At 37.5% G+C, this 288358-nt stretch overlaps 1 pseudogene; it reads left to right on the top strand.

Annotated features, from left to right (window-relative positions):
• The first annotated feature begins 233716 nt into the window (after positions 1–233716).
• On the top strand, positions 233717–234190 carry LOC110308692 (low molecular weight phosphotyrosine protein phosphatase-like; annotated as a pseudogene).
• Positions 234191–288358: the final 54168 nt, after the last annotated feature.

Raw genomic sequence — 288358 nt, 5'->3', positions numbered from 1 at the left:
TGATAAATGAGACCTCAGGAAAATGAAAAGATTCTGTAAGGCAGAAAAATCTACTCTTGCAGGTTGTTTCAGTTACTTTCATGTCTTATTTACTTTCTTTGAAATTTTACTTATAAAAATGCTTGCTTTTTGAATGTTTCTGACCATTAATTATTTTAAGATTCACTATATATTTAAAACTGAACTTGATTTAAATTTTAATCTAATTTTTAATTTTTAAATGATAACTTCATTACAGACTAGTTCTTGCTATAATAATGAGCATTAGGACCTCTAAAAATGTAAGGTAAAGGACACTGTCAATAGGTAAAATAGGCAACCTACAGAATGGGAAAAATCTTCATCCTACATCTGATAAAGGGCAAAGATCCAAAATATATAAAGAACTCAAAAAGTTAGCCTCCTATATGTATATATATATATCACAATAACTCAATCAAATTGGGAGTTAAACAGAGAATTCTCAACTCTGGTATCTCAAATGTCTGAGAAACACCTAAAGAAATGTCGAGTATCCTTAGTCATCACTGAAATACAAATCAAAATGACCCTGAAATCCCACTTTGCACCAATCAGAATGGCTAATATCAAACACTTAAATGATAGTATATGCTGGTGAGGATGTAGAAAAAGAAGAACACTCCTCCATTGCTGGAAGGATTGCAAACTGGTACTACAACTATGGAAATCAATCTGGTGGTTCCTCAGAAAATTGGAAATAGTTCTACCTGAAGACCACTCCTGGGCATATACCCAAAAGATGCTCCAACATACCACAAGGACACCTGCTCCATTAAATTTATAGCAGCCTTATTTATTATAATAGCCAGAATTTAGAAACAAGCTAGATGTTGCTCAAAAGAAGAATGGATACAGAAAATGCTGTACATGTACACAATGGAGTACTACTCAGCTATTAAACACAATGACTTCAGAAATTTGTATTATAATGAATGGAACTAGAAAATATCCTGAGTGATATAACCTGCTGGGAGCAACCCTGTTTGAATGTTAACTGCCTTGTCAGCCATAAGTGCTTACTTACAAAGTTTTGGCCTCTATGAGAAACTACTAGCCCATCTGAATATAAATAGACATAGATCCTGAAGTCAGCAGAAAACGACTAGCTCTAAATCTTGTGGATAGGTGCCTAATAACCCATTCTGTTCTGATCTTCCTGCTTAACTGTTTACCCAGTCAATATCCTCCTGTTCCTGGGAACAGGTACATTACCTAGAGACAAAGTAACCCCCTACACCCCCTTTCCTGCTCCTATAAGTACATAACCTATGTGGGAAAAATAAAATTTGTCAGCTTGAACAAGACCTTGTCTTGTTGTCATTCATTGTGTTTCTTGTCCCCCATTCTCTTCCAGGTGCCCACGTCTCTGTTCAACTCTCCCTTGGGGACAAACTGGCTCCCAGAACGTGGGGCTTCCAAGGGATCACTGACGAAGAGAATGCCGCTCATCATTGGAGGGTAGGCCTACCTGCTCATCTAAGGAAGCTCCAGAGAGCAGCTTTGGTTCGGCACGACGTCACGATCCAACCCAACAGTGCTACAGTTTAGAAGAGAGAACATAAGCGGTGTGATTTTTAGGAGAAATACAGTAAGACATAGAACAAGCATTCTCTAAACTAACTTTTTGTGACAGGGCTCTAAGAGTCACTCAAAACAGGGGGAACTAGGGTTAAGAAAAAGGATTTAAAGAAATGTTTAGATTTTGTGCGAGAGATCTGCCCATGGTTCCCCCAAGAGGGAATGACTGATGTAAAGAGGTGGCACAGAGTTGGTGCTTGTTTCAGAGATTATTACGAAGCATTTGGACCTACAAAAATACCTGTTATGGCCTTTAAGTACTGGCCCCTCATTAATGACATTCTTTTTTGTTTGTTTGTTTGTTTGTTTGCTTGTATTTATTTTTGGTTCTTCGAGACAGAGTTTCTCTGTATAGCCCTGGTTGTTCTGGAACTCACTTTGTAGACCAGGCTGGCCTCGAACTCAGAAAATCTGCCTGCCTCTGCCTCCCGAGTGCTGGGATTAAAGGCCTGTGCCACCACCGCCAGGCATTAATGACATTCTTAAAAACACCCCTGAATGTCCAGATCTCAAATGCTTGGTGTCCAAGGGAGAGTAGTCTTTTAAAGAATCAATCTCCCGTTCTCCTTCTGCTAACCTAGCAATTCATACACCACCTCCTTTCCCTTTAAGAGGGGAACCTTTGTCTGCTCTGCCTTCTATGGCTGATGGTGTCACAGATCTTCCCCCTTTACTGCCTGTTAAGGATATTTCTTCACCACCACCACCCCCCCCCCCAGGGAAGAAATTAAGATAGCAGGCCTTTATCCTTCCCTTATTGATCTGGATAGCGAATTGCTGCCCTCTAATGAAGCCTCTCTTGAAGAGGAGAAAGCTTGTTATGAATTGGAGTGCTATCGAGATCCACCAAAGGCTGCCACAATCACTTTAGCCTTGGCCCGTCCCCTGAGAGTCGCTGCGGCATTCTTGTCTTTCTTTCTGCCACCACCCTATGGGACTTTAGATGCAGTCTTTGATCCACCTGCCATGCCCGGTGCCCACCGTCAAATAACTGCTGAAGTAGCGTTCCTGTGCCATCTGGCAAAGGAACAAGTACAAGTGCTTAGAGCCCTCTAGTCATTAGAGGCAGAGTTGCATGATCTAATGCCTTCCCCACAACAGCAGCCTCAGGTCTTTGTTTTAAAAAAAAAAAAAAAAAGATAAGACAAAAAAGGTCCTAGCCTTCCCCTCTCCCTAAGGAGTGGAACCACAGTCCTTAGAGATTCCCTGTCTACAAAAACTGACTTAGAGGAAAGCCAAGAGCTACTGAGAAAGAGGAGGAAATAGATGGTGAACTTCAGCCCAACTCACAGGAGACTGAGTACGCTGCTGTGGCACCCCCAGCTGGTGATGCCCTGCTTCACTATCATTATCGACCACTAGAGTTTAAGATTCTGGAAAAACTTAAAGCAGCAGTGTCTAATCATGGTCCCACTGCCCCCTTCACTTTGGCACTCCTTGAATCATCTACAAAGGGATGGCTTTCACCTAAAGAATTTTTGCAGCTCACTCGAGCAGCACTCATTGGCGGCGACTTTGTATTCTGGAAATCAGAAGTTGCAGAAATGGCCAAAGAAATTGAAATTGAAAACCACGTCTGACCAGAAACTAAGTCATGGACCTCAATGAAGATTTTGGGCGAACCACCTTATAACACCTTGGAGGCCCAAATGCTTTTTTTTTTTCCCCTGGCCTCCTGGCTCAGGTCCATCAGACATGCTTGGCTGTCTGGAAAAAGCTGCCCTCAAAATCGGTGCTACAGGGCATGGACGAATCTTACAGTTCTTTCATTAGCTGCTTGATGAATATGGCTGAGCATTTGTTTGGGATCCAAGAGCCTGAAAACCCCTTTATTAAACAGCTTGCTTTTTAAAATGCCAATCCTATTTGCCAAGATATTCTCAAACACCTCCGTTCGAAGTCACTGGCAGAATATGTCTGCTTTTGCACAGGCAACTGAGCAAGCCAGGCCATCGGCTTGGTGATTGGCACCACCCTTCAGAGGGTGGGCTTAAGTAATTCTCAAAAGACTTGCTTTAATTACAAATACCCTTATTAGCTCAGTCGGTAGAACATGAAACTCATAATCTCAGGGTAATGGTTTCGAGCCCCACATGGGTTTTGCAGCATCCCCGGATTCCTTGTCTGCTGCCCTAATTGTTAAAGGAAGAAAAATGTCCAGACAACATTTTGGCAAAGATCTTGATATTAATAGCCAGTATTTACTTCCTCCAAATGATACTTGGTGGGTTTGCCTTGATGGCCTCACCTCCTGCCTTTCAGTCAGTGCCTTTTCTGTGAAAAATTCTGATTTCTGCATTCTTGTATTCTTGTACAATTAGTCCGTCTATTGATTTATTATCATTTAGAAGAGTTTTTTCTTTTGTGGGATCAGTCCCCCTGATCCCTCCCCTTTACTGCCCTGCCAGTGAAGAGAGCCCCTAACTATCATCACCATTTCAGTCCTCCTAGGCCTTGGGGCCATCAGTGTGGGGACTGGCATCTCCTTAGATCTTCTCTCCAAGTCTAGGTATCAAGAACTCAGTGTCACCATTGATGAAGACATCCAGCGTCTTCAACAAGGTATCAACGACCTCACTGATTCCCTTGCCTCCTTAGGTGACATCATCGTCTAAAATCGCAGAGGACTTGATTTACTCTTTTTACAGCAGGGAGGGCTGTGTCAGCTCTTAAGGAAGAATGCTGCTCTTATGTAGACAAGACAGAAATGGTCAATGAAAGCATAATAAAAGTCAGCGAAGGACTACAGAAAAGACAGAGAGAGAGAGAGAAAGAGAGAGAGAGAGAGAGAGAGAGAGAGAGAGAGAGAGAGAGAGAGAGAGAGAGAGAGAGATGAGAGCTGGAATAAAAATTGTTTTTTAACCTCTTCGTGGTTGTCAACCCTACTTCCTTCCTTTTTGGGGCTATTAGTTGGATTGTTTTTGCTTATTTCTTTTGGTCCCTGGGCTCTTAGCAGACTTACCAACTTTGTGAATTGTCAGAGAGATGATTTGTCAGCAAAACCTATCCAGGTACATTATCATAAATTAGCTATGGAGGACCAAGAGATTCAAAACTAGGTTGATATTCCCTCCAGGGTATTTCCAAAACCCATATCCACCTAATAAGGGGAAATTCAACCCCAGGACCAAGTAGAGAGGGGTCACCCAGAACCACTTCTGACAGAAAACTAAGTTCTTGCTTGGGCTGCAAGGCAAAGAAGTGCAAGGGAATAAAAAAAAAAAAAAAAAAAACAAACTAAAAGTATCTTTCTGGGTTCCCTGAGGGACAAGTCTGACTGCATAGGGGTTGATGCCCAAACTATCCCCTCTCCAGGAAAAAGACATCAGGATGGGTATGGCTCTCATGCCTCATTGGAGAACACCAGGAGGACCGGAGCTATTACAAGGCCCCCTTTAGGTACTGGAAGTCAGGCCTCTATCTCAGCCTTAGCAAAGAATAAAATCGCATGGTACTTCTATACTAAAAGGAAGGGGGAGATGTTGGGAGCAACCCTGTTTAAATGTTAACTTCCTTGTCAGCCATAAGTGTTTACTTACAAACTCTTGGCCTCTGTGGGAAAGTACTAGCCCACCTGAGTACAAATAGACATAGATCCTGAAGCCAGCAGAGAACAAATAGCTATAAATCTTGTGGATAGGTGTCAACTTGAACAGGACTTTGTCTTGCTGTCATTTTTTTGTGTTTCTTGTCCCCCATTCTCTTCCAGGTGCCCCTCAAGTCCCTGTTCAACTGTCCTGTGGGTTGGGACAATAACCCAGGCACAAAAGAACACACATGGTATGTATGCACTGATAAGTAGATATTAGCCAAAAAGTACTGAACACTAAGAATCAGCCCTCAGATTATCAGAAGTTTAAGATGCAGAAAGGCCCAAGTTTGCATGTTTCAATACCACTTAGAAGGTGGGAGAAAATAATCATGTGAGACAGAGGTTTGAAGTACCTGGCTGGGAGACAGAAGTGGGAGGAGATAGTGGATACAGGATCAGATATGTGGGGGCACCCAAGAGAGGCCCAGAGTGCCAGAAAATGAATGGAAATATGCAGTGATGGGGGTGAGTGGGAGGTGGGAAGAACCCTCTAGAAAGTGCCAGAGACCTAGGGCATGAGAAATTCTCTGGACTCAATGATGGTAACCCTAGCCACAATGCCCAATACTGGGGAGATGGTATTTGAAAAGTCCATCTCAAGTAGATAGGGCCTCAAGTAGAAAGATGGGGATACCAACCCACAGTCAAAATATCTGACCCAGAATTGTTCCAGTCTAAAAGAATGGCAGAAACATAATGGAGAAGAGACTCAAGGAAAGTCAGTTTAGTGACTGACCCAAATTGACATCCATCCCATTGGGTATGGGATGTGTATGTGTGTGGCCGAGTATACCAAGACCTGACACTATTGCTGATGCTATGATGTGCTTACAGACAGGAGTCTAGAATGGCTGTCCTCTGAGAGACCCTCCTTGCAGCTGACTGAGACAGAAGCAGATACATATACCAATGGTTATTGGTCTGAAGTCAGTGAACCCTATGGTTGAATTAGGGGAAGGATTGAAGAAGTCAACTTCTTCAATAGGGGAGTACAACCCTATTTGGAAGAACTGCAGTCTCAAGTAACCTGGACTCCTGGAAGCCATCAACAAGACAGCAGATATGCGCAGGTATGAGGCCAAGAGAAAATATATAGCAGAGGTCTGCCTGACCTGGCTTCAGTGGGAGAAGGTATGCTTAATCTTGGAAAGACTTGAGGCCCCAGGGAAATGCTATGCCTGCTGAGGGGTGGGAGGACAAGTGGGAGCAGGAAAGTGGGAACAGGAAAGAGAAGAGGAACTGTTGGAGGTGGTACTGAGGGTGGGGGGGCAATGGCTGGTATGTAAACAAATAAAATAATTAAAACAAGAATATAAGTAATAATTAAAAAGATAAATATATTTAAAAATATTTCTGATCCATTTGTTGCTCTTATTCATTGTAGACTCACAGAGAATCCATATTATGCTGTCTTGAAATTTCCTCTGTGAAAGAAATTTGTTCATTAATTTTCAATTCAGTTTAATGGAAACTCTCAGGATTTGGGGCATATTACAGCCAGATCTTTGGCCCCAGGTCCAATAAATCTCCAACCCCATTGTCAATAGAATGCTTCCCTTCTTCTGAAACATCATGACCTGTGCCTCTACTCTCAACATTCATCTCATCATTTCTGGCTCCCAAGCTCCAATCAGAATGACCTTTGGATCTCTGCCTTCAGACAGTTGCACTGGACAACTTTTCAGACCTCACATTCCAAAATCTTTTATAATCATGAAGAAGAACATAGCTTCCTATTATCAACAATCCCATTTCTTATCCAAAATTCTTTATTAGTTACTCGTCTTGTGCTGTGATACAAAACCCAGACAAAAAACAAGTTAGGGAAGAAATGGTTTATCTTTGTTTATTCTTCCAGAGTGTATATGGCAAGCATGTGAGGACAATGGAAATATAAGGAGATGAAAGCAGAGATGGTGTGCAGATAGTCAATAGAAGAAAGAAAGAAAGAAAGAAAGAGAGAGAGAGAGAGAAAGGAAGGAAGGAAGGAAGGAAGGAAGGAAGGAAGGAAAGAAGGAAGGAAGGAAGAAAAAGACAGATAGATATGTATAAATAAGATATCAGATATTTAAATAGGTGGTGTTTCAAATTTAATTGGAATGATTGGAAGGGATCATTTGAGTGAGTCAAACCCTTTAATGGAGATTCTGACCATGTACCTTGGCACATGATATCTACAAACAACCTACTCCAAACTCAGGCCTGTCCATGAACATACAAAACAACTTTCATCATTGCATATTTTGTGCCTTCATGCTGAGCCCAGCATGGCCCTGGTGAGGACAGAGTGACATAGTTCCTGACCCTGGATTAGAGCCTTTGTGTGAACCTCCATGAGAGTCTATGGAGGAATACTGTGTGTATAAAGCTTGTTTGTGTAATAATGAGCATATTTTCACATTCCTCTGAGGAATGTCCTACCTGGCAATGACTACATGAGAATTTAAAACAGCAGTAGTCCAGTAAAGACATGTGTAGGTAATCTTTCAGCAAAATGGTAAATGCTAGGACCTTCAGGACAGTCCTTAAGGATATGGGAAAGAGCTCTAAATACATGAGCTCAAAAATATATAATTTCTTAACTATGCAAAATATAAGGATGTAATACGAGCTATGAGAGCTTTCTTAGTTAGGGTTTTACTGTTATGAACAGACACCATGACCAAGGCAACTCTTATTAGGACAACATTTAATTAGGGCTGAATTACAGGTTCAAAGGTTCAGTCCATTATCATCATGGTGGGAGCATGGCTTAAGAGGAGTTCTACTTCTTGTTCCGTAAGGCAAATAGGATAAGACTGGTTTCTAGGGAGTTAGAATCAGGGTTTCAAAATCCATATACACAATGACACTCTTCCTCCAACAACGCCACACCCCCTAACACTGCTATACCCTGTGCCAAGCATGTTCGTTCAAACCATCACCCTGGCTCCGATAGGCTTGTTCAAATACATTATGAAAAGTACATTTAGTTCAACTTCCAAAGTTCTTATACTCTATAGCAGTCTCAACAATGTTAATAAAAGCCCAAAGTTCAAAGTCTCCTCTGAAATTCATCTAGGCACATAACTGTAATCCCCAAAGCAAGATAGGAAATCAGCTGGGCAATTTCCAAACTGTATCTCCATGTCTGATGTTGAATTGGTCACATCTCCAACTCCATTTTCATTTTTATTGACAACAACTAACTTCTTTCACCTGGGCTGGTTCCACTCTCTGTTAGCAGAGTTCCTCAGCAGAAATCCCATGGCTGTGGCATCTCAAATATCTTGGAGTCTCAAAGGCAATTTCAACATTACAGATTCTTGTTCTATTGTCTGGGATCCACACATGAACTTCTGAGCTCCTCCAAAGGGCTTGGGTCACTTCTCCAACTATATCCTATGTAGCACTTTAGGATCTGATTGACTCCATTCCACTGCTGCTGCATTTATTGGTGGTTATCCTATGGTACAGGCATCTCCAATACACTGGGGTCTTCTACTGCAACTAGTTAGGCTTCAACAATAGCCTCTCATAGGCTGTCCTCAGGATGTCAAGCCTCAACTTCTTTGTACATGACCCCTTCAATCCTGGGCCATCAACTGCAACTGAGGCTGCATTTTCACCAATAGCCTTCCCTGGCCTCACACAGTGCCAAGCCTCAGCTGCTCTCTACGACTCCTTCATACTTTCAAAATCAATACCACCTGGGTAATTCTTACACATTACCAAGTTCAACTGCAGCAGGAGGTACAATCTTGGCTATCTTTGGAAGACAGGTTCTTTATGCTCTCAAAATACTTCCCAGAAGATTTCACCTCAGTGATTCTGGTCTCTTCTTAATCACCACTTCTTTCTTAGCTTCAGCTAACAATCATCAATTGTCCCCATAGTCCCTTCTATACTTGACTCTAAAACCAGAGCCATGTGTCCAAAGCTGCAGTTACACTGCTTGCTGGGGCTAGAATATGGCCCCCTTGTTATTTTACATTATTACCAGCTTTCTCTTTTCCAGCTCCTTCATTGCCTAGCTTGACTATCTTGGAAACTGCTCGGTAGACTGATTTTTTGATTCAGAGATTTGCATGCCTGTCTCCTGAGCACTACACCTGGATTGAAGTCATTCTCTACTTGGAACATGTTCCACACCAGTCTGCCCATGATCTCAGAGATTTGCTTGCCTCAGTCTCCTGGGATTAAAGGCTTGTCCTACTATTTGTGGATTTAAATTTAGCTGGTTGGGATCTTGCCCCAAGGTCACCACTCCCTTAATTCAATATTATATTCCTTTGACACAGGATTCAGCCCCATTTCACTTCCTAGGCCCCTTAAATATTCTAACCATATATTTTTATATTTTTCCTTTCTAAGCTTCTTATGCTTGCTCTAAACGTTCTTCATGTGGTTTAATCAGAAAAGAGTCTCTGCTGAGCTTTTTTGAGACTTCCTTTGTCAACACAATTAATTTAAATCTTTTTACCATAGTTTTCAGGTAGTCTCTTCAGACATTGGCAAAAAGCAGCCTCATTCTTCACCAAAATACCACAAAAACAGTTCTAGGTCACATACTGAAATTTTTTTCCACTGAAACCTCTTGGGCCATATCTGAACAGTTCAAATAACTGTTAGCAACAAAGACTTCCTCATTCCTACTAGGATAGTCCATAAAGCCCCACTTAAAACATTCTGCTGCTTTTCAAATCAAAAATCCCCAAGTCCACATTCTTTCAAATGAAAGCAAGGTCAGGCCTGTCACAGCAATATCCCAGTCCCTGGTATCAACTTCAGTATTAGGGATTTATTGTTGTGAACAGACACTATGACCAAGGCAACTCTTATAAGTGCAACAGTTAATTGGACGTAGCTTCAGGGTTCAAAGATTCAATCGATTATCATCAAGGTGGCAGCATGGCTTAGAAGGAGTTGAGAGTTCTACATCTTGTTATAAAAGAAATAGGAGAAGAATGGCTTCCAGGGAGCTAGGATCAGGATCTCAAAGCCCACACCCACAATGGCACACTTCCTCCAAAAAGGCCACACCTACTCTAACAAGGCAATGCCTCCAAGTAGTGCCACTCCCTAGGCTAAGCAAATACAAATCATCAAAGGGGCCTTCAAGAATATAAAGAAACAAGGGGAGCTGCATTAATGAGCCAGCTTGTAAGAAAGATACAAAGGGAGGCAGATTCCAGAGTTCAAGTTCAGTCTGGGACACAGCAAGTCCAGGCCTAGATATGGTGGAAATGGCAATTTCAGGGTAGGGTCCCACTCAACTAGTTTATTGTGTGTGCTTAACAAAGGCAGACAGATTTCTGAATTCTTTTGCAATGTTAAAAAAAAATGTATGTTTGCTGTTTCTTTAGAATCAAAAGGGCTGGGGTCAAGGGATGCAGATTCATAAGATAATTAAAATGAAACCTAGAATGACTAGATTGATATGTAAAATAAAACACTGGACCTCTGTTTTGCAGGAGATGAGCTATCCAGAGAGTATTTTAGGATAAAAAGAGAGAACTGCCTGGAGAACTGACAGACACACAGACAAACACAGAGGCACACACACACATGCACACAGACACTCAGATACAAAGACAGGTAAACAGAGATTGACATGGAGACAAGGAGACACATATGCACTCAAACACTCAGACAGACAGACAGACACACACACAAACACACACATAGGCACACTCATGAGAAGGCAGAACATGGACAGAGAGATCTCTTAGAATAGCAAGCCAGCAAAAGATAGACACAGCAAGCTCCAGAGAGAAAGCAGAATGTGGAAAAAGACTGGGAAAGCTGTATCAAGCAGAACACAGGTCATGAGCTTGGAGCGATAACCCTTCTCTCATAACCCCTCTCCATGTGGAAGCTGGTCCTTGGCACTTCCATCTTGATTCAATTAAGATTTGATTTAACAAAAATCAAGTCATGATTTTAGAAATTGGAGTTTCTTGAGAACTTTGATAGTTAGGCCCAGTGAGCTGGCTCAGAAGGTACAGGAACTTGCATATAGGTAAGATTCCCTGAGTGCAATCCAACATCCAGAGACCAAGGAGAAAGAATGTAGAGAGCTGTCCTCAGATCTTCACCTGCATACTGTTGCATGCCTATACCAACAGTAAATTAAGAGAAACAACAACAGCAACAACAGAGAAATCAGTATTATACTGACAATGATGCACTAGAGATTATCCATGTGAAAGTTTTCTTTAAAATGAAGTGCTAGAAACATACAGGTACAAATATGTGAATAATTAGTACGCATCCCTTCACCAGATGACAAGGATGGCATATCTTGTCTTGCTTTACTTGTGTCATAGAAATCTACATTCCAGATCATTTCTCACTTCCTTGTTATATTTGTGAGGTTTGGAACATACTTATTTCTCCATTTACTTTAAAAATTTGCCTTATAGTTAATGTAATTTTAGAGATAGATCCTTTAGAATCCTTATGTGTGGATTACAAATGAATAATGGTAGACTTAGATTTAAATTCAATTTATTGTAGGTATTTCAGAAAGTCAAATATCACCACTAAATTCTCATGAATTCAATGTATTAGTCTATATTGTCTAGGATTAATTGAATCTCCACAATCCATCAATTGATATTATTGATTCTTTTTTTTATTTCACATAAGCCTAGGTTATTTATATGCATTTGCACGACTTTATTTTAATAAATTTGTGTGTTTTTCTACCATACACACTAGTTTATTAGCAATGAATACTGAAATTTTGAACCGGGAATTTTGAAGAGGGGTGTTGCCTCCTGTTCTATGGTATACTTAGGAGCATGCCCAGCTTCTGCCCACTAGATGCCAGTAGTACATTCACAAAATTGAGAGCAACAAAATGTCTCTACTAGATTGCAGAAGGCCTCTAGGAATAGGGGTAGACTTCCTTTTGAATTACTGATTTATACAGAAAACTCACATGTTTTTTATTAGCAACACTAATAAATCCTCAAATGTGAGTTCATCAGAGTAAAGGATGACAGGTGATAGCACAGGACAGCCAGTATCCCACAATCCTACCCTCCCCTTTTCACTACTGCCAACCCAACAGTAAACACTGTTATCAATTTTAAGGTTGTAGATTCGTTTTGTTTATTCCACATATATAAATGGATTTACACAAAATTTACTTTTGTTGCTTTTACTCAGTCTTACTTTTAAAAGATTTTTTTCGTATTGACTTAGTGATAATTCTTTCATTTTAAACAGCATATGGCATAATTCACTCATTACAATGTTGGGAGAAAATTGGACTTTTAATTTGTACTTGAGGGCATGTTTTAATCCAATGCATTTATTTTATAATCATTTACTATTTAATGTGTTATTTTTTTCTGACATAGATTTTTAAAGAATTTGTACATTTCCTCTTATTTCTGAAGTATATTGGTGGAATAGTTATTTAAAATACTACAAGTTAGGATTTTAATTACCAAAAACTGTGGCATTATGTCCACTATTCCATTTCTGGTATTAGAAAATTATCTTTTATGATACTATCTTGAACATAATTTTGGTATTTCATAAGTATTTGGAACTTCAATTTTCCTAAATTAGTAGAGGGTATTTTGGTTTTGACGAGATTTTGAATGTATTTTGTGCTATGATAAGATTTCCTTTAGTAAAAAGGAATTTTGTGAAACTAAAGAAATCATGGATTTAATGTTTTTAAATAGGTGTTCTTCTATTAGCTTCAATGTTCTAATAACACCAACTAGATCAGAGTAATGTCTTGTAATGGGTTGATCTATAGCTCCTTGTATTCTAATGCTAATTTGGGGCTCCCAATGCTGTTTGCTACAACATGACAAAGGAAGATACTGAGTGCCCCTGCCCCCAGTTGATTGTGATTGGTAAATAAAGATGCCAACAGCTAATAGCTGGGGAGAAGATGAATAGTTGTGCTTGAGTTTTGGTGAGTTTACAGGAAGGAGCAGGGGAGAGGAAAGAAGAAGCTGCCATGAAATAGAAGAAGGTACAGAAGAAGAGAAAGGAGAGCTGCTATGGGTTAGCTGAGCCATAAAAATGTGTGCTGGCCAAATGGAGCTAGTAGCAGCCCAGATGAAACATAGTAAGTAATAACTTGGGTTATGGGTAGGAAAACAGATTCTAACAGCAAGGAGGGTAAGTAGTCACCCAGCTATTGTGCTGCTTAAGACATACTAAAATATAAAGGTTGTAGGTGTGCCTTTTATCTGGAAGAAACCCCACAGTGGGTTGTTTTTTGTTTGTGTTTGTTTGGTTTTTTAAATAATGATCTACAACACTGTATACTTCTTTTTCTTTGTTTTGTTTGGATCTACCTATTAGGCTTATTTATTTTTATGTAAATATTAATCTATTTTTCCTTTCCAGCCATAATAACATAGTTTTCCTTGTCTCCTGTAAATAAAGCACTTTTGTTCTTAATTTTTGTTATGTCTTATACTCTTTCCACAAACTCTTCTGCAATGTTCCCTGAGCCTTGGATGAGACTCCTTTGATAATTGGATTTGTATGTTCCTAGTTGGACAGAGGATTCTGCAGTCTTTTATTCTGTGCAGCTTGTCTAATTGTAGGCATCTGGGTCAATCACAGTCTACTACAAAGACAAGCTTCTTAGATGACAGTTGAAAAATGCATTGGACCATGGTCATTAGAAGTTGGTTTAATACTGTACTGTTTAGCATCATTATAGCAGGAAGCTCTAAGTGACAGTCCATGTTCTGTTCAGTCAAAAGCTTTTGACACTATAATAGTGCCACATATAGGTTTTACATTTTGGAAGTGAATGTACTCAGAAATTGTTGGTTAATCCCATATATTCATGAAACTGATGCATCAGTGGGCATGTCTTATCAGGATAGTCCTTACTGTAACTGATAGAATACACACGTGTTTTAATGGTTGATTACCTTTTTTTTTTTTTTTTGTAGGTTACATAGCACCTTTCAGCACTAAAAAAAACTAACTAGAAAAGATGACGTTTGGGGGTATATACAGACTTGATTTTCTTATGACTCAAGCATGTGGTGTCTTCAGAAATAAGGCCTTATTGCCAAGTTATGGAAGGAAAATAAAAGCAATGCCAATTATCTGTAATGTTTAAGAGCCAGTAGGAGTTCACTGGTCAACAATTCCGAAACAAGCAAGTCAAACTTGACACTGCATTTTTTGTTGTTGTTGTTCCTCATGTTGAATTTTCCTGCGCATTGTTTCTCTACTATAGTTGTAACTCCATTTTAACATAGTCTTCCTCTATATGTCTAACTCTGTGTCTGTCTCTTTATGTCTGTCTCTGTCTCACGATCTCATTGCTCTCTCAATATATGTGCACAAACATATATATGTGCATAATTATATGTGTATGCATGTGCATGCATGCACGCACACGTGCGTGTGTGCGCGTGCGTGTGTGTGTGTGTGTGTGTGTGTGTGTGTGTGTGTGTCAGTGCATATATAAAGGTTGGCATTTATTTTCTCTAAGTTTTTATAATGATAGCATTCTGGCCTCTATTGTTTCCTATAAAATTCACTTAGTTGTGGTATTCTTAGGGCTATTTTATTTTATTTTATTTTACTGGTTATTTTATTTATTTTCATTTCAAATGTTATTCTCCTTTCTGGCTTCCCTTCCACAAATTCCCTCTCCGATCCCCACTCCCTCCTACTTCTATGAGGGTGCTCCACCACCCACCCACCTACTCCTGTCTCACTGCCCTAGCATTCCCCTATGCTGGGGCATTAAGCCTTCACAGGACTAAGATCCTCTCCTCCCATTGATGTCAGATAAGGCCATCCTCTGCTACATATGCAGCTGGAACCATGAGTCCCTCGATGTGTACTCTTTGTTTGTTGGTTTAGTCCTTGGACATTGTGGGGAGTGTGGTTATTTGATATTGTTGTTCTTCCTATGGGGTTGCAAACACCTTCAGCTCCTTCAGTCCTACCCCTCACTCCTCCATTGGGATCCCAGTGCTCAGTCTTATGGTTTGCTGCAGATCATCTGCATTTGTATTGGTTAGGCTCTGGCAGAGCCTCTTATGAGACAGCTGTATCAGGCCCCTGTCAGCAAGCACTTCTTGGCATCACCAATAATATTTGGCCTTGGTAGCTGCATATGGGATGGATCCCTAGGTGGGACTGTCTCTGGATGGCCTTTCTTCAGTCTCTGCTCCACTCTTTGTCCCTGTATCTCCTTTAGACTTGAACAATTCTGGGTTAATATTTTTGAGATGGGGACTCCATCCCTCATCTGGCGGCCATACCTAATCTCTGGATAGGATCTCTACAGGTTCTCTCTCTTCCCTTGTTGGGTGTTTCGGCTAATGCTATTCCCATTGGGTCCTGCTGTTTTAAATAGTGCGTGCTTATTTGACTACATGCTCTCTAGTTGTTCTGCTTCATTAACTCATCCTGGTTACTCAGCAAGTCAGAATTTTCATCTATTATTTCCTATTTCTTAAGACTGAAAAAAAGATGTATCAATGTTTACACCTCTTGTATTTAGTTATCTGCCTCCTGTTAAAAAAAATAAGAAAAACAAAAACAAAAAAAAAATTAACCAAATCTCACATGGGAAAAGCCACTCTTGCAGGCTGTTTCAGTACTTTCATATGTCTTACTTACTTTCTTTGAAATTTTACTTATAAAAATGCTTGTTTCTTGCATGTTTCTGACCATTAATTAAGAGTCACTATATATTTAAAACTGAACTTGATTTTAGTTTATTCTAATTTTTAATTTTAAAATGATAATTTCATTATAGACTAGTTCTTGCTAGAACAATGAACTTTAGGACCTTTAGAATGTAAGTATGCTTAGTAATACTTAAGGAAAGCCAGGGTATGAAGTAGTACTAAATGTGTTATGTATCAACAGCATAAGACAATAACATTTTTCTTTTCACCAAGTAAATATGACTGCATATTGGTAAAATACTCAGGATAACAATTCTCTAAGCAGTGAACAGAATCTGGGCCACAATATTAACATATATTCAGGGAAATTCCATAATTTTCAAAATCGATATATTGTAGTGAAGTGAATTACGTAAACTCTTCAAATTTGAAAGCAAAGCTTAACATATATTTGTTTAGCTCACTAAACAGAAGTAAAAGCCTGGAAATAACTGGAAAGGATGTAAGAAAATCCAAGAAAACACATCAGATACATCAGACATCTGTCACATACAGAATTAGCAAGACAAAATATATTAGCTACACAAATATGTACATAAGAAATATTGAAATAAGGATGTAGATGTTAAGATCAGTAAAATTGCCATAATGATTTTAATGAATTAGATAAAACAATACAAACATGTTCCTTTTGGTAGAATAGGAAATATGATCAAACTGAAGAACTCAAGGATGTCTTTGAACCTTTGTTTTCTAGGACATGTTGAATCAACTACTAATTTTGTTGTTGTTGTTTTTGGTTTGTTTTTTTTTTTTGAGACAGGGTTTCTCTGTGTAGCCCTGGATGTCCTGGAACTCACTCTGAGGCTGGCAGTAGCTAACACCTGTTTAATTAGACATAAGGCTCATGGAACAAGAGGTAAATCTTGCTTAGTACTGGAAACCTAGTTAGTTATTCAGGACTAGTTATGACAGTGATCTTAGAAAATTAACCTAAAACCACAGCTTCTCTAAACCAGCATAATTCCTAGCTGTGTTTTAAATACTTATCCTCATACTGACAGATAAGAGCAGATATCTCTGTTTTCTTCACAACAGTAGACGGCCATTACAGAAAATAACCACTAGCCAAAATTTAGAGAACAACTGATCTTTTTTTCCCGAGGCTGGATGCATCTATCTATAACAAAACTTCTGCACCTTAGGTACTAGAAAAAATATGGCAGATGATGTGGTGGAAAAATTATAAAAGCCAGAGGATCAGCAAGCGTGCTGTGAGTTAGTGACTCTGAGAAATAACAGAGAAGATATATCCATAGTACTTCAACAATATGGCTGAATAAACAGGACTGCAACATGGGCAGCACCAATAGACATGTCATTATATAACACAGAAATCTGATGTTGCTCCACCAAAAAGTACAGGGATCTGAGAATTTCTGAAAGAGCAAGAATTACTCTTCTTGGGAATGAACCCCCTAATCTTTTATGTAAGTACAGTGGGCACCAGTGATATCATATACATTTAAGCAACCCTGAATCATTTCTAAGTTTGGATTTATATATGTATGCATTTCTTACTGATTTTTCAAAACCTACTCTAATAAGTGTTCTCAAATGCTTCTCTCCCCCTTATCCCACCATTCAAAGGCAGGTGAGGAAAGATGGTAAATAGGACAAGGGTGTTGTAGACCTGCTTGGGGCAATTCCAATCTCTCCTGACAGGATACCACCAGGCCAATTCAGTAGTGTCAGGATTCCAAACATGAATCAGCTGTGATGGCATGACCCAGCAGAAACAACCAGGAGTCAGCGGGAGCAACAGAATCGGCCATGTGCTCAGGAGCAAATCTCTGCTGGACCTCTCTCAACAAAGTAAATATGTGAGACCAATGAAGCATTGTAAGGCTAGCTATACAACCATCCCACTTCTGTCTATTCCGTCCTACTTGTAATCCCTCCAAATATCACATGTTCTCTCATGGTTCTTCCTTGAGCAAGACGTCCCATGAATCTGCTTTAGCAAACCATCATGAAAGTCTGTATCACATGACATAACCATAAATTTCCACTTCAACTTCTACCTATATGTATCAATCAAAGCAAAAAAAAAAAAAAAAAAAAAGGTTGGGAATTTATGAGGAAGTGATTAGGGTACATGGAGTGGATTGATGGAGGGGAACAAAAGAAGAGGTTATATTTTAATTTAAAATGATATATATATGCATATGTATTTAGAAAACAACTTAATGACACTGGAGAAAAGTCCGTGGTTAAGAGTCTTTTTTGTTCTTGGAGAGGATACAGGTTTAGTTGCTTGGTTCCCCATGGCAGTGTGCAACCATCTGTAACTCCAGGTTCAGGGTAACCAACTCACTTTTCTGCTATCTACATTTACCAATGCTTGTTGTACATATACATATACAGATAAACAGTCATGCACATATAATTTTCTTAAAATCAGCAACATTGTAAAAACAGAAAATGGCCTAATGTCATGCATAATAATTAATGTAACTTTTATATGAAATTTAGTACTTCAATGTAGTATTTAAAATATTTGAACAGATGACATTCAGTAAATTCCTCTTTTTGAGCTCTTTTTCTTTTTTAGGTGTCATATATTTATTAAAAAATAGGTTTTCTTTCATTCAATACATTTTGAATCTGTTTTGTCTCCCACCACTTCTCCTAACTCTCCCCACCTCTCCTCTTAACCAGATACATCTCCCTATGTTTCCTCTTCTGAAAAAAAGAAGGTATCCAAGAGTCAACATTCAAGCAGGACAAAACAAAATACATTAAGTGAAAGTAAAAGTCCTAATTTTGAGTCTACACAAGGCAGCCCAATGGGAGAAAAAGAGTCCCAAGAGCAGGCAAAGGAGTCAGAGACACCCCCACTCCCATTGTTAGGAGTCCCACAAAACCACTGCAGAGGACTTAGTGCAGACCCATGTGGGCCCCACATTTGCTACTTTAGCCTCTAAGCCAATGTAACCCTTTCTTAATTTATTTGGTGGGACATGTATTCCTGGTGTCCTCCATGTCATCTGACTACTACAATCTTCCCCTCCATGGGGTTCCCTGTAAATTCTTTTTAATTCAGTGTAATAGGACAATTTTCAAGAGTGATGAAATAGTATTGTATACCACTAATATGTCCTTTCAAGAAAAAGGAACAGCCAATGAATCTAATCATTCATACATGGAAACCCTTTACTTTCAATGATATTTTTGCCCTGTCAATTTTTATGTGTGGTTCATAGCCCAGTTGAATTATTGTTTTAAACATTAATGAAGTTTCAAATATCTAGTCATTCTGATATCATTAGTAATTTTTTACAAGCTTACGGTACTTTTTCCTTAAATGTAATTCACATTCAGGGGAGATTTCTTTGAAGTAAATGGCAAAAAAAATCATTCTTTTATTTATATGTTGTCTCCTGAATATCATACTGCTGTGAATCAATATAATTCTCTGCATCATATACTATAGAGGTACATATTCTTAGATAAGTGAAGAGGTGCATAATATCCTGGATTGTTTTAAAGTCCTTCAATAACTATATACTTAAAACATATGTGCATGTTTTCTGTTAAATTTAAGTTACACAAATTATTTAACTGAAGAATAATTAATTCCCTTACTTGTCAATGAGCTATAAAAAGAAAACAAAGCAAAACAAAACAATCCAATCATCTAAGTGGATTGAAAGTGTGTTCTTCATATGAGGAGTTTTAAATCTTTATGATATTTAATAATAACTGTTTATCAAATTGGTATATATTTGCATTAAAATTTGGACACATATATGTGAAAATAAAAAAGAAACATAGAAGTGTTGGCTTATTACATAGCAGTAATTGAGTATTTATTTTAAAAATTTGAATTTGCTGCCTGCGTATGATGCACAAATGTTTTAAGCTTCAAATACAGTTATAAATTCTAAAATAAAATAGTAAGAAAACATTTTGCATATTAGTTTACGAAGCTAAGACTTTCAGGATTCATGAGAATAGCAGTCGTGTTAAGCATGAGATTTGTACTATAAAATAAAAGGGGAGGAACAAGGGTCATAATAATTGGAAGCATAAAATAAAACTGGCATGATGCTATGTTTATGTCCAGTGCAGGATCTCACCTTGCCACTTATCACACAAAATCATAAACTCAGTTGTTCCAGTCTACCATTTCTTAATTGTTACTCTGATCACATTTCCCACCCTTAATCTTAGTCTTTGAATCTTAAAAAAAAAAAAATCTGCAGAGCACTAATTATTTAACCTTGCCTCCTACCTACGTCGTTCCCTCTTTCTTCTGAGGTTTCTTAAGGGCTATAATGAGCTGTCCCCACACAAACAGGCCAAATTAGTGGATAATTACTGCTGGGCCTGTGAATGTTCTCACTCCCCCTTTCTTACAGTTTCACAACATTACCAGAATGGTCTATCGCCTCCCTACCAATTAGGAACAATTACTACTTTATAACATTAGTGGTGGCAGGCTTATTATGTTGGATGGTATGTAAAAGTAAGACTGGAGAAGGGGAGAAGGGAAAGGCCAAAGGTCATTTTCATAGAACAGCATTTTCGGATTTACAGCCTCAAAGACTTATAGTGCTGTTCTGAGATGAAAGTGAAATTCTGTATAGTCATTGTATAGCCAAAGCTGTGGCTTTCTTCTTTTACGTAAGATAATTCACTTTGATGGCTTCAGTTCTCAAACTGAAGACAATGACTCTTCATTGTGCTACTTGAGGAAAATATTTTTTAATTGCCTTTGTAAAGATGCCACATTAGAGAGAATATCTGTGGCATCTAGATTTAGTCTCCTAAGCTGTATCAGCATTGCCATCAGTGTGACCCAGAAGAACAACATTTTATTCAATATATGCTTTATTCATGATTAATTTCCATATCTATTCAGAGTGAGGAGCCCTGAAAGAATTAAAGAATATATATATATGTTCTACCACACATGACTTTAGAACTAAGACTAAGATGGCTCCCAACACAAGAGTGAGACAGCAAAAAGGAACCTAGGCCAGGGCAGTGGCATCTTCACTAAGTCCTCACAGGTTACAGTCCACCCCCTACCCCCATCCCCCTACCACCACCACAGATACACTTCTTTGCTATCTCATTTGACAGGTCTTTTATTGGATCATAGTGGTTGTGTGGTAAGATATGATTGGCCAAGGATTTAGGTGCTTAGGATTGGCACAAACACTGTAGGAGCTAGGCAATAAACTCACATCTGTACTTGACACAAGTTTACAGAGTCTGATTTTTCTGGGAATCCTCAAATGACTTAATTACCTCACATTTCCCATTCTTGGTACTGTTCGCACAATAAAAGACTAATTTACCTAAACTTATGAATACAGTCTTCACTATCAGAAAAAAAAAAAAAAAAAAAAAAAAAAGCTGGGGGAACTTTCTTGGTCCTGCATGTGCGTGCTTTGTTTTATTTCAAAAATATTCTATAAAAAATAATGGAACATAATTATTATGGTCTTAATGTCCATTTCAGTTCTTGGCCTCCGGTGAAACTCTATTGGATTGTCTAAGCACATAGTATTAAACCTTCCTTTTGAATATCATCTTGATTAGCCTATTTATTCATTCTTCAAAGAAAAAAGACCTTATGGAGATAGAATGGAGAAGAAACCGCATCTTTAATATTTATTAGAAACAAAATAGGAATTTTTTACAGATACCAGAAATGAAGCTTTCTAGCATGGGATTGGTAAAGAAAAGTTGACTGTAGTACCATAAAGCATGAATCATTATTGCTGTAATTATTGAATGGTGGAAACCTGTAGTCAAATTTGTAGTTTTTCAATTGTCTGTGAGATAAACACTACATAGACATTATGAAGATAAAAATATATAGTCAGATACAGTCATGGATATACCTACATTATAAACCATGCATGTAAAATGTCTGGTAATTTTAAGGAGAGAAAGTTCACAGTTGTACATAATTTTTTTTCAGAATAACATTTGGGTAATTTTGAAGGCATAAAAAAAGAGAAAATGCAATTAAAAATGAGGCAAGAATTTAAAAATGTGTAAATATTAAAGGTGTATATTACCTTCAAAAATTAGAAGATAATGTATGTAACTTTTATGTTGGATGAAAAAAATGGAAAATAAGAATACAAATAGTAGATTGATGTAGGGGAACATGAGTAAATGGCCTAATTACTTTCAGTGAATTAAATATCAAAGTTTTATCTCATGTGGAAAATTATCACAAATAATCTAGTATGAAAAAAGTTAAATAAATGATCTAGCATTTACTGACAAGCAACTACAAGTAAAATACCAACATATATTCTATTTTCTTCTCCTTCTCCCTTTTCTTCTTCTTCTTCTTCTTCTTCTTCTTCTTCTTCTTCTTCTTCTTCTTCTTCTTCTTCTTCTTCTTCTTCTTCTTCTTCTTCTTCTTCTTCTCCTTCTTCTTCTTCTTCTTCTCCTTCTTCTTCTCCTCCTCCTCCTCTTCTTCCTTCTTCTTCTAACAATATCTGGGTGTATTGAACTAATATACAATTTAGTTGTTCAATAAAAAGCATGAAAGAAACAATATGTTCTTTATAATACAGGGCAAACATTTTGAAAAATTTTAAACAATGTCAATTCAATGTTTATGATCAAAAAATTGTCCCACTAAGAATCGATTAAATCCAAGATACAGTGTGTAGTATTCGTCAGTTTAGAAGTTGTATACTTCATGTCATGTGAACTGCAAATAATGGACACCAAAAAATGCAGAATATAGGAGGAAGTATAGAAAATATTTTATAAATAAAAAATAAATTCAAATAGTAGCAAGGTTTTTATATGTCAACTATTATAGCTTATTTAATATTGTAAATTTTGAACATATTTTATCACTCAAATTGTGAACAATTAATCAAGGATCCAGATTCTGACGAATGCATTATGATGTAAGGTAACTAGGATATAGCTAAAATTAGTAACAACTGTTCTTTAAAATGCAAAACAATGTATTTTTATGTAAGAAAGTGTATTTTTATTAGATATTTTCTTCATTTACATTTCAAATGATACCCCCAAAGTCTCCATACACTTTGACTGCCCTGACCTCCAACCCACCCATTCCTGCTTTCTGGCCTGGAATCCCCCTCTACTGGGACATATAATCTTTGTAAGACCAAGGGCCTCTCCTCCCAATGATGGCCAACTATACCATCTTCTGCTACATATGCAGTTAGAGACATGAGCTCTGGGGGTACTGGTTAGTTCATATAGTTGTTCCTTCTATAGGGATGCAGACCCCTTCAGCTCCTACGGTACTTTCTCTAGCTCCTCCACTGGGGTCCCTGTGTTCCATCCAATAGATGACTGTGAACATCCACTTCTGTATTGGCCTGACACTGGCATAGCCTCACAAAATCAGCAAAATCTTTCTGGCATATGCAATAGTGTCTGGGTTTGTTGGGGGTTTATGGGATGGATCTCCTGGTAGAGGAGTCTCTGGATGGTCCTTCCTTCCATCTCAGCTCCAAACTTTGTTTCTGTAACTCTCTTCAGGGGTATTTTGTTCCCCATTCTAAGAAGTAATGAAGTATCCACACTGTGGTCTTCCTTCTTGAGTTTCATGTGTTTTAGAAATTGTATCGTGAGTATTCTAAGTTTCTGGGCTAATATCTACTTATCAGTGAGTGCATATCATGTGAGTTCTTTTGTGATTGGGTTACCTCACTCAGAATGATATCCTCCAGATCCATCCATTTGCCTAAGAATTTCATAAATTCATTGTATTTAATAGCTGAGTAGTACTCCATTGTGTAATTGTATCACATTTTCTGAATCCATTCCTCTGTTGAGGGACATCTGGGTTCTTTCCAACTACTGGCTATTATAAATAAAGCTGTTATGAACATAGTGGAGCATGTGTCCTTATAAGTTGGAACACCTTCTGGTATATGCCCAGAAGAGGTATTGTGGATCCTCTGGTAGAAATATGTTACATTTTCTTAGGACCCTCCAAACTGATTTCCAGAGTGGTTGTACCAGCTTGCAATCCCACCAACAATGGAGGAGTGTTCCTCTTTTGCCACATCCTCTCTGGCGTTGGCTGTCACTGGTATTTTTGATCTCAGCAATTCTGACTGGTGTGAGGTGGAATCTCAGGATTGTTATGATTTGCATTTCCCTGATGATTAAGGATGTTGAACATTTTGTCAGGTGCTTCTCAGCCATTCTGTATTCTTCAGCTGAGAATTCTTTGTGTAGCTCTGTGCCCCATTTTTAATGGAGTTATTTGATTTTCTGGAGTCCAGCTTCTTGAGTTCCTTGTATATATTGGATATTAGTCTCCTATTGGATTTAATATTGGTAAGGATCCTTTCCCTATCTGTTGGTGTTCTTTTTGACTTATTGATAGTGTCTTTTGCCTTACAGAAGCTTTGCAATTTTATGAGGTCCCATTTGTCAATTCTTGATCTTACAAGGCAAGCCATTGCTGTTCTGTTCAGGAATTTTTCCATTGTGCCCATATCTTTGAGACTTTCCCCGATTTCTCACCTATAAGTTTTAGTGTCTCTAGTTTTATGGGGAGTTCCTTGATCGACTTCGATTTGAGCTTTGTACAAGAAGATAAGAATGGAAAAATTTGCATTCTTCTACATGATAACTGTCAGTTGAGCCAGCACTATTTGTTAAAAATGCTGTCTTTTTTCCACTGGATGTTTTTAGATCCTTTGTCAAAGATCAAGTGACCATATGTGTCTGGGTTCATTTTTGGGTCTTCAGTTCTATTCCATTGATCTATCTATCTGTCGCTTTACCCAAACCATGTAGTTTTTATTGCAATTTCTCTGTAGTTCAGCTTGAGGTCAGGCATAGTGATTACTGCAGAGGTTCTTTTATCATTGAGAATAGTTTTTGCTATCCTAGGTTTTTTTTGTTATTTCAGATGAATTTGCAAATTGCCCTTTTAACTTGGTGAAGAATTGAGTTGGAATTCTGATAGGGATTGCATTGAATCTGTAGATTGATTTCAGCAAGATAGCCATTTTTTACTATACTAATCTTGCCAAATCATGAGCATGGGAGATCTTTTCATCTTCTGAGATCTTTGATTTCTTTCTTCAGATGCTTGAAGTTCTTATCATACAAATCTTCCACTTCCTTAGTTAGAGTCACTCCAAGGTATTTTATATTATTTGCGACTATTGTGAAGGGTGTTGTTTCCCTAATTTCTTTCTCAGCCTGCTTATGCTTTGTGTAGAAAAGGCCACTGATTTGTTTGAGTTAATTTTATATCCAGCTACTACACTGAAGCTTTTTATCAGATTTAGGAGTTCTCTGGGGGGATTCTTAGGGTCACTTATATATACTATCATATCATCTGCAAATACTGATATTTTGACTTCTTCCTTTCCCACTAGTATCCACTTGATCTCATTTATTGTCTTTGACTAGGACTTCAAGTACTATATTGAGTAGGTAAGGAGAAAATGGAAAGCCTTGTCTAGTCCCTGATTTTAGTGGGATTGGTTCAAGTTTCTCTCCATTTAGTTTGATGTTGGCTACTTGTTTGCTATATATTGCTTTTATTATGTTTAGGTATGGGCCTTGAATTCCTGATCTTTCCAAGACTTGTACCATGAATGGGTGTTGGATTTTGTCAAATGCTTTCTCAGCATCTAGCAAGATAACCATGTGGGTTTTGTCTTGGAGTTTGTTTATATACTGGATTATGTTGATGGATTTCAATATATTAAACCATCCCTGCATTCCTGGGGTGAAGCCTACTTGATCATGATGGATGAATGTTTTGATGTGTTCTTGGATTCGGTTTGGTAGAATTTTATTGAGTATTATTGCATCAATATTCATAAGGGAAATTGATCTGAAGTTCTCTTTCTTTGTTGGGTCTTTATGTGGTTTAGGTGTCAGAGAAATTGTAGCTTCATAGAATGAATTGGGTAGAGTTCCTTCTGTTTCTATTTTGTGGAATAGTTTGAGGAAAATTGGAATTAGGTCTTCTTTGAAGGTCTGATAGAACTCTACACTAAACTCATCTGGTCCTGGGTTTTTGTTGGTTGGGAGATTATAAATGACTGCTTCTATATCTTTAGGGGAAATAGGACTGTTTAGATCATTAATCTGATCCTGATTTAATTTCGCTACTTGGTATCTGTCTAGGAAATTGTCCATTTCATCCAGGATTTCCAGTTTTGTTGTGTATATCCTTTTATAGTAGGATCTGATGATGTTTTGGATTTCCCCCTGTTCTGTTGTTATGTCTCCCTTTTCATTTTTTAATTAGGATACTGTCTCTGTGCCCTCTAGTTAGTCTGGGTAGGATTTATCTATCTTGTTGATTTTTCTCAAAGAACCAACTCTTGGTTTGGTTGATTCTTTGTATAGTTCTTTTTGTTGCCACTTGGTTGATTTCAGCCCTAAGTTTGATTATTTTCTACAGTCTACTCCTCTTGGGTGAATTTGCTAACTTTTGTTCTAGTGTTTTAGGTGTACTGTCAAGCTGCTAGTGTACACTCTCTCTAACTTCTTTTTGGCGGCACTGAAAGTTATGAGTTTTCCCCTAGGAATGCATTCATTGTGTCCCATAAGTTTGGGTATGTTGTGGCTTCATTTTCATTAAACTTTAAAAAGTCTTTAATCTTTCTTTATATCTTCCTTGACCAAGTTACCATTGACTGGAGTGTTGTTCAGCTTCCACTTGAATGTTGGCTTTCTATTATTTATGTTGTTATTGAAGATCAGTCTTAGTCCATGGTGATCTGATAGGATGCATGGGATAATTTCAATATTTTATATTTGTTGAGGCCTGTTTTGTGACCAATTATATGGTCAATTTTGGAGAAGGCACCATGACTTGCTGAGAAGAAGGTATATCCTTTGGTTTTAGGATAAAAGGTTTTGTAGATATGTGTTAAACACATTTGTTTCATAACTTCTGTTAGTTTCATTGTGTCTCTGTTTAGTTTCTGTTTCTAGGATTTGTCCGTTGATGAGAGTGGGATGTTGAAGTCTCCCACTATTATTGCGTGAGGTGCAATGTGTGGTTTGAGCTTACTAGTGTTCCCTTAATGAATTTGGATGCCCTTGCATTTGGTGCATACATATTCAGAATTGAGATATCATCATGGTTGGTTTTAACTTCAATGAGTATGAAGTACCCCTCCTTGTCTTTTTTGATAACTATGGGTTAGAAGTCAATTTTACTCGATATTAGAATGGCTACTCCAGATTGTTTCTTTGGACTGTTTCCTTGAAAAAATAGTTTTCTAGCCTTTTACTCTGAGGTAGTATCTGTCTTTTCTCCTGAAATTGGTTTCCTGTATGCAGCAGAATGTTGGGTCCTATTTATGTAGCCAGTCTGTTAGTCTATATATTTTTATTCAGGAATTGAGTCCATTGATATTAAGAGACATTAATGAAAATTTATTGTTGCTTCTTGTATTTTTGTTGTTAGAGTTAGGATTCTTTTTTAGCAGCTATCTTCTTTTAGGTTTGTTGGAGGATTAATTTCTTGCTTTTCCTATGGCATAATTTCCCTCCTTGTATTGGTGGTTTTTCTTTATTATCCTTTGAAGGTAAAGTTATTATGGAATGGTATCGTGGAAAGATATTGTGTGAATTTGGTTTTGTCATGGAATATATTGGTTTCTCCGTTTATGGTAATTGAGAGTTTTACTTTGTATAGTAACCTAGGCTGGAATTTTTGTTCTCTTATTGTCTATAAAACATCTGTCCAGGATCTTCTGGCTTTCATAGTCTCTGGTGAAAAGTCTGGTTTAATTCTAATAGGTCTACCTTTATATGTTACTTGACCTTTTTCCCTCAAAGCTTCTAATATTTCATCTTTATTTAGTATATTTGCTGTTCTGATTATTATGTGTGGAGACTCCTCTAGGGACATTGGAGCTCTCTGCTGAGTTCTTGCCCAAGGTGGTGCAGGGCTGATGTCCACCAGAACAAAGTTTCTTATGTCCCTGTTCCATTTGACCCAAGCCCCTGGGTTCTTTTGGAACAGATGTTGTGGTCCACTCACCAGTGATCCCATGATCCTGGATGTACTAGGGTGCCTGCAGTGTGGAGAGTCCTCTGAGTTACTTGGCACCATCCACTGAGTTTCCTCCCAATTTGGCACAGGGCTGGCCAAGTGTTTTTTGTTTTTGTTTTTGTTTTTCTAATGAGACCCAAAGTTTGTGCAGTTTAGTGAAGTTACACAGTTAAAACTGGCATTTGAAATGGAAGCAGTGAAGTACCACACAAAGTTTTATGTATGAAACATTTTATGTGCATATCCATCAGTACCAAAACCAACCCACCCAAAAACAAAAGAGAGAAATAGTAGGGAAAACAATTAGCTAAGCATCCTTATGTACATCCTCATGTATACCCTCATGTACATCCTCATGTATACCCTCATGTACATCCTTATGCCTATCTGCATGTGCATCCTCATGTATATCATATATATATATGATTAAAAAAATATATATATATATATTTTTTTGAGACTGAAAAACTAACCAGTTAAAAAGAAAGCAGGAAGCGGTGGGGGTCAACGAAGAAGTAAGTTGGTGTGCAACACTTTCTGCTGTCTAACTCTTTGGGTATAAAAATGCTCCAAGAATGGTTTCACATCCATCAGCAGACACTGTTGAAATCCATTCTTTTACTAAATGTTCCAGGGCACTGATCTTCCCAATTCCCTCTTTGGATGTGAAGTTAGAAGTTGCAACTCTACAGGAAGGTGACCTTTCCCCTTATCATCTCCACTCTGGATACCTTAAAATACACATGTGTATTTAAGGCACAATAAATTTGATTAAAAAAATTTTATTAGATATTCTCTTTATTTACATTTCAAATATTATCCCCTTTCCTGGATTCCCCACTGAAAATCCCCTATCTCCTCCTCTCTCTCCCTGCTCCCCAACCCACCCATTCCTACTTCCTGGCCCTGACATTCCCCTATACTGAGGTATAGAACCTTCACAGGACGAAGAGCCTCTCTTCCCACTGATGACTTACTAGGATATCCTCTGTTACATATGTAGCTTGAGATATGAGTCCTCCCATGTGTTTTCTTTGGTTGGTGGCTTAGTCCCTGGAAGCTCTCTGGGTGGGTGGTGGGTGGTAGTGGATACTGGTTAGTTCATATTGTTGTTCCTCCTATGGAGCTGCAAACCCCTTCAGCTCCTTGGGTACATTTTCTAGCTTCTTCACTGGGGACCCTGTGCTATGTCCAGTGGATAGCTGTGAGTATTCACTTCTGTGTTTATAAGTGTTTATAAGAAAAGCTAATCTGAAAAATATGTTAAAAGAATTGCTTCTGTGGTTGTAATGGTGTGGCTCAACAAAGCAGGAAATCCAACAACAATGAGCATCTTAAAAAGCTCTATGTTATGGTTAAAATAATAATGGCTTCCATAGGATCATATACTTGTATGCTTGGTTTTTCATTTAGCAGCTATCAGGGGAAATTGGGAGATATGGCCTTGTTGGAATAAGTGTGGCTTTTTTGACCTTGATGGAGTAAGTGTAGGAAGTGTAGTCACTAGGAGTAGTCTTTGAGGATTCAAAAAACCTATATCAGGCCCAGTTTTGCCTGCAAAACAGGATGTAACTATCAGCTACTTTGGAGCACCATGCGTGCCATGTGAGCCTACATGTTCCCTCCCAAGATGGTAATGGACAAACCCTCTGAAATGTTAAGCAAACCCTCAGTTAAATCCTATCTTTAATAAGAGTTGCCTTGGTCCTGGCATCTCTATACAGCAATGGAAGTGTTAAAACATAAGTTAGTACCAGGAACTGACATGTTACTGTGACAGACAGGCCAGATCATGCTGCTTGATCTCAGAATGTGGTCTCTGGAATATAAAAATATTTGAATGCTTTAAGTGAGATTTACTGATCCATACTAGTAGGTGAGGGAGCAGTAGTGCTGATGGTAATGCGGACTGTAGGGACTCAGCTTAGGACATTATAGAACAGAAAACTATTGGTGATTATTATAGCAACATTTCAGCAAAAACTGTGGCTGCTTTCTACCTGTGTCCCTAAATCCCACCTGATGCTGAGTTAGAGAATTTGGGACTAATAAATAACATTAGGAGATATGTTTTCAAGAATGGTCAAAACTGAATTCTTCTTGTAGTTATTAATGATAGATCTTACATATATGTACAATGAGAAGAAGGAAAATACAAAAGCAAAATGTGCAGTTTGAGAAGAAACACCAGGAAATGTTTTGTTGGTGCCAAGCTCACTGCTCAAGAAATAAAAGTATAAAGAAATGCCTTATGCTAAATGTCACAAAGGGAGTGCTAACCTCAGAGCAAAAGCAGCAAAGCTTCTAACCTGTTGAAAAGAATTAAAGTTAAACAGCAAGGAAACCATCAACAACAGAGAGATGATTAAATGGTAATTGATGAGGGAGTCAAGTTTCAGCCTAAACAATCATCAGAACTTGACATCTTTAGCCACATGGTTCTGGCTTTTAAGTCAAGAATACAAGAAAGGGGTTGTATAACCTCCAGTCCTTGCTAAGGATGTCACTAGAGCTAGGTGTGTACTCATACCTGCTTGGCCCTGGTGGGGACAGAGTGACATGGTTCCTCCACCTGGGACAGGGCCCCAGATGTGAGCCTCCACAAGTGTTGATGTCTTTTGTGGGAGTAACATTTGTTTATGTAATGATGAACATATTTTCACATTCCTCTGAGGAATGTCCTCCCTGTCAAAGTTAATGACTCCTCGAGAAACAGAAGTTATCCAGGTGAAAAAGGTGTGGCTAATGTCTCAGCAAAATGGTAACAATAGGACCTTCAGGACAGCCCTTAAAGCTAAGAGAAACAGCTCTAGATACATGAGCTTAATAATATATAATTTCTTAACTATGCAAAATATAATGATGTAAAATGAAGAGATTCATGAATTTAAGCGGAAAAAGGCCGCTGCACTAGTGAGCCAGTTTGTCATAAATAAATAAATAAATAAATAAATAAATAAATAAATAATACAAAGGCAGTCAGATTTCTAAGTTCAAGGTCAGCCTTAAGACAGAGCAAGGTTAGACTCAGGCATAGTAGAAATTGTAATTTCAGGGCAGGGCCTCACTCAACTAGACTGTCATTTGTGCTTACAAAAGGCAGACACAGATCTTTGAATTCTTTTGCAATGTTAAGAAAAAAAATGTTGGAACAACAATATGAACTAACCAATACCCCACCCCCCCCCCCCACCCCCGGAGCTCATGTCTCTAGCTGCATATGAATCAGAAGATGGCCTAGTCAGCGATCAATGGAAAGAGAGGCCCATTGGTTGTGCAAACTTTGTCTGCCTCAGTACAGGGGAACGCCAGGGCCAAGAAGTGGGAGTGGGTAGGTGAGCATGTGGGAGACTTTTGGGATAGCATTGGAAATGTAATTGAAATAAATACCCAATAAAAATTATAGGGAAAAAAAAGAAAAAAATGCATGTATGTATGTATGTATGTATGTATATGTATGTATGCTTGCTGTCTCTTAAAAATTGGAATAAATGACTCGACTGGTAAGTAAAATTAAAGACTGGACATGTGTTCATGTGTTTGCAGATGATCTATTTTTTAAGATAAAAAAGAGAAACTGCTTGGAAAACTGACAGACACAGACAGAAACACACACACACACACACACACACACACACACAGAGAGAGAGAGAGAGAGAGAGAGAGAGAGAGAGAGAGAGAGAGAGAGAGAGAGAGAGGTCTAGAAAGACATCTCAGCACCTTGGCTGTAGGTTTGAACCCATGATTTGATTTTGAGTCATTCTTTTTGATGCTCCCTGACACTGCTTCTCTCAGTTCTCTCAGAACTCTCTCCATGCATAGGCTGATCCTGGGCAGGCATGTTTCATGATGTCCCTACATGGAAGCCCAGAGAGGCCACTGCAAAAAGATATGAAGGTTAAGCCTAGATTGTGTTGGAGAACTCAAGATAAGGGAGACACTGGAGTTGCAGGTTACATGTCCAGAAAAGGTGCTAATATCTAAGTGAACCCAAGATAGAGAGAACTTTGTATCAGCTAACAAAGCTTGAAGGAGTCAGAGATCTGAAGAGCTCCTTGAAGTCAGACATGGAGTTGAGAAATTTGAAGTTTGTCCTGCTCAGTTTCATATTTGATTTGGTCCAGTATTGCCTTATTATACTTTTTGGAATGATGTTGTATATTCTGTGCCATCATGTGTTGGAAGTATGTGACTAGTTTATTATTTTGATTTTTCATGTGATTACAGATAACAGACTACCATGAGTCTAAGAAGTGGCTTTCAACTTTGGACATTTTTAAAATTTTTATTTAATATTTTTTTACAGTCCAGATTTTATCCCCATCCCAGTCCACCCTCTGACTATTCTACATCCCATACCTCTGTCCTCTGCTTTTTGTATGAGGATGTCACCACTCCCCACCCTATATCCCACCAGACCTCCCCATTCCCTGGGGCCTCCAGTCTCTTGAGGGTTAGGTGCATTTTTTCTGACTGAGTCTAGACCCAGCAGTCCTCTTCCACATATGTGTTGGGGGCCCCATATCAGCTTGTTTATGCTGCCTAGCTGGAGGTCTAGTGTCTAAGTGGTGTTGGAGTTCAAGTTTAGTTGAGACTGCTGCTCTTCCTACAGGGTCAACTTCCTCCTCAGCTTCTTCCAGCTTTTCCCTAATTCAAACACAGGGGTCAAAAACTTCTGTCCACTGGTTGGGTGTAAATATCTACCTCTGACTTTCAATTGCTTGTTGGGTCTTTCAGAGGGCAGTCATGATAGGCCCCTTTCTGTGAGCATACCATAGACTCAATAATAGTGTCAGGCCTTGAGGCCTCCCCTTGAGCTGAATCCCACTTTGGGCGGGTCACTGGGCCTCCTTTTCCACAGGCTCCTCTCCATTTCTATCCCTGCAGTTCTTTCAGACAGGAACAATTATGGGTCCGAGTTTTGACTGTGGGATGGCAATCCCATCCTTACTCGATGCCCTGTCTTTCTGCTAGAGGTGGGCTCTACAAGTTCCCCCTTCTCACTGTAGGGCATTTCATCTAAAGTCCCTCCCTCCCTTTGAGTTCTGAGAGTCTCTGACCTACCAGGTCACTGGTACATTCTGGAAGTTCACCCCACCTCCTATCTCCCAAGAATGCCTGTTTCCATTCTTTGAGCTGGCCATCAGGGCTTCAGTCCTGTTCCCACCACCTGACCATGTTCCCCTCTTCCTCTCTCTGTCCCCCTATCCAACTTGCTCCTTCTCTCCCTCCCCCTTACTATGATTACTTTCTTCTCCCTCCCAAGTAAGACTGAAGCATCCTCACTTGCGCTTTTTGGCTTGTGAACCATTTTCACTTCTGTGGACTGTTCCTTGAGTATTCTGTCCTTTTATTTATTTATTTATTTATTTATTTATTTATTTATTTATTTATTTATTTATTTATTTATTTTGCTAATATCCACTTATTAGTAAGTACATACCATGCATGCCCTTTTGGGTCTAAGTTAGCTCCCTCAGGATGATATTTTCTAGTTCCATCCAGGAAAGGAACAAGATGTAAACAACATAAGGAAATTATATCATGATAGTTGTAGCCATGGAAATCAAGCATAGAGTGTGAGCGTGAGCATGATAACGTTGAAGTAAGGTAAACGCCCGATGACGTAATGACGATTGGCTAAGTGTAGCTTTAAATACCCCAGTCTAGCCACTGCAACTGACTCACTCCCGAAGTACCACAGAGATGCCATCGTGCTGAGAGAACGAGTCCACCTACCCAGGATGCCCACCTTCAAACAAGACGTGCCCGCACTGCGGACTGAGGCTCCAGCTGAACCTGAAAGCAGGACACATTACAAATCTTACCTGACACGTTGCAATCAAGCCAGGCTACGATATCGGGCCAGACCGGAGGTTAGAGAAGTATGTGTGTATGAATGAATGAGATCCCATCTTGCTACTTATTCCCATTTATGAATAAATAAGTTATTATAACCTTACCTCAGAGTCCGAGGTTCTCTTCTCAAATCTGTCCTCAATCTCAATTCTCGACTTTTGGCATAGACTGCAGGATCGGTTGTTAGACACTGATCCTGAGGAAACCAGCTGGAGCCCCGCTTAGCAGCCATGCTTCATTAAGTGTTTATATTTTTGAAACATTTACTGGGCAGTAGAATTTTGATATACTCCTAGTCTGAGACTGAGAACCCTTACTCGGCAGGCACTGGCCTCCCTTGAAGTCTAAGATGCCTCGAAACCAACTCTGTGCCGAACTCCCTGAGGGGATCAGGCAAAAGCAGGCAGGTACAGACAAGTAGATCAAGGAGCCAAGGAGGACTGGAGCCCACCACCCTAAAGCCAACACTGGCTGGAAAGTCCCGAGGGAGCTAAGGTAGGAGGAAGAGCCTAGGGTGAGGGTAGAATCCCCCAAGCCCTATGTGAGAGGGGTTGCCAAAAACATTAGTAAGACAGGGCCAAGAAGTGGGAGTGGGTGGGTGGGGGAGCGTGTGGGGGGTTTTTGGGATAGCATTGTAAATGTAAATGAAATAAATACCCAATTTAAAAAATAATAGAAAGAAAACAAGGAAAATCTTTAAAAAAAAAAAGACTGGCAGAAAAATTATTTAATGAATTATTGAAAAATTCACCAAGAAGTAATACCTCCTGGTACTCTAAAAAAGAAAACAGTAAAGACACTGTACCATGTAGCATATAAATTAGCACCATGAGCAGATGAAAAAGGCTCATCAAGGGTATGAAAAAGATAAAATTAGAGGACGAACAATCCTCTGACTCCGTAGAAAGAGCTTGGCAGGATATAAACCACATACTTAAGAGTAAGACTAAATACAAGGAAGTTAAAATTGAAGTCCCATTGACAGCACCACAGCAGGTGGAGCTTATAATAGAAAGAGCATCACAAAAAGAAGTACCTTGTATACTCATGAAGATTATAGTCAATTTGGATAAGGATAGACTAATGGGCAAAAGGCTAGCCATGAGTTTCACAGAATGATGGAAGGACTCTAATCCTATTAAAAATGTTCTAGAGTCAGAACGGGTCCCGTCACTACCAGTGACTGCTGTCCAGCTTCCATGGCCCAAAATGGGTTCCTGACATGCTGACCCCATGGAGGTGATAATGAAAACCAGAGCATATACCCCACAGGAACTTAACGAACTTAGAAAAGATTATGCCCAAAATGGCATGAAGGATGCATCCTACATAGTAAAACTGTGGGAGAAGGGAACAGATATAATAATGTTATCAGACCAAGAGATGAGCAAAATTAGGAACGTGCTGGAGAATACCATTCATTATATTCCATGCTCGAGAGCATGTTTTAGACAGCTCCAGAGGAGACACACACCCACTGCTTGATTAAATAACTACAGTTTGGTGATATGCATTCCTCTCCTTAAATTTAACTCAGTTCAAGTCCTCAGCAAAATGGAATAGTTTACAGGAAGCAATTCAGTTAGCCAGAACATTAGGAGTGTTCTACTTCATTTACAGTCAGGCACCCACCTGACAGGCAGCACCAATGTTGGTCCAGTTTAGGAAAATCCTGTTAAAAGGAGCTCCACAACATCTCAGGATGACCCTAGCCAGACCATTGCAAGGATGTCAAACTGTGGCAGATGCCATAAACTTCTTAAACTCTATATATAGAGAGAATCGGAGAAGGTAGTATCCTTACCCACTAAAGATAATTTAACAGAATGAGGAGATAGCTTAAAAATATAAGAGCATTTGGAAGGCGGAATACCAAACTCCCAATTAGATGAGGACCAAGCAAACCACAGAATCCCACCAGATGCTTGTTTGGTCAAGTTCCTTACAGACCATTTTTAGGGCAATAGGCAGCCAACCGCCCAGGATCCCTGAATCTAGGACTCAACATCCAAAGACCGATGTAAGGGCAAAACCTATACACAGGCTGCCATTCAGGAACTGCCTGAAAGGACGAGGATGTCCCTTTCAACCTCAAAGATGCAACATCTAAAACCCATCATACTACCCGACAGCACCACCAAAGTGGTTAAATGACCTCAGAATAAGAGAGAAATTTATCTGCCAGTCTTATTAGTCTTTTTGCCAACCTCTCTCTCATAGGGTTTGGGAGCTTCTACCCTCACTCTCAGCTCTTCCTCCTACCTTGGCTCCCTTGGAGTTTCCGGCCAGTGTTGGCTTTAGGGTGGTGGGCTCCAGTTCTCCCTGGCTCCTTGATCTACTTGTCTGTGTCTGCCCACTCTATTGTCAGAGTCGGCTTCGAAGTTCGACTCCAAGGGAGGCCAGTGTCAGATGAGTAAGAGTTCTCAGGCTCAAACTAGAAGTATATCCAAATTTTATCACCCAATAAATGGCCAAAAATGTAAACACTTGGTAAAGTGCGGCTGCTAAGTGGGGTTCCAGCTGGTTTCCCCAGGATTTGTCTCCAGTGACCGAGCCTGTGTACTATTCCACTGTTGTGAATCCGGATTGAAGACAGAGGCCAGAAGGGAGCCTCGGACTCAGAGGGCAGGTTATAACAACTTATTTATTAAAAAATAGCAATAAATATCAAGATGTGATCGCATTAGTTCACACACACATTTCACTAACTTCCAATCTGACCGGATGTCATAGCCTAGCTTGATAGTCAGGTAAGGTTCGTGATGTGTCCTTCTGCTTTATGGTTCAGCTGGAGCTTGGTCCACAGTGTGGGATCTTCTCATTCAAGGGCAGGCAACCTGGTCAGTCGAATCTATCTCTCAGCATCACAGCCATCTCCATGGGACTCTGGGAGCGAGTGAATTGAGGTGGCCAGACCGGGTAGTATTTAAGCTACACTTAGCCAATCATAATTAAAGCATTCACACATTATTTCATTGGATGTTTACCTTACTTTAACCTGATCATACTCATGCACACACTCTAGGCTTGTTTTCCATGGTTACATTCATCCATGGTATGGTTTCTTTATGTTGTTTGCATCTTGTTCTTTACAGAGGGTTATGAACACTAAGGGAAAATGTAACTATTGTACATAGTTGCAATTTCTCAAGTGATAAATATAATTATATACAGAGAAGTTAAGGACCAAAAAAAAAAAAAGGCACACTATGTTGTTAGGAGGGAGTTTAATAGTAGAAATAGTAGGAGAGTACAGTATCTAAGATGAGATAGTAGAAGAGGAGAGTATGTAAGTATGTAAAAGGACGGTAGCCAACGTCTCTCCAAGGGGAATAGAGCAAGAAATGATATCGATTTCATGAAGATTGAGGTTTCCACTTACAAAATATCATATTATGTTTAATCAGACGGAAATGTGAAATAATACTCAAAAGAAAAACAACTGATTATAAGCCCCAGGATGGGTTTGTAGTAAACTCTGTGAAACATATGCTAAGCTTCTCTCAGTTGACACTTCTTATTCATTTACTTTGAAATTTTTAATAATCTGTGATTTTCTCTGTGCTTCTGTTGACCTATTTGTTTTCCATAAAAGGACTCCATCCTAACATTCTCCAAATAAAGAAAAATTTTTGCCCAATGATATCATTCTCTTCCTAGAAGACAAACTTGGAGCAATCTTCACTATCTGTAACAAGGCTAGATACACAGCACTAATAAGGAGTTGTTTGACTGAACCTTTATTGACAAAAATCAAAGTTTTTTTTTAATTAAATGATCAATGAACTTTAGGTGAAATCCTAATTATAAAGTGCCTTCTATGTAAAATTAAGACACTGGCTTTATAATTTTCAATATCACTAACTCCCTAGTTGTTAATGTATAGGGTATTTATCTTAGGATGATTTATGTGCAGTTCAGTGGACATCAATTTTTTTATATACATGAATGTCAGATTTGAATTGTGGGTAACCTTGCAAGTTATTATGTTCTTTATTTCAATGTTTGGTGATAAGCACTTGACTTCATTTATTTCTAAATTGATCCACCTTTGGCATCCGCTTGGACAAGGGTATTATAATGGAATACTTTTTCATTGTTTTTGTTCTCTGGGTAATTGTTTTATATTGAGGTTAGCCTGTTAATTTATATATTCACACAAACACATATCTTTATAATTTTATTAATATGGGTAGATTAAGTATGGGTAGATTAAGTTGAACCTAAAGTTTTTTGAGATAAAATTATTCAACATACTTTTACTTGAGCATGTGTTAATGTCTTTTATTAGATGTAACATATTTGATTTCATGCATAAAGTAGACTTAAAATGTAAAGATAAACCAGATAGGTTTCTTTATCAGATGCAAACTAAACACCAAATAAATAAAAAAAAAAAACAAATATATTTGCTTACCTAACTTAAAACAGACATGTTTGAGAAAATCTATTTTATACTTTTGTTTAGAAATTTCTATTAATATTATTCTGAAATAAATTCTAATCACTTCACATTTTCATTAAGAAACATAATGAGTACAAACAAATCTGATAGTTAATATATATTAATGTGAAGTGTTTTATTTTAATATTTTTACTAATCATTTTATCCATTTACATTTCAAATGATAGTCCCCTTCCTGGTTACTCCACCACAATCCTCCCACCCCTATCCCTTTCTCCCCTCCTCTTTGCCTCTATAAGGGTGCTCCTTCACCTACTCACACACTCCAGCCTTACCACTATAGCATCCCTCTACCAAAATGAACAAAGTATTTCTTGTTCCTGTGCTTATACAATTTCTTCTGATGTAAACACTCCAATTTGTGAGATACATTCTCAGAGGCCTAGTAAATACCTGAAACTACAGACAGTACACTACCATGAAGTATACACACACACACACACACACTTACACAGGCATACATGCACATGTGCACACACAAATTATACTAATTTAATGCCTTTTCTGTCATAACTAAGCATTTATCAAGTAGTGTGACTTTGCAGTTAAGGAGAGGACAGTAAACTATGTGAGTTTGCTTTTCCTTCATTCAGGTACAGAATATTTGTGAAACCATTAAAAACCTTCCCCCTTCCATTTAAAAGAAACACATAGGTCTTTGGTTCCTTGGTAGATCCACATTGCAAACCACTTCTCTTTTACTTGGATGTATCAATAAAGCAGACAGGTTACTGCAGCACAAGCAATGTACTATCCCACAGTTTGTCTCATAGCAGAGTTGGCTACTATGTGACCAGCAGGTAAACAGCACGTACAGTGTGGGTGCACTGGATAAGAAGTTGTGTGTCTTGGTCAAGCTAGAATAGCAGGACAGGAAACTTCATCATAGTATGTGTATGTAGAAAAATGCAAAACCTTAACTTCACAAATTACTTTGGAATGTGTCATTTGATCTTGCTGAGTGTTGTTCAACAGTAACTGATACAATGGAAACCTCCTAGTAAGACAAAAGCTACTTTCCTCCTCTCCTCAATGTCTGCTGCCTTTTTTGTATTTCTAGTAGTTTATTTAATATGAATTTCGGGCTTCACTCCTTCTAGGAAGCATTTCCTGGATCTTTCACTCTTTTATTTATTTATTTATTTATTTATTTATTTATTTATTTATTTGGAGATTACCATAATATTTTAATGACAGGCAGGAATAGAGAAGTAATTGATAAGGATTTCCTGGATCTTTCACTCTTTTATTTATTTATTTATTTATTTATTTATTTATTTATTTGGAGATTACCATAATATTTTAATGACAGGCAGGAATAGAGAAGTAATTGATGTTAAATAAATGCCAAACATAGTTTTCAAGCAATTCTCCCCACAGCAAGAAAAAAAGCTATAAGTTTTTTTAGTTCTAAAAGCCAAATTTAATAAATTAATAACTGCATGCCAGGTAAAAATATAAATATACAGCTGAAAACCAATAATTCAACAGCAAACTGTGTGGTGCATTTTTATTGATAGCTTACTGAAGTACCATATGTGAAAATACATCTTGCTTCTGCTGAAGAAAAAGCACTATTTCAGAGGAGAAGGAAGAATCAGGAAAGGAGCCGTTGTGGAGTTGGCATATGGTACAGGGATGGTAATGTAATAGCCAGGGCATGCCTTATATGTGTGTGTGCCTGTGTGCAAGCATCAGAAACCAATGGCATGGACCCCAAAAGCAAAGTCATGTCAGTTTACTCTGGGAAGCATGCTGGGTGACAACCACAGACAACCCAGGACAGAGGTGGTGCAATCACAAGTCTCTGATTCCTCAGTATGGGGCTTCCTCACCACAAAAGGGGTAAACATGCAGTTTCTCTTAACATGGTAAACACTTAAGATTACCAGGACCAAAACGTGTGTGTTCAGTGTTTTACAAGGACAGTTGAGCTCAGCTATTTTTGTAAAACAGAATCTTTCACTCTTACCCCACCTGGATTATAACCCTCCTGGGCTACCACCCAAATATTTCATTGAGCTGAGTACTTCCATCGTCATGTACACTTCATTGCTGTGCTATTTCTACAGAACTGAGTACTCCTCCATCATCATGCACACTTCATTACTGTGCTACTTCTACAGAACTGAGTACTCCTCCATCACCATGTACACTTCACTGTTGTGCTATTTCTACGGAAAGGGTCAGATATTATTTGATATTCATAACAAAAGTACATAGTGATAAGTTGTTTAATAAACATTTCAATACTTATTTCAGTAGTTCCAGAAATAACAGGTTAAAGAACATTTGAAATATTTTCTGAAATGCTTAGTTAAGAAACTGGCAACTGAACCATAAAAATATCACAGATAACTGGTCCCACTTAACATAGTCCACATTGGGCCACAAAATCTAAGATGTACATCTTAGATTCACAGAAGAATATTCACAGAAGCACCAGTTTAGTGTTTCATTTAGTCATATACTTACTCTCCCCTTTCTCTGGCTCTACATCCATATTTCCAATAAAAATCCAATCTTTTAGTAAATATAAAGCAACAACAAAACGTAGACAGTACCCATACCCCCTGCTTCACAACACAGCTACAAATTTTCCTTATTTACAGACATTCTCTTTCATTACATGAATTGTATTTAAATGTAACACTGAATTAGAAAGATATATAGCATAGCAGAGGATTTCAGTGAAGGAAGGGTAGATGATCACATCTGTCAACAAACATGCATTCTTGGTTTTAGATTTCTGTAACAAATTATCTGACAAAAGTAACTTCAAAAGCATGGGCTTACTTTGGCTCTCACTTTCAGGGCGCAGTCCATCACAAGGTGGAAGGCAGGGCCAGAGCAATGTGAAGCAGTGGGTCACACTGCATCCCCAATCAGGAAGCAGAAAGACATGCATGTTAGTACTTGGCTTACAAATTCCTTTTATTCAGCCTGGGAGGCGAGTCACATACACTGGTGCCTGCCCACCAGGCGATGCTTCCCTCCTCAGATAAAGTACTCTAGAAACACTCTGAGAGATGCATGCAGAGGCGTGTTTCCATGGTGATTCTAAATCCAATCAGGTTGAACTTGAAATATTGACCACCCCACCCCAGAAAGTATGTAGCTGTGGATAAGCACATTGATAGGGGACATAAGTCTACATTTTCTTATTTGAACTCCTGGCACCAAACGCAAGATGTGTGACTTAATCAGTAATGAAGTATATCTGTCTTATTAAGAATTTTGCTACCTACAAAATATTAGTCAACAAGGTGTACTAGTTAACAACAATCTCATCAGGTCAGACTCCCATAAAAATAAATTTGTTTGTTATTTTAACCATTTCTGAAAAAAGATGCTTGGCTTGATTTTTCATTCAATATAAACACATATTATAATGAGCTCTATCAAAAATATTATCAATTAAGAAAAAAACTGAAAAACCTAAAGCTGCTAGTTGCTTTTAAAGATTAAAATGTTTTATGCCATAAATTTTGTCAATATTATGTGCAGTTATTCATTCATTTTTTTTATTTGTACCAAACAACAAATGCAGTAAAGTTAATTAGTATAAAACATTTTTTACTAATCATTTTGTTCATTTATATTTCAAATGATATACTCTTTCCTTCCCCAACCCAACCCTCTTCTCTTCTTTGCCTCTATGAGGGTGCTCCTCCACCCACTCACCCACTCCTGCCTCACCCTGTGCTGGGGCATCAAGACTCCACAGGACACCAAGGGCCTTCTCTCCCACTGATGTCAGATAAAGCCATCCTCTACTACATATGTATTTGGACCCATGTATCCCTCTATGTGCACTCTTTGGTTGATGGTTTAGTCTCTGAGAGCTCTGGGTGTTCCAGTTAGATGATACTGTTCTTCCTATGAGGTTGCAATTCCCTTTAGCTCCTTCAGTTCTTCCCTTAGCTCTTCCACTGGGGTCACCAAGCTCAGTCTGATGGTTGCTTTATCTGCATATGTATTGGTCAGGTGCTAGTAGAACCTCTCAGGGAACAGCCATATCATGTTCCTATTGGCAAGTGCTTCTTGGCATAAGTAATAGTGTAGGGGTTGGTGTGTGCAGATGGGATAGATTCTTAAGTGGCGCAGTCTCTGGATAGACTTTCCTTCTGTCTCTGTTTCATTTTTTGTCACTGTCTTTCCTTTGAATAGGAACATTTCAGGGTTAAAATTTTTGATAAGTGTGGGTGACCCCATCACTTGAATGGAGGTCAAGCCTATCTTAGAGGTGGACTCTACAGGTTGTATCTCCCCTTCGTTGGGTAGTTCAGCTAAACTCATCCCCTTTGGGTCTCGTGAGCCTCTCATTTCTCTGGAGTCTGAGACATTCTAGGGAAAAGCTTCTGTAAGGCAAAGACCCTCAATAGGACAAAAAGCCAACCCAGGGATTGGGAAAAGATCCTTACCAACCCTTCATCCGATAGAGGGCTAATAGCCAATATATACAAAAAACTCATTAGACTCCAGAGAACTAAATAACCCTATTAAAAATGGGGTACTGGACTAAATAAATAATTCTCAACCGAGGAAACTTGAATGGTTAAGAAGCACATAAAGAAATGTTCAAAATCCGTAGTCATCAGGGAAATGCAAATCAAAACAACCCTGAGATTCCACCTCACACCAGTCAGAATGGCTAAGATCAAACACACACAGATGATAGCAGATGCTGGTGAAGATGTGGAGAAAGAGGAACATTCCTCCACTGCTGGTGAAACTGCAAGCTGGTAAAACCACTTCGGAAATCATTCTGGTGGTTCCTCAGAAAATTGGAAATAGTTCTATCTGAAGACTCAGCTATACCACTGCTGGGAATAAATCCAAAAGACACTCCAATATATAACAAGGACCTATGCTCCACTATGTTTATACCAGCCTTATTTATACTAGTCAGAAGTGAAAAAAACCCAGATGCCTTTCAACACAAGAATGGATCCAGAAAACGTGGTACATTTACACAATGGAGTATTACTCAGCTATTAAAAACAGTGAGTTCATTTTAATGTTTAATTGAAACAATAACAGAACATTGTAGTCATTCCATTATTGCCAATAGTAACCAGTATGAATTAATTCACCACTGTGTATTAGTAACAGATAATAAGGACTCAGAATAAATTCCAGCTACAGATTAGCATGAAAAAAACTTTTATCAAGATGGTTGCATTTTCAGAATCTCGACATTATATATGAGTGTTTTTGAATAAAGGGAATACCATTGTTTATGCAAAATGCATAACAATGCAAAAACAAACAATAATATATTAAAATTTTTGCTTCCATAATTTATCAAATGCTTTCAGACTTATTTTAGATTTGGTGAATACTTAAAACCTAAGTTGTGGAATAACATGGTTTCTGTTAAAACAGTAGCACCTGGCCACTATTGAAATGAGTCCAACATTGCTGACAAACCAAATGCTTGAGTTAATTTTAAGTGTAAGTTTAATGAGGTACTTATGGCAAGCAACATCTGTAGATTTAAAACAATGTTTTAAATGTAAGGCAAACACTTCAATGCCTTTAGTTGCATGTAATCATTTTAAAGATCTTACGTTTATATTAGCATATGGTCATTATATACAGTGACAGATTTCAGTGTGGCATTTTTACATATACATATATTGTATTATAATTATATTCTCCCATTATCCTGTCCTCTTCCCCTTCCATTTTGCTAGGAGGCTTCTTTTTTTTTTAATATTTTTTATCACATATTTTCCTCAATTACATTTCCAATGCTATCCCAAAAGGACCACATAGCATCCCCCCCCCACTTCCCTACCCACCCATTCCCATTTTTTTGGCCCTGACATTCCCCTGTACTGGGGCATATAAAGTTTGTGTGTCCAATGGGCCTCTCTTTCCAGTGATGGCCGACTAGGCCATCTTTTGATACATATGCAGCTAGAGTCAAGAGCTCTGGGGTACTGGTTAGTTCATAATGTTGTTCCACCTATAGGGTTGCAGATCCCTTTAGCTCCTTGGGTACTTTCTCTAGCTCCTCCATTGGGAGCCCTGTGATCTATCCACTAGCTGACTGTGAGCATCCACTTCTGTGTTTGCTAGGCCCCCGCATAGTCTAACAAGAGACAGCTATATCTGGGTCCTTTCAGCAAAATCTTGCTAGTGTATGCAAGGGTGTCAGCGTTTGGAAGCTGATTATGGGGGGGGGATCCCTGAATATGGCAGTCTCTAGATGGTCCATCCTTTCGTCACAGCTCCAAACTTTGTCTCTGTAACTCCCTCCATGGGTGTTTTGTTCCCAATTCTAAGGAGGGGCATAGTGTCCACAGTTCAGTCTTCTTGAGTTTCATGTGTTTAGCAAATTGTATCTTATATCTTGGGTATCCTAAGTTTGGGGCTAATATCCACTTATCAGTGAGTACATATTGTGTGAGTTCCTTTGTGATTGGGTTACCTCACTCAGGATGATGCCCTCCAGGTCCATCCATTTGCCTAGGAATTTCATAAATTCATTCTTTTTAATAGCTGAGTAGTACTCCATTGTGTAAATGTACCACATTTTCTGTATTCATTCCTCTGTTGAGGAACATCTGGGTTCTTTCCAGCTTCTGGCTATTATAAATAAGGCTGCTATGAACATAATGAAGCATGTGTCCTTCTTACTGGTTGGAACATCTTCTGGATATTTGCCCAGGAGAGGTATTGCGGAATCCTCTGGTAGTACTATGTCCAATTTTTTAAGGAACCGCAAGACTGATTTCCAGAGTGGTTGTACAAGCTTGCAATCCCACCAACAATGGAGGAGTGTTCCTCTTTCTCCACATCCTCGCCAGCATCTGCTGTCACCTGAATTTTTGATTTTAGCCATTCTGACTGGTGTGAGGTTGAATCTCAGGGTTGTTTTGATTTGCATCTCCCTGATGATTAAGGATGTTGAACATTTTTTCAGGTGCTTCTCTGCCATTCGGTATTCCTCAGGTGAGAATTCTTTGTTCAGTTCTGAGCCCCATTTTTAATGGGGTTATTTAACTTTCTGGAGTCCACCTTCTTGAGTTTCTTATATATATTGGATATTAGTCCCCTATCTGATTTAGGATAGGTAAAGATTCTTTCCCAATCTGTTGGTGGTTCTTTTTGTCTTATTGATGGTGTCTTTTGCCTTGCAGAATCTTTGCAGTTTCATGAGGTCCCATTTGTCAATTCTCGATCTTACAGCACAAGCCATTGCTGTTCTATTCAGGAATATTTCCCCTGTGCCCATCTCTTCAAGGCTTTTCCCCACTTTCTGCTAGGAGGCTTCTTCTTCCTATCTAGTCATTCTACTTTGATATCTTTCTTTCATTATTTATTTATTTTTGAACATCCTGTGAGCTCTTTCAGCTTGCTTCCAAGTTCTTCAGTCAATTATTATTCATAGGAACATAGACTTGTTACCATGAAGAAAACAACTTCCTTACCTAGCAACCATTAAACCCTAAAGATATTTAGTGAGCACATTGGGAGACTTCCTCATTAGCTGCCATTGCTTGCTATATGTTCTCAGGGTTGGAGGACAACAGGGCCACAAGTCCTCCTCTTATCCCTCCCAAACAATGCTCTAAGGTTCAGTCCTTCTCAGATTGGATACCAGTGCTGTAGGATCAAGGATCTAGATATGAACATGCCAAGCAAAGGGTGTCATGCTAAGAAGACTGTTCTAGTTCATTCTAAAACTTCCTCCAGATCTTATTGTTTTTTGTTTTGTTTTGTTTTTTTACATTCTCTTTGCAATGATCCTGAGATATAGGTCTCTCATTTATGGCTCAACCCTAATCAGCCATTTGCCAACACTTTGAGCAAACACTTTGTAGTTACTTTTGTGCCTCCATTTATAGTTACTCACTTCAAATGGGTGCTTAATGTGACCAAATTACTAATTATAATCACAAAGGCAATTATTTAGATGCCCTCTAATATGCATATCATCCTTTTTTAAAAAAGTAAACCATAACTGTTGGCGCCTCACTAGGACCCAAGACCCTCTGTGCCACTCATTTTTGCCTGGATTATTTTGTTCCTCCTGTGCATGGTTGTACTAATTAATGATTTGCCACTATTAAACTATTAAGGAACTCTTGACTGGCCAGTCAGTAGTATGGGACAGAAGAACCCTAGTTGAATAAGATGTTTATTTGCTATTCTGAGATAGCATACATCCTGGCTCTATGAAAGCTACCCAGCAAAAAGGATCTTCCAGCCCAGTTCCACTTTGATTTCTTCAAGTCATGAGACCAAACTATGAAGTACAATTAACAGTAAAAATTTACCAACTGGTGGACAGCTACCTGGTGAAGCAACTATCTATATTTTTCTGGAGACATCTAAGGCCTACTTGTCCAGCCACCTACAGGGAAGCAGTCCACCACTGGTAACTGAGATATTAATCCAATATCCTCCTAGGATTTGAGGAAGAAGCTTTATAGACTCACACTATTTCCTTTTAAACTTTTAAATCTTGTCCTACACACTGCCATTTCTTTTATACTCCAATCTGGTTGTACCTTATAGTAACTGGAAACAGGCTGAATTACTTTACAAAAAGAAAGTTGTAAAAAATTCTAAACTGTCTTGATCTGAGGAAACCACAAAAAGTCACTGGAGAGTACTGACAAATTCTTCTGCTACTAAAAATGAGTGAAGATATTTGGTAGTTAATTTACTCTGAAGACTTTAGCTGTCCTCTACAGTATTGGGAGACTAAATCTCAATATTTGTATTCATAATAAAAATATCTGCCCTTGATAGTTTTTCCTCTGATGAAATAATACTCCAAGTTGTTTACCATTTAAGATTATTCTGGAGGATCACATATGGAATATTCATCTTTCACAAGCAAAGGAGCAGTGGCAATCTAGATAAATTGAAAAGGATTCAAATTCTGAGTACAGAATCCTGTAGAACTCCCAAAGGTCTTTGTACTTGGAACAACCCAGACACTAGAATAGGCTTTTTTTTTTTTTTTTTTTTTTTTTTTATGCTGCTGCTCATTTGTTCAAGCAGTCTCTACTGCCAATCTGCCATTTTCTTAGAACAAAAATATCTAGAATATTTTGTTCAGGGAAAAAGGGAACATATATTCATTTATTTGCACTTATCTCTAAATTAAATACTCAAGACAACGAGATTCCTTCCTTGACCAGTGTTACTTAGCAGGTTTGAATGTTTGATTTTTGTTGAGTTTACTTCGTGTAGCTTCACAACATTTTTATTTTTAATAGTTTTAATAACAAATTAAATATACAAAGATTGGGTTTTTCAACAAATGAATTGTATTTATCAAAGTTAATTTCTTTTGTGTAAAACTTTTGCATAGATTATGAGGGCTTTTGAATCTCCTCTAATATCCTTCCACTGGAGAATTTTGTATTCTGAGATTTAAAAAAAAATACTATCAGCGTTTAACTCTCATTGTTCAATAACCCTCCTTTCTCTTCTGTCTTTTCCTTCATTTTGAGTTCTTAATTCAAATGTATAGATATTCACTTGCTTAAAATTTAAAAGTAGCTCTTGCAGTGCATACTAAGCCTGAACAAGTGAGATGTCAGTTATATTAACTTAGAATATTCTTACATATGAAGCTAATGAAAATTATGTGAGGACAAGTTAAATCAATATGAAGTCTGTGATGGTTAGCATGGTCACTGCTGTGATATGCCTGTGCGTATGCCTATGAGAGATTATCTTGATTGTGTTAATTGATTTGAGATCCAGGATACTGTAGGTAGCATCATATCCTGGCTGCCATTTTGAACTCTGTAAGTGGGGAGAGGGAGCTCAGAAGCAGCATGCATCCATTGTTTTCTGCCACTGATTGTGGTTATGATGGGATTCAGCTGTATCTGTACACAGTAGCCAAGAGACAGCACTAGATGTCACTCCATATCACTCTATTGATATCCCCTTAATAGAAGTCTTATATTAAACCTGAGCTAGGATGGAGGCCATCACATTATGTTTCCCATAACTCTAGAATTACATACACAAATGTCATGCCTAATTTTTCTTTTTGTTGATTCAGAGGATGTCAACTCAGATTCTCATACTTGAATTGCAAATGCTCTTACACACTGGGTCAATTCCTCAGGAAAAACATTTTTTATTTTTTAAATATGTTTTCCTGATTATTTATTTAAAATTTAATGTCCATGTTGAAGAAATAAGGTTTAATTACTTAATACGTTAGATTTGACTTTAAAACAAAGGTTCTGTTGTTTAGAAGATACATACACAGAAAAAGAAACACTTAAGGTATTATCTGGAATCATAAAACTACACATTTCCTAGATTTATTTCAAATTTCAGTATCTTAATTCAGTAGCACTGTTTTTTTTTTTTTCTTGAACATACTCTCACCTGTTACAGTTGGCTGTTTATTATTGGCTTAGTAGGGACAAAGAGGTCTGGGATTGCTTGTGAGAGAGTGTTTAGACATATTGGGGCTAGTTGAAATGAGGAAGCCACCTTCACTCTGAACAACTTCATGGGCTCTGTCCATGGATTAAATAAAAAGGGAAAATAGGCAGAATAGCAGAATTCAACTCTCTTTGTGCTTCCTCTTGAAGATGAAATAGCAACCTCATGTTCTTGTCACTAAAATACCCCACTATGATGGACTGTACCATTAAACCATGAACCAAAATAAGTTCTGCCTTTTGTGGTGCTTGGTCAAACTATTTCATTCAAGTTCCATACCCACTTATGCACATTGGTCTTCCTGTGTTTCAAAGTAAAGCCAGTACCTGCTTTCATGACTTCCATAATCTCTGGACATTTAAAGTTATTTCATTCTTCTGTGAGTTGTTCTGACTGTCCTCATAAACTATTTGAACATTATTCATAAGGGATTACTCATGTATTTGTCACACTGAATATGACATATATTTGATAAAAGGGTAAATTAATAGATTAAAATATAAATTTCATATTCATCAGTCTGTGGTTTGACTTCTCTTCCTCATTCCTAAGTCCACGACTTCAAGAAGACTTTGGCATTCTTTTGAAATGAAAGCTCTTGAAAAGCAAAGTCACACTTATATTTCTAAGCCATGGAACATCTCTATCCGTATACAGGTAATATAAGGAGAAGTCAAGGTAAACGATGTAAGAGCATGTCACTCTGATGTATAAGGATAGTATGGACCAGGAAATGCAAAGATGAGTGGGATTCATAAAGAAGCTCAGCTTCTCAAGTCTTTGCTTAGCAACCATTCATTCAGTTAATAATTATGACTTCCTTTTCCTGTTTTCAAGAATAAAATTCATTGGCAATTGAGACATATGGAAGGAAAGTGGGTAGAGAACCAGACTTCCAGACAAGCAGCTATTCATTGTTAATAGCCACTGGAAAAGAGAAAATCTGTGATCATCAGTAGAGTAATTCTAGATGTATTAACCACATTCCAGGGCAGAACCTATGTTTAGGAGATATCAGACAACAAGCAGTTTATTAGTTTATTATTTATTTTACTTTTAAGAGAGAAATGGTATAAAGAAAAGTAGGTTGAAAGATGGGAGAGTATCTGGGAGAAATTTGAAGAAGAATAATATGATCAATATATATATATGAAGTTTTCAATAAATAAAATTATTTTTAAAATTAGAGTGAATTTCAGCTGTTTGCAACTGACACTTCAAAGTTAAAGTATGCCTATTCTCAATTCAAGATACTAAATAATGTAGATTGAATTATATTTCAATTTAGGACATAAATTCTGTATAGAGCTTACATTGGATAGGCTAGAATAAGGTCTAATTTCCTTGTATATATTAATTACAACCTTTCTAGAATGACAATTTTTTTCTGTTTTTATCTTTTTTTTTCCTTTTAAAAATAGGGTTTCTCATGTGTAGGCTTGGCTGTCCTGAAACTCACTTTGTAGACCAGCCTGACCTCCAACACAAAAATATGTCTGAGTGATGGGATTAAAGGCATGTACCACCATATCTGGAGAGCATTAACTTTTTGAGACAATAATTTTATAATATCTCCAATTAGGTTGTAATTACCTTTTGAGAAGAAATGTCTCAATTAATGTAATTTCAAACTTTTAAAATATCTTTGAGAAAAGATTTATTTTGGGAAGATTAGTTAGCTAAACACAATTACAGATTATAAACTAAATATCATAAAAGAAAGAGTAATGGTCTTCCCCAAAAAGAATTATCAAATTTTTATGAGCAAAGAGAAGCATATTGATCCAAAATACAACACTGAATTAAAAATCGATGTTTGCTTCATAACTGCAGTTCTTTTGATATATAATGGAATCTTAGAATGTGTCTATCTTTTATATTAATCAGAATATTTCTAATTTCCTACTAAATTAATAAGTGAACCTTGAATGAATGGACAAACATGTTAAAATGTCATGGAATTTTTGTTCATAGAACATTATCCAAATTTTTTGACTAGTTTAACTAAGTTTTTAAATACTCTATGTAAAGAGTAGTTTTAATTTACTGAAGTCTTATCACAGAGCTATAGGCAGCTGAGTAAAGCTGGAAAAGGGAAAGCAGGTAAACAGGGAACAGCACACCAATTGATTGTCTAGGGCAAATCAGCTTCACTGAGAAATATATAAAAGTAACATATTGATTTAACAGGTTATACTTAGGAGTATGTATTTATAAACAACTACCTACGTGCATGCAATAATTATTTAAAAAGGAGCCACGAATTGAAGGAGAATGGAGAGGGATATAAGAGACAATTTGGAGGAAAGAAAAGGAAGGGAGAAATGTTATAGTTAAAAGACAATCACAAAAAATATAAACAACAACAAAAAGGTGACTGTGTTTTCTTATAGCAATTTCAAATGTAAAATGTAAGCATCAATTAATGTAATATTATGATAGAATATATGCTATGTTTGACCTGGTAGGATAATCATGTAAGTGTGTCATAATGACACATATATTTAAATATTTTACAGATTAAAATGGATCAGTAATAAGTGATTCTGCTATGTGCAATTTTATGTGAGCATATTGAAATAAAGGTACATAGTTAAAACACATTTAAAATAAAATGAAAACCCTTAGCAGAAAATAATCATAAATAACAAAACTCGCATATGGAAGAAAGGTCAGACATATTTGCAGTACTTTGCTCAGTTGTTATGAAGTTGAATGAAATAATTTTACCTAATATGAATGAATCATGATATAGATTAGGCTTGTTATTAGAATTGCAGTAAAACTAATACTGTTACTGAGAAGAATCGAAGTAGAGTTAGGTCATAGAACTTCTATTTCTCTTACCTGACTACTGGCATTTGAATGTCCTCTCCCTGCTATCAGAGGCCTTCCCAAGGGGTCTTCCCCAGAGGAGAGTCATTTGGAGGGTCCTTCCTGACAGAGCACCAGCAGAGGAGAGTAGGAGTTGGCAAGAGGAGGGAATGAGCCAGGCAAGATGGTCAGAGGAATCTTAGAGCAAATCAGCCAATTTCTGCTGCTCTGACGAACTAGCACCCTGGTGCTTCTTTATTTATACAAGTTTGACCGCACAAAAACAGATGAATGATTGATTATCCAAGTGGTACAGAATATATGTTTGACTTTCATTGCATGTCCAGTTACAAGTTCAATCACAGTTAGAGAATACAAATAAAACAGATTATTCTATTTATTACCAGCCCTATATCTCCAATTTAAAAAATCTAAACACTGTTATCTGTAAAGCAAATACATTTAATTTATGACAGCCTGCTTTTAGAATGTCAATATATGTTGTTTCAAAGTATTTCAGACAAACAGAAAGTATTTGAACCAATATTTCTATGAGTAGCAAATACTAATACCTAACTTTGCTTACTATATGTTCAATCATTTATGTTATAAAATAGAAAAAAAATAAGTTTTTTTTCTCAATCTATCTTAGTTATTGAGTTTTATTCCTTCAGGCATGTGGAGAGAAACTGAATCTCTAACCTATCTCTTGTCCAGTCAGAGTTTGTCCATTGTTTCTGTTTGCTGGCATCAATTATACTGTTTGAGTTAGCACAGGGCAGATACCCCAGGAACATTTCTAGAGGAATGTCCCATTGCTATGTGCTTAGCTGTGCCTAATGATTTCCATGGCATAAGGAAGAATTCTAAATCTTGGCAAGTTAAAATTAATTTTATGATTTTCCTAGAAAGATTCAGTCAAAATTTCTCTCAAGAAAAGACATAAAATGAATCATAATGGAGAAAGTCCCCAAGAATGCAACATACAGAGCTCAAGTCCAATAAGTTAGACAATCTGCTCAGCTTTGCTGGATCTGTGTCAAACAACTGTGCTGGCTTCATGGCTCTCTGTTTCCTGTGGATATGCCACTCCTCCAACCTGGAAACATAGTTACTCTTGGAATTATTAAACTATTAAGAGATTTTACATAATTCCAAGGAGATGCACGCATCCAGAATTATCCAAATTGAATTACATAAGTCCTTTCACTTACTGATGAAAGGAATATGTAAAGCTACTCAAGTTTAATTAAAGTTTAGAAAGTTGGCTCTCACCTCCTTCTACCTATAAGCACATAATATTAATAAACAAGAAGAGAAAAGACAGAACTCTTAGAGTATATTAGCAAACCTTGTCCCCAAAAACATGTTTATCATCACTGTCTTGACTACTTTTTAAAATTCTGGTTGTCAATATGAAATTCTATTAAAAGCCAACTGAATTGGGATGAAATTATTGAGCTGATATCTGATCACTTCTTCTGTTTCACCTGCTGCTGTCCTCTTTTTCCCCTGGAGCCATTCATTATTCTGAATCTACTTCTTACCCAGGGGTAATTTAAAAGTCAACTATCAAATCTAAATAAGTCAAGTTGACATTAGAAGGTTCATGGACACTTACATACATCATATAGATTACTAAGTCCATTTAGTTTATTAATGCATTTTCTTCAAGTTACTAATAGCAATGCTATTATAACTAAATGCAGGCCTGTACAGTTTCTCTGAGGAATAAATATACCAATTTTGACCTTATTCAATTCAAGGGATTTGGTGTGTGAACAAAGTCTTTTTACTACCAGCTTTTTGCCCTGCTATAATCACTCCACCACCTCCATAAAGTCTTTCTAAAGAGTCAGTGACCCATTGATATGAGCACTCATACTGTATGCATTGCTATTGTTTTACACTGCAAAATTCATCCTGCCAGACGGTGCCATGGGGGAATGATTGCATCATTGGCAGGTGGCTTTTTCCTTTACGTTTTGATACCTATTTCTGGTGAAGATGCTTTGTACATCTTAGTTTACCACTCCATATCCTTCTGAAGAGTCTTTCTGCAGTCTCATGGAGCAGAGATCATTCCTGTCATGCTCATGTTGATAGCCCATCACAGATTAATGTCCAAACACAAGAAATTATGATAATTAAACTTCTTTTTCCCCCTTTGCACAGAATAACTAATTGTAAAATTTGGCAGTCAGCCTGCCACTTGAAAGTGAAGAAAACATCTTGTTTTAACATCTGAGCAGGGCACTTTTTTTGTAATCTGTAAACAATTGGACCATATGTAGTGTGATGGGAAACATGAAGGCTGTGACAGAGTCCCAGCGATGGAACCTTCCATTTAATCACTGCTCTCTCACAGAAGTGAAAATTGCCTTTAAACTTCTGGGTTTTATCAGAATATTAAAGCAGATAGATTTTTTTGTGTGTGTGAATATCCAGTAACCCTGACAATTTACCAAGGAGGAAGTAATTCCAGTTTTTAAAAATGTATTTTTAAAAATCATTTAAACAGGTAACAGATGTCATCATGAGCATCCCAGCCTTTGTTTTGGCCTGAAATACACTTCAACAAAACAAAAAAAAAATCACACAATACGGTTTCACACCTAGGTGATTAATTTTTTTCTAAATAAATTCTTTTAATTATACACATGAAAAGCATGAACATCACTACTGGTTAAATAAAAATCTTTTAAAACAATGAAATAATATTTTCTAATTCTTTTGCATTTTGATCTTTCTATTCCTACCCTCAACAAATTAAATATATTATTTGAAAGTGGACTCATATAACTATTGAAAGTTTTTATCTTATAAAAATTCCTATGATGACCACAAAGGCATCTATACTATAGAGGGAATAGAAAATGTGTTTGAGGCAGAGGCAACATGTTATCCTCTGATTTGTCAATGTTTGGGTTTCCCATTTCCTGAGAGTAATTCTATTTTCCTGTGTCCTGTAGGTCTCTTCCTTAAAATTAGCAGGCTCTATAGGCTCAGTAGGTCTTGGGTTCAGAGGAAATGAACAGTAAGTCAGAAATATGGAAAGAACTTTGCCAAACCAAGCAGCAGGATGTCTTTTTGTTTCTATACTTCTTTATCTCCAAGTATCCCCACTCCTACCACCTGAAGTGCTTCAAGGGAGCCCTTGTCTCTAGCTGCAAGAGATTCCTATGAGAGAGCCTCTGGCACGGGTTCTCTGGCACAGCTAATCCATAGTAACCTCTCTGGCAATACTGAAAGTTTAACATCTTGTTAGATGTGGTAGCTGACATAGGCCTGAACAGATTTTTACTTGATAAAAGTTTTGCTTATTTCAACTTTATCCTTTAATATTGTATTTGGGCTCCACACTAAATTAGCATAGGAATGTTTTCATACATGCACTGAAGCATTGTTGTAAGCTTCTTGTGCCTCAACTGTCTCCAACTTCACTGTTCTCTGGAAACTTATACTTAAAGGTCTCAGCAAATAAGCCAAACATGACAAAGGAGCATTCCACTTCTTTGCTGTAAAAGTTGTACTTACCTTGTTTCCATGAAACTTACCTTGGTTTCCAAGGAAACAAGAACAAAAAGGCAGTTGGCAGCTAGCATCTGGGACTTAGAACTCTCATGTCAATTTCACTGCTGACTGCCAGCTCAAACCTAAAAGCACAAGGTATTAAAATCACCTTAAAATTTTAGCACACAAAAGAATAATTTCTTAATTTTTAAATAATTTCATTTAATTAAAAATCACTTAAAATATACTTTGGAATAATACAGCAATGTCAACAAAATAAATGTATTTTAAGTATTGCAAGGATATTTTTTTCAAATTTATGCCATTTGTTTCCAACACTTTTCTAAAATTATGTTGTTGCTTCCTTTGCTCCTAATCTCTCTCTCTCTCTCTCTCTCTCTCTCTCTCTCTCTCTCTCTCTTTCTTACTCTCTTTCTCTCTCTCTCTCCCTCTCTCTCCTCTCTCTTTCTCTCTCTCTCTGTCTCACTCTCTCTGTCTCTGTCTCTCTCTCTGTCTCTGTCTCTCTCTCTCTCTGTGTCTCTGTCTCTATCTGTCTCTGTCTCTGTCTCTCTTTGTTTCTCTCTCTTTCTCTCTCTCTCTCTGTCTCTCTCTGTGTCTCTGTCTCTCCTCCCTTGGTTATTTAATAAAGTAATTTTATTATAGCTTCTAACAATTTTTCTATCTCTACATATATTTTTTCTTTACTTTTTATTTCTTGATAAGATGCCAAAAAATTATGTGAACTTGAATACTATTTAATGTCTTTGTTTTGAACAAACAAAAAAGATTGTGCTAATGGTAGAAAGTCAACTTTTCATGAGAGAAATGACTAGAACTTAGAACTAGCTTGGTGCTCATTGAGAGTTATGCAATAGAAGTTTATGAAGAATCAATCTGCAGTGTTAGGTGTCATAAAGCCAATAGTGGCTATTCCTGGTTGTCAATTTGACTATATCTGGAATGAATTACAATCCATAATTTGAAGGCTCACCAGTGATCCTAATCTGGAGGCTGGGAGATAGAAGTTTCTGACCTGGATCTTGGTATGAAGATCTTGAGGCACAGTGGCTATGAATTCCAGAAGATTAAGACAGGGAGGTCTCCAAGTTCAAGGTCATCTGGGATTAAAGGTGTGGTGGTACACGTCTTTAAACTGGGCTTCACCTTCTGCTGAAAACCTACATAAGGACATTGAAAGAAGGAAGGTTCTCTCTCTCTCTCTCTCTCTCTCTCTCTCTCTCTCTCTCTCTCTCTCTCTCTCTCTCTCTGTGTGTGTGTGTGTGTGTGTGTGTATGTGTGTGTGTGTGTCTCCCTCTCTCTCCCTCTCTCCCTCTCTCAAAATATCAATGGGTATTGATATTTCCTTATTGAAGATATAATTACATACTTGAACATCTCAATGTTTTGGCACAACATTCACCATTATCCATTAAGAATTATAAAAGAGGTTCGAGGTCTGTACATATTCAACCCCTCATGTTTTACTTCTTCGATTCTCTAGGAAATAAGGAATGACTTGCTTAATCTAAATACTCCATATCAGAAGGATCAAGTAACGTGTTACCTTTTCCCTTTGGTATCTTTCATTAATAATAATATTTTATGAAGATCACATATGTTATAACATATTTCAGTAGTCCACTCTTTCTAATGTTTAATACGATTCAATTACTTAATATAGTAATATATTATTGATTCATTAATGTGTGATAATTTTCTCTTGTTTCTATATTTAGCTATTAGGAACTACTGTTTTGTTTTGTTTTATTTATTTATTTGGTTTTTCGAGACAGGGTTTCTCTGTATAGCCCTGGCTGTCCTGGAACTCATTTGTAGACCAGGCTGGCCTCAAACTCAGAAATCCACCTGCCTCTGCCTCCCAAGTGCTGGGTTTAAAGGCATGCGCCACCATGCCCGGCTAGGAACTACTGTTTTAATATACTCTGTGCAATTTATACAAACATATACTTTCTACTTCATATATAAACATGTAGATGTGCTCAATTATATTATAATTGCAAAATAATACTTTTCTTTTGGTTGAACATAGATTTTCTCACATGATATATCCTGATTTTGGTTTTCCCGTTCTCTACTCCACTAAGTTCCTCTCTACCCCTCTTCCCATCAAGAACAACTCTCTGTCTCTCATGAGAAAAGAATAGGCTTCTAAAAGATAATGTTAAAATATAACAAAAGAAAATATACTAAAGTAGAACAATAATATTTTTTAATGTTTTTTTTAATTTTTTATTACATCTTTTCCTCAATTACATTTCCAATGCTATCCCAAAAGTCCCCCATACTCTCCCCCCTACTTCCCTACCCACCCATTCCCATTTTTTTTTTTGGCCCTGGCGTTCCCCTGTACTGGGGCATATAAAGTTTGCATGTCCAATGGGCCTCTCTTTCCAGTGATGGCCGACTAGGCCATCTTTTGATACATAAGCAGCTAGAGTCAAGAGCTCCGGGGTACTGGTTAGTTCATAATGTTGTTCCACCCATAGGGTTGCGGATCCCTTCAGCTCCTTGGGTACTTTCTCCAGCTCCTCCATTGGGGGCCCTGTGATCCATTCACTAGCTGACTGTGAGCATCCACTTCTGTGTTTGCCAGGCCCCGGCATAGTCTCACAAGAGACAGCTATATCTGGGTCCTTTCAGCAAAATCTTGCTAGTGTATGCAATGGTGTCAGTGTTTGGAAGCTCATTATGGGATGGATCTCTGGATATGGCAGTCTCTAGATGGTCCATTCTTTCGTCACAGCTCCAAACTTTTTCTCTGTAACTCCTTCCATGGGTGTTCTGTTCCCATTTCTAAGGAGGGCCATAGTGTCCACACTTCAGTCTTCATTCTTCTTGAGTTTCAAGTGTTTAGCAAACTGTATCTTATATCTTGGGTATCCTAAGTTTTGGGCTAATATCCACTTATCAGTGAGTACATATTGTGTGAGTTCCTTTGTGATTGTGTTACCTCACTCAAGATGATGCCCTCCAGGTCCATCCATTTGGCTATGAATTTCATAAATTTATTCTTTTTAATAGCTGAGTAGTACTCCATTGTGTAAATGTACCACATTTTCTGTATCCATTCCTCTGTTGAGGGGCATCTGGGTTCTTTCCAGCTTCTGGCTAGTATAAATAAGGCTGCTATTGGACAGAAGGAAGAATGTATAATTTTATCCACGAAATTAATCTTTAGAATTTTTTCAACAGTAATAAAAATCAGAAAATATAGTAAGTCAAATATATTTTTGCTAGTGTAATACTTTCTGGATAATTTTTTTCTATGATCTATTTAGTATCAAATAATTGAGTATGACTTACTCAGATATTAGCTGTGTTAATTTCACATGTAAATACAGGCTCAAAATATCTGGTCAAATTAAAAGCAAAGTTAAGAATCATTATAACATACGGTGCTGGTTATTTATGTCAACTTAACATTAAGTTGAGTCATCTGAAAGGAAGAAATCACAACTCAAAAAAATGCCTCTCTATAAAACTGGCCTATAGGCAAGACCACTTTCTTATTTAATGATTGAAGGGCCAGGGATCAGAGTCCAGGGCATTGTGTGTGTGGTCATGTTTAGGTTGGAAGTCTTAGGTTCTATAAGAAAGCAGACTGAACAAGCTATGAGAAGCAAACCAGTAAGCAGCACTCTTCTATGGCCTATACATTGACTCCTGCATTCAGGCTTATTCTGTTAGAGTTTTCATGACTTCCTCCAATAACAGATTAGGATGTGGATGTATAATCAAAATAAATCCATTTTCCCTGACTCGCTCTTAGTCAGGATGTCTCATCCTAGCAATATAAACCCTAACTAAACCAAGTACATAGTCTCCAACATAAAATGGCTTAGTTGATGACTGTGTTTTGGGTTTTTTGTTTTGTTTTGTTTTGTTTTTTTGTTTTTTTGTTTTTTGATGACATAATATTAGTATAAGCTAGGTATAAACTGTATTTTATATTTTAATTTTTTATCTATTTCTGAATCAGTAAAATTGCATACAGTTCTCACCCTTACTTCAAATTGTGAGCACTCATTTGAAGAACAGATTCTAACTCTATGCCACCAAGGCTCAACTTCTGTTCCTCTACAATATACTAAGTAAACTACAGTATTTAGTAACACAGCTGAGTAAGGTGATTTTAAATATCTGATTATTTAATCATATAATAAACTTATAAATTAAGATAAAAGTGCATGTTTTTATACATCAAATCAAACCTCATTGTTCAAATATGGGAATAAAAATATTTTTTTGCCTGCAAATACTATATGTGCAAGGTATTCTACTTAATGTTCTACACATTATCCTGGACATAGTCATATCACCTAACATTCTTCAAATCAGCTCTAATTTCACAAAAATAATTTAATTTACTTCTTACTCTGTGTGTATATTTTTCTATAATAATGTGAATAAAATTTTATTTTATGTATCTATATGTTTTAAGACTATTTATTTTACTTTTAGACAACAAACCACTAATAAGAATACTATTACTATTTGTTTTCAGTTCCCAAACAATCAAAAATGTTATATTTGAATACACATACAGATCTTATAATTATATATAAATATCCATATATTAAAATATATAGATACACATATTTTAAGTGCTGTCAATAAAGTATAGTAAAATTAGAAAAAAATAACTTTTTAATAATCTCATGTTTGTGTCTATACAGTATTTTGTATTTCTTTTTTTTTTAAATCATAAATTTATTTATTTTTTTAATTAGGTAATTTCCTCAATTACATTTCCAATGCTATCCAAAAAGTCCCCAATACACTCCCACCCCAGTCCCCCACCCACCCACCCCCACCCCTTGGCCCTGGCATTCCCCTGTACTGGGGCATATAAAGTTGGCAAGTCCAATGGGCCTCTCTTTCCAGTGATGGCCTACTAGGCCATCTTTTGATACAAATGCAGCTAGAGACAAGAGCTCTGGAGTACTGGTTAGTTCATAATAATGATCCACCTATGGGGATGCAGTTCCCTTTAGCTCCTTGGGTACTTTCTCTAGCTCCTCCATTGGGGGCCCTGTGATCCATCCAATAGCTGACTGTGAGCATCCACTTCTGGGTTTGCTAGGCCCCGGCATTGTCTCACAAGAGACAGCTATATCTGGGTCCTTTCAGCAAAATCTTGCTAGTGTATGCAAGGGTGTCAGCGTTTGGAAGCTGATTATGGGATGGATCCCTGGATATGGCAGTCTTTAGATGGTCCATCCTTTCTTCACAGCTCCAAACTTTATCTCTGTAACTCTTTCCATGGGTGTTTTGTTCCCAATTCCAAGAAGGGGCACAGTGTCCACACTTTGGTCTTCGTTCTTCTTGAGTTTCATGCGTTTAACAAATTGTATCTTATATCTTGGGTATCCTAAGTTTTTGGGCTAATATCCACTTATCAGTGAGTACATATTGTGTGAGTTCCTTTTTTGTATTTCATGCCAACTGTAAAACAAGCTAATTTATAATAGATGACTATACACTAAATACATGTACATGACTTTGACATATTCAATATTACTCTTTCCTATGTACAAGGAGATTCCTTGACGTGAGGAAACATAAGCAATACATAGTGAATCATAATAGTTGTGCATTGCTTGCTTTTGAGAACAAAAATTAAATTCTAAACACTCCCTAGAATCTGTTTCAAAATTCATAATAGTAAGTTAACTGACATTATGAGAATCAACTGTACATTCTCATTGTCCAAATATGTTAGCATCCTGAGTCCATTAATGCTTTCAACAAATCCATTACATGTGTGTTCAATGTATTCACATCTTACCATGCATGCTTGACTAAGTGTGAGAGCCATTCATATGTAACAGGCTCATGTTCTTTATCAGACACTCATAGTAGATAAGATAACCTTTACGCTCTGTTCAGTCTCTGCTCTCTGAGGACAGAAGAAAAATGTCAGACATAAAATCTTACATGTCTGAAAAATAAATATTTTTACTCTATGTATGACTAGTAGTTTTCTTGTGATACCTTTATAGAATATTAGAGACAGGACGATTAAACCACAAAATGTTTTGTTCATTGATTTAGAACTATTAAGTCACAGATCCATAAATTAGTAGTCTCAGACTTCCTAAGGACTTAGTATTTGACAGGCTGAAAGATCCATTTTTCTCTTTTCTCACCGATAACTTTCTGTACATGAGCATTCTTAGTGTCTACCTCTTCATACTTCAGCTATATTAAATTATAGACCACCCACAGGACCCCCATGACTCCTTAAATACTTCCTTAGAGGCACCATTGCTATCTGTAAATTCATTAAGAATAAGAATTATGCATATGAATCTGAGAAGGAGTAACACAAATTTTTTTCTTAACATTTAGTATAACACTGTCAAAAATTTGGAATAAATTGTATTTTTAAGGAATATTTTAATTGAAACCATTCTTTTTACACAGCGTATTCAGATCAAGGTTTTCTCACTGTTATATCCTCCCATATTCTCTCTGCCAACTTGATTCCTTCATTGTCTCTCTCTTTTGAAAACAGACAACTAAACAAATGCACAAACAAAAAATCAGAATAAAATAAAACAAACAAAAATCAAAGAAAAATATAAAATAATAGTACAGATTCAGACACCACATGCACCCCCACACACACACAAAGGATGAAAACTTATAACAACACAAAAGATGGAAACCATAATATACAAGCAAAAAACATGTAAGGTAAAACAAAAACAAAAACCAACCAAGCAAAGCAATATGAAATATTAAAAAGCTCTGAAAATATCACTAAGTTAACTGTGTATTCATCATCTATTGATGATTGTGTGACTGTTCTTCAGTGTGCAGTGTATGACTAATATAATGCCATTGGAGAAAACTATTTTCTTTGTTTGCAGTTGTCAATTAGAGATAACTTCTCAGTTAGGGATGTTAGCACATGTCCATAACCACTCTGGCTTGTACAATCATTCTCCCTCCTTTTCTCTGTAGTTTCATGAATCTTTAAGGGAGGGGCTTAATGAAGATATTTCATTTAGGATTAAGTGCTTCACTTTTGGTTTGGATTAGTCCCAGTTCCTCACATACAGGCTGGTCTCCCAGGTGGTGGTAACAGGGATCAGCTCCTGAATTCCTTTTCCTTCTCTGGGTCACGATTCAGGCATATGACCTCCAGTGACTACACAAGGCAGTCCCATGCTTAGTATGGGACTTTTGGACTTTTGTCACCTTGTCTGTCTTATTGGTCTGTTCATTGTTTGTTTTTTGTGTGCTTGTTATTTGGGTTCCCTTATCTCCACCATCAAAGAACCCCAGATTAGGGCACTGAAATCCCTTCTAGTGACATATGGTCTTGAAGTTAAAACTCATGACCTAGACCAATTTTGGGAGAAGGCTACTGTTTTGCCTCCCTGGATATCTCTGGAGAACATGTGGGACATTGACCTCTAGATGCCCGTTTACCTGTTGTGGCTGATGTTCCCAAAAACCTCTGGGGAAGAGATATTCTGGAAGACATGGGTTTCCTCTTTACTATGGATTATTACATCTATTTTGATGATATTATACAACATGACCAATTGGGCCACACAGGTTGCAAAGTCAGGAATAACCTTGAATTCTAATGGCCACTGGCCACTTAGTGCCAATTGATATCAAGGTACCTGACCCTATACTATTGATCTGGCTGTCTAAAGCCGATATCTGGATTGACCAGTGGCCTCTTTTGAAACCTAAACTTTTTAGTCTCAAGAAATTTGTCTTGGAACAATTAGCTTTGGTTCATTCAGAATCCATGACCAGCAGACATAATACTCCCATTTTTGTCATTATAAAGAAGTCAGGGAAACATAGGCTTCTACAGGATCTGAGAACCATTAATGAACTTATGGGGAAAATGGGAGCCACTCAAGTGAGACTACCTCATCCCAGTGTTCTCCCTCTCAAGTACCATGTGATGATCCTCAATATTAAGAATTACTTTTCCCATATCCCTCTGGGTCACCAGGATAGAAGATGTTTTACCTTTAGAATATGGGAGCATATGAATAAACCAGCCAAAGGATATCAGTGGACAGTGTGGCCTCAGGGCATGAAGAATAGCCTGACCATTTGTGAGCTATATGTGGCTGGAGCCATGAAGGAGGTCAGCAGTGATGTCCTTGTAGTCTACTAAATAAATGCTTGTACACACAAGCCTGCCTGATCTTGACCTAAGATCCTCTCAAAAACTCAACTTAATGGTTCCTTCCAAAAAGATTAATGGTTCCCCCATATGTCTTCCTGGGCATTTCTACTTCTGAGAGGATTAAGCCCCTGGTCTTCTCCATTACAACAAAAGAATCTTACTCCCTTGTGGACTTACAAACAATTATGTGGAACTGATGACTGGTTCAAACGTTTTCTGCTCATCCTGGACCAGAGATTGAGGCACTTCTATTCTCTCTTAGAGGGTCCTAGCAATCCCTCCACCAGGGTTAAACTAACATCTGAGGCTAGCAACTTATTACAGAAAGTTATGGTGCTCCTTTCTGTATCAACTCTGAAAGTGTATGATCCAGGAAAACATCTGGCCATAATATAAAGGTCCCTTAAGGAGGGTACTAGGAGTGTTATGTAAGAATGGGCAACTCACATGGTTGCACCAGACTCATCCACCTTCTATTTAATTAAGTTTACCTCCAAGTTTGAGGTTACCTTATACCTTGCTCTTAAGACAAGAGGCTTATTAGCAAGGAGATCTTATATCAGGGAACCACACAAAATAACTCTACGATTCTCCTTATGATATTTTCAATCCTTGTGGGCAGAGTCTATTAGCTTTCAAGAAATGATAAGATTTATGATTGGAAAATCACTCACCCTCCACCAGACAAGCATTTTGTTGCTCTCCCTCAGCTGTCAATTACAGTTCAACCCCATAGCATGCATACCTATTTCTTGCCACAATCCCAAGGCAACTTTGGACTTTTTTGATGCTAATAAAGCCAGATATGGAATTCTTATCCAAAGATTGGGGAAAGGAACACAACTCACATTCTCTCAACCCTGACTCAGGGCAACTACATGAACTATTGGACTCCTGAAATTTTTAGAGTGTTGCCAACAGGAGCCAGTCAATATTTTCTCAGACAGCCAATACACAATAGCAGCTTTCTATATCCTGTTCTTCTCCTATATTAAAGAGAAAAACAACCCTGTACATGTCTGCATGTCATTTATCCAGAAGACTCTCAAGAATGAAACGTTTAGAGGATAAAGTGGGGAAAAGCCTTTAAGATATGTATACAGTGGAAAAATTACTGAACAGAAGAGCAATAGAATGTACTGTAAGATACAGAATTGAAAAATAGGACCTCATAAAATTGCAAAGCTTCTGTAAGGAAAAGAACACTGTCAATAAGACAAAAAGGCTACCGGGAGATTTGGAAAAGAACTTTACAAATCCTGAATCCAAAAGGAGACTAATGTCTAATATATATAAAGAACTCAAGAGGTTGGTCTCCAGAAAACCAAAACCCTATTAAAAAATGGGGTACAGAGCTAAACAAAAAATTCCCAAGTGAGGAATACCGAATGGTTGAGAAGTATCTGAAAAAATGTTCAACATCCTTAGTCATCAAACCCCGAGATTCTACCTACACCAATCAGAATGGCTAAGATCAAAAATTCCAGTGACAGCAGATGCTGGTGAGGATGTGGAGAAAGAGGAACACTCCTTCATTGCTGGTGAGATTGCAAGCTGGTACAACTACTCTGGAAATCAGTTTGGTGGTTCCTCAGAAAATAGTACATAGTACTACTGGAAGATCCAACAATACAACTCCTGGGCATAAAACCAGAAGATATTCCAACTTGTAATAAGGACACATGCTCCACTAAGCTCATAGCAGCCTTATTTATAATAGAAGCTGGAGAGAACCCAGATGTCCCTCAACAGAAGAACTGATACAGAAAATGTGGTACATTTACATAATGGATTACTACTCAACTATTAAAACCAATGAATTTATGAAATTCTTATGCAAATGGATGGATCTGAGTAAGATAATCCAATCACAAAAGAATACACATGATATGAATGCACTGATAAGTGGATATTAGCCCTGAAACTCAAAATACCCAAAATACAATTTGCAAAACCCATGAAACTCAAGAAGAAGGAAGACCAAAGTGTGGATACTTCATTCCTTCTTAGAATGGGGAAGAAAATAGCCATGGAAGGAGTTACAGAGACAAATTTCGGAGCTGAGACTGAAGGAATGACAATCCAGAGACGGCTCCACCCAGGGTTGCATCCCATAAACAACCACCAAACCCAGACACTATTGCATATGCCATCAAGTTTTTGTTGACAAGACCTTGATAAAGCTGTCTCCTTTGAGGCTATGTGAGTGCCTGGCAAATACAGAAGTAGATGCTCACAGTCATCCATTGAATGAAGCACACAGTCCCCAATGAAGGAGCTAGAGAAAGTACCTGTACTGGCTGGTTTTGTGTGTCAACTTGACACAGGCTGGAGTTATCACAGAGAAAGGAGCTTCATTTGGGGAAATGCCTCTATGAGATCCAGCTGTGGAGCACATACTCCATTAGTGATCAAGGAGGGAGAGCCCCTTGTGGGTGAGACCATCTCTGGGCTGGTAGTCTTGGGTTCTATAAGAAATCAAGCTGAGCAAGTCAAGGGAAGCAAGCCAGTAAGAATCGTCCCTCCATGACCTATGTATCAGCTCCTGCTTCCTGACCTGCTTGAGTTCCAGTCCTGACTTCCTTTAGTGATGAACAGCAGTTTGGAGGTGTAAGCTGAATAAACTCGTTCCTCCCCAACCTACTTCTTGGTCATGATGTTTGTGCAGGGATAGGAACACTGACTAAAACAGTACCCAAGGAGCTGAAGGGGGGTCTAAAACCCTATAGGAAGAACAACGATATGAACTAACCAGTACCCCCAGAGCAAATGTCTCTACCTGCAAATGTAGCAGAGGATGGCCTAGTCGGCCATCAATGGGAGGAGAGGCCCTTGGTCTTGTGAAGATTATATGCCCAGTGTAGGGGAATCCCAGGGCTAGGAAGTGTGAGTGTGTGGGTTGGGGAGCAGGGGGAGCAGGGAGGTATAGGGGATTTTCAGAGAGGAAACTAGGAAAGGGGATAGCATTTGAAATGTAAATGAAGAAAATATCTAATAAAAATTTCTTTTATTTTATATTTTTTTAGTTTTTTTTTAATTAAAAAAAAAAAGAATAGGGCACATCCCTGGTCCATCTCATACATAAGATCACATTCTAAATTGTGTGTCCTATTAGCAGAATGAAATGAGAGAACTGATGCCCTGATTATGGATATAGACATGGAATTCTTAGAACAAGCCATAATGTTACATCAGAGATTTCACCTTTCCCCTTCAAATTTACCTAAGCACCTGCCTAAGTCTTCTATGTTGCAATGTATGCACCTCTTGGTCCATTGGAGCCCCTTGGCAGAGGAGGACTGAACCATAAAATCCTACTCCCATTATGATCTGGCATTGGTAGAGGTCCTTTCATTTGCTCTTCCTCTCCTTTGGTGAGAAAGAGCTGAACCCTGCTTATAAAATGTTGTGAATTTTTTGCTAAGGGATGCTCCTGTCCTGTTGGCCCGATGGAGGAATCCAAAAACTCTCAAAGGCAACTTTCCACTCTGCTTCTGAGAAGAGGCTGAGGTTATGCTTGTGTTTGTCCTCAGGAGGCAACCATGCCAATATGGCTGCTTATGAGAGATGTTACCCCAGCCTCTGAATAGGGGATGATGAAGGAGACCAGAGAAGACCAGGGCAGGAAAAGGTAATGACAATGGTTAACTGCAAATATCCACATCTATATTGGTCAGGATCTGGCAGAGCCTCTCAGCAGACAGCTATATCAAGCTTCTGTCAGCAAGTACTTCTTGGCATCACGAATAATATCTGGGTTTGGTGTCTGCATATGGGATGAATCCCCAGGTGGGGCACTCTCTGGATGACCTTTCCTTAAGTCTCTGATTCACTCATTGTCCCTGTATTTCCATTAAACAGGAGCAATTCTGGGTTAAAATGTTGGAGATGGGTGGGTGGTCCTATTCCTCAAATGGGGGACCATGCCTAACCTCTGGATATAGTCTCGACAAGTTCTGTCTCCTCTTTGTGGGGTATTTCAGCTAATATCATCCTTGAGGGGTCCTGAGAGGCTCTTGCTTTCCTGGCATCTGAGACTTTCTAGTTGCTATCCCCAGTTGCCCATCCCCCATTGCTACATACCTCTGTTCAATTTTCTGACCCCCTGTACATCTCCTCCATCTCCTCCCATACCTGATTCTGCCCCTCTTTTCCCCTCCCCCTCTTCTCTTCCTTCCAAGTCCATTCCACCCTTTATTTTATTTATTATTTATACTTCCCTTTATTATTTTGTTTCCCCTTCTAAGTAGGAATGTAGCACCCACACTTTGGTCTTCCTTTCCCTTGAGTTTCATGTGGTCTGTGAGTTGTATCGTGGGTTTTCCATGCTTTTTGTCTAATATCCACTTATCAGTGAATACATACCTTGTGTGTTCTTTATGATTGAGTTACCTCGCTCAGGATGATATTTTCTAGATCCATCCATTTGCTTGAGAATTTCATGAAGTCATTGTTTTTTTTTCCAATTTTTTATTAGATATTTTCTTTAATCATCAGGGAAATGCAAATCAAAACAACCTTGAGATTCCATCTCACACCAGTCAGAATGACTAAGATAAAAAATTCAGGTGACAGCAGATGCTGGTGAAGATGTGGAGAAAGGGGAACACTCCTCCATTGCTGGTAGGATTGCAAGCTTGTATAACCACTCTGGAAATCAGTCTGGCAGTTCCTCAGAAAACTGGACATCATTGTTTTTAATAGCTGAGTAGTATTCCATTGTGTAAATGTACCATATTTTCTGTATCCATTCATCTGTTGAGCTCAAGGCATCCCTTATAAGGACAACATTTAATTGGGGACAACATTACAGCTTCAGAATTTCAGTCCATCATCATCAAGGTGGGAGCTTGGCAGTATCCAGACATTCATAGTGCAGGCAGAGCTGAGAATTCTACATCTTCATCTGAAGGCTGCTAGCAGAATACTGGCTTCCAAGGTTGAAAAGCACACACCCATAGTGACATACCTATTCCAACAAGGTCACACCAACTCCAGCAGAACCACACCTTCTAATAGTGCCACTCTCTGGATTGAGCATATACAAACTATCACATTCCATTCCCTGGCCCTCATAGTTGTTTTAAATATATGAGTCTATGGGAGCTATACTTAAACATAGTATAATGCAAAATACATTTAGTCCAATTTGAAAAGATCCCCATAGTTTATAGCAGTCTCAACAGTGTTAAAGTCTCTTCTAAGATGCATCCAGTCAGTTAACTGTAATCCCCAAAGCAAGACAGTTAACCAGCTGGGCAAACTCCAAACTCTGCATCTCTGTCTTATGTCAAAGTGGTCTATAGATCTAAAACTCATTTTTTTAAATCTTTTTTGACTGCAACAAACTTCTTTCTCCTGAGTTGGTTCCACTCCCTGTTAGCAGCTTTCCTCAGCAGATATACCACAGCTCTGGCATCTCTAACATCTTGGAGTCACCAAGGTAAATTCAGTGTTACAGCCTCTTGTTTCAATATCTGGAATCCACACATGATCTTTTGGCCTCCTGCAATGGGCTGGTGTCACTTCTCCAGCTCTGCCCTCTGTAGCACTTTAAGCTCAAGTGGATTAACTCCACTGTTGCTATTGTTTTTGGTGATCATCCCATGGTACTGGCATCTCTGATATACTGGGATATTCTGCTACAACCAGTCTTTACAAATAGCCTTTCATAGGCTCTCTTAATGGTGCCAAGCCTCAACTCCTTTACATGAAACCTTCAGTCTTGGGCCACCAGCTGTAACTGAGACTACATCTTTACCAATGGGCTTCTATGGTGAGTACCAAACCTCAGCTGGTCTTCATGACCCCTTCATGCCTTCAAAACCAGCACCACCTGGATGACTCCTACATGTTACCAAGTCCAGATGAATCAGGAGATTCAACCTTTACTATCTTTATAACACAGCTTCTATGTGTTCTCAGAAAACAATCCTACATGATTTTACCTCAGTGATGCTTGTTGATTCTTAATCACCACTACTTTCTTAGCTCCAGCTAACCAGCATAATTATTCCAGTAGTGTCTTTCTCCTCTTGACTGTAAAGCCAGAGCCACATGGCCAAATCTGCCAAATTCTGCTGCTTGCAGAAGCTGGAACATGGACCCCCTGGTTCTATTACAGTATCATAGTTTCCTCTTTTCCAACTCCTTCATTGCCTAAGCTTGAATGTCCTGGATCTTGCCCTGTAGATTGACCTTGAACTCATGAGATCTTCATGCCTCTGTCTCCTGGGATTAAAGGTGTGTACTGTCATGCTGGATCTAAATTTTTCTTCACCTAGAATTTGCTCTGTCTCATGCCAGCCTTGTACTCAGAGATGTGCTTAGCTTTATCTTCTGTGACTAAAGGTGTATTCCACTATGTCTGGATATAAACTTCTCTGGGTAGGATCTTGCCCCCAAAGATTCACTCCTTAATTAGTTATCTCCTCTACACAGGATTCAGCTCTATTTTACTTCCTGGTACCCCTTTAATACTTGAACCATATATTTTCCTTTCTCAGCTTGTTATGCTTATTTAAAATGTTCTTCATGAGACTTAAGCAGAGAACAAAGTCTATGATGGGCATTTCTGAAACTTCCATTGTCAATGTACTTAGTCTTGAGTCTCTTCATCTTAGCATCAGGCAGAATCTTCAGACAAGGACAAAAAATATCACAAAAACATTCTCTAGGTCACATATCAAAATTTTCCACTGAAACCTGTTGGACCAGGTCTACACAATTCAAATCACTCTCAGAACAAAGTCTTCCATATTCTTATTAGGATATCCCATTAAGTCCCATTTAAAGCATTCCACTGCTTTCCAAATTCAAAGTCCCCAAATCTAAATTCTTCCAAACAAAAGCAGGCTTATCAGAGCAATGCCCCATTCATTCCTGGTACCAACTTCTGTCTTAATTAGGATTTTACTGCTATGAAAAGATACCAAGGCAACTCTTATACTGACAACATTTAATTGGGGTTGACTTACAGCTTTGTAAGTTCAGTCCATTATCATCAAGGATGGAATATGTGTCCAGGCAGGCATGGTGCAGGCAGAGCTGAGAGTTCTACATCTTCATGTGAAGGCTGTTAGCAATATACTGGTGTCCAAGCAGGTAGGTGTAGCGTCTTAAAGCCCAAACTCACATTGACACACCTACTCTAACAAGTCAAAACCTACTCCAACAGGCCCACACCTTTTAATATTGCCCCTTCCTAGGGTGAACATATACAAACCATTAAAAGGGACTTTCATGGTAATCTAACCTATGACACCATGTTCGTCATGGAACTTGCCATTATCATTATTGATTACAAATCCCTAACTCATCCTCTAAGCATAACATATCAACACCTGCCTCACTGTCCAAGGATCACTCAAATTCCCAATTTCATAGGATTTCTTTTTTTCTATGCTTTTTATTTTTTTTTAATAATTTATTTTTTATTAGGTATTTTCCTCGTTTACATTTTCAATGCTATCCCAAAAGTCCCCCATACCCACCCTCCCAATTCCCTACCCACCCACTCCCCCTTTTTGGCCCTGGGGTTCCCCTGTACTGGGGCATATAACGTTTGCAAGTCCAATGGGCCTCTCTTTGCTGTGATGGCCGACTAGGCCATCTTTTGATACATATGCAGCTAGAGACAAGAGCTCCCGGGTACTGGTTAGTTCATATTGTTGTTCCACCTATAGGGTTGCAGTTCCCTTTAGCTCCTTGGGTAATTTCTCTAGCTCCTCCATTGGGGACCGTGCGATCCATCCAATAGCTGACTGTGATCATCCACTTCTGTGTTTGCTAGGCCCCGGTATAGTCTCACAAGAGACAGCTATATCTGGGTCCTTTCAGCAAAATCCTGCTAGTGTATGCAATGGTGTCAGTGTTTGGAAGCTCATTATGGGATGGATCCCTGCATATGGCAATCACTAGATGGTCCATCCTTTCGTCACAGTTCCAAATTTTGTCTCTGTAACTCCTTCCATGGGTGTTTTGTTCCCATTTCTAAGAAGGGGCAAAGTGTCCACACTTTGGTCTTCGTTCTTCTTGAATTTCATGCATTTAGCAAATTGTATCTTATATGTTGGGTATCCTAAGTTTCTGGGCTAATATCCACTTATCAGTGAATATATATTGTGCGAGTTCCTTTGTGATTGGGTTACCTCACTCAGGATGATGCCCTCCAGGTCCATCCATTTGCCTAGGAATTTCATAAATTCATTTTTTTAATAGCTGAGTAGTACTCCATTGTGTAAATGTACCACATTTTCTGTATCCATTCCTCTGTTGAGGGGCATCTAGGTTCATAGGATTTCTATTCTGGCAAGCTTTTGTTATATCACTTTGGCTTTAGGTAGATCACATGCATGTACTCTCCAGAGCAGTCTTTGGATTCACAAATGAAAGAGACAGAGACATTAGCTTATTTTTGAAATCTCTTGGCTACTTCAAAGGCTGGGCACTCTTGAACCTTCCCCTACTATCCTAGGCCCAATCAAGGAAGTGGTCAGTTGTCACTTACTTGAAATTTCACATGGCTGGTTGGATTTATTTCCTCCTGCTCCTGTTTCCCATTCTTCAATTCTGAGTCATGGAGATTCTCCTATTCCTCCCTGTGTCCTATCCAGGAAACTCAAATTGTCTTGCCCTGTGCCTAGTCATTGGTCATTGACATCTTTATTGATCGATCAAAAATCAACTGGGGAGAAAGACGTTCAGTGTCTGGCCATGCAGATTCCTGACTGAATGAAAGCACTAGAACCAATCTCCAACACCTCACCTATTCAGAACAATTAGAAAGAAACTCTTCTCTCAGACTTAAATTGTATACAAGCACACTTCAATTGTGTAAATAACAGAATATGATATAAATTAACGTCCAGTCCATCATATTTTTCAATTCGATAAAGTACTCTGTCATCATTACTAACTTGAAGAGTTTGTGATTCAGGTGTGACACACCTGAATTATGTTTGGGTTTTAGCCTATAACACTATCAAAAAACCATGTTTTTAATTCTATATCATATCTTTTAATGGTTAAAAAAACTTTAGTTTGGTTATGTGCTTTATAGTTAGTCTTCAGCACTGTCTAAAATCCAAGAACAAATTACATATTACCTGAGTGTATAGAAATCAATAAACATAGGTTTTATTTTTTTTATTTATTTATTTTTTTTAATATTTTTATTACATATTTTCCTCAATTACGTTTCCAATGCTATCCCAAAAGTCCCCCATAGCGCCCCCCCACTTCCCTATCCACCCATTCCCATTCTTTTGGCCCTGGCATTCCCCTATATTGGGGCATATAAAGTTTGCAAGTCCAATGGGCCTCTCTTTCCATTGATGGCTGACTAGGCCATCTTTCGATACATATGCAGCTAGAGACAAGAGCTCCGGGGTTCTAGTTAGTACATCATGTTGTTCCAACAATAGGGTTGCAGATCCCTTTAGCTCCTTGGGTACTTACTCTAGCTTCTCCATTGGGAGCCCTGTGATACATCCAATAGCTGACTGTGAACATCCACTCCTGTGTTTGCTAGGCCCCAGCATCGTCTCACAAGAGACAGCTATATTTGGGTCCTTTCAGCAAAATCTTGCTAGTGTATGCAATGGTGTCAGCGTTTAGAAGTTGATTATGGGATGGACCCCTGGATACGGCAGTCTCTAAATGGTCCATCCTTTCATCACCGCTACGAACTTTGTCTCTGTAACTCCTTCCCTGGATGTTTTGTTCCCAATTCTGAGAAGGTGCACAGTGTCCACACTTTGGTCTTCATTCTTCTTGAGTTTCATGCGTTTAGCAAATTGTATCTTAAATCTTGGGTATCCTAAGTTTTGGGCTAATATCCACTTATCAGTGAATACATATTGTGTGAGTTCTTTTGTGATTGTGTTACTTCACTCAAGATGATGCCCTCCAGGTCCATCCATTTGGCTAGGAATTTCATAAATTCATTCTTTTTAATAGCTGAGTAGTACTCCATTGTGTAAATGTACCATAATTTCTGTATCCATTCCTCTGTTGAGGGACATCTGGGTTCTTTCCAGCTTCTGGCTATTATAAATAGGGCTGCTATGAACATAGTGGAACATGTGTCCTTTTTACCGGTTGGGACATCTTCTGGATATATGCCCAGGAGAGGTATTGCTGGATCCTCCGGTAGTACTATGTCCAATTTTCTGAGGAACCGCCAGACTGATTTCCAGAGTGGTTGTACAAGCTTGCAATCCCACCAACAATGGAGGAGTGTTCCTCTTTCTCCACATCCTCGCCAGCAACTGCTGTCACCTGAATTTTTGATCTTAGCCATTCTGACTGGTGTGAGGTGGAATCTCAGGGTTGTTTTGATTTGCATTTCCCTGATGATTAAGGATGTTGAACATTTTTTCAGGTGTTTCTCTGCCATTCGGTATTCCTCAGGCGAGAATTCTTTGTTCAGTTCTGAGCCCCATTTTTTAATGGGGTTATTTAACTTTCTGGAGTCCACCTTCTTGAGTTCTTTATATATATTGGATATTAGTCCCTTATCTGATTTAGGATAGGTGAAGATCCTTTCCCAATCTGTTGGTGGTTTTTTTGTCTTATTGATGGTGTCTTTAGCCTTGCAGAAGCTTTGTAGTTTCATGAGGTCCCACTTGTCAATTCTCGATCTTACAGCACAAGCCATTACTGTTCTATTCAGGAATTTTTCCCCTGTGCCCATATCTTCAAGGCTTTTCCCCACTTTCTCCTCTATAAGTTTCAGTGTCTCTGGTTTTATGTGAAGTTCCTTGATCCACTTAGACTTGACCTTAGTACAAGGAGATAGGAATGGATCGATTCGCATTCTTCTACATGTTAACAACCAGTTGTGCCAGCACCATTTGTTGAAAATGCTGTCTTTCTTCCACTGGATGGTTTTAGCTCCCTTGTCGAAGATCAAGTGACCGTAGGTGTGTGGGTTCATTTCTGGGTCTTCAATTCTATTCCATTGGTCTATTTGTCTGTCACTATACCAGTACCATGCAGTTTTTATCACAATTGCTCTGTAGTAGAGCTTTAGGTCCGGCATGGTGATTCCACCAGAGGTTCTTTTATCCTTGAGAAGAGTTTTTGCTATCCTAGGTTTTTTGTTATTCCAGATGAATTTGCAGATTGCACTTTCTAATTCGTTGAAGAATTCATTTGGAATTTTGATGGGGATTGCATTGAATCTGTAGATTGCTTTTGGCAAGATAGCCATTTTTACAATGTTGATCCTGCCAATCCATGAGCATGGGAGATCTTTCCATCTTCTGAGATCTTCTATAATTTCTTTCTTCAGAGACTTGAAGTTTTTATTATACAGATCTTTCACTTCCTTAGTTAGAGTCACGCCAAGATATTTTATATTATTTGTGACTATTGAGAAGGGTGTTGTTTCCCTAATTTCTTTCTCAGCCTGTTTATTCTTTGTGTAGAGAAAGGCCATTGATTTGTTTGAGTTAATTTTATATCCAGCTACTTCACCGAAGCTGTTTATCAGGCTTAGGAGTTCTCTGGTGGAATTTTTAGGGTCACTTATATATACTATCATATCATCTGCAAAAAGTGATATTTTGACTTCATCTTTTCCAATTTGTATCCCTTTGATCTCCTTTTGTTCTCGAATTGCTCTGGCTAGGACTTCAAGTACAATGTTGAATAGGTATGGAGAAAGTGGACAGCCTTGTCTAGTCCCTGATTTTAGAGGGATTGCTTCAAGCTTCTCACCATTTACTTTGATGTTGGCTACTGGTTTGCTGTAGATTGCTTTTATCATGTTTAGGTATGGGCCTTGAATTCCTGATCTTTCCAAGACTTTTATCATGAATGGGTGTTGGATCTTGTCAAATGCTTTTTCTGCATCTAACGAGATGACCATGTGGTTTTTGTCTTTGAGTTTGTTTATATACTGGATTACGTTGATGGATTTCCGTATATTGAACCATCCCTGCATCCCTGGGATGAAACCTACTTGGTCAGGATGGATGATTGTTTTGATGTGTTCTTGGATTCAGTTAGCAAGAATTTTATTGAGGATTTTTGCATCAATATTCATAAGGGATATTGGTCTGAAGTTTTCTATCTTTGTTGGGTCTTTTTGTGGTTTAGGTATCAGAGTAATTGTGGCTTCATAGAATGAGTTGGGTAGAGTACCTTCTGTTTCTATTTTGTGGAATAGTTTGTGAAGAACTGGGATTAGATCTTCTTTGAAGGTCTGATAGAACTCTGCACTAAACCCATCTGGTCCTGGGCTTTTTTTGATTGGGAGACTATTAATGACTGCTTCTATTTCTTTGGGGGATATAGGGCTGTTTAGATCATTAACCTGATCTTGATTCAACTTTGGTACCTGGTATCTGTCTAGGAACTTCTCCATTTCATCCAGGTTCTCCAGTTTTGTTGAGTATAGCCTTTGGTAGAAGGATCTGATGGTGTTTTGGATGTCTTCAGGATCTGTTGTTATGTCTCCTTTTTCATTTCTGATTTTGTTAATTAGGATGCTTTCCCTGTGCCCTCTAGTGAGTCTGGCTAAGGGTTTATCTATCTTGTTGATTTTCTCAAAGAACCAGCTCCTTGATTGGTTGATTCTTTGAATAGTTTTTCTTGTTTCCACTTGGTTGATTTCACCCCTGAGTTTGATTATTTCCTGCCGTCTACTCCTCTTGGGTGAATTTGCTTCCTTTTGTTCTAGTGCTTTTAGGTGTGTTGTCAAGCTGCTAATGTGTGCTCTTTCTAGTTTCCTTTTGGAGGCACTCAGAGCTATGAGTTTTCCTCTTAGAAATGCTTTCATTGCGTCCCATAAGTTTGGGTATTTTGTGGCTTCATTTTCATTGAACTCTAAAAAGTCCTTAATTTCTTTCTTTATTCCTTCCTTGACCAAGGTATCATTGAGAAGAGTGTTGTTCAGTTTCCACGTGAAGGTTGGCTTTCTATTATTTATTTTGTTATTGAAGATCAGCCTTAGTCCATGGTGATCTGATAGGATGCATGGGACAATTTCAATGTTTTTGTATCTGTTGAGTCCTGTTTTGTGCCCAATTACGTGGTCAATTTTGGAGAAGGTACCATGAGGTGCTGAGAAGAAGGTGTATCCTTTTGTTTTAGGGTAAAATGTTCTGTATATATCTGCCAGATCCATTTGATCCATAACTTCTGTTAGTTTCACTGTGTCCCTGTTTAGTTTCTGTTTCCATGATCTGTCCATTGGTGAAAGTGGTGTGTTGAAGTCTCCCACTATTATTGTATGAGGTGCAATGTGTGCTTTGAGATTTACTAAAGTTTCTTTAATGAATGAGGCTGCCATTGTATTTGGAGCATAGATATTCAGGATTGATAGTTCCTCTTGGAGGATTTTACCTTTGATGAGTATGAAGTGCCCCTCCCTGTCTTTTTTGATGACTTTGGGTTGGAAGTCAATCTTATCTGATATTAGAATGGCTACTCCAGCTTGTTTCTTCAGACCATTTGCTTGGAAAATTGTTTTCCAGCCTTTCATTCTGAGGTAGTGTCTATCTTTTTCTCTGAGATGAGTTTCTTGTAAGCAGCAAAATGTTGGGTCTTGTTTGTGTAGCCAGTTTGTTAGTCTATGTCTTTTTATCGGGGAGTTGAGTCCATTGATATTAAGAGATATTAAGGAAAAGTAATTGTTGTTTCCTGTTATTTTTGTTGTTAAAGTTGGCATTCTGTTCTTGTGGCTGTCTTCTTTTAGGTTTGTTGAGGGATTACCTTCTTGTTGTTTCTAGGGCGTGGTTCCTGTCCTTGTATTGGTTTTTTTCTGTTATTATCCTTTGAAGGGCTGGATTCATGGAGAGATAATGTGTGAATTTGGCTTTGTCGTGGAATACTTTGGTTTCTCCATCTATGTTAATTGAGAGTTTATCTGGGTATAGTAGCTTGGGCTGGAATTTGTGTTCTTTTAGTGTCTGTATAACATCTGTCCAGGATCTTCTAGCTTTCATAGTCTCTGGTGAAAAATCTGGTGTAATTCTGATAGGCTTGCCTTTATATGTTACTTGGCCTTTTTCTCTTACTGCTTTTAGTATTCTATCTTTATTTAGTGCATTTGTTGTTCTGATTATTATGTGTCGGGAGGTATTTCTTTTCTGGTCCAGCCTATTTGGAGTTCTGTAGGCTTCTTGTATGTTCATGGGCATCTCTTTCTTTAGATTTGGGAAGTTTTCTTCTATAATTTTGTTGAAGATGTTTGCTGGTCCTTTGAGTTGAAAATCTTCATTCTCATCCACTCCTATTATCCGTAGGTTTGGTCTTCTCATTGTGTCCTGTATTTCCTGGATGTTTTGAGTTAGGATCTTTTTGCATTTTCCATTTTCCTTGATTGTTGTGCCCATGTTCTCTATGGAATCTTCTGCACCTGAGATTCTCTCTTCCATCTCTTGTATTCTGTTGCTGATGCTTGCATCTATGGTTCCAGATTTCTTTCCTAGGGTTTCTATCTCCAGTGTTGCCTCATTTTGGGTTTTCTTTATTGTGTCTACTTCCCTTTTTTAGGTCTAGTATGGTTTTGTTCATTTCCATCATCTGATTGGATGTGTTTTCCTGTTTCTCTTTAAGGACTTCTACCAGTTTGGTTGTGTTTTCCTGTTTTTCTTTAAGGACTTGTAACTCTTTAGCCATGTTCTCCTGTAGTTCTTTAAAGTCCTTCTTGATGTCCTCTACCATCATCATGAGATATGCTTTTAAATCCAGGTCTAGTTTTTCAGGTGTGTTGGGGTGCCCTGGACTGGGTGACGTGGGAGTGCTGGGTCCTGATGATGGTGAGTGGTCTTGGTTTCTGTTAGTAAGATTCTTACCTTTACCTCTCGCCATCTGGTAATCTCTGGAGTTGTTATAGTTGTCTCTGTTCAGAGGTTGTTCTTCTGGGGATTCTGGGTATCCTCTGTCAGCAGACCTGTACAGACTAAGTTCGGTGGAGTCCCGGAGCCAAGATGGTGCTCCCTGCAGGGCAGGTCACTGTTCTCCGGCTGGGAGGGTGTCGGATGTCTGCGGCCCCAAAAGGGTGCTGCCTCAGCGGTTCTGTGGCTCCTGCCTGTCCCAGAAGCTGTCTGCCTCTGTGGTCCTCACTCTGACCTGTACAGACTAAGTTCGGCGGAGTCCCGGAGCCAAGATGGCGCTCCCTGCAGGGCAGGTCACTGTCCTCCGACTGGGAGGGTGCCGGATGTCTGCGGCCCCTAAAGGGTGCTGCCTCAGCAGCTCTGTGGCTCCCGCCAGTCCCAGAAGCCGTCTGCCCCCGTGGTCCCCACTCTGACCTGTAGAGACTAAGCTCGGTGGAGTCCCGGAGCCAAGATGGCGTTCCCTGCAGGGCAGGTCACTGTCCTCCGACTGGGAGGGTGCCGGATGTCTGCGGCCCCAAAAGGGTGCTGCCTCAGCGGCTCTGTGGCTCCCGCCTGTCCCAGAAGCTGTCTGCCTCTGTGGTCCTCACTCTAACCTGTAGACTAAGTTCGGCGGAGTCCCGGAGCCAAGATGGCACTCTCTGCAGGGCAGGTCTCTGTCCTCCGGCTGGGAGGGTGCCGGAAGTCTGCGGCCCCAAAAGGGTGCTGCCTCAGCGGCTCTGTGGCTCCTGCCTGTCCCAGAAGCCGTCTGCCCCCGTCAAACATAGGTTTTAAAATGTCAACCATTGTAGAGACAACTGACTACCTGGACAGTCCCCTAATTTCTTATAAAGTTGGAGCATCTGTCTTCAGGCTTTTGGCCCAGAGCCATCTGGCAGAGCCAGAAATAAAGGAGGAATATTAAAGACTTGCTTACTCTGTCTTGGAAGAGATTAGCAGTCAAATATCCCACATCTGTTGGTTATTTTGGACAGTGTTGTCTGCGAATGAGAGGCAATTTCTTTTTTTATTATTATTAAACTAATAAAGTTTATTTTAAAATATACAACTATTGCCATTTTTAAGTCATCAGAATAATTTATAATAGTTAAATGCCTCTTAAATATACGTGGCATCTTTTGAGGCTAAAAGAAACATGCACTCAATCTGTTTTAAAATTCTATTTGAAACATTAAACATGATAAAAGTAGAAAAAATATCTTATTTTTCTTTCTTTTAAAATTTTCTTTATTTACATTTCAAATGTTATGTCTTTTACTAGTTTCCCCTCCACAAATCCCCTATCTTCACCCCCTCCCCCTGCTCCACAACTCACCCACTCCTACTTCCTGGTCCTGTCATTCCCCTATATTGGGGCATAGGACTTTCACAGGACCAAGGGCCTCTCCTCCCATTGATGACCTACTAGGACATTCTCTTCTACATATGCAGCTATAGACACAAGTCCCACCATGTGTTTTCTTTGATTGGTGGTTTATTCTCAGGGAGTTCTGGGGGGTACTGGTTAGTTCATATTGTTGTTCCTCATATGGAGATACAAACCCATTTAGCTCCTTGGGTACTTTCTCTAGCACCTTAATTGGGGGCCCTGTGCTTCATCCAGTGGATGACTGTGAGCAGCCACTTCTGTATTTGTCAAGCACTAACAGAGCCTCGCAGAAGATAGTTATACCAGGCTTCTGTCAGCAAAATCTTGTTGGCCTCTGCAATAGTGTCTGGGTTTGGTGGTGGTTTATGGGATGGATCCCGAGGTGAGGCAGTCTTAGGATGGTCATTCCTTCAGTCTCAGCTCCAAAATTTGTCTCTGTAACTCCTTCCATCCTTCCATAGGTATTTTGTTAGTCCTTCTAAGAAGGATCAACATATCCACACTTTGGTTTTCATTCTTCTTGAGTTTCATGTGTTTTGCAAATTGTATCTTGGGTATTTTGAGTTTCTGGGCTAATATCCACTTAACAGTGAGTGAATATCAAGTGACTTCTTTTGTGATTGGGTTACCTCACAGAGGGTGATATCCTCCAGATCCATCCATTTGCCTAAGAATATCATAAAGTCATTGGTTTTAATAGCTGCATAGTACTCCACTGTGTAAATGTACTACATTTTCTCTATCCATTCCTCTGTTGGGGGAGATCTTGGTTCTTTCAAGTTTCTGGCTATTATAAATAAGGTTGCCAGTACCTGGCAAATACAGAAGTGGACGCTCACAGTCATCCATTGAAAGGAGCACAGGGTCCCCAATGAAGTAGCTAGAGAAAGTACCCAAGGAGCTGAAGGGGTCTGCAGCCTTATAGGAGGAACAACAGTATGAACTAACCAGTACCCCCAGATCTCCATGAGAATAAACCACCAATCAAAGAAAACACATGGTGGGACTTGCCAGGGGAATGCCAGAGCCAAGAAGCTGGAGAGGGTGGGTTGGGGGGCAGGGCAGGGGGGAGGGGATACGGGATTTTCAGAGAGGAAACTAGGGAAGGGGATAACATTTGAAATGTAAATAAAGAAAATATCTAATAAAAAACAAAATGCTAATTTCAAGCCGAGTGAGAAACCATATCAATAATATTTCCATGATATTTGTAGAATATGATGTTCATACTTTCAACTGTTAATATTAACAAACAAAATAATTATTTTAAGATAAATAGATAAATAAATAAATAAATAAATAAATAAATAAATAAATAAGGGTTCTATGAACATATTGGAGCATGTGTCATTATTACAAGTTGGAACATCTTCTGGGTATATGCCCAGGAGTGGTATTGCTGGATCTTCCAGTAGTACTATGTCCAAATTTCTGATTTCCAGAGTGGTTGTACCAGCTTGCAATCCCACCACCAATGGGGGAGTGTTCCTCTTTCTCCACATCCTCACCAGCATCTACAGTCACCTAAATTTTGATCTTAGCCATTCTAACTATTGTGAGGTAGAATCTCAGGGTTGCTTTGATTCCCTGATGATTAAAGGTGTTGAACATTTTTTTTTAGGTGCTTCTCAGCCATTCAGCATTCCTCAGTTGAGAATTCTTTGTTTAGCTCTGTACCCCATTTTTTAATAGCATTATTTGGTTTTCTGGAGTCCAACTTCTTGAGCTTTTTGTATGTATTGGATATTAACCCCCTATCAGATTTAGGATTGGTAAAAATCCTTTCCCAATCTATTGGTAGCCTTTTTGCTTATTGACAGTATCTTTTGCCTTACAATTTGCTTTGCAATTTTCTGATGTCCCATTTGTCAATTCTTGATCTTACAGCACAAGCCATTGGTGTTCTGTTCTGGAATTTTTCCACTGTGCCTATATCTTCAAGGCTCTTCCCCACTTTCTCCTTTATGAGTTTCTGTGTTTCTGGTTTTAGGTGTAGTTCCTAGATCCACTTAGAGTTGAGCTTTGTACAAGGCAATAAGAATGGATCAATTCACATTCTTCTGCAGGCTAACTGCCACATGTGCCAGCACCATTTGTTGAAAAATGCTGTCTTATTAGTGAGAAAAATCTTGCTAGCAAGACAGCATTTTTCAACAAATAGTGCTCAGAAGAATGTGAATGTGAATTGATCCACTAGCAAGATTTTGCTGAAAGAACACTGGTATAGCTGTCTCTTGTGAGGCTATGCTGGGGTGTAGCAAACATAGAAGTGAATGCTCACAGTCAGCTATTGGATGGATCACAGGGTCCCCAATGGAGAGCTAGAGAAAGTACCCAAGGAGCTAAAGGGAATTGCAACCCTATAGGTGGAACAACAATGTGAACTAACTAGTACCCCCCAGAGCTCGTGTCTCTAGCTGCCTATGTATAAGAAGATGGCCTAGTCGGCCATCATTGGGAAGAGAGGCCCCTTGGTCTTGCAAATTTTATAAGCCTCAGTAGAGGGGAGCACCAGGGCCAAGAAGTGGGAGTGGGTGGGTAGGGGGTGTGGGGGAGGGTATGGGGGACTTTTGGGATACCATTGGAAATGTAAATGAATTTCATAAATTCATTCTTTTTAATAGCTGAGTAGTACTCCATTGTGTAAATGTACCACATTTTTTGTATCCATTCCTCTGTTGAGGGGCATCTGGATTCTTTCCAGCTTCTGGCTATTATAAATAAGGCTGCTATTAACATAGTGGAGCATGTGTCCTTCTTACCGGTTGGGATATCTTCTGGATATATGACCAGGAGAGGTATTGCGGGATCCTCCAGTAGGACTATGTCCAATTTTCTGAGGAACCGCCAGACTGATTTCCAGAGTGGTTGTACAAGCTTGCAATCCCACCAACAATGGAGGAGTGTTCCTCTTTCTCCACATCCTCGCCAGCATCTGCTGTCACCTGAATTTTTGATCTTAGCCATTCTGACTGGTGTGAGATGGAATCTCAGGGATGTTTTGATTTGCATTTATCTGATGATTAAGGATGTTGAACATTTTTTCAGATGTTTCTCAGCCATTTGGTATTCCTCAGGTGAGAATTCTTTGTTTAGCTCTGAGCCCCATTTTTTAATGGCGTTATTTGATTTTCTGGAGTACACCTTCTTGAGTTCTTTATATATATTGGATATTAGTCCCCTATCTGATTTAAGATAGGTAAAGATCCTTTCCCAATCTGTTGGTGGCCTTTTTGTCTTATTGACGGTGTCTTTTTCCTTGCTGAAGCTTTGCAGTTTCATGAGGTCCCATTTGTCAATTCTCGATCTTACAGCACAAGCCATTGCTGTTCTATTCAGGAATTTTCCCCCTGTGCCCATATCTTCGAGGCTTTTCCCCACTTTCTCCTCTATAAGTTTCAGTGTCTCTGGCTTTAAGTGAAGTTCCTTGATCCACTTAGATTTGACCTTAGTACAAGGAGATAGGAATGGATCGATTCATATTCTTCTACATGATAACAACCAGATGTGCCAGCACCATTTGTTGAAAATACTGTCTTTCTTCCACTGGATGGTTTTAGCTCCCTTGTCAAAGATCAAGTGACCATAGTTGTGTGGGTTCATTTCTTGGTCTTCAATTCTATTCCATTTGTCTACTTGTCTGTCACTATACCAGTCCCATGCAGTTTTTATCACAATTGCTCTGTAGTAGAGCTTAGGTCAGGCATGGTGATTCTACCAGAGGTACTTTTATCCTTGAGAAGAGTTTTTGCTCTCCTAAGTTTTTTTGTTATTCCAGATGAATTTGGAGATTGCTCTTTCTAATTCGTTGAAGAATTGAGTTGGAATTTTGATGGGGATTGCATTGAACCTGTAGATTGCTTTTGGCAAGATAGCTATTTTTACAATGTTGTTCCTGCCAATCCATGAGCATGGGAGATCTTTCCATCTTCTGAGATCTTCTTTAATTTCTTTCTTCAGAGACTTGAAGTTTTTATCATACAGATCTTTCACTTCCTTAGTTAGAGTCATGCCAAGATATTTTATATTATTTGTGACTATTGAGAAGGGTGTTGTTTCCCTAATTTCTTTCTCAGCCTGTTTATTCTTTGTGTAGAGAAAGGTCATTGACTTGAGTTAATTTTATATCCAGCTACTTCACCGAAGCTGTTTATTAGGTTTAGGAGTTCTCTGGTGGAATTTTTAGGGTCACTTATATATACTATCATATCATCTGCAAAAAGTGATATTTTGACTTCATCTCTTCCCATTTGTATCCCCTTGATCTCCTTTTGTTGTCGAATTGCTCTGGCTAGGACTTCAAGTATTATGTTGAATAGGTAGGGAGAAAGTGGGCAGCCTTGTCTAGTCCCTGATTTTGGTGGGATTGCTTCAAGCTTCTCTCCATTTACTTTGATGTTGGCTACTGGTTTGCTGTAGATTGCTTTTATCATGTTTAGGTATGGGCCTTGAATTCCTGATCTTTCCAAGACTTTTATCATGAATGGGTGTTGGATCTTGTTGAATGCTTTTTCTGCATCTAAGGAGATGATCATGTGGTTTTGGTCTTTGAGTTTGTTTATGTAATGGATTACGTTAATGGATTTCAGTATATTAAACCATCCCTGCATCCCTGGAATAAAACCTGCTTGGTCAGGATGGATGATTGTTTTAATATGTTCTTGGATTCGGTTAGGTAGAATTTTATTGAGGATTTTTGCATCTATATTCATAAGGGAAATTGGTCTGAAGTTCTCTATCGTTGTTGGATCTATTAAAAAGAATGAATTTATGAAATTCGTAGGCAAATGGTTGGACCTGGATGGCATCATCCTGAGTGAGGTAACACAATCACAAAAGAACTCAAATGATATGTACTCACTAATAAGTGGATATTAGCCCAGAAACTTAGTATATCCGAGATATAAAAGACAATTTGTAAAACACATGAAACTGAAGAAGAACGAAGACCAAAGTGTGGACACTTTGCCCCTTCTTAGAATTGGAAACAATCACCCATGGAAGGAGTTACAGAGACAAAGTTTGGAGCTGAGACAAAAGGATGGAACATCTAGAGACTGCCATATCCAGGGATCCATCCCATAATTAGCCTCCAAACGATGACACCATTGCATACACTAGCAAGATTTTGCTGAAATGACCCTGATATAGCTGTCTCTTGTGAGACTAGGCCGGGGCCTAGCAAACACAGAAGTGGATGCTCACAGTCAGCTATTGGATGGATCACAGGGCCCCCAATGGAGGAGCTAGAGAAAGTAACCAAGGAGCTAAAGAGGTCTGCAACCCTGTAGGTGCAACAACATTATGAACTAACCAGTACCCCAAAGCTCTTGACTCTAGCTGCATATGTATTAAAAGATGGCCTAGTAGGCCATCACTGGAAAGAGAGGCCCATTGGACATGCAACTTTATATGCCCCAGTACAGGGGAACGCCAGGGCCAAAAAGTGGTAATGGATGGGTAGGGAAGTGAGGGTGATGGTACGGGGGACTTTTGGGATAGCATTGGAAATGTAATTGAGGAAAATAAGTAATAAAAAAAATTTAAAAAAAAGAAATGTAAATGAAGAAAATACCTAATAAATATTAAAAAAAAATGCTGTCTTTTTTCCACTGGATGGTTTTAGCTCCTTTTCAAAGATCAAGTGACCATAGGTGTGTGGGTTCATTTCTGGGTCTTCAGATTTGTTCCATTGATCTACCTGTCTGTCACTGGATCAGTACCATGCAGTTTTTATCACAATTGCTCTGTAGTACAGCTTGAGGTCAGGGCTGCTGATTCCACCAGAGGGTTTGTTTTGTTTTGTTTTGTATTGTTTTGTTGAGAAGAGTATTTGTTATCCTAGATTTTTTTGTTATTCCTTTTGAATTTGCAAATTGCCCTTTCTAACTCTGTGAAGAATTGAGTTGGAATTTTGATTAGGATTGCATTGAATCTGTAGATTGTTTTAGGCAGGATAGCCATTTTTACTATATTAATCCTGCCAATGCATGAGCATGGGAGATCTTTCCATCTTCTGAGATTTTTCTTTGATTTCTTTCTTCAGAGATTTGACATTCTTGTCATACAGATCTTTCACTTCTTTAGTTAGACTCACACCAAGGTGTTATATATTATTTGTGACTATTGTGAAGGGAGTTGTTTCCCTAATATCTTTCTCAGTGTGTTTATTTTTTGTGCAGAGAAAGGTCACAGATTTGTTTGAGTTAATTTTTGTGTTGGAATTTTCCCTTTATTATCCTTGAATGTGTGAATTCGTAAAAAGATAATGTTTGAATTTCATTTGGTCATGCAATACTTTGGTTTCTCCATCTATGTTAATTGAGAGTTTTGTTGGGTATAGTAGCCTGGACTGGCATTTGTGTTTTCTTAGTGTTTGTATAGCAAATGTCTAATATCTTCTGATTTTCATAGTTTCTGATGAGAAGACTGATGTAATTCTAATAGTTCTGCCTTTATATTTTACTTGACTTTTTTCCCATACTGCTTTTAATATTCTACCTTTGTTTAGTGCATTTGGTGTTGTGATTATTATGTGTCAGGAGGAATTTATTTTCTGGTCCAGTCTATTTGGATTTCTGTAGGATTCTTGTATGTTCATCAGCATATTTTACTTTAGGTTAGGAAAGTTTTCTTCTATAATTTTGTTGAAAATATTTACTGGCCCTTTAAGTTGATAATCTTCCTTCTCACTTATACCTATTATCCTTATTTGGTCTTCTCATTGTGTCCTGGATTTCCTGGATGTTTTGATTTAGGATCTTTGTGCATTTTTAATTGTCTTTGATTGTTGTGACCATATTTTCTATGGATTCTTCTTCATCTGAGATTCTCTCTTCCATCTCTTGTATTCTGTTGATAATACTTCCATCTATGGCTCCTGATTTGTTTCCTAGGATTTTTTATCTCCAGAGTTGTCTTCCTTTGTGATTTCTTTATTTTTTCTACTTCTATTTTTGGATCCTGAATGGTTTTGTTCAATTCTTTCACCTGTTTTGTTGTGTTTTTCTATAATTCTTTAAGGGATTTTTGTGTTTCTTCTTTAAGTGCTTCTACCTCTTTACTTGTATTCTCCTATATTTCTTTAAGGGAGTTATTAATGTCCTTCTTTAAGTCCTCTACCAGCATCATGAGATACAATTTTAAATCTGAATCTTGTTTTGCTGGTGTGTTGGGGTATTCAGGACTTGCTGTGGTTGTAGTACTGGGTTCCGATGATACCAAGTAGTCTTCGGTTTTGTTGGAATGATTCTTACATTTGCCTTTCACCATTTCATAATCTCTGGTGTTAGATGTCTCTGAAGCCAGTGACAGCTAGAACATCTAGCTGTCGATGTTCCTTCTGTGAGTCTCTAAGCCTGTGTCAGCACTCCTGGGAAACCAGCTCTCCCCTTGCAAGACCAGTGCACAGAGGGATGTGGAACTGCCCCACCTCTTGACTTCAGATGTAGGCCCATAGGACCCTGTCCTAGAAGCTGTGTTGCCTCTGCTCTCCTACATTGGAGTGAAAATGGTGATGTCCCCTGAGTCCTGGGGTCAGGGCACTCTCTGTAGGCAAGCTCTCCTCTGGCAGGTAAGGTGCACAAAGGACTGAGGTTCAGCTCCACCTTCTGCATGCCGATATAGGCCCATAGTAGGACCATGTCCGAGAAGCTCTGTTCCTTCTTCAGCCTGTGCTGTCCTTTGCAGACACTACTTAGATCAGAAAAAAAATATATCTTATGAAGTCCTCTATGAAAGGAAGTTGTGACAAGTTCCTGATTAGACAGAAAGTGTTCCATCTCCTAGGGAGAATATGCAGCATAACTGTGGCTTCAAAGAATGAATTGGGTAGTGCTCCTTCTGTTTCTAACCTGTGGACTATTTTGAAGAGTATTGGTATGGAGTCTTTTTTGAAGGTCTGAAAGAATTAAGCGCTAAACTCACCTGTTCCGGGGCTTTATTTTTGGTTAGGAGATTTTAATGATTGCTTTTATTTCTGTAGGGGTTATGGGACTGCTTAGATGGTTTATCTTAAACTGATTTAACTTTGATATTTAAAATCTGTCTAGAAAACTGTCCATTTCATCCAGATTTTCCAGTTTTGCTGAATATAGGATCTGATGATGTTTTTGAATTCCCTCAGTTTCTGTTGTTATATCTCCTTTTCATTTCTGATTTTATTATTTTGGAAACTGTCTCAGTGTTCTCTGGTTAGTCTGGTTAAAGGTTTATCCAACTTGTTGATTTTCTCAAATAACCAGCTCCTGGTTTTGTTGAATCTTTGTATAGTTCCTTTTGTTTCTATTGGGTTTACTTCTGCCCTGAGATTATTTCCTGCCATCTAATCCTCTTGTTGTATTTGTTTCTTTTTTGTTCTAGAGCTATCAGGTGTGCTGTTAAGCTACTAGTGTATGCTCTCTGCAGTTATTTTTGGAGGTACTCAGAGCTGAGATTTCCTCTTTGGACTGCTTTCATTGTGTCCCATGAGTTTTGGTATGATGTGCCTTCATTATCATCAAATTCTAAAAAGTCTTTTATTTCTTTCTTTATTTTTTCCTTGACCAAGTTATTTTGAGTAGGGCATTGTTCATCTTCCATGTGTATGTGGGCTTCCTGTTGTTTATGTTGCTATTGAAGACCACCCTTAGTCTGTGGATATGTGATAAGATGCATGAGATTACTTCAATATTCTTGTATATCTTGAGATCTGTTTTCTGACAGAATATATGGTCAGTTTTGAGAAGGTATCATGGGGTTCTGAGAAGAAGGTATAATCTTTTTTTTAGATGACATATTCTAAAAATATCTATTAAATTCATTTGGTCTATAACTTCTGTTAGTTTCACTGTGTCTCTGTTTAGTTTGTGTTTCCATGGTCAGTCCATTGATGAGAGTGGGGTGTTGAAGTCTCCCACTATTATTGTGTGAGGTGATATGTGTGCTTTGATCTTTAGTAAAGTTTCTTGTAGGCATGTGGGTAACCTTTGAACATTGATGGTAAGAATTGAGAGTTCTTTTTTTTTTATTACGTATTTTCCTCAATTTACTTTTCCAATGCTATCCCAAAAGTCCCCCATACCCCCCCCCCACTTCCCTACCCACCCATTCCCATTCTTTTGGCCCTGGCATTCCCCTGTATTAGGGCATATAAAGTTTGCAAGTCCAATGGGCCTCTCTTTCCAGTGATGGCGGACACTGTGCCCCTTCTTAGAAGTGGTAACAAAACACCCGTGGAAGGAGTTACAGAGAGTTCTTCTTGACAGATTTGCTGAGTATGAAATATCCTTCATTAACCTTTTTGATATCTTTGAGTTGAAAGTTTATTTTATTCAATATTAGAATGGCTACTCCAGCTTGTTTCTTGGGAATGTTTGCTTGGAAAATTGATTTCCAGTCCTTTACTTTGAGGTAAGGTCTGTCTTTGTTACTGAGGTGGGTTTCCTTTATGCAGCAAAATGCTTGGTTCTGTTGCATATCCATTCTGTTAGCCTGTCTTTTATTGGGAAATTGTGTCCATTGATGTTAAGAGATATTAAAAATAATTATTGTTGCTTCCTGTTATTTTTGTTTTTAGAGGTGGAATTATGTTTGTGTGGGTATCTTCTTTTGGGTTTGTTGAAAGATTACCTTCTTGATTTTTCTAGGGTGTAGTTTCCCTTCTTATGTTGAAGTTTTCCATCTGTTATCCTTTGTAGGGTTGGGTTTGTGGAGAGATATTGTGTAAATTTGTTTTTGTTATAGAATATCTTGTTTTTTCCATCTATGGTAATTGGGAGTTTTGTTGGGTATATTAGCCTAGGCTGGCATTTGAGTTCTTTTAGGGCCTGTATGACATCTGCGCTGGAGGATCTTCTAGCTTTCATAGTCTCTGGTGAGAAATCTGGTGTAATTTTGATAGGTCTGCCTTTATATATTCCTTGACATTTTTATTTTACTGCTTTTAATATTCTCTCTTTGTTTTGTGCATTTGGTGCTTTAACTATTATGTGACAGGAGGAATTTCTTTTCTATTTAGAGTTCTGTAGCCTTTTTGTATGTTCATGGGCATCCCCCCCCCCTTTTTTTTTTAGGTTATGGAGTTTTCTTCCATAATTTTGTTGAAGATATTTACTGGCCTTTAAGTTGGGAATCTTCACTCTCTTCTACACCTATTATACTTAGGTTTTGTCTTCTCACTGTTTCCTTGATTTCCTGGATGTTTTGGTTTGGGAGCTTTTTGCCTTTTGCCTTTTCTTTGACTCTTGTGTGAATGTTTTCTGTGCTATCTTCTGTACCTGAGATTCTCTCTTCTATTTCTTGTATTCTGTTGGTAATGCTTGCATCTATGACTCCTGATCTCTTTCTTAGATTTTTCTAGCTCCAGAGATTTTTCCCTTTGTGAGTTCTTTATTGTTTCTCTATTTCCATTTTTAGATCCTGCATAGTTTTGTAAAATTCCTTCACCTGTTTGTTTGTGTTCTCTTGCAATTCTTTAAGTGATTTTTGTGTTTCCTCTTTAAGGGCATCTACATGTTTCCCTGTGTCCTGTATTTCTTTAAGGAAGTTATTTATGCCTTTCTTAAAGTGCTCTATCATCATCATGAGATGTGATTTTCTCTCAGAACCTTGCTTTTCAGGTATGTTGGGGGATATCCAGGGCTTGCTGTGGTGGGAGAAATGGGTTCTGATGATTCCATGTAGCATTTTTAATTACTTTTAGTTTTTACAGTCCAGTTGTTACCCCCCTCTCAGTCTGTCCTCCCACAGTTTGTCATCCCATTCCTCCTTCCCTCTGTCTCCAAGAGGATGCCCCTCCAGCCCCCATCAGCTCCCTACTCCCTGGATCCTCTAGCCACTCAAGGGAGTGCATCTTCTTCCACTGAGGCCAGACCTATTAGTCTGCTGCTGTATGTGTCTGTGATCTCTGATCTTGTTATTGGCGCAGTGTCTGGGAGACCTCAGGGTTCCAGATTAGTGGGTTTGTGTGGATTTTTTTGTCTTACTATGGGGTCACTCTCCTCAGCTTCTTCCAGCCTTTCCCTAATTCAACCACGGGGTCCTCATCTTCAGTTCATTGGTTGGGTGTAAGTATTTGCATATGCCTCATTCAGCTGCTTGTTGGGCTTCTCAGAGGACTCTCATGCTAAGCTTCTGTCTGTAAGCACACTCAAACATGAATAATAGTGTCAGGCCTTGGAGATAGATTGCCAAGCTGGTCCTGTCACTGGACCTCCTTTCTCTCAGTCTCTTCTCCATTTTTGTTCCTGTAGCTCTTTTAGACAGGAACAATCCTGTGTCAGAGTTTTTGACTGTATGATGGCAACATCTTGTTCTTAAATAAGTTGCATAGACATAATGCCTATCTAAGATTAACGATATTAATTTCAAATTTTGCATCACTATACAGATTTATACTAATGAAAATGTTAATTTTACATCAATACGTAAATTTTATACCAGTGTAAGAAATTATAACTTCAATTTTATGTTAATTATAAAAATGGGTACCAGTGTAAGATTATGGATACACAGTGCTTTGTTCAAGAATATATTTAGTAATCCATCCCACCTGTTTCCTCCCTGTTCAAACTCATGACCATTCCTGAATTAACCCTTAAAATGACAACCTATCTACAATTTGTAAACTAACCATAACCAGATACCCAATCACAAGGGATCAAGTTGATGACTCTCCATGGCTTCTTTCTGCTGAATAAGGCTGATGAGAAATTCTTTAAAGGTTAGGGAGGGGTAGGAACATTAGAAAATTGGTTAGATTTAAGAAAGATAGCTTTAGCATCTATTATACAGTCTCTGTATGCTTAGAAGGTTCAGTCCTTGACTGAAGTTCTGACTGGATACATCTTAAAGGTTGGATGAGACAAGATCATCTGGAAAAAGTAGCAATTCCTGAAGCTGTTCTTGAAGCAAGTGTCTGGACAGCACCAGGAAAGAAGGTGCTGGAAGAAAAGGGCAGTTCAGTATCTCTGAAGATCAATCTTGTCAAAGATGTACATTCTGTAATATATGAATCTTACAAGCAAAATTTTTGTACCATTAAGATATTTGTGTAGATTGTGCAGTATGCCCAGATCAATTAAGGATGAAATTTTGCTCCTTGTTTGAGTAGGTAAAAGACAATTGTCATTTTTTTATGAGTTAATTTTATAAATAACCAATAGTAATAAATCTTCAATCAGGCCATATGAAGAAGGGCATGAAGAGTTTTCAGGATTGCATAAGCAACAAGATTTAATATCTCATTTAAGTTGAAGTTTTAGCTAGAGACATTTTTGTCTAAGACACTTACTGGGCTTTTCAAATGTTTAGGAATCAGCAGATCAAATTACTTGTTTTGTTTTTATTTCTTCCAAATTTTCAAGATCTTCTGGATGGTCTTCCCCTGTCACATCTGATCCATATCACTTTGTAAGTGGTCCAGGGTCTTTTCTCCTTCCCTGTCAACACAACAGAGTCTCTCTTCCATAATAGCATTTCCTTAATCCAATAATTGGAAATCATTAAAGGTTGACTTCTCTCCTAGAGAAATTTTAATATAACTTCCTAACTCATAACCACATGCTTTTTGAAAATTAAAACAATTTAAAACGATTGAAGTAATCTAAAAAAAATCGACCATTGAGACAGTTCTTCTTCACAACCTCCTGCTTTTTGACCTATAATTTAAGGTCAACTGCCTCAATATTTTATATATTAATGTATACTTAAATCTTCCCTAATACGGAAATTAATATCTCTATGGGTACATACTGTAGTATGCCCTTCTGTTTATTTAATCCTCGAGGTCTAAGGTACTACTGTCTAAGATGGGTTAGGTTTCTTATCCCTTGCTTTCAATCTGATTTTCTTTAAGACCAAATGCCTCAATCTTTATACATTTCTGTATTTAACTTTAATTAAATTCCCTTCTACTTACTGTATAAGCCTGTTTACAGGCTCTATTTTTTGTCATACCAGGCTGACACTCCTGAGAAATTCCAGGTAGACAATAAGCAAAGATCCCACAAATTTATTCTTACAAGAATTTTAAGTATCTTTGAAGCATTTGTTTATTCATTCTCTGGCCCTTCCCCTTCTGTGGAACTTACTATCTGCTGTGTATACCATCTGACTCTCTACCTCTCATTTTTTCCCTCCTAGTAGCTGGCCTGTCTTTTTGCACAGCAGAGGCTCCCAGCTTCTCAGCTTAAGCTTGTATCCATTTCAAACAATTGGAAGAAATCTCCATGTGGCAAGGGCAAATTCTGGATATACCCTTCTATTCTTAAAAACAATGAAATCAGATTTATAAATCTCTATTTTTTATGTATATTTATCTGGTAGCTGAAAGCAGGAATCTTTTATTGTCTGTTTCTTACTGTCTTCCTCCTAGCATGAGGTTTAGGGTAAATCTCTGCAGGTGGCTGTGTTCCTTTGTTCTGCTTTCCCACACTGGAACCACACGACTCAGCCTCACTCACTGAGAAACCAATTCTTCCCTCTCCTAGATATTTTTCATTTGCATGTATGTATTCCATCCCAGAATCCCTAAATTATTGAATAATGGGTTCTCACTGATCGTGTTGCAGACCATATGTTGTGGTAAGTTTTTTCTATACCAATTTGGATCCCAGTGAATCACACATGTGCACCTGTCCTGGCCTGTCTTTCGATCTGTGAATGAAAGACACACAGACATTAGCTTATTTTAAAAATGCCTTGGCTATCTCAAAGGCTGGGTACTCCTAAACATTCCCCTGCTACCCCAAGCCCAGTTGAGGAAGGGGTTAGTGGCCACTTACCCAAAATCTCACATGGCTGGTTGGCTTTATTTGCTGTCATTGTTTCATCCCATCCTTCTACTCCAAGTCATGGCTATTCTCCTGTTCATCCATGTGGACTACCCTCAAAACTCTAAGTGTCCTGCCCCATGCCCAGCCATTGATATAAAAAACCAACTGGGACTGCCGGGCGTAGTGGCGCACGCCTTTAATCCCAGCACTCAGGAGGCAGAGGCAGGCGGATTTCTGAGTTCGAGGCCAGCCTGGTCTACAGAGTGAGTTCCAGGACAGCCAGGGCTACACAGAGAAACCCTGTCTTGAAAAACAAAACAAAACAAACAAACAAACAAACAAATAAAACCAACTGGGGACAAGGACTTTCTGTGTCTGGACACACAGGTTCCTGATTGAATCAAAGCATAAGAATAAGTCTCCAACAGACTTCCTATCCCTTGGGAGAACTGCCAGCCTGCAATAGGTATAAGATTCACTAAAGACCACTCAATATTATCATCTAATTTCACACTTGGGAATTGAGATCTTGTCTTGACCCAGACAGCCACAACAGCAGAGACTGTCAATGCAGTAGTCTTTAAATCAGCTGAGGGGATGACAGGTGCAATAGGTTTTAAATCAACATTTTTACCAAGCCATCCACATTTTACAAAAATAGATTATCTACTGGTAGAAGAGGTGCCCCTTGTTAGGGACATGTTTCTGTTGGCTACTGTCCTCGGGCTTCACTGAATCTGCCTAACCCCTTACCTGGGACATAATGACACTGAAGCTAAACTACAGTTGGCTCAATATCTTGAAGGTACCTGGTCAAACAAACTCCTAACTATTTGGTACTCTTAAAGGAGAGCATAGTGAACCTTAATGAGATCAGGGTATTTGTGTGCTCTCTAGATGCCAGATTCTTAGGAAAATGTGGGACAATATTAAGAGGATGTATGACTCCCTAATGAATAGTTATTTATACTATGATGGGAGGAATTCTTATACTGATGATTATTTTGTTTAGGTGTCTTGAACAGCATGTTTCCAGGCAGTGCTCCATAAATAAGGTGACCATCAAGATCCTGATGGCTCCTAAAAGTACTGATGACAGTGCCCCTAAGGAAGTGATCAAAGCCTAGATGATAGAGATCCATAAGTCTACCACGTAGGCTGTTTCTCATCTCTCCCTTGCATGACATGACTCCAGAGTAGTATCTCTTTGAGTGCTGATAGTTAATGACAGGTAAGAAACTGGAAGACAGGACAACCTAGGACAGGCAAAGACCAATCCACTGGGAATTCTCCCTGGTGGGATCAACAATGTTGTAGCACCTACCTCCCACTAGACTGTCAAAATCTAAAAAAAAAAAAAAAAAAAAAAAAAAAAAAAGAGGTGGAAATGTAGGACAAATAACAGGCCTCCTCCACTTAAATCTTGGGGTCCATGCATTCATGAAGGCAACTTCCACATGAGGACCTAATTGAAGACTCTGAGAACCTAAATGTTGGTGACAAAGACAATGTCAGCCAATCTGGAACTGCCATTCGGAAGACATGCTTAAATTGGGACCAATGAAATGCAGGTGGTATAAAGTGTGCCCCTGTGGAATAATTAACGAGTTTGTTGTCATTCTTAATGTTTATGCTATTGATGTCTTTCAGAAATAATTTTACAAAGCAAATGAGCTTAAGAAGAGTTCTTTTCCCTTCTACTAGCTTCAGAAAATCTTTCCTTATGTTTAGGTTCTTGATCCATTTGTAGCTGAATTTTGTGGAGGGTGGTAAATATAAATCTATTTGTATTTTTTACATATATACTTCCAGTTTGGCCAGAAATTATTTGTTTAAGATACAGTCTTTTTTGTAGTGTATTTTTTTCTGTATCCTTTATTAAGAATGAGATGTTGATGTGTGTATGGATTTATATCTGGCTCTCCAATTAAATTCCATTAATCAACATGACTGTTTTAGTGACATATATAACATGTCTATATGTTAATATTATGCTGTTTTTATTACTATAGCTTTGTATTTGCAATTGGGAAGTTCATACTTCTAGATCTAATTTTATTATTTAGGTCTATTTTTACTTATCCTATTTTCTTTTTGTGTTTCCATGTGAATTTGCAAATTGTCCTTTCAATTTGTATGAAGCATTGTGTTAGAATGTTGAAGAGGATTATACAAATCATGCCTCTAATAGAATGGCCATTTTCACTATATTAATCTTGTCATACACAAGCACAGAAAATCATTCTATCCTGAAATGTCTTAAGGATATTGTTTCCTTTTGTAATGTATATATAGGATATGAGGGCTACTGATTGATCAGCTTTTGAAGTTTTTTGGTGGAGATTTTAAGGTTATTTTGTATAAATTATTATTACATAAAATGAAGATACTTTGACTTCTTAATTTTCACCCCTTGTGTCCTTCACTTGTCTTACTGCTCTAGCTAAGACTTCAAATACTATATTGAGTATGTACAGTGAAAGTGGGAAACCTTGTCTTGCTCCTGATTTTAGTGAAAATGTTTTGAGATTATCTTGCTAAGGTTGATGTTGGCTTATGGTTTTTGTAAATATATTCATGATATTTAGTTATGTTCCTTATATACCTAATATCTTTAGGACTTTTATCAAGACAATTTTGTCCAAGGCACTTTCTACATCTAATAATATAATCACGAGGTATTTAACTTTCTGTATGTTTATGAGGTGGTTTAGATTTATGGATTTTCATATGTTTAACTTTCCTTGTATCACTGGTATTAAATCTACTTGGTCATGGTGAATAAAATATTCAGTGTGTTGATCTTGGATTTGGTTCACAAGTAATTTGAAAATTTTTACACCTATGTTTATAAGAAAAAGTAATATGTAATTCTCATTTTGTTAAGTCTTTGTGTGATTTGGGTATAGAGTCATTTTGAAATTATATAAAGAATTAGGCATTGTTCCTTCTGTTTCTATTTTTAAGAATAATATGAGGACTAATGATATCAATTCTTCTTTGAAAGTTTAATGAATTCTAGACTGAATCTTCCAGGATCTCTGCCTATTTTTTTCTCCATAGGGGGAAGGGAGTTTTATAACTACTTCTGTTTCACAGATTTGTGAGTCTGTGTAAATTGCGTATCTGCTCCTGATATAACTTGAATATGTTACATATATCAAGAAATATATCTATTTTTTTCAGTTTTGTTGAGTACAGGTACTTTTGTCCGATATTTTCTTTATTTACATTTCAAATGTTATCCACTTTACTGGTTTGCCCCAGGAAACCCCCATCCATTCCCCTCACTCTGCTTCTATGAGGACGTTCCCACAACCATCCTCCCACCTCTACCTCCCTGCCCTCAAATTCCCCTACACTGGGGCATCATGCTTTCACAGGACCAAGGGACTTTCCTCTCATTGATGCCTGACATGGTCATCCTATGGTACATGTGCTGCTGGAGACATGGGTCCCTCCATGTGTATACCTTGGTTGGTGGTTTACTATCTGGGATCTCTAGGGTTGTCTGGTTGGTTGATATCTTCCTTTGAGGTTGCAAACCCCTTCAGCTCCTTCAGTCCTTCCTCTAACTCCTTCATTGGGGACCCTGTACTTAGTCCAGTGGTTGACTGGGAGCATCCACCTCTGTATTTGTCAGGCTCTGGAAGAGCCTCTCAGGAGATAGCAATATCAGGCTCCTGTCAACATGCACTTCTTGGTATTCACAATAATGTCCAGGTTTGTTGACTGTATATGGGATGAATCCCCAGGTGGGGCAGTCTCTGAATGGCCTTGCCTGCAGTCTATGTTCCACACATTGTCTCCATATTTGCTCCCATGAGTATTTTGTTCCCTATTCTCAGAAGGACGGAAGCCCTCATACTTTGGTCTACCTTTGTCTTGAGATTCATGTGGTATGTGAAATGTATCTTGAGTATTCCAAGCTTTTGGGTTAATATCCACTTAATCAGTGAGAGCATACCATGTGTTCTCCTTTTTGCCCTTCTTACTCGGGAGGCAGAGGCAGGCAGATTTCTGAGTTTGAGGCCAGCCTCGTCTACAAAGTGAGTTCCAGGACAGCCAGGGCTATACAGAGAAACCCTGTGTTGAAAAAAACAAAAAACAAACAAATAAAAAACAAACAAACAAACAAACAATCCTCTCCCAGCATCATGAGATATGATTTTAAGTCCGAATCTTGCTTTTCGGGTGTTTTGTGGTATCCAGGACTTGCTGTGGTGGCTGTACTGTTTTCTGATGGTGCCATTCGGTCTTGGTTTCTATTAGTAAGATTGTTAAGTTTGCCTTTCCCTATCTGGTAAACTCTGGTGTTAAATGTTCTAGCTGTCTGTGGCTGGAGCCTGTTCCTCCTGTGATTCTGTTAGCCTCTGTCAGCACTCCTCATGGTCAGATCACTCTCTGCAGGCAAGGTCTCCTCTTGCAGGGAAGGTGCACAGAAGTCTGGAGCTCAGATCCACCTCCTCAGTTCTGGGATCAAAGCCCTCCCTGGAGGCTGACTCTTCTCTGGCAGGGAAGGTGCCCAGGGGTCTGGGTCTCAATTCTGCCTCTTGGCTGAGGATGAAGGCCCAAAGGGACCCTGTCCAAAAATCTCTCTTGCTTCTGTGGCCTACTTGCTCTCCTGCATAGACGGGTCTCAGTGATCCGAAGATCCTGGGTGTGCTAGGGTCTGCCCAGTTCTTGCCCAAGATTGTTCAAGGCTGGAGCTACCAGAATGAATCACAGCAGCTAGTTGGGTAGGTTTCCTTTGTCTCTATTCCTTGCAGTGATCCCCAAATCCTGGGTGTTATAGGGCCCTCTGAGTTTGAGCCCAAAATGTTCCAGGGCTGGTGCCAACCAGAATGAATCCCAGCCACTGGTTGGGTGGGGTTTTTTTGTTTCTGTTTCTGCTGGCAAATGACCCTCCCGGTTTTTTGGAACAGATGTTACCTTCCACTCACTAGTAATCTCAAGATCCTGGGTGTGCTAGGGAGCCTGCAGTGTGGGGAGTTCTCTGGGCACCTCACTCCCCCCCCCCACCCCTGCACACTGAGTTCATACCCAAGACAGGGCTGGCACCAATAGGAATGAACCAGCGTGGAGAGTCCTCTGGGGATCTTGGGACCCTCTGCCTAGTTTTTGCTCAAGATGTCATGGGGCTCTATTAAGGCTTTCTAACAGTATCACTGAAGATTTTGACTTTTTGATACTTATAGCGTGCTAATTTCTATATTACTTTACACGCCATGATACAAATGAAAACAAAATATTTTCTCTTTTCTTTCTACATTTTTATGTTATTTTATTCTTTCTATTACTAATATAGCTAGTAACTGACTATACCACCTTTTTAGTCAATGTTTTTAGGAGCAGAAGAAATAAAATATGCAAGTTTAATTGAACATACATTCTGATATTCAGAGAGAAAAAGAAAATATATAAAATATGTATTCATGAGAAAGGGAGAATTATGAAATTATTAATGGCTTAATAGTTCTGTAGTTCCTGTGAAAGGTTATTTCTTATGTTAAAAATGTTGGCAGACCTCTCCCAACCAGACAGCTCTACCTTTCTCTCAGGAGGCCTGTTCCAATCCAGGTCACCTAGGGAGACAGCCAAGCCCCAGTCCTTCTTCCCTTTTCTGGGACCTAGCAAGCACAGCAGCCATGAACTCTGACTTTGTCTAATCCAAGCTCCTTCTTCCTTCTGGTCTATAACTCCACCTGCAATCCTGGATCTGCACACTTTTCTCAACCTCACCGCTCTGCCTACCTCCCAGAAGGTCTGCTCCAATGTGGAACACCAAGGGACTACTAGGCCAGCCAACATCGTAGAAACATAGATGGCAAAAAGCAAGCACCAGAAAAGAATCAATCAAAGCCAGTGTAGTATGGCACCATGAGAAATCAGCTTTCCTGCTACAATAAGCCCTGGATACACTAACAAACCTTAAGAGCAAGACAATGACCTTAAATCACATCTCATGGAGATAATAGATGCCTTTAAAGAGGACATAAATCTGTTAAAGTAATAAAGGAAAACATAATCAAAGTAGTAGAAACCCAGAAAGTGAAAACAAAAAAATCCCTTAAAGAAACACAGGAAAAACAATCAAACCGGAGAAGGAAAATGTAAATAAAAGCAATAAAGAAAACACAAAAAGAAGCAGTCCTGGAGATAAAAAAATAAATAAATAAATAAATAAATCCTAGACTAGAAAACAGGAACTACAAACATAAGCATCACCAACTGATTACAAAAAAATGGAAAAAAGAATCTTAGGCATGGAAGATACCATAGAAGAAATTGATACATCAAAGAAAATGCTAAACCTAAAAAAGTTTCTCACACCAAACATATAGGAAATGTGGGACACAATGAAAAGACCAAACTTAAGAATAAAAGAAATAGAAGAGATTGGTGATTCTTAGTTCAAAGGGCCAGAAAACATCTTCAACAAAATCATAGAAGAAAACTTCCCCAACTTAAAGGAATAAATAGTCATAAATCCACAAAAAGACTAGAGAACACCAAGTAGATTGGACCAAAACAGAAAATCCTCTTGCCTCATAGTAATCAAAACACTAAATGAACAGAACAAAGAAAGAATACTGAAAGCAGCAATGGAAAAAGGCCAAATAACATATAAGGGCTGACCTATCAGAATAATACCTGACTTTTCAACTGGAACTCTAAGTAATATAAAATATTTTGGTGTAACTCTAACCAACTAAGTGAAAGATCTGTATGTCAAGAACATCAAATCCCTGAAGAAAGAAACTGAAGAATATACCAGAAAATTGAAAGATCTCCCATTCATATGGATCAATAGGATTAACAGAGTGTAAATGAACATCTTACCTAAAGCACTATACAGATTTGATGAAATTCCCATCAAAATTCCACACAGTTTTTTTTCAGACCTTGAAAGACCAATTCTTAACTTTATATTGAAAAACAAAACACTGAGGAGAGACAAAACAATCATGGTCAATAAGAGAACTTCTGGAGGAATCATTATCCCTAAACTCAAGCTGTACTACAGAGGAAAAGTGATAAAAAAAAAAAAAACTGCCTGGTATTGGTACAAAGACAGACAGGTTGATCAATGGACTCAAATTGATGACTCAGAAAAAACCCCACACTTCTATGGACATGTGACTTTTGAAAAAGAACCCCGAATCATACAATGGAAAAAAGAAGTATCTTTGACAAGTGGTGCTGGTCTAACTGGTTATCTACATATAGAAGAATGCAAAGAGACCCATATCACCCTGGATAAAGCTCAAGTCCAAATGAACCAAGAACTCTAAATCTAATAAAAGAGATGGTAGGAACTAGCCACAAATGCAGTGGCACAGAAGAAAATTTTCTGAACAAAACATTAATACTTCTGGTTCTAAGATCAACAATTGATAAATGGGATTTTATGAAGCTGCAAAGCTTCTATAAGGCAAAAGACAGTGTCAATACAGATTGGAAAAAAGATCTTAACAATCCCTTCATCTGACAGAGGGCTAATATAAAAAATAAATAAAGAACTCAAGAAGTTAGACTCCAAAACCCCAAGCAACACAATTTAAAAATGGGGTACAGATCTAAACAAAGAATTCTCAAAAGAGGATTCTCTCAAATGATTGAGAAGCACTTAAAGAAATGTTCAACTCTCTTGCCAGGCAGTGGTTGTGCACGCCTTTAACCCCAGCACTTGGGAGGCAGAAGCAGGTGGATTTCTGAGTTCGAGTCCACCATAGTCTACAAAATGAGTTCCAGGACAGCCAGGGCTATACAGAGAACCCCTGTCTCAAAAAAAAAAAAAAAAAGAAAGAAAGAAAGAAAGAAAGAAAGAAACAAAGAGAGAGAAATGTTCAACTCTCTGAGTCATCAGAGAAATCCAAATCAAAACAACCCTGATATTCCAGCTTATGATGCTCAGAAAGGATAAGATCAAAAACTCAGGTGACAGCAGATTCTAAAAAGGGTGTAGAGAAAGAGGAACACTTCTCCATTGCTGGTGGGATTGCAATCTGGTACAACCACTTTGAAAATCAATTATACAGTTTCTTAGAAATCTAGGAATAGTTCTACCTCAAGACCCACTTACATCACTCCTAGGCATATATCCAAAACATGCTTACCATACCACAAGGACATTTGCTCTACTATGTTTATAGCAGCTTTGTTAATAATAACCAGAGACTGGAAACAACCTAGATGTCCCTCATTTGAAGAATTAATATAGAAAATGTGATTCATTTATACAGTGAAATACCATTCAGCCATTAAAAGCAAGAACGCCATAAATTTTGACTAGAAAATGTCATCCTGAGTCTGGTATCCCAGATCTAGAATGATATATACAGTACATGGCATGTACTCACAGAAAAGTGGATATTAGCCATAACATACAGCATAGCCATGATATATCCCACAGTCCCAAAGAAATTAAACAAGAAGGAAGGCCCAAGCAAGTATGTTTGAATCTCACTTAGAAGGAGAAATAATATAGTAATAATAGGCAGTTAGAGGGAGGGGAATGGCTGGGAGAGATGATGAAAAGGTGATGTGGAGTGGTTAGAATCAGGTGTTCGGAGAGACAGGAGAGAGGGCCATGAGAATTAATGGAAATCTGCACCTGCTAGGCCTGGGGATGGGGTATTGGGTTTCCCTTGGAAGTCTCAGAGACTGTGATGGGAGAGGCTCACAGGAATCAATGTATGTGACATTAGCTGAGATACCTAACAGTGGGGATATGAAACCTTAAGAGACTCCTCCTGTAGTCATTCATCGCTGTCAGTGGAGGGATAAAGACATCAACCTACCCTCAACACTTTTGACCAGAACTTTTCCTTTCTAAAGGAAATGCAGGGGTGGAACAAAGACTGAAGGAATGGCCAAACAATAACTGGCCCAACATGAGATCCTATGGGCAATCACCAATCTCTAACCTTATTAATGATACTCTGTTATGCCTCATACAGAAGCCTAGCATATCTGTCCTCTACCCAGCATTTAACTGAAACAGATTCACTGGATCATAGACAAGGATTGTATGGAGGTGGGGACTCTTGTGGAAGAGTTGGGGTAAGGATTAAAGGCCCTGAGGTAGATAGGAACTTGACTCGAAGACCAACAGAATAAACTAACCTGACCTCTGGGAGCTCTCAGAGAATAAGCCACCAACCAAAGAACATGCACATGGACTTGATTGAACAATCTACCACTAAAAAGGGCTTCCTTGTCCATCGTCAGTGAGAAATATACACCTAATTCTGCAGGGAATTGATGAACAATATACGACTAAAATTATGAATTATACTCTTTTACTTTAGAATATCTGCTTCATAAAGACAAAAATATTGTTTTGCTTGGCCTTTATCCTAATTTCTAGTGTCATACAGCCAGTCAACAAATGTCATTTAAACAATAAATGAAGACATTTTACAAATCACCTAGGAATCTAACAGCCAGGAAATAATATAAAGAAGACAAAGGGGCTACATAAAACACAGAAAGATTCTGCAAAACAAAGAGATGCTTGACACAGTGAAGAGACAATCACAAAAGAGGAGGGAATCTTCTGTGCATACATCAAACAGGGTGTAGAAAGGTATATATTAATTATATTATAAGTATATAGTACTAAAGAATTGAACACAGAACATAAGTAATTCAATCAAGAAACAGGGCAATGAATTGACAAATGTTTCTCAAGCTAAGTGTTCTCCATTCTGTTGGAGTCCTGAATTCAAGAAATGTTACAAATAATGTTGGGTGGATATGAGGAAAGGTACTGTTGTACAATGCTGGTGATATTCTAAACCTGTATGTCAACATGCAATTCTATATGGGGAGTTGGCAATAGAATAAAGATAGAATCACCATAAGATGCAGCCTTACCACTCTTTGGTAGTGATCTGGTGAAAAAAGACTTGCACACACATTTACACCAAATATAATTATATTAATTAAGCAGCCTAAATGTCTGTCACAAGAAGAATGACTAAAATACAACATACAATGGGGCTTTGTTAACTAAAAGATGAATGAATTATGTCATTTACAAGAAGATGTAGACTTATTGTTTATAGAGTTAGGCCAAATAAACCATATTAAGAAAAACAAAAGTCAATAGAGAATTAGATTATATATGTATGTTCACATGTATATGTGAATATACAAATCTGTGAACAAAATATACGTGAATAGGTATGCATATCTTTATTACCTACATATATTAATTAGCTCCACTTAAAAATTACATTACATACATATTTCAAACTAACATTCCAGAAGATATAAATTTATAGCATTTTGTCAATTTTAAAAACGTTGAAATTACAAAGTGGATTCATTAGTAAAGGACTTTGCCATAAACCTGACCATAGTACCCTTACTCTTTCTTAAAAATCAAGCCAAATCATTACTTACTCTGTGTGTGTGTGTGTGTGTGTCTGTGTCTGTGTGTGTCTGTGCGTGCTCACGTGCATGAGTAGGTAAGAGGACAGAGTTTGTTCTGAGTTCTGTTTTTCAGTTTTGATGGCAAGAGAAGTTAAGAGATATGATGAATAAAAGCACAGTCCATACTATTGCTATTTATAGTTAGAATTGCATAATGAAATAACAGTTTATACTGTGAGTATATATTAATTTAAAATGTAATAGAAGAAAAATAACTAGATCTAGCTATGATAGTATACAAATGTTATAACTAAAGAGAGACTGAGGCAGAGGACCATAAGTTGAATGCTGACATCTACTATAAATTAAAATTGATATCTGTAGATTGTTGACTTGCCCTATGGACAGTGTCCTTTGTCTTAAAGAAGCTTTCCAGTTTCATGAAGTCCCATTTGTCAGTTACTATTATTTTTTTGTTTGTTTGTTTTTTCGAGACAGGGTTTCTCTATATAGCCCTGGCTGTCCTAGAACTCGTTTTGTAGACCAGGCTGGCCTCGAACTCAGAAATCTGCCTGCCTCTGCCTCCCGAGTGCTGGGATTAAAGCTATTTGTCAATTCTTGATCTTAGACTCTGATCCATTGGTGTTCTGTTCAGGAAAATTCCCCCTGTGCCAATGTGTTGCAGGCTCTTTACCACTGTCTCTTAGATCCTGTGTATCTGGTTTTATGTTGAGGTTCTTGATCTATTTGGACTTGAGCTTTGTGTAAAGTGATAAATATGGATCTATTTTCATTTTTTTTACATATAGCCTTCTAGTTATACCATCACCATTTATTGAGGATGCTTTCTTTTTTGTTCTGGCTTCTTTGTCAAACAGAGAGTTTACAACAGAGGAATCTCAAAAGGCCCAAAAGCACTTAAAGTAATGTTCAAAGTCCTTAGCCATCAGAGAAATGCAAATCAAAATGACACTGAGATTCCACCTTACACCAGTCAGAATGGCTAAAATAAAAAACAAATGATGAGCAAATGACAGCAAATGTTGAGGATGAGGAGAAAGAGGAACAGCCCTCCATTGCTGGTAGGATTACAAACTGGTAAAACCACTCTGGAAATCAACCTGGAAGGTCCTCCGAAACCTGGAAATAGATCTATCTACCTGAAGACCCAACTATACCATTATTGGGCATATACCCAAAAGATGCCCCACCATACTACAGGTTAAGTGCTCTACTATAATCACAACAGCCTTATTTCTAATAGCCAGAAGTTGGAAACAACACAGAAATGAAGAATGGATACAGAAAAGTGGTTCATCACACAATTGAATACTATTCAACTGTGAAGAATGAGGACATCATGAGTTTTGCAGGCAAATCGTTGGAAATAGAAATTATTATCCTGAGTGAGGTAACTCAGACTCAAAATGATGTGTGGGAACTAAAAAGGGGTCCCAGGGGAAGAGAGGGAAGGAAAGGACTCACAGCCCCGCCAGAGTTCCACCTATGCTCTGGTCAGGCGGGCGTGGGAGAGCTGCCATATGATTTCCACTCAGCTCTGGGTGGGCATCCAAGCCTCTGACCCTCTCTTCAGTGTTGGACAAGGGGCAACCCAACCTGGGAGCCCCAGAGCTACTTTCCTAAAGCCCCGGGGTTATGGGAGAGAGGGAAGAGGGAAGAGAGGTTCCCACATCTGGCAGAGTGAGCTCACTGGATCTTGACTGGAGCACAGGAAGGCCTTCCATCAGGAAATTAGAAAGGGCTCATTAGGAGAAAGCCTAGCCTATCCTCAAAGCACAGTGGGTATTGATGAGCAGAGACTGTCTATGGTTTTAGAGATTTATTATTGAAACATAGTGGGAAAGAAAGAAAGTAGAAAAGAGAGAGAGAAAGAAGAGAGAGAGAAGGCTAGAGTGAAAAAGAGAGTAAGAGGGAGAGAGGTAGAGGAGAAAAGAAGACAAAGAGAGAGAGTGAAAGAAGTGAGAGGTAAGAGACCAAAGGAATGAGAAAAGAGTGAGAGAGTGAGGAGTAAAAAAGAGGAGTGAGAGGATGAAAGTGAGAAGTAAGAGAGAGGAGTGAGAGGGTGAGAGTGAGGAGTAAGAGAGAGGTGAGGAGGGGATTAACAGCCCCTTTACTGTTGCTAGGTAACTGGGGAGGAGTTTAGCCTGAAGGTCAGATGCTTGGGAAATTGCCTACATGACTTCTAGCCATGCTTCTCTTGTGGGGGCTTTGGGGAGCAGTAACTTAGGCAGGAGCCAGAGTTCCTGGAGTATGAGGGAACACCTACTATGTCATGTAGGTGAATTATCACCCTTTCAGGGTTCAGACCTCAGCTCAACTGGAGACCAGCCTGTCTGTGCATAGCCCAATGTCCCAAAATGACATGCACGGTCTGTATATTAGCTAAAGAAGTACAGAGTAACTAAGAAAGAAATCCACAGAACTGAAGAAAGTTAACAGGTAGAAAGGCCCAGGTGAAGATGTTTCAATCACACTTGGGAGGGAGAAGAAAATAATCACAGGATGCAGAGGGAAAAACGGAACTTGGTGGCAGATTGGTAGGGAATATGAGCAGGTATGGGGGGGTGCAGACAGGGGAGAAGCCCTGAGGATCAGCAGAATGAATTGAAATATGCATCCTTGGGGAGGGGGTAAGGGAAGTGGACCCTCTAGAATGTGAGAGACTTAGATGAAATGCCTAACAGTGGGGAGGGGGAACCCGTAGAGTCTTCCTCCAGTAGAAAGACAGGGCATCACGTAGTGGGATAGGATTGCCATTCCACCACAAAAAACTCGGGACCAGAATTGTTCCTGTCTAAAAGAACTGCATGGACAAAACTGGAGAGGAGACTAAGGAAAAGTGACTGGACCAACTTGGGACCCATCTCAATGGGAGGCTCCAAGGCCTGACACTATTACTGATGTTTTGGTGTGCTTACGTACAGGCACCTATCATGGCTGTCCTCTGAGAGGCCCAATAGCAACTGACTGAGACAGATGCAGATATTTACACCCAACAATTGGACTTAAGTTGGGGATGCCTGTGGTTAAATTAGGGAAAAGCTGGAAGAAGCTGAGGAGGGGAGCAGATAGGAAGACCAGCAGTTTCAATTAACCTGGATCCTTGAGATCTCTGAGACACTGAGTCACCAACCAGGCAGCAAACACAAGCTGGTCCATGGTACCCACACACATACAGCTGAGGCATACCTGGTCTGGCCTCAGTGGGAGAAGAGGAACTTTAGAGCTCAGGAAGTAGAAGGGCCTGGCAGGAGTGGCATTCTTTGGGATGCAGGGAGGAGGAGGAATGGGATGAGAAACTGTGGGAGGGGAGCCAGGAGTAGGGCGCAACAGCTGGACTGACTGTAAATAAATGAAAGTAACAAAAAAGCCCCCCCCCAAATTGCAACAGAAAAAAACAAGTAATTACAAAAAATAAAAAAAAATTAAAATCCAAACCACATGCTTAAACAAATTTAATCTTGAGATTTATTTGACTCATTAATGACCTTCAGTAATAGGCAATCTTATAACTAAAGATACTAAAAATATTCTTAGGAATATGTGGCATGAATATTTAGATAATAACTTAAATATTATTATAACTATTATAATAAGGGTAATTTTTTCAAACTATACTGCTTAAGACATATTTAAGCTCACAACAAAATTGAGTAGAAAACTCAGGGCTCATATCACTCTTGCTGTCAACATGTCTCTCCACTGGACTACAGTGGCTATACAGAGTAAACTTACTCTGGCATAACAATATCAACAAAAACATTTAGTTCACATTAACTTGGGTATCATCTATTATTTACACAGAGGTATAGTGATATGCTGTCACTTTAATGAAACTCATATCATATGTACATCCGGAATGCTGTGTAGCTGGAATTACACAGTATTTTCCTTCTCATACAGGCATTATTTTACTGATAGTACATATTTTATTGTCTTATCCTCATCACATGGCATATAGCTCATATCTTTTGAGTGCAAAAAAATATGCTATCATATAACTGTTCTACTATTTACATATTTATTCTCCTACTGAGGGTTACACAATTACTTCCAATTTGGGAAACTAATGATAAGGATGCTCTGTATGCATCTTTAAGTATTTTCTCCTGTTGTCTTAATTCAGTGGTTGATTATATATCGTAACACACACACCCACACACACACACACTCACACACACACAAACACACACACACACATTCCAAACAGGCAGAATGTAAAGATGAAGGCTAGTCATAAACCTGACATTTTTGAAGGAAACTTGTGCTTAATCTTGGACAATCATTTCACTGTTTAAATGGAGGTGGACATCTGAACAGCTGAAACCATGACATGACCACTCTTAAGACATAGTGCTATGGATATCAGTTTTATGACCTAATAATTATCTGGTTTCAACTTGAGTTTGTAAAGAACTTATTTTGGTATATTAACAAGGAAAACAGAGAAGAAAATCTCTCAGCAGTGGAGACTCAATTAATTTAAAATACACAATAATGGGCTCTGAAATGGCAACTACATTTTAACTAGTAAGTTCATTAAACACTTTCCCAAACTCATAACCATTATTTTCCTTAGTCACATGTTTTCTCAAAGGAGAGTTCATTCATTTTAACTGCTTAAAATACATGATGAATGAAGCAATTTGCTTTTTTATTTACATTTTACCACTGCTATTTTATTCAAAGAAGAACATTGTGATTTTAATCAGTTGTTTCCCAGCATACAAGAACAATTCTTTGTTTTACATTGAAAACTTTAGAGTTATGTTTGTGAATGATGCAGACTACAATAGTTCTAGGAATTACTGGAATACTTAGTATTACATAATTAATTTATATACAATTGATATATAAATATAAGCTCAAAATAGATTTAAAACCTCACTAAAATAATGAGTTTTCAGATAGCTAAATTACAAAACTTGAGATAGAGAATAATTATGTCAATATTAAAATGATACAATATAATAATTTTTTTTCTTATTTCAAGTTTGTTAGACATCATATAAACCAAAATGGACGATCTCAGATTTCCAAAGCACTACCTCATTATTATGTCTCAAACTAAGAAATATCCTCTATTTTCTTCCTTGCTTTCAATAATATTTGCAAAACGCTAATATTGATCATTATGTCCTGATCAATTATTTAATTATATAATTTATGACATCCATATGTATATTATGTTTTGTTTCAAATTATTGAAAATAGGTGAAAGAACAGACAAAGAGAAAACTAACATACTTTAAATAAGATACATATTTCTATTTTTTTATTTTGTGCATATGAGTCTTAGTTTCAATGTATGTATGACAGCATTGAATATCCTGGAAGTGGAATTACAACTAGGTATGATTCAGCAATTACATTCTGTGAGCTGAAGCAAAGTCTTCTTCTTCTTCTTCTTTTTTAATTAGGTATTTTCTTCATTTACATTTCTAGTGCTATCCCAAAAGTCCCCCATACCCTCCCCCCCCACTCCCCTACCCACTCACTCCCACTTCTTGGCCCTGGCGTTCCCCTGTACTGAGGCATATAAAGTTTGCACGACCAATGGGCCTCTCTTTCCATTGATGGCCGACTAGGCCATCTTCTGATACATATGCAGCTAGAGACACGAGCTCCAATGGGTATTGGTTAGTTCATATTGTTTTTCCACCTATAGGGTTGCAGATCTCTTTAGCTCCTTGGGTACTTTCTCTAGCTCCTCCATTTTGGGCCCTGTGTTCCATCCAATAGCTGACTGTGCACATCCACTTCTGTGTTTGCAAGGCCCCGGCATAGCCTCACAAGAGACAGCTATATCAGGGTCCTTTCAGCAAAATCTTGCTAGTGTATACAATGGTGTGAGCGTTTGGAGGCTGATTATGGGATGGATCCCTGGATATGGCAGTCTCTAGATGGTCCATCCTTTCATCTCAGCTCCAAAGTCTTCTTAAAGAACAGTTATTGCTGTTAACCTCTGAACTATCTCTCCAGGCTCAAATAGGATAGTTTAAAACTACCATTTGCTTGTTGTATTAGTTATTTTTTATTTTTGTAGTTGCTTTGAAAAATGCTATGATGAAAGCAACTTGAAGAAGAAAGGTTTTACTTTTGCTCACTCTTCTGAAGGTAGAGTTCATACTGGTTGGGATGTCATGGTAACCACAGGCATGATGGCAGAGACAGGAAATATGCCGATCGATCACATCTTGTAGGCACACAGAAAGCAGAGAGAATAAGAACATGTTATAAACTCTCTGTATCCACAGAGGACACATACTCCAGAAGGGCTATACATCCTAAACTTTTCATAAATCTCTCAAATAGCACCACTAACTTAGTACCAAGTGTTCAAATACTTGAGCTTATTAAGGACATTATTCATTTAAAAGACTACACTCATGGTAGTGTTTTACATATCAACATCAGCTTCTATTAAGTTGCATAATTTATATTTTTTCTAATGAGATTACTTTGTCATTTCTAACAGTTAAGAGTCACATTCCTTAACATATTATACTTGCTACCTCTTTAACCTTTTCTATTCATAACTTCTTAGTACAATCTCAAGCCTTAGCTTGCAAATGAATATTTATATTATCTTTCTTCATTCAGTAGAAATTCTGACAAACATTAAGTAAAAAAAAAAAAACATGCTGGAGATTCCTGGTAAAGAGATAATGAATATTTTTATTTTTATTTTTAACATGCTTATAGAATGTTGCTCAGGCTTTAGTCATACAATCATGGTGGTTCTGATTTCATGAGTGCAGCACTTCTGTTAGGTTCAAAAGACGCTATTATAAAGGTCCTCTGTATCCTCTGGGTCCTACAATCTTTCCTCATTGTCACATGGTGGCCACTGACCTTGGGAATAGAGTTATATAAATATCTCATTTGTGGATGAGATCTCCACAGACACTGATGCTCTGCACGTTGCGCAAGTGGACACTGCATATATGTTTTGTAGTGATCTATGGGTATTGAGATACAAACTTAGAGGGTAGTTAATACTATGTTATTATTATCATTAAAAGAATAATAGAAGGATATTCACACCAGAAATTTAAGCTTCCCAATTATGCATTCTTCACCATATTTATAATATTGGGAATATATTTCCTCCTCTGGCATGAGTTGTAGGTCCAATCAGAAAGTCATTTGCTCCCCATATGCCATTCATCCTACGGTTGTATAAAGGGGCATATTTTTACCAGACCAGTTCACAGATGAGAAAGACTTTTTGCAATAGAACCTAACGTAGCGCCTTCTAGTAGTGTGAGAGCTAGGCAGCAGAGAATCTTCCTAGTCAATACCAGCCTGTGTAAATGTAGCTTTTTTTTCCACCAGATGAAATTGTTGGTTCAGAGGCTTCCTGCTGAATAAGCTCACCCTTTCCAGTTCTCCCTGAACTCAGGAGGGCTGGTTCCAGTCAGCTGTTCTGCCTCGAACTCCTCTCTAAGCGAACTGATTTAATTGGGATTCTGTCAGCTCAATGAATTGCTTTGCTTGTCCACAAACTAACTCTTGCAATTTGTATCTTCTAACTCATTCTACAAATTACCTTAATGCAATCTTGCTTTAACAAATAAGTGTAACTTCAATAACCATACTTTAGAACTATTTTACTGAAGATAGAGACTTTCTTCCATATATATTATCTTTTCTTGAATGTTTTCCTTGATCATTTACTAGATTAGCATTCTGAGAGTTATGGAGAATTCAATTTATAATATTTCTATCTCTCCATCTTTTATGTCCTTCCCTTTTCATTTGTCCTTCTCTTTCTTTGATTTGAACAATCAAATCAAAATTAATAGTGAATTATTTTTAACTAAAGTTAATGAGAAACAAACTACTCTGATTGAAGGCACTGACAAAAGCGAATAGTTCTAATTTCTGTATTTATTAACCCATTAAACATAAATATTTATTGATTTTAATTATTTGATAGAAAATATTTTCTTTTCATTTTAAGTTATTTGAATAATGTGCACATATAAAGATTTTTAATTAATATTATACACTTTGAAGTTTCTTTTTAACTTGTCTTTAACTCATTTCTTATTCAGATTATTCACAAGTTTATCTACTTTTGCCTTTCTTATAAACGTAATTATTAACAAAATATTTTCAATAAATAAAAGCATCTAATAAATGATGTTATAGTTTGTGTTACTTAAGGACATTTTCAGAAAACAAATTTAGATTTATTAATATATTCTAATTTGTATTCCAACATATTTAAGATATCTTTGTGAATCTAGAGCCTCTAACATGATAGATGAATATCCTGTCACTGAGTTACATACTCCCATATTCTTATATTTATTATCATCCAGCTCACTAAATAAAAAATATATTCATATAATACAAATATTTGGCTCTTATATAGTTTCAAAATTATATATTTTGGTGTCCTATTGTTTGTCATATATCACAAATTTTAATTTATTTTATTCTATTGTTTTATATTGATACATCCAAGGTTTTTTTTTTTTTTTTTTTTTTTTTTTTTTTTATATATGTAAGTACACTGTAGCTGTCTTCAGACACTCCAGAAGAGGGCGCCAGATCTCGTTACGGATGGTTGTGAGCCACCATGTGGTTGCTGGGATTTGAACTCTGGACCTTTGGAAGAGCAGTCGGGTGCTCTTACCCACTGAGCCATCTCACCAGCCCCATCCAAGTTTTTATATGTAGTGATGAGCACAAACAATAGAGATAAAATACTGATGTAATAACAAAATAACATAGGCAACTCTTTCCACCATTTACAATACAGTAGTTATTGTATCTTCAGTTAAAATGGGATTACATTTATTATCACTAATATTTAAATATTTGGGAGATGATCTAATTCTATTGCAAATTCAATTTTATTATAGGCAATTAATAAAATGATTTAAATCTTAATAATTATTATATATTTTTACTCTATTAACTCTTCATCTGGAATCCTTAGAATTCTAAACATTTAAAATGTTACTATCTTGAAGAATATATGCATATGTGAGTTTCCTTAGCATATGTTTTTATTAGTTTTAATTTGTTAATTTATCTATAATTATTTTTAATCTTTCTTTTTTAACAAAATCAATTTCTAAGCAATGAATTCAATCCCTTTTTACTATTGTCAAGTTTTTATACTCTATATACAATATTGATGGGTATAAATTTTATGTTTAAAATGTTTATATATTTTTGTAGACCTTCTATAAAAATGAAATATGTACCTCCTTTATTTTTTGACTTTTCGTGTTATTACATTCTTCATAGAATTTGATATTGCTGCAACATATCACTTCCATTGTTTATATCCATTACAATGAGATTTGTGTGCAAGGTCAACTTGAGTTCATTCTAGCGCCTGGCTAGAACTCTGGCATTCCCAGAGCCCAGCCTGGGGTTGAACCCTGCACATGTTTTCATTGTTGTTTTTATTAGGTCACATTGATCATCATGTTAGCTGCCAATAATTTCTATAATAATTGTGGCAACAATGGTCATTTCACTAAACACAGATGTAACTGAAAAGATATCATGTATGATTATATTCTAAAAATCTACTTTTCATCTAGTATGTTCATGTGCATAATTTTCACAGAATAAAATGAAAAGAAATAATGTGCTATGAAGATAATCGTGCAGAAAACATATCATTCCAAGCTTTACTTTCTGCAACAAATAGCTTTTTGCAGAGGACATCAAGGATCTGCGAGTTGGTGGAGTCACAAGGGCATTAAATCAGGTTCCTAGAATCGGTACATGAGAATACCTTGTAACTCCAAATAAACTACATCTCAGAATAGGATTAAAGTGTTACCTTTGCAAAATATTTCTATTCAATGAATATAATGCTACTATCAACAATGTAAACACAATTTTTATAAGAATATATTTAGGCTTCCAGCAAAGTAGGAAGATAATAAAATTAACATTTAAAACTATTTTCTCTAAACCTAACATAAATTCACTGAAAAGAGTTATAAAAACTATGAAATAATGAAGTAAGAGACTGAGCAGATACTAGATGTAAAGACCTTCCAAGAACATTGATTGCCATTTAGACTCAATCTAATTACATAGATTAGATTACATTAAATCCGCAAACATTCAGGCTGTGGTCAGAGAAAAATGATACTACTACTGGACAACCAGAAAAAAAAATGTTGGCTTGTGGCAAAGAAAAAGGTAGCCAGAAGCCTGAAAAGTCAGATAGAATCTCTAAGCTTGGAAAGTCAGAGAAATAGGTTCTCACTAGGTTTTAAATAAAGCAAAACACAGTGAGACTCTTTGATCTTAGCTCCTCAAAACTAAAAATCTGATAAATTGATTTTTTGCACCATCTTTTAATATTTGTTGTCAGCAAGGGTACTCAAGAAAAACATAAAACAAATATCCCCATTCTTGGCTATATAGGTATCAGTGGTAAGAAAACAATGATCTTTAAAAAGTCTTCTATACTATGCTCTTCTAGCCAATATTTGACAACAAACTATATCACAACTGCCATTTTATGTCTTCAATAATTCTGCATTTGTATTAGCCAGTATCATAATTTCTGCTTTCATTGAGCTTAAAAATCATTAGTACACATAGAAACATATGAGTTTATATAGCAAACTATCAAGACATAACCATGACATGTGAAATGTAAATGAAGAAAATATCTAATAAAAATTGTTTTTGAAAAAATGAATAAATAAATAAGTAAATTTCAAAAGAAAGAAAGGAAGGAAGGAAGGAAGGAAGGAAGGAAGGAAGGAAGGAAGGACAGACCACTGTTAGTAAAATTAAAAATGGTCATTTTGGTCAGCACCAACCTCGTGCCTCCTTGAGCATAAACACTGTGGACAGTCCCTTGGTCCCCAGAGGATTGTCCACACTGCAGGCACCCTAGCACACCCAGGATCTTGGAATCACTGGAATGGAATGCAACATCTGTTCCAAAACAATAGGGAGGGGCTTGGGCCAGCAGGAATAGGGACACAGGAAACCTGCACAACCAGCAGGTGGTGTTCATTCTGGTAAGCTCCAGCCTGTGCCACCTTGGGTACTAACTCGACAAACAGTCCCACGGTACCCAGAGGACTCTCTAGGCTGCAGGCACCCTAGCACACCCAGAATCTTAGGATCACTGAGGAGAGTAGGCCTGGAGAGAGGGCTGTGACCCCAGGACTCAGGTGAGAGCAGCATCTTGTATCATGGGTCTCTCAGAGACCAGTCTGTGCAGGAGAGCACGCAGGACACAGAAGCAACAGAGTTTCTTGGACAGGGTCCCTTCAGGCCTTTATCCCCAGCCAGGAGGTAGATCTGAGCTCCAGGCATCTGTGTACCTTCCCAGTAAGAGGAGAGCTAGCTCTGATCACTGGAGGAAAGAGTTGGACTCCCAGGAATGCTGACAGAGGCTAACAGAATTCCAGGAGGAACATGCTCCAGCCAGAGACAACTAGAACATCTAATACTACAGATTACCAGAAGGTGAAAGAAAAATGTAACAATCTTACTAACAGAAAACAAGACCACTGGGCATCATCAGAACCCACAGCGAGTCCTGGATATCTCAACAAACCTGAAAAGCAAGATTCGGATTTAAAATCATATCTCATGTTGCTGGTAGAGGATTTTAAGGGGGGCATTAATAACTCACTTAAAGAAATACAGGAGAACACTGCTAAACAGATAAAAGTCCTTAAAGAGAAAGCACAAAAATCCCTCAAAGAATTATAGGAAAACACTGCTTAACAGGTAGAAGTCCTTAAAGAGGAAACACAACAATCCCTTAAAGAACTACAAGAAAACACAACCAAACAGGTGATGGAATTGAACAAAACCATCCAGGATCTAAAAATGGAAGTAGAAACAATAAAGAAAACCCAAAGTGAGACAACTCTGGAGATAGAAATCCCAGGAAAGAAATCAGGAACCACAGATGTGAGCATCAGCAACAGAATACAAGAGATGGAAGAGAGAATCTCAGGTGCAGAAGATTCCATAGAGAACATGGACACAACAACCAAAGAAAATGCAAAATGCAATAAGATCCTAACTCAAAACACCCACAAAATCTAGGACACAATAAAAATACCAAACCTAAGGATACTAGGTTTAGATGAGGATGAAGATTTTCAACTTAAAGAGCCAGAAAATATCTTCAACAAAATTATAGAAGAAAATTTCCCTAACCTAAAGAAAGAGATACCAATGAACATACAAGAAGACTACAGAACTAACTCCCCTCAACTCCCCTATCCTCCTTTTGTTACCTTTAAAGTCCATGGCCACTTTTTTTTATAGTTGCCCATATATGTAAATGCATACATACCTATTTATCACTATATATTCAACGTACTGAGCCTATTCTATGTATAGTTTTACCTAAAACTGCTATTGGAAAAGTAATTAAGTAGTTTGTCCCTGGGAATGACTTTTTTTTCTTTATCTTTATTTCTTTAGCTACCTGCTCTTCTTTGTTTAGGATTGGGGCCTTGTATAATTTCCAACCCCATGTAGCCATGGTTATTCATGTTTTCTTTGTATAGGTTTTATTTAATTAACCATAGAGTTGAGGTATAACGGGTATCTCCTCATTTCTAGGGAAGAGAATCTCTCACCCAAGCTTCTGGTCCTCTGACTCTTAAATATTTTCACTCCTTCTTCATCAGTGCTTTTTGAGACTTACATACTGATGTAGTGTTGAAATTTTATCTATTAGAGATGGGTACCATATGATGGCCAAATGTAGTTTTCTGTAATGTTTTCTGTCTATCACAAAATTAAGTTTCTTTAATGAGGAGTGTAAGCTATGGTTACCTACTATAAGCTATTATAGCACCTTCTGGTAAACACAATAATTTTTACTTATTCTTTGAAAATTTCATATATATGTATACAATAAATTGTGATGACAGTGAACTCTAACCAACTCCTACTTCTTCCATACCTTCTTGTTTTCTCCACATCACCCTTCCTGGTCTTCTAATTTAGGTGAAATACTTACTCAGAGAAATGCTGTACACAAGAAGAGACATTTAGTTGTAGACCTTATCTGTGAACATATCAGCAAGGAAAATGGTATTGCAAAAGAGATAGTAGCAGCAACAAAACTTTAAACAAGAGAAGAAAAAATGGATTTTTAAAAGCAATGGATAAAACAAAATCAAGAAAATCATAATGAAGTGTGGAACAATACCTTTGACCTAAAAGCACCAAGACATTCTCATGTACTTAAGGTCTTAAATATTTAATTCTGGTTGTAATAGACATGCTAATGTCAACTTGAGGTCCCCCCAAGGAAGCTGCTAAAAGTATACTTAACAGATATCTCTCAACTGCCAGCCCCTTCCTCAGGAATGGTCTCAGTTCTGGAGCAAAGCTGTGCCTGAGGTCTTTCCTGCCAAGGCATCCTTCATCCTGTAAGTGTGCAAAGGAGATCCTAAATATAGTAATTTCCCCCTACTTTACAAAAATTTAAATGGCATCCTCACAGTAATCTCAGTGTGTCATTTATGTCCATTACTTAAAAAGAATATATCAGATATATCAGATCTTTTTTTTTTTTTTTTTTTTTGGAAATCACTAGTAGAAACTTGTATTCTCTACCACATATTCACCTATTTCTGTAAAGTTAGCAAATTATCAAAAGAATTTCAATATTAAGACTAAAACTCTTACTTAAGCGACTTTTAGATCAGAAATTCTGATGGATTAATTCTTTATGGAACTCAGAAATATGATGCCCATATACTTCCAGGTGCACTATTTTCCGAATGATAGTAAGTCCAGCCTGAAAAGACTCCAGATAGATTTCAGAGAATTCAATATAACATTGGAACATCTGACAGAGAAAAGCAGAACAAGTTTGAGACTCATTTACTTAGAGGTACTTTCTGATATTTGAGCAGTTCTTAACTTTCAAATATACATTTATATTTTGAAGAGCAAACACTTTTTCTCCACTAGTATGAGTTCATTAAAGGCAAATTAATAAGATACAGTGGATATTAAAAGTAAGTAATTCAAGAAGGATAGTTGAAAGAGTATAATTTTAGACTCAAACATAAATATCAGGTTCTGATTCCTTTGTGTTGGATAAGCCAATCAGATATACCAAGTCTCAGGAGTCACACAATTATACGTGAAAATTATGCTCTTCACTGGAATTTTATAATGAATTAAGCAAGTGGGCACATGAGGTAATAACTTACAGACAGATCTACTGATTGAGATTATCAATGACCACATTGCAATAGTTAAACCATATCTATTTATCATCTCAATTTTTTTGTTTACTTCCAAAGAAGTAAGTCAGTAATCCATTTTTACAGACTAAGGCCACCACATTTACATTTATCTGGTGAATCACTATTTGATAATCTGTCTCATGGAGAAGTGACACAGCCATTGAATGTCTATAATTTTGGTCAAACTACCACAGGATTAAGATCAGATACTGACTCTGAGAAACATGTCTAGTTTAGTGACTCTGAATGAGCCAATGTTCACTGGCTCTGACACAACTCAGCAGGTCTTACCTCCTCTTCTGTCTCAGAATTAAATGGTATATTAAACAGTTTCAAATTAAAATGAAACATTTTTTAAAAAGATGGAATATTTCTGATTTGATTCATTTCTCCTTTCATTACTTTTATTTACCATGTCTTGGCTTTGATTAATTAATTCTAGATATTACTGCTAATAATGAATGTAAAATATGAATGACAGGTCAATAATTACATATTTCTAATAATATATTTTGATAAATACTGAAGGGCCTACATCTATCTATCTATCTATCTATCTATCTATCTATCTATCTATCTATCTATCATGTATCTATCTATTCTCAAGTTGTTAGGCTAATTCTCTACCACCATGATTGTATTCTTGTTAGCAGGATTCACTCAGGATTTTTCTGTAGTTCCTCAGCCTCTCTTCTCTCTTTTGAAAGAATTTATTTAATATACAACAGCATAATATAGAAGAGAGGTAGATTTATTACAGAGAAAAATGTCATGCTCACAAAAGGTATACTGATCAGTGGCCAAAAGCTGCATGGTGCAATCTACACTTAAGGTAGGTACTATAACCAACCTCAAATCTAGCACAGCAAACTTTCTCTGCAAATCATTTTCCAGATCATATAATGGCCAGGAATATTTGTATGAAATGCAAATTAAATAGAACAACAAGAATTCGTTGTTCCTTACCAGAAGCCATGAGCTGTAAAATAACATTAAAGTCTTCTGGTAGGTGTTTATGTATCAACCCAGGGTGGAGGTAGGCTATGATCCCATTCCATTTACAGGCATCTTAAAGTTTCAGTTTCTGCCTTCAAAAACTACTGATTATGAAGGTACACTCCATCAGTAGTGATCTTCAAGCTTACCAAAACATTACAGATACCTGTCCTGCTTGGCTTTGTTGCAAATTGACATTCATTGGTAAGTGGATATTAGCCTAAAAGCTTAGAATACCCAAGATACAATTCACAGACTACATGAAGCTCAAGAAGAAGGAAGACCAAAGTGTGGATGTTTCAGTCCTTCTTGGAAGGGGGAAGAAAATACTCATAGGAGGAGATAAAGACACAAAGTATGGAGTAGAGACTTAAGGAAAGGCATTTAGAGACTGCCCCACCTAGGGATCCATTCCATATGCAGATATCAATCCTAGACACTATTGTCGATGGCAAGAAATGCTTGCTGACAGGAGTCTGATATAGCTGTCTCCTCAGAGGCAATTTCAGAGTCCACTGACAAGCAACCATCAGACTGAGCATGGGGTCTCCAATGGAGGAGTTAGAGAAAGGACTGAAGGAGCTGAAGGGGTTTTCAACCTTAGGAAGAAAAAATATTAACCAACCAGATCCCACAGAGCTCCCAGGAACTAAACCACCAGCCAAAGAGTACACATGGAAGGTCCCATGTCTCCAGCTGCATATGTAGCAGAGGACAGTCTTGTTGGACATAAATGGGAGGAGAAGCCCTTGTTCCTGGGAAGGCTCGATGCCCCAGTGTAGAGGAATGCCAGGGTGGGGAGGTGGGAGTGGATAGACAGGTGTTGGAGCACCTTCATAAAAGCAGCAGGAGGGAGGATGGGATATGGGGTTTCCTGAGGCGAAACTGAGAATAGGGATAACATTTGAAATGTAAATAAATAAGATATCCAATAGGAGAGAGACAGAGAGAGAGAGAGAATGCTTCCATAAGACTGACCTCTGTGCCAAATAAACCCTTCCTATCCCCAGTTGCAGTGAGTGATGGTCTTTATCACTGCAAAAGAAACCTAACTAAGATATTATGTACCAGTTCCTCCAACATATTCTAAATTTTATTTAAATATTAGTATTTAAATGTTATCAAAAGCATTTATGCTTAGAAATTATTTTTAGCCAAAAAACACTTGCATTCATATTTATGAAAAAGTTTTTGTATGCTTGGAGATGTAGAGATTTTCTCAATCTGAAGAGATTTTCTTAATCCTAGTTCAATTCTTACTGCCACAAAAGAATAAAAATTAGAGATAATATTAAACAGAGTAAGAAGGAGAGAAAGAAAGAGGGAATTATTTTTGTAAAGCGGAGTAAACTTAAAAATCTTTAATTCAAATCAAGGATAAAGATTTCTGTCTTTAGAGACAATGCCAACTCCAAAACCTAAATGGACGGAATATGTCTGAAATGGCATCATAGATGCACTTGTGCACATACACATGTTATTTAGTGTGTGGCCATTTAGAGTTTCTCAGACTATTACATAAAAATGAAATAAGATCTTTGAAAAAAAAAGCTAAAATGCATATGTCCTGAAAACTAAGAAAATTTAAAATGAAAACTTCAAATATGTGATTTAAATACAGTTTTTTTTTCAGGAATCTAAAGAAAAGTGGAGTACTCCAATCAACAAGCCAAGAGAAATCCAAAATCATACACATTTAGTCAGTGCTTGCTTATATTTTTTAACTTGTGATAAATTACAATATTTTATCAAACACAACACAAAAATCAACACAACAAAAAATCAACATAACTTAAAAAATTAGATACAAATATCTATTTCTGGACTCCCAAGAATAATGAAAAGAGGAAACAGACTCACATCCACACACAGGCACACAGTACATGTCTGTGCACAAACATATGCATGCACATACAGACATGAACATGCACACACATACACTTACACATATAAATTCATGCACACACACACATTGGGTGCACACATACAAGAAATGTACCCATTCACACACAAACATACATATGCTAACACACGTTTACTCACTTAAAAGACTCACATGCAAAGAAAGATGAAGAACTGATTTAATAATGTCATCAAAAGGAAAAGCACATGTGCTACTGAGGTTTTAATGGTCTTAACATTTCCGAATGGAAATTCAACCTATCATCTGGAAAATGAGTGAGCATCTTATTTACATAGCAGCAGCCCCATTACATATAAAGAGTATATAAGTTAGTTTCTATATTAATCTCCATGAAAGAAATATGACTATCTTATTGATATGCAGAATGTTTGCCAGAATGATGACAGCCAGAGCAAGTTCAAAGTCATAGTAAATGTTGTCATTTGCCTAGTGAAAAAATGTACAATTACTTGCAATTCTCTTCCTGTTTAAAGGTCTCTACTATTGTCTTTTCCCTAGGCTACTTGTTCACTCTAGCTTATTATCATTACAAAGTATTAAAATGGATTAGCTTTTCCATATGTGTTCATATTGGGCAGGAAGTATTTTAGACAGCTCATTGACAAGGATTTTGCAAAAAAGCATTTATCCCTGTACTAAAAATTACAATGCTGCTTGATTTGGAAAAAAAGAAAAAAACCCTCTACATTCTATTCTTGCAAATTTGCCTTTCCTAATAATTCATTTAATACAAAGAATTCAGAAAGAACAGTATCTAATTAATATCTTCTAATGCCCAACTAATGTCAAGCATGACTCCAATTTATAACTAAACTATATTTTTACATTGAAAAATTCAATTACATTTACTGACAGACTTTGAAATGCCACATTATTTATATTGGCAAACTTTGCCGGCTCCCAGTATATTTATTAGCATTCTTTCCACAGAATAAAGCATATATACAATACAGATCACTGCATTCTTCATTTTTTAATCTTTCAAAGTTATATGTATATTTACCAGAGCAGCAAGAGCCAAAATTCCAAATAGAGGCATCATTGTTAATGTGCAATTCCTTTTAATTCCCCAGGCCAAACAAGGTAACCTTGACATTTTACTATCCTCTCCAGCTATAGCTTCCCATCCTCACTCTTTCCCTCAGTTCTTCACCCCTAGCCCCTCCCAAGCCCATCCCTGTTCCTACGTGCGTGCAGTACATCTATAGGGCTGCTGTGCACACATCTACAATTTTGAGTTGTGAAGAGGTTCAATTGCCACATTGGTGACTCAGTTGCTATGCACAAATCATTTACTGGAATAGCTTGAGGACATGACAATGACAAAGAGACATCTGTTGTGTAGGTGGGAGGGGTAAGGGGACTATTCGCAGCTGGTGTTCATCCTGCTAGCCACTAGGCTACCACAGGGTCCTTGTCCTGTAACTTCCTTCCCCCTCATTCTACATGCACCCTGCTGTCAGCTGCCAAAAGATATCTGTTCTCACCCTTTGCTGTGTGAGAAGGTGCTAATGCATGACTTCAGGGTATGTCAGAACTAGCAGCACTCGCTAGTGTTTGGAGATGCAGCCAACCTGACCAAGAGAAAAAGAAGTAAGTGACTAAAGAGTGATTTCCTTGAAAAGAAGAGAGGAAAAATAGTCAAGGGCAATTCCTTTTCTTTCCTTTAGAAATCAGGATGATGGGTGGCATGGCTAGATTGTTTAGGAGGGATCCTTTTTTTTTTTTTTTTTTTTTTTTTTTTTTTTTTTTTTTTTACCTACAAGACACCTCTCTTGCACTATCTGTACAAAGTATACTATATCTTCTGCACCCCTTTTAAGTTCAAAGGAAAATTATTTTCTGCATGGTTCTATTTCTGGAGTCTACACTTAAGAAAAATAACAATTAAGTAAAAGGCAAGTCATTTAAAATAGCTATCCAAATACCCTACGATTGCTAACTTACACTTTTACATTCTAAGGAGAAAGAGGCATAGAAAAAAAAGTTTTAAGAAATCATTATTCTGCCTCTCGTGTTACAGTAGTAATGAAGTGGCTAGTATACTTCATATCTCCATCAGTGTCAGACAGAACCTAGTATACAGAATCTTTATTCAACTTGGAAAAAAAGGAAATCCTTGGAATCAGAAAAGACCATGTAACTGTTTTCACATTCAGAATCCACATTCAGAGCTTTAGGTTGGTACTGTAACCCTAATTACCCAGATAAAACTAATAGTTTCTCATCAAAGGAATCTCAGTTACACTGCTGTATTGCATGACAATGACAAAGATACTGTTAGAAAATTTTCACACAGTCACAGATCTAAAATGCAAAACACAATTTTAAAAACCATATGTAGCATAAAGTGGGATGATTTTTTTTTATTGGGTAACAACGTCTGCCAAATATAGCTCCTGGAAAGAAATATCCTAGAAAGCCTCTGCCCTACGCTCTTAACAAACAATTCTGAAAGAGGATTTCAAGTCACTGGTTTTTAAGACAATTGCCATGATATTCTAGTGCCTCAGGTAATAGAAAGAAAACCCCAATCTGAAGAGTTTAAATGAAAAGTCACCTCAATCAGGCACACAGGTCAGATGTCTTTCTTATTGGATTAAATGGACATCGGCATATCTTGATTTTTTTATTGAAAAAAAAAGTCTTTCAGAAAGTAGAATCCTTTCTCAAATCAAGAGAATTTCCTTGAGATGGTAAATTGGCTAGGTTAGAAAGCTAAATATAATACAATTTTTATATATGTGTTTTGTTTTACTTTCTATTAGATTTGCATTTTCAATTTATTAAATGTCTTAAGTTCAGCTTATCTCTTAACAGAAAAATCTAAAGTGGATTGAAACATTAATCTGCATCGTGATATTATGAGAAAAGAAAATCAAGGAATTGAAATGTTATTTACGAGTTATATTTTGAAGAAGTAGCAAGGATGTCCTGTAATAAGTTAGCTGTAATAAGAAATAAACAATTTGGAGTTACTATAATTGCTGCTATGGGATCTTTAGAAGTGCAGTTTCCATGTATCACATCGTCTAATATTGCTTTTGCCTTATTTTTTATTATTGACTAAAATTGATACAAAGCCATAAAGAAATGATATATTAGTTTTGACCCATGTACATTCAGCATTATGTTTAAATCAAGTTAAACACATTTATGCTCAAAATATTTCCTTTGATTTTTTGAACTGTGTTGCTCACTCTCATTTTCCATTTACACAACTGACTTTGGAACTTTTGATCTTTTCTAAAGAATTTGTTTTCCGCAGACATATTTTCCCTCACATCTCTCTCTCTCTCCCATGATTGCCCTCAGAATCTTGTAACTAGTATTTCACTCTTTACATCTTAAGAGTCACTTTTTAGGTTCTACCCATGAATGACATCAGACAGTATCTGCTATTCTTCATCAGCCTCATTTAACTTCACTTAATAGCCAAAGACAGTATTATATTATATCTTATAGATGAATATTATTCTATTGTACATGGGGTGTAGCTATTTGCTCTGAACTGAAATATCCTCCATGGAAGGAAAGGAAGGGCTTGCAACATTCACAACAAACTTTTCAAGTATCATGATGAGAATCCTCATTGTGTACCATGGTAATAATGGCTAGAGGAGATACACATTAATGGTGGAGCTGCCTTTAAGTTCTTCAGGGATTTCCAGTTATTTGAGATTGACAAAAACACCACCCATGTTGGGGAGGACTGCTTGGAATGTAGATGTGTTGAGCCAAATTTATTTCTATACATAATCCCAAAAGACTCATTGGTTCACCAAAGTAGAATTGAATGGAGTATTTCTGTGACTTTGAAGACAATAGACATGTGTTCATATTTTCCTAGAAAAAATTATCCATTCTTCTTTGTGATAAAATAAAAGGTGAATCTGAGAGAAACAGTAAAGTGTTATTTGATAAGACATGAAACTGTGTCTGAGACATCTGACAGTAGCCCTCTGGTGGAATAGGATACACCTCTTTCCTGTAATAAAATTATGGATCCTATTTTGAATGATATGATATGCAACTCATGTGAACCAAGTGAGGATACAGTACTCAAGATGGGAATCCAAGTGTGACTGTCTTATTCTACATGGTATATGATAGCATAGTTTCTTGATAGTGTTTGTATTAGGAAAAATGGGTATCCTGATAATATCTTATAGACAAGATAATCAATTGCAGTACCTGAAAATGAATCTAAATGATATGCCAGTAAAGTATCTCCATAAAATGTTCATGATGTACAAAAATGAACAAGAGTTTGGGAGAAGAAACAATAGAAAAAAACCTTTTCCAGGATCTCAAAGCAAATATACAAAACTCTGCATTAAGTCAGAGTTCCTAGGGAACAAAATGATGGAAAGACAAACACTATGCTTTTGAGTTTTTGCAAAACATTAAATATCCTGTATGACACTTCACAAAAGAAGTGACCAATAACACCTCCACTGCAAAACCCCCACTGCTATGGTGAAAGGACATCTCTTGGGTTGTGAAACGCCCAGATACTACACCTATGATGGGATGGTCAAGCTCTTGGAGGACCATACATGACAACTGGATGTTTCATGCTGAATTACAGATTTGTTGATGATTTAACGATGTGTAATATATAGAAGTTTCACTGGATACTTGAGATGGGATTGTTGGAAACAATGGACAGCAGTAGATAGATATGATAATATAATGATGAATTTCAAAAAGACTAAACTTGTTGAGGGATAGGGAAATTAACCACTCTCCCCTGGAAGAGACACACTCTTTACATTTTTCTACTGGAGGAAAATATGCTGTAAATGTATTGTTGGAATATATCTGTATACTACTATTAGGTGATTTCAGCTGAGAATGAAAGCAATAGAAAGTCATCTGTGGTTGGGTAAATGAGCTTATGAAGTTACCTACTTTATATAAGGCTTTGAATATTAAAACACATACACTTCCTGAGATAAATAAAAATATATAGAAATTATCAAAAAATTTAAAAAATTAAAGTTTATTTAAAGGTGTAAATATGATTTCATAAGCTTTATGCTTCATATTTAAAAACCAGATTGCTACAGGAAAATGAATATGGAATTTAGAAAGCTAAGAATAATAATGTTTCCTCTAGTAATGCGACTGGACTCAACACTGCTCCTTTGACTGAGCTAGTCTAAGAGATAGTTTTCATAATGCTTTTGATCTTATTTTAATACATTGCTTTTTTAATTTTTAGTATACTTCTCAGATACTGAATCCCAAGATCAATTTTCATTCACTTGTGATTTATCAGGACAAATCCTTCAAATATTCTACAGTTTTACTTCATAGTCATGTATTTCTCATGGGATGGTGTGGAGGTTTGAATAGGAGCAGTCCTTATAAGATCATATACTTCAATGCTTGATCAGAAGGGTGGCTCTTCTTGACAGAGATTAGGAGGTGTAACCTTGTTAGAGTAATTGTAACCTTGTTAGAGGAGGTGGCTTTGGGGTTTCAAATTTTAATCCAGGCCCAGTGTCTCTCTCTTCCTGCTACCTGCCAATCCAGATAGAGAACTGTCAGCTACTTCTCCATTACCATTTCTGTCTGTGTGCTACTGTGCTTCCTGCCATGACAATAATAGGCTAAACCTCTGAACTGTTAATGAGTCCCAATTAAGTGTTTTCTCTTATTAGAGTTGCCATGATCATGATGTCTCTTTATAGCAACAGAATACTGACAATGTTAGATGGTAACTCAAAACCTTGCTTTGTTATACTACATAAAGCATGTAGAAAGATTTTTACCATATAGTACTGACACTTGAGTTTTAGTCAAAATTCAGAAAACCATCCAGAAGAACAACAAGAACTGTAATAAAACAGTTTTAAGAAAGGCAAACTGATTAGCAGAAAAAGTAACTCCTAGAAGGCCAGTAGTCATTGAGGGACTATGAATTCCCTTCATGAGACTTGTTAATTGACAAGTTCTACGTCGCTCACTGGCTAGTACCACTGTTTTTTTTGTTTGTTTGTTTGTTTGTTTGTTTTTTGTTTTGTCAGAACTAAATGGGAATCCCCATTGCTGAAGATATTTAGAAAACATGTTAAAAAGAAGTTAGAACAGGACTAAGTTGAATGCTAGCTCGTGTCAACTGTCTGTAGTAGGTAAGAGTTGGAGAGGCATCCAGCTTATGCCAGCTCTCAAGCTCATGTCATCTCTGTGTGTAGTGGGTAAGAATGAAGTAATATGTAATGATCTAATACTAGACAGTGGCCTCTCCTTGTAGCTAATAAAAGTAGAGGCTCACAGCAGACAGGCAGAGACCCTGATGCTTCGACAGTGAAGACCTTCATGCTGTCTGGATCTCTGACCAGAGGACAACTGACTACTGCTCTGGCTGCACTGAGATAAGAAGACCCAGAGGAAGAAGCCATGGGCTGAGACAAGCTGGGTGAAGTACAGATTGCAAGACTTGTATGTGCACCTCTCTGCCATCTGTTTCTGAGTCAGGTACCCTATATGTGTGTTCTAGACTGATGTTTGTCACTGTAGCAATTAGTTTTGCCTATGAACCTCTCTGCCACTTGATTTTGAGCTAAACATTCCAATTGTGTATTATGAAGTGATGCTTATCATCATTATGAATAACCCTTGAGATCAAATGCTATTTGGACTCTGTCTCTCTTTCCCAGCTTTAAACTTGAGGTGACTTGTGACAGTATACCACATTCTTTGATATCTTCAATATCAATAATTTAATCTGGAATGAGATGGAAACTTCTACCTGCTAGCAAACTTTTGTTAAACTGTAAAGTGTTCCACATGGTGCTGACAGAGATTATTGTTAATAATATTCCTCATTTAGTAAGTCCATATATTAACATCATCAGCATGCCATGCAAGATTATCTGATAGTGACATAACTTTTATGAGGTCATCCAATTAGTTCTTATTGAATTTAAGCTGACTTCCTAGGATATAAGCCATGTTTATACTTTAAGCCATACTATAAGCCTGTGGATAGGGAAATCATGAAAATTAGTAGGGGAAAAGTGATCCTATTTACTAGATGAATATAGCACTACAATCAATTTAACTTCTAAGCATCAATATTAATATGTCCTTTAGTCAGAAAGGTTCCTCAAGCCATGGAAATAGTTACTGGAGAAATAACTCAACAAATTCTTGAAAATGTGTGATCCCCTATATGCCCCAATATAGGGGAATGCCAGGGCCAAAAGAATGGGAATGGGTGGGTAGGGAAGTGGGGGGCGGTATGGGAGATTTGGGATAGCATTGGAAATGTAATTGAGGAAAATATGTAATAAAAAATATTAAAAAAAAGAAAATGTGTGATCCTATGAGATACTTGTTTAATGCTCAGGTATAAGTGGAAGGAAATAATTATATATCTATATGACCCTCCAAAATAACAAACACTATGGATAAAGGAGTATAAGGAATATTAGAACTGAAATAAAGAGTAAAGTAGCTGATTACTGAGCATTGAAATATTCCCTTGTGCAAGTTGAGGGGTGTCCTTATAATTTAAGAAAATAATGACTCAGGAGGATCTTCCAGAACACATGAAGGCTCTCTCCAAAGTAATAAAAGCAGACAAGTATATGTGGGATGTGTAGATATGGAAGAGCTTTCACTAATAGAGCTGCCTGAAATTTGTATACAAAAATTGTGTGATACATATATTTTGAGATGTCACCTAAGCTGGGGGAGGTTGCTCATTGATGCAGTTGCTCGTCATTGTTCTTGAATTTAACATTTCATCCTTGTTTCTATAAGTAAACAAAGTATGGTGGCTTCAATAAACATGTCCCCCATAAACTGATACATTTGCATGCTTAGTCACAAGGGAGCAGCATATTTGAAAGTATTAGAAACAATAGGATATTTGGCCTTGTTGGAGGACATGTAACATGGGAGTGAGAGGAAAGGAGATCAGTGGGTAGACAGAGGCAGACTCAGTCTCTCAATTTAAGCCCAGAGTCTCTCTCTCTCTGCCAACAGATCATGATATGACTCCCAGCGAGTACTCCAACACCTGCTTGTATGCTCCTGTGTTCTCCACAATGATAACAGATTAAGCCTCTGAAAGGATAAGCAAACCATCAATTAAATTCTTTCTTTTATAAGGGTTATGGATTCTTTTGCCTCATTCCAGCAACTGAACAGTGACTAAGACAGAAGTTGTTACTAGGAAGAGGACATTTTTGTGACAGGCCTGACAACGTTGCTTGTTAGCAGAGTGTAGATTTTCAGATTTGGATTATAAAAGCAGTTAAAACCAGCACTTGGGAGGCAGAGGCTGTCAGATTTCTGAGTTCGAGTCCAGTCTGGTCTACAGAGTGAGTTCCAGAACAGCCAGGGCTACACAGAGAAACCCTGTCTCGAAAATAAATGAATAAATAAAAATAAAAATAAAATTTAAAAAAGCAGTTAAACACTTTAAGCAGGGATTAGTGAGACATATTAGGAGAACTACAGAAGATAATGGAGCTGAGATTATAATACCCAGCACCACTGGTATTTGATGAAATGAATATTAGTAAATGCCAGTAAATGCCATAACTACAGTTCTTGTGATATTTTGGAAAATAATGTGGTTGTCTTTTCCTGGCTCTAAAAATCTGCTTAAAGCTAAATTCAAGAAGATAAAAGTTGCCTCATTGCTTTATCACTGTAAAGGATGACAGTGACTAGGTGACTGGCAACTTTTTCTCTTTTGTGGTTGTTGTTGTTTTATCGAGACAGGGTTTCTCTGTGTAGCCCTGACTGTCCTGGAACTCACTTTGTAGACCAGGCTCGTCTCAAACTCAGAAATCTGCCTGCCTCTGCCTCCCGAATGCTGGGATTAAAGGTGTGTGTCACTACGCCCAGCTATGGCAACTCTTATAGAGAAAAATATTTAATCGAGCTTGCTTAGAACTTCAGAGTTTTAGTACATTTTTATCAAGGTGGGGAACAGGGCAACACAGTAGCAGACATGATACTGGAGAAGTAGCTTGGATTTATCCATCTATATGCATACCCTACTGAAAAAGAGATAGCCTCTGGGCTTGGCTTAGGCTTTGAAACCACCCACAAAATCCATGCCCTGTGACACATAACACACATACAGCAAGATCACACCTGCTCTAACAAAGTAACACCTCATAATATTTCTAAGTGATAATATTCCCTGATTTCTAAACATTCAAATACATGGAAATATGAGAGCATTTTCCCATTAATTATTTATTTACATTACATCCTAATCACCGCATTCCTCTCTTCCCAGTGCCCCCTCACTTAGCCCCTTCCTCTTCTCAAAGGAAAAGCAGAGGGAGAATGGTGGAATGAGAGCAATTCTTTTTTTTTTTTTTTTAGATATTTTCTTAATTTACATTTCAAATGCTATCTCCAAAGACCCCTATAACCCAGCCCTGCAGCCCTGCTCCCCAACCCACCCACTCCTGCTTCCTGGCCCTAACATTCCCCTGTACTGGGGCAATTCTTATTTAAATGACCACAATGCATCCTCTGTTTCCTAAAGACTTTTAACCAGAACATAATGCTAAAGTACATTTGGTCCAACTTCAACAGTCCCCATAGCCTCCAACATTCTCAACAATGTTTAAAATCCAAAGTTCAAAGTCTCTTCTGAGAGTCTTGGCAATCTCTTCAGTGTAAATGAAATAGAAATCCAATAGCAAAACACATACTTCTAACATTCAGTGGCACAGGATGTGCGTTTTTATTCCAAAGTGGTAGAAAAGGAGTTTTACCAAAGCATACTAAAAACCACCGGGGTATATTATTAATTCTGGATCTCCCTGTTGATATCAAAGTATTGTTCAGATGTCCAACTCCTTCCAGCGCTGTTGACTACAACAATCTTCTCCCTAGTGGGATGTTCCATACTTAACCTGCAGCTTTCCTCACTGAGTATCCCAGGCCTCAACTATCTTGGGGTGTCACATAAAATCTAGGCTTCACCCATACAGTTTCATAAAATGGGATCACTGATCCTATATGCCAGGGTACTCCTGATACACATGACACTTACACAGCCTTTTTTTTTTTATTTACCACAAAGAGAGATTCCACAACCTCTTTCTTGAATCTTTCCCTTATAAAGCCAGAACCACATGGCAAAAGCAAACAAGTTCTGCTGCTTGCTGGGGATGAAGCAAGACACAATTTTTCAAGTAGATTTTCATCAGTTTTCTTATTTTGATGGTTGTCTGACTGCTATAACTTTTCTAGAATTGATTTTCATGGGGCTGAGGAGCTTTTGCAACTAGAGGGAGCTGTTGACCCTTGAGCAAGAGTGTGGTTGAGGAATGTACAAATCCTGAAAATCCCTTCTTGAGACCTGCAAGAGTAAGACCATCTCTTTCTTATTTTGGACCTGAATGTCCCAGTGCACATAGCCTTATGATGCACACCTCTGCCACTCTTGAGGTAGTCAGATAATCTGATGGCCAGGTTGTAGAATAAACTACCTCTAGGGAATTCCCTCTAGGTCTACCAAACACCTGAACCTCCTTTTCATGCAAATGAGGCATTCTTGTCTGTCTCCTTAGCCCCAGACAATAATCTACCCTCACAGCTAAAGCCTCTGCTCAAAGGTTTAAATAACCTTTGATCCCTCCAATTAAACTAGCTGCTCAATGAAGTCTGTCTTCAGAGTAATCTGCTCACTGGCCACTTGAAGGTTTATAACACTGCCTATTCCTGTCTCAATTTATCTCTCAGGCCAACTGATTCATGGACAACTTGATCAGTTGTCTGATGAAGGGCAACTGTCCCATTAAGGGACAGGGAGAAGATTTGAAATGACACCTTCTTATAAGAACTTTAGAGTTTAGTTCGATTTGGTATTGCCCTATGGCCACCACTCCCTTTATTCCACTTAATATCAGGGTTTTCTTTAAACTCTTTAACTCTTTGAACACTGGATTTAGCTTCAACAATACATTTTCTGGTACACATTTTCTCAAACTCTACTTCTGTGTTTTTTTTTGCTCAGTTTGTTTCTTTTCATTGTAAGAAACATTGCTCAATTCATTCTATCAGGCTACAGTTACACTGACACCCAAGCCATTAACACTAAATAAAGAGAGAGAATTACAGACCAATTTCTCATATGCAAAAACACTTAATAATATACTTTCCAACCAAACCCAAGAACAGATCAAAAGATACTCTACCATGATGAAGTATGTTTTATATCAGAAATGCAGGGATGGTTCTTTATACAGAAATCAATGAAGACAATCCACTGTATAAAGAAACTGAAAGAAAAAAAAACATATTTTTCATCTCATTATATGCACAAAAGGCCTTTGAAAAAATTCATAATACATTTATGATAAAAGTCCTAGGAAGATTAAAGATATAATAGATATACCTAAGCATAATAAAGGCAATTTGCAGCAAACCTATAGCCAACTTCATATTAAATGGATAGAAACTTAAAACATTATTTCTAAAACCAGGAATAAGACAAGGTTGTCCACTCTCTCCATACCTATTTAGTGTAACATTTGAAGTCTTACAAGAATAATAAGAGAATAAGACAACTGAAGGAAATCAAGTGAATACAGATTAGAAAGAAAGAAGTCAAAGTATCTTTTCTTTTTTTCTTTCTTTTTTCTTTTTCTTTTTCTTTTCTTTTTTTTCTTTTTTTTTTTTTTTTTTTTTGGTGGAGGGGGTTTCGAGACAGGATTTCTCTGTATAGCCCTGGCTGTCCTGGAACTCACTTTGTATACCAGGCTGGCCTCGAACTCAGAAATCCACCAGCCTCTCTCCCAAGTGCTGGGATTAAAGGCATGCTCCACCACTGCCGGGCTCAACGTATCTTCATTTACAGATGATATAACAGTGATATACATAAACAATACTAACACTTGGGCTGGGGAACTTCTACAGCTGATAAACACTTTTTAAAGAGTAGCTGAATATAAAATAACTTACAAAAACCAATAGAACTCCTATATGCAAGTGGAAAATAGCTTGAGAAAGGAATCAGTGAAACAACACCTTTCTCCAATAATGTAAACTATCTCCTGATAACTCTAATCAAGCAAGTGAAAGTCTTATATGATTGAAAATTTCATGCCTCTGAATAAAGAAATTGAAGAAGATATCAGAAAATACACAGATCTTCTCTGTTCATGGATCATTAGGATTAACATAATGAAATTGGCCATCCTGTCAAAAGTAATGCAATACTCAAAAAGTCCCAACACAATTCTTCACAGAGTTTGAAAGGCAGTTCTCAACTTCATATATAAACATACACACACACACACACACACACACACACACAAACACACACACATAAACCCAGGATAACTAAAACAATACCTTACAATAAAAGAACTTCTGGTGGTCTCACCATTCCTGATATCAAGTTGTACTACAAAGATACACTAACAAAAAAATGATAGAAACAGAAATGATGATCAGTGAAATCATATTGAAGATCCAGACATAAATCCTAATGCCCATAAACACCTGATTTTTGGTAAAGAGTCAAAAAAATATACACTGGGCAAAGACAGAATTTTCAGCAAAGGATTCAGGGAAAACAGTCTGCATGTAGAAAATGCTAATATATCCATACTAAACCTGCACAAAACTCAAGTCCAAATGAATCAAAGTCCTCAAATATAAAACAAGATACACTGAACCCTGGTAAAAGAGATAGTGGACAGTATCCTTGAAGATATTGGCACAGGATCAGAACAGAACACCAATACCGTAGGCACTAATATCAACAAGTACTAAATGGGACCTTGTTAAAATAATTTTTAAATATGTTTTTCTGTTGTGTATAAAGTTAAAGACATGCTCCTCCTTACCTTGTGCTCTGACCTCTCCGGTTACCCTAGCTCCAACTTGATTGCAAACATCCCTCAACCTGGGAAAATCAGGAGCTGCTGTCCATACTCCACCAGCCCCTCCTGGCAAGCTTTGCCAAGCCACCAGGTATCATCCTGGCTGCTCTCTTTCTCTGCCCACCTATGCTCCAAGGATAGAAAACATTAGACAGTTTTATTATTTTTAAAATATAAATAAATAAAATATCAAAAAATAAATGATAAAAAAATAAACTAGTCATATAGCACAATTTCTGAGCTCATAAGCTAACCTATTTCAAACAACCACCAGTGGTGGAGGCCACTGGTTCTGCTTGCTCTGAGACCTTACATGGCTGTTGCATCCTTCTCATTCCAAAGCCTGGATGAAAGCCCTCCTCCTTCCCTGAATCCCTTATCTTCCTACTGGGACCCAGAAGTCCCACCCTTTTCCTTTTGCCTAGCAATTGGCTTCTGTCTTCTTTATTGACACAATCAAGGGCCAATTAGAGAATCAGATTTTAGCATCAGCTCCTCCCTATACATTTTCCTTTCCAGGCCTGAATCCTAGAATGATAACTCAGAAACTAATGACTTATTATTAAATGCCTAGGTCATTAAGTTTTGGCTCATTTCCTAACTAGCTCTTAACTTATTTAACCATTTAAACTATTTTATGACTACCACTTGGTTAGTTATCTCTTTTCTATCCTGGTCCATTTCTTCCTTCATCAACCTGTTGGTTTATGTCTGTCTCCTCAGTCAGTAACAATCTCTGGGCTCTCTTGAATCTCTCCTTTTATTCCATACAATTTCCCAGAATCCCCTCTTCCTGACAGTGTATCACCTCCTATGTTCTGTCTCAACACACTGGCCATTGGCTTTTTTATTGACAGGTAATGATTAAAATAGATTCTCTCTATAGGATCTCATGAATCTGAAAAGCTTCTGTAAGATAAAGGACACTGTCATTTGGACAGAGCAGTTTTCTACAGAATGGAAAAAGGGCTTTATCAATTTCACATCTGAAATTTAAATATATATTATATGTATATAATTTATAGTATATATATTATACACATACATAATTTTTGTGTGTATAACCACACAAACTAGATATCCAAAAGCTGACCATTTCAATTTAAAAATGGTGTTCAGATCTTTCCTAGCTACAGTTTTATTGCTGTAAGGAGACACCATGGCCAAGGCAACTTGTATAAAAATAAACATTTAAATGGAGCTGGATTATAGTTTCAAAGGTTCTGTCCATTATTATCAAGTTGGGAAACATGGCAGCATCCAGACTGGCATGGTTCTGGAGGGACTGAGAATTCTACATCTTAATCCAAAAGCATCCAGAAGGAGACTCTCAGCAGAAGACAGCTAAGAGGAATCTCTCTTCTTCACTGGGTAGAGCCTGGACATAGATGATCTCCAACGTCCACCCTCACAGTGATACACTTCCTCCAAGGCCATACCTCCCACAGTGCCACTCTTTATTTGTCAATTATATTCAAACAACTACAAGATCTAAACAGAGAACTCTCAATAAAGGAAACTCAAATGATTGAAAAACATTCAAATAATGTTCAATGTCCTTAACCTTTAGGAAATACAAATCAAAATGACACTGAGAGTCCATCTTAGACATGTCAAAATAATTAAGATAAGTAACAGATGTGACAGCTCATGCTGGTAAGGCTTTTGAATAAAGGAAACTGTCATCCTTTGGTAAGTGCAAACTTTTAAAATCACTACGGAAATCAGTATAGAATTTCCTCAGAATGTTGGAAATAGATATACCACAAATCCAGTTATACCACTTTGGGGCATTTAATCAAAGCACATATCATCCTACCACAAAGACAGTTGCTCAACCATGTTCACTGCTTCTTTATTCATAATATTGGAAACAACTTAGTTGTCCATCATCTGAAGAATGAATAAAGAATATGTGGCACTTTTAGACAATGTTATAAGGATGCCTTCATGAAATTATTGGGCAAATAGATATAACTAGAAACAACTGAGCCTGATTGACATAAACCAGACCCAGGAAACTTAATATGGTATGTATTCACATACATGGGCATATTAGCCATTAAATAAATAATAACCAAGATATAATTCATAGAATCAGAGAGAATAGGTATAGAGAAAGCGATTATTGAGGACTTATGAAGGTCCAAGGAAGGGAGAAATAGAATAGATTTTATGACTGGATGGTGTAAGGGTAAGGACAGGTAAAAGAAGAAGAGATGAGTAGATGGATGGGAAATTGGATTGAAGTAGGACATTCTGGGAGAGACAGATAGAATTCAGGAGCATTTGATGGATCTTATGAAAACCTAATGCAGTGGAAACTTGCTAAAATGCATGGATTAATCTCTACAACCCAATTCCAGTTTACTCTGATTACCTTAGCACTTTACCTGTAGGCTACCATCTTTTTTTTTTTTTTTTTTTGTAATTTTCTTTTTTATTAGATATTTTCTTCATTTACATTTCAAATGCTATCCCAAAAGTTCTTTATACCTCCCCCTGTCCTGCTCCCCAACTCATCCACTCCTGCTTCCTGATGCTGGCATTCCCCTGTACTGGAGCATATAATCTTCACTAGACCAAGGGCCTCTCCTCCCATTGATAGCTGACTAGACCATCCTCTGCTACATATGCAACTAGAGACACAAGCTCTAGGGGGTACTGGTTAGTTCATATTGTTGTTTCTCCTTTGTTTTTTCTTTTTTATTTATTTATTTTTATTAGATATTTTCTTTATATACATTTCAAATGCTATCTGGGAAGTTCCCTGTACCCTCCCCCTACCCTGCTCCCCTACCCACTCACTCCCACTTCTTGGCCCTGGCATTCCCCTGTACTGGGGCATATAAAGTTTGCAATACCAAGTGGCCTCTCTTCCCAGAGATGGTTGACTAGGCCATCTTCTGCTACATATGCAGCTAGAGACATGAGCTCTGGGGGTACTAGTTAGTTCATATTGTTGTTCCACCTAAGGGTTGTAGACCCCTTCAGCTCCTTGGGTGCTTTCTCTAGCTTCTCAGTTGGGGGCCCTATGTTCCATCTTATAGATGACTGTGAGAATCCACTTCTGTATTTGCCAGGCACTTGCATACCTCATACGAGACAGCTATACCAGGGTCCCTTCATCAAAATCTTGCTGCCATATACAATAGTGTCTGGGTTTGGTGGCTGATTATGGGATGGATCCCTGGGCTATTCTCAACAATAGCATGGAATCACCATGCCTGACATTAAGCTGTACTACAGAGCAATTGTGATAAAAACTGCAAGGTACTAGTACAGTGTCAGACAGGTAGATCAATGGAATAGCATGGAAGACCCAGAAATGAACCCACACACCTATGGTCACATGATCTTTGACAAGGGAGCTAAAACCATCTAGTGGAAAAAAGACAGCATTTTCAACAAATGGTGCTGGCACAACTGGCAGTTATCATGTAGAAGAATGTGAATTAATCCATTCTTATCTCCTTGTACAAAGCTCAAGTCTAAGTGGATCGAAGACTTCCACATAAAACCAGAGACACTGAAATTAACAGAAAAGAAAGTGGGGGAAAGCCTCGAAAATATGGTCACAGGGGAAAAATTCCTAAACAGAACAGCAATGGCTGGTGCTGTAAGATCAAGAATTGACAAATGGAACCTCATAAAATTCCAAAGCTTCTGTAAGGCACTGTCAATAAGACAAAAGGCCACCAACAGATTTGGAAAGGATTTTTATCAATCCTAAATCATATAGGGGACTAATATCCAATATATACAAGGAACTCAAGAGCTGGACTCCAGAAATTCAAATAACCCCATTAAAAATGGGTACAGAGCTTAACAAAGAATTCTCAACTGAGGAATACCGAATGGCTGAGAAGCACCTGAAAAAATGTTCAACGTCTTTAATCATCAGGGAAATGCAAATCAAAACAACGTTGAGATTTCAACTCACACCAGTCAGAATGGCTAAGATCAAAAGTTCATGTGACAGCAGATGCTGGCAAGGATGTGGAGAAAGAGAAACACTCCTCCACTGCTGGTGGGAATATCCAGCAATACCTCTCCTGGACACATAACCAGAAGTTCCAACTGGTAAAAAGAACACATGCTCCAATATGTTCATAGTAGCCTTATTTATAATAGCCAGAAGCTGGAAAGAACTCAGATGTCCCTCAACAGAGGAATGGACAGAAAATATGATACATTTACATAGTAGAGTACTACTCAGCTATTAAAAACAATGAATTTATGAAATTCTTGGACAAATGGATGTATCTGTTGGATATCATCCTGAGTGAGGTAACCCAATCACAAAAGAAGTCATTAGATATGCACTCACTGATAAGTGGATATTAGCCCAGAAACATAGAACACCCAAGATACAATTTGCAAAACACAAGAAAATCAAGAAGAGGGAAGACCAATGCGTGGGTACTTCATTCCTCCTTAGAATAGGGAACAAAATACCCATGAAAGGAGTTACAGAGACAAAGTTTGGAGCTAAGTCGAAAGGATGGACTATTGTTGTTCCTCCTATAGGATTGCAGACCCCTTTAGCTCTTTGGGTACTTTCTCTAGCTCTTTCGTTGTGAGCCCTGTGTTCCATCTAATAGATGACTTTGAGCATCACTTCTGTTTTTGCCAGGCAGTGGCATAGCCTCACAAAAGACAGCTATATTTCAAATTTGAAACAGAAGTTATACAACTCCTAGTCCATTAGCATTTTCTCACAAGGGTTCTTAACTCCCTTTGAAACCTTACTAGCTCCTGGCATTATCATCAACATTATTAAAGCATCCTATTCATTCTAATAGTTTCCATTATCCAAAAATGACCACCCTATCTTCATTGTCTACATCATTCATATCTCCTTTAACTTAGAGTTCTGAACATAGTCAAGATCCTGAGTAAACATCAGTTAAATTTCGCATGTGATGGGATCAAAAAAATGACAGTGATATAAACAATTTTGTATCTTTAAAATTAATGGAGCTACATATAGATTAATTTTTGTTATTCTGTGTAGATTCTATTGTCCCACAAATTTTTTGTGAAGGCTAGCTAATACAAAAATCGCCCCTAATATTGAAGATTATACTTCATTTTGAGAACTATTTAATACTCAACATAGAAAACTAACACAGAATATAAAATGAGAAATTGAAATGTTCTGTAAAATACATGTAAGATATTCTAGTTTTAATTGAACCAATTTTCTCATTTGTAATTGAAAAGTGATCTAACTCTTGTATATTTAAGAGTATAGAGAATCTACTACACAAAACCAAAAAAAAGGGGGGGGTGGGGAACAGTGAAAGAAACTTAATTTAAATGCTGACTAAAAATATAAGTAGTTTTGAATCCTAAATTTAAATAATAATTTTGGATTTGTAAGGAATATATTTGATAAATCCTGTTTGTATGACTAACTGTAGCCTTTAGGCAGAGATCTTCTTATAATTCTAAAGTCTGGTGGTTTTTCTATTAAATATTTGCAAATAGGACAAACAACATATATAAAATACCTCAATGTTGGATTTTTAAGGGTTGCTTAGAATATAGAACTCATTTACTTCAAAAGACTCATGAATTTATGGAGTGTACACACTTCTGTGATTACATTAGACAGATGACTTTATCAGTAGTTTTGTACCGATTTAATTTGCATACTTTAACTCATAAAATCCAGATAAGTAATAATAATCAATAAAATGCAATAGAATCAAATTCTGAAGAGTATCCTTAAAAAGTACAAGTTTTCAAAAAGAGTCAGGAAGGATGTTACACTTTCATTAGATAATATGATCAAAACTAAAATTCAATAACCAGTTTCTGTTTATACATGTGTGTATTTGTATCTATGAATGTTTATGGATGATAGATAGATAGATAGATAGATAGATAGATAGATAGATAGATAGATAGATAGATGGATAGATGATAAATAGACTGACAGAATATAGACATTTAGTACTGAGCAATACTCATTATTTTCAAAATATTCAAATATGAATTATGTTATTAAAAACAAAATTTTGTATTTCCTATTTCATTGTCTCACACCAAATTATTCAGTTGTGCTGAAATGTAGTTATATTAATTTTGTTAGAAATAAATATGCTATTTCATAGCACTAGATCCATAGTAACAGAGAATTGTATATTATAATTCAGCATATGGTATTTGTAACAACATAATTCATAAAATATTATTTCAAAGGTATTCAGATCATAACTATAGCAATTTTTTTTCAATAAGTGTCTCTGTGTAAGAACTTTGAACATATATTTTGCATAATAAGATATTTATGGAGAGGAAAGAAAACTGGGCAAATTAAATGATGACTGAAACTCTGAAATTATCTTTAATAGTAGTTTAAAATAATTAAAGAGATTGGTAACATTTTAGAATTTTCACATGTAAAAAAACATGAGTCATACGAGTACAATTTTCTGGACTACATTTCTAACTACACATTACAAATTTCCATTAAAACAAATTTTGAAGTTAATCTTTATTAATAATAAAGATCTATTTGTTATCAAAATAGCAATGTAATTTTGTGTTGATTTAAAAATAGTAATAACAAAAGAGAACAACTTGCTGTCTCTGTTGGAACCCAAAATATCCTCTTTATCTAGCCTGTGTTAAGTCAGCAGTGAAATCACAGCAAAATGAGTTACTTTCATGCAGTCAGTCAGTTATCATGGTATAGCATGAGAAACATGTGCTTGGCATTGGCATGATCCAGCTAGATGCTGGCCTGTCTTCTCCAGGTGGCCAAGGAGCTGATAACCCAGGAGCACTGTAAATCACTCGCAAGGGGTGGTACCTCTCCATTTATTTTTGTGTGTGTGTGTAAATTTTTTATTTTCTAACTGTTGCTGACATACAGAAATATAATAGAACTTTTTATATGAGGTTTCTATTTAGCAATGTTACTAAATTTATTAATTCTGATAATTTATGCTGAAAGTCTACAGAACTCTCTACAGTATTTATTTTTTTAATTTTTAATATTTTTTATTATGTATTTTCCTCAATTACATTTCCAATGCTATCCCAAAAGTCCCCCATACCCTCCCACCCACTTCCCTACTCACCCATTCCCATTTTTTTGGCCCTGGCGTTCCCCTGTACTAGGGCATATAAAGTTTGTGTGTCCAATGGGCCTCTCTTTCCAATGATGGCCGACTAGGCCATCTTTTGATACATATGCAGCTAGAGACAAGAGCTCCAGGGTACTGGTTAGTTCATAATGTTGTTCCACCTCTAGAGTTGCAGATCCCTTTAGCTCCTTGGGTACTTTCTCTAGCTCCTCCATTGGGGGCCCTGTGATCCATCCAATAGCTGACTGTGAGCATCCACTTCTGTGTTTGCTAGGCCCCGGCATAGTCTCTCACAAGAGACAGCTATATCTGGGTCCTTTCAGCAAAATCTTGCTAGTGTATGCAATGCCCTCCTAAGAGTGCCATTCCCAATTTGAAGAGGACTTAGGTAGTGTTGTATCCTAGATATCAATCCTAGACTTTCCTTTTCTCTTGCCAACCTGAAGATAATAAATTTTTTTACTATGTACTACATCTCGACCTCCTGGCATCCTTCTCTTCACAGCTTTTTACCAGTTAATAGCTTTATATTGAAGTTTACCCTGTTCCTAAAGCCAGTCTTCCACCCAAATGGATGTTAATAAAAGTATTTCATAACTAGGTCAAACTTGCTGTAATTTGCTGCAATGTAGCTTGATTTATGGAGGTAGAATCAGGTTGCTTGTTCCTCATCCTTCTTTAGTCATACATAAATTACTTCATGAGAAATGGCAAAGCTCAAATAGTAGTATCTGTCTTTGGAAAAAAATCATGGAATCTGTTAGAATCAACACTTTAAAAGTAGTTCTCTTTTTTATTTAACTTTATTATATCATCCTGAGCTTATAAAGAATGAATAAAAAGTTTTGCTATTTAAATTGTAGCTATCATTTCAACAGCATCCATTTTTGTACATCCACTTACAAGTATTGGTCAAATTCTTTCTTTGGAACCAACGTTTGGAGTCTTTTAATCCCAGTAACATAGAAAATGATTACTTTTCTCTCGATACCTTCACAGAATAATTGGAACAAATACATTTTCAGACTCAGTCCAAGTGGTTCATTTGCAAGTATAAGTAAGTTACTTCAAGATTTGGAAGTTATCTTTTGTATGGCCAACTGTTCTTTTCTTAAAGTTAGTAAAGTTTCACAACTTTGAGGTTTGTGAAAAGGGAAAACTGTAATTTTAGCAGACAGTGTTGTTCTTAGGCATGGACAAACTTGGGTTCTTGCCCAGTCTCCCCAACTGTAAGATTGTGCTGTTCTGGAGCCTGCCAGGGCCTCTGTTTTCTGTTAATAGACCACAAGTTTTCTTGTGCGTATTCTATTGTAAAGGATGATAAAAACAGATTCTTAAAGAAAACTCAGTAGAAACGTACACTGCTTACACCAGAAGCATTGAGCAATTTTATTTTAGTATTCATGTCATTTTTATTTCTCTGTCTCTCTTTTTTTTTTTTCTTTTTGTCTTCTTGGCAGAAAACAGAAGCACAGGCTGGTGTGGCTGGCACCTCAGTTCAAGGGGAAAAAAAAGGAAAAAAAGAAAGAGAAAAAAAATCAGAAGAAACGAAAACTAAGGCACAGATGGTGCCAAACATTGTCAGAGCCTCCATGATAAAAAGTTTTGAAATGGAAAACTCAGGAATTGGGCAGCTATCCCTTTGATGAAATGGTTTTGTTGTTTTTGTTTTGTTTTGTTTTTTTATTTTTTTATTTTTATTTTTTTAAGTTCTCTACCTCAGTTTAGGTTAGGAAAAGAAGACAGGTTGGGAAAGTCTATTTAAAAAAACATGTTTAGAAAGATGACATCATCCAAAAAGAAAGGGGGCTTATGGGGGAAAAATGTAAGCAACTGAAATTCTGTGGAGGATGAAATGGAAGGAGGACCTAGTCCTGGCCTGGGACCATTCTCTAATGACTTAGGTAGACTTTCACCAACATAAATATAAAAGTGATGACTGTTTTAGCCAGTTATTGGATACAGTTTTCAAGTGTATAAAGGGCAGAGAAAGCGTGTCATTGTCACTCTTAAGGCTGAAGCACAGAGTCGTGCTGTCCTCACTTCTCTGGAATGCTAAGTGAGTGGTAGGAAATTCTTTTCCCCATGAGCTGTTTCACCTTCCTTTACTACTGCAGATTGAACTCAGGACCTTTGTTTGTTTGTTTGTTTGTTTTTGTTTTGTTTTTTACTTGAGACAAACATTCCACCATTGAGTTTAACCCACAGCTTCTTTGGGCTTTTAGCTTTGAGGTAAGGCCTCAATTGCTGAAGCTGGCCTTTAAGGCATGCTATAGCTCTAGCAGGACTACAATTTGTGATGCCTTTGCCCCAGTTTCTTAGGAGATCAGATTACAGAACACTTCCACCAGTCCATCTGAAATTCTTGAGAGGTTAGAAGGAAAAGTTCTTAGTCATTACACTGAAGAAAACTTGTATTCAAATTTCAAGTTATGCTGGGCATGCCTTTAATCCCAGCACTTGGGAGGCAGAGGCAGGTGGATTTCTGAGTTCGAGGCCAGCCTGGTCTACAGAGTGAGTTCCAGGACAGCCAGGGCTATACAGAGAAACCGTGTCTCAACAAAACAAAACAAAACAAAACAAAACAAAACAAAACAAAACAAAACAAAACAAAACAAAACAAAACAAAACAAAACAACTCTCGAGTTATAGTAAGCACTAAAAGAAGCAGAGTGTGTATCTCTAGTTACATTTTTAGTAAATTATTTGCAATGACAACATTGGACTCCTTCTTATTAAATTCTGTAATTAATGTCATTCAAATAGTAAATCATCTTATTTTCCCTTATTGATACCATGTAAATATGTATTTTTATCTGTAGAAGATTCTTGAAATTCATCATTTCTGATCTAGCAAGATGGATCACCACTAAAACCTGTTTGCATCTGAGGCTTAGGAATTGTGTTTGATCCCTGGATATACATGGTAGGAGAGAATAGATTCCCTCAAACTCTCTTCTAACCTACACATGCTATGGCATGGATGACACTTCCCCTCAGACATAATAAACAAAAAAAACAAAAAATTTGAAAAATCCAGTGATTGAAAGTCATTGTTTTTCATTAATTGTATGGTTTTGATTTTCTAAACTATGGGCACAGAAGAGAGAACAGTTTTGTTAGGAAAGTACTAAAGTAAAGATTTGCAAACAGTAAGTTGTTTCGACAAATGATATTGAATGTAAATGATAGTCTTCTTGAATAATCACTTTCATTAAAGTATGCTTCATTGTGATTCCTTCCTATTCTCTACCGATTCTTAACCGGAATGCAGCCCTCCAAGCCATATTCCTGTCCCTCATAAATCATTAGCTTGTTCTCAGGCTTCAGACTGATTAGTCCTCATTTATTTCTTCTTCTTTCTCATTTATTTCCTTCCTTCCTTCCTTCCTTCCTTCCTTCCTTCCTTCCTTCCTTCCTTCCTTCCTTCCTTCCTTCCTCCCTCCCTCCCTCCCTCCCTTCCTTCCTCCCTTCCTTCCTTCCTTGCTTGCTTTCTTCCTTTCTTCCTTTCCTCTTTCTTTTTTTCCTTTAATTTAAAAATTAGATTTTTCATTTGTTTACATTTCAAATGTTATCCCCTTTCCAGGCTTCCCCTTTACAACGCCACTATCCTGGCCCCTGTACCCTGCTTCTATGAGGCTGCTCCCCTATCCATCCATCCACCCCTGCCTTACTGCCCTACCATTCCTCTACACTGGGGCATTAAGCCTTCACAGGACCAAAAGCCTGCCCTCCCATTGATGCCAGATAAGGCCCCTTCAGCTATTTCAGTCCTTCCCCTAACTCTTCCACTGAGGTCCCTGTGCGTATTCCAGTGGTTGGTTGTGAGCATTCTCATCTGTATTGGTCAGGATCTGGCAGTGCCACTCAGGAGACAGCTGTATCAGGCTCCTGTAGTCAAGCACCTTTTGGTTTTAGCAATAGTGTCTGGGTTTGGTGTCTGCATAAGGGATGGATCCCCAGGTGGGATAGTCTCTGGATGGCCTTTCCTTGTCTCTACTTTACTCTTTGTCCCTGTATTTCCTTTAGATAGGAGCAATTCTGGGCTAAAATTTTGGAGATGAGTGGGTGGCCCCATACCTTAACCTGTAGGCCATGCCTAACCTCACATATGAAATTTACAGTTTCTCCCCTTAGCTCCCTTTGTGGTGTATTTCAGTGAATATCATCCCCCTGGGAGCCTGGGAGGCTCTTGCTTTCCTGGCATCTGGGACTTTCTGGTTGCTACCCCCCAGTTCCCCATATCCCACACACCTCTGTCCAATTTCCTGACACTCTGTATTTCTCCAAGTCTCTTCCCACACCTGATCTTGGCATCCTTTTCCTCCTCATCCTCCTTTCTTCCTCTCAGGTCCCTTATACCGTTTTCTTCCTTTGATTACATTCTTCTCCATTCTAAGGACTAAAGCATCCACTCTTGAGCTTCATGTGTTCCATGAGTTGTATTGTGGGTATTCCATGTTCTATGCCTAATATTCACTTATTAGTGAATGCATACCATATATGTTCTTTTGTGACTGAGTTACCTCACTTAAGATGATATTTTTTGATCCATCCACTTTCCTGAGAATTTCATGAAGCCATTGTTTTTAATCACTGTGTAAATTTATTATATTTTCTGTATCTATTCCTCTGTTGAGGGATATCTGGGTTGTTTCTAGCTTCTGGGTATTGTAAAAGTAGTTGATATGAACATAGTGGAGCATGTATCTTGTTATATGTTGGAGCATCTTCTGGGTACATGTCCAGAGTGGTATAGCTGGGTCCTCAGGTAGTATTATGTCCAATTTTCTGAGGAACTGCCAAACTGATTTCTAGAGTGGTTATACCAGCCTGCAATCCTACAGCAATGAAGGAATGTTTATGTTTCTCCACATCTTCACTAGAATCTGTTATCACCTAAGTTTTTGATCTTAGACATTTTGACTGATGTGAGGTGGAATCTCAGGATTGAAAGTCAATTTTATTCAATGCTAGAATGGCTTCTCCAGCTTGTTTTTGGGGGCCATATGCTTGGAAAATTGTTTTTCAACATTTAACTCTGAGGTTGTGCCTGTTTTTGTCACTGAGGTGTGTTTCCTGCATGTAGCGAAATGCTGGGTCCTGTTTATATATCCATTCTTTTAGTCTATGTACTTTTATTGCGAATTGAGTCCACTGGTGTTTAGAGGTATTAAGGAAAAGTGATTGTTCCTTTCTGTTATTTTTGTTGTTAGAGACAGAATTACATTTGTGTGGCTATCTTCTTTTGGGTTTGTTGAAAGATTAATTTCTTGCTTTTTGTAGGTGTAGTTTCCCTCCTTGTGTTGGAGTTTTTCTTCTACTATCCTTTGTAGGGTTGGATGTGTGGAGAGATATTGTGTAAATTTGTTTTTGTAATCGAACATCCTAGTTTTGCCATCTATGGTAATTGAGTGTTTTGTTGGGTATAGTAGCCTGGGCTGACATTTTTGTTCTCTTAGGGTCTGTATAAAAACTGCACAGTATCATTTAGCTTTCACAGTCTCTGGTGAGAAGTCTGGTATAATTCTGATAATTCTGCCTTCATATGTGACTTGACCTTTTTCTCTTTCTGATTTTAATATTCTTTCTTTTTGTGTGTATTTGCTGTTTTGAATATTATGTGACAGGAGGAATTTCTTTTCTTGTCTAATCTATTTGGAATTCTGTAGGCTTCTTGTTTATGGGCATCTTTTCCTTTAGGATTGGGAAGTTTTCTTCCATAATTTTGTTGCAGAAATGTACTGTCCCTTTGAGTTGGGAATCTTCACTCTCTTCTATACCTATGACCCTTAGGTTTGGTCTTCTCATTGTGTTCTGGATTTCCTGGATCATTTGGTTTATGAGCTTTCTGCATTTTGCATTTTCTTTGACTGTTTTGTCAATATTTTCTGTGGTATCTTCTGCACCAGAGATTCTCTCTTCTAACTCTTATATTCTGTTGTTGATACTTGCATCTATGACTCCTGATCTCTTTCCTGGGTTTATTTATCTCCAGGACTGTCTCTCTTTGTGACTTCTTTATTGTTTCTATTTCCATTTTTAGATCCTAGATGGTTTTGTTCAATTCCTTCACCTGTACAGTTGCATTTTCCTATAATCCTTTAAGGGATATTTAGTGTTTTCTCTTTGAGGGCTTCTACCTCTTTACCTGTGATCTCCAGTGTTTCTTTAATTGAGTTATTTATGCCCTTCTTAAAGTCCTCTATCATCATCATGAGATGTGATTTTAAATCAGAGTCTTGCTTTTCCAGTGTGTTGGCTGTATCCAGGGCTTGCTGTGGTAGAAGCTGATGATCCCAAATAGCCTTGGTTTCTGTTGCTTATGTCTTTGCACTTGGCCTCTTGCCATCTGGTTATCTGTGGTGTTAGCTGGTCTTGCTGTCTCTGACTGTGGCTTGTCCCTCCTGCAAGTCTGTGTGTCAGCACTCACAGGAGACTAGTTATCTCCAAGAATAATTTGGGTATCAAGAACTTTGGCACAGGGTTAGCTCTAGGGTGCAGACCCAAACCAAAAGAATCCAGTCCTAGGCTTCTTCTCAGTTCCTGTGTAATTAGGGCTCCTGTTGTGTCCCTCTTTGGCCAGGTGTTTGAGCAGAATTTGTGGTCACAGCTGTGCTCCAAGGTGTGACCAGACTCCTTGGAGACCACCTATCCATTGGTAGCATTTGGGTATGAAGATCTATGGCACAGGGTCAGCTCTGAGGCCAATCCTCATTTCTTTAGAGATTCTAAGTTCAGATTATTGTGTAGCATCCTCTGTGACTCAGTTCTTCTTCTTTATGAGATATTGCTCATTTTATTCATATATTTTTCCCTCAGGGCCGCATAGGTAGTACAAGTACAAGGGAATCTCAAACAGTGTTGAGACTTGGGTAAATCGATATCTCCTTATGGCTAGTTTCTAATATCTGTAGAGGAATAATGAGTCTCCAAGGACCTTACAGATACCAGGAACCTTAGGTTCCTTATATAAAATGGATTCAGTTCAGTTCCTTATATAAAATGGATTACCATGTATGTGCAAACTATACACACTTGTTGTCCCTTGTAATTTAAATGCCTTGTGTCCTTGATACTTGTTATAGTATAGATTGTACAGAAATGTGTATTGTATTTCACTGATTAGAAAATTGCTATGTGGATACAAAACTCTACATATAAATAAAATATATTTTAGATATTTTGAATATATGACTATTGAGTCTGTGGATTTGGAGCCTAAGCACACCAGGGTGTCATCTTTTATACTCATGACCTAAACATGTATGAATATTACATTTATTTTCTAATCAAGCTAGCAATCACTGAGTAATAGGAAAGTGTGGTGTGGTAGAAACTAACACTATATGATTATAGTTGTTTGGATTTAATTTTGCCTGATCACTACCTCACACAATTATAGAAAAACTGTTAAAGATAATTTTGTTCAATAAAAGAACTACAGAATCTAGATCCAGTTTTTATTAACTTGTTTAAAAATTGTTCTTCTGTATTTGATCAAAACACATTTGAAAATCTATTGCCATTGTTTTGTATAGAAGATGCCATTATGAGAGAGTATGGGGATCTGAATACTGCATAGGAAGAAAGATTGAATGATAAGAATAAGTGCCTCTATGGTCACCTTTTAAGGAAACTAAGGTAAATTTATGCAAAAAGAGCAAAAAAAAAGAGATGACAACATTTAATTAATTGAACAGATGTGATAGATAATATTATCCATTTGATTGAGTTGAAGAATTCCCAGTGGATTAGTAAGAGTACATCTCTAGGTGTATATGAAGAGAATTCCCAGAAATGATGACTTTATTATAATTCTTATCAAATAAATGTAGCTCATTAATGGGTTAAAAAGTGTATAGCTCGTCAAGAGTTGGTAGTAACTGTGAAGGGGAGACCTTGTTGGGAGAGGTAAGTCACTGAGGACATGCATCTGAAGAGCATATGCTACTGTGGCTCCTTCCTGTTTTTTTTTTTTTTTTTTTTTCTGTTTCTAGATTACCTTGATATGAGCTCTAATTTTCTACCATATACTTGTAGGCCTGCAAATTCTGAAACCATGAGCATAATTCATCTTCCATCCCTTTTATGCAGGTATCCTAGTATGCCTATATTATTGCTTTCTAAAGAGTTTAAAAGTGAAAAATTAGAGACCATTATAGTTCATGAGTAAAGTACTCATGCCATACAATCAAGAACTCTTTGGATCCACATAACCGACATAAAATATTACAGGGTGATAAATTCCTGTAAACACAATGGGAGAATGGAGACAGACAGGTTCCTAAACATCATTCTACATCTTGCTTATGTTAGTCTATGAGATCCACATTCAATGAGAGAGTCTTTTTTAAAAAATTAAGCATAGAAAGTAATTGAGGAAAGACAAGATATCAACTTTAGGATTCTACATGTGTGCATATACATATTTCAGTGCCAATGTTCATATATATATATATATATATATATATATATATATATATATTAGACATAGCACAATACAAAGACACACAAAAGTAGTTATTAAAAATTAAATTATTTTAATAATTGAATAAATTAAGCTTTTTTGTGATACAAATAATTTTGAAACAAACAACAGTTTCATTTAATTGATTCTATAGGATGTAGAATTAAAAAACAGAAAAAAATTCTTAGTATTTTATAACATCAATAGTGATAACTTAAAAGTCTGAATTTGACTATGTCCAGTATGTTGGTTCAAGGGGAAATGTACTCATTGTGTTTTCTCATTTCATTGCTTTTTCATTGTCAATTATGGTCTGTATTTGCTAATTGACTGTCAGGAGTAGTATTAGAGAAAGAGACAACAGATGGATGTGATATGAAACAAAGAGGGGGAATACAGAGATCTTGAAAACAGTGTGAGCAAGAAAATGAATTATTTAATGTCATTGTCTATTAACCTAGCAGTTAAAATAGGACCAAAAAATTACATAAAATGAAATAAAACAATTAGGCAACAATTTAAATAGTTAGTTATTATTAGCTCATTTAGTATTCATTGTAACTGTGCTGGTCATGATGAATTCATTTGATATTAATAGGAGTGTTCAACATCAATTTCATTATAATGCAATTTTAATTCATGTGCCATTGCATTAAAGCAATGCTGAAATTTATATTTATTTTTGATTATTGTACATGATCCCTAATTTTTAGAAACATTGTAATGCTGATGATATTTGCTTTCAATAGTCTGAATACCTCATATTTAAGACTAATCTCTGCTACAAAATCTTTGACCTCTATTAGTAATGTTAAAGTTGAAACAGTTCATATATTAAGTGTTCTAGAACATTTTTAACATAGACATTCTTACTAAACTCTGTTTCATGCAAATGATAAGTTTTATCAGAGTTATTGACATTCAATTACAAAGATTTTTATTACACTATATCTCTACTTTTAGTGAAAATGTAGCAGTGAGTTATCTATGTTGAATATTTTATTAAAACAAAAACAGTATTTTATGCTTTATAAAAAATTTATTCCACTGATCAACATGTCTGTCTCTGTACCAATAGCATGCAGTTTTTATCACTATTGCTCTGTAGTAAAGCTTGAGGTCAGGGATGGTGATTCCCACAGTTGTTCTTTTATTGTTATGAATTGTTTTCACTATTCTGGGATTTTTGTCTTTCCAGATGAATTTGAGAATTGCTCTTTCCATGTCTCTGAAGAATTGTATTGGGATTTTAAGAGGGTTTGCATTGAATCTATAGATTGCCTTTCGTAGGATGGCCATTTTTACTATGTTAATTCTGCCAATCCGTGAGCATGGGAGATCTCTGCATTTCTAAGATCTTCTTTGATTTCTTTCTTGAGGGACTTGAATTTATTGTCATATAGGTCTTTCACTTGTTTGGTTAGAGTTACCCCAAGATTTTGTATACTATTTGTGGCTATTGTGAAAGGAATTGTTTCCCTAATTTTATTCTCGGCCTGTTTATCCTTTCTTTAATGGAAGGATACTGATTTATTTGAGCTAAATTCATATCCAGACACTTTGCTGAAGTTTTTTATCAGCTGGAGAAGTTCCCTGGTAGAATTTTTTGTTGCATATGTATACTATCATATCATCTGCAAATAGTGATACCTCTATTTCTTCTTTACTAGTTTGTATCTCCTTGGTCTCTTTTTGTTGTCTTATTGTTCTAGTTAACACTTGGAGTACTATATTGAATAGATATGAGGAGAGTGAGCATCCTTGTCTTGTCCCTGATTTCAGTGGGATTGCTTCAAGTATGTCTCCATTTAATTTGATATTGGCTATTGGTTTGCAGTAATTTGCTTTTATTATGTTTAGGTATGGGCCTTGAATTCCTGATCTCTCCAATACTTTTAACATGAAGGGGTGTTTTATTTTGTCAAATGCTTTTTTATCATCAAAGGAGATGATCATGGGATTTTTTTCTTTGTGTTTGTTTATATAGTGGATTACTTTGATGAATTACTGTATGTTGAACCATCCCTGCATCCCAGGGGTGAAGCCTACTTTATCATGCTCCACTATGTTCATTGCATCCATATCTATAATAGCCAGAAGCTGGAAACAACCCAGATGTTCCTCAAGGAAATAATGGATAGAAAAAAATGTGGTATATTTACACAATCGAGAACTGCTCAGCTATTAAAAACAATGACTCTTTGAAATTTACAGGCAAATGGATGTAACTAGAAAATATCCTGAGTGAGGCTACCCAGACACAAAAAGGCACACATGGTATGTACTCACTGATAAATGGATATTAGCCTAAAAGCTCCAAATATCCAGGTTACAACTCATAGACCCTCTGAAGCTTAACAAGAAGTAAGACCAAATGTAGATGTTTATATCCTGCTTAGAAGGAGGAACAAAATAATCATGGGAGGTAGAGGGAAGGAGGAAGCAATTTGGATAGAGAGAGGAGAGGGAGAGTAAAAGGAGGGCAGGATCAGGCATGGGAAGGAACAGGGAAATAGTCCAGAGTATCAGAAAAATGAATGGAAATATGTAGAAGTGTTGGGTGGAGAATGGGAGAGGGGGTGCACTAGAGAGTTCCAGATGTTAGGGAAGTGAGACATACCCAAGATCCAACTGGGATCACATCAGCTGAAATACTCAACAGAGGAGATATAGAACCTGAAGAGGCCATCTCCAGTAGATAGCCATGGCCTCCAGTTGAGGCATAGGCCCATTCACTCATCTCAAAATCCTTCACACAGAATTGCTGTCAAATGGAAATGCAGGGACAAAAAATGGAACAGAGTGAAGGAGAGTTCACCCAGAGACCACGTACCTAGAAATCCATCCCTTCTGCAGATACCAATCCCCACACTATTGTTGATGCCAAGAATTACTTGCTGACAGAAACCTGGTGTAGCTGTCCCTGAGGAGTTTTGTCAACATTTGACTAATACAGATGTAGATACTCAAATCCAACATTGGACTGAGTCCAGAGACCCCAGTGGAAGAGGTAGAGGAATGACTGAAGAAGCTGAATGTGATTGTAACCCCATAGGAAGAAGAATAATATCAACTAACTGCACCGCCCAGAGACTAAACCATGAACCAAAGAGTGTACATGGATGGATTCATAACTTTAGCTACATATGTAGCAGAGGATTGAATTATCTGGCATCAATGGGCAAGAAGCCTCTTCATCCCATGGAGAATTGATACCCCAGCATATTGGGTTGCTAGAGAAGTGAGTCAGAAGTGGGTAGGTGGGTGGAGGAGATCCTCTTGGAGACAAAGCTGAAAGGGTATGGGGTTAGGGGTTTGTAGAGCAGAGATCAGGAAGGGGAACAACACTTGAAACGTAAGAAAATAAAATAATCAATAATAATAATAATAATAATAATAATAATAGAGAAAGAGACCTAGTCCTGGAAGCTTATAGCTTCCATACAGTCTTTTTTGTTTTTTGGGCTTTTTTTCAATTAGGAATAATTTTATTGATAAATATTTGGGTAGAATAATTGTATTTCATTTTGTTTTTACGTTTATTTGGTATTTTCTTCATTTACATTTCCAATGCTATCTCAAAAGTCCCCCATATCCTCCCCCCCCCCCACTTCCCTACCAACCCACTCCCACTTCTTGGCCCTGGTGTTCCCCTGTACTTAAGCATATAAAGTTTGCAAGACCAATGGGCCTCTCTTTCCAATGATGGCTGACTAGGCCATCTTTTGATACATATGCAGCTAGAGACATGAGCTCTGGGGTGGGGGGGGGGTACTGGTTAGTTCATATTGTTGTTCCACCTATAGGGTTGCAGATCCCTTTAGCACCTTAGGTGCTTTCTCTAGCTCCTCCATTGGGGGCCCTGTGATCCATCCAATAGCTGACTATGAACATCCACTTCTGTATTTGCTAGGCCCTGGCATAACCTCACAAGTGACAGCTATATCAGGGTCCTTTCAGCAAAATCTTGCTAGTGTATGAAATGGTGTCAGCGTTTGGAAGCTGATTATGGGATGGATCCCCAGGTATGGCAGTCTCTAGATGGTCCACCCTTTCATCTCAGCTCCAAACTTTGTCTCTGTAACTCCTTCGATAGGTGTTTTGTTCCCAATTCTAAGAAGGGGCAAAGTGTCCACACTTTGGTCCTTGTTCTTCTTTGTTCTTCTTGAGTTTCATGTGTTTTGCAAATTGTATCTTGTATCTTGGGTATTATAAGTTTCTGGGCTAATATCCACTTATCAGTGAGTACATATCATGTGAGTTCTTTTGTGATTGGGTTACTCAGGATGATGCCCTTCAGGTCCATTCATTTGCTTAGGAATTTCATAAATTCGTTCTTTTTAATAGCTGAGTAGTACTCCATTGTGTAAATGTACCACATTTTCTGTATCAATTCCTCTGTTGAGCAACATCTGGGTTCTTTCCAGCTTCTGGCTATTATAAATAAGGCTGCTATGAACATAGTGGAGCATGTGTCCTTCCTACCCCCAAGGTCCCTATGGGCTTCCATACAGTCTTATCTAGGCCCAGGATATTTTCAGCCTCTAAGATCTACTGCTGATTAATCTCACTCCTTCTAGTTCTTTCTGAACTCTGTTGGCTGGTTCAACTCTGTTGTTCTGGTTCAAACTCCCCTCTAAGATGACGGATTCAACCTGACTTCTCTTTTGACCTATGACTGAATTGCTCTGCTTGGCCTCATACTAAATTTGTCAACCTGTTTTAATCTGTTAACTTCTCATTCTCTGGCTTGTTCTCTTTTTGTAACCTGTCTCTCTATAACTGTCCCAGTAAAACTACCTCCTCCTCTTTTTCCTCTTCTTTATCTTCTTCCTCCTTCTTGGTTCATGTGTTTATAAATGAGAATAGAGACTTGTTAAATAACCATATGTAAATTAAATATGACAACAGAATATCTATTAGAATAAATATTATAATGTCTGATATGAAACTATACAGCAATCCTTAAGTATGTTAACTACTTCTACTTTCAGAAAGAGAGAGAGGTGGGAAAAAACAATAAAGTAACAGAATGAAGGTAAAATGATATACAACTATAAATATGAAGAAATAAAGACAAAGATGAAATTAAAACAGAGAAGATTAGTAAAACTACTAGACATGATACTGTGGGAAGATCTCTAAAACGTACAAATCTCTATTAAGATCAAGCTGAAATGGGAAGACTAATTATCTGTATTAAAAGTCAAAAAGATTGTGTAACTGCAATCTGAATAATTGTAAAGAGTGAGGAGATATTATAAAAGACTTATGCAAGTCTGTGTCATGGTGTACTTGAAAATGTATTAATTCCATAGACATAGACAGTTAAAATATTCATTATTCTGAAAATTCTAGTAAGATATATTATAAAATGGAAAAATACAGAAAATATGCTTCATGAATAATCATGCGAAAATTGTTGGCAATATTCTAAATAATAGAATAACACTTTATGACCAAGCAAAACTCATCTCAGACAGTGAAGCCCGACTTTACCCTAGAGTAAATGAACCACTATAAGGTACTATAATGGGCACAAAGGATGGAAATCTGTATAATCATCATTACATATGTGAAAACAAAGTTCAAAATATGATATAATGAAAAAATCTTCTCTCAGAAAACTAGTATTATTCTTCAGGTGACAAATTTGGAAGACTCTGTGTAATATCATAGGCCATGGTAAAAGATTGAATGTTTCATTTAAGATTATAAACACAATAAACTGTGCTTATTATAGTAACATCCAGTTTTTTATAAAAATGCTCTGCTATTTTTTAATTAAAATATTAAGTTCTAAGCAACAATGATTTAAAATAAATTGCAGTAGTCAACCTAAAACTCATTTTTGCAGGATATTATTTTTGCAGGATATTATTTTTGCAGGATATTATTTTTGGAGGATATTATTTTTGTTGGATATTTCTACATCTAAGCAACCAAGTTGAGTATTCTCACAACTCCTGTTAAGTCTATTGAAGGCTGTTAGCTCATCATTGAGTACCTAATGGGGTAGTATACTAGCACAAAGACAGAACAGAAAGGGTCTAGTTGGATTAGTCTTCATTTATAGGATGCTATAGGATGCTTTAGGCTATTAGACTACATATCCTTTAATATTTTTCCATTTTCAACATTTCAATCCCATTGTCATAGATGGTGAACCTTCTTCTAAATTTAACCTGCAGGACAACTTATTCCACTTCAATTCACCTTGACTTTTAAGGGTTCAGATACACACACACACACACACACACACACACACACACACACCTACAAACATCAGAAAGGGATTTCACAATATACCAATTGTAGAAATAGCAATGTGGTAAATCTGTGGCTTTTATTGACGTTATTAACAGGGATTTGGCTGGGGAAAGAAAAACAGCTTTCTCACTGAAAAACCTACCCCAATATGGGTGACAACAAAGGAGATCTGCAAACTTGGTGTTCTCTGTACAGTTTCTTAAGCTTTCCTTATTATAGCTTGGCTGGTCAGTCATTTCCCCCAGAATTCCTTCTATTATGCCTGGGGAAAGAACTTAGAGAATCATCATTTTTTTGGCATTGTTCCAAAGACAGGGGATATTTGTCTACTTCCTAACTCTCATGGGCCTTTCCCTTTTCCTGGCAGGGATCTGCCAATTTACAGGAAACTTCCATAAACACCATTATCAGAAGGTTTACCTCCATTCACTGAGTGTTATCTATCCATTTAGGTTGTTCAAGGAAAAATCCTGGATCTTTATTATTTCCTTCATGTTTACATTTTTATAACAATAGTACTTAGCAGGCAAACTATTTTTCCATGTAGAAAGGATGGCTATTCAATAGGGAGATAAAATGCAAAGGTCATGAGATTAGTATATAGAAAAGAACATATATGACAGTCACCACAACCTTAGGCACTGTATTAAAGCCCTCCTTCCTATGTCTTAAGATAACTTCTGCCTATACTTAAGAAAGGAACTCCTTTTTGTTTTCTTGAGAAACTCTCACTAATGTAGAATTAAACAGAGAGACTATATGGAACAATAGTTTGCCTGTTAAGTACTATTGTTATAAAATGTGAATGTGAAGAAAATAATAAAGATCCCGGATTTTTGCCTGAACAATGTAAATGGCTAAATTAGTACAATTTACTAATATTTGACCAATCCTCAATCAAGTTGTAGATGCTTAGATATACTGTTGGGCAAGAGTCTGACTCTTGTGTTTCAATCATAGGAAAGAGAAAGAGGTACCAACTGATAACTTGAACAGGCACAGAGGCACAGTCTACATTAGTGAGAGTTTCTCAATAAAACATAAAAAAAAGAGTTCTTTACTTAAGTATAGGTAGAAGTAACCTTAAGATATAGGAAGGAGGGCTATTTAATAGGGAGAGATAAAGTGTAAAGGTATATATGAAAGAGCACATTTCTAACACATATAGAAAGCTTGTATGTGTATGAACAAGGAAAAATAAAAAAGAACAATGAAGTCTAGAAGGCAGCAAGAAGTCAAAATCATGTACAGACTTGCAGCCCATTGTTCTTTACATCATTGGTTTTCAGCCTGTGTGTTTTGACACCTTTTCAAATCTATATCTCTAAAAATATTTACATTAAAATTCATAACATTAGCAAGATTGCAATTAGGAAGTAGCCACAAAATGACTTTATGTTTGTTCGTCACCACAACCTGAGGCACTGTACTAAAGGTCTAAGCATTAGGAAGGTTGAGAACCACGGCTCTAGACAACGTGTCTGTGTTTTTAATCTTTCCCCTCTAAAATATATTTTGGTGATTTAAATTTTTATTTAAGAAATGAGGCATTTATTAAGTGGAGTTGCTACTTTAAAATGCTTAATGTAAAGAACCCCAAACCTTTAAGCAAGGGATACTTTAGAGCCTGGATTATTAGAAGCAAAATATATAGCATGAAGGTGAGTCACTCTTTCAACAAACATGGGAAACTAATGAAATGGTTCCACAAATTAGCAAGAAAACAGAAAATAATGATTGGGAATATCTACATGGAATCTTGGACATATAAGTGAAATATGATGGTAATTTATTAAGAAAAAAACTCCAGCTACATTGTGCATTCTTAGGGGATTAGTATTTCAAAGGGATAGATGGGCTGCCTGGAGTAGCTTTTCTGAATGTATAAATACTCATTGATAGGTCTAGGGCAAAGAGTTCAAAGTCTCCAAAGAAATTGTTTCTCATTACTCTAACTTCTGGTTTGTAAAATTTGACCCTATCCCTAAACTGTAATTTCAAGGAGGACTTCCCTAGCACCATCCTCCTTTACTCTTCATGCTTACAGTTTCACTTTATTTCTCATTTCATTAACCAATACCTACCATTATATTATGTATGTCTTTTTCTTCTTGTCTGTGGTCTGTCACTTTTACAACATTGCAAATTGCTTTTCAATACTAGCTGACTATTTAGTATTTTGCTAGAAATTTTCATACCTGTTTAAAAAAAAAACTTACTTTTTTTTTAAAGCTTACCTGCCCTGGCCATACTTGCCCAGCATTACCCCAGTTGCACCTCCTCTCCTTGTTACCATTTTTTTTGCCCCATATCTCTTCCAGAAGACTCCTACCCACTAGAGGCCAGGCCAGCATTTTGAATCCCCAAAACCAGACAATCTGCCTGAAAATTAGTCAGAAGCCTCCTGTAATACTAGAAGTCAAGCCAGCCTCCTGAACCCCAGAGGAACCCTGTTCAGATCAGAGCCCACGAACATCACCAGAACTACCGTCCCCAATGTCGGCAAAACCTCCATGTTGAAGCAGAGGCCATACAAGCCCTCAGAAAAAGAGTCTCCATCTTAGAATTCAACCCTCTATTTAACCACCATCCAGAAGAATAGAGGAAACAGAAATCAAGGAAAAATACACCTACTTAGCCAACAAAAATAAAGACAACAATAAGCACCTATACTTATAATTACCCCAAACCTAGAAACCTTAAAATCACTGTAAGAATACAGGTGATTGTAACAATATAATCAACAACAACTAGATCAATATGTCACCACCAGATCCCAACCATTCCATTATAACAAGTCCTAAATATTCCAACCAACCTGAAGCATTGGTTCACAAACACAAACACACACACACACACACACACACACACACACACACACACACACACACACACACACACTTGACCTTAAAACCTAATTTATGAAAATGGTAGAAGTCCTTAAGGAGGAAAGGAGTAAATATCTTAAAGAAATTGAAGAAAAGAGAATTTAATCCTACATAGAACAGGAAACAAAATAATCACAGGAGGTAGAGGAAGGGAGGGACTTGGTAGGGACAGAGAAGGAAGAAGGAAAAAGTAGGGAACAGTATCAGGTACTGGAAGACACAGGAGAGAAGTCCAAAGGATCATGAAATTTAATAGAAACATAGCAGTAGAGGATATGGACCTAGGGGTAGCCACTAGAAAGTCCCAGACTCCAGAGAAGTGAGAGGTTTCCTGTACCCAGTGGGGTTGTGTTTAATCAAAATATCCAAGAAAGAGGAGACAGAACCTGTAGAGACCACCTCCAGGAGATAGTCACTGCCCCCAGTTGAGGGATGGGGCCACCACTATCTCAAAAATTTTAACCCTGAAATGTTCCTGTCCAAAGAAAAGACAAAGGCTATCCACAGTCTGCTCCATCTAGGGATACATCTCATGTGCAGACACCAAACCCCTACACTATTGCTAATTCCAAGAAGCCCTGGCTGATATGAGCCTTATATGGCTGTTCTCTGAGAGGTTCTAATAGCACCTGACCAATAAAGACACAGATACTTACAACCAACCATAGGACTGAGCCCTGGGACACCAATGAAAGAACTAGAGAAAGGACTGAAGGAGTTGAAGGAGTTTACAGCCCTGTAGTAATATCAATATCAATGATCTGGACCACCCAGAGCTCCCAGAAATTAAGTCACCAACCAAAGAGTCATGGATGGATCCATAGCTCCTGATACCTATGTAGCAGAGGATGTCCTTATCTTATATCAATGGCAGGAAGGCCCTTAGTACTGTGGAGGCTCGATGGCCCAGTGTAGGGGGATGCTAGAGCAGTGAGTCAGGAGTGGTAGAGCAGCATCCACATAGAGGTAAAGGGAAGGGGAAAAACAGGGATGGGACTGGGGTGGGATGGGGTAGGGTAACATGGAAGGGGGCTATTTGAAATGCAAACAAATAAAATGATTAATTAAAAAATCATGACAATATATTTTATATGTTTAATGATGCTACACTGTTGAGGAGTTTTGAATAATGAATGAAAGATTTAAGGGCCATCTAATGACTCCATCTGCTCCAAATCTTGGAAATAACTTGAAAAATCACATTGACAAAATGGTGCTCCAAATAAATGGAAATGCCAAGCTAGAAAGCAAGGAAATGGCTGAAACCTAAGAATACAAAAGGAAGGCATTTGTAACCATAATAAAAATGAATCCAATATTAAATATCATTTTCTTAAATAACTAGTGTCAATCTACAGGAGAAGTCCTTTTCATTTCTTGAAGGTCTTGGGTCAAGTTAGAAGTTTAGCACTTAAGAGGGACTTAATAAATATTTATTGGGTAAATGAAAGAATAGATGAAATGACCCCAGCTTCGATAGTTAGATGTGTTCAGAAGCACAAAACATGAGTCAACCATGATATTTTATTATCTTTGTGACATACGTCTGTTAGTTACATTAATAGATTTCATGGTGTCAAAAACATAGGATGAGAAATTATTCCTTAATTTATGCAATTTACTACCAAGAATCAAATCATTCAATTATCCTTCAATGTGTATCTTTCAATGTGTGCTCTAGAAGCATAGTTTGCAAAGAACTTTCAAAGCAAATGTGAGCAATCTTGCCAGTATTTCTCCTTCAATAGAACATTTTAGCTACTGCTTACCTCCTTGCAAAGACTCATTAAATAATAGAATCAAGAAGGACTACATCTGTAAAATTACAGCTATTCCAGTATCCAACATTTTCATTAGATTTTACTCAAGTGATTCTATTACATTGATGATGCCACCAATAGTCTGAAAATAAGAGGTCCACAGATAATAATTCCTTAATTACTACATTTACCTAGATGAGACATTCTGCCTAGTATTAGAAGTCAGCTTGCAGCTCACATAGATTTTTATATTTACATGAATTTCCTAGAGTATAGTTTCTTGTTTTTATTGCAAGAATTTAAGTCATAATTAGAATACATTACTTGTTGATTTATCAAACCACTTCTTGATATTTTGTATAAATTTCTTTGTTTAACTCATTATATTTATATGAATAAAAGCCATGGAAGTTATAACTGCTTACTAAACAATATTCTGGTGTCTACTTGCTGTGTAATGAATATAATAAACAGAGGATAATAAAACTGTGATTACTAAAATCCTCAGAAAAAATTTATTCCTCTAATAATATGTTTAAAGACCAATAAATTGAATAGTTCTTTGATATATTAAAATAATATTAAAATAATTCTTACATTGAAAATTACCATGTGTTCATTCCACAAATTTAGGTTAGATATTTAACTAAGTAGCAATCACTTAGTGACATATAAAGAAAATGAAAAACAGTGAGCATATTAGCCAGAGCCATTTATTTTCAATGATGTTTAAAAATATGTTGAATATTATGAATATCACAAAACATGATGAAAATGTTTGGGGAGAGAACTTGTATAAGGAGACTAGATAATATATCATATAGTTATAGCACACAGAAAGACATACAGGTATTATAATAAAAATTGCTTGAGTATTTTCTTTTTTTAATTCTATAATCAAACAAGCCATGTATTTCTTCCTCTAAGTACCTCCTATTTATATAATAACCTGGGTTATAGTTTTATGAGTTTAAACTATGTCATTGCTCAAAAGTAAGTAATATATATAAGAATAGGTTTGTATGCAGTTCCACAGTGGATGAGTACACTTAAAATGTCATTTCCAACTTAAGATCTAATAAAAATTTGTTTTTGCATCATATGTCCACTAATAAATTCAGTCACTCTGGATAGAAGTCATTCAAATAATGCAAAGATTGTTACCAACATGCATCCTATACAATAAACATGAAATTATCATGACTATATTGCAAATCAGTCATTAACAACAAATAAAAAATGATTTACTATTTAAAGAAACTCTTTAAAATTATTTTATAAAAATGAAAATTGTTGATATTTAAATGTAAGTAAAATTTTTATGGGACAGTTGACTCCAATTTTTTTCTTTTTCAGTTATCCATAATGTTAGAATGTGATTAATTTCTATATTGTTGTTTATGGTATTTGTCTCCTCTTTAATTGTGTCCTTAGCTAAAGAACAACTTGTTATTTTGACTTATTCTTCCTCTATAGCCTTGTGATTCACACATAATCAATAATTTCTACTGTTTCATGGCAATGTGCTAAGAATTGACTGACAACAAACACAAAGCATCTCCTTTTCACAAGAACATAAAAGTTCTAACTGCTGACTTCAAGGTTTCAGTTTTTAATCACTTGCTCGCTTGTTATAAAAAAGGCTCCTTTGCTTTTAGTCTTGGCCACTTCACTCTTCTGATTCAGAGAAGACTGAACCTTTGGCCTGACTGTAAAAATAAATTTTACCTTGAAACATTTTGGTGTTAAGTTGTGATTCTCAATACCACTACATAAATTTAGATATTTTATTAAGTTTGGATAATGGAGTTTATTATTGTATCTCCTGAATTTTCCAATGTTTATTTTGGATTTATTTCTGTTTTTATACCAAAGAAACAAGGTGCACACAAAAATATTTGGACCAATAGTCATGAGTATAAATCTTTGTTAACTTGAGCAATAGAATTTCATGCATACTTGCTTCCTCTTCCTTCCAATTCTAAAGAAAGGAGAGGTCTTATTTTCTGTGACAAGATTACATGAAAAAATAAATCAAGCCATGTTGCTGAGAATAAACTTCAGTATTATATATTCTGAAACAAACGAAAGAAGCAGTTGTAGGCCAGTTCTCAGGTACTTCCTAATAAAATCAACCTTGCATCAAATTAGGCTCAAAATTGTAGTAGTGGTCCTATTCTCATCCAGTAAATTTAACAAAGAGAGAAAATTCCAAGCCAGGTTATTATTCAGCCTTTGTAATTGTTAATATCCATTGAACTTGTCTAAATATGCAGTGCTACAGTGAAAAGAAGTAGTCACTGGAGTAGAAAGATTTAAAGGAAAGATTCTTAGCAGTTTATCTAAGAAAAGTCTGTGAAAAAGTTTAAAGTTGTGCCTGTGCATCCTTAAAAAAAGGCTGCAATGTTAATATTGAAAATTCCTACTTTTTAAATTGAGACAAATAGGAATGTTGCCTGGACATACCATTAATATACCCATCCAAGTTTCACCTTATGAAAATTCCAAGCAACTTAAACTCAAAATTCTTGAGGTATTTCCTTCTCCAGGAGAACAATTGCCTATAGGGATGTTTCTTTCTATGAGAACATAGAGGTTAACACAATTGGAATTTGAGGGGTCAGGCTCTATACAGAGTTGGCAGAATAATTTGGTTGTGTTCTCTGTCTATTGCTAGATTTTCAGTTATGAATGATGCATGATTCATGGAGCCAATTGAACCTTCCACCACAGTTCCAGAGAGCTCTACTGAGGCAGAGCAATTTGTGACAATAATCACAAGTTGTAGTCACTGCATGAAGACCAAGAGAGGTTACCAAGTGAAGCCATGAAGGTGAAGGATAAAATGGAAAGAAGCCATCAAGATTACTAAAAATACAAATACCATGGTGTCTGAAGATAAATATTTCAGATATGGACTCACTCTCTGGACTTCATTTGTGACTGTAATAAACAGGAGAAATATACTTCATCAGGAATATTCATCATTCCATGCTACCTCACCATGTAAACATGGTGCAAACAACTGTCCCTGACTTCTGATGACAAAACTCCCTTGCCATGATGGACCACTCATTAGAACTCTGAGCTAGAATAAGCCTATCTCTTTTAAATTGAGATTGTTTAAGTATTATTTTAGAGTCAAAGAAAAATTATATAGGACAATAATCACTTGGTGGTTTGCTTTTTGATATTCAGTAAGCTAATCCAGACATATTTTTCATCTCCTTTATATATGTACTTCCATTTTTAACACAGTTCTTACTATGTAGGTCAGGCTTGCCCATATGTATAATTCTAATTTTGTGAATATTCAGACATTTAAAATTCTTCAGTAATTCAATAGATATGAAATTTTAGGCTGCAACTTATCAATATTCTAGGCTGTTTTTTTGTGATTTTGGGTATTTTCTATGCTAGATCTATATTTAAGATAGCCTATTATAGCTTAAAACCTGTAATCATCTTATCTATGCCTCTCAACAGAATCTGAACAAAAATTTTTTGTTGTTGTTCTTTTTTGTTTGTTTGTTTGTTTGTTTGTTTGCTTTTTGAGACAGGGTTTCTCTATGTAGTCTTGGAGGTCCTGGAACTCACTCTGTAGACCAGGCTGGCCTTGAACTCAGAAATTCACCTACCTCTGCCTCCCAAGTGCTGTAATTAAAGGCATGCACCACCACGCCAAGCTCTAAGCAAAAATTCTTACTTTAGTTTGAACGAAGTTTTCTTCCTACTTCTTTCTATTTTCTTCCAAATAATTAGCAATATTTCAGTTTTTCAAATAAGCTGTATTTTCTTGTTGTTTGGATATTCATTTGTGCCTCTTTAATTGCTTACTTCATCATTGATTAGTCATCTTTCTATCATTTGTTCAGTGGAAAGGAAGTACAGAGGTACATCAAGCATGCAAACACATCATCTTGGTGTAAAATCAGAGTAATTCACAAGTATATGATTATTAACTTGAGAAAAGTGTTTAGAAATTTTGTTAGCTTTCTATTGTTATAAAAAAAAAAAAAAAGAAACATTGCAACCAAGGAACTTGTGGGTCAATGGGCTATGTACAGAGGGCCTGGTCTCCAGTAGAGCTGAAGTTGTGAACCCCGGAGAAACCCAGTGGTGATAATTCACCTACATGGGACGGAAGTTGTTCCCTCATATCTCCTGGACACCTGGCTTCAGTCGAAGTTACCGCCCCCACAACCCCCACTGGAGAAGTGTGGATTTTAGTCAAGTTCACAATGTCCCAAGCTTCTGACCTTCAGGCTAGATTCCTCCCAGTTACCTAGTAACAGAAAGATAACACAATCCTACCATAAGAGGGGCTGCTTGGCCCCTCCTCAATCTCTTACTCCCCTTACTCTCTAACCTCTTACTCTCTTTCCTCCCTCTCTGTCTCTAACCTCTTACTCTCTAGCTTTTCTTCTTTCTCTCTCTTTACCCCCTTCCCTCTTCTTGGTCATGGCTGGTCTTTCTCTCTTTCCCCCTGCCTTTCTACAAATAAAGCTCTAAAACCATAGACTCATCAAGGCCCACTGTGCTTGGACGATGTGATAGGCTTTCTCCTAATGAGCTATGCCTAATCTCCTGTCAGAAGGCCTTTCTGTGCTCCAGCCACATACCAGACTAAGGACTCTCGCCTTGTGGGAACCTCTCTCCCTCTGCCCTCTCTCTGTATCTCCAGGGCTGAGGGCTTCACCCCAGGGCCCCTGGCATCAGGGGCTGTCCCTTGTCCACCCACTGTCGAGTGGGGTCAGTGACTTAGATGCCCACCCAGGGCCCAGTGGAAAACGTCTGGCAGTCCTCCCACATCCAGCTGCTCAGAGCACAGGAACTCTGGCCAGACATGAGCTCTGTCCCTCTCCCCTTTTTCCCCTACACCCCACAGCCCACAGGAACTTATAAAAGAAAGAATTTTATTGGGCTTATAATTTCAAAGGGTTAAATTTTATGGTAGTGAAGAAATAGTATGATGACAGGAAGAGTTGAAAGCTCATATCTTGATTCACAAACAGGAGGCCCAATGTGAATGATATTAGTCTTTTGAATGTTCAAAGCCCAAGCCTAGTGTCATATTTTCTCAAGAACTCCATGTCTCCAAATTCTTCCCATAATGTACTACCAACTGCAAATCAAGTGTGGAAGTATTTGAGCCTATGTCTGCCATTCTCATTCTATCTGCCACAGGAATATTTAACTCAATTATTACACACACACACACACACACACACACACACACACACACACACAATGTTAGATGATTGGGAGGGAGAATCATGTTAGAGGATTTATTTGTGGAATAACTTTGCTGAGGTAGTCCTTTACTTCAAAATTTTTATACTCTTTGTCATTTACTCAAATGATCCTTCTTTTCATCAATATATCTAATGCCTAAAGCCATCAAGTTTATTTGATGTGAATTGTGCTCTTGTAAGTATACCCACGTTTCACATACTGTAACACATAAGGAAATGCAATTGGTCTCTATACACTACAGTTTCTTTAATTTCTCATTTGTATACTGTTTGTTCTAAAGCAGTATTCTGGACAGAGCTAAGGCTATAACATGTGAAATATAGGACTTCCAGTCATCCAGGAATATGTTACTTTTTGTTCTCTTCCATTATTTCCCTGGCAGTGCAACTTGGAATCATACCTATGTTTTCAGAACTAAGGAATGTACCACTGCAATGGTCTGATGGCTAGCCACATTATCCCAAAGCAGACACAAAACAAAATTTCAATGACTGTTGTTTTATAAATCTATATTGATTATATTGTGTGATTACAATTATGCTCAAGAAATATTAGATATGTTCATATGAGATCCATGAACTTAGACATTAAAAGAGTACTTTTGAAATTTGAGCCAGTTAATTAGCTTTGCAGTTTCTATCAGATTAAGGTTTTTAATTGAACATGCTTGAACTTCCTTACTGGCTATTTCTTCTTTTCTACAGTGAAATCTTACCTTTATTGCCACTGAGGTTTATAGAGAAGCATACACACACATAAACATTACACTTGACTACCAGGAAAACTAGCAGTGTGAAGCCATCAGGGTCTGACAGCTCTGCCTGTATCCCTGGAAGCCTTTTACCACCAGGAACACCCAGTTCTTCCCACAGTGCCATAGGCCTGCTGACATCAAGGACATAGTAGTCCTGGAGCCCCAGATGTATACTCTTATCGGGGACTACAAGGCCTGCCAACACTAGTGTCAACCAAGTGGCTAAAGGCCAGTATACAAACACAAAGAACAAAAGCCAGTACAATATGGCACCACCAGAAATGAGCTATCCTACTATAGTAATACATGAATTATCCTAAGACACTTTATTCACACACACACACACACACATATATAAATAAAACAACTCTAAATCTAATTTATGGAGATGATAGAAGCCTTTCAAGAGGAAATGAATAAACCTCTTAAAGAAATACAGCAAAATACAATCAAGCAGGTAGAAGCTCTTAAAGAAGAAATGAATAAATATAAAGAATAGAAGAGAATATAATCAAACAGGTGAACGAAATGTATAAAACTTTTCAAAACCTGTAAATGAAAACAGAAACAATAAAGAAAGCACATTCTGAGGCAAACCTGGAGATAAAAACACAGGAAAAAGAACAGGAACTAGAGATAGAAGTATCACCAACAGAACACAAGAGATGGAAGAGAGACTCTCACGTGTAAAAGATACCATGGAAGAAATAGAATTATTGGTCAAAGAAAATGCTAAAGCTAATAATTTTCTAACACAAAACATCCAGGAAATTCGGGGCACTATGAAAAGGCCAAACCTAAGAATGATAAGAATAGAGAAAGGAGAAGTCTTCCAATTCAAGGGTCAAAAAAATATCTTCAATGAAACCATACAAGAAAATATCCCTAACATAAAGGAAGAAATACCAGTAAATGTACAAGAAGCTTACAGAACACCTGATAGAATGGAGCAAAAAGGAAAATCTTCCCACCACATAATATGCAATACATTATATATGCAGAAGAAAGAATGAATGTTAAAAGCCCTAATGAACAAAGGCAAAGTAACATATGAAGGCAGACTTATGAGAATTATAATGGATTTCTCAATACAGACGTTAAAATCCCAAAGGCCCTAGGCAAATGTCATATAGTCTAAGAGATCACAGATGTCAGATCAGACTTCTATACCTAGCTAGTTTAAATCATAGTAGACAAAGAAAATAAGATGAGATGTTCCATCACAAAACCAAACTTAAACAGTATCTTTCCACTAATCCATCCCTATAGAGGATACTAGAAGGAAAATTCCAACATGAGGACTGTAACTACATCCATGAAAACACAAGAAATACTTAATTCCACACCAGTAAAACAAAAAAGAAACACACACACATGCACACATACACAAAGTACCACCACCACCACCAAAATAACAGTAACTAACATTCACTGGTCATTAATATCTTTCAACATCAATGCTCTCAATTTCCCAATAAAAAGACACAGGCTACCAGAGTAGATGAAAACACTGGATCCATCAGTCTGTTTTATACACGAAACACACCTCAGCTAGAGATAGATATTACCTCAGAGTAAAGGGATAGAAAAGTCTTCAAAGCAAATAGACTCTAGAAACAAGCTGTAGTAGCCATTGTAAATAAATATAACTATAAAATATAAATATAAACATAAAATGGAAGTCAATAAAAAATAATAAAAAAAATACAGAAGAATACTTCATACTCATCAAAGGAAAAATCCACCAAGGTGGCATCTCAATTTTCAACATCTATGCCCCAAATGTAAAGGTACCCACATTCATTAAAGACTCATTGAATCACACATCAAACCCCATGTATTAATACTGGGAAACTTCAACACCCCACGCTCACCAATTGTCATGTCATCAAAACAAAAACTAAGCCAAGAAATAATATCAATAACAGGGGTTATGGTCAAATAGACCTAACAGATACCTGTAGAACATTTCAACCAAACACAAATGAATATTCCTTCTTCTCAGCATCTTATGATTCCTTCTCCAAAACTTACCATATAGTCAGGCATGAACCAAGCCTCAACAAATACAAGTAAATTGAAATAACCCCTTGTATCTTAACAGACCATTGTACATTAAAGCTGGATTTCAATAGCAACAAAACACCAGCAGAACATGAAAATACTCATGAGAACTGAACAACTCTCTTCTCAGTGATCACTGAGATCACTTCCTGGGTCAAGGAAGTAAGAAAGAAAGAAATTAAAAACATGCTAGATTTCAATGAAAATGAAGGCAAAACATACCCAAACTTATTACACACACACACACACACACACACACACACACACACACACACACACAAATAGACAAAAGAAGCAAACACACCCAAGAGGAGTAGATGACAGGAAATAATCAAACTTAGGATTGAAATCAATCAGTTAGAAACAAAGAGAATAATGCAAAGAATCAACAAAACCAAGAGTTGTTTCTTTTAGATAATCAACAAAATAGGTAAATCCTTAGGAAAACTAAGAAAACATAAGAGAGACAGTACCCAAAATAACAAAATCAGAAATGAAAAGGGACTCACAACACACACTGAGGAAATCTATAAAATCATTTGGTCTTACTTCAAAAGATTGTACTCCAGAATATTGGAAAATATTAACAAAATGGATGATTTTCTAGATACTACATACCAAATTTAGATCAGATAAAATATCTAAATAGTCCCATAATACATAAGAAAATAGAATCAATCATTAAAATTTCCCAATCAAAAAAATACCAAGCTCTGGTAGTTTAGCTAAGAATTCTAACAAACATTCAAAGTTGAGATAGTATCTATACTTCTCAAACTCGTCAACAAAATAGAAACACAGGGAATTTTGCTATGCAAAAATACTCAATAAAATCCTAGCAAACTGAATCCAAGAACACATCAAATGCACTCCACCCTGATCAAGTAGGCTTCCTCCCATGGGTACAGTTGTGTATTAATATACAATAATCCATCCATACAGTTCACCATAGAAACAAACTGAAAGAAAAAAATACTACATAGTCATCTCACTAGATGCTGAACAGGTGTTGGACAAATAGAAGACCTGTTCATGTTAAAAGTCTTAGATAAATGATACAAAGCATATACTTAAACACAATGGAGACAATATACCTCAAGGCAATAGCCAACATCAAATCAAGTGGAGAGAAACTTCAAGCAATTCTATTAAAATCAGGGACATGAAAAAAGCTGTCCACTCTTTCCTTATCTCTTCAATATGGTACTTGAAGTCCTAGCTAGGACAATAAGACAAGGAAAACAGCAAGGCAATAAAACTGGAAAAGAAGAAATAAGAAGAAGGGGTAGGCCATGCTGGCAAGGATGTGGAAAAATAGGAACACTCCTCTATTGCTGGTAGGAGTACAAATTTGTACATTCACTCTGGAAATCAATTTGGTAATGTCTTCAAAAATTGGCATAGTTCTACCTTAACACTTAATACTCAAAATATGTCCAGCCATCTGACAGGACAATTGCTTAACTATTTTCTATCAGCTTTAGAAACTAGAAACAACCCATAGTTCTCCCAACTGAAGAAGGGATAAAGAGATTATGCTTTATTTACACAATTGAGTACTACTTAGCTATTTAAAACAAGGCATCATGAATTTTTCAAGCAAATCGACAGAACTAAAAATGTTATCCTGAGTAAGGTTATCCAGACATCCCAGAACATTTATGGTATGTACTCATTTATAAGTGTATATTGTCTATAAAGCACAGGATAATTGGACTACAATCTACAGGCTCAAATAAACCAAACAACAAGGAGAAACTAAGGGAGGGGCTTCAATCTTTCTCTGAGCTGGAGATAAAATAGATACAGGAGGTAGAGAGAGAGAGAGTGAACTAGATGGAAGCTGGGATTCAGAAGGGACCTGGGCTGGGGTGTGGGTGGGGTGACATGTCTAAGAAAAGCATGGGAGAAATATCAGAAATAGGTGGTGGGCATGGAGAATATTTCTAGGATGTGCCAGAGACTTGTAATGGGAAGAGGTCCCAGAGATTCTATGGGTATGTCTTTTCCTGAGATTTCTAGTAATGACAGATATGGAGCCTGAAGTCACCACCTCCTGTAGTCAGGTCAGATTCCCAGTGGAGGAATAAGAACACCAACTCACCCACTAAACCTTTGATTAAAATTTATCCTGCCTACAAGGTGTCCAGGGACAAAGTTGAAGCAGAAAGGGAGGTAATAGCCAACCAAAAACTGACCCACATGAAACACATCCCATGAGCAAGAACCAATACCTGGCATTATAAATGGTACTCTGTTATGCTTGCTGATAGCAACCTAGCATAACTGTCCACTGAAACTCTCCACCCATCAGCTGATGGAAACAGATGCAGAGACCCACAGAAAATATTAGATTGCAATCAGGTTGTCCTGTGGAAGAGTTGGTAGGAAATATTGAGTAATCAGAAGAGTATAGGGACACCACAGGAAGGCCAACAGAGTCAACTAACCTGGCCCCTGGGAGCTCCCAGATACTAATCCACAAACCAAAGAGCCAGCATGGGCTGGACCTAAATTCTCTGCATATATGTATCAGAGGTGCAGGTTGTTCTTTATGTGGGTCCCTGACAAGTTGTGTGGGTGTTGTTCCTGAATCTGTTGCCTGTCTTTGGATCCTGTTCCCCTAACTGGGTTGCCTTGTCTGTCTCAGTGGGAGATGATACTCCTAGTCCTACAAAGGCTGGATGTTCTGATAAAATCTTGATGTGCCTGTGATCCCAGTGGTATTCTTCCTCCTCTCAGGGTGAAGGGAACTAGAAAAGGGAAGAGCTGTGGAATATGGGACCTGAATGACTTGAATGAGAAGGGGTGGATATTGGGATGTAAATTAAATGAACTAATTCATTAAGAATACAAGTAATAACTAGAATTGGAAAGGATTTTTTGAAAAGAACCCATGTTCATTGTTAATGTATGTTTGATTTGGAATTTTAGAAAACCATTCTTCTAATACTAAAAATAGAAATACCATAGGATCCAATTATTCCACTTTAAAAAATATGTCCCGAATCTTGATATCTCCATTATGGCTTAGGTTTTGCCCATTAAAATTCACCATGCCCTCAGGGATCTCTTGCCAAGTCTCTATGCTGCAACACATTACCTAGTTTCCACAGATCCTCAGGACTATGACATAATTTTCTATGTTCCTTCAATCTTATAAGATCCATTTTTACAAAACCCAGACCATATGATCATCACTGCCAAGTTCTACTGCCAGCTGTGGATGGAGCCAAGCCTATCCGATCCACAACTGTCTTGGCCCCTGAGATCTGACTGAAAAATCCTTCCTGGAGTGATTGTTTAGAAGCTTTTAACCCCTTTAGCAACATTATGAGTTTAGGCTTTCACTTTCTAAAAAAAAAAAAAAAAAATACTATTTTCTTTATTTATATTCAAGTGATATCCCCTTTCCTGCCTTCCCCTCAGAAAACCCACTATCCCTTTCCACTCCCCTTGCTTCATTGAGGGTGTTCACCTACCCACCCACCCATTTCTTCTTACCCATCCTGGCATTCCCCTACACTGGGGCATTGAGTCTTCACAAGACCAAGGGACTCTCTTTCCATTGATATCCAACAAGATAGTCCTCTGCTACACATGTGGTTCCCACCATATGTACTCTTTGGTTGGTGGTTTAGTCCCTGGAAGCTATGGGGTTTCTGGTTGGTTGATATTGTTGTTTCTCCTATGGGGCTATGAACCCCTTCAGCTTCTTCAGTCCTTGCTCTAACTCCTCCATTGGGGACCCTGTGCTTAGTCCAGTGGTTGGCTGAGATCATCTACCTCTATATTTGTCAGGCTCTGGCACAGCCTCTCAGGAAACAGCTATATCAGGCTCCTGGCAACAAGCACTTCTCAGTATCCACAATAGTGTCTAGGTTTGATAACTGTATATGGGATGGATCCCCAGGTGGGTCAGTCTTGAGATGGCCTTTCCTTCAGTTTATGCTCAACACTTTTTCTCTGTATATCTTCCCATGGGTATTTTGTTCCCCCTTCTAAGGGCCTTAGTATCCACACTTTGGTCTTCCTTATTCTTGCGCTTGATGTGGTCTTTGAATTGTATCTTGGGTATTCTCTGCTTTTGGGCTAATATCCATTTATTAGTGAGTACATACCATGTATGTTTTTTTGTAATTGGGTTACTTCACTCAGGATAGTATTTTCTAGTTCCATCAATTTGCCTAAGAATTTCATGAAATCATTGTTTTTAATAGCTGAGCAGTATACCATTATGTAAATGTACCACATTTTCTGTATCCATTCCTCTGCTGAAGGACATCTGGCTTTTTTTTCAGCTTATGGCTATTATAAATAAGGCTACTATGAACATAGTAGAGCATGTGTCCTTGTTATAGGTTGGAGAATCTTTTGGGTATAGGTCCAGGAGTGGTATAGCTGTGTTCTCTCTCTCTTTACCTATTCAATATAGTACTCGAAGTCCTAGCCAGAGCAATTAGACAACAAAAGAAGATCAAAGGGACACAAATTGGAAAGGAAGATGTCAAAATATCACTACTTGCAGATGTAATGAAAATATAATTAAGTGACCCCAAAAATTCCACCAGAGAACTCCTAAATCAGATAAACGACTTCAGCAAAGTAACTGGATATACAATTAACTCAAATCAGTTGCTTTCCACTACTAAACAATGAAGAGTTTGAGAAAGAAATTAGGCAAATTATACTCTTCACAATAATCACAAATAATATAAAATACCTTGGTGTAACTCTAAACAAGCAAGAAATGCTGTAAGCAAGCAATATCTGTATGACAAGATCTTCAAGTCTCTGAAGAAAGAAGTCAAAGAAGATCTCAGAAGATGCAAAGATCTCCAATGCTCATGGATTGGCAAGATTAATATAATAAATATGACCATCTTACCAAAAGCAATCTACAGATTCTATGCAATCCCCATCAAAATTCCAAATCAATTCTTCATAGTGTTAGAAAGAGCAATTTGCAAATTCATCTAGAAAAACAAAAGAAATCCACGACAATGAAAACTATTCTCAACAATAAAAGAACTTCTGGGGGAATCACCATCCTTGACTTCAAGCTATACTACAGAGCAATAGTGATAAAACCTGCATGATATTGGGACAGAGATGAGGAGGTAAATCAACATAATAGAATTGAAGACCCAGAAATGAACCCACATTCCTATGCTCTCTTGATCATTGACAAAGGAGCTAAAATCATCCATTGGCAAAAAGACAGCATTTTTAACAAATGGTGCTGGTTCAACTGGAGGTCACCATGTAGAAGAATGCACATCAATTTATTCTTATCTCCTTCTACAAAACACAAGTCCAAGTGTATCAACGACCTCCACATGAAATCAGATACTCTGAAACTAATAGAAAAAAAGTCGGGAAGCTCCTTGAGCACATGTACACTGGAGGAAAATTCCTGAACAGGACACCAATGGATTATGTTCTAAGATCAAGAGTTGACAAATGGGACCTCATAAAATTATAAGCTCCATAAGGCAAAGGACACTGTCATTAGGACAAAAAGGCCACCGACAAATTTGGAAAAGATTTTACCTACATCTGATAGAGGGCTAATATCCAATATATACAAAGAACTCAAGAAGTTAGACTCTGCTCTTTAAGCTCTCACCTTTCTTACTCTCTATCCCTCCTTCCCTCTCTCCCTTCCCCCCTCTCTTCATGTGGCTATGGTCAGCCCCTCTCTCTTTCTACCTTCTGTCTTTCTCCCTGCCTTTCTACAATAAAGCTAAAAAAAAAAAAAAAAAACAACCAGCCACACAAACAAACAAACAAAATCCACAAGAAGTTAGACTCCAGAGAACCAAATAACCCTATTAAAAATTAGGTAAAAAGCTAAAGAAATAATTCTTCAGTGAGGAAAATGGAATATCTGAGAGAGACCTAAGGAAATGTAAATCAAAACAATCCTGAGATTCCACCTCACACTAGTAGGAATGGCTATGATCAAAAGCTCAGGTGAGAGCAGATGTTGGTGAGAATGTGAAGCAGAACTCTCCTCCTTTGTTGGTGGGATTACAGTCTGGTACAACCACTCTGGAAATTAGTTGGTGCTTCCTCAGATAATTTGACATAGGCTTTCTCTTTTAAACTGAATTTTTTTCATTTCTATGTGTAGCCTTTCAGAAAAAGACTGTTGTTTTCTGGGCATCTTTTCTTCTATATAAAACATTAGGTTTATTTTTAATGGTAGTAATTTCTTTAACAATTAAAATTGCAAATTTCAAATCTGATTTGCTTTAAAATTATTTGATCATATTCTTTTCTTTGTAAAAAACCTGCAATTTTGCATATATTTTTTCAGCCAAGGTATTTGCCAGAGTGTGACATAAATGACATCCAACCCAGCTCAAAATCTTCTTATACTTCATGATGCAGGCTTCCACTGTCCATATTTTTCTTAACATTCTGTTCTTCCAAATGTCTATAATATTCAGTCTCATAGTTGGTCCTAATGCAATGTTCCCAACTTTTCCACAATCCCCCCATCCCCCACGCAAATGAGGATCAAGCCCCTTGTTAGAACTATGTGGTCAGGATTACTACAGCAATGACTCTATGTTTTGCTACCTGGTTTTGATCTTGGCTACATTTCTTTTAGTGAAAAACTGTCAGAAAAATTTATTTGACAGAGAAAGAATTTACCTGGGTTCACATTCAAAGGTGCATTCCTTTATGGTGATAAAGTTACACTGGGACAAGTTTGAGACATGCAACCATATTCCATCAATAGTCAGTAGGAAGAGGGAGAAGAATAGGATGAATGCTGATGCTTCTCCCATTTTCTTCATTTTATGCCATAGCCTATGGAATAGTGCTATCCACCATTAGGATGAGCCTTTTTATTTCAATTGGCCTAATCTACACATCTCCTCACAGACATACCCAGGAGTTAGTTTCCTTTAGGTTTCTGTACCTTGTCTAGTTGACAATCAAGACTATCATAATCACTGCACTGTATATATTTATACATTTATAATAACCATGACTTATATGTTAAGTATAGATAATCAATATTTTTAAATAAAATACTTTAAAGTGAAATTAGAAAAGACATGACTATATGTTTTAATTATAAATAAAAAATATTTATGAAAGCAGAATATATGATATGATTCACTATTTTAATAATTGTTACCCAGACTGACTGTTGTCATAGTTCATGCCCAGAAAATTTTATACTAATTTTTATGTTGTATGTTGGTTGTAAAGTAATTTTTGTATTTGTTCTTATATCCTCTGTAGACTTGGTGGTAATTTTCTATGAAAACAATGAGCAAAATTGTTGACCTTGTCACCTTTATGGTAATGGCTGTCCAGTCTATTTATCCCACGAATCAAAATTACTTGAATTTAGTCCATTGTTTTGATCATTCTTTAATTTCTTGTTTGTTTTTGCACAGTTCCTACCTGGTTTTGACTATGGTGTTAATTCCCAATTATTCTCAGGAATTTAAATCAAAGTACTAGGAGAGGAAGTGAAAATCAAGTGTCAAATGGAAATAGAAATATTGCTTTTAGTTCCTCAGATGAAATGATGAAATGAGAGCTGGGTGAATACATGGCAATGGCTGGGTTCATAATGTTTCTATCTACCTACCCTAAAACTAGGCCTGGAACCTTCTAGCCTATGTACCTTCTCTTTCAAGGCTTTCACTGCTAGTCTCTGTCTGATAAAATAGGCCTAGAATGTTTCAGGCTCTGCAACTTACTGCGGAATACACTTTCCCTACAGAATACACTTTCCCTTTTTAGCTCTTTCTGATGTCTGGCTAACTGGTTCAACTCACCTGTTGTTGTTCAAGCTCCGCTCCAAGCTGAGTAATTCAAATTTCCTTCTCTTGGCTTCTGACTGAATTGCTCTGCTTGGAAGGACTGCCTCTGAATGCCAAGAACTGAACTAATCCAAACTAAACTGAGCACAACTAAATTCACCTGAACTGATTCAACCTTGGCCATCTTTCTCACTGCTCTTTAAGTAGCCTCTCTTCCCTGTTCTCATGTAAGAGGTGGGCATATCAAATCCATGATAAATTCTGTCAAATCTTTTTCTGATTCATCCCTGTCTGCCCCTCCATTATATACCATTCTTTTGCTTTGTTTTGTTAATATTAAACTAACATAATTTATTTTAAAATATACAATTCAGTATTGACATTTTTAAGTCATCAAAATAATTTATAATAGTTAAATGCCTCTTAAATATGCATGGTAACTTCTTAAACTAAAACTAATAGGCACTCAACCAGATTTTAAAATCTATTTGGAACATTAAACTTAATAGAAGTAGAACAATGTCTCTTATGAAGTCCTCTATGGAAGGAAATTGTGACATATTCCTGATTAGACAGAAACCATTCCATCTCCAAGGGAGAATATGCAGTGTACTGTGGCTTCATAGAATGAATTGGGTAGTGTTCCTTCTGCTTCTGTTTTGTTGAATAGTTTGAAGAGTATTGGTGTTAGGTATTATTTGGAGGTCTGATAAAATTCTGCACTAAACCCATCTGGATCTAGGCTTTTTTTGATTGGGAGACTTTTAATGATTGCTTCTATTTCTTTAGGGCATACGGGACTGTTTCAATAGTTTATCTGACCCTTATTTAACTTTGGTATTTGGTAGCTGTAGAGAAAATTGTCCATTTCATTCAGATTTTTTTAGTTGTGTTGAATATAGGCTTTTGTAATAGGATCTGATGATTTTTTAAATTTCCTCAGATTCTGTTGTTATATCTCCCTTTTCATTTTTGGTTTTGTTAATTTGGATATTACCTCTCTGCCATTTTGTTAGTCTGGCTAAGGGCTTATCTATCTTGTTGATTTTTATCAAAGTACTAGCTCCTGGTTTTGGTGATTCTTTGTATAGTTCTTTTTCTTTCTACTTGTTTGATTTCAGCCCTGAGTTTGATTATTTCCTGCCATCTACTCCTCTTGGGTACATTTGCTTCTTTTTGTTCTAGAGCTTTTAGATGTGCTGTCAAGCTGCTAGTGTATGCTCTCTCCAGTGTCTATTTAGAGTCACTTAGAGCTATGAGTTTCCCTCTTAGCACTTCTTTAATTGTGGCCCATAAGTTTTGGTATGTTGTGGCTTCATTTCCACTGAATTATAAAAAGTATTTAATTTCTATTTTTCTTCCTTTACCAAGTTATCTTTGAATAGGGTGTTTTTCAGCTTCAGTATGTATGTGGGCTATTTGTTGTTTTGTTGCTATTGAAAATCAGCCTTAGTTCTTGGTGATCTGAGAGGATACATGTGGTTATTTCAGTCTTCTTGTATCTGTTGAGGCCTGTTTTGTGACCGATTATATGGTCAATTTCAGAGAATGTAGCATGGGTTGCTGAGAAGGTATATTCTTTTGCTTTAGGATGAAATGTTCTGTAAATATCTGTTAGATCTATTTGTTTCATATCTTCTGTTAGTTTCACTGTGTCTCTGTTTAGTTTCTGTTTCCATGATCTTTCCACTGAGGAGAATGAAGTGTTGAAGTTTTCCACTATTATTCAGTGACATGCAATGTGTGCTTTGAGCTTTAGTAAACTTTCTTTTATGAATGATTAAAGATACTGCAGCCAGGAGGATTAAATATGGCACATCTGCATTACAGCCTTATCATATCTCTGGTTGTGATCCCTTGCCATGTTGATGAGAAAATTACTCTACAGCCATATTAGAATGAGTAAAAATTGTCTACATTAAAAAATGTCTTGTAGGATATTTACCTATTGTTTTAAAGTTGGTATTGAAATAAATAAAAGCAGAGCAGTTCAATCAATAAGGAAACATGACATCTGTATTAAACGAGTAATTGTTCTTTGATAGAAATTTAATTCTTTGATTACAGAAGGTAGAAGTAAACTAAAAATTCAATCTCTGGAAAATATTAGTGATTGCATTAGTTTTTGGCATATAGTTTAATAAGACATTCAATTAAATATTTCAAGTCAATTTAACAGTTAATGAGAAAATGCTCTCAATTAAGAAGATTCTTCCTAAACTTTTCTTTATTAGATATTTTCTTCCTTTACATTTCAAATGCCATCCCCAAAACCCACATTCCCTTACCCTCCTCTCTGTTCCCCAACCCACCCACTCCTGCTTCCTGGCCATAGCATTCCCCTGTACTGGGGCATATGATCTTCACAAGACCAAAGCCCTCTCTTCCTATTGATGGGCAACTAGGCCATCCTCTGCTACATATGCAACTAGAGACACAGCTCTGGTGGGTACTAGTTAGTTCATATTGTTGTTTATCCTATAGGGTTGCAGACCTCTTAAGCTCCTTGGGTACTTTCTCTAGCTCCTTCATTAGGGACCCTCTGTTCCATCCAATAGATGACTGTGAGCATCCATTTCTGCATTTGCCAGGCATGCGCATAACCTTACAAGAGAGAGCTATGTCAGGGTCCTGTCAGCAAAATTTTTCTGGCATATGCAATAGTGTCTGGGTTTGATGGTTGTATATGGGATGGATTCTTGAGTCTGGCAGTCTCTGGATGGTCATTCCTTCCATCTCAGCTCTGAACTTTTTCTCTGTAGCTCCTTCTATGGGTATTTTGTTCCCCATTCTATGAAGAAGTGAAGTATCCATACTTTGTTCCTCCTTCTTCTTGAGATTCTTCACAAACTTATATGCAATAAAAATATACATGGGAGAAACAAGATAATAGAGGTTAATGGGAGGCTGACGAAGAAAAATATAAGACTATAGAAGTATGGTAGAAAATATACTAAGGAAAAAGTAGATGGGGTTACAATAAATTCAAGAAAGCACAAATACTGACTTCCAAAAATTAACTGACAAAATAGAAATTTGACTATTTACAATAAAATTTTGTTTGACTCAATAGTTTTAAACATACCAACATATTTTTGAATATATATAAATTGCACATGAATAAATTTAAGGAACTAATGTTAGGGGCATTGGGCACTGCACAGACAGGCTGGTCTCCAGTTGAGCTGAGGTCTGAACCCCGAGGTCATAATTCACCTACACGACACAGTAGGCATTCCTTCATGCTCCGGGAACTCTGGCTCCTGCCTAAGTTACCACCCCCCACAGCCCCTACAAGAGAAGCATGGTCAGTAGTCACATAGGCAATGACCCAAGCTTCTGACCTTCAGGCTAAACTCCTCCCCAGTTACCTAGAAACAGTGAAGACTGTAAAAAGGGCTGTTCATCCCCACCTTGCTCTCTTACTTGTCTCTCTTACCTCTCACTCTTTTGTTCTCTTACCTCTCACTCCCCTCTCCTCTTTCCTTTCTCTTTGTTTTCTCCTCTCCTCTCCTCTCCTCTCCTCTCCTCTCCTCTCCTCTCCTCTCCTCTCCTCTCCTCTCCTCTCCTCTCCTCTCCTCTCCTCTCCTCTCCTCTCCTCTCTTCTCCTCTCCTCCTGTGATGGTTTGTATATCCTTGGACCAGGGAGTGGCACCATCTGAAGGTGTGGCCTTGTTGGAATAGGTGTGACCTGGTTGGAATGGGTGTGTCACTGTGGGTGTGGGTATAAGATCCTCACCCTAGTTGCCTGGAAGTCAGTCTTCCACTAGCAGCCTTTGGATGAAGACGTAGAACTCTTAGCTCTGCCTGTACCATGCCTGCCTGGATACTGCCATGCTCCCACCTTGATGATAATGGACTGAACCTCTGAACCTGTAAGCCAGCCCCAATTAAATGTTGTTTTTATAAGACTTGCCTTGGTCATGGTGTCTGATCACAGCAGTAAAACCCTAACTAAGACATAAGTTGGTACTGGGAGTGGGGTATTGCTGTGATGGGCCTGACCATGCTTTTATTTGAAATAATGTGGATTTTGGGACTTTGGATTTGGAAAGCAGTGGAATGCTTTAAATGGGGCTTAATGGGTCATCCTAGTAGGAATATGGAAGACTTTGTTGCTGGGAGTAATTTGAACTGTGTTGACCTGGCCCAAGAGATTTCAAAGGAGAAGAATTTCAGAATGTGGCATAAAGACTGGTTTTGTGGTATTTTGGTGAAGAATGTGGCTACTTTTTGCCCTTGTCTGAAAAGTTTGCCTGAGGCTAAGGTGAAGAGACTTGGATTAATTGCATTGACAAAAGAAGTTTCAAAAAAGCCCAGAGAACTTTGTTCTCTGGTTAAGTCTTATGAAGAGAAGTTTGAACAAGCATAGCAACCTTAGAAAGGAAAAATATAAAATATATGGTTTGAGTATTAAAGGAGTACCAGGAAGTGAAATGGAGCAAAATCTTGTGTTCTAGGAGATAAAGATTAAGGGAGTGGGACCTTGGGGCAAGATCCTACCCAGCTAAATTAAATCCAGGCATGGTGGTACACACCTTTAATCTCAGGAGACAGGCATGCTGATCTCTGCATTCAAGGTCAATCTACAGAGCAAGAACCAGGATAGCCAAGCTTAGGCAGTGAAGGATTTAGAAAACATAAAGCTGGTGATAATGTAATAGACAAGGGGATCATGTTCTAGTTCCTGTAAGCAGCAGAACTCGGCAGCTTCAGCCATGTGCCTCTGGCTCTAGAGTTAAGAATGGAAGGAACTACTGGGAAAATTGATGCTGGTTAGCTGGAGCTAAGGAATTAGCGGTGATTAAGAAGAGGCCAGCATCGTTGAGGTGAAATCTTCTGGAAATTGTTTGCTGGGAGCACAAAGAAGCTGTGTTCCAGAGATAGCCAAGGTTGCACCTCATGCTTTGGCTGGACTTGGTAATGTGTAAGAGTCACTCAGGTGATACTGCTTGTGAAGGAATGAAGGGATCATGGAGAGAAGCTGAGGCTTAGCACTGTGAGAGGCCAGGGAAGGCCATTGGAGAAGGTGAAGCCTCAGCTGTAGTTGATGGCCCAGGACTGAAGGGGTCATGCAAAGGATTTGAGGCTTGGCACCCTGAAGAGAGCCTATGAGAGGCTATTGGTGAAGCCTAGTTAGAGTGGAATACCCCAGTGTATTAGAGATGTCAGTACCATGGAGTGATCACCAAGAACTGCAGCCATAGTGGAGTGGATCAACCTGAGCTTAGAGTGCTACAGAGGGCAGAGCTGGAAAAGTGATGCCAGCCCTTAGGAGGAGTCCAAAAGATCAAGTGGAATCCCAGACACTGAAACAAGAAGCTGTAACATTGAAATTGCCTTGGAGACTCAAAGATGTTAAAGATGCCAGAGCCATGGGACACATGCTGAGGAAAGCTGCTAACAGGGAGTGGAACCAGCCCAGGAGAAAGCAGTTTGTTGCAGTCAACAAAGATGAAAAAGGAGTGGATATCTGAAGACCGCTTTGACATCAGCCATGGAGATGCAGAGTTTGGAGTTTGCCCAGCTGGTTTTCTGCCTTGCTTTGGAGATTACAGTTAATTAAGTTGGATGAATCTCAGAAGAGACCTTGAACTTTGGACTTTTAACATTGTTGTGACTGCTATAGACTATGAGGACTTTGAAAGTTGGACTAAATGCATTTTGCATTATGCTATGTTTAAGTGTGGCCCCCATAGACTCATGTTTTTGAACAAGTCTATGGGGACCAGGGAGTGGAATGTGATGGTTTGTATATCCTTGGACCAGGGAGTGGCACCATCTGAAGGTGTGGCCTTGTTGGAATAGGTGTGACCTGGTTGGAATGGGTGTGTCACTGTGGGTGTGGGTATAAGATCCTCACCCTAGTTGCCTGGAAGTCAGTCTTCCACTAGCAGCCTTTGGATGAAGACGTAGAACTCTTAGCTCTGCCTGTACCATGCCTGCCTGGATACTGCCATGCTCCCACCTTGATGATAATGGACTGAACCTCTGAACCTGTAAGCCAGCCCCAATTAAATGTTGTTTTTATAAGACTTGCCTTGGTCATGGTGTCTGATCACAGCAGTAAAACCCTAACTAAGACACCTCCCCTCCCCTCCCCTCCCTTCCTCTCTCTCTCTCTCTCTCTCTCTCTCTCTCTCTCTCTCTCTCTCTCTCTCTCTCTCTCTCTCTCTTCTCTTTTCCCCTGACTTTCTATAATAAAGCTCTAAAACCATAGAGAGTCTCTGCTCATCAAGATCTGCTCACTCTCACAGGTGTTGGGAACCTCTCTTCCCTCATCCCTCTCTCCTATAATCCCGGGGCTTTAGCAAGGTAGCTCCTCCAGGAATCCCAGGTAATTGCCCCTTGGCCAGCCCCCGAAGAATGGGATAGTGGAATGCCCACCAAGGGCTGAGTGGAAAGTGTATGGCAGCTCTCCCTTGCCTGACAGACCTAAGAATAAGTAAAACTCTGGTGGGGTGTGGGCTTTCCTCCCCTTCTTCCCCTGGGCCCCCTTTTTAGTTCCCAACACTAATGAATATATTTTGTTTTGTTTTCTTAAAGTCCTGTGCCAATATACCGTGTGTTCATATTTTGATCCGCTTAAGAGGATGCTTGGACTCTTGTTCTGACACAAGAGTCTTAAGCAAGTCTAAGAAACACAAGACTCTATCTTCAAAATGAATCATATTATTATATAATGGCAAATTGGAATTGGATACATATTAATGTGTTTATGCAACTTAGTGTAAAAAATTCTCCTTTTGTAATTTAAGTCATTTATTTGACATAGTTTGTGGGGAGATTTAAAATTTTAATAGTATAGAATAAATAATACTTTTAATAATAACAGCAAGAACAGACAAATCATTTAAAATGTATCAATATGACTCGAGAATGCACTAACTTTAGTGCTTTATGTAACAGAACTATAAATTAGCTTATTTACTATCTTTGAAAGTTATGTTTATTGTATCTTTCTGTATACAGATGCTGAGAAGTTACAACTCTAACTTTCAGAGTCTCTTGCAGTAAGAAATCCAGATTTGATTTAGCTTACAACCATTAAATTTTCTCTGAATTGTTTGAGTTTCTATTTTCACACAGTGTTAAGGGAGGTAAGCCGTGTGCCATCAGAGCTGCTGCAGTGTTTCAGCAGAAATGTGCCTTCTACTTTCCAGTGATGGCAACTTTTGGCTGTCAACTTAACTATATCTGGAATTAACTAAAACTCCAAAATGGTTAATGAAGGACTTTTTCTTAATCACTTGAAGCTGGAAGATCCTCTTATAAATTGGGTCATTGATGGAGAAATCTTTATTTTTATCAACAGATCTTACTTGATATTTTGGGCTGGAAATATATACCTCTGATCTGGGCCACCCTTCTGCTGGTAGCCTGTATAAGGACATGGAAAAAGGTTGATTTTGCTCTTTGCCTGTTTTCCTTGCCCTTACAAGTTTATTCATTCACTGGCATTAAAGCGTACACATTTATTATTACAAGGTATACTGAAGACCTGCTGAGACACTTATTCTCCTGAACTGACTAACTACTGGACTCTTGGCTCTTCCATTCACAGGAAGCCATTGTAAGATTAGCTGAACTATATCCTGTAGGTCATTGTAATAAATCTCCTTATTATGTATAGATATCCATTCCATAATTTCTGATATTCAAGAGAACCTTAATACATTTCATGACAACTTGATGTCAGGAAGTCCTTTTAGCAATAGGAGGAGTTCCTCAATTGTGGTAATGGAGAATAATTCCAGGATAAGCTAATTGCAGATTTTGAACCAGGGATCTGATAACTCCTGTAGTGTGATTTTTGAAGAATAATATATGTTGTTAAAATAGAAATTCTAACAATTAAATAGAACTAGAATTTCTGTAATTTTTTTATACTTTCTTTTTTTGAACAGAATTGGATAAGTTGAGTTAGATATACAATTTTCCTAAATGCAAACAAATGGAAAAAGAAAGGTTTCTGAGGCTTGAATACTTAATTAATTTAGCTCTGAAACACAACACAAAATACCATAAATCTCTTGATAGAAGAATAAGATGTTGAAGAAAGTAATACAGTATTCACTACCAGTGCTACATCTAATAGAATGAAATAAGGTGAGAAGGTTAAAACAAGTGTTGATAACCTGTTTGGTAGTACACAGATTTAATCCCAGTACCTAGCTGTCTGACAAAAACATGAGGTAGACCTGTGCTGCAAAGCAAGCTTCTGGCTAGCCTAATTTACATAACAAATGTCTATCTCAAAGAAAATTACCTTTGAACTATTCCATTTGTTGTGGAATATGTTATGGGAAAAAAAGCATAGACATATGGGTAAGATGATCAAATTTTGAGGCTATTCTTTGTTACATTTTTATAATTGGGATTCTAGTAGGAGCTTTTCCTTAGGAATGGTTATATCCCAAATATGCCTGAATGAACAGTAAAGTACACTAGAAGAGAAACAAGCCTCATTTTCTTAAGTATTTCCTTAGTCAGGTGTCGTGAATTACAACAAACATTCCCATATATCAAAAGATTGGACTCTACATGGATGGTCAGCTGAGAGTTAGAATGATTTCTGTGTAAACAACTTATGAAGTGGGGATTCAGCAGAAGTTGTATGATGGAATTGCTCAGATATGGGCCAAAGAGAGTATACTGTAGACATTCAGATTTCATATATACTAAAATACAATGTAGAAACTATTAATGTGGGAAATCAAGGTTCTAATCAAACTAAGATGAAGTTAATAAAATAGTAAACTAGAAATACAAGTATCTTCCTAACAAAAACGTGAAGGATGATCAGTTATCTTAAGTCTTTCCTCAGTTCTTAGCCCAGAATGAAGTTATTTCCAGAATAGAAATATGTGATGATGTAATGCTCACAAAATGGTCTAAGGCCTATTTCCCTCCAACACATGATGGAGAACAGAGAAGAAAAGGAAAACAAAAGAGCCAGGATTTTTGATAAACAATAAATGATGAATAAAAAGCATTATTGAAATATATAGCCAAATTAATAAAAAATTAACGATACTGATTTTTTATATTTTACTTTGCCATCCAGTGGGAATGCACATCAAGAAGAAAAACAACAATGATCAGTTACAGAAGAAGTAAACTTTTTTGTCTCTATATTGTAACTTGAGTCTGTTTTTATGTATCATGAGGACTTCAAGGGCTTGGGTGATGGATCTGGATGTATGAATGTATATTACAGGAACAATAGGATGCTGAGTTTGAAACCTCAGAACCAATGTAAAAAGCTGAGGATATACAAGTGCTATGGACAATGGATGAAGTCCTGAGTGAATATAATGTGTATTGTTTGTCAAGAGCAACTGTAATGAATGAGCTTAGTGAAAAATGTCATATACATACATACATACAAACATACATACATACAGACAGACAGATAGTCTGCAACCCACTACATCCAAGGTTGTACCTGATAACCAAAATTCAGGGAACACACTCATTCAAGATATCCAGAAACAGTAAAAGTCTCATGACACCCACTGGACAATATATAAACAGAGACCAAGAGCAATACTCTGTTCTGCAACAGACTTGAAAAGACAGCATCTTGGTCTGCCCTGCAGCTGGAGAGTCTCCCTGAGGATCATCACCCTTGTATCAGACTTTGGTTAGAGACCAGACTTGACCTTCAGCTAAGATAACCACACAGATGAGCAGCCTTAAGTGGTAGGCTTAGGACCATAATTAGGAGTTTGGAGTGTGAACCTTATGTGATGACATTCACCATAACAAAATATAACCTTTGTCATACTATGTGTATTCAGTTTCTTGCTAATAACTGCAAGGCCATGTCAAGGATCCCAGTTCCCCAGACTCTTGAGAAATGCAGAGTCTTTCTGGGGTCAGCCTCAGGAAAATGGCATATTCTTCACCTGGTGGAGTTAGAATGATGTCATTACTTCAAAATCTGTCTTTTTTTTTTTTAATTCCCCAAATTTCTCGGTCAGTTTTGCATGATTTAGCACTGCATGATGAAGCAAAAGTGCCTGCATTTCCAGTGTGTATCTGTATATGTATGTGTGTGTGTGTGTGTTTCTGTGTTTCTCTCTGTCTCTGTGTATGTGTGTTTATAGCACACAGAATCATGGTGAAATGAGAATCATTGAGGTTTGTTGGCTGCATTCACTTCTATTCTCCGCATGTGGGCATATATGGAAGTATGTACTTACCCCATACAGACATACATATATACCACTCAAATTCATAAATATTAAACAAATAAATGAAATATTAAGATATAAATATTGTATTAGTCAGGGTTTTAATGCTGTAAACAGACACCATGACCAATACAAGTCTTATAAAAAACAAAATTTAATTGGGGCTGGCTTACAAGTTCAGAGGTTTAGTCTATTATTATCAAGGTGGAAGCATGGCAGTATCCAGGTAGGCATGGTGCAGGCAGAACTGAGAGTTCTATGACATCATCCAAAGGCTGCTAGTGGAAGACTGACTTACAGGCAACTAGGGTGAGGATCTTAAGCCCACACCCACAGTGACACACCTACTCCAACCAGGTCACACCTATTCCAACAAGGCCAAACCTCCAAATGGTGCCAATCCCTGGTCCAAGAATATATAAACCATCACAAATATTAACTGATATAATATTAAATTTGACTATTGCTGTAGTAAATGTATCAGAAAAACAAAATTATGTTGGAATGTGAGAAGTTGTTCCAAAATTTCCCAAAACACCTAAGGATGAATTAGCAATGTTGCAATTCATAGAATATAATCTGACATGTGGCATAAAACTTGGAAAGAATTTTTGTAGAGAATGTCTTGCATATTGTGTATTATGTATTGTACAGACATCATTTGTCAAACAAACAAACAAACAAAAACCTATGGCCTGTAAGAAAAGATAGAATAGAAGGTGGGACATCCAGACATCTAGAAAGGAACGAATTCTCCTGGGGACATGAAGGAGGAGAAATGCATTAGACCTAAGCAGAGGTAAACAATCATGTGGCAGAACCTAGAATAGAATAACAGGATGATTAACTTATGATCTAGTCAGAGAGCACCCAAATATTATGTCCTAGGCATTTTTAAATATTTGAATCACAGAGTCATTATTTCTGGGAACAGAGGCACAACATACAGTAAACATCCCATAACAGGTTTTGAGTGTGTATTGGAGTGGAGTTTTAGATAGGAGAAAAGAACACAAAGGAAGAAAAATAATTGGAAAATGTAGAAGGAGTGTTCTTTTGATTCTGATGTAGGTTTAATAATTGATGAAATTCTGAAAATTTGAAGTGATAAGAATACAATATTCAAATTGTTCTATTTACATTTTCATATATATATATATGTATATTCTTTGTCTCGGACAGAGAGGTATCTGCTTCTTAATGTGCTCATTACTATTTCATACTGAAAATTTTAGCTCTGGCTGATATGTAATAAGTGTAATATGATTAGATTAGGTGTGCTTTTAGATTTATCTGCTGCTATTTCACACACTTATTACTCTAAGACCTTTAAAATATGGATCCATTACTCTCATGACTTCAGATTCAATAAATACAACAGACTCCAAACACAATAGAATAGAGAGAGAGATACACACATAAAACTATCTTGAAACTTTTGTGTGAGCTCAAGTTGCACATGGAATATTCTGTTCATATTTGTTGTTCAGCCTTTGGAGTCAAACAAAGGGCTTCTCCATATGATGCATACAGTCTACCACTGAGTCCCATCAGCAGGCCCTCTAACTCACAAAAACTGTATAGGTAGTATACACTGAGGTTAAATCACTGAGGTTAATCAGATGTTAGAGGATGACTGGATTTAAAAGTGATCTTGAACATGTACTTCAATAATAAAGAGAAGCCAGCCAGGCACTACTCTCCTCCCATGCCCACCCTCCTTCCACACCTCCTGCTTTTTTGTACATATGCATGTTTTAGTTAAATCACTGACAAGGAAACTACCAGCCTTATGTTTCCACTAATGTTACGAACAGCTCATAGAATTTATAATGTTAAGCACAACAGCTGATCATACTATAGAGGAGAAGAAAAGGACAAAAAAATGGTGCCATTAACCATGCAAATGTGTGCCACATCTGTACTAAATTGTCATTTGCATGAATGCAGTAGAGACGAGTGGGATTACTGTCATTAGCATGATGCTGTTTTCATTGCTATATGGTACTTAAGGTTGGGTGGGTGCTTCCATTTATAATGCCCCCCTTATTTTTTAGGAGTTTATAATTTGGTTGTAATAATCTGCTTTTGGATGAAACATTACTACAAGTTCACAGAAGGGGAGCGATTTTTAATTACAAAATTGGATTCAGATTGGTGCAGCTATATTTCAGCTAGGAAGAGACATTTAAGAACACAAACAAAAAAATGTTGTTTCCTTCAGAAATCTAATATTTTAGCATCAATAAATGGAGTGGAAAGTGCTGATTAATGTAGAAAATTAGATTTATTTAAAAATTGAGATGGATGCTGTAAAAAAAGTATTGGCTTCAGTTTTTGAAAAACTTCATAAGCTTATTTGAAATGTCTATTTTAAGCAGTTTTATCACATAAATTCTTGATAAATTATATAATTTGTGTTAACTTTGAGTCTTATTATATCATTAAGGAGAGAAGGCAATATGTATATGTTAGAGAAAAACAAAAACCAACTTCCCTTATGTGCACATGAATAGCCAATAACTACAGCATTAGGAAAGTTTGACAAGCAACTAGGACTTTAACAGGATGCTTATGATCAAATAACACATTTATAAATAACAACATTAATTGTTACCTAAAGTTGACTATGCACACACATTAAAACCATTCAGCTCTGATTCTTTCAGCTACTTGTTGGGTCTTTCTGAAGGCAGTGATGCTATCATGACTCTTTGTGAGCGCTCCATACCCTCAGTAATAGTGTCAGACCTTGGGGCCCTCATTGAGCTGGATCTCACTTTGGGCCTGTCACTGGTCCTTTTATTCAGACTCCTCTCCATTTCCATTCCTGTAATTCTTTCAGACAGGAACAATTATGGGTCAGAGGTGTGAGTGTGGAATGGAAACCCCATCTCTTACTTGATGTCCTGTCTTCCTGATAGATGTGGACTCTGTAAGTTCCCTCTCCCTACTGTTGGGCATTTTATGTAAAGTCCCTCCCTTTGAGTCTTGAGAGTCTCTCACCTCCCAGATCTCTGGTGCATTCTGGAGAGTCCCCCAAACTCTTATCTCCAGAGGTTGCCTGATTCCCAGGGTTGTTCTTTCTGCTGGCCCTCAGGGCTTCAGTCCTTTACCTCACCCAATACCAGATCAGGTTTCCCTTTCCCTCCCACTGCCCCCCCCCAATCACTTTTCCTCCCAGGCCCCTCCCTTCCTCCCTACTTGTGAGTGCTTTCTTCTATTTCCCAAGAGGGACTGAGAGATCCTCACTTGGGCTCTTCAGCTTATTGACCTTTTTGAGTTCTGTAGACTGTTTCTTGGGTATTCTGTCCTTCCCTCCACCCCAATATATGCTTATTAGTGAGTACATAGCATGCATGTCATTTTGGGTCTGAGTTACTGAAAGAGGAAAATTACTGAACTCTCCAACTCAGAGCCCTCCTACCCCTCCCATCTGGAGATTGTTCCCGGAACCCTCCAGAACTCTCACCCCAGAGTACATTCTGAACTCTCACACCAGAGTCAGACCCCCTCTCAAATGAAAACTGTTCCGGGGACATTTCTGAGATAAGGGTCTCCTGGAACGAACCCAGTCCTACCCCTCCCAACTAAGGACTGTGCCAGGGACATTTTTGAGATAAGGGTGTGAGTAAAAACCTCAGTTCTAATGAATCAAGTACATGGCCAAAGTGTGGGACGCGGTTGCAAAAGCACTTTGGAAAAACCCTTGGCTGAATCACTTAGTGACGTAAAACCTGTATTTTCCCTGCCCTGCTCCCCCCTTGGCCCCTTCTCCTATAAAAGCTTGTGAAAATTTGGGCTAGGGGCCGGATCTCCTCTGCACCTTGCAGGCTGCATGAGGTCCGACCCCAGATATCTGGTATATGTGCTTTTTGTTTGTTTTGTTTGCTTTCTTGTCGTTGCTGTATTAAATCTTACTCCCTATACATCTTAAGTACCGGTCTCAGTGTCTTCTTGGGTGCGCGGCTGACCCGAGGCTTGAGTAAGTGCCTCCCTTTGGGAGTTTTGGAGTCTTTCATTTGGTGCATTGGCCGGGAATCAGCGCGTTTACCCAGAAGTCCTGGACCCGCTCAGAAGTAAGATTTACTGTTCTGCTTTGGTCTGGTGTCTGTGTTCTGTTAATTTCTGAGAGGCCAGGAAGGCCATTCTGTATGAGCGATCGCTGTTCTGGTTTTGCGTGACGCTCTGTGCTCAGTAGGAGCACCAGAGATCGCACTCCGGGAGGGAATGCGAAGTGAGTAAGGGGCAGACGTGCCCCAGGTGCCCACCGTCCGATCTGCCCCTGGGAGACGTCCCAGGTGAGATAGGGGAGGACCAAGGACGCTTGGTGGACCCCACTGGAGACCGGGATGGTCTCAATCTGTCGGCCTTGGAGAGGCCATCTGATTCTGTAAGTTGCCTGTAGTGTCTCAAGTCTTGTGTCTGCTTTTGTCGTGTCTGCTATTAATCTAGAAATGGGACAATCTGCTGGGTGTGTAGGTGTGGAACTGCTGCATTTGTGTATTCTGAGATTGTGGGTTTATTCTGGCAGTGGCTGTGAGAGGACGACTGTCTATGGCCTCACGGTCCGCACCCCAAAAAGATGTTCCAAGGGAGACCCTGGAAGGAGTGCCCAGGGTACAGAACAGTCAAAAAGACCTGGCTGTTGCCTGGCAGAGTGAAAGAGAGAGAGAGTTCTCTCTGCCAGAGCGGGAGTGGATGTGGAATCCCACCCCTATCAGGAAAAAGAGTCAATGTGAAATCCGACCCCGTCAGAAAGTGGCGTTTGGCTGGTTGTGTTTGTGTCACGTGACAAGACTGTGTGTGTGTGTGTGTGTGTGTGTTAACCCTTTGTCGACTGTAGACTTGGACTGACGTCAGGACAGAATTTGTCAGAAATGGTTTTAAAAGGAAAAAAAACTCAGTGCTGGTGAGTCCCAGACTGCTCAAAAGAGCTCTGAAATGCAGAGCTGGGCTAAAGATTTCCGGCTTTGGCAGCGCGGGTGGGGCTTTGATAGCAGCAGTGGCGCTGAGGTTCTGGCTTCTGCAGGCACGGCAGAAGCAGAGGCTGTCTGTGCCCCGAGTTGTGAAATGCTGATAGTGAGTGCAGCGGCCTGCCGGCCCCCGCCTGCCAGTCCCGGAGTGGCTGTGAAGCCTGCCACAGCTGGGGAGGGGCCGACTACAGCCGCCGTCCCTCCTTTGGCCCCCCCAGAGTCTACCCGCACTCCCTTGTGCCGGCCCGGCTGCGTGCTCCCTCCCCAAAGACAGTGCAGAGAGCACCAGGAATCTATCAGGTAGTTAAATAGTTAAATTGGAGGGGGCACCTCTGCCTGCCAGCGTTTGTTTGCCACTCCCAGAAGTTTACGCCGCATTCCGCATTCCGGTGCGCAGCGGAGACTCGGGCGCTGGGCTCTTCACATCAAAGGATCTGTTTTCAACCTTTGCCTGCCTCCTGGGTGGGAGAAAGGCTCATTCTCCTGTCCCCTGTATCCTGTCTCTTGCTAACTGTTAACAGAAAAAATTGTGTTCATTTTGAAATATCAGTGGTCTGATGTGAGGGCTACACTCCCTTCTCTGCCCCATGTGTTTTCTCTTCTCAGGCACTGCCCTGAGCTGTGTGAGTTTGTTCTAAGCTCCGGTGAGGGAGACATACAAGGTAAGGAGCACCTGACTGCCAGGCTCTGTTGAGGGTCTCATGTCTGTGGGGCTAGTAAATGTCCCATCAATCTGACCTAGGTAATAGGTAATAAAAAGTTATAGAAGTTAAGAAAAGGATAGAGGTCTGAAAAAAAAAGAGCTGAGAGCAAAGCTTCAGCAGACTCAGAAGAGATAGGTTAACAGTGAAAAGAGGTAAAAATAGAGATAAAGAAAAATTAGGTCTGAAATGAGAAAGATACTCTAAATGAGAAATATTTAAAAGAGGAACCAGTAAAATGAGGCTGGCAAGTACAGAGACCAGAGTCAGAATCAGAAATGTGCTGTAAGACAGAAAAATAAACCAGGGTAGTCGAACTATGAAAAAAGTTAAGTGACAGAATATAGATGTAATAATTAGATAACATTCAAAGTAAGCAAAGACAAAAAAGAGATATATAGAGATAGAAAGAGAGACACTTGCTAATAATACTAGCACTTAGAGATGATCTGTAAGAAATAGGGAGCCAGAAAATTTTCAAAAAAGATAAGAGAAATGAAATGCTGGTCACAAAAGTCAGGGAAGCTAGAAAACTTAGTACCCGGCAACAAAAGCAAGCTTTTGGCTGAAGATCAAAGTGTTTACTGTTATCTGTTAAAGAAAAAGAGCATTGAGTGAGAGACTGCCCTAACAAAAAGAAGAGGAGCCCCCCTCATGACCAAACCCTTCACCTGTTTGTGGCTGAAAGTAAAGAAAAAGCAGAAGGGGTGCTAACACAGAAGCTGAGTCCTTAAAAGAGACTGGTGGTCTACCTGTTAAAAGCAGCTAAAAAGAGACTGTGTTTCATATTCCTCCACTGACCAGTGCAAAGCAAGTTTAAAAGGTTCCTGGACACTGCGGGCCTTTGCAGACTGTGGATTCCAGGTTTTGCTGAATTAAAAAGATAAACAGCCCTTCGTATAAAAAATAAAGAACAACCTTGGATGGCCTTAGATGCTATTGAGACTGCCCTAATGTTGTCCCTAACTTTGGGACTCCTAGATGTGACTGAGAACAAAAGTATTGCCAAAGAGGTTCTTACTCAGAAATTGGGACCCTAAAAGACCGGTGGCATACTTGTGAAAATTAGATCTGGTGACTGTAAGATGACCTGCTTGTCTGCACATAGTGGTTTCTAGTCAAGGACGCAGATAAACTGACTCTGAGACAAAACTTGGCACATGCCCTAAAAGTGTGGTTCAGCCCCCTGACCGATGGCTGACTAATGCTCTGGAAAACATGAACTCTTGGCGCTAACCCAAGCCCTGCGGTTGGCTGAAGGCAGAGACATTAAAAACAAAGAAAAAATTCTGGCCCTCCCAGAAGCTCCTGAATGAACTGGGTGAGTTGGAACACCGGGTATCAGCCAAGAAAGCTCAGTTATGTCGTACCGAGGTGCCGAGACGACGAAAAGCGGTGGCTCACCGAGGCCAGAAAAAAGACTATGATGCTGATCCCAACCTCCACCACCCCGCGCCAAGTACGTGAGTTTCTGGGGACGGCGGGCTTTTGCAGAAAGAAAAAGTCCCATTCACCTGGACTGAGGAACACCAAAAAGCCTTTAACAGCATAAAGGCAGCCCTGCTTGTTAAAGACGCTGACAAGCTTACTCTGGGTCAGCATGTGACTATACCCACTACCAGAGTTTACTGCTCCTTGGCGGATGACTCCACTCCTGTACATCAATGTGCTGATGTCCTGGCTGAGGAAACTGGAACAAGGAGAGATCTGACTGATCAGCCTTGGCCAGGTGTGCCTGCCTGGTACACAGATGGCAGCAGCTTTGTCACAGGAGCAGCAGTAGTTAATGAAAAGCAGCTCATATCCATGGGGCCATCTACCAACAGAGGGGGCTACTTACCTCGGCAAGTAAAGATCAGATCAGCCTTGGCCTGAGAGTTTGAGCTGGTACACGGACAGCAGTAGCCTCATGATTGAAAGTAAGAAAATTTTTCCAAGGTTCAGAGTGCCAAAAGCAATAGTGTCAGATAATAGCCCTGCTTTGTTGCCCAGGTAAGTCAGGGTGTGGCCAAAGCATTCAGAGGTCAAAAATTACATTGTGTGTATAGACCTCAGAGCTCAGGATAAAATAAATTAGTTTAAAACTCTATGACAGACCTTGACTAAATTAATCGTGGAGACTGGCACAGACTTGGTGTTCCTTCCCTATGCCCTATTCAAACGTATTCAGTTTTACTCTGTTTAAAATCCTTTATGAAACTCCTATGCCCATCATAGTCTCAAATGATGTGTTTAAACCTATGTTGTTAATAATGCTCTGTATGCTAAGTTAAAAGGCTTGCAGGTGGTCTGGTCACAACTGGGAAAAATCGGACTGAGTACATGGACGACATTGCTCCAGGGATCCCAACAGCTGAGACAGTAAACGAGCTGGGTACCCCAAGGACATCTCACCAGTTCCAGCCAGAGATCTGATCTACGTGCACCTACATCGTGCCCAGACCCTCAAGCCTCGCTAAAAGGGCCCCTGCCTAGTTCTGTTTACTAATGCTTCTTATTCTGTTTTTGTTCCCATGTTAAAATAGAGTCTTTCATTTGGTGCATTATGCAGTATCTGAAATTCTAAGATTAGAATTATTTACTAAAAGAAGGGGGGAATGAAAGAGGAAAATTACTGAACTCTCCAACTCAGAGCCCTCCTACCCCTCCCATCTGGAGATTGTTCCCGGAACCCTCCAGAACTCTCACCCCAGAGTACATTCTGAACTCTCACACCAGAGTCAGACCCCCTCTCAAATGAAAACTGTTCCGGGGACATTTCTGAGATAAGGGTCTCCTGGAACGAACCCAGTCCTACCCCTCCCAACTAAGGACTGTGCCAGGGACATTTTTGAGATAAGGGTGTGAGTAAAAACCTCAGTACTAATGAATCAAGTACATGGCCAAAGTGTGGGACGCGGTTGCAAAAGCACTTTGGAAAAACCCTTGGCTGAATCACTTAGTGACGTAAAACCTGTATTTTCCCTGCCCTGCTCCCCCCTTGGCCCCTTCTCCTATAAAAGCTTGTGAAAATTTGGGCTAGGGGCCGGATCTCCTCTGCACCTTGCAGGCTGCATGAGGTCCGACCCCAGATATCTGGTATATGTGCTTTTTGTTTGTTTTGTTTGCTTTCTTGTCGTTGCTGTATTAAATCTTACTCCCTATACATCTTAAGTACCGGTCTCAGTGTCTTCTTGGGTGCGCGGCTGACCCGAGGCTTGAGTAAGTGCCTCCCTTTGGGAGTTTTGGAGTCTTTCATTACCTCACTCAGGATGATATTTTCTAGTTCCATCCATTTGCCTGAAAAACCCAGGATATCCTTGTTCTTAATAGCTGAGTAGTATTCCATCATATAAATGAACCACATTTTCTGTATTTATTCTTCTGTCATGGGACATCTAGGTTGTTTCCAATTTCTGGTTATCACAAATAAGGCTGCTATGAACATAGTGGAACACATGCCCCTGTGGCATGGTGGGACATCTTTTGGAGGTATTCCCAAGAGCAGTATAGCTGGGTCTTCAAGTAGATATATTTCAAATTTTCTGAAGAACTTCCAGATAGATTTCCAGAGTACTTGTACCAGTTTGCAATCCCACCAGCAATGGAGGAGTGTTGTTGAGTTAGAGAAGGCTGAAACAAGCTGGGAAGATGGGGGATCCTGCAGGAGAACCAACAGTCTCAATTAATCTGGACCCCTGAGATCTCTCAAACACTGGACCACCAAACAGGCAGTATACATCAGCTGATATGAGTTCCCCAACACACATATAGTAGAGGACTTCTAGGTCTGTATTCATTCAGAGATTAGGCACCAAACAGTAACTGGAGGTCCCAGGGAGTTTAAAGGTCAGGTGGGGTGGGGAATGGGGACATCCACGTGGAGACAGGGGGTGAGGAGGAGGTGTGATATGTGGGACAGTTGAAGGGTGGACGGAGGGGAATAAAATAAGGAGTATAAAACAAACAAACAAACAAACAACAACAAAACAAAACTTTCAGATCCATCCACCAGCTGAGCAAGATGCCAAAAGGAAAGAAGGCCAAGGGGAAAAAGGTGGCTCCAGGCTCCTAAGTCATCAAGAAACAGGAGGCCAAAAAGCTGGTCAATCCTTTGTTTGAGAAAAGACCCAAGAATGTCAGCATTGGCCAGGACATCCAGCCAAAAAGAGATATAACACACCTAGTCAAACAGCCCGGCTACATCAGGCTGCAGCAGCAAAGAGCCATCCTCTATAAATGGCTCAAAGTGCCTCCTGCCATTAACCAGCTCACTCAGGTCCTGGAAAGGCAAACAGCTGCCCACATGTACAGCCCAGAAATAAAGCAAGAGAAGAAGCTAAGGCCTGTGCTGAGAAGAAAGCTGCTGGCAAAGGGAACAACCCAACTAAGAAACTACCTGTCCTTGGAGCAAGAGTCAATACAGTCACTACCTAGGCTCACCTGGTGGTAATTGTCCATGATGTAGACCCCATTGAGCTGGTGGTTTTCCTGCCTGCCCTATGTCCAAAGATGGGGGTGCCCTATTGCATCATCTAGGGAAAGGCCAGGTTGGGGCGCCTCGTCCACAGGAAGACATACACCACTGTTGCCTTCACACGGGTTAACCTGGAAGACAAGGGTGCTCTGGCTAAGCTGGTGGAAGCTATTAGGATCAATTATAATGACGAGATCGGTTGCCACTTGGGAGGCAACGTCCTGGATCCTAAGTCTTTGGCTCGTACTGCCAAGTTGAAAAAGGCAAAGACTAAAGAACTCGCCACTAAATTGGGTTAAATGTACACTAAGTTTTCTGTACATAAATATAATTATAAAATTTAAAAAAACTTTCAGTAAATTTACATTCTTAAAAGAATATTTTGATATTTATGTAAGAATATACATTATGCATATATGTATGGGTTTTGTAATACAATAATAGCTAAGAAAATAAACTAAGAAAATTAATAAAATAATTAGTGATTCTAATAATTATGTCTTGTTTGCTGTACCCATGTGTGTTGGCTTTATATTTCTGAGACATAATACTTGAGGTAATCAGTAAAAAGGAAACATTCATTTTAACATTTTGTTGCAGAGCATTCATTCTATCATGGCATGGCCCTTCCTTGTTTCTAGTTCTATGGCAATGCACAACAGTTTAGTCTGGAAAATAATTCCACTTACCACCACTCACAGCTACCAGAAAACTGAGACACACACACACACATACATACACACACACACACACACACACACACACAAATACTGGGACAAGCCATCCCTTAGTGACCTATCTATTACTATTTCATTCAGCAGCCCATATTCCAATAATTTAACACTGATGTGATTAACATCCTCATGACATAACTACCTCCCAATAGTGTCCACCAGCTAGGGACTTAAGACTTCAATACATTAGTGCTTGGGTGTCATTTCATATCTAAACCATAATACCTCTGAGAATAGGTAACCATGTAAACAATTCTGATGGCACTTGAGAATTTATATTCTGTATTTATATAACATGCATACAAAATTCACACATATTTATAAATATTTTCATTGGATTTGGTCAGAAGCAGAAAACATCAACAAACAGGGCAGTGTTTGACTGATTACTTCTTTGGCACTAGTGGGTTACAGGCAACCTATAAGAAATAGAGAAGCCCACTAGGTTAGCAACAAAGGGGGTAGCACACTACCAAGCAACAAAGGACAAGCAGAAGAAAATTATTGAAATGTTTAGAAAATGTTTAGCACAAACTCTTTTGAAAAGGCTTTTGGTCTTTGACCAAAATAAATGACATTTCTAAGATCATGTCTCAGATAGTGCAGTGGGTGGGTGTCTTACACTAGCTCTCATGTTCCTCCATATTGCTAGCATGCTCATCAGAATGTGGTCATCAGAGGGATGAGGGAACACAACCAACATAGCATTTCTGAATTTGTGTGATGTGCATCCCAGCATGTAGCTATTTGCACTAATGTTCATGTTTACACACTCTGGTACTTTACTCAAACTTTGTCTGCTTCGTCATTACAGAAATAACTTCTGTAGAGTTTACTATGACCACCAAAGCAGTCTTTAAATTAATTGGTACAATATGACCTCGCTGATTACCAGAAAAAAAAAATGTGGTGAGGAGATACTACCCGTGAATAAATAAATTTAGTTTTTGCCTAATGGAATTCTCAGAACTCTGAATTAAATCCAATTAAGAGATGAAGAGTAAGAAATGCACTTAAAACAGACATCACCAAGAATATGATATAAACATAATTTTTTTAAATGGTCAACAGCTTCCACAGAGAGAGTACACACTCTCCCACCAGTAGGAAATGGAGCAAAGACTGTCAAGGAATCTTTCCTATGAGAATAATCAACGTGAAAAAAAAATCAGTTAAGATGATATCTTTAGAAAGAAACTAAATGGATCTTAGTGTCACTTTAATGAACACATTTACTTTGAATGTATCAGAATGCTCTAGAAGTTTCAGAATTAAGAGGTAACAAAACCACAGCAGCTAATTAGAAAGGTCAGATGACTTACGTAATTATTTTAGACTAGTGATAGTCAGGCACTTGGAAGGGGACAATCACACTGGAAATCAGATTGCGCTGATATTGGGTATTATGACATGGATTTAAAACAAATGGAAACAGTGATGTAGAAAAGAGGCAGTAAAAAATGAGAGAGATTTCCAATTGGATCTCTGATGGTTAAGCATTCCAACTTTGCATTTAATTTAAGATCACTGTCTCAGCCCAAGATGAAAGAAAAAAAAAAAAAAAAAAAGACACGTTTAGATATGCAGGTGTATCACCAGCTAGCATCATGTTCTTCTGAATGTAAGTTTCTTTCAATGTGGCTTTTTTACAAAGCCAAGGGAAGCCGATCACTTTCTCTTTTGCCTCCCTGCAGTTCCAACAAGTATCATTATCTCTAATCCCAGGCTTGCTTGTCCTGCTGAGCAACTAATAGCTATTAAAGATAGCTTTTTGTAGTACTAACTGAAGCCTCAGCCCAGCAACAGCATATGGATGTTTGGAGTATTTTAAACCACATTGTTAGAAGGGCTGACTGACAATTATTTAACATACTCTTGATATAAAAAGAAGTCACTGTAATCGGCTCGAAGTTCCATGCTTTACTGTTTTTGAATTTACATTGATTAAGAAAACAATTTTTATTCTTAGTGTAAATTGCTTTTATAGAGTTAGAAATTAGTGATGTCATAATAATAATGATAGACATTAGTAGACCTACTGCAATTTAAAACTTGTAAGAAAAAACAACTATGACATTAATATAACATTTTAAAAAACATGATCTTTTTAAAAGAAAGACATGGATTTCTTAAAATCTGTCAGACTAAATTCCTTTTCCTTTTACTCTTTCATATATATAATTACTTATGACACACACTACCATTCTTGGATAGAAAAACTGAGACTGAGTTTTTGTCTGGTTTTGAAAGAGCTGAGGGCCCTTCCGGTTCGACCAGCACCGGGACAGCTAGGGCACAGACTCAGCTGACACCTGCCAGCTACCCACAACACCCACCAAGGGATCTTAAGACTTCTTAAGTCTTAAGTGAGTAGAACACAGCGTCTGCTCCAATCCAATTGTGTGGGACCTGAGACTGCATTAGTTAGGGAAGCAGAAAACCTGGGCACAAGCCCCTTCTGGTCGGACCAGCACCTGGCGGAGAGTTGGCTGACACCCACCAGCTACTCACAACACCAGCCACGGGATCTTAAGACTTCAGGTGACCCAGCCACCCTCCAGGCCAGAGGACAGGTCTCCGCCCGGCCCGGGAGCCCTTTGCCTCAGGATCAGCAGAAGCCATCTTGGTTCCGGGACTCCTGCTGAACTTAGTCTGCACAGGTGAGAGTGTGCACCACAGAAGCTGACAGCTTCTGGGACAGGCAGGAGCCACAGAGCTACTGAGGCAGCACCCTTTTCGGGCCCCAGACATCCAGCCACCTTCCTGGCCAGAGGACAGGTGTCCAACCGGGCCTAGGAGGCTTTTGCCTCTAGATTGGCGGTAGCCATCTTGGTTCCGGGACTCCACTGAACATAGTCTGCACAGGTGAGAGTGTGTACCACACAAGCTGACAGCTTCTGTGACCTGCGAAAGCAACACAGCTGCTGGGAAAGGTCCTGTTTTGGGCCTTCATCTTCGTCCAGGAGGAAGTCCAAACACCAGATATCTGTGCACCTTCCCTGTAAGAGGAGAGCTTGCCTGCAAAGACTGCTCTGACCACTGAAACTCAGAGGAGAGAGCCTGTCTCCCAGGTCTGCTGACAGAGGCTAACAGAATCACCAGAAGAACAATCTCTAAACAGAGACAACTATAACAACTAACTCCAGAGATTACCAGATGGCGAAAGGTAAACGTAATAATCTTACTAGCAGAAACCAAGACCACTCACCATCATCAGAAAGAGCTGAGGAAGTGATCCCATGAGCTGGTCACTTGGTTCTATTCTTCTAGTTGATGTGCTTAATTCTGTTTTGAATACTCTACATCAGTAGAAGACGGTGCTTTCAAAAATAAATGACTGTAAATGTCCTATAACTTTCTAAATTAACTATATATATGCATATTAATGGATATTTTCTTTATTTACATTTCAAATGTTATTCCCTTTCCTGCCCCCCCGAAACACCCCATCCCATCCTCCCACCCCCTGCTTCAATGAGGGTGTTTCTACACCCATCCACCCATTTGCGACTCCCCGCCCTAGCATTCATCTACACTGGGACATTGAGCTTTCACAGGACCAAGGGCTTCTCCTCCCACAAATACCCAACAAGGCCATCCACGGCTACATGTGAAGCTGGAGCCATGGGACCCTCCTTATGTAAGTTCTGGTTTGTGGTTTAGTCCCTGGGAGCTCTGGAGGTTCTGGTTTAGTGCAGAATTTTCAGACCTTCAAAGAAGACCTAATATCAACACTCTTCAAACTATTTTACAAATTAGAATCAGAAGGAACACTATCCAATTTGTTCTATGAAGCCACAGTTACTCTGATACCTAAATCACAAAACAACCCAATAAAGAAAGGGAACTTCAAACCAATTTTCCTTATGAATATCGATGCAAAAATACTCAGTAAAATTCTGGCAAACCAGATATAAGAACACAGCAAAATGATCATCCATCATGAACAAGTAGGCTTCAATACAGTGATGCAGGGATGGTTCAATATCTGGAAATCCATCAGTAAAATTCACTATATAAACAAACCCAAAGAAAAACACATGATTATCTCCTTAGATGCTGAGAAAGCATTTGACAAAATTCAACATTACTTCATGATAAATACCTTGGAAAAGATCAGGAATTCACTGCTCATACCTAAACATAGTAAAAACAATATACAGCAAACCAGTAGACAACTTCAAACTAAATGAAGAGAAATTTGAAACAACCCCACTAAAATCAGGGACTAGTCAAGTCTGCCCACTCTCTCCCTACCTATTCAATATAGTTCTCAAAGTCCAAGCCAGAGGAATTACACAACAAGAGGAGGTCAAAGGGATACAAATGGGGAAGGAAGGAGTCAAAATATCACTATTTGCAGATGATATGATAGTATGCTTAACTGAACACAAAAACTACACCAGAGAACTCCTAAATTAACTTTTTAAAAGTTGTTCATGTCAAAATGGGAATGTGTAGAGATGACAGTCTTAATTGAATAACATTAGGAAATGGTTATTGCACCTAAACACAAGCATCTGCATAATGTTATATACACTGTGCACATATGTCTGTACACACATGTTCATAATATATGTCAGTTAGCAGACATAGTTTCAAATATCTGAATCTTTTACATCATAGGGACCAAATCACTCAGATGTTTTCTTTAAAGTTTTACAACTAGGCACATTTTTACAACATCCCCTGAGAATCTCAATGTTATTAACCTCAAACAAGAGGTTTTTTATGTATTTGAGTAAACATACTTGCATGTTATAGTGACAAGAGATGGGGGAGGAAAAGAGAAAGAGGAGTGATTAGGAGACATTGTAAGGAGAGGCGAGAAGAAGGAGGAATGCATGGATGTGCTCCCATGCACGCACACACACACATACACATATATACAGAGAGAGAGAGAGAGAGAGAGAGGGAGGGAGGGAGAACACTTAATCAAGCATGTGTAGAATGAGGAGGAAAGAGAAAGGAGGAAATGAAGATGAACTATGGAAAGAAAATGAGCTACATTTCATTGCCACAAATATAATACAGTATATCCCTCAAATATTTGTTGAAGAAATTAAGATAAATTTCTGTTTATCCAGGATATTTTCTTTTTTTATATATTTTTTATTAGGTATTTTCCTCATTTACATTTCCAATGCTATCCCAAAAGTCCCCCTACCCACCCACTCCAACTTTTTGGCCCTGGCATTCCTCTGTACTGGGGCATATAAAGTTTTCATACTAACTTTGATCTTGGATTTATAAGAGTGATTTATCATTACATACCTTTACACAAAATGTTTATGTTGAACCTATTTTGGTCCTTTGTTCATTGAATAAGTGTTTTCAATGACTTGCCATCTTTCTCAGTATTTACTCTTATTGAATGCCTTATTCTTAAAGATATATGGGCATACATTGCCCTTTTCATCACTGTGTGTGTGTGTGTGTGTGTTTGTTGGAGATGGGTTGGAAAAATCCTTTTAGTGAAATTTGCAACACTTGGCTCACCAAAGAATTCTGTTTTCTTTACTTGTCATTTTCAGTTACTGTAAAAGAAAAACTCTTAAAAATGCATGACTTCATGCAGCAAAATATGTCAAAAATGGTGTAAAATAATACAATCTTAAGAACCATAGGAGGTGGGAGGGAACAGCCAAAAGAATTACTGGTATTTTCTTTTTCTGTGTCCCATATTTCTAGTCAGTGCCATCAAGACACACCAGGAATGCATGTGAGATCTAGTCATTTTCTCCAAATAAGTTTTGCTAAAATTACTACATTTACTACAGTTACAATTATTAATTCTCCCAATATGTACTTCCAGAGTGCCTATCTCTAAAAGGAGGCACATTTCCAAGGAGACAATTTTGATTTGATTATAAAATGAGGAAGGATGCTGTTTAGTAGGGGTTCAGGACTCAGTGGCATAATATTTTAGGGATAAAACCCTGAGAAATAATACTCGGCAAAATGCATTTTAAATGAAAAATTTCTTTGATGCATAAAAATCATTGAAAACTATTATATAACTAAGACATCATAATTATGCTAATGCTTTTAAAGTTGTGGTCAGTTCTTACTTTATTGGAATGCTCTGACTTAAGCAGAACTTTATGTGGAATTGCTATGGGATATAAATTATATTTAGTAACTTAATATATTCTTGAGTTGTTGCCTATATTATGCATGTAATCACAGGGAAATGGAGTTAATTTGTATTCTAAAAGTCCACTAGTTGGAATATTGGCTTTTTTATTTCCTAAAAATGCTGATTTAGTTTGTACTATCAAAGTCACATTCTACTTTACTCATTAGTGATGAAAACTTCAACAAAATATGTGCATCAATTTATATAAACAGTTACCTTTACTCATTCCACTTCAATAAGTCAGTCTGTAATTTCATATACTTTGACCTCAATACATTTTTCTGTGTCAGCATTGGGTCTGCCCACCCAAAGGTAGAGAGCTTTGATTTTATTTTCCAAGCACAAATCTGCGAAGTACTTTGAAACAGTGTCTCATTCCTGAACACCTCGTAGTCTGTTAGAATTAGAATTTCATGATACATTATGCTGCGTTTAGAACTGTGTGAAAATCTAAATATAAGCAAATTGTCATCTTTTTCTCAGCATCAAATCACTTATGGGACTAAATGTATTTGAAGGTATTTTTCTTTGTAAATTTAGACCTGTGATATCTGTGATACATAAACAGTTGGCAAGGAACTCCCTCTTGTGGTCAAACATTCTTAATTAGAAAAAGAGATTTGTCCCCAACTGATGGTCTGGATTATTAAAGCATGGGTCACTTGTAACCATTAAGATTAACAATACTGATACAAGTGGTTTACTGAAGCAATTCACTGCAAATTAGAGCTGACTTCTGGAACATATGCTCTTAATATTCCCCAAACTAGGGTTTCATGCTGCTGTTCCAGATAAATCCTCTTTGGCTTACAATTTCCAAGGTTTCCCATTACTTTAAAAGATCATGACATTAAAACACACACACACACACCAAACAAAAGAGTATGTATAGTACAGTATCTTTACATTTGAGCACTATAACAAGTTTGTATCTTTGTTTGAATTTTTGTACTTTTTTTTATAATAATTTCTGAAATTGTACAATTAGTAAATATTTATATAAACAGAGTAGAACCTTTTATCCGTATGTTGTTAACCCGTGATCTCCCAAAGTACATATAACAACTGAGTCTATTGTCAGAGGCTCTATCAGCCTAATGTCTAATCAGAATTTTCTCAAACACTTATTAATAAGAAAAATTACTAGATGCCCAATGAACCTAACAGATTATGGTACTTTTCCTGATCATTTGACTTCAACAGTACCTCCAACTACTTCACAAGATTGGTTATAGCTAGATATCCCCTCTAATTCTGAGTGTGAAATCCACTTTTATGAGAGCAAATCAAAATCTGTTGCCAAGTTTCTCAGTGTTTAGATGATATCCAGGCAGCCCATGAAAGAATGGGAAGGTCTCAGGTTATTATAGCCAGGGCAAATATGACCAGTACGGTATGAGCCCACTTTTGATGATGACTTTCAACAAGAGAATAAAATGACTCCAAATCAGAGTATGAGAAGGGAAACCACAAGGGAAAGACAGAGGGAGGGTGAAAGGTATGGAAAGTGAGAAAATTCATGTAACTCATACAAGGTGTACAAGAAATACCTACATATGCCAAGTTCTGTTCTGAACATATACTGGTTTCAACATGCTTCACTACTTAAAATGAAACAGTTATCTACTAATCAATGAGCTTATGAATTTCCTCCATAAGTTAAAGGACAATATGCATAAGAGAATCAGGCTTTCTTTAATTTTTGTTCATATTTGGTGTCTGCACTTATAATTGAGTTATATTCACCATGGTATATTTCCCATATCAATAATTACCCATATTAATTACTCCCATACCATTATAAAGTTAGCAAAATAAGCACTTCACTGGAGAAAACTTCAAGATAGACATGGTATGGAGTTTTAATCATTTAAAATTATAATTTAATTTTGTCTTTATTGAAAGTTTTAAATTTCTATGAGAATTAAGGAAAAATGAAAGGTTCACAATCAAAATAAAAGTGAACCACAAAAAAAACACAGTCAATATGCAAAGTTGTGTAAATCATAATGCCACCTTTTAGTATCACTTTTGATCAGAAGAAGAAATGCATCTGGAAGTAAACTTGTATGGCAGGGCTAGGTTTAAAGTTGTGCCTTGTAAACTTTTTTTTTAATATTTATCTTTAATTGTTTTTTACATTTCAGTCATTATCCCCTTCCCAGTCTACTTGTAGATAGTTCCTCATCACATTTATCCTCTCCTCTGTCCCCAAAAGGATGTCCCTAACCCCCATTTGCACACACCCTACCCGGCCTCCCCACTCCCTGGGGCCTGAAGTTTCTCAAGGATTAGGTGCATCTTCCCTCACTGAGGCCAAACCAGGCAGTCCTCTGCTGTATATGTGTTAGGGGCCTTTTATCAGCTAGTGTTTGCTTCCTGGTTGGTGGCTCAGTGTCTGAGAGATCTTAGGGATCTGGGCTAGTTGAGACTGCTGGTCTTCCTGTGGGGTCACCTTCCTCCTCAACTTCTTCAGCCACAGGGGTCTCCGACTTCAGTCCAGTAGTTCCATTTAAGTATCTGCATCTGTCTCAGTCAGCTGCTTCTTGGGCCATACTCAGAGCACAGCCATGGTAGGCTCCTCTTTGCAAGCACATAATGACATCAGTAGTAGTGTCAGACCTTGGAGACTACCTTTGAGATGGATTCCAAGTTAGGCAGATCACTGGACCTCCTTTTCTTCTTATCCGGTTTTGCCCCTGCAGTTCTTTATACAGGAACAATTCTAGGTCAAAATTTTTTACTGTGGGATGGCAACCCATCCCTCCACTTGATGCCCTGTCTTTCTAATAGCAGTGGACTCTACAAGTTCCCTCTCCCTACAGTTGGATATTTTATCTAAGGTCCCTCCCTTTGAGACCCGAGCTTCTTTCAACTACAATGTCTCTGGTAGATTCAAGAGGGTACCCCCATCTCTAATCCTGAGGTTATATATTACCAATTCATTCTGCTGGCCCTCGGGGCTTCTCTCCTGTCCCCCCCTCAATACCTGATCATGTTTTCTTCCCCCCTCCATTCTTTCATAATCAAGGCCTGCATTTGTACAAATATTACTGTCAAAGGACTGACAACTATTACACAGTCATTGACTGCTCTAATTTTCTTTGATAGGCTTTGTTTGGTTTACATTTTCTGATAAAATGTATACTTCTTATCATATGTATACATTATATCATATTTATTAAAATTATTGCCCTTGGAGACATCCACTGTCTTTGTAAGTTTTTCAATATTAAGACAGAAGAATATCCACATAATTGTGCATTTATTCACATGACTAATAATTTTTTTCTATTTTTTAAATTAGATACTTTATTTACATTTTAAATGTTATCTGTTTTCCTGTTTTCCAGTCTGAAAACCTCCTATCCCATTCCCCCTCCCCCTGCTCACCAACCTACCCACTGCTGCTTCCTGGCCCTGGCATTCCCCTATAGTGGGGCATAGAACTTTCACAGGAACAAGAGCATCTTCTTCTATTGATGATCAACTAGGCCATTCTCTGCTTCATAAGCTGCTAGAGCAATAAGTCCCACCATTTTGTTTTCTTTGGTTGATGGTTTAGTCCCAGAGAGCTCTGGTGGTACTGGTTAGTTTGTATTTTTGTTCTTCCTATGAAGCTGCAAACCTTTTTAGCTCCTTGGATACTTTCTCTAGTTCCTTTATTGGGGATCCTGTGCTCCATCCAATGGAAGGCTGTGAGCATCCGCTTCTGTATTTGTCAGGCACTGGCAGAGCATCTCAGGAGACAGCTCTATCTGACTCCTGTCAGCAAGCCCTTGTTGGAATCCACAATATTGTTTGAATTTAATGATTGTATATGGGATGGATCCCCAGGTGGGGCAGTCTCTGGATGGTCATTCCATCTGTCTGCTACATACTTTGTCTCTGTAACTCCTTCCATGAATATTTTGTTCCCTCTTCTAAGAATTGATATATCCATACTGTGGTCTTCCTTCTTTTTGAGTTTCATGTGTTTTCTGAATTTATCTTGGGTATTCCGAGCTTTTAGGTTAATATCCACTCATTAGTTGTTCTTTTGTGATTGGGTTATCTCACTCAGGATGATATCCTCCAGATCCATCCATTTGCCTAAGAATTTCATAAATTAATTGTTTATAATAAGTGTGTAGTACTCCACTGTGTAAATGTACCACATTTTTGTTTTGTATCCATTCCTTTGTTGAGGGACATCTGGGTTCTTTCCAGCTTCTGGCTATTATAAATAAGGCTGTTATGAACATAATGGAGCATGTATCCTTATTACAAGTTGGAACATCTTCTGGGTATATGCCCCCTGTCTAGAATCTTCTGGCTTTCATAATCTCTGGAGACAAATCTGGTGTAATTCTGATAGGGCTGCCTTTATATGTTACTTGACCTTTTTCCCTTACTGCTTTAAAAATACTTTCTTTATTTTGTGCATTGGGTGTTTTGATTATTATGGTATGGGAGGGATTTCTTTTCTGTTCCAATCTATTGTAAGTTCTATGTAGACTTCTAGTATGTTTATGGGCATCTCTTTCTTTAGAATAAGGAAGGTTTTTTTTTTTTTTTCTATAATTTTGTTGAAGATATTTACTAGCCCTTTGAGTTGGGAATCTTCACTATCTTTTAAACCTATTATCCTCAAGTTTGGTCTTCTCATTGTGTCCTGGATTTCCTGGATGTTTTGGGTTATGAGCTTTTTGCTTTTTGAATTTTCTTTGACAGTCATGTCAATGGTATTTTCTACACCTGAGATTTATCTTCTGTCATTTGTATTCTATTGGTGATGCTTGCATCTATAACTCCTGATCTCTTTCCTAGGTTTGCTATTTCCACAGTTTTCTCCTTTTGTGATTTCCTCATTGGTTCTATTTCCGTTTTTAGATCCTAGATGGTTTTATTCACTTTCTTCACCTGTTTGGTTGTGTTTTCCTGTAATTTTTAAAGGGGATTTTGTTTTTCTTCTTTAAGTTCTTCTACCTGTTTACCAGTATTCTCCTGTATTTCTTTAATTGAGGTTTTATGTACTTTTAAATGTCTTCCATCATCATGAAGAGATGCAATTTTATATCAGAATCTTGCTTTTCTGGTGTGTTGCAGTATCCAGGGCTTGCTGTGGTGTGATAACTGGGTTCTGATGATGCCAGGTAGCCTTGGTTTCTGTTGCTTATGTTTTTGCACTTTCCTCTCACCATCTGGTTATCTCTGGTGTTAGTTGGTCTTGCTGTCTCTGACTGGAGATTGTCCCTCCTGTGAGCCTGTGAGACTATAACTTTAGTGGCGACAGCACTCCTGGGAGACCAGCTCTGTCTGGGCAGAATTTGGATACTGAGAGCTATGGCACAGGGTTAGCTTCAGGGAGCATGTGGAAACTACAAGGATCTGATCCTGTCCCTCACTGCTCTGTGGTTCCTGTGCCCTGTGTACTCATGGCAGGTCTTTCTTGGGAATGGTATTGCAGCAGTAATGATGGTTTTACCTGTGATCTTAGGCGTGTAAGCACTTCTGGGAGACCAGCTGTCTTTGGGCAGAATTTGGGTATGGAGAGCAGTGACACAAGGCTAGCTCTGGGGCACAGAGGGAAAACAGAAGGATCTTGTCCCCAGCTGCTCCCTGGTTCTTGTGCCCTGTGGGCTCCTAGAAAGTTCCTCTTGGGCTACATATTGGAGCAGTAGTGATGGTCTCAACTGTGAACTTTGGTGTGACAGAACTCCTGGGAGACCAGATCACTCCAGAGAGGATTTGGGTATGGAGAGCTCAGTGTTCTATTTTTTATCTTAGTTCTGTCATAATGATAAATGTATTTTGATATTGTAAGTAAAACTTTGGGATTCATTTCCATTATGTTAGTTATGGATTAATTAATGATTTATGTTCCCAAAATAAGAAATAACACTTTATATCATAAGGGAATTTTATTTTGAAAACTCAAATTACGGTCTGTGAAAATAATTAGAATTAATGATTAATAAATTTATAATGAAATTCATCATGGCCACCTTTTTTTTTTCTTTTTCTTTTTTTTTTTTAATTTATTTTTTTATTAGGTACTTTCCTCGTTTACATTTTCAATCCTATCCCAAAAGTCCCCCATACCCACCCACCCCCAATCCCCTACCCACCCATTCCCCCTTTTTGGCCCTGGGATTCCCCTGTACTGGGGCATATAAAGTTTGCAAGTCCAATGGGCCTCTCTTTGCAGTGATGGCCGACTAGGCCACCTTTTGATGCATATGCAGCTAGAGACAAGAGCTCCGGGGTACTGGTTATTTCATATTGTTGTTCCACCTATAGGGTTGCAGTTCCCTTTAGCTCCTTGGGTAATTTCTCTAGCTCCCCCATTGGGGGGCCGTGTGATCCATCCAATAGCTGACTGTGATCATCCACTTCTGTGTTTGCTAGGCCCCAGCATAGTCTCACAAGAGACAGCTATATCTGGGTCCTTTCAGCAAAATCTTGCTAGTGTATGCAATGGTGTCAGCGTTTGGAAGCTGATGATGGGATGGATCCCTGCATATGGCAATCACTAGAGGGTCCATCCTTTCGTCACAGCTCCAAATTTTGTCTCTGTAACTCCTTCCATGGGTGTTTTGTTCCCATTTCTAAGAAGGGGCAAAGTGTCCACACTTTGTTCTTCCTTCTTCTTGAATTTCATGCGTTTAGCAAATTGTATCTTATATCTTGGGTATCCTAAGTTTCTGGGCTAATATCCACTTATCAGTGAGTACATATTTTGCGAGTTCCTTTGTGATTGGGTTACCTCACTCAGGATGATGCCCTCAAGGTTCATCTATTTGCCTAGGAATTTCATAAATTAATTTTTTTTAATAACTGAGTAGTACTCCATTGTGTAAATGTACCACATTTTCTGTATCCATTCCTCTGTTGAGGGGCATCTGGGTTCTTTCCAGCTTCTGGCTATTATAAATAAGGCTGCTATGAACATAGTGGAGCATGTGTCCTTCTTACTGGTTGGGACATCTTTTGGATATATGCCCAGGAGAGGTATTGAGGGATCCTCCAGTAGTACTATGTCCAATTTTCTGAGGAACCGCCAGACTGATTTCCAGAGTGGTTGTACAAGCTTGCAATCCCACCAACAATGGAGGAGTGTTCCTCTTTCTCCACATCCTCGCCAGCTTCTGCTGTCACCTGAATTTTTGATCTTAGCCATTCTGACTGGAGTGAAGTGGAATCTCAGGATTGTTTTGATTTGCATTTCCCTGATGATTAAGGATGTTGAACATTTTTTCAGGTGCTTCTCAGCCATTCGGTATTCTTCAGGTGAGAATTCTTTGTTCAGCTCTGAGCCCCATTTTTTAATGGGGTTATTTGAATAGGTAGGGTGAGAGTGGACAGCCTTGTCTAGTCCCTGATTTTACTGGGATTGCTTCCAGCTTCTCACCATTTACTTTGATGTTGGCTACTGGTTTGCTGTAGATTGCTTTTATCATGTTTAGGTATGGGCCTTGATTTCCTGATCTTTCCAAGACTTTTATCATGAATGGGTGTTGGATTTTGTCAAATGCTTTCTCAGCATCTAACGAGATGATCATGTGGTTTTTGTCTTTGAGTTTGTTTATATACTGAATTACGTTGATGGATTTCCGTATATTGAACCATCCTTGCATCCCTGGGATGAAACCTACTTGGTCAGGATGGATGATTGTTTTGATGTGTTCTTGGATTTGGTTAGCAAAAACTTTATTGAGAATTTTTGCATCGATATTCATAAGGGAAATTGGTCTGAAGTTCTCTATCTTTGATGGGTCTTTTTGTGGTTTAGGTATCAGAGTAATTGTGGCTTCATAGAATGAGTTGGGTAGAGTACCTTCCGTTTCTATTTTGTGGAATAGTTTGTGAAGAACTGGAATTAGGTTTTCTTTGAAGGTCTGATAGAACTCTGCACTAAACCCATCTGGTCCTGGGCTTTTTTTGGTTGGGAGACTATTAATGACGGCTTCTATTTCTTTAGGAGATATAGGACTGTTTAGATCATTAACCTGATCTTGATTTAGCTTTGGTACCTGGTATCTGTCTAGGAACTTGTCCATTTCATCCAGGTTTTTCAGTTTTGTTGAGTATAGCCTTTTGTAGAAAGATCTGATGGTGTTTTGGATTTCTTCAGGACCTGTTGTTATGTTTCCCTTTTCATTTCTGATTTTGTTAATTAGGATGCTTTCCCTGTGCCCTCTAGTGAGTCTGGCTAAGGGTTTATCTATCATGTTGATTTTCTCAAAGAACCAGCTCCTTGATTGGTTGATTCTTTGAATAGTTCTTCTTGTTTCCACTTGGTTGATTTCACCCCTGAGTTTGATTATTTCCTGCCTTCTACTCCTCTTGGGTGAATTTGCTTCCTTTTGTTCTAGAGCTTTAAGGTGTGCTGTCAAGCTGCTAATGTGTGCTCTCTCTAGTTTCTTTTTGGCGGCATTCAGAGCTATGAGTTTTCCTCTTAAGAATGCTTTCATTGTGTCCCATAAGTTTCGGTATGTTGTGGCTTCATTTTCATTAAACTCCAAAACGTCCTTAATTTCTTTCTTTATACCTTTCTTGACCAAGTTATCATTCAGAAGAGTGTTTTTCAGTTTTCACGTGAATGTTGGCTTTCTATTAGTTATTTTGTTATTGAACATCAGCCTTAGTCCATGGTGATCTGATAGAATGCATGGGACAATTTCAATATTTTTGTACATGTTGAGGCTTGTTTTGTGACCAATTATGTGGTCAATTTTGGAGAAGGTACCATGGGGTGCTGAGAAGAAGGTATATGCTTTTGTTTTAGAATAAAATGTTCTGTAGGTATCTGTTAAGTCCATTTGTTTCATCACTTCTGTTAGTTTCACTGTGTCCCTGTTTAGTTTCTGTTTCCATGATCTGTCCATTGGTGAAAGTGGTGTGTTGAAGTCTCCCACTATTATTGTTTGAGGTGCAATGTGTGCTTTGAGCTTTACTAAATTGTCTTTAATGAATGTGGCTGCCCTTGTATTTGGAGCATATATATTCAGAATTGAGAGTTCCTCTTGGAGGATTTTACCTTTGATGAGTATGAAGTGCCCCTCCTTGTCTTTTTTGATTATTTTGGGTTGGACGTGATTTTGTTAGATATTCAAACGGCTACTCCAGCTTGTTTCTTCATACCATTTGCTTGGAAAATTGTTTTCCAGCCTTTCATTCTGAGGTAGTGTCTATCTTTTTCTCTGAGATGAGTTTCATGTAAGCAGCAAAATGTGGGGTATTGTTTGTGTAACCAGTTTGTTAGTCTATGTCTTTTTATTGGGGAATTGAGTCCATTGATATTAAGAGATATTAAGGAAAAGTAATTGTTGCTTCCTGCATTTGTTGTTACAGTTGGCATTCTGTTCTTGTGGCTGTCTTCTTTTAGGTTTGTTGAGGGATTACCTTCTTGTTTTTTCTAGGGCACGGTTCCCGTCCTTGTATTGGTTTTTTTCTGTTATTATCCTTTAAAAGGCTGGATTCGTGGAGAGATAATGGGTGAATTTCGTTTTGTTGTCGAATACTTTGGTTTCTCCATCTATGGTAATTGAGAGTTTGGCTGGGTATAGTAGCCTGGGTTGGAATGTGTGTTCTCTTAGTGTCTGTATAACATCTGTCCAGGCTCTTCAGGCTTTCATAGTCTCTGGTGAAAAATCTGGTGTAATTCTGATAGGTATGCCTTTATATGTTACTTGACCTTTTTCCCTTACTGCTTTTAGTATTCTATCTTTATTTAGTGTATTTGTTGTTCTGATTATTATGTGTCGGGAGGTATTTCTTTTCTGGTCCAGTCTATTTGGAGTTTTGTAGGCTTCTTGTATGTTCATGGGCATAACTTTCTTTAGATTTGGGAAGTTTTCTTCAATAATTTTGTTGAAGATGTTTGCTGCTCCTTTGAGTTGAAAATCTTCATTCTCATCCACTCCTATTATCGGTAGGTTTGGTCTTCTCATTGTGTCCTGGATTTCCTGCATGTTTTGAGTTAGGATCTTTTTGCATTTTGCATTTTCTTTGATTGTTGTGCCGATGTTCTCTATGGAATCTTCTGCACCTGAGATTCTCTCTTCCATCTCTTGTATTCTGTTGCTGATGCTCGCATCTATGGTTCCAGATTTCTTTCCTATGGTTTCTATCTCCAGTGTTGCCTCACTTTGGGTTTTCTTTATTGTGTCTACTTCCCTTTTTAGGTCTTGGATGGTTTTATTCAATTCCATCACCTGTTTGGTTGTGTTTTCCTGCAATTCTTTAAGGGATTTTTGTGTTTCCTCTTTAATGTCTTCTACCTGTTTGGTTATGTTTTCCTGCAATTCTTTAAGGGATTTTTGTTTTTCCTCTTTAATGTCTTCTACTTGTTCATCAGTGTTCTCCTGTATTTCTTTAAGTGAGTTATTTAAGTCCTTCTTGATGTCCTCTCCTATCATCATGAGATATGCTTTTAAATCCAAGTCTAGCTTTTCAGGTGTGTTGGGGTGCCCTGGACTGGGTGAAGTGGGATTTCTGGGTTCTGATGATGGTGAGTGGTCATGGTTTCTGTTAGTAAGATTCTTACATTTACCTTTCGCCATCTGGTAATCTCTGGAGTTAGTTTATATAGTTGTCTCTCTTTAGAGATTGTTCCTCTGGTGATTTTGTTACCCTCTATGAGCAGACCTGGGAGACTAGCTCTCTCCTCTGAGTTTCAGTGGTCAGAGCAGTCTCTGCAGGCAAGGTCTCCTCTTTCAGGGAAGGTGCACAGATTTCTGGTGTTTGGACCTCCTCCTGGCCGAAGATGAAGGCCCAAAACAGGATCTTTCCCAGAAGCTGTGTTGCTTTGGCCTGTCACAGAAGCCATTGTTTCAGTAGTCCACACTCTCACCTGTGTAGACTACTTTCCGTGGAGTCCCAGAAGCAAGGTGGCTCCAGAGGAACCTGAGGCAGAAGCCTCTCAGGCCGGACAGACACCTGTGCTCTGACCAGGAAGGTGGCCGGTTGTCTGGAGCCGAAAATGGCACAGCCTCAGAGGCTCTGTGGCTCTTGCCTGTCCCAGAGACTGCTGGCCTCTGTATTCCACACTCTCACCTGTGCAGACTGTCCTCCAAAGAGTCCCGGAACCAAGCTGGCTCCCGCGGAACCTGAGGCAGAAGCCTCTCGGGCCGGGTGGACTCCTGTGCTCCGACCAGGAAGGTGGCCGGTTGTCTGGAGATGAAAAACGTTTCTTTTTCTTTTTAGTAGTATTGTTCTTTAATCATTTTTCACATTCCAATCGGCATCCCCCTCCAAGTCTGCCCTCTGATGGTTCTTCATTTCATTCAACCTCCCGCATCTCCAAGAGGATATCCCTATCCCATAGCCTGACCCCATCAGACATCCCTACTCCCTAAGGCCTCACGTCTCTCAAGGGTTAGGTGCATCTTTTAGACAGGAACAACTTTGGGTCAGAACTCTTGGCTGCAGCATGGCAACCATGTCCCTCAACTTGATAACCTATACTTCTAATGGAGATAGACTGCACAATTTCCCTTTATCTACTTTAGGGCTATTTCATCTAAGGCCCTTCCCTTCGGTTCTGGATAGTCTCTCACCTCTCAGGTCTTGGTACTCTCTAGATGGTGCTTCCCCACCTCCTACCTCCTGAGGTTATCCATGTCCATTCTTTCTGCTGTCCTCCAGGATTTCACTGCTGTTCCCCCCAGTGCCTTATCATGTTCCCCCTTTCCCCTCCCTATACCTTCGCCCACCCATGTTCCTTCCTCCATCTGACCCCTGTGACTGCTTTCTTCTCCCTCTCAAGCAGGACTGAGCCATCTTCACTTGGGCCCTTTAGCTTGCTAAACGTCTAGAGTTCTGTTGATTGTATCCTGGGTATTCTGTGCATGTTTTGGCTAATATCCACTTATTGGTGAGTGCACACCTTGCATGTCCATTGGAGCTGAGTTTCCTCAACCAGGATATTTTTTTTTCTAGTTCCATCCATTTGCCTACAAAATTCAGCATAGCCTCATTCTTAATAGCAGAATAGTGTTATATTATGTAAATGAACCACATTTTCTCTATCCATCCTTAAATTGTAAAACATAGTTGTTTCCAGCTTTTCGCTATCACAAATATAGTGGAACTTGTGCCCCTGTGACATGGTGGGGCATCTCTTTGGTATATTCCCAAGAGTGGTATAGCTGGGTCTTCAGGTAGATGCATTTCCAATTTTGAGATGAATCTCCAGAATGATTTCCAGAGTGGTTGTCTGATTTTGCAATCCCACCAGAAATGGAGGAGTATTCTACTTCCTTCACATCCTCACCAACCTGAGCTGTCATGTGAGTTTTTGATCTTAGCCATTTTGATTTGTGTAAAGTGGAATCAGGGTTGTTTCATTTGATTCATTTCCCATTTCCCTAATTACAAAGAACTTAACATTTTGTTTAGTGCTATTCACTCATTCGAGACTCCTCAGTTGTAAATTCTCTATTTAGTTCTATACCCCATTTTTTGCTTGAGTTGTTTGTTTTTTTGGAGTTTAGCTTGTTGAGTTATTTATATATTTTGGATATTAGTTGCTGATTTTTTTCCATTGACTATTCTTTGTCATACAGAAGCTTTTTAGTTTCATGATGTCTCATTTATCAATTCTTTTTTAAATTAGTTAATGATTTATTTTTAAAATTTATTTACATTTCAAGTGTTATCTCCTTACCTGGTTTCCCCCTCCAGGAAACCTGCTATCCCATCATCCCCACCCTGTGCTTCTATGAATTCCTGAGCTAAAAGATACTTAAAAACTCTGGTCTAACAACTACAACAGGCCCAGATCCCAGGGCCCTACACAAGCTATTCAAGTTGAGAACAGCTCATGTTCAGAGCCAGCCCACTGATTCCAGACACACCAACTCTGGACCAAAGCTCAAGCAGAGATCCAGAGATCTGAAGCACAGCAGGAAATGTTATGGGCCTTGCCTTCACAGCCATCTGAGCCAGGCTACATATGCTAGACCTGAGGAGAGTCAAGTGAATGTATGAATGAATGTGAACCCATTTCACCTTCTATTTGTTTTATTGTTGTTTATGAATAAATAATAGTATATCCTGATTCTCAGGGTCACTGACACTCTCTTTCTCTCACTCTCAGCTCCATCTCTATATCTGACTCCTGACAGTTTCTCTGGCTTTTAGTGTCTGTGTTGAGAAGTCTGGTGTAATTCTGATGTAATTCTTTGTGTATTACTTGGCTCTTTTCCCTTGCAGCTTTTAATATTCTTTCTTTGGTCTGTGCATTTAGTGTTTTGAGGATTTTCATTTCGTATCCAATTTATTTGGTGCTCTATAGGCTTCTTGTACATTTATGGCCATCTCTTTGTGTTGGGGACTTTTTCTTCTATGATTTTGTTGATGAAATTTTGGGTCCTTTGAACTGGGAATCCTTGATCTCCTCTATTCCTATTATTCTTAGGTTTGGTCTTTTCCTGGATTTTTTTGAGTTAGGAGTTTTATATGTTTTGACTATTCTTTGGCAGTTGTGGTAATATCTTCTAAGATATCTTCTACACCTGAGATTCTCTCTTCTATATCTTGTATTCTGTTAATGATGTTTACATCTGTAATTTCTGACTTCTTTTCTAGGTTTTCCATTTCAATGCTTGCTTCCATTTGTGTTTTCTTTATTGTTTCTACTTCCACTTTTAGGTCTTGGACCACTTTGTTCAATTCCTTCTTTTGTTTGGCTGTGTTTTCCTGTAGTTTTTAAGGGAATCCTTTGCTTCCTCTTTATGGGCTTCTACCTGTTTACCTGTGTTTTCCTATATTTCTTTCAGTGTGTTATTTCCTACTTAAAAGACTCCATTATCTTCATGAAATAGGATTTTAGGTCAGCCTCCTCATTTTTAGGTGTGTTCATATATCCAGAGCTTGTTGTGGTGGGATGACTTGGTTTGGATGATGCCAAAGTATATTTGTTTCTGTTGCTTTTTGTCCATCTCTTGCCTCTCCCCATCTTGTTAGCTCTGGTGTTAGCTGGCCTGTGTGTCTCTTTCTGGAGCATGCCCGTTGTTTTTCTAGCTTGCTGCAGGTTTCATGGGAGGTCTGTGGTCCTGGTTGTTGCAGACCTCTTGTGAGGTCTTCAGACTGTGGGATCTCCAGAGTGTGCAAATATGCTGCTAATCTATTTCCCCTGTGTGCAACAGATTTCCTGGGAGGTCATCAGACTGTTGGATCTTCAGAGGAACAGTCAAGCTGTACCCTTCATGTAGCTGTTCTCCTGAGAGGCCCTCTGTGCAGCAGAACTTCTGTGAAGCCTTCACTCTGTGGGATCTTTAGAGGAGCAGAGAAGCTGATGATATGCCCCAGAAGAAGGTGCAGGCTGGAAGGGGCCAACTGTTTTTCTATTCTTTATAAATGTAGTGCTTAAAGACATTGATACTTTGCAATATTTTCAAAATACTGCATCGTTTGCACATTTTAGTAGAATTCTAACGTATTTTGGCTTCTTTTACAGGTAATTATTAAGTCCAATTAGAGAATTATGGTTCAATATGTCGTCCTTAGGATTATGTTTGCTGTTATGAGCCATGATGTTTGCTGATGAGGTTCACAGACATCTTAAATTGTTAGTTTCTTTCCTCCTTTTGGAACCTTGCATTTTGTCTTCTGATATCATGAAAGCAAGTCTCAAGGGGAAGGCTTTCAAGTGATTTCCTACTTATTGGAGTCTGGACCCTATTTTCAAAGTGCATGGCATTGTAAGTAATAGGGATTTGCTTTCCACCTGTGGGGCAAAAAAGATTAATTAGTTTTAGGAGTTCTTAAACATCCCTGATCAACAATTCAAAACAGCCCTTGTAAGTCCTGATGTTTGGGGTTTTGTTAGGTGTTCTTTGGTTCTCAGGGGGAGTAATTTCATCCCACGTGTGAAAATTTAATTTAAACTATATATGTATGTTTAGACTCAGAATTAAGTGGGTTACAGTTTTCTTAAATAATAATTAATAATATGATTACTTATGACTTCTTCACCAATCAAGAGCTCCCAAATTGGTTATCCAATACCAAATTGTCAGTCCTGAAAACATACCTACACGATTCAGCAATTACATGATGCATATAAATATATTCATATACATGGAGTAATAACTATTAACTAAAAGGAGATCATGAATTTGAAATCAGATCAAGTAGAAATATATGAAAAATCTTGGTGAAAGTAAAAAAAAAAAGAGAAATGTAACTATATCATAATTGTACTGACTAGTTTTGCGCCAACTTGACACAGCTGTAGTTATCACAGAGAAAGGAGCTTCAGTTGAGGAAATGCTTCCATGAGATCCAACTGTAAGGCATTTTCTCAATTAGTGATCAAGGGGGAAAGGTCCCTTGTAGATGGGACCATCTCTGGGCTGGTAATCTTGGGTTCTATAAGAGAGCAGGCTGAGCAAGCTAGGAGAAGCAAGCCAGTAAAGAACATTCCTTCATGGCCTCTGCATCAGCTCCTGCTTTCTGACCTGCTTGAGTTCCAGTCCTGACTTCCTTGGTGATGAATAGTAATATGGAAGTGTAAGCTGAATAAACCCTTTCCTCCCCAACTGCTTCTTGGTCATGATATTTGTGAAGGAATAGAAACCCTGACTAAGACAATAATCTTAAGAAACTTTAGGAAAGGTAATTGGTAGTTTGCAATAGATTTTTCTTTCAATAATTTTCTCAATAAGTAATTTATTTCTTGAAAATAGAGCATACAATAACATATAACTAAACAAACTGTGCAAATTGTGTTTTGCTTGTCTACTTTTCTGTTATAATCATTCAATATAAGACTCAACTTCTTGCCAAAGGGAAAAGAAACATCTATACTGACTATGCTTTTGATTATAAAATAATTTCTTTAGAATGTTTTAAGACTTTAAAATTAAGTATTAGACTCAATAAAATGCTGAGTTATAAATGTTATCAATCAATAGATACAACATTGTTTTATTTGTTATTTAAAAATAGAAAAAAACCATTCTGCTAATTAATCTACAACATTTTATTGACAACTTACAAGCCAGAGAAGGTGAAATGACAATCCATCATGTGAATTATATTCAGTCATGGAGCCATTATCTATTAAGCCTAAATATATTTTCATACTGCATGCAGAGTTACTACTGGAAAGGATTGGATATGATATTGGTATGCTTGGCTATTTTTAATTTTTCATGATCACAGAGGGAAATATGCTAACCTCTAGTCAATGAATTCCTAAACAAAACTTGATTATCTAACATTTTCCAGGTATATATAAATAATTATATTAATTTTTCTTCTGTCTGACCATTTCCATATGAAAATGCTGCTAATACATGATTGCTACCCTGTTCCTAGGAATATTCCCAGTCCTTTAAATATTTGATTGCTATGGGTCAAGATTCAGATAAAGATGGTTGCACTGCAGTTCCTTATGCTTCTTTGACCTATTTCAAGTATGTCACACAGTTGTGAAGGTAGAGATGTCCTCATACTCTTTACTTATGTTATACTATCTTTTTCATTGAAGTTAGGAGTCTTACTTTCATGTAACTATATATTTTATTACAGAATTGTTTAAGAACATAAATAAAATATTTTATGTTTTAAGGTTTTGAAATATTGAACAAAATGTGTTTGGCTTTTAAAGTGATAATAATTTAAGGATAAGTAAAGGAAAACAAGGTCAGTGAGACAACATATTTTCGGAGGAAACTGGCTGTTCTTGGAGCAAATCAATTTCTTTCTTCATTCTAAGGAGACATTTTATTGCTTCTGTAACATCTTCCTTCATTTTGATGTATTTCTCTGGGAAGAAATGTTCCCTTTGGTACCTGAAATGAGAACAAAATCCTATTGTGATTTTTGGGTAGAACCTATGACTCTATTGAGTGTATTACAATGAGTTGAAGTGGCCCCTCCATTGTAAGTGAATATGAGTAATTCATACAGAGGTATTTATTTTTAAAAAAGAATGAAGTCAAGTGTTATTGTGCCACACCAGGGACCCAGCATACTCTGATAGAGGAGACACTGTCTGAGGAGGCAAATTCTTAAACATTAGTTTTTTCCTCACATTTACTGTGTATTTAGAACTTGGTATTCACTTCACAATAATTCGAATTCAGAGATATCAAAAGAAAAGTATTTACAAGCAAATATTTCACACTAAATGGAGAGAAACAAGTGCTTACAATACAAATTTAATTTAGACAAAACCAAACAGGAGTATATATTTTCAAGGCAATATTGTATTACAAAAACAGAAAGATCATTAAACTTGATTAATGTATCCATATCAATGAAATCAGTTTGTCCTTCAAGGAAGACTATGTGTGAAGGAGCTATTTTTTTAAGGTCTCTAACTTCTTACACAGATTTTATATACATTTGATGAAATTGAGCATAAGGCCATGTAGTAAACTAAAATAATAGCATCTATGACTTAAACTGAAATTATGCCAACTTAACAATTATGACTATCTTTTATAATAATTGTGTAAGTGAAAATATGTTTAATTTTATGCATAGAAAATAACTTACCAATATAGTATGTTAGGCAGATATTTCAAAATTCAAGATTCCTGAAATAAATAAATAAATAAATAAATAAATAAAGCCTATGCCCCTTCCACCTGGTCCTTTCTGCTGGTGGTGGTGCGGAAGGCCGCCAGAAAGTGGGTGCCTTTGTAGCGAACTCAGGTTAGGGCCATGTTCTCCATTGCCTCCATGAACATCTGCCTGTCCCCTCCAGGGGTAGCCATATTTTTCCTGCTAGGACTCAGGGTGCTCTCCCGCCCCTGCTCTGGCTTCCTGGCCTACAACAGATTGGGCCGCTTCAGCCTCTACAGCCTGAAAAGAGGGTCAGAGGCGGACGAGGCCGAGGTGGCGTTCACATCAAAGCACAGTTTTAACATCCTATTAAGGCTGCTGTGGTGCTAATAAAGAACTGTAAGATAAATTCGTATATTTTAGAAAGCCTATAACAAAAATTGTGCCTTAAGAATCTGGCTAAGCGTCTGTTCCTTGTTCCAAACAGCAATTAATTTGGTTATTACAGAAGATTAATATTTGATCTATCACGTACCATCATTTTAAATAAAATTGACAATCATTATCCCAAAGATAAGTTAAAAAATTGTTTTTATGCATGCTTCTGTATCCTCTATAAATTCATGCATGCATGCATCCCATTTACTGTGTTTAAAAACAGCCCTTCTATGGCAGAAAAGTACAGGTGAATTGGATCACACGCTTATTCTTTTGAGTTTCCCCCTGCTTCAACACAGATAATTACATTGTGTGCTGTAGATGGTGTTTTAAAATGTTGAATAATCAAGCTTTAATTTGTATATTTATCAATATATATCTCAGAGCTTACAATTGCTTAGAATTGTTCATCCCTCAGATGCTATTAATGTTCAAGTTGCAATTGCTTATGCAACTCATAAGAAAAAATGCTGTTCTTTTAAGAAGACTGTTTTTGGACACTTAATAAATATTCTGGATTGCCTGGACAAGACCTTTTAAGGCAATGCCATGCTAGATTTATATATCTGGCAGATTACAGGCCTTAGATAAGTATAATCTCGTTCTTTATCTAATCAAAACAGTAATGGCTTAAGATAATATTTTGGTATTTTTAGAGAAGGTGCATATCAGATTGTAAAAAAATTTGCTCTTGGTGTCCTCAGTTCCTACCTGTTTCAACGTTAATTCGCGAGGACCTATACTTAATCAATTGCTGGAAATGAATGCTCTTATTTCTGATTAATAAAAAAAAATTATGCACATGTGACTATTAATAACTTTTCAAGCTTTCTAGTTACAACCGCTCTTCAAGAGAAACAATTGAAAGTGCAATTAGTCACTGCCCTTGTTATATTAAAACTGTCTATAACAGTCAAGTATTTGAGGTGTTTTGTCAACAATTTAATAATTCTCAAAGACAGGGTATTGTGGAACTTTAAAAACTCTTCTTCTTAAAAAACAAAGAAAGGGAGAATTTATATCCCCATGCACATTATTTAATATATCCCCATGCACATTATTTAAATCATACTTTTATTTTAAGAATTTTGAAATTTGGATGTCAAGAACTTAATAAATGCCTCATAGTATCTTAAAACCAGACATAATCATGTCTAGGTGAGATGAAAATGTTCTACTTATTGGCATATGGCTTGATCCTGAACAGGTACCTTATTGGGAAAGGGAAAAGCATCAGTTCTCTTCACAGAACGCTGCAGAAGCATGATGGCTAGTTCATGTGACAAGCTGACGGGTGAGTTTGCTGAGTACCCTGCCTGTAGTGACAAGAAAGCTGAATTGGGTATATGTTTTTGTCCCACCTTTGCTTGCCATTTTCCCAGTTTGGACAAGGTAAGCTGCCTTGCTTCAAGCTTTATAAACCCTATGGGACATAGAACATTAGAGACCGTGTAATCTGACTTAGAAAGATTAGTCACAAGAAAGAGTTATAGTGATTCTTCTCCTTCCCTCATTGGGACCAGTTATTCTAACTCAATCTTGGACTGGTCTAGTAATAATTCCAGTATTAGAGATTCCTAGGGAAGATAGCTAAGATCTTAATTACCTAGCAAAGTTAATTTGAACCACAGCCTCCACTCCTTGAGAAGCTGCAGCCTTTGCGCAATTCTCAAAGCCACCTCCCCCACACCGGGAGCTCTAAGTCTAAGCTTGATCCTTGCTAATTTGCCATTGAATGGAGTACCTGGACTTCCCCAAAGAAGCTTTTGTACTGTTGCTTTTTACTGTCTTGACTTTGATTTTCAAGCAGGTCAGTTAACAATGCCCTTCAGACTGACTGCAGCAGGTGTGCACCCTCACCTCCAACAGTGCAGGTAGCAGTTATTAACCTTCGTGAAGAAGCATTCTAAGTACATATTGTGGCTTTGGTCTGAATTGGGAATAAGGTGTGCTATGAGGGCAGGACAGTCAAAGATGGGCACCCAGATTTCGGAATCTTATCAATCTAGACAGAGGTACTTGCCAAGAGGCCGTGGTTTATTAATAATACACCACAGAGCCATGTAAAAAATTGGAGGCAAAGGTTAATGTCTTAGAAGTAGCAGTCTTAACAATAGGGCAGGACATAGCATATATTAAGGCTAGAAAGGCAGAAATTTCAGATATTAGCAAAAGTCACTTGGACACTTGGAACATTGATGAATTGGCCAGAGATTTAAAAAATAACCTAAGTGCATCGAGTCCCCTGGATTGGGTTCAATATATATTCCTACTTGCTATTATTATTGGCACTATTTTATTAGTAAATCGTTGTGTTTCCACTCATCTTTAGAGCACTCCTGAGATCTGTAGCTACGACGAGGCGGGACATTCTGGAACTTTGGCAGAAATATAAAAAGAAAGGGGGAGAATGCTACGAACACTCCAGTGAAGTTTGCTTGGCAGGCACTGAGGCCTGGGAGTACTCACAAGGCAAAGAGTTTCATGGAAACTCACCTCCTGGAACTTTGGCATTCCCATAACCCGTATACTCATACCCTATCCCCACATTAGTCTGGTGTATGGATCCATGTGCTCTCTTTTAATATAATCTTATTATAAGTGCCTTTTAAGATTGAATTCTTACATAGCTAAGCCTTCACCAGTGTTCCAATGTTCTAGAAAATGCTTGAAGCCAAGGAGCTTGGAAGAAACAATGAAACTAATTAGGCATTACAAAGAACGAGCTAGAATAGCTCAGGGCTAGTGTGGAGAGTGTTTACTTGGGACAGTAGCCAGTCTTAACCAGACAAGGGAATTCACCATGGCCTAGGGAATAGGTGGGTTTACCATGAGAAAAGTTAGGGAATCCCACTGAGACAGGTTTCTTCACTAGGCTCAAAGAAATCAGGCAGAACTATGGAGCATAAATAAATTTCATGCCTCAGTAATATTTTTAAATATTAATAACAGAGGGGAAATTGTAACCTCCCCCAGCCTCGAAGCAGGCTGACCCAGACCTTGACTTTGCTGCCCCTAAGGAGATTACTTAGGGTGGAGCCTTCCTTCCTAGATCACTCTATTGTTCAGGCACTACCTCTGTTCCCATTCAAGATACTGGTACCTGCTGGGAGGCCGCTGAGCTATTCCGTAGATTATACCTGTAAGTAGTCACCTGCAGCTGATTCTAGGCTCCAAGAATGGATTAGCATGGGATGTGCCCCCCCTCCCTTTATAAGCACATTTGCCATTAACATTTGAGCTTTGATCAGGAAACTTGACTTAGCTCCATTTTTCTCTTGACCACCTAGTTTCCCCTCTTTTTTCAGCCCTGGCTTGCCTCCCAGGTGTACCCCGTTTCTTGTGAGCTTCAGGCCGGCTTCAAACAGGTATAAATACCATAAATAATTATTTGACTTACCTTGGAAGTTAGCTCCTATAATCTGCTTCCACGAGTGATAAGACACTTTTAGTTTTCTTCTAAGTATACTGTTTAAATGCAGAGTTTAAAGAATTATCTTTATGACATTTCTTTGAAAACGTTACACATTTGTAGCAGCATTCTTATTACTGCCACTTCACCCTATTCTTAACATTATTATTATCCATTTTTATTATCCCTTCCTTCCCCTACATTGTATTTACAAATGTCTTACATTTATATAATGGAGTAGTACTAAGATATTAAAAACAATGACTTCATGAAATTCTTAGGCAAATGGATGGATCTGGAGGATATCACCCTGAGTGAGGTAACCTGATCTCGAAAGAACACACATGGTATGCACTCACCAATAAGTGGGTATTAGCCCAAAGCTCAGAATACCCAAGATAAAATTCACAGACCACATGAAGCTCAAGAAGAAGGAAGACAAAAGTGTGGATTCTTCAGTCTTTAGAAGGGAGAAAAAAGACTCATGAGAGGAAACATGGAGACAAAATGTGGAGCAGAGACTGAAGGAAAGGCCATTCAGAGACTGCCCCACCTGATAATCCTTCTCATATATAATCACCAAACTCAGACACTATTGTGGATGCCAAGAAGTGCTTGCTGACAGGAGCCTGATTTGCTGTCTCCTGAGAGGCTGTTTCAAACCTGACAAATACAGATGCAGATGATTACAGCCAACCACTGGACTGAGCATGGGATCCCCAATGGAGGAGCTAGAGAAATAACTAATGAGTTGAAGGGGCTTGCAACCCTATAGGAAGAACAACAATAGCAACTTACCAGACCCACCCCCCCACCCCCAGAGCACCGAGGGACTAAACCACCAAACAAAGCATACATTTGGAGGGACCCATGGCTACAGCTGCATATGTTAGCAGAGGATGGCCTTATAGAGCATCAATGGGAGGACAGTCCCTTGGGCCTGAGGGTGTTCAATGCCCCAGTATAGGGGAAGTTCAGGGTGGGGAGGCGTGAGTGTTTGAGTGGATGGAGGAATACCCTCATAGGAACAGTGGGAGGGGGGATGGATAAGAGGCTTGGGGGTAGTGGGAAAGGGGGTAACATTTGAAATGTAAATAAAGAAAATATCCTATTAAAAAAAAGAAACAAAGTAGTCCGAAGAAGCCTTGATGAGCAAGCCAGAAAGCAGTACTCACCCATAGCCTTAAATCAGCTCCTGCCTAAACATTATTGCCTTGAGTTCCTGTTTTCACTTCCTTCAATGATGGACTAGGTTGTAAGTTGAAATAAAAGCTTCCCTTCCCAAGTTGTTTTTGATTATGGAGTCTTATCACACTAGTAGAAATACAACTGAATCTGTTGGTAGTATTTGTAAATAATTTTTAAACTTTTAAATTTGTATATTATAGCTTAAACATTATATTTGTTCCTTTTTAAATATGCGAAGTTCACAATTCAGCATTTTAAAACCATTTTGCTTCATTTTCACATATACTAAAATGTTTATTGGTATGCTCATATTTTTATGACACAACAAATAAAAAATGCTGGGTTATTTACTTTTTTAAATATTTAAAATTTTATAAAAGTGTCAATTTTTCGAATGTTCAATTTTTTATTTTATATGATTCTAGAAAAGACTAAAATTTTCTAAGCTTTTTTTGACAATTAGATGCTCTGTGTTGTGTTTTCAAAAATTGCTAAAAAGATGTCTGTATTTTAGCTACATTTTTTATTTAGTTTTCAGGGAGTGGAAAGGGTGAATAGACAGTTGTACTCTGCACCAGTGAAGGTCAAAGACTAGCTTGTGGGAAATAGCTCTCTTCTTCTACAATCTTCTAAAATGAATATCAGGTCCTTATATGTGGCAAAAGCAAGGAATTGCCTTGGCCCAATCATCGTGCTTATTTATTTATAACAGAATCCTCACATCATGAGAATAAAGTCAATAACTAACTGATACTGGGTATATCATTAAAATGTATTATTTTATATCTTATAAATTAATTTTCTTCAGTAAGAGAGGTAGACCTCCAATATAACTTTTTGGTAAGAAAGCCACTTCATAGAATTTCTATACTCTTAAATATCATTTATTTTAAAACTTGGAAATCTCCAAAGCTGTTATTGAACATATAGACCTATGGCAATGCCTGACAAATACAGAAGTGGATGCTCACAATCATCTATTGGATGGAACACAGGGCCCCTAATGAAGGAGCTAGAGAAAATACCCAAGGAGCTAAAAGGGGTCTGCAACACTATGGGGGAACAATGATATGAACTAACCAGTACCCCCCCAGAGTTGTGTCTCTAGTTGCATATGTAGCAGAGGGTGGCCTATTTGGGCATCAATGGGAGGAGAGGCCCTTGGTATTGCAAAGATCATATGCCCCAGTACAGGGGAATGTCTGGGCCAGGAAGTGGGAGTGGGTGGGTTGGGGAGCAGGGTGGGGGGAGGGTATAGGGGGCTTTGGGGATAGCATTTGAAATGTAAATGAAGAAAATATCTAATAAAAGGGAAAAAAGTCTGGGATTCTTGGAATAGTTGTGGCCTTAATGAAGAAGGTTCTCTCTCTCTCTCTCTCTCTCTCTCTCTCTCTCTCTCTCTCTCTCTCTCTCTCTCCTGCCTGTAAATGAAGATATAAAGTTTTCCATTGCTTCTTCATCATGCCTGTATGCTTTCTGCTATGATGATCATAGGCTATCCATTTACAACTATAAGCTAACCCTTAATTAATACTTTTCTTCTTGAGTTTCTTTTGTTTTAATGTCCCTTCACAGCAACAGAAGAGTAACTAAGGTACTACATTATCTACATATAATAAAAATACCAAAGATCATAACAGTTTATGTAGAAAAAAATACTAGATTGTTATTTATTACTTCTTAATGCACATTATTTAAATATCTCTTAGAACTTAAAGATGATATTTCATTTTTATTGAATTATGTTATTTGCCAACTTACTAATTACTCACTTCATTTCTGTTGATTCTCAATAAATAAATAAGACAGATAGTTTTTGGAGTTTTTATGGAAAGTATTCTATCCTGAAAGTATTCAGCAACCCAGGAGCAGGACATACAATGAAAGCAGGTAGTGCAATAAAAGGTTGGAAAGGTGAAATAAAATCTTAACTTATAGCCACATAACTGATGTATATCATTGCATTTCATCCTAAGTATAATGGAAGACAATCTGGTTATTGGGCAAAGATTGATGCTTAGGAGTTTACCTGTTAGTGTGAGTATCATTAAGATTGAGGTGGGTGGATGTATGATAATGTGCTGCTAACACTGAGGTAATACTAAAGTGGTGGGGAAATGCTGAAAGTGGTATACAGTTACAGTAAATGGAACTTTTTGGCACTTCAGAGTTAAATTTTCAAGGATCTGGCAATGATATATCTAGGTGTTTACAATGTAAGAAAATATGTGATTTCCAAAGATGTTGGCATTTTAACTGTTAGAATCATGAAACTCATCTATATCAACTTAAATTGTCTAGAAGAAATCAGTGTCCAGAGAAAGATAATTGGTCCATCACTACAAAAAAAAAATAAATGTAATGTATGTTTTCTAGATTTTGTATGCCTTTTATCTGGAGAGTAGTCCTGTGAGGTGGCTTTATCTGGTAGTACAATATAAAACATTATCACAAAGCTTCAGGCAAATGAATCTGGAACAGTATAAATATGTACTATAATTTATCAATTTTAGGTTTCAAAGATATTTACCTCAACTTCAGTTCTAAAGAACAACTGTTGAATAAAGTTTTACTATAGAGCTATCATTTTTGTCCTTAAACATGTTCTGTTAGAAAGCACACAGAGAGTAGACAATTGCTTTCTCCTTTTGTTTAAACTCAGTTTCTTATTTGTTTTCTTCTTTTCCTCTACCTTCTTCCTTTGCATACATCTTCCCATTGCTTTTTCTTTCTCCACCTAGGAAGCATACATAAGTGGTCAAGAATTCAGGAAACTGTCCAATTTTTACAAATCCACCAAGAAAATATTACACACATTTTTATAAGGGACACTAAGTTGATTTGAATAACAAAAATTTGAAAATAGAGATAGTACTAAATTTAATGTTTTAAGAAATAGGTGCAAAATAATTTATTCTTAAATATGTACATATATCAAAAATTAAATTGAAAGATAAGTGGTGATAAATGAAATTCATGTAAAAGTCTGAATATAGTATGCATTTCTCACTCCTTAAATATGATTCTTTGTACCTAGTCATTCAGAAATCAATTTATAGTTATGATTCAAAAAGTGATAGCATACAATAGTCTCACCCAAGATAAGATTAACTCAAAAATCCCAATATGTTTATTTAACACCTCAACTCCTACAAAGATACTCAAATTGATACTAATACAGAAGTTGAAAAAAGTGCTTTCCCTACACTTTCTCTTTCGAACCTGTGTCACTTAACTTTCATTCCTTTATGCATTTAATCCCAGGAAAATACTTTTATACAATTCAATGTGAAAGAATTTCACTTTCTGCTCTTTATTTTGTCTCTTCACCAGGATACTGATGTGTTGTTGTAAATACTAAGTTTTCATTATGACAAAATCCTGGAAGCCCCAGAAAGAGAAAAGCCTCATGAGCAACCACCAAGAAGAGCCAGGCTGACCAATTCAATGACCATATGGACTCAAATACAGCACTTCAAGTCAGCCCATCCCAACATCTACTCCATCTATGAGGGGCTAGAACATGTTAAGGAGATGGTCTTGTAGAACTAGAGGTAGGAGCATGTAGTTGCCATCCAAGATGAACACTTGAAGCATGGCTTTGTTGAAGAAGGTTGGGGACATAGCACTTGAGTCTGAGGAGCAGCTCCAAGGAACGTGAGAGACACAGGAGCTGTTCCAAGGGGATATGAGGAGGCAGATGCAGTGGAGGAGTCTGAAAAGTTGACTGTGTCTCTGGAACAATGGGACAACTAGAGAAAGGCAGGTCCTATGGAATGATGCTTCATAAAAATTGGACTCATGAAATGTGAATGAAAGATGACAGAACAGAGCTGGTTGTGGAGAGGAGAAAATGGCAAATGTGGTGAATAAAGGATATGGGAGTGATATGAGAACATGGCTGGAGTGGACAAAGAGCAAGAATAGAGTTAGTGATCATACTATGGGCTGATGTGCAGCATGGAGCTGCCCCTGGTGCATACCATGCTTGGAGAATTAGAGCAAGGGGGCACTCTGCTACCTGCAGGCTAAAACTACAACAGTTGTGTCCAGTGAACCTCAGGTAGCATCATAGCATATCAGGCTTGAAAACTGTATTTGAATAAGAAGTTTGTCCTTTTGGAACTCAACCAGTTTTATGCAAATGTCTACACAATTGAAAAAAGAAAGATGTGTCACTTCTCATCCATTAAAATGAGAAAGATTCTCTGATAAAGTCAGGGAGCTTCATTTATAGAAACATAAACTGTAAGTAGGAATGATTTCAAATACATGACTTCTCACCCAAATATTTCCTTTCTGAAAGACCTTAAGGAAGAAGACACCATATCTTCAGTTTCTCTGTACCTTTAACAGGCTTGCAGCAAACACAGGCATACAATGTTTAGATAACATTTTTACTAATTAACTGAAATGAAAGTATACATATTGTTTACAGAGTTGACAATAAATATAACTGAACACCCACTGTGCTGCTCCAGGATCCAGCTGGTGATTATAAGCTTTTATGAATAGCCAATAAAACTTAATAGATATTATTTCTAGTGCTTTACTCCCAGAGCCACAATAGGGAAAAAAATTAACCCACTTGGAAAAGACTATGACATCATTTATCATATATTATCTTGAAACTATAGATACTCATTAGCAATCTCTATGAAGGGCAAAACATTAGGTAAAGCCATGGAGGTTAGACAGTGTGGTAACCAAATAGCATTGTGATTGTTTCTGCAAAAATCTGAGACCTTACCAAATCCTCCTGAGTAACTTGTCTTTGTGTTCCTTAGCCTACATTTTATTATTTAATTACAAATCTGGTTAGAACACCATGTAAATAGATTGGGAAACTACTCCATTTTTATGATTTAAACATAGATTAGTTTGATAAGATTCCTCATCTGATTAACATACAAGCTACATTAACAAATGAATGTAGTGATTTTATTCAAATGAGTTTTACTAAATTCTGACACTTTTTGGATTCTTACTATATTTTTGACAGAAGAATTGATGTACATACTCTTGTTTTATAAAAGTCTATGATTCCTTCCTAAAAATTTGTTATATTTGAAAAATTTCCATGTACCAATATTCAGTCATCCTGTGTCCATTGCTCTTACTTTATCAACTGACATCACATTTCATTTGATAGCAAAACATAGAACAGAAGTAGCAGGTCTGTTGAATTGCAAATGGAAGAGGGGAAAATGGCTTCAATCATATTATTAAAATTTTAAGATTTCTCAGCAGTGTTCTCTCTCCTTTAAGTTTAGCATCGTAAAGAGAACTTAATAGCTAGCATAATTATCATCATAAAACCAACATTGAGAAAAACAAAACTATGAAAGTAAATACATTTATTTAATTTAATTAATTACATTATGGAATTTCCTCAGAAATGAACTTTACCCAGAAATCAAGACTGAATAAACTCTCTCCCTGTGCTTTCTGGTTGGGCATGTTGGTCTCGCATACATCATAAGCACCCTTCTGCAAATGAAATTTCAACAGGATTTCTTCTTATGAATTATAAAATATTATACTTATTTGGATAGTTTCATTGTAAATAAAGATCATAATGAGATGGCTTTTATGGATGCCATTTAATTTCCTCCAATGGTGTGATGGATAATATTGATTATCTACTTGGTCAAATCTATAGTTACCTAGCAGAGAAGCCTCTGGGCTTGCCTGTGATGGGCTATTTGAATTTGGTTAATCTCTGGTCATGCCCATAAGTAGTAATATGAATTAAGTTGGTTGAAGTTGGAAGACATACCTTATATGTTAGCCTGTGTCCTTTTATTGGGCAATTGAGTCTATTCATATTGGAATATATTAATGACCAGTGGTTATTAATTCTTGGTGGTGGTGGTGGTGGTGGTGGTGGTGTGTGTGTCCATTCTTTTGGTTTTGCTTGAGTGAGATTATTTATTTCATAAATTTTCTTGGGTGTAGTTAGTTTCTTTGTCTCAGAATTTTTCTTCTAGTATCTTCACTAGGGTTGGAGTTGTAGATGGATATAAAAATTTGTTTTTTTCATGGAATATCTTGTTTTGACACTTTATGGTGATTGAAAGTGTTACTTGTTATAATAGTATAGTCAAGTATCTGTGATCCCTTAGAGACTTAAGACATATGCTCAGGCCCTTCTGGCTTTTAGAGTCTCATTTAAGAAGTTGAGTATAATTCTCAGAGGTCTGCCTTACATATTACGTGGCCTTTTTCCTTTGCAGCTTTTAGTGTTTTTTCCTCTTTTCTGTACATTTAGTATTTTGATTCTTTTGTGATAGAAGGATTTTATTCCTGGTCCAATCAATTTGGTGTCTGTAAGCTTCCTGCATGTTTATAGTCATTTCTTTCTTTAGGTTAGGAAAATTTTCTTCTATTACTTAGCTGAAAACATCTTCTGGAATTTGATGGGTGAATCTTCTCCTTCTTCTACTTCTATTACTCTAAGCTACTTTTGGCAGAAGTTGGTGACTTTCCAGGTGTCTCTGGTGTTGGCAGACATCCAAGAAACTCAGCAGAGTTGTATGGTACTAAATAAAGCACAGGGTTTGGGGTGTAGTTTACCATGGTTAGAAGTGCTTTCAAGGGATTGCCTGATAGAGGCTTAAATGGGGGAGGGTCATACAAATATTTCTGAGCCATTTGTTAAAATGTTGGTTGCCTTTTCTCCATTGAATCACCATTTAACAAATAAGTTAAAATTACCTCTAGTAGTCTAGATTTGTTTTTAAGTTCTATTGTTGTTTCATTGATCTGCTTTTTCTTTCCTATGGGGGGAAACTCAGTCTTTATTACTGTAGCTATATAAGCTTTCAAACTGGATAAATTGATTCTACATTGATCTTTCAAATGATCTATCTAGTTATTCTATTTGCTTTGACTTCCTCTAGAAATTAGGAATAATCATGTATGTATTTATATAAAATAGTGCTGAAGTTTTGTTATATTTTATAAAATTCATATACAAATTTGTGAAGTATTATCTACTCTGTATTAAGTATTCCAGTTTGAGCAAGAAGTGTCTTTGAAACCAACTTATCATTCAAAGAAGAAATAAATGCATAGAATATGGCATACACAGGGAAGTGTTACTCAGCCTTTAAAAAAGAATGAACAACTAAAATCCAGGCAATTATATCAAAAATTTTTATGTGAAGTAAGTTAGGCAGAGCAAAACAAGTATCCTACCTTCTCAATTATATGCAGATGCCGAAAATGTTCACATTGATCTGCAAAACATACGTGACCCTTTGTATATCAATGTTTGATATGCAGTGCTACCTGTAAAGCCCTAGAAATGCAGAATAATAAAGTGGTACAAATAGTCATTTTAAAGTTATTTCTCCTTCAAAATATTTTAAAAGAGGCTCATTTTTATCTAATATGAGATAAAAGCCCATGAACTTTTCTATGATATTAGTGAAGGGTACTAGCCTTAAATAATGCGGAAAAAGTTAAATAATAACTTCTTAGTACTTGTTAAATGTAATTATCATCCTTCCCAAATATTGTACTAATGGGATGTTGTTTTATTAGAAGGAAATAACCTTCTTAAATAAATTATAGACAAAGAATTTATGTTTCTATAAATAGATTTCAAATTTCAGATATAACATAAACAACTATAATTTATATCATTCTATTCCTTTCTTTCTCTCTTTCCTTCCTTCCTTCCTTCCTTCCTTCCTTCCTTCCTTCCTTCCTTCCTTCCTTCCTTCTTTCCTTCCTTCCTTCCTCCTTTCCTTCCTTTCTTTCTTTTTGCAGGTTATCTAATTTTTTCTTATATACAGTTTTTTTCTCTAAAAAGAAACTTTTGTATTAGGAGAATAAATACTTTTGTACAAATGCTGACATTGAACGTTCATATTTAGAAATTCAATATCAAAAGTGAATATGAATTCTAGGGGTAAGGAATAAAGAATGAAACATAGAAGAGTGCAATCCTAAAATAAAATCAATTTTGCTCAGTCTTGTATAAAACTAGTTTTTTGAAAGAACATATTATAATATCAAAGGAGGTACCAGGGTCTGCACCAAAACATGGCAGAGGTTGGGTCCAAGTCGGTACTGTTCATGTATCCCAGTATCATTTGCCAGTCACCCATTGCAGAAGCAGTTTTCAGAAAAATTGGTAACTGATGAAAATTTTTCAGATAATTGGGCCATTTAAAGCAGTGCCCTTTCTGACTGAACCATGGGCCAGGCTCGAGACCCAAGAGCTATCAGCTGCCTAAGAAATCATGACATTAACACAGCCCATAAAGCAATACAGATTACAAGATACTTTGATGCATTTGATTATATACTATGTATGGATGAAAGCAATCTGAGAGATTTGAATGAAAAAATAATCAAGCTAAAAACTGCAAAGCTAAAATTGAACTACTTGGGAGCTATGATCCACAGGAAGAACTCATTACTGAACTTCCCTATTATGGCAATGACTCTGACTTCAAGTTGTTGTATCAGCAATGCCTTATGTGCAGCAAGGCCTTCCTGGAGAAGACTTATTAGCACATCTTAACCACCACCTTTTAGCAACTTACTCATCAGTGCTATGGCCAACAGTGGTAGCAGTCATCAAACCCATACTCCACCTGTCTTTTCAAATTATTTAATGTATATCTTTTAAATTATTGTAGGTGGAAGCTAGACGTATGTTCAGAAGAATAAAAATACTTGAGCTAGACAGTTTAATGTATGGCTAAGTGTTCTTAGACTAAATTCTGACCTTGCCATAAATCCAGAATAGTGGAATAAGGATATAGGGAACAAAAGAAAACCCAATAAAGAAAGAATGACCTACAATGTCCAGGTTAGCCTCTGAGCCCAGCAAGGCTGAGTTTTTGTTTTTCCATATGAAGTTGATGATTGCTCTTTGAATGTTTGTGAAGAAGTGTGTTGGAATCTTGATGAGGATTGTGTTGAATCTGTAGACTGCTTTTGGTAAGATTGCCATTTTTACCATATTAACCCTACTGATCCATAAGCATGGAAGATTTTTGCATCTTCTGAGGTTTTCTTCAATTTCTTTCTTCAGGTACTTGAAGTTCATGTCATACAGATCTTTCACTTGCTTGGTTAGAGTTACATGAAGATATTATATATTATTTTTGGCTATTGTGAAAGGTGTTATTTCCCCAATTTCTTTTCCAGCCTATAAAATTTTCTTTTATATCATTTGTATAAAGGAAGGCTACTGATTTCTATAAGTTAATGTTTTATCCAGCCACTATGCTGAACTAGTTCTTCAGGCTTTAATATTCAACTCTAAACAATGAACAGCTCTTCCAGGCAAAAACTTAAGAGAGAAATAGTAGACCTAAAAGGTATTATAAACCAAATGGACCTAAGAAATATTTACAAGAAATCTCTCTCCCTCTCCCTCTCCCTCTCCCTCTCCAGCCCCTGCCTCTCTCTCTCTCTCTCTCTCTCTCTCTCTCTCTCTCTCTCTCTCTCTCTCTCTCTCTCACACACACACACACACAAAACAAATATGCTTTCTTTTGTGCACTTCATGGAAAATTGCCCAAAACTGATCATGCACTCAGACACAAAGCAAGTCCCAATAGACACAAGAAAATTGAAATAACTAGTCCAAGACAAAATAAGATGGGTTTCAATAACAACAGAAACAGCAGAAAGCACATAAATGCATGAAAAATGACCAGCTCTCTACAGAATGAAAACTGGGTCAAGAGAGAAATAAAGAAAAAAGTTATAGACTTTCTAGTATTCAATGAAAATGAATACATTGCATACCTAAAATTATGGAACACAGTGAAAGTAGTACTAAGAGGAAAATTCATAATACAGAAAAAAAAAAAAAGAGAGCTCTCATACTGTAGTCTCCCCCAGCCTTGAGCAGGCTGGCTCAGATTTGTTCTGCCACTCTGAACAAGACCACCTAGGGTGGAGTCTTCTGACCTAAATAGGTCTATTGTTCTGACACCTGTGCTCTTCTCCAAGACACTACTACCTGCTGAGAGGCTGAACCTCTTCCTGAGACAAGCAACAGCCTGGGGACCAAGTGCTGACAGCCTGGACCAAGTGCTGACAGACTGGCAACAAAGCATCAAGAAGAGCCTGGCATGGTGGAAAATGGGCCTTCCCCCTTTATAAGCTCAGACTCTTAGTAAACTCTTGGGCCTTGATCAGAATTTTGTCCTGGTATAGTTATTTCTCCTGTCTTTCCTCCCATATAGATCCAGCCTCCCCTTCGGGAACCTGTTTCATTTGCCCACAGGCAGCTGCATTATACTAGTAACTTAATAGTACACCTGAAATCTATAGATCTGTGTTCAAGGATATTAAATCGAATTAAGAGAATAGTGAGCTTGGGGCAAGATCACACTCAGCTAAGTTTAGGTCCAGGTATGGTAGTACAAGCCTTTAATGCCAAGAGGCAATAGCAAGTAGATCTCTGAATTCAAGGCCTAGAACAGAGCAAATTCAAGGTGTTAAAAAACTTAAATCCAGGCTTTGCTGACCACACCTTTAATCCCAATGTTTTGGAGACAGGCACTCAGATCTCTGAGTTTAAAGTCAGTCTCCATAGCAAGTTGCAGGACAACAAAGCTTTGGCAGTGATCCTTCAGTTTAGAAAACTGAAAGTTAATGATAATATAATAGAACAAGGGAGCCATGATCCAGCTCCAGGAAGCAGTAGATCTTGGCAGCTTTGGCCATCTGGTTCTGGCTTTCAAATCCAGAATAGAAGGGACTACTGGAACAACTTGCTGGTTAGATGAAGCAAAGTGGTGATTAAGAAGAGACAATCATCAATGAAGTGAAATCATTTGGGAAGAATTTTCTGAGAGCACAGAGAAGTGGTGTTCCATAGATACCCAAGGTTGTACTGCATGTTACAGAACTTATAGGTAATATGTAAGAGTCACACAGATGGTACTTATTTTGAAGACATGAAGAGCAGCTGAGGCTTGGCACTGTGAGAAGCTATGGAAAGTCATTGGTGAAGGTGCAGCCTCAATTGCAGATGATGATATTGGACTGAAGGGTCATGCAGAGAATTTAAGGCTTGGCACCATGAAAAGAGCTTGGGAGAAGCTACTGGTGAAGTCTAAATGCAGAAGAAGATCTCAGTGTATTGGAGATACCAGTACCATGGGATGGATGGTCACCAAGAACATGAGAAACAGTGGAGTGGATCAACCTGAGCTTAAAGTACTTCAGAGGGCAGAGCTGCAGATGGGACCCAAGCCCTTTGGAAGAACACAGAAAATCATGTGTGAATCTCAAACATTGAAAGAAGCTGTAATACTGAATTTACCTTGGAGACCTCAAGATGTTTCAGATGCAGGAGCCATGGGATATCTGCTAAGGAAAGCTGCTAACAGGGAGTGAAAACAGCTCAGGAGAAAGAAGTTTGTTGCAGTCAAAAAAGATGAAAAAGGAGTTGTAGATCTGAGGACCACTTTGACATCAGACAGAGATTCAGAGTTTGGAGTTTGCCCAGCTGGTGTCCTGTCTTGCTTTGGAGATTACAGTAAACTGATTGGATGAATCTAAGAAGAGACTTTGAAATTTGGACTTTTGACATTGTTGAGACTGCTATAAACTATGGGACTAAATGTATTTTTCCTTATGCTACATTTAATTATGGCCCCCATAGACTCATATGTTTAAAAAGACTATGGAGGTCAGGGAGTGGAATGTGATGGTTTGCATATGCTCAGCCCAGGGACTGGCACTATTAGAGGGTGTGGCCCTCTTGCAGTAGGTGTGGCCTTGTTGTATGTCATTATGGCTTTAAGGCCTTCATTTTAGCTGCCTGGAAGTCAGTATTCTGCTAGTGGCCTTCAGATGAAGATGTAGAACACTCAGGTCCTCCTGCACCATGCCTGCCTGGATGCTGTTGTGCTCCCACCTTGATGATATTTGATTGAATCTCTAAACCTGTAAGCACCAACTACATATTGTTTTTATAAAAGTTGCCTTGGTTATGGTGTTTGCTCACAAGAGTAAAACCCTAACTAAGACAGATGGTAAGAAATAATAAAACACAAGCCTGAAAGAAAAAAGGTAGAAACAAAGATTATGAGTTTGTTGTTCAAATAAATAAATAAATAAATAAATAAATAAATAAATAAATATGATTGACAAACTTTATTCTAAATTAACTAAAAGTTAGAGAAGGAATATCCAAATTAACAAAATTGGAAACAAAAAGGAGGACATAGCAACAGACATCAAGAATATCCTGAGCACCCTAAAGACATACTTTAAAAACCTGTATTCTACAAAATATGATAATCTAAAAGAATGGGAGGATAACTTTCTAGATAAATATCACTTTCCAAATTTAAATAAAGATCAGATTATCATTTTAGGTAAACCTATTATGCCTAATAAGATAGAAGCAATCACTAAAATCTTCCAACCAAAACCAACCAAACGAAACCAACCAACCAAATAAACAAACAGCAATAACAATAAACCAAATAAACCCAGAGCCATATGCTTTTAGTGCACAATTCTAAACACTTTAAAGGAAATAATGGTTATACCCCTCCAATGAGTCCACAAAATAAAAACAGAGGTAATAAAAGAGTAAAACGTAAAAAGAAAATTCTAGGCCTTTAGGCCCAAGCTTGGGAATGTGGCCTTTGTGATCATAAAACAGATAGCGACATTCCTCCACCCACCCGATTCCTGGGTTCAAAGAGTGTTCATTCAAAGAAAGTCACCCTGACCATTACTGGAACCTACAATGCAAATGTGCTATTGTTAGGGGCTCTTAGAAACTGTCTTGAGAGTTAACAATTACCAGATATTCCTTGTGATACTTGTGATTTTGTACTTCCTTGTGACTCTTAACTGGTATCTTTTGTATTTTTTTTCCCAACAACGCCCTCCCCACTTCCTTGAGTTGTGGTTTCTTCCTTTAAATACCCCCTTATCCAGCTACTCTGGGCGCCACAGTCCTCTACCCCTGCGTGTTGTATGACCGTGGGCCCGAGAGCGCTCTTAAATAAAAATCCTCTTGCAGTTTGCAGCAAGACCGTTTCTTGTGAGTGATTTTGGGGTGTCGCCTCTCCTGAGTCAGAACGTGGGGGAGTCCTCACGTTGTGGGTCTTTCAGTAACACTGCCCAATTCATTTTTTGAGACCATTATTACCCTGATAAACAAACCACATAAAGAACCAACAAAGTATGACAATTACACACCACTTTTTAACATAAATACAAAAAAAATAAATTGCAAACCAAATCCAAGACACAACAAAAGCATCATCCAGCACTATTATGTAGGCTTCAGCCCAGAGATAGAGGGATATTTCAACATGAATATTAATAAATGTTTCTATCATACAAACAAACTGAAAAAAATAAAACTCTGATCTTCTCATAGATGCGGAAAATAATCTTTGTATCCAACACTTTTTATAACAAAACTTCTGGTGATATTAGAGATATAAGAGACACACCTAAACATAATAAAAGCAGTTTACATTAAACCTATAGCTAATATTTGATTAAATGTAGAGAAACTCAAAGCAAGTAAACTGAAATCAGGAATAATTCAAAGGCATACATTTTCATTTTTCCTCTATATAGAAATGGCAATCTTAGTTACAACAATAAGACAATTGAAGGAGATAAAGAAGATACAAATTAGAAAGTAAGAAGTCAAAGTATTTTTATTAGTAGATTATATACATGTATATATATATATATATATATATATATATATATATATATATATATATTCTTAAAATTTTTCTACTGGCAAGCTCCTATAGCTAATATAAACTTTTATCAAAAGGGTAGATAAATGATTAATCCCCACCCAAATCAATAGCCCTCCTATAGTTAAATGACAAAAAGACTAAAAAAAAAAAATTAGAGAAACAACATATTTTTCAAAAGCCTCAAATAATATAAAGAATCTTGAGGTACCTCTAAGCAAGCAAGTGAAAAACATGTATGATTAAAAACTTCAAAACAAGTTTTGAAAAAAAATCAAGAAGATATCAGAAGATAGGAAGATCTCTTATGCTCCTGAATTAGTAGAGTTACAATAGTATAAGTGATCAATTTACTGAAAGCAATGTAGAGATTCATTACAATGCTCATCAAAACTACAATACAATTATTCATGGACCTTGAAAGAACAATGCTCAACACCTTATAGAAAAACTACAATACAAACAAACAAAAACAAACAAAAACAAACAAAAAACAAAAACAACTCAGTCAAACCAACTAAAACACTAAAACAAACAAACGAACAAACAAACAAACAAACCCAGGGTAGGTATAAAGAATCCTGAATAATAAAAGAACTTCTGGAACTCTTACCATTCCTGATTTCAAGCTATAAAACAAAGAAACAAAGACATAGTAATATTACCAACGTGATATTGGCATTACAGGCAGACACATTGATCAAAAGAATCAAATGAGATCCAGTCTTCTGATTTCCTTTGGAGGAAGGCATAGTAGAACTCTCAGCATCTCCAGCCCCATGCCTGTCTGGATGCTGCCATGCTCCTGCCTTGATGATAATGGACTGAATCTATGAACCATTAAACCTGTAAATCAGTCCCAATTAATGTTGCCCTTTATAAGAGTTGCCTCTACCCTGGTGTCTGTTCACAGCTGTAAAATCAAAATGAAGACACTGCTCAACTTTGAAAGATCTACAGGAACCTAACTAAATCTTATTTCTGTAATAAACTGAACTAGAACCTAATATGACCACAAGTTTAATAGATTGCCTTATCATTTACACTTCTTAATTATTCTGAATAGTTTGTAATAGCAGATATAAAAAAGACTAGAATTTCATATTGCATTTCAATGAGTTGTATAGGTACAATACCTTGACCAAGAGTTGAAACATATATGCATAAAATGTTGTACCAATATAATCCTAAATCTGTATCAATATGCAAAGTACATGTCAAGTGTAAAATAATTGGCTTGTTAATGCTCTTTAATCTAAAAGTATATTTAATCATCTACCCATTTGTCTAATAATCCCTATATTTCTCCTTTTTTCCTTTCATCCAACCCACTGTTTCCCCTTAATACTACATAGGAAAGAGAAGAATAGGGGATAAAAAAAGAAAAATAAATCCCTGAATTTAACCTCCTATACTTTGTTTACTCCATAACCAATACCATTGAAAACATGTAACCAACTCCACTGAAACAATAATAGACATCCATCACCCATTGCAGGACAATAACCTACCCACGCCACATCTTGGGAATTGGGGTGTCATTACCTTAAAACTGCTTGCTGCTGTCTGAGGGGGCCCATCTTTTGGGGGGCATAGAACATTAGGATATTGGTCAGACTTTAGAAAGCTAGTTGTATCATTTGCTGTTCAGTCACTGTGTGATGGGAAAATACAGAGGTTAACTAAGTCTTGTCTAAAACAGTCTGCAAGGATAGTCCAACTGAACCAGTTGTTTCACAGTTTGTTTCTAGATGCATGGTTTTTGAGCACACAGCTCTTAAGGCAGTATGAGGTTGGATCAGGCATGATGCTGAAATAAAAATATCTTAGCATCCTTGAGTATAAAACATGAGGTTTTTACCTTCATTGGTATCTGGTTGTTTCTTCTGTAAACATATAAACTATCAAAGGTACTACAGCTTTCTCTATTAACATATGTATGGAATGTGTATTATGCACAGTTCAGCTGATTCTCTGCTCTTTGTGTGAGTAAGAAAAAGACCTCAAACTTTATAAAACTGTTTGGACTATATAACCAAACTGTAAAATAAATGTCATCCATGTCATATTAAAGGATGACATGATAAGTTATGTGAACTTTGTAGCCAATAAGATTTATTGCTTATGCATCGCTGAAGTCTGGCCTAGAGACATTTGTGCCTCAGTCAGTTTCAGAGCTATTCCCTTGCAGAGGGATCAGCATATACTTTAACTGTTTTCTTGTTTGGTTTGGTTTCTTTCTTCATGTTGCAGTCAGAATTTTCAGTATACCACTCCCAGTCAAATACAATCTTTATTAATTTTGATTCTCTGGCTAAAACAAAGAAAAACCTCTTCCCTAACACAACATATTTACTTGTTTCCATATGAGGTTATTACATGTATAGGCTGAACTAATTCTTCAGTCCTTTCTAAAATCCAGCTCATTTCAGCAGCTGTGCTATATGTCTTATTGGCATTAGAAAAATGTGAGGTTAATAAAGGACCCCATGTCCCTATTCTGTTCTATCTACATACCCTTTAAAATGTTGTTAAATCTCTATAATTGTTTGATTGTGAGACATGACAGTAACATGTTTTCTGTCATGATGTCTACAATATTGTATTCTTATGGATACATATGTCAAAGCATCATCAGCTTTAATCTGCAAAGGCATTTCCAAGATAGCCATCACCTCAAATAAATGCGAACAATATATCACTGCATGTTCTGGGCAGTTGCAGGATATTCTCGTGGTCATACCCTAATTTCTCTTGTTTCTAGGCTGCTTAGTCCCTCTGCTGCATCTGGGAAGGGTACTAAGTCTCAGGCTAGAGATAGACTGTAGAATACTTTTGGAACTCGGCACATAAATTAGCTCAGCGCCCTCCTTTTAAAGAATCTATGGCTGTGACATGCATTGGGGCTTTTGGTTTGCTTTTTTTAAAGAAACACCTTTCTCCTGGCTATGAACCTCCTCAGGGAAGATTTGTTCCCCATTTTCACCCAGGACTTTTCTAATACCAGAATCTTATGTTATACGTTTGGATTTTTAGCTAGGTTGAGATTATATGCCACACATTGGGCACCATTTGTTTTTTTTTGTTGTTGTTTTATTTCGTTTTGTTTTTAATTAGATATTTTCTTCATTTACATTTCAAATGCTATCCCGAAAGTCCCCTATACCCTCCCCCTGCCCTGCTCCACAACCCATCCACTCCTGCTTCTTGTCCCAGCATTGCCCTGAACTGGGGAATAAGATCTTCACAAGACCAAGGGCCTCTCCTCCCATTGATGGCCTAATAGGCCCTTCTCTGCTACATATGTAACTAGAGACACAGTTCTGTGGGGTACTGGTTAGTTCATATTGTTGATCCTCCTATAGGGTTGCAGACCCCTTTAGCTCCTTGGTTACTGTCTCTAGCTCCTTCAGTAGGGGCCCTGTGTTCCATCCAATAGATGACTGTGAGCATCCACTTATTTATAGTAGTCAGAAGCTTGAGAGAATCCGGATGTCCCTCAACAGAGGAATGGATAAAGAAAATGTGGTACATTTACACAATGGAGTACTACTCAGCATTTAAAAACAATGAATTTATGAAATTCTTAGGCAAATGCATGGATCTGGAGCATATCATTCTGAGTGAGGTAACCCAATCTCAAAAGAACACAAATGATATGCACTCACTGATAAGTGGATATTAGCCCAGAAACTTAGACTACCCAAGATACAATTTGCAAAACACATGAAACTCAGGAAGAAGGAAGACCAAAGTGTGGATACTTTGTTCCTTCTTAGAATGGGGAACAAAATACCCCTGGAGGGAGTTACAGAGACAAAGTTCAGAGTAGAGACTGAAGGAATGACCATCCAGAGACTGCCCCACCTGAGGATCCATCCCACCAAACCCAGACACTATTGCACATGCCAGCAAGATTTAGCTGAGAGGACCCTGATGTAGCTATCTCTTGAGAGGCTGTGCCAGTGCCTGGCAAATACAGTATTGGGCACCATTTCTAAACGTGGGCTTTTCCAGTAATGCTACAGATACCAAATAAGAACTCAGAGCCTTATATATTTATGAATTATTGTCTATACCACAAACTAAGCTTCTTTGCTAACTAATTCATAACTCAACTTCCTGTTTATACTGCTCCATGTCTGCCACATGGCTGGCTACCTTTTCACAGTTTCATATATTCAACCTTCCCCTAAGTCCAGATAATGAAACTCTTGCTCCTGTTGTTTTTTTTTTTTTTCCCCCAGAGTTCCTGTCGTTCTGCTGGATGCTCCACCTTATGAGCCTGCCTCACATCATGTAGTGGTGTAGTTTAAAAAAATCTTTCCATGCTACACTGGCAACAGTGGTCTCCCCATCACCATGGGGAGCCCTAAGTAGAGGTCTGCCCTGATTCTCACAGTTAGCTGCTGGCAAAGCATTCCGCACTCCCAAGCCATCCACTCCCTGTGGCTAGTCTGCTGAAACTGGCTGCTGCTTGATCTGATATCCTTTGTTCTGTAAAATGATAACTTCCTAGATTTGTGCTAACCTAGATTCATGACAGTAAATTTTCAACCCCAAAATTACACAAGAACACAAAACTCAATTGATATAAATACCAGCTAGATTGAACAAATTTGCCCTACATTACTCAATCATTTCTCTAGGAAAGCCCCAGTTATTTATGGCTCTTTGGATCATGTAGTTCTTGGTTCATCATCCTCTCCTTCAGGGTCCTTCTTGTCTGTGTCTCCTCCATCTCTCTCTCTCTCTCTCTCTCTCTCTCTCTCTCTCTCTCTCTCTCTCTCTCTCTCTCTCTCCCTCCCTCTCTCTCTCTTTCTTCCTTCTCTAAAACTTTCAGCTCTGCCCCTTCCTTCCACTGCCCAGTCACAGTCTCTAGCCTTATCTGAACAATTAAGAGTTTACCTGACTGTATCTGAGTACAGGTATTCTAGGGAGCAAAACATACAAACGGCAATCCACAACAACCTTATTAGATATTTTTATAATTTATTTTATATTTATACTAATTATATACATTATATAAAATATACAAATTACATTTATATAAATTTGAACATATTAATAATTATAAGTATAATATTATTAATTTTTATTGACGGTTGATGCTTCCATACAATGTACAAGATATTATCCCTACACTCAAGATAGGAAATACAAATGGCTAAGAAACATGATACAAATGGCTAAAAAACATGGTTATGATTTACTTAACAGCTTATATTTAATTACATATGAATACATACCATATTTGTCTTTATTGGTCTGAGTTTTTGTAAGAGTCAAAGTTAAACTGAAAACCCTACTTGCCCAAGAACAGATACCTTCCTGAAATGCTGTGGGCTATATTTCTTGGGAAATAAAAAGTCATACATTTTCATTCCCCGAAAAATGTTTGTTTGCATTGAATGTGCTTGATTGGACGTGGGCAAGAGGTACATAATCAGGGAATATGTCAAGATGTATACTTGACCCTTACTAGACCTGATCGAAAATATCGTGGCCATGTTGTTTTGCTTTTTAAAGCCTCTACAAAATGTGACTGATCATAATTTTCTGGGAACCCAGAGATGGATCTGGCCAGAGTCCCTCATCTTAGCCAGAATTTATCTACTAATGCTTGCTTAGAATTTGACTCAAAATTGTGGAACTGTTCTTTTCTGGTGATAATTATGTTTGACAATTGAAGGTCCCAGTGAGATACGGCAACACAACACAAAACAACAAAGCAAATAAACAAACAAATCTCCTAAATTCTGCTGAAATTGGACTCTTCACACATGGGCAATACTTTCTGCTGTAGAAAAGGTGAACAGTTGCACTTGAAAAGAAAACAGAAAGCATCTTCTTTTCTTTTTGTCCACTGAGGTTTTTGAATTCTGGTTCTGGAGGATCTTTCCTGATGATGTAGGGGATCTGAGGAGGGAGGACACTTCTTCATCCATGGAAAAAGGAGATGTTCCATGTCGCGCTGGTTATTTCTTAACAGTTAAATGTTCAGCTAGAGCCATCAGGTTTCTCTCTACTCTCTTTTCTACCTTAGAGTCCTAAGGATGCCCTGGTGCATCACGGTGCCAAAAACATTATATAGAACTACCAATGGGGAGTCCATCAACAAGGTTTCAACACATAGGGACACTATGGGCCAAGCTGAAGTTTAGTGAGGCCATGGGGTGTCATGTATTCCAGACCCCAAGGAGAATTCAGAAAGACCCAGATTTGGATGGCTTCCCAGCACCTGGGTTATGGTCCAGTTTGTTGAGGGGAATGAAAGGAAGTATCCTATTTATTAAGAGGACTTCTCATAGTAAGTCTGGTAGGCCTCTCTGTATGACTTACATTAAAAAAATTTTTTTCTTGTGTTTTCTGTTGTCATTTTGACTCTGCGTCTTGCCTTGTGTATGTTTCTGTCACTGTGTGTTCTAACTCATGATGAATGGATGGATGAACAAGGTCGATAAGATGGCACTTCTCTTGGAGAGGCAATTCAGGAAAGAGTAGAGCTTTAAGGTTATGGGACAGGCATGGAGGTCAAACGACAGCTTTGAAAAAGAGTCCCAGAGCCTCAGGCAGTCCTTTTTTATGATTGGAGCTCTTTTGTATGACTGGACTTTTAACTACAACAATATATCCTGTGGCCACTTACTAAGGCAGTTTATGGGATTCCCCAGTTACAACACTTTTCACCTCATACCATACCAAAACTTTTCATTGCCTTCTCTTTACCATATGATGTATGTTGGCAGTATAGCCCACTGGGCATTGGATTCAGCAGCTACAGCTACCATAGTGACTTTTCCACTACTTCCAGGAATTATAAGACTGAAGGTGATACAGAAATTTTGTCTTTCTGTTTAAAGTATATGAATGCGTTTGTGTTTTCTGATGACTCTGCAAGTTTTAGTGTAAATATAGAAAGAACTAAGGCAGAATTGTGTCAGGCCGAATTAATGTATTAATATATGGCAGCCACAACTTATTGGCTTCTGACTGGTCTTTGAATGTGTGAGATTACTGTAGTATATGTTTCTTAATTATATTTTTGCTGTTTGTCTTATTGCCAGAAATTACTCTGTGTGTTTGTTAGCCTGGCCTTGGGATATCTCAAAGCTTTCTGGTCACTGGGTTTAATTCAGCAGAAAATAATTTTTTTTTGATATGCCCAATATTAAAGTTGTTTTATGTTGTTCTATTTCATTGAAAAGCCACCTTTTGAACTGGGTTATTGCTCTTCTTTTTCCAGACATAGTCATGCTTTTAAAATCATTCTATTTGTGTTAGAGCCTATGATGGGGAAAAGAGCAAAACACATTAGCTAAAAAGATTATATGTTTTAATTAATTACCTAAGACAATTATAGGAAATATTTTTAGATATACATTTATTTATTTTTAATAAATATTTTCTTTATTTACATTTCAAATGTTATTCCCTTTCCTAGGTTACCCTTCGAAAGTCCCCTATCCTGTTTCCCCTACCCCTGCTCCCCAACCCACCAACTCCCAATTCCTGGCCCAGACATTCTGTATACTGGGGCATAGAACCTTCTCAGGATCAAGGGCTTCTCCTCCCACTGATGACCAACTTGGCCATCCTCTACTATATTGTAGCTAGAGCCACCAGTACCACTATGTTTTTCTTTAGTTGGTGGTTTAGTCCCAGGGAGCACTGGGTGTACTGGTTAGTAATATTGTTGTTCCTCCTATGGGGCTGCAAATCCCTTCAGCTACTTGGGTACTTTCTCTAGCTCCTTCATTGGGGACACTGTGCTACATCCAATTGATAGCTGTGAGCATCCACTTCTATATTTGTCAGGCACTGGCAGAGCCTGTCAGGAGACAGCTATATTAATCTCCTGTCAGCAAGATCTTGTTGTCATCCGCAAAAGTATCTGGGTTTGATTGTTGTTTATGGGATGGATCCCTAGTTGGGCAGTCTCTGGATGGTCATTACTTCAGTCTCTGCTCCAAACTTTTTCTCTGTAACACCTTCCATGAGTACTTTATTCCCCCTTCAAAGAAGGATTGAAGAATCCACTTTGGTTTTTATTTTTCTTGAGTTTCATGTGTTTTGCAAATTGTATCTTGGATATTCTGAGCTTCTGGGTTAATATCCACTTATCAGTGAGTGCATATTATGTATGTTCTTTTGTGATTGGGTTGCCTCACTTAAGATGATATCCTCCAGATCCATCCATTTGTCGAAGAATTTCATAAATTCATTGTTTTATTAGCTGCACAGTACTCCATTGTGTAAATACACCACATTTTCTGTATCCATTCCTCTGTTGAGGGACATCTGGGTTCTCTCCAGCTTCTGCTATTATAAATAAGGCTGCTATGAACATAGTGGAGCATGTGTCCTTATTACAAGTTGGAGCATCATTTGGATATATGCCCTGGAGTGGTATTGCTGGATCTTCCAATAGTACTATGTCCAATTTGCTGAGGAACCCCCAAACTGATTGCCAGAGTGGTTGTACTAATTTTCAATCCCATCAGCAATGGAGAAATATTCCTCTTTCTCCACATCCTTGCCAGCATCTGCTGTAACATGAATTTTTGATCTTAGCCATTGTGACTGATGTGAGGTGGAATCTCAGGGCTGTTTTGATTTGCATTTTACTGATGACTTAAGGATGTTGAACATGTATTTTGGTGCTTCTCAGCCATTCAGTATTCCTCACTTGAGAATTTTTTGTTTAGCTCTCTATCCCATGTTTAATGGGGTTATTTGATTTCTTGGAGTGTAACTTCTTGAGTTCTATGTATTTATTGGATATTAGCCCTCTATCAGATTTAGGATTGGTAAAGATATTTTCCCAATCTGTTGGATGCCTTTTTGTCTTATTGACAGAGTCCTTGCCTTACAGAAACTTAGCAATTTTATGAGATACCATTCGTTGATGCTTGATCTTACAGTACAAGCCACTTGTGTTCTCTTCAGGAATTTTCCCCCTTTAATCATATCTTTGATGCCCTTCCCCTCTATCTCTTCTATATGTTTCATTGCCTCTGGTTTTATGTGGAGTTCCTTGATCCACTTAGTCTTGAGCTTTGTATAAGGAGATAAGAATGGATCGATTCCCATTTTTCTTCATGCTAACTGCCAGTTGAGCCAACACCATTTGCAAATGCTTTCTTTATTTCACTGGATGATTTAAGCTCCTTTGACAAAGATCAAGTGGCCATAGGTGTGTAGGTTCATTTCTGGGTCTTCAATTTTATTCCATTGATCTAACTGCCTGTCACTGTACCAGTACCATGCAGTTTTTATCAAAATTGCTCTGTAATACAGCTTGAGATCAGGGATGGTGATTCAATCAGAGATTCTTTTATTGTTGAGATTAGGCTTTGCTATCCTAGTTTTTTTGTTTTGTTTTTTTAATTCCAGATGAATTTGCAAATTGCCCTTTCTAACTCTATGAAGAATTTTGATGGGAATTGCATTGATCTGTAGATTTCTTTTGGCAAGATGGCCATTTTTACTATATTGTCATGTCAATCCATGAGCATGGGAGATCTTCTCATCTTCTGAGATCTTCAATTTCTTTCTTCAAACTTGATGTTCTTATTATTCAGATTTTTCCCTTGATTATGGTCACACAAAGTCTTTTTATATAATTTCTGACTAATGTGAGAGGTGTTATTTCTCTAAACTCTTTCTTAGCCTATTTATCCTTTTTGTAGAGAAAAACCACTGACTTGTTTGAGTTAAGTTTATATCCAGCTACTTCACTGAAGGTGTTTATCAGATTTAGGAGTTCTCTGGTGGAATTTTGGGGTCACTTATGTATACTATCTTATCATCTGCAAATAGTGATATTTTGACTTCTTCCTTTCCAATTTGTATCCCCTTGATCTTCCTTTGTTGTCGAATTACTCTGGCTAGGTATGCTTCAAGTATGATATTGAACAGGCAGGGATAGAGTGGGCAGCATTGTCTAGTCTCTGATTTTAGTGGCATTGCTTCGAGTTTCTCTCTATTGAGTTTGGTGTTGGCTACTTGGTTGCTGCATATTGCTTTTACTATGTTTAGGTATGGGCCTTGAATTCCTGATCTTCCCAAGACTTTATATCTTGACACAGTGTTGGAATTTGTCAAATGCCTTCTCAGAGATTATCATGTGGTAGTTTGTTTATATAGTGGATTATGTTGATACATTTCTATATATTGAACCATCCCTGCATCCCCTGGGATGAAGCCTACTTGATCAGGATGAATCATGCTTTGTTTTGTTCTTGGATAGTGTTTTTGAGAATTTATTGATTATTTTTGCATCGATATTCATAAGGGAAATTGGTCTGAAGTTCTCTTTCTTTATTGGGTCTTGTGTAGTTTAGGTATCAGAGTAATTGTGGCTTCATAGAATGAATTGGGTAGAGTACCTTCTGTTTCTACTTTGTGGAACAGTTTGAGAAGAATTGGAATTAGGTCTTCTTTGAAGGTCTGATAGAACTCTGCACTAATCTTATCTGGTCATGAGCTTTCTTGGTTGGAAAACTATTAATGACTTTTTCTATTTCTTTAGGGGATATGGGACTCTTTAAATCATTAATCTGATCCTGATTTAACTTTGGTACCTGGTATCTGTCTAGAAAATTGTCCATTTCATTCAGATTTTCCAGTTTTGTTGAGATCCTTTTATAGTAGGATCTGATGATTTTTTGGGTTCCCCCAGATTCTCTTGTTATTTCTCTCTTTTCATTTTGATTTTTTAATTAGGATACTGTCCTTATACCCTCTAGTTAGTTTGGCTGAGGGTTTATCTAATTTGTTAATTTTCTCAAAGAACCAGCTCCTGTTTTGGTTGATTCTTTATATAGTTTTTTTTGTTTCCATTTGTTGATTTCAACCCTGAGTTTGATTATGTCCTGCCATGTACTCTTCTTGGGTGAATTTGCTTCTTTGTGTTCTAGAGGTTTCAGATGTGCTGTCAAGCTGCTAGCATATGCTCTCTCCAGTTTCTTTTTGGAGGCACCCAGAGCTATGAATTTTCCTCTATGGTGTGCTATCATTGTGTTCCATAAGTTTGGGTATGTTGTGCCTTTACTTTCTTTAAACTCTAAAAAGTCTTTGATTCCTTTCTTTGTTTCTTTCTTGACCAAGTTGTTATTGAGTAGAGTGCTGTTCAGCTTCCATGTGTATTGGGTTTTCTTTTATTTATATTGTTAATGAAGATCATCCGTAGTCATTGGTGATCTGATAGGATACATGTGATTATTTCAATATTTTTGTATTTGCTGAGGCCTGTTTTATGTTCAATTATATGGTCAATATTGGAGAAGATACCATAAGGTGTTTAGAAGAAGATATATCCTTTTGCTTTAGGATAAAATGTTCTATAGATATCTGTTAAATCCATTTGTATTAAAACTTCTGTTAGTTTCACTGTATCTCTGTTTTGTTTCTGTTTTTGTGATCTGTCCATTAATGAGGGTGGTGACTTGAAGTCTCCCACTATTATTGTGTGAGGTGCAATGTGTTCTTTGAGCTTTACTAAAGTTTCTTTAATAAATGTGGCTGCCCTTGTATTTGGAGCATAGATATTCAGAATTGAGAATTCATCTTGGTAGATTTTACCTTTGATGAGTATGCAGTGTCGTTCCTTGTCTTTTTTGATAACTTTAGATTGAAAGTTGATTTTTATTCAATATTAGATTGACTACTCCAGCTTGTTTCTTGGAACTATTTTCTTGGAAAATTGTTTTACAGCCTTTTACTCTGAGGTAATGTCTATCTTTGTCTCTGAGGTTGGTTTCCTGTATGAAGCAAAATGTTGAGTCCTGTTTATGTAACCAGTCTGTTAGTGTATGTCTTTTTATTCGGGAATAGAGTCCTTTGATATGAAGAGATATTAAGGAAAAGTAATTGTTGCTTCCTGTTAATTTTATTTTTTGTTAGAGTTGGGATTCTGTTCATGTGGCTATCTTCTTTTAGGCATGCTTTTAAAATCTCTCTATTTCTAATAGAGCCTATGACGGGGGAAAAGAACAAAGTAGGACAGCTAAAAGATTATTTGTTTCAATTAGTTATCTAAGACTATTATATTTAATTTTTGTATTTCAAGATTTGTAAGTTTATTGGATATGGTTAAAAGTATGTATTATCTGTAACAAAAAAATTAAGTTAAAACTAGCAACACCAGATTAATAATTTAAAATCCATACATAGATAATCTTAAAGGAACCATGTGGCATTATTCCATTTCCATTTAAATAAAAAGTTTTCTACCTCAATCTTTAGCCAGCCACTTATCTGGTAGCCATTGTTGCAACCAGAAGGATAGCTTTGAACAAAAGTCCCCAGCCCCAGGTAAATGCCTCCAGGCAGCACTTTTTTTGTGGCTGCAGTTCTTTTGTCATATGACTTTACCACTGTCTTCAGTAAAGGTGACCCTATAGGATAGGCCAACCAAGAAGGCAGCAACAAGTTTCCAAGATATTTAAGGTGAGTATAGATTTTTGTCTAATTCCTATTCTAAAAACAAGGACTACAAAATATAGGATTTTAACATAATAATTGTTTAATATAAGTAACTCAAGTTAACATTTATTTTCAAGACATGAAGGTGTCATTCAGTTAGTTAGTCTATGAGCCAGGCTAAGTATGCTTCAAAGGATGGGATCAAAGTGGTGACCCCAGCCCTAGATGAATCCCAGATATTGAGCACAGTTTTTGTACTGTTGTTGAAGCTTGGGTTTGCCTTGTAAAGATTATTGTTGTGCCATGCATCTTCACAATTCAAATAAAAATGGTACTTCATTTTCGATATTGTAGGACACCAAAGTTGCAAGAATATAAACTTCTTTGATAACAAATTTTGGAGTTTTGAAGAAAATTTAAATTTCAAAAGGCTGGATATTTTTAAGGAGCAGTATTCAAAAATATTTAAATATGTATATGACTTTACATGTATTATTTAAAATTTTAATTTTCTTTTACTTATTATTATTAAATTTATTGTTTTAAATAGAAAGATTGTGAGTCCTTATTATACAATCTTGATAAATAAATAACCACTCTGGAAATCAGTCTGTGCAGTTCCTCAGAAAATTGGACATAGTACTACCAGAAGATCCAGCAATACCTCTCCTGGGCATATACCCAGAAGATGTTCCAACTTGTAATAACAGCCTCATTTATAATAGCCAGAAGCTGGAAAGAACCCAGATGTCCCTCAACAGAGGAGTGGATACAGAAAATGTGGTGCATTTACACAATGGAGTACTACTGAGCAACTAAAAATAGTGAATTTATGAAATTCCTAGGCAAATGGATGGATCTGGAGGATATCATCCTGAGTAAGGTTACCCAATCACAAAAGAACACACATGATATGCACTCACTATGGCTATTAACTGACAAACTTAGACGACCCAAGATACAATTTGCAAAACACAGGAAACTCAAGAAGAAGGAAGACCAAAATGTAGATACTTTGTTCCTTCTTAGAATGGGGAACAAAATACCCATGGAAGGAGTTACAGAGACAAAATTCAGAGCTGAGATGGAAGAAAGGACCATCCAGAGACTGCCCCACCCAGGAATCCATCCCATATACAACCACCAAACCCAGACACTATTGCATATGCCAGCAAGATTTTGCTGACAGGACCCTGATATAGCTGTCTCTTGTGAGCCTATGCTAATACCTGGCAAATACAGAAGTGGATGCTCACAGTCATGTATTGGAGATTTAATTAAATAAAAGCTAAAAGTTAGGATCACAGACACAAGCACTAAACAATATACACCAGAAACTGCATATACCTATTCTATAATGCAACATGACAGTGAAACAAGGTGTCAGGCAAAAGTCTCTCCTTACCTAAGGTCTGTTTAGAGCAACAGAGAGTGATTTAAGAATGAGTGTTTATCCTTCTGTCTTTGCAAACATTGTAATGCTTTAGCTATTTTGATAAATGGAATCACATAAGAAACTGTAATATTTTATAGTGGTCCACTATGTAAGGGCCAAGAAAGTAAAGTTTCCAGTGTCCCTATGAACTTTATTCATAATTTAAAATGTGTATTTTGATACAGTCTTAGGGTTCCATTGCTATGAAGAGAAACTATGACCAAGAGAACTCTTAATAAGGACAACATTTAATTGGGGTGACTTACAGGTTTAGAGGTTTAATCCATTATCATCAAGGTGGGAAGGATGGTACTGTCTAGGCAGGCATGGTGCAGGAGGAACAAACAGAAGACTTGCTTCCATGTGACTAGGGGGAAGATCCCAAAGCCAAATCCCCCAAAGTGACATACTTCCAACAACAAGGCCACATCTACTACAAGGCCACACCTCATAATAGTGCCATTGCTTGGGTCTAGCAAATACAAACCAGCAAGATATTAAAAAGCTTCAACTCAGAAGTTGTTATTCTTTTAAGGGTCTATTTAGTTAGGGTGTTACTGCTGTGAACAGACACCATGACCAAGACAACTCTTATAAGGACAACATTTAATTGGGGTTGGCTTACAGGTTCAGAAGTTCAGTCCATTATCATCAAGGCATGAACATAGAGCATCCAGGCAGGCATGGTGCAGGAGGAACTGATAGTTCTACATCTTCATCTGAGAGCTGCTAGCAGAATACTGACTTCCAGACAGATAGGATAAGGATCTTAAAGTGCACACCCACAGTGACACACCTACTCCAAGAAGGCCAGATCTACTCTAACAGGGTCACACCTTCTAATAATGCCACTCTCTATTCTGGCATATACAAATCCACCACAGGCTCAACCTTTTTCCTTCCTTCCTTCCTTCCTTCCTTCCTTCCTTCCTTCCTTCCTTCCTTCCTTCCTTTCTTTCTTTCTTTCTTTCTTTCTTCCTTCCTTCCTTCCTTCCTTTTCCCTTTCCCTTTTCCCTTCCCTTCCCTTCCCTTCCCTTCCCTTCCCTTCCCTTCCCTTCCCTTCCCTTCCCTTCCCTTCCCTTCCCTTCAGTTCCCTTCCCTTCCCTTCCCTTCCCTTCCCTTCCCTTCCCTTCCCTTCCCTTCCCTTCCCTTCCCTTCCCTTCCCTTCCCTTCCCTTTCCTTTCCTTCCTTCCTTCCTTCCTTTCTTCATGTATTTATTTATTTATTTTACACTCCAAGTTTTATTCCCCTCCTAGTCCACCCTCTGACTCTTCCATATCCCATACCTCCTCCCCGCCCCTGTCTCCTCAAGGATGTCCCCACAACCCACCACACCTCTAAACTTCCTGGAGTCTCCAGTCTCTTGATGGTTAGGTGCACATTCTCAGATTGAACCCAGACCTGGAAGTCCTCTGCTGTATATGTGTTGGGGGTCTCATATCAACTAGTGTATGCTGCCTGTTTGGTGGTCCAGGGTTTGAGAGATCTCCATAGCCTCAGTAATAGTGTCAGGCCTTGGGATTTGCCTTTGAGCTGGATCCCACTTTGGACCTGTCACTGGTTGGCTCACAAACTTTAGAGATAAAATGTAAAAATCCTAATCTTATAAAAGCTACTATCTTATTATAAACTGTTAAATATAACCAAGATATGCAAGTTAGTGATTAGTAACCTTACAAATGATCAAATTCTTCAATGTGGTTAGAAATGTACTTGTAGCCATTCTAAGAACTAATGTAATTAATTACAGAAATAATCATTATTTACACTCCTATATTTGGTAGGTTAAGAAAGCAACTAAAAGTAAGCAACATTTTTTTAATTGTTCACTCTGTTATACTTAATAGATAATGGCCCTCAAACTTGTGAGAAACCTGCTGAATATGGAACTCAAAATGTTTAATGGAAAAAGCTTATCATGACAGACAGAGACACCATGTCCTAACAATAGTATAGCTGAGTCTTGAGGAAGATCAATTCCCAATTTTGTGGAGAATCACCATATTTACTTCCATAGTTGCTGTACAAGCTTACATCTTGACCCTCATTAGAAGGACTTCCCACTTGCTCCACAGTGATGGGTTTTAATGTATGCATGTATCAGATTTTTGTTTACCGATTAACCTATAGTTAGAATTCACTCATTAATATATTGAACATGTATGTATATTCATATGTGAATTTATATATATGTTCATATTAACTATATGTGCATATATTTGGTTAACGTATAGTAATAATTCATTTATTCATTTGTACTCACATCAACATGAGAAGACACTGATGACATTCTTATATACATACCAACTTCATACATGTGCCCAGGGATTAGATTACATGTAACCTCTCAGGTATGATTCCAACTCTACACTTGCATGCCTGTTGCTATGCATCCTGCCATGATGGTCCTGGACTCTAATCCTCTCTAATTGTAAGGCCCCAAATTAAATATAACCCTTTTAAAGTTGTGTCGGCCATGATGTTTTGTCACAGTTAAATTGCTCAAGACAATAAGTCAGTATCTTTTTTTTTCTTCTCTCTTTCTTTATTATTATTAATCATTCTATTCATTTACATCTCAAATGATATCTCACTTCTCAGTAATCCTCTCCACCAACCCCCAATCCTGTGTTATCCCACAAATCCCTTATCTGCCCTCCTCCCTCCTTTTTTCCTGTATGAGAGTGTTACCCCATCCACCCATACTCTGAGGCAACTGATGACAAGAACCAAGTATGGCAGTTCCTGGGGAGGTCTGGCCAGCAACTGACCAATGCAGATACAGATGATTGGCGCCAACCACCAGACTGAACTCGGGGAACATGGTGGGTGAGCTGGCAGAAGGAATGGAGGAGCAGAGGTGGACTACAACCCCATTGGAAGAGCAATATAGGCTGGCCCAACCACCCATTTCTCCCAGAGACAAGACCACCAAACAAGTGGAGACCTAGAAGGATCCATGGCTCTAGATACATATGTAGCAGAAACTTTCCTTGCTGACCAGCAAGGGGAGGAGAAGCCCTTGGTCCTGGGGAGGTTTTATGCCTCAGAGTAGGAGGATGTGGCAAGTCACTATCTTAAACACTACCTTTTATGGGCTTATCTTCTTTAATGGCCACAGACATCAGCTAGATAAGTATCCTTTTAAAAATTTGATTGTATACACATATTTAACATTCATATCTCATTTTTCCATGATGTAAAATGTATAAAATGGATTTTAATCAAGGTTCTCCTACTTGGTTATATCCTGAGGATGACAAAGTTACAAATTAGATCAAGATATGCAAACTAGACTTTAGATAAATTACAACAATAAAAATAGAATTTGGAGGAGATTGCTGTTTCTACTACACAAAGTAAAAGTGACACTAACACATATTCCATGTAAATTAAAGCAAAAAATATTGTGTCACTAATGTTTAAAAGCCAACATAATATTAAAACTACAACAATTAAAATGTAGCTATCCCAGTGTATATAAACCCTATGTATATGCCTGTTGTGTCATAAGTTCTTGATGCCTTGTTTTCATATATATAAAGATTTGCATCTCAGACTAAATTATGTCATTAACAAGAAGTATACAGGAAATCACATTTTCAAATGAGTGGTAACATTCATAGAAAAGGAAGAAATTAGATTAAAGTTATCTATCAGAGGACTGTACAAGAAAAAAAAATATGTCATAACATCATTTGCAGCTCACCCCACTGTGCTGGCGTGCAGGCTGCAGCTTCATTGAACTCATTTACTTTTCTTGGGTAAATGAATATTTAAGACACTAAGTTATTTTTAACAACAGCTAAATGTTATATTTGAAATATTCACTCACAGAACCTACATGACATAATAAACCTCACTTTCTTTAAGTTTAAATCTCTTTTTACAAGTTTTTTTTTCTCTAAATGAATAACTGACATGCTTTTCACATGGCCACAGCACCCAGGGATTGACTTTGCATAGTAAATTCAATGGAATGTATTGTTTATTTCTTTCTCAATACATATAATGGTTATAGTTTGTGTTTAAGAGCTCAGTAATAGACTTAAAGCTTCCTCATTCACCCCAGTTTTCTCTAAGCTTCTCAATATTGTTTACCAACATTCAGCCCACACTGTATTCACACTGAGTTTGCATCTATAAACATGTTGATTTTCAATGGAAACACAGGCATTTCTTAAACCATAGTGTTGTTATCTGGCTACCCCATTAGAGAGCTAATGAACTTCCTAATTTCCCTGGTTTCCAAGCATCTCAAGATATTGTACTTTTAACTGGCATTTACCAGCTTCCACATTCAGGAACAACATAGTTATAACTATGTTCCTGAATATAGTTTTGAATTGACTATTAAGAAACTGATTGGTAGCTTGGGAGCCTATGCCAGTGCCTGGCAAATACAGAAATGAATGCTCACAGTCATCTATTGGATGGAACACCGGGCCCCTAAAGAAGGAGCTAGAGAAAGTACCCAGAGTTAAAGGGGTCGGCAACCCTATGGGAGGATCAACAATATGAACTAACCAGTACCCCACAGAACTGTGTCTCTAGTTGCATATGTAGCAGAGGATGGCCGAGTCTGCCATCAGTGGGAAGAGGCCCTTGGTCTTGCAAAGATCATATGCCCCAGTACAGGGGAATGCCAGTGGCAGGAAGCAGGAGTAGGTGGGTTGGGGAGCAGGGGCGCGGAGGGTATAGGGGAATTTTGGGATAACATTTGAAATGTAAATGAAGAAAATATCTAATAAGAAAATGAAGGAAATAAAAAAGAAAGAAATGGCACTAAGGAAACCAAAACTGGAGAAAGGGATATAAGAAACAGCAAAGACATGAAGAGAAAGGGTTGATGAGAAAGATGGAAGAAGGTAGAGAGGGAAAGGAAACAAGGCAATAGTGGGGAGTATCATTCTTTGAATTCCTCTGTCTCCAACTCTTACAGGATGTCATGCACTCATGACTATTCTCTCTATGGCTGGGAGGATAAGCTTATAAGTAAAATGAACTCTTTTTCTTTCTTCTTGGAGATGTTTTGTGGAGGTACATTACAAAGATTTGACATGCTAAGTTAGAAACTGAATAGAGTTAGTGCTAGGAGTAGATGCCCACCCATGGAATGGATCACAAGTTGGGCCAGTTACTGCTCAGCTATTCCTTCAGTCTGCTCCATTTTTGTCCCTGCATTTCTTTTAGATGGGATCAATTTTAGGTTGATAGTGTTGTAGGTGGGTTGGTGGCTTATCCCTCCATTCAGGGTCCTTCTTGACTACTTACGGTGTACTCTTCAAGTTTCATATCCCTAGTGTTGGGCATCTCGGCTAGGGTCACCTACATGGAGTCCTGGGAACCTCCTCCATACCAGGTCTCTGGAATTTTCTAGAGGTTCCTCCTAGTCCCCAACCCTGGCAACTTAATATTTCCATTCATTCTCCTGGCCCTCTAGGCTTCTCTCTTGTTTTCAGCTATACTCTATATAGAGTTCTACTCTACATAGAACATTTATAAAATTCAAGGAGTAAAATTATGTTAAATATTATTGAACTTATATATATATATATATATATACAAATATAAATATTTGTACATTATATGCATCCACATATTATGATAGAAATATACACTAATTAAATTAATATTTTACTAAATAATACTTTTTTGTTTTTTAATTTTTGAAAACTTATCTGTCTATGAGGGCATAGATATCATGAAATTAACTGTATAGACCAGTCTAGCTTCAAACTCACAAAAGTCTGTGTTTCTTTGTCTCCCAAATTCTGGGACTAAGACAAGTACCACCATGGACAATTATAGATTTCTTTGATTCTTGTATATTTTTTAAAAGATTTATTTTACTTATATGAGTACACTGTAGCTGTCTTCAGACACACCAGAAGAGGGCATCAGATCCCATTACAGATGGCTGTGAGCCACCATGTCATTGCTGGGAATTGAACTCAGGGCCTCTGGAAGAGCAGTCAGTGCTCTTAACCACTGAGCCATCTCTCTAGCCCTTATTCTTGTATATTCTAACATTCAAAAATATGTTACTTTAATAATCACGAAATTAGCTTACATTTTATTAGAAAAATTAAGTATAACCTTTATGAACATAACCTTTTATATTTTTCCTATGAACATAAAGCCATCAATATGGAATTTTCAGAAAAAATAATGTCAAAATATCACATACAAACCTGTCCCTGGCAATGATTCTGTTCATCATATTAATGAAAAATCTGATAAGGACTAGAGAGATGGGTCAGCTGTAACAAGAACTTGCTGATCTTACATAACATTGCTTTGATTCTCAGAACCTACATGACATCTAACAATTATATGCAATTTCAATTCCAATGACTCTGATACACTCTTATATTCTCCACGAGCCGTGAGCATGCATGTATTTCACAGACATACCTCTAAGCAAAACTCCCATTACTCACTCAAAAAGTAGTATTTCTGCTTCTTACCCATTACTTAAGAGAATAATTTATTACCTTGTTTACATGATTGTTGAACTTTATGATATTTGTACATCTTTTATGTGAAAATGCTTCCTTTTTGAGTATAGTCACATTTCAGGGGAAAGCAACCCTTACTCTTCTTTTAATTTTAGCATGGTTTAACACAGCTTTTAAGACACATAGCATATAAAAGGAGTGAATAATTAAATTCTGAGATATATAAATATTTCATGTTCTAATTTTTGCATGGTGATAAGCATGTTCAATGTTGACAAAAAAAGGGGTACACATCAGATAAAATATTTACATTTGATTTTAGATAACTGTTCATTTTTAATTATATGATGCCAAATAGTAATAAAGGACCAAAAGTACATTTTAGAACAGTATTTGTTCACTTATCTTAAAGCATGAGACACTTATTTAACTATATTTGTATGGACCAGGATTTCTTCAACTTGGGCATGTTGATCATTTAGGATGGGGAACCACTATGAGTAGCTATTCTTTTTGGTATACTACTCTCTCCTACATTCTCTGTTTCAAATTTCTAGGCACTCTTTAAGCTCTCACTTCAAATTGACATTTCTTGTCCCGAGCTATTGTTCTCTCCCTCAAGAACACACTCGGACAACCTGATTCTTCTGCGGCAAGCTTTATTGCTTCTTAAGAAGGGAAGACCCTAACCCCGGAAAAAGTGCTGCTTATATAGCCCTCAGCGTGGCGTTTCAGCACCTGATGTGGCATGTCAGCTCCTGATTTGTTGTCGCCCATCACCTCATTACTACGCCCCGAGATAGGCAGTGACTAGGCATGAGTTCACTCTCGCACTTGCGCACAAGGCTTGTTTACTAGTTAGGAGCAGGGGAAGCCAGCGCCATCTTATAATGGCAATTGCTCATGGCACAGCTCTCCACAATTTCTCTGTTGAGAATGCTCCACATATTTGCACCCATTTTTAATTGGGTTATTTGGTTTAGTTATGTCCCGTTCCTTGAATTCTTTATATAATTTGAATATGAGCCCTCTCTTGGATATAAGGTTGATGAAGACCCTTTTCCACCTGTAGGTTGCTGTTTTGTTCTTTTGACAGTATCATTTACCTTACAGAAATATTTAAGTTTCATATGGTCTTATTTATTAAAGGCCAAGAAACACTTCAATAAATGTTCAACATCCATAGTTGTCAAAGAAATGCAAATCAAAATGACTATGAGATTCTTACACCTGTCAGAGCAGCCAAAATAAAAACTCAAGTGGCCAAAGATGTAGAGCTAGGAGAACACTCCTCCAATGCTGGTTGGAGTCCAAAATTCTATAACCAGTTTGGAAATCAATTTGGTGGGCTCTCATAAAATATGAAATAGTTCTACCTCAAGATAAAGCTCTACTACTCCTGGGTATATACTGAAAAGATGCTCAACCATACCACAAGGGCAATTACTCAGTTATATTTCTAGAAGCATTGTTGGTAATAGCCAGACAACCTAGATATTCCTCAACTGAAGAATAAACTTTAAAATAATGCGGTACATTAATACAATGAAATATTGCATAGCCATTAAAAACAATGCCTTAATGAAATTTGCAGGCAAATGGATTGAACTAGAAAAGATCTGCCTGAATGAGGTAATCCTGATCCCAAAAGATAAACGTAGTATGTATGTTCTTATAAGCTGATAGAAGTCATAAAGTAGAGGATAATCATACTACAATCGAGGGATCTTCAGAAGCTACATAAGAAGAAGGGCCCAAGGGTGGACTCTTGACTCTCACTCTGAAGGGGAAATTGAATAGATAGTGGGATCAATGGATGAAGGGAACTGGGTAGATGAGGAGTTGGGAAGAAATTTGGAAGAGGAGCAGGTAGGATCATGTCTGCAGAAGATAGAGGAAGATTATACTTTGAGAGAGAAGTGGAACTGTTATGTGTGCCGGGGAGACATCTCTGGGATGAGATAGTAACTTAGGACAGTGGAAACTCCTAGGAATCTATGGAAGTGACTAGAGCAAAGACTCCTAGCAATAGAGGATATGAAGTCTGAAGTGAACATGTCCTGGAAACCGAAAAGATTAATAATGGAGGGACTGGAGTATTAACAGAGCCATAAAATCTTAGACCTAAAATTTCTCCTGCCAACAAGATGTGTAAGGGTAAAGATGAAGCAGAATCTGAAGAAATGGCCAATCAATAACTGGCTCAGCTTGAAACCCATGCCATGAGAGAGCCCACCCCAGACATTATTAATAACATTTTGCTATACTTCCATAAAGGCACCTACCATGACTTTCATATGAGAGTCTTTGCAGAAAATTGATGGAAGCAGATGCAGAGACTCACAGTCAAATTTTAGGAGGAACATGGGTAATCCTATAGAAGACGTGGGAGGAATGATTGAAAGAGCCAGAGAGGTCAAGGACACCACAAGCAAACATACAGAATCAACTAACCCATAGGAACTCACATATACTGAACCACCGAACAGAGAACATTTATGGGAACGATCCTGGTCCTCTCAAAATATGTAACAGTTGTTTAGCTCAGCCTTCATGTGGGACTCCTAACAACAAGAACAGGAGCAGGAGCTATATCTGATTTTTTCTTTTCTTTTTTGCCTGTTTTTGGATCTTTTTCCCCTAACTGGGCTGCCTTGCCTAGTTACAATATAAGAAGATGAGCCTAGTCCTACTGAAATTTTATATGCCAAGGCAAGTTGATATCTAAGGGAGATCCTCCTTTATCTGAGACACTGCTGAGGAGAAAGGGAGGACAGGAGGATGGTAAGAAGGTGAGGTGAGCAAGAGGTACTGGGAGGAGAAGAGGGAGAAGAAGCTCTGATCAAGATGTAAAGTAAATAAATTAATTAATAAAAAGAGAAGAAAATAAAAACAAAGAAACTCATTATCTGCCCCAGATATGTTATAATTGTCATCTCAAAAACTTACACTCCCCCCAAACAAAACAAAACAAAAACCAAGGCAAACCTTGTTTTTGACATGGTCAAAGTAGAGAACGGAGATTGGCCTCTGACCTCCATACATTTGAAATGATCTATTAATACTCACACAAAAAGCCATATAAACATACACAAAATAAATAAATATTTAAATCGCATCTGGAAAAACCAATTTGCCACCAGTTTATACAATTTAAACATACCCATGAAAAATTTGAGGGTCTGTTGATTTGTGTGAACTACTAAAAATTACTATGTCAAAATCAGTCTATAATTAGAAACATCACAAGTTCTTAACCTTGGAGCAAAGCCACATTAAAGAGGATGAGAAGTTGCATATCTGAGAGATTTGCATTTCCTCTTTCCCTGGCTTTTAAGATTCCAGGTCAGGAATCAGTAGCAATTTTATTCTATTAGTTAGAAGGTTTTGTTTTTTGTTTTGTTTTTTTTGTTTTGTTTTGTTTTTTTAATCAGACTTAGTACAATGAGGATAATATAACCATTGTATTCTTGGTTGTCAATTTTTATTACTGTAAGGTAAATAAAACATTTTGTTGATTATTAGACTTTTTCTTTGCAAACATCTTTTTTATATAATCAATAAATACTAGTTTTCCTTTTTAGATCAAGACCTCAGGGAGTTTTATAGGAGTCCAACACTTTATAAGTTTTTGTAATCAGAACTAAACTATTTGTAAGGTGCTTTACTTTGAGAAGGTTTCAAATTAATTTTTTAATGATTCATTTGTGTCTCTAGAGAAAAATGCCTTCTGATTATGTCAATACACTTTCCTTCTGTTTTTTTTTTCTTTTAATCATTTATATCTATGTATCTGTCTCTCATGGCTCTTCTTAATAAATTTCTTAATATTTTTGCTCTTTGATTAAAGATACCCCTTCTGTTTCTACCATGACTCACAGTAAACACACTTATTTTAAATTCATATACTTAGTTCTTTTTTCAAAAATTTAAAATTCCATTTTTTGTTTATTTAATTTCTTTAAAAATTTTTCATAATTCTTTGATGATTTCATAATTTTATCATATTCAACCCATTGCTCATCTAACATCTCCTGTACTGATTCCTACTTAACTACTCCTTAGCTTCATGTTCTCATAAATTTTCCTGTTGTTAATAGCCCTTGGAGTCCAATTTATGTGGTCACTATACCCTATGTGTACAGTTTAGTTAACCTTCCAAATACCACACCTTTAAAGAAAACTGACTCCCCTTCCTCCAGAAACTATCAATTGTCAATAACCAATCATAAGGGGGGGACAAACATTGCTTTAGGCTTAATATTGCTGCTATGAAACACCAGGATGAAAAACAAGTTGGGAAAGTTTATTTGGTTTACTCTTTCACATCACAGTTCATCATCAGTTGATGTCAGGAAAGGAACTTAAAAACTGATCCCAGGTCATAGATTGGTGCTGCTTACGTACATACTCCTTGTGGCTTGCTCAGCCTGTTTTATTATTAAACCCAGACCAACAGCTCAGAAATGTCTTCACCCACAGTGGAATGGGATCTTCTCCATCAATGACTAATCAAGAAATTCTTTTACAGGTCTGCATACAGCATGATCTTATGGAATCATTTTCTTAACTGAGGCTCCTACTCAGTTGACTGTAGCTTGCTTAAAATTTACATTAAACTATCCTACACAAGGATCATGAATCCTTTTCTCATCCTAGTTTATAATATTGATTGGTCTGCGTTTGTGTACATATTGTGAAGGCAACTACAACCTCTGTGAGTTAATGAGTACATTGGTCCTGGTTTTCCAAACAACAACAACAACCCCTGTCCCAATATTATTTTTTTTTCTATTTTGCTCCTCCTTAACTATCACCAAAATACAAACCAAATCTAATGTGAAATTTCATTTTACATCAATCAGAATGGCCAAGGTCAATAAAACAAATGGCAGTTCATTCTGGTAAGGGTGTGAGTCAAGGGTAAGTCTCATCCATTGGCAATGAGAGTAAAAATTTGTACAGTGGTTATTGGAATACCAATGTGGTAATTTCTCAGGATCCTGGGAAATTGTTTAACTAAACAGCTAGCTCTACCACCTTTGGGCAAATATACAAAGGACACTACATCCTATTACAGAGACTCTGGATCATCCATGTCCATTCCTGTCTATACAGACAGAAATTGGAAACATCATAAATCTTTGTTAAATGATGACTAGATGATGAAAACTTTGTGGATACATATAATGCAGTATTATTCATCTGTTAAAGCATAAAATTAAAAAATTCATACATAAATTTATAGAGTTGGAAAAGTTACATATAGAGTAAGGTTACACAGATTCCAAAAGAGAAATATGATATTTATTTACTTAGATGTGGATATTAGCTTCTATGCCTGTGAGAGGCATGCCAAAATCTATATCTCCCAAGGAAAAAGAAATAAAATATATAGTTACAGATAGAATGGGAGACTAGAACAGGAAGACTAAATGCAGAGAAGATAATGAAACATTGCTGTAAAGCAGAAGGGCTGGGAAGGACAGCTAAAATCAATGGCCATTTAAGGCATCATGTGGAAACTTACTACAGATAAAGTTTCATACATATAATAGTGCCCAAAGAGTGGCACTATTAGAAGGTGTGGCCCTGTTGGAGTAGATATGTTACTGTGGGTGTGGGCTTTAAGACTCTTACACTACCTGTCTTGAAGTCAGTTTTCTGCTAGCTTTCAGAGAAAGATGTAGAACTCTCAGCTCCTCCTGTATCATGCTGCCTGGATGCTACTATGTTCCCACCTTGATGATAATGGACTGAACCTCTGAACCTGTAAACCAGCCCCAATTAAATGTTGTCCTTATAAGAGATGCCTTGGTCATGGTGTCTGCTCATAGCAGTAAAATCCTAACTAAGACAATCTTCCTGTTCCCGGAATGAGTTACATTTAAGTGAGACTTTGGTCAAAGGAGCTTCAGGAATATGCCCAAATATCTCAGGCTATTTTCAAGACTATTGGTTGTTCTTCACAAAGTGATAGTAGTGCCCTATTGCTGAAATCAATACCTCCATGGTTCACTGAACAAAGACATTTGTGTTCGTAGTACTGGAAGGTACTCTGCTGCATGATACAGAGGAAAATGATAACATCCATCCCAGATATAAACACTTTAATCTACAATGGTTACCTACCTTCATGACGTGCTGGTGCAATAGTAGCACAAAAGTTGTGGTAAAAACCAACTACTGCATAATTGGAATTTAGTCTACTACATGAGATGTAAAGCATGACAAACACTTCTCACATGACCAAGATGGGACTAAATAGACGATAGACCTTGAAGTAAAACCTATACTATTGCTTTGTTTAAACAATGTAATACAACAACCATGAAGAGTGATACTTTGAACTCTTCCTTTTCAATTTATGTCACTTGATTACCTTTATGTGTCTTATTGCTCTAGCTAGCACTTAAAGTACTAGGTTGAATAGATAGGGAGAATGGAGCCAACTTTGTCTTCCACATGATTTTAATGGAATTGCTTTTTTACATTCAATTTTTCTACATTTAATTTGATGTTGGCTATGGGCTTGCTTTATATTGCTTATATTCTGTTTAGGTATGTACCCTGTATCCTGATCTCTCCAAGACTTTTAGAATAAAGTGATTTTGTATTTTTTTCAAAAACTTTTCAGCATCTAATGTGATAATCATGTGTTCTTGTTTTTTGTTTTTGTTTTTTTTTCCAGTGATGGGTTTTAGTATATTGAACCATCCATGGATTCCTAACATGAGACCTACTTGGTTATTGTGGATGGTGTTTTGATGTATTCCTGGATTCAGTTTGTGAGCATTATATTAAAAAATAATTCATCACTGATCATACGAGAAATTGTCTGAAATTCTCTTTCTTTGTTGAGTCTTTGTGTGGCTTACTTATCAGAGCAACTCCATACTCACAGAATGAGTTTGGCAGTGTGCGTCCTGTTTTTATTTTGTGGGATAGTTTGATGAGTATTAGTTCTTCCTTTAAGGTCTGGGAGAATTCTGGTATAAAACCATTTGACCCTGGACTTTTTTTGTATAATTTCTGCTTGTATTTACTTAGAGGATATACGGATGTTTAAATAGTTTACCTGATATTGATTTATCTTTGGTGTGTGGAATTTGTCTAAAAAGTCATCGATTAGATTAAAGATTTTCCAATTTTGTATAGCACAAGCTTTTGAAGTAAAAACTAATTATTACTTTAATTTCCTTGTTGTCTGTTATTATATTTCCCTTGCCCTACTATACCACTGGAACACTTGTGTTTTTTTTTTTTCATTATTATTATTAATCATTCCATTTGTTTACATCTCAAGTGATATCCCACTTCCTGGTTACCCCCTTCACTGACCCTTCATCCCATGTTTTCCCACTTCCTAGTTACTCCTCTGCCACCCCCTACCCCATATCTGCCCTCCCCCCTCCCTTTTGCCTAGATGAGAGTGCTCCCCCACCCACCTACACTCTTCCACCCTACTGGTCCAGCATCACCCTATTCTGGAATATCAAACCTCTCTGGGACCAAGGGCATCCCTTCCCTTTCTTGTTAGGCAAGGCGATCTTCTGCTACATATTTATCTGGAGCTATGGATCCCTCTAGGTACACTCCTTGGTTGGTGTTCTAGTATCTGGGAGAACTGGGTGGTTAGGCTAGCCTATGTTGTTCTTCCAGTGGGGCTGCAATTCCCCTCTACTCCCAGCCTTCTGCCAGCTCACCCACCAGGTTCCCTGAGTTCAGTCTGATGGTTGGCTGCAAGTATCTGTATCTGCATTGGTCAGTTTCTGGCTGAACCTCCCCAGGAACTGCCTCACTTGGTTCCTGTCCACAATCACCTCTTGACCACAGCAGAAGTATTGGGTTTGGTGTCTGCAAACATGTTGTATTCCCAGTTGGCCATTCCTTCTGTCTCTGTTCCATTTTTGTCCCTGTTCCTCCCTTGGACAGGAACATTTCCGAGTTAAAAAAAAACTTTGAGATGGGTGGGTGGCCCCATTCCTCGACCAGGGGCTATGCCTGTCTACTAGATGTGGTCTCTATTTCTCCCTCCTCTGCACATTATGGCTAAAGTTAATCCTGTTATTTTCTGGGAGCTACACATTTTTGTGTTGTCTGGGACCCCCCAGAAGCTATCTCCAGTTCTTCACCCTCCCCTAACATCTTATTTTTATTTCATTTCCTGACCCTCTATACCTCTCTCTCAGCTCCTCCAGATTCTAATACTGCCACCTTTATTTCCACCTCCTTCCTCCCTCCCTTGTCCCCCTCTCTTTCCATCTCCCACAATTGTTCTATCCCTCCCCCTCAATGCAGTACTAAAGCATCCACCCAGTGATCTTACAGGAGATAAGAATGGATTGATGTGTGATCTTCTACATGCAGACAGCCAGTAGAACCAGCACCATTTGTTAAAAATACTATCTTTTCCTACTGGATGGTTTTACCTTCTTTGTCAAATATTAAGTGGCCATAGGTATGTGGATTTGTTTCTAGGTCTTCAGTTCTATTCCATTGATCTATTTGCCTGTTTCTGTACCAATACCATGCGGTTTTCATCACTCTTGCTCTATAGTATACATTGAGGTCAGAGATGGTGATTCCCCCAGAAGTTTTTTTGCTGCTGAGAATAGTTTTATTTATCCTACATTTTTTGTTATTCCAAATGAATTTTGAGATCTGCTCTTTTTAAGTGTATGAAGAATTGAGTTGGAATTTTGATAGGGATTGCATTGAATCTGTACATTGCTTTTGGTAAGATGGCCTACCAATCCATAAGCATGGGAGATATTTCCTTGTTTTGAGGTCTTCATCTATTTCTTTCTTCAGAGACTTGTTGTTCTTGTCATAGATATCTTTCACTAGCTTGGTCAGAGTCACACTAAGATATTTTGTATTGTTTGTAAATATTGTGACGGGTGTTGCTTCTTTTTGTTTGTTTGTTTGTTTGTTTGATACAGAGTTTCTCTGTATAGCTCTGGCTGTCCTGGAACTCACTCTGTAGACCAGGCTGGCCTCGAACTCAGAAATCAGCCTGCTTCTGCCTCCCAAGTCCTGGGATTAAAGGCGTATGCCAACGCACACAGCTTGGGTGTTCTTTCCCTAATTTCTTTCTCATCCCTTTTATCCTTTGAGTAGAGCAAGGCTACCGATATGTTTGAGTTAATTTTGTATCCACCCACTTTGTGAAGTTGTTTATCAGCTGTAGGAGCCCTCTGGTATTAGATCCTCTTTGAAGGTCTGATAGAATTCTGCAATAAAACCATCTGGCAATGGACTTTTTTTGTTTGGGAGACTATTCATGACTGTATCTATTTCCTTAGGGGTTATGGGCTGTTTACATGGTTTATCTGCTCCTCATTTAACTTTGGTACCTGGTATTTGTCTAGAAAATCATCCATTTCATCCAGGTTTTCTAGTTTTGTTGAATACATTCTTTTGTAGTAGGATCTGATTTTTTTTTTTAATTTACTCAGTTTATGTTATGTCTCCCTTTTCTTTCCTGATTTTGTTAAATTGTTTTGTTTTGTTTTGTTTTGTTTTGTTTTGTTTTGTTTTTTAGAGACAGGGTTTCTCTATATAACCCTGGCTCTCCTGGAACTCACTTTGTAGACCAGGCTGGCCTCAAACTCAGAAATCCACCTGCCACTGCCTCCCGAGTGCTGGGATTAAAGACATGCTCTACCACACCCGGCTACCCTTATATTCTTAAATCATTTATTTTTTATTTTATTGAAAGTATATTTATTTATATAATATTGTTATCATATTATCATGATTTTCCCTCCCCCTATCTCCTACAAGATCCTTCCTACTTTCTTACACATTCAATTTCAAGCATTCTTTCTCTGTATTTAAAAATCAGGCAAGTAAAGCGAACAAACCAGAATGAAACAAAATAAACAGAATAAAAGAAAAGAAAAACCATGAAAATTACACACACAAGAGAGGAGAGAGAGAGAAAGAGAGAGAGAGAGCGAGGGAGAGAGAGAGAGAGAGAGAGAGAGGAGAGAGGACTCCATTAAAAAATTGGAAATGAAAGTGTTTATACTAAAGATAAATTTAAAAAAAACAAAGACAAAAACAAAAACAAAAACAAAAATAAAAACAAAAACAAAAACAAAATAAAAAAACAAAAGAAGAAAGCAGAGCCAGTTAAAACCTGTGCCAGCTGGGAGCAGAGACCCAATACCACACTTTATGATGTGTGTAAAACTTTATGATGGAGACTATGAAGAATTTAGGAAAGTAGTCCATGTAGCTGGTAATATTAGGAGCTTCTTTTGTCAATCTGAAACAAATGTATTATCTCCGACACATTATTTTTGAATGTGAATTCTAAGAACTTATTATTGAAGAAGATTAAATTTATAGTGTCAGGTTTTTATTAAAACACATGAGCTAAATGCTATTATAAAACTGGAGTCCCTAAATGAAGTCTTTTCTATAGTGCTCACAAAAGATCCTTCCCCAATAGATGTTTCAGATTTACCTCTGCTACGCCCCGGTCGAGTCAACTGGACAAGCCGAAAGGCTTAAAGGTCACTCATGAGGCAAAGGGGTTTCAAGGAAACCTTCCTCCTGGAGTCTGGCATTTCCTACCCATACAGTAATTTTTCATTTCCGTGTTTCATTCCCGCGTTAGTCTAGTGTATGGATCCATGTGCTCTCTTCTAGTATTTTCCTATTATAAGTGCCTTCTAAGTTAGAATTCCGAAATGGCTAAACCCTTTCGCCAGTGTCTCAAAAGTCCAAGGGCATCCTTGACCAAGATCGAGGCCTTAGAATTCAGTAAGATTGTAAAAGCTAAGTCACTCCCTTACACAGGAATTTACCATCACTAGGAATAAGGAAGTTTCAGACCAAAGGAGAAACCAGAATAGACACTTAAAAATGTAACAGAGTTACACCCATACACAAGTATTTACAATGGTCTAAGGGGAAGGTGGACTATACAAGAGACTAAAATAGGAACTATGGCAAGGGCGCCAAGCCCTTGCCCCTGGCTTCTAAGATTAGTGAATCTTAGGTGGAGCCCTTATTGATCCCAGCTGTTATCAATGAATTTTATCCCAGGTGGTTCCTGTTAGACCTGTTGCGTTTTCATTCCTCTGTTCTGTGTAAGAATCATTAAGCATCCGGTTACCTCAATTGTACCTTAAAAATATGTCACCCGTCTTCCTTATTGTACTCTGCATAAAAAGTCTAATGCTCGAGTGGAAAAATTACATTCAGATTCTACACACGAACTCTCCTGTGTGTGTCTGCTTGTCACTCGCCATCCACGTTTTGCCCACCCGCGTCGAGAGACCCGTTCCACGCAGACACAGGGACCCAGAGGGTCTGAGGCATACCTCAACAGAATGTTTGATTCCTTTCAAAAGGATTTTTTTCTATTATATATTTTCTTTATTTAAATTTCAAATGTTATCCCTTTCCTGGTTTCACCTCTGAAAACCCCCTATCCAATCCCCACCTCCCCCTGCTTACCAGTCCACCCATTCCCACTTCCCTGTCCTGTCATTCCCATTCACTGGGGCATGTAGTCTTCTCAGGACCAAGGGCCTTTCCCCCCATTCATGTTCAACAAGGTCATCCTCTGCATATGCAGCTGGAGTTATGGGTCCTTTCATGTGTACTCTTTGGTTGGTAGTTCAGTCTCTGGGAGCTCTGTGGGTACTGGTTGGTTCATATTGTTGTTCCTCCTATGTGGAGCCTCCTTCAGCACCTTGGGTCCTTTCTCTAGCTCCTCCATTGAGGACCTTGTTCTCAGCCTAATGGTTAGATGAGAGCATTTTGTTAATGTTATCTGTATGTGCCCTACTCTCTGGAGAAGAAAGATGATGCCACAATTTTAAATAGTCTAACTGCTTCAACGTACACTCATCTTTCACCTTTCAGACAAAAACCCTGCATTCTTCCTTCTGGTGCTAGGTGAAAACTTCCGTGAGATACTTAAAGATGACATTGTAGGCTCCATTCCCAGCCTACAGCTTTACAAGATCAATTTAATGTTCTCATTGGCATACTCCCAGTCACTGGTATTTCAAAGATTTGTCAAAACCTTAGTTTCTGTTGTGGGTTTGTTACATTTTGTACTTGTAAATTTTGCTAGATTTGAGAAACTAATATGGTAACTGAAAGAGCCACTTTAACTAACAGTGCTATTTCATGTCATATTTTACATTCTACAGTCTATGTTTCTTGAATTATTTATATTTTATATCTTTAATTTTTGTTTTACATATGCAATATTTTCACAAATTCATCTTCTATAAAATGATAGATTTTAATGTTTCCACATTGAGTTTGTTCCCTGCATTATGCAATTCAATTCAGGATTATCATTTTTAAAAAATGTAATATTTTTTTAAACGGTTAAAATAGTTTTAGAAAATTCAGATAGAGAAAAGTTTCAAATGTTTTTATAAAGGTCTGGAAGCATTATGTGTCCTTGTACCTGATGTACTTTACTTACAGTACATTTAAATAACTGTAAGAGCCATGGAAAAATATTTCATAATGGTCAAACAAAACTATTGTCAAACAAAACTGTTCATAAAACTATTCATAAAACAAAACTATTCATAAAATATTAAAATAAATCTGTGAATCTAAAGATAATTATTCTATGAAGATTCTTGCTTTTTAAGCAAAATTTACAAATTGATAAACATACAAAACATAAATATTCAGATTAATGACACTGAAGATTATATACATGCAAATAGCACTAAAGGAAGCATGGAAACATTTCTAGTTAGTACAGAGGTACAGCTTTTTTTCTTCGACAGTGAAGTGAAATTTCCGGTTGCTTTTGCCCTTCTGGGTTTCTTGCTTTTGTCTTAATTTGGATATTTCAGGGACCATGTAGAGGCAAGTGAATATGAATCTAAATAGAATTTTCCAAATGACTCCTTACTATAAGCCTATTTCCTCATGTTCAATATACAGCTGGCACATTTTGTAAAATAAATTTACAAAACACTTATTAATTCTTGACTGTCTTTTATTGGTGAGCCTCGGAGGTCTTTGTGTACTTTATCTAGATATGAGTCGTGTAACATAAAAATTTTCCATAATTTAATTTCAGCATTTTTTTTTTTACTTATCGGAGGTCAAGGATGAGCTACATATGAGTAGTTCCATTTTAATGACGTTTCATTGTCAGCTAGAGTTACATTAAAATGACATCAAAATGGCAAAAAAGAAAGATCTGCTCTAGTTGTGTAATGCAAACTGATGAGTTGCCCCAAGATATCACGATCCAATATTACTTTAAAAAACTTGTCCTGATGAAAAAAGCAGTCATTTCCTTCTAAAGAGGGAAATGTGCTTGCAGTTGCTTGCTTATCAGTGTTTATTAGTGATTTCTTATCTTTTAAGCTTTTTATTTTGTTGTTGTTTCTTTATTCCTCCTTTTAAAATATTTTTGAGGAAATAGGTAGAAAATATTGATTTTTCTACAACCAGGGAAACCATTACAAGAAATTTAAGTACTTCAAATCTTAATGGCTCAAAAATTATTACTCCTTTTATTAACAAGATAGATGAGTCATAGATAGTTTTATAACTTGCTCAGATATGTGCAGCTAGTAAGCAGTGACTTCAGAATTCCACTTCATATTTCAAATTACTTCAGAAACCAGTTCTCTATCTTACGTGTAATAGGTAAGTACTTACATATATATATATATATATATATATATATATATATATATGATTCAATAAATATTCATGTCTAAGATTTTTCATGATCTAGGAAAAATCATAGGTTTTAGAATTAGTATTTCTATTTTTCTTTCTTTCTTTTTTTTTTTTTTGTGGGGGCGTCGAGACAGGGTTTCTCTGTGTAGCCCTGGCTGTCCTGGAACTCACTCTGTAGACCAGGCTGTCCTCAAACTCAGAAATCTGCCTGCCTCTGCCTCCCAAGTGCTGAGATTAAAGGTATGCGCCACCACTGCCTGGCTCAGTATTCCTATTTTTAAAATGTCTATAGCAAATAGTGGGATGTACATATATAGGACAAAATTCTATTTCTGCAGATATTAAAAATTATTTGTGTATATATTGTGTTTTAAATAAAAATAGACTTCATATGCTCATATATTTGAATGTGTAATACGCAGAAAGTAGAACTCTTTGAAAGTATTAGAAGAGTCGGGCGTGGTGGCGCACGCCTTTAATCCCAGCACTGGGGAGGCAGAGGCAGGCGGATTTCTGAGTTCGAGGCCAGCCTGGTCTACAAAGTGAGCTCCAGGACAGCCAGGGCTACACAGAGAAACCCTGTCTCGAAAAACCAAAAAAAAAAAAAAAGAAAGTATTAGAAGGATTAGGAAATCTGGCCTTATGGAAGGAAGTATGCCACTGGGTGTTGGAGTTGAGGTTTACAAAGCCTATTTTAGTCCCAGTCTCTCCTTCTTTATTTTTGCAGATCAGTGTATAAGCTACTTCTCTAGCAACCTGTGTATCTGCAAGCTGCCATGCTTATGCTATAATGATAATGTACAAAACCTTTGTAATTATAGCCAAGATAATTAACTATGGAAAATGTGTTCAACAGAATTACAATGACATCCAGTAGGACAAGACTGTAGAGAATAATATTACAAATACTTGCACTTATAGCAAAAATAATAACTCCTATCTACGTCTTCCACTTGATGGTTTGGGGAAAAGACAGCTATAACTTTGACAGGATGAGTAGGAATACCAGATAAGAATGGATTATCCAGCCTCCATTGAACAGTTACTAAAAAGTGTATAACATACTCTGTTGTCACATTAAATCTATAATGGGCTTCTTGAATTTGGGGAATTATTTACTATCTAAACCAGTATTATAGAACAACTTTTATCATCATATTTCTGAGGTACTAGCTTAATTTTGATTGTGGATTAAAAGTTTTCACATAACCACATGCAAAAACAGTTTTCAGATTTTTTTAGCAAGAACGGTATCATGTGCTTAGGTAACTTTCAACGTAATCAATATGGAACAACCATGAATTATGAGCTCGGATATCTGTTAATCATACAATAATGCTTCTAGCTACATGTAATATTTAGCTCTTAAAAATGTAATGAACAAAACTGGAGGGTTTTTTTTTGTTGGTTTGTTTTTGAAATGCCATAATAGCTATAAGCTTCTTTAAAGCACTTACAGTAAAATATCAATTTAATTGCCATGGAAAAGCTCTTGTACTTCAGAATATCTGTTTGAGAATCGGTTATTTGGAATATTATCAAGTTCATTAGTATGGTATATAACAGATCTTAAGATATGGGATGGCAATCTGTTTACCATTACTCTTTTTATCTCAAGATTGGTTTGGTATTCAGGTCATCTTGAGACTACATATGAATTCCAGAATATTGTTCTGTCTCTCTGAAGAATTAGATAGGAATTTTATTAAATTTGAATTGAATCTGTAAATAACTTTCACAAATGATCGTTTCCAGAGTATGAATTCTACCAATCCTTTACCATGGGATGCCTTTCCTGTTTCTAGTGTTTTGTTCTTCAGAGGCTTAAACATTTCATTGTAGCAGTAGAGGTCCTTCCCTTCCTTGTTTAGATTTATTCTTAGGTAATTTATTTTATTTAAGGTTATATGAATGAATGGGGGTGTGTGTCCAGTCATTTTCTATGTATTTTTGTTTTTGTTTTTTATAGAAAACTACTGATTTCTACATGTTGATTCTGTATTCTTTCACATTGCTGAAGTTTTAAAATAATCTTTAGAAATTTTCTGATGGAAAAATTGGAAATTTTAATCTATAATATGTTAACTATGTATAAAGATTCTTTGATTTCTGTTTGTATCTCTTTAATTTATTGATCTTGCCTATTGCACACTTAAATGATTTTATTATTATATGATTTCTCTACCTCTTCATTCTCTAGGAATTTAAACAAAAATTATATTGGATTTTATCAAAATATCTTTCTGCATTTATCATGTGATTTTTGTTTTTAAGTACATTCTGTGACTTTTACATTTATTCATTTGCATATGTAGAACTATCACTATGTTTCAGAAATGAAACCAAGGCATGTTTTATAAACTTTCTCATGTGTATCTGTATGGAAGTATTTTGTTGAATATATTTTGAGCCCATGTTCATATTGGTATTTACCCTTAGTTTCCATTTTTACTTGTGTCTTTCCCTGTAGAGTTATACTGGTTTTAGAGAAGAAGTTTGGGAGTGTTTATTTTTTTTATAATTTTTTAATGATTGATTATAGATCGTTTTTGAAAATCTGATAGAATTACTCTGTAAAACCATCTGTCCAGGACTATTTTAGCTGGAAATCTTTTATTGCTATTTTAATGTAGTTAGTTAAGTGTCTGATTAAGTGTTTGAAAACAAAAGTATTTTAGTTTAATGTTTGTGATTTTCCTCACTCTAAAAATTCATCCACTTATTTTCAGTTTTCCAATTTAATGGATAAACCAGTAAAGAAAAAAAGTCTCATATTTTGACATATGAGAATGACAGAGAGAAGACTAGCAATTAAAAGGAATCTGATGAATGAAATGAGGAAATAGAAACTCAAACTAGGAAGGGAAGAGAAAAGTAAATACAGGGAAAAGAGGCTTTCACAACAGTAAAAAGATTGGAAAACATAAAGAGTGATAGTGGTTTAATTAAAACTATAATACATGTCAGTCTGTATGTATGTTCCATATTTATATTATACATATGATTTAATATATAAAATGTAATACTCTCATCTGATCTGACAATGTTTTTTTCAAGAGCCGAAGACTATGTGACAAACACCCCAATGTTATACATGAGAAGTATGCTTTCCAGTTGTGGATAATGATCCAAGAGACTCCCCGAATATTACAGACTATTGTTCTCCCCACCTCCAGATATGGGAAATGAGTCCCAGTTGCTGAAGACACCATGAACTACAGATGCAGGACCCAGGGACTATTAATATGGAACTGATCTGAATGCTTTTTCCCTGAGGACAAGTTTTTATGGTACCAGAAGAGACCATTTAAGTTTCCAAAGGAATGAAGCATTAATATAGACCTACAGTAAAGTCTATGAAGCACAACAATGGTCAGAATGGCATGATCATCTGAAGACTGAAAGAGTGGACTGTGTACCATAGCAATAATTACAGCTTGATAATTGCACTAAAAGTTACTCAAAAAGAGGGAAAACATGCCTCATACTGGAAACTGAGCTAATTACTCAGGCTTAGTAAACTCACGAATTAGAGGAGAAGCTAATTGCTTTACTAAATCAGCATGATGCCTAACTATACTAAACATGTGTGCTTATACCCACAGATAACTGTAATCCTTACCCCACATCAAGAGAACTTATCTTTGCAACAGATAGAGACTATTATAGAAAGACAAATAATAATAGGCAGGGTTGTGGGGCCCAATGCTGAGAGCTTCACATTGTACTTCCAGAAACCAACACTCAAGGAACAGAAGAAGGGGCAGAAAGATGGCAATTGCCAGAGGGTTGGGAAGTTTTCTGTGAGATTATGTCTCTTAGAAATAGCATGAAATACAGCCATGAGATTTCACCAACATCACTACTTAGGAATGAAGGATAACAGATGAGGGATAACAAAAAATACACCTTTGTGAATGTAATAAAGCCACTGAGATGGGGGTTGGGTTAGAAGGGGAGGTGTGAGAGGGAGAAGGATGAATAGAAAAGATTTCTTAAAACCTTATACAAATAATCGACTATATTAACACAATGTGCGGAAATCATGGAATTGCTCAAAATGTGGTTAACCTCTATGTTGACTATTTTGACTATATTTTATTTTACTTCATTTGCTTTGCCCATCATGCTTGAGATGGCTCCTGTCTGGAAGCACATGGTATGGGTGGGGCTTAGTACTCTTGAGAAGACCAGATCCACTAAGTGCCATTAATATGAGTAAGTAAGCCATGAAGAGAAGGAGAAGCACAAGAATTGTGAACAATAAAAAGAATCAGAACTGGAGGTTTGAAGGTGATGAGGAACAGCCTGATGTGAGAAGCCTGAAATGCCACCTAAGAACATAATGAGTTTCTGGCCTGTGATGACACCAAGAGTCCTGTCTGGGTCCATGGCCCTGTGACATCATGATGTTGTTACCACCAAAGCCTTACAGATATCCCTGGTTTGGGCTTCTGACTAGGATTATCTTTATGTCCAAGGGGTGAGCAGAGCTGCCAGCAGGCCCCATACCTCTACCAGAATGCACAGTAGAGTGACTACTGGTTGTGGTTATGGAGAGGTTGTGGAGATCCATACAGAGGCTGTGAGTAGGAGACAAATGGACCCACCACTCATCTGCATGGCAGTTGTGTGTGCAAGGAGAGATGCATGTTCTGAGACCCTTTTCACCTACAGCAAATGGGAATGCTTTCTCTGAATTCATGAGAGCTGAGGTTGCAAGGGCAAGGGGCAGATAGAAAGGAACAGGGAATTGAGTTTGATTGGAGTTCATGATGTAAAATCCACAAAGAATGAATAAAATGGTAAACAACAAAAATATTTTATAATACATAGACAAAATAATAGTTGTTTATGTGGCTGGTGTTATTTTAATATCTAAAAAATAACCTGAGATATAATAATTATCATAAAATGAGATATTTTGCTCTAAATATTATGTTTCCAATATTTTATATATTTTACTGTGATTCTGAGTGATGGTATGGAGGTGGAATTTGACTTGATAAATTTGAAATGCCTTTTTTCACAATAGTGAAATCTGTAATAGTACATTTGGTACTAAGGTAAAAATCCACCTTCTTTAATGAGGAGAAGTAAACTATTTCTAAATATATCTTTATATCTGAACTGTACTGTACTGTTTTAAAGTTTATCTTAAGAATAGCTTTGTTTAAATTAACAAATCACCGAGGAATTTTTCTCTTTATAATCATACACTATTAGATATTGCTATACAATTTTGAATCAATCTTTTGAATAAAGCATTCTTTAGGAATGGTTCAATATTCCAGTTGCATGTTGGATACCAGATATGAGAAGAGTTGAAAACATACTTATTTTGGTATCTGTCAGAGACCATCCTGTGAGAAAGCAAGCCCTTCACAATCTCCCTAACAGGCCAAATGGCCTCATGCAAGGAGTGCAAGGAGCTGGTTATCACTCCCTTCTCCCTATTCCCTTCCTGGCACCTGAAGCTGTAACAGCTGAATTATAGTCCCCTCTTCCCTATCTCTTCCTGAACTCCCATGCCATCCAAGGACCTGAGTTACACCTGAGCCCAGCCGGACACCCAAGGCTGTCAAGGAGGATCTATGTTCCAGAGATAAGATGCAGAGTGCCTGCTGCCTGGTGCCTGACTTCGGTCCCCATGTCAGCAGATGCCCGCTTCTTTGTTCTTTGTAAAATTCCCCCTCGACCCCTCCCCTATTCCCCCCCCCCCCGATGTATGCTTTAAAAACAAGGCACCTCAGCATAATAAATGAGACCTTGATAGGTACCATCTTCTTGGTCTCCTGCTTTTCTTCCCCTTCCTCTTATTTCCTTCCAAGTTTGGGGTCCCCCTCGCACCCATGAATAACTGAATCCCGCGGAATGGGAGGTATCTTGATCCTTGGAGATTTATATGACTCAATATCTTCCTCATTTTTCATGGTTAACTATTTATCATCATTGAGGGAACAGGCTTTGAGAAACAGCAATCTGCATCCTTGTAAAAAGAAAGGATTTTGCCACCTGCACTTTGGAAAGTTGGGAAAGATATAGAAAGCTTTGTAGCATGGGCAGCATCAATAAATAGTATAATAACTCTTTCCCTCACTGAGAAATACAGAGTAAGTTTTAACACCTAGAGTTAAAGGAAAGTGCAATGAGATTAATAAATTTTAAATTGAATAGATAGTATATAAAGTATAATGGTATTACAATGTAAAGGCAGTGATAACAATATCGATTTACAAATCTCAAACTACATGAAATATTCACATTCGTTTGGATATTCACTATTATATGTCCTGATGAATTTTCCTTTCTTTAACATTTATTGTCTGTTTAATTCTAGCATAACCTGTTACAAAGGCTGTTAATGAAATAATCACAATGTATATGAGCTATTAAAATTCTGTAGGACTGGTAAGATAGTTGAGAGATAAAGGGTAACCCATACATGCACATAAACACACACACACACACACACACCCCTCTAATAGTAATAACAATAATTCTATATTTTAAGTTCTATATTGTGACAATTTTATTTCTTCCATTCCTACGTGCTTCTCCAGGAGTACTAATGTGTTTATATCCAGGAGTACTAACATGTTTATATCTATAATTTCTATGATTATTTTATTAATCAGCTATTCTTAGTATATGGAAGCAAAACCTTGTCTCAATAGTTACTTCTTTAAAGCCAGGACTTAGCCCAAAATGTTAGGTCATCCCTGTTAACATAAGAGTTCTAAGCTGTCACCTGTACATCTGATTTCCTATACTCAGGCTTTGCACATACTTATTTTTCAAGCACAGGTACTATTGCAGTAAATATCCTGTCTGTTATCCCAGTTCCATTTTGGACAGTGGATTGCATAATCTTCAGTCATCCAGTCCCTTTGTTGGTTAGACAGGATTAGGTGATGCACTTGACCTCAGCAGTGACAACGGTCTAGGCATGTTATATTTGTCTCTTTACCTGGGCATAACTTCACATTTTCATTTACCAATTTCTGTCTTTCATTGTCTGCCTTCTGAAACTTTCCTTGGGCTCTCCACAATTCACAGTTTTAGTAATGGTCAGTGAAGATTTATAAGGCAATCTCTGTTTATTACCTTTCCCACCTTTATTTTTGAAAAAATAATTCCTCCATTTCTAGTCATTCTAGAAATTCTGAATTTCTCCTTATGAATATAGCACAGTTTGTAGCTTCCAGTTTCAGCTTCAGCAATTCTCAGCCATATGAACCAAAAACTCTCATAGATTAAAAACTTAAACATATATATATATATATATATATATATATATATATATATACTCCCAATGTTATTTTAGCTATTTGAGTTTATCTGGATTATTTCAACTTTAATAACTTTTCCAAGATTAAATATATTTCATACTTTATAGAGTTATAAATTAATAAATTCTTTTCTTTTTGCATTAGAAGTCCAATATTTTCACAACTATGAAAATAATAATTTATGAAGGCATAGTGCTATGAACTTTCCACATAGGACTGCTTTCATTGTGTCCCATAAGTTTAAGCAGTTTGTGCCTTCATTTTCATTGAACTTTAGATAGTTTTTTATTTTGTTCTTTATTCTTCTTTGACTTAGTGGTCATTGAGTAGAGAGGTGTTCATGCCTAATTTTATAGGACATAATGAAATCTGTGGTTAGAGGTTAGTTCATAGCACTAAGTGTCTCCATAAAAAAATAGGTGAGATTTCATATTAGCAGTTTAACAGCACATCTGAAATTTCTATAACAAAAAGAAGTAAACATATCAAAGAGAAGTAGATGTCAGGAAATAATCAAACTCACGGCTAAAATCAATTAATAATATACAAAGAGAAAAATATACAGAATCAACAAAACTAATAGCTTTCTTTTGAGAAAATCAGTAATGTAGGCAAACCCTTAGCCAAACTAAAAAACAGAGACAGTACCAACATTAACAAAATCAGAAATTAAAAGGGAAACATAACAACAGACACTAAGAAAAGTATAAAAACAAATAAAAAAAAACAGTAGGTCTTACTTCAAAAACACTCTATTCCAGAAAACTGGAAAATCTAAATGAAATGGAGGATTTTTAAACATATGTAACTTATCAAAGTTAAATCAAGATCAGGTTAACTATCTAAATATTCCTAAACTGCTAAGGAAATAGAAGCATTCATTAAAAGTTCACCATTAGATGATGAAAGAACCTTTGACAGTATCCATCATTACTTCATGTTAAAAGTCTTAGAGAGATCAGGGATACAAGGCACATATCTAAAAATAAAAAACGCAATATATAGTAAGTCAATAGACAATATCAAGTTAAATGCAGAGAAACTTAAATCAATTCAACTAAAATCAGATCAACACAAGGCTGCCTGCTCTTGCTAGCTAGAGGGATAAAACAACCGAAGAAGATCAAGGGAGTACAAATTAGAATGGAATAAGTCAAAGTATCACTATTCATCAATTACATTGACCTCCAAAACTCTACCAGAGAATTCTTGTACCTGCAAAGTGGTTGGATACAAAAATAACTAAAAAAATAAAAATGTAGTAACCTTCTTTTATATAGTCTCTGCAGCTGGCAGGGGAGGGTGAGTGGTGGAGAACATCGCTAGGAGCTTCCAGAGACCCAGAATGGGGAGGCTATGGGAATGAACTTAGCTGAGACTCAAAGCAATGGTAATGTGCAACCTGAAGAGGTTATCTCTTGTTCCCAGGCAGGCAGGGCCGCCAGTGCAGAGAGAAGGACACCAACCCACCAACAAAATTTACAATTCAAAATTTTCCCTCTCTAAGAGAAAAGCAGAGACAAAGATGGAGCAGAGACTTAGGGAATGGCCAACCAATACCCAGCCCAATTTGAAACCCATTCCATGAACAAGCATGAATCCTTGACACTATTAATGATATTGGTATGCTTGCAGACAGGAGTCTAGCATAATTGTTGTCTGAGAGGGTCCACTTAGCTGCTAAATGACATAGATGCAGAGATCTACAGTCACATACCAGACAAAGCAGTGGAACCTTTATGGAAGAGTTGGGGGAAGTACTGAGGGCCATGAAACAGATAAAAGATGTACAGGAAGACCAATATAGTCAACTAATGTGGATCCTTCGGGGCTCCCAAAAACTGAACTAACAACAAAATAGCATTCACAAGCTGCTACCAGGTTCCTTGCACATATGTATCAGATGTGCAGCTCAGTCTTCATGTGAGTCCCCCAAGAATTGGAGTGGAGTCTTTCCAGAATGCTGTTGCCTGTCTGTGGAATCTATTCCTATAACTGGTCTGCCTTGTCTGGCCTCAGTGGGAAAAGATGCCTCTATCCCCTGCAGAGATTTGATGTGTCAGTGTGGAAGGATTTTCAATGGGGGGCCTCTACCTTCTCAGAAAAGAAGATTAGGGTGGAATGGGGGAGGAGAGTGTGTGAGGGGAGCAGCAATTGGGATGTAAATTGAATACATAAATAATTCAATGGAAAAATTACAATTTAATAAAGTATAGAAAATGAAAGCATTAATTTAACAAAAAATGACATCATTAGGAATGTACATTCATGAAATCATAGGTTTGATAGTCAACTTCAGAAAAATAATAGAATGTCAAAATATAAGCTTCAGAATGGAAAATATATTTTAATTGCTGTATGGTTATATATGGGATATATAATGGCTTATTATTCATAAGTAATGAAAAATTGGAAATAATGGTGAAACTGGATAAGTTATTTTCATGTAACACATGCAAGAAAATAATCATCAATAACATTTTTGTTTTTGCTAAGGAAAGGCACACCAAAGCAATAAGCTCATTAAACAATTTCCAGAATTGTTAAAATTATTAAAAAGCAAGAAGAAATGTTGATGTAAGACATATCAGAAATTTTTAACATTTATAAAGAACTGAAGTCTTTGACATGAACTGTAATTGAACATGCACATACCTCTTAGTGATTCAAATATAAGTATGATCTTATGACTTCTCCAAATACACACATTGTAATTTTTATATCAACATTATACTTATTATCATCCATGACCATCAATTTTATAATAGAGAAATATAATATAATCAGCCATTTGTACATTTTTAAAAATAATAATGACTAAATTATAAGTCAATTAAGCAGTATTTATAAATGTCATAAACATGTGAAATAAAATGAGAGGTAGAAAAGAATATGAAATTTATTCTTCTATTTATTTAAAATGGAAAGACTACTTAATGATGTTATTGTGAACTGATTTTGAGGGTTCTAATTACATTTCTGTTAAATGGAAGTGCTTAATTGCTAAATATGTGTATGTATTTCTGTTATGTATGTATATTTTGCTATTAAAAACTGTGCTTTTTAAACAAAATATTAAACCGTACAATATCAATCTTAAAATTCTGACATTAAGACAATCTTTTGAGACTCAACACAGAAGTCAATTTTACAGACCAACTGAATCTAAATTTCAATATATTTTTCACAAACATAGCTTACTCAACATATCAGAGTCCTTTATTTGTACTTCTTGTTTGACACATGAAAACATCCTTGCTTGCTTTGTGAGATGAATGCATCTTCTCACAACCATTTCCTTGCTTGTGTGATTAGTATGTGTAAAGGAAGAGTTAAGTCTACTTCTAATGAAATTCCACTGGAAACCAAACTGGAGAATGAATGGTGATTTTCATGATTAGCACATTTTCTTACTGTTTTAGTGAATGCTTAGAACATGCATGTGGGAATGTTCATGCACAAATCTTCAAAAACAGTCTCACTTAATGCTTAAGAGAGGCCTTCTGAAAAACATAGCTCTCTATTATCTTCCACTTTCCTTTCCCCTGCCTCAAAGGGCCCCAAACCCTTCAGGTCTTGAATCATGTCACTATCATTCTAGCTGAAGGGAACTAGAGAGCTCTCCCTTGGGTTCCTATTAACACCTGCTACTTAATCAGCCAGAGGGGCTGTTGGTGACTGATGTCATGTCCTTCCACTATTCCTCTTTCCACCCTCCCCAGAGGCTGCACCACCATCATAGCCATCCTAGCCTGGGGAAAAGAGTTACAGAGCTGGGCAACATAGCCATTTGGAGAAATATATTTGATTATTCAAACACTGGAATTTGTTAGTAGTAGATTCCCAATTATGAATTTGCAACCAAGACTATGCAGCTGTGTAATGTATTAGCCACAAAACTAAATTCTCAGCTTCAAATTCATAAATATTTTAGGTATAGTACAAATACTGAAACAAGTAGTAACAGAGATGTCCCTAGATAGAAGGCAGCTACTGATAAGATGTATGTGGCAATGCACAGTGAGTCCTCACATTCTGAATGCGGAATAAGTTTAACAGTGCAGCCATCTCTAATTTAGAGTGTTTTCTTAATCTGCTGCCAGGGGAACATGCAGGGTGATTCACAGTAATGAACTCCACCTGGATGTTCAGTAAATCTGAACAGGGGAACTAACTGCAGCTTACTAAATGTTGTTACCACAGATATGGATGATTATGCTCTAATTTAATCATCAAGTGACCATTCCAGCAAGGAAACATTAAAAATGTTATATGTCTGATACTCTGTCATAGGGCAAGAAAGACTGAGAATTTTAATAAGAATATTCTGGAAAAAAAGAAACATTTTGAAAGAAAACTGAATATCTGTGAAACAAAGAAAACAAACTGTTCATTTAAGTTTGTTTAACTTAAGTTTATTTAAGTTTTTTTGTTTACGTTCATTTAAATTTAACCCATAAATCATGGTGTTAGTTGAGAGTAGATTCAGTGTTTTTAAGAGAAAAAAAACATAATTTTTTAAACAATTTTTGACTTTATTGACTAAAATTGTTTGAACAACATTATATAATCAATGGGGGTTAACTTAGCAACTATAATCACATGCTTTGGGACATATACTGTTCTCTGAGTAAATTATGTAATGCTATGTACCACGTTATAATACGTACCAAGTACAGAATACTTTTGCAGATATAGGTACAGAGCTATGACTATTAAATCATTTTACTTTTGCCTTAATCTGACCACTATGCTAATGCAATTTAGAATCAGGACATAACTACAAATGCTACTTTTGATTTCACCCTTTGCAACCATACCCATATAAATGTTATCATAAAGGTCACAGAAATACATGTTCTCATTTTATTAAATTTCAGGGGGCTTTTAATCCTATTTCTGGTTAGTACAAATAAATTTTCTATGAACATAGTTGAGCAAGTGTCCTTGTGGTATGATGAAACATTACTTGGGGATATATCCAAGAGTGTAATACCTGTACTAATTCCCATTTCTATGAGGAATCACCACAATGATTTGTATAGGTGACTATACAAGTTTTCACTTCCCAGCAATGGAAGCATATTCTTGCTCCACGTCCTCCCCAGCAGGAGCTGTCACTGTTGTAATTGACATGAGCAATTCTGACATGTATAAGATGAAATCTCAAAGTAGGTTTGATTTGCATTTCCATAATGGAAACAAATATTGAACATTTCTTTTAAGTATCTTCAGCCATGTGAGACTCCTCTGTTAGAGAATTTTTCGTTTAGATCTGTACCCCATTTTAAAATTAGATCATTTGTTTCTTTTTCTTAATTTTTTATTATTTAAATGCATATTATACACTAAACACATTAATATTATTGAGTATTTTGAGAATCAGATAATACATTAAAAATTTGTTCAACTTTTATATTCAATTCATATTCTTTCATACCCTAAAATATCATTAATAAATATTTAATATTATCCTTAACTGAGGATCCTATATCTAATATTGAATACTATGTTGTTTTAAAACATATGAAATATTCATTGGGAATTAAACATAAAGGCATAAAATATTAAAAATAAATCATTAAGAAAAATATTCAAAAGCCGCTATATGATACACCCAACATAGTTGGAGAGTATTTACAATGTATTATAGATCTGTGTATATTGTCTAAAAATCAGTTACTTGAAAAAGATTATCAGGGTTTTTAGGTGAGAAATTATTTTATCAGTAAGTATATTTTAAACATCTCAAAATAGCAAAATCTCTTTGAAATTAATTATTAAGAAAATGCTAATTTCAAGCACAGTGAGAAAAATTATCAATAATATTTCCATGATGTTTGTATAATATGGTTTTTATATTTTCAACTGTTAATATTCAACAAACTGAATAAATATTTTAAGATATAGTGTGTTGTTATGTTTTCCTTTTCATTTCAGATTTTAATAATTTGGATACCGCCTCTGTGTCATCTGGTTAGTCTGGCTAAGGATTTATCTTTTTTTTTTCAAAGACTTTAACTTTCTTATCATACCAGCCGTTCACTGGCTTGGTTAGAGTTACCCCAGGTATTTTATATTATTTGAAGCTGTTGTGTATACTGAAGATCACAGTAGTAAATGAGCAGTGGTGAAATTTGACTACTAGGTAATAAGTTGTAAAGAAGAGCAAGAAGTTCTTGTGTGGGGTAGAGAGGTTGCTCATTGGTTAGCAACACACACTGCTCTTCTAGAGAACCCTTGTTCAGTTCCAGGCACCCAATTACAAGAATGTACATGGTATCTACAACTGTCTGTTACTCCAGTGTCAGGGACTCCAATACCTTCACACCAATATACATTAAATAATTGATAAAGAAGAAAGACATTGTAACTCTTGGAGTTACTGAATAAAATGTTAGTGTTCTTTGATTCTTTACTGCACATTCTTTTACGTTTAGGTACATAATTAATCAGTTGTATACACGTTTCAATTCTAATACTAGAATGAGTATGAAATACATGTTTCTCATTAACGTTTCCCACCTATCCCTGTAGTGCTTCTCCTGGTCTGTGATCCTTGGATAGTTGTGAACTTCACCAAAAAGCTTTCCATCCAAACAGACCAATAAGGAATCTACTTATTCATTTATGAGTTGGCTTATTGACATTTGCAAAAAGTAGTTTTAGATTTTCATTTTGATTTAGTTGATATAATATGCTACTGTTTGATAAATTCTACTCAGTTGTGCTACAAATAGTATTTTACTGCCTAGTGCATTAGTTAACCTTTTCATTGCCTTGACAAAACAACTGACAACAGAAATTGACTGAAGAAGGGGTTAATACTCTCTCATAGTTTGCTATAATCTGGTGGTTAGTGTCAACACTCAACTCGACAGAATGTATCATCACCTGGAGTTAAGCCTCTGGCATACTTGTGGGAGATTTTCTACACCGTATTAAATGTAGTGGTCAGAAATATTTACTGTAGTGACACCAGTCTTTGGTTGGAATCCTTGACTGTGTGAATGTAGAAAGGGAACTACATAGCAGCATGTGCTCATTGCTCTTGTTTCCCTGATTGAGAATTTTACATGACCAACAGCTTTGAGCCCCTGAATCACTTGCCTCAGAAAACAAAATGGATTTTTTTCTTGAACCATGTTTTATCACAGTGACTTGGAAAGAAACTATGGAACATTACATCATGGTGGATAGGTTTGGAAGCAGGAGGATGAGAAAACTGGTCACAGACCACTGGCTAGGAGGTAAGACAGATGAATCCTGAATCTCAGCTTTATCTCTTCCTCTTACCCCTTTTGGCAACCCATTCTATTCACTCCCATTTCTCACAGGACAGTCTTTCTTATACCACTTAACTCAGTCTAAAATTTCCTCTAAGACATATCCTAGATGATTCTAAGTCTTATTAAGTTGATTATCAACAATAATAATCACAATGGAATTTGTTAGCATGTGCATACACAATATAGTAATTACAGTTATCTTGAGAAATATGCTTATTTTGAAGTATGTTTTATATAATTCTTATTAGATGTGTTTTCCAGAACCCCTATTTTTACAAAGTCATTAAGGTGACTTCAGTCAATGATGTACATTTTATAGGAGGCCATCTAGCACAAATCTGTCCTAAAGGAGTAAATGTCATTGGAAGTATTTTG

Source organism: Mus caroli, unplaced genomic scaffold (genome assembly GCF_978045245.1).
Source record: "Mus caroli unplaced genomic scaffold, Mus_caroli_1 scaffold_15, whole genome shotgun sequence".
Taxonomy (NCBI): Eukaryota; Metazoa; Chordata; class Mammalia; order Rodentia; family Muridae; genus Mus; species Mus caroli.
Note: the sequence above shows the minus strand (reverse complement) of the source record. Positions and strands in the feature narration are given on the sequence as shown.